The sequence below is a fragment of the Clarias gariepinus genome, chromosome 18 (genome assembly GCF_024256425.1).
Source record: "Clarias gariepinus isolate MV-2021 ecotype Netherlands chromosome 18, CGAR_prim_01v2, whole genome shotgun sequence".
NCBI classification, from domain to species: Eukaryota; Metazoa; Chordata; class Actinopteri; order Siluriformes; family Clariidae; genus Clarias; species Clarias gariepinus.
In genome coordinates this window covers 15980129-16232810 of record NC_071117.1, presented here as the reverse complement: position 1 = coordinate 16232810, position 252682 = coordinate 15980129, and the positions used below count along the sequence as shown (strand labels likewise).

Genomic DNA, 252682 nt, shown 5'->3' with positions numbered 1-252682 from the left:
CGGTCGCCTGGGTCCTGGAGCCTATCCCGGGAAAATAAGGATACTAGTAGGGATACATCATTGATGAGGTGGCAACTTAAGCACTCACACACACACACACACACACACACACACACACACACACATACTTTACTCATGCTAACCACTAAGCCACTGCGATGCCATCTATGTGTGTGTGTGTGTGTGTGTGTGTGTGTGTGCCTATGTGTAATTTCGTTAGCCTTTTTGGACCACTTGGATAGCACTTGGACTACTTTTGTATGGCAACCCTGAATATATGTGAAAAATTATTCATTCAAGTTATTTTATCCCTGTTTGCCAAAAGCCAAAATGAAAATAATTTCACGCATAAGAATTGAAAAATATGAAAATGTTTTATATGAATTATATTAGGAGCTATGCAAAGTGGTCTGACACCATTTTTTGACTATTTCTGCCAGAAACACTAAAGTCTGTGTCCAATTTTTTTCCTATTGTAAACAAAATAATTAGGTTTTGCATTTTGAGAAAGTAATTTGTCACTGATAATATGAACGCAGACATAAAACAATGTGTATAAATAGATCACAAAGTGTCCATATGTGTCCATTCTGTGCTTCTCTGGCCCGTAGAATGTCGAGGGATTTGATTTATGCAATTTCCATGTGGCGCATATGGAGGAAGAAGGAGGTGCACTGTAACTGGTTCAGAAATAATGCAGGCAGAATTGTGTGTGTGTGTGTGTGTGTGTGTGTGTGTGTGTGTGTGTGTGTGTGTGTGTGTGTCTTCAAAAGAAACAGGCCAGGAGAAGACCTATGGCTCGAGTGTCTGTGCACATTTTTTTTTGTATATGTGTAAGCCCACGTGCATGTCCATTTGTGGGAGTGCGAGCATGTGCATTCATGAGTGTGTGAATCAGCAGACCAGCTGACGTTACCCACGCTGCAGTGCTCCTGGGTGAATGAACACGCTCCATAAGCCACAGACAGTCAGCTGAGAGAAGCATGATAGAAGAAAAGAGAACTCAAGACATCAGTCACACAATGGAGCGTGTGCATCAGATTTGGAGCTTTTTATAGTGGGATGAGTCGAATTTTACAAGACATTTCTAAAATACAGAATATGTGGTGTAGGAATTAAACCGTGCTGACATGAATGAAAGAAATATTAACAAGATAAATAAAGTAGAGTAAATAAATGATTTATAGTTGCTACAGTACATATTATAAGAATCAAACAGCACTTAAAAAAGGGGGGTGCGTTGTTTTTTTTTAATAAGTGCATCATAAATAACTATTAAACATTTTCTTTTCTTTTAATATTTTTTAAGGAAAATAAAAAGCCAACAATTAAGTGAATAAAAAGAAATGATGATTAGCTTGATCAGTGATGGATTGGCACCCTGACCAGGATGTACTGTACCTCACCTCGAACCCCGAGTCCCCTGAGAAAGGCACAGGCTATCCGCAACCCTGCGGTGTAAAGAATAAGCGAGAGTGAGAGAGTAATAATAGTAAGAATTTACATTTATATAATCTATAGTAAACAAAGTGGCACAGTGGTGTAGCGATGGTAAGGGGTTCGATTCCCCCTCGGGTCTGTGTGGATGGAGTTTGAATGTTCTATCAGTGCTTGGTGGGTTTCCTCCGGGTACTCCGGTTTCCTTCCACAGTCCAAAGTTTAGGTGAATTGATGTTCCATGGTGTGTGCATGTATGCCCTGTGATGGATTGGCACCCTGTCCAAGGTGTATTCCTCCTGGGATAGGCTCCTGGCTCCCTTGCAACCCTGTATAGGATAAGCAGTATAGAGGGTGAGTGAATCTACCGTTATTATATCTTTTATATATAAGTCTGGTCGAACTATTTCTTCATTTTTGATTGGGCAAGACCGTGGTGTATCCTGGCACAAACAACAATACAAATAAAATACAATGCAACGATTGATCTAACCCATGAACTACGTTTTTGGAGCGGAGATTGAAGAGATAAAATCGGAAAACACGGTCTGGTGCCTTCAAACACATTTTGTCCTTATAACTGCATCCCTAATAATGTTAGGCCATATTATTGATTTTGTAAAGCCTCTATATGCAATATGAATATATAAGTTGAAATCCTTTATTTTAATAAAACGTGTGCAGTAAAAAGAAGCTGATGGCTACCTTCCCCCCCACTTCCAACGTCTACACGTGTGTTTGAGCAGCTCACGGTTGAACTGACAGCTGATTGGTGCGATGATGGCGTATAACAAACATGTGCTTTGGGTGCTCAGCAGAGGGCGCCCACGCATGCGCGTATACACACATATACACACGTACTGTACATGTAGAAACATATGCATACTCATTAAAAAGAAACTAGAAACCTTAAACAATCTAAAGGAAATATTCCGTCTCTTTCATTTTTCCAATAAAAATCCGTTCAGATCAGGTGAATGAGGTTATTAAGAACATTTGGTGCTTTTTGGACTGAACAATGTACAAACCAACAAAGTTGTGCTCTCATAAAAGAGAATATCCTGGATAGCGTACACTTCTTACATTAAATCACGCAAAAGCATACACACAACGTATTTTACAGGACGTTCACTTACTCTCTCAGTCACATGTTACATGTTAAAAGATGTTGAGTAATTCACTTTGGGAAGTGACAGTTTAGTTCAGCTCCGTTTGTTCTCGCTATGGAAATGCATGAAGAAAAAAAAAGTGAAAAGCCGTAATTATCCGCCGCAGTGAATGATTGCTCCGAGCTTGTTTCTGACAGCTCTGCCAAATTAAGCGAGCTGCACTGGGTTCGAATTTTAACACGCTCGCCTGATGCCTATAATACAGATATAAACACATTTAATGCAAGGTTGTCATACACTTTTTTAAATCAGATTTTCTTAGAGAATATTATTTGTGTCATGATAGTTCTAGAAAATGAAATAATAAAAAAAAACATTTTTTAAAAAGCAAAATGATGCTACAGACAGATGAGGAAGATGAGAGAAAAAGCAAGCTACTGTAACTAGGACGAGTGCTGTGGATATTGTAGAGTCTATTGTGTAATAATGTTGTTGGAATGTGTCTCTATTTATAGTAAAATACTTGAAATCCATAATACATTTATAGTAGAATCCCTAAAATGTTGAAATTTTTATAAAAAGACGTTAATGTCATAAATTTGAAATGAAAAACCTGAGGAGTTAATGGACAGCTCGGACTACAGGATTGGCATAAAAGATTTATTAAAGGCCAACATTTACTGTAGTAAACTGAACAAAAGCCTCTCTGAGGCCTGGTATTGTTAAACCTGGCAGGTTATAATCTAAATTAGGGACAAAATAAAAAGGCCTACAATTACATCTCAGATCTATTCATTCCTTCATCTTTTATACAGCTTGTGGGAAGTCTGGAGCCCATACTGTACTTATGACCTATGGCACGAAGTGGGGTACACCCTGGACAGGGTGCCAATCCATTGCCCAGGACACACACACAACGGGCAATTTGGAAACGCCAGGTAACCTAATCTGCATTGCACTGTCTTTGGACTGTGGGAGGAAACCGAAGTGCCGGGAGGAAACCCACCAAGCATACTCTACTCTACACACATGGGAATAAAACCCTTGACCCTAGACATGCCAGGCTACAGTGCTAACCACTACACCACTGTGCCAACAACTCAAATCTAAACCCTTACAAATCATTTCAATGGTAGAAAAAATTTTCAATTAAATTCGATTTTATTTATACAGTATAGCACAAACATTTACAGCATTTAGCAGAATTACTTACGTTTTTATTTCGTTGCATATCAGAGCAGTCGAGGGTTTTGCTCAAGGGCCCAACAGCAGCAACTTAGTGGTGCATTTGGCAGATACTCTCATCCAGAGCGACTGGACATCTCTATTTAAATTCTTTTTCACAGCTAAAGTTTTTTATATTTTTTTATATTCGTACAGCAAAATCTTTTTTAATTTCTAGTGTACAGCTGAGTTTTTTTTTTATATTTTATATTTTGTTATTATCCTCTATAGTTATATTTTCTATAGCTAAAGTTTTTCTAAATTTTATTTCTCATTTTATTATATATTTATTTCCTATTGATAATCACGAGTGGTTGTATAAGCATTTCACTGCATACCGTACTGTGTGTATGAGACAAGGAAAATTTTAATTTCAATTAGATTTTTATCTTATTATACATCTGAGCAATTGAGGTTTAAGGGCCTTGCTCAAGGGCCCCACAGGGGCAGCTTGATGGTTGCTGGTATCTTGCAGCTGAGGTTTGAACCTGGAACCCTCCAGACTTGAGTCCAATGAGCTTAACCCCTAAGCTACCCCTGTGCTACCCATGCACATAATGCATCACGGAAGCCAAAAATATGCAGAATTCCTTGCTTAATGTTGACATACAGTAGATAGCTTTAAAGTTTTACTGCTGGAACGCTCATGGAACCCTTTGATACATGGAGTGGAGCCAACTTTTTAAAATCTAAGCATGTGTATCCAGGTTACTGTTAGTAGCTGAGAAATCATAGCACGTCTTGAAGTACATAAACAGTTCAGACATAGACAGTTCAGATGATTCATATTTCCTAGGTAATGCATATCCAGGAACCATCAAGAGTTTTAGTTCTACAACAGTTCATTATGCTCTTACAAAACGTACGGGGAAGTCGGAAATGCCCCTTAGCCACAAAACAATTAATGAATTAAGCTTTTGATACAGAGGGAATAACTGCAGGGCTTTTCTAAAAACCCCTTTGCCAGCTTAAAAGCTTGCATACTTTGCGGTTTCCTTTGTTTGCAGTGTTCACAAAACTGGCATGTGTGTAATATGGCAACGTCTTTTGATGTCTGTTTCCTTAACAAGTATGTTAGTTTTTTTTTGTTGTTGTTTTTTTATGGAAGCTTGATGAATAACTTGTGTAACATACAAACAAAAAGATATGAAAAGAAGGAAATAATGGAATTCTTACCCTGAATGATTAATAATAGCTGTTATTCAGCATTGGATTTTTTTACTTTAAAAAATTAAATTATTTTTATAATAAATATTTGTAATATTAAATATTATTAAAAAATATGTTTAATATTTTTTAATATATTGTAAAAAAAATATATATTAAAAATATTTTATTTAAATTATATTAAATATTTAATATTTTTATATATTTGTTCTATTTTCAACAGCTTAGCTATAGCTAAGTTTCTCTATATTTAATTTCTTATTTTATTCCATAATTTATTTATGTTTTTTATTTTAAGGTCGCTCGTATAAGCATTTCACTGCATCTCGTACTGTGTATGACTGTGTATGTGACAAATAAAATTTGAATTTGAAATGACATAATGACTAATTATTTGAGACATCCCATAATATGTCTGGTAAAAAAGTTTACAATAAACACAGCATTTTTATTTTTTTGTATATTACAGTAGATTTGTACGCTACAGTAGGAAGTTTGACTTTCATGCACCACAGATCTAAAAACTTATATATACAGTGCTACAATGAGCTTTTCGGAGCAATATAAAGTCTCAGCATTGTAAAGTTTTGACAGCAACTTGAGTAAATGATTAAATGAGTAAATCATCATGTGAGTTTGCTGAATGGTTCTGTTGTTGCTTGTTTGGTCCTTAACTGGGTATACATTTTAAGATGTATATTCCCATCTCAGCCCTAGAAGACTGTATCGTCTATGTCTGGACATTTCAATTCAATTCAATTCAATTCAATTTTATTTATATAGCGCTTTTAACAATGGTCATTGTCCCAAAGCAGCTTCACAAAAAAAAATTAAAGATTTTTTTTTTTTTTTTTTTTACATTTCCAAATAATTCTACAGGATCTCGATGGAGATCAGATATCTCACTTCAATCTCGGAGGGACTGAGAGACGTGAGCGAGCGCCTGCTCATACATCATCGCTTGGTCATTAAAGGGCTCAAACTGAGACCGCGCATGGACATCATTATCCCTGATCTTACTCCGCTTAGTTCTGTTATTGGAGGAAAGATGGATATCACTGACCTTGAACTCTTTGTATGGGTCAGCCATTCTCTCTGAGCTAGATTCGCCGACATCAGTACAACCAGGCATCGGGCCAGTGAGAGGGAGGAAAAAGAGGAAAAAATATTAGCAAGGATATTAACATTATGCATTTTTATTGCACAAGCTGCATTGTTAACCTGGCCTTGACTGGCTTTGAGGAGCACCGAACAGCCTAACTCCGTCCAAATACCACAATTAAGACTACATTTCAGCTAATCAACGAAGAACCTTAAGTCTCAAAAGTGCAGCTGTTATTATGAAGAGAATGATGGAATGTTTGTTTAGCCATTAAATGGCCTAAGTACATAAATTATAGACAAAATAATAGGTTTCAAATGAACACAAGTGCACCATATAGAAAACTAGTCAGAACAAAAAGTAACCTGAGTGCAATTTCTTTTTTATTATTAACAATAAATAATTGTAAATAAGTATAAATAATTTACACTGAAATGCAAATTTGGCAAATAATTGCAAAAACCTGTTAGGGTGCAGTTGGCATTATGCAAATACACCACTAATTTGCCACATAAGCATCTTCAGCTTCCCTGTTTCGATGAGTCCGGACCACTGTAGCCTTAGATGATTGATCTTTCCTGACAGCAGTTGAGTGTCATGTGGTCTTCTGCTGTAGTACCCCATACACTCTCAAAATTTAACAGCTTTTATATTTTCGTATACTTTCCTGCTCAACGTGTTTGTTCAGAGTGTTTATGTGATTCACTGTTGCCTTTCTGTCTGCTCCAACCAGTCTGGCAATTCTTCTCTGATCTTTCTCATACAGAAGAAGTTTTCACCATCTCATCTGCTGCTTTTCGGATTTTGTTTTTACATTCAGCTCTAGAGACTCTAGACACAATTGCATTTTTTTTTTTGAGATACCCATGTCAGACCAACTTGCACCAACATCGAACATTTGTCAAAGACAAAGCCAATAGGATCATATTTTTTCCATACTTGTTACACATCATTGGCTGATTGGATGATTGCATGATTAAGCAGGGGTCCAAACCCCGGATGAAATAGACGGGATGCAAATTGAGTGCCAAGTTAGGTGCGTCGGATAGTCTGCTGTGGGTTTGTACCACTCGACGGGAGCCAAAAGACTACCAACAGGTGCACTTATTGATGTGACTAGTGAGTGTACAGTACATATAAATTAAGCATATGATAAAAGTACACAACAGCATCATTTACAACACCAATCATTTATCAAAAAGTATGTTTATACAGCTTTATGCACTTGACAGGAAGTTGCTGTATCGGAAGGGTCAAACTATTGGCTTGCATCAAGAAAAGATAAAACTATGGTGATTTGAAATTACTGAAACTGAGTTAAGAACTGTCATGAATCTGGGGTTGTTTCAGTTGATCAGGTCTAGACTAAGCAACCTTGTGTGGCAATAAAATAAAGTCAGCTGCATTTATGCATTTTTTTCTTATCCCTGATGGCATGGGCATATTTTTAGGACACGGTAGTTCTGGGTCCATGATAAATGATTTTTACATGAATTAGTGACTAGACTGTAATCAGAGCCAAAGGTCATCAAACCAAATCTCAGACATTTCATTTTGGCCAGACAGTGTACTTCAAGAAAACAACTCAGTACCCATTATGTATTCATCAAGGAAAATATAATATGTATATATATAGGATAAAGCGGCGTAAACAATGAGTTAGTGAGTGAGAGTAACAGAGTCTATCTTGTACTTTTGGATTCATACAAGATTTTACAGATTTTTCTATTTCAACTTATATGAGTAACTTATAGGGACGGCATGGTGGCTTACGTAGTAGTTAGTACTGTGGACTTGCACCTGACTGCATATTAGCCTAATTGGGTTTCAAGTTGCCTGTAGTGTGTGTATGTGTATGTCGTTCTGTAAAATATATAATAAAATATATAATATAAAACATCTTAATGTATCCAGAAAGCACTGATGAAAAGACATCACATTTGCTGACTGTTGTGAAACGCATGAAAGAACGATGTCTGCCAGGCACCGAGGCTGCACTCTATCATTCCCATCTTTAGTTGGAGCACTCACTCATTCCCTATTACGCAATTATGCAGTCCATCCTGTCGCTGTGCGAAAGTGCTGTTACCCCATAACCAGGCTGCAGTTCAAACCCGAATATAAAAAGACCGATATATCAATTTCACTTCTACACCATCTACAATACATTGAGTGTATAAAGCACTCGTGTGTACAGTAACTTACACATATATGCCCATGTCAACATGCATAAGCAAAAGACTCGCCTGGGATGCATTTTAAGAAGATTTGTGTATACAATCATCTGTGCTGTCATAAGTTTATACACGTTTAGCCGATCGAGAGGCAGATTGCATGTGTACTATATAATCATGGGTATGCTTTAAAATGGCAACTGATTTATTTATCCTGCAGTTGAATCAAATTACATGCATGATAAATTCACACAAGAGTAATAAAAGTAATATTTACATGCTATAGCTACAGCTCATAGTGTAGTGTACTGTATGTTGTGGTTGAATACAGTATCAGGCCTGTCCCTCCATGCAGTGGTAAATCCTGCTAAGCCACTAGACTAGACCACCACTATGACTAATGCTACCTATTTGAAATACACATTTATGTGTTATCAGTTTAATTATATAAAAAGAAATCATAGCCTTGAATTTCTTTTTATGCTTATCCTTTTCAGGGTCGCACAGCCTGGGGGCCATCCCAGGGAACCCCGGGAGCTAACTAAATAAAGAAATCACTGTAATAAGGCCACAAACCATATTCATAACATTTGTGTACCAGACCTTCATAAAGTGGATCTTGTAGGTTAGTGTTTTTGCTTTAAAATGATGTTGCAATTCTCCTGCTCTGTCGTTCACAGAAAATAATACATTAATCGAAATTTCCTAAGACACTTTTTGTTTAGAAGGGCCATATGCGAGGAGGCGTGATGGTCATAAATACTGCTGTAATTCACACCAGAGAGGACAAAGACCCGCATAATTACTGTAGCCTTTCATTCAGGTGTGTGACTAAAAGGGAAGTGCTGCAAGAAAATAATTTGAGGACAAAGGAAACATTTTTTTTCTTATTAGTTTATTTCGAATATAGTTAACTGTCAGGCAAAATAACTCATTCTCCCACTTTATTGCCATTAGGGATGCAGAATGATCAAACGATCTCTTGCTGTTGAAAATAAGAGCAGTGATATGGACAGGAGGCAGAGTTAGAAGTTGTTGAGGTTCTCTTTGAGAGTGACAAGGATGGATAGGATCAAGAAAGAGTTCATCAGAGGAACAACCCATGTTAGATGTTTTGGAGATAAAGTCAGAGAGGCCAGATTGAGGTGGTTTGGACATGTTTGGTGGAGAGATTGTGGAATATAATAGTAGAAGGATGCTGAGGTTGGAACTGCCAGGCAGGAGGTCTAGAGGAAGATCAAAGAGGAGATTTATGGATGCAGTGAGAGAGGACATGAAGTTAGTTGGTGTGAGAGAAGAGGATGCAGAGGATAGGGTTAGATGGAGGCAGATGGTTCGCTGTGAAAGGTAACAGCCGAAAGACAAATACGAAGATATACAGTAAAATCTACTATAATCATTATTCTGCTATGTTTAGTGCAAACTCAGCACTGCTTATTAAGCCTAGAACCAGGGCTGACATAGTTTAAAACATAAAATGAAATAAAAAGAATTCGATCATTTAATCAAGATAAAACAGACCAGAACATACCAGTAAAAAATATTAGGAAATTTTCTTGGGGAAAAAAAAATTAAGTTTAGCAACAGCATGAAAGGAATAAACATAGATGAAAAGTTCATGAAGTGTATTAATCACCAGTAAGAGTATAAAACAATGAAAGAAATTATGGATGATTTTTAACATCAGCCACTATTCAAAGAACTGGACAATCCATCATGCATTTTAATGAGAAACGAAATCCAATATTATGAAAACTATAAATCACATCAGTAACTGGCTAGCCCTGTAATAATATAAAAATATATTTGTTATTTAATAATCATTTATTTAATAAATATAATTTATCATTGTATTTTTCCACTTTGTGTTTGAGGTCTTTTGACAGCATCTGCAAGAGGAGGCTTTCAACAGGCTGATTGGTCACAGTAGGCAGTCAAGGTATCGTAAATGCTGATTAAGCAGCGCAATGTAGAATACACTATGGTTTGATCTGGCAAAACAATATGAATAACACAAGTTGGTAAGAGGCTGTACTAGAAACAACATTAACAAATTTTAAAGTTACATTAATGGAAACAAGAGGAGGATAAATGCTAGTCAGCGGTGGGTAAATTGCTAAACAGAGGGGGTAAATGATATTTCATAAATTCAGCAGGTGCATAAACACCCATGCATTTACCTTCGACTGCAGCCTTGCTTAGAAAACCATCTCCACAATGAAGCATGGTGGTGGTAACATCAGTTCAGGAGTCACCTTCAGTCACTTGGTTACTTCTTTGCCCAGTAGCTCCTTTACCTGGTCATTGGCCATTTGGTAAATTTCCATATTTCTTTGCTCATTGTAATAATATAAGCGTAGTTGGTTTAATTTAATTTAATTTAATTTAATTTAAACAATTTAATTTGTAAAAAAGCAAAGCGAAAGTGTTTACAGTGGAGGAATATTATCCAAGCCACTGTAATTTATGCCGTTTAGATGATTGACTTTACATAGTTAAACTTAAAAGCTAAGGATTATTTTAAATAACTAATAGCTGTCCAGTTAAAACAAATTACAGAGACATACAAAGTCATAATTTTAACATCTATTCCACCAACTTAGGTAGTAATTAAAAGAGTAATTAAAAACTGACAGGACTTTTTGTGGACATTTACAACAGCCGGATGATTGGTGGACGATTATGCGAGTTATTTTTCTCATTTTCCTTATAATCCTAAATTTTTTTTAAATTAATGTTTTAATAAGAAAATTGATGCTGTCATATTTTTCGCATTCAATTTTCCAAACGTCTGCAATCAATAAGATATAAGAAAAACCATGAAACCTGATTGACTTTAAGATGATGCGATTCTGCTGATGTTGGCCGGTGATTCGAGTTGAAATTAATTGTTCAGCTTTGACCTTTTGAAGACAACATTTTTCAGTGACTGAAATTAGTTCAGGCCTGATTGGAGATTTAAAGGAAATAAAAGGTGTTCTTTGCCAAAAAAACACAACTCGAAATTCAGGCCAGATGCAGCTATTTCCATAACCTCCCACACATGTACGGTGGAGGCAAACACATCTGAGACACTAGCAAAGGACCTCTCCAAACAAAGAGTGGGTTCAAATGAATTCAGTCAGAGTGCAGGTTTGCGGGAGAAGAAATGAGCTCCAACGAAACAAACACATTACTCATAAGATAGTGTTGTTTCCATTTGTTTCACCACCGGACTACATATTACACTGTTACAAGTTACATATTCATGGTTATCATGTTCACTTACATCATTAAGCATAACTCAACATTCTGCTCAATTATATAAATGAAAACGTTCTCTTGGGTCGGTCTTAAAGACATCATATAATAGGTGTGGGAAAGAACTAAACACTCTAGATGAACAGCATTTTCTTCTAATACTCACCCTCAGGCAATTTGAAGACATGAGTGGGAAAGTAAGACCTTATAACATGTCGCAACTCTCAGTTACATTCATCGAAAGGTCTAATAGGCTGATCTTAAAATGTTGGTAGGCAAACAGTCACATTTTTATTTTTGTTTGCTGTAGCCTTAAACTCAAGGAGAAATATATTTGTGTCTTAATTTTGCCTTTACCCATACAACATAAGGAGCATTTTTTTGTTGTTGTTGTTGTTTACTTGAATGACAAAGTATAAATCATTTTATCATTATAAATCACTCATTTAAAATTTTCGCTACGGATCCCATTCACCATTCATTCATCTTCTATACCGCTTATCCTGTTACAGGGTCGCAAGGCCCTGGAGTCTATCCCTGGATACTTAGGGCACAAGGCGCTTAACGGGGTGCCAATCCATTATAGGGCACATACTCACACACCAAGGAAACCCACCAAGCACGGAGAGAACATGCAAACTCCATGCACACGGATCCAAGGCAGGATTCAACCCCTTGACCCTGGAGATACAAGGACACACTGCTAACTATTATACCACCAAGCCGCCTGCTGCTGATCTCTAAAGTTTTAAAAATGTGAATGCCCTGACTAAAACGCTACAGTAGAGCTCAGGAAAATACCAAGCCACTTTTTAAAGGCTGACTTACAGGTCATAAAAAGGCAAAGCTGCATCATGAATCTTTTGAACTTGCTCCAAAAACTCTTGCCTGCAAGCTGCAAATCACTTTTTTCACCCTGGCACACCCTTGCAAACTATGATCTTACTGTATGAGACCCATATCTCAACATGATTTGTACATTCGTAGTCATCCATAGCAAAAAAAATCCTGAATGTGGGAAATAGGATTTAGGAAGATGGGTAAAACAACAAAGGAGTTAGAATTGAATTTGTTCAGCGTAATGAACGAAACCCTTTTTTTTTTTTTTACTTAATTTGCTTTTGTTTACCAAAATCACCTGGTTGATTCTTTGGCCACAGAACACCAAATTTCTCACCAACACATTCATATGGTGGAAAATCTTTCTTTGGTTCTCAGTCGCAGCAACCAAAACTTGTTAAAAAAAAGGTTTTGGAGTTCCTTTTAAGTTCCTATTGCAGCAGGACCACAAGCCCATAGAGGAAAGTTAGACCTGATCTACCCCCTCCTTCCCATTTGTTTTCCTCCATGCCACTTGTAAATGAAGACACCATCTCCAGTATTGCTGACTTGCAGGTAAACATGAGGAGGACAAAGAAGAAGAAAGCGAAACAAGGCAAAGCAAGAACAGGTTGCTTCATGCTGCAAAGGATCCTTGGATGTCTCAAAAAACAAAAACATTATATCTCATGCCTTTGTGAAAGAACTCTATAATGCTGTGTGCTGTGAGTTGGTGGACCTCCAATCCTTTGTAAGATTTTGAAGAGGCCAGTAGGGCTGACAGAAGGCCTGAAGTAAAAGGGCTTGGTCAGCTCAACACAGGCGAGTACAGTGGTTGCCTTTGTTCTGTGCATTTTTCTTGGAGCTGCCTCACAGGAAAGTCCATATCGAACATTGAACATTGTAATCAGAAGCCACGTTGAGCCTCAGGGTAGATCCTCTTGGCTTCTACTTGAAGTCAGTTGTGAATGACTCAGGCAAGTATGTAGCCAGCAGTGCTAAGGATGGATATTCCACAGTAGATGTTATAGTCACGCCGGTCTCCTTTGTTCTTAAGGCAAATGACTAACTTTGAATTGCACATGCCCTGAGGTACTTCAACCTACTTCCAGCAGAGACATAGTACCTCATGCAGATGGTGGGGTAGGATTGGCTTCTCTGATGACCTTTGAAGGGATTGAGTCACTTCCCTGGGCTTTGCCATTAGCCGATATGTTAGTTCGCCTTACAGAGTTCGGCTGTAGTTGGCACATTGTCTAGCGCTTGCAGGACTGGCAGCTGCTGGATGGAGTTGATGGCTTCCTCAGACACTGTATTCTCTATGGTATAGAGTTCCACGCAGTGTTCCACCCGTCTGTCCATCTGCTTTCTATGATCTGTTCTGAGATGACTCAACAGACGTTCGGTGCCGTTGGTTGGTGGTTCTATCATGAGCAGCAGGGACGTACAGTATTCACCACAAAGCTCACTTCGTGTTACCTCTTTACATCCCAGTCCATTCACATTCATAAGAAGGACACTGCCATCTGTGAGGTTGGCTGCAGGAGTTTCCAAAAAAAAAAAAAAAACGGTTGAAAACAATGTTCAGTTGCTTATGGGTCTCCACTCTGGATTTTCTGTTGGGGTTACCCCTTTAGGCTTTGCCCTTCCTGAGCCAACCAGAAGGCAGCTATGCTATTTTGCCCGTATCTGGGAGTCTGTTATGAACCATGTTTGTCTGAATCTTCTCCTCAGACCTGTTCGCCTTGGGAGGCCCTTCCAGGAGCATTTAGTTCAAGACGACATAGCCCTGAGGATCACTAGACCACACAAGCCCTTCTGCCATTACAAGGCCTGATATAAAGAAGAGAACTGTGGTACTGTTGTTAGAAAGCCATTTTAGGCAGCGTAGGAGTTTATAGGGTACCAGGGTATACTAATGCACTTCACTGTGTTCCGTGGTAGTACTATGGCCTATGGCATGTACGTATTGGGTATCACAAAGGGTGCTAAAGTTTAGCAGGTATTTACAGTATTATACTTTTTTTTTTTTTTTTTTTTTTTTACATATTTTATCATATTAGTACATAATAATCGGATAATGTATAGCATATTTTTAACAGTATTTCTATAATAGGTGCTTTATAATATCATACTATAGTACATAATAGAGAAAATCATAATATGTAACTTTATTCAAATGCAGTTCAACTAAAAATTGTGTTGTTATCCTGCATGAGAGACATCACTCCTGAGTTTTTGTTATAGCTTTGGAGCCCAAACATTTTGAGATATAGTACCGCTCCATAGATCTTCTGTCTACTAAGTAAAAAGTTGGACACTTCAGTGTTTTCATTAGATCCCAATCTTTTTATTAACGCCGAAGAGCCTCAACACCGCTCTGTATCTGTCTTGGAGTATGGCGTCTCACATTCACACTCATGTCTGGCGTGTGGCTTATGGTCAAAGCACATTAAGAAAAATGAACATTTGTGCGAGTTGTTATGACAACCCCTAACTGCACAAACAAGCTGGTTTCCTGTGACTCAGTGCTAACTAGGAAACATTAAAGAGGACCTATTATACATAATTCACATTTTAGTCATTTGTAGACGTTCAGACAGATCCCCTGTGTGTGTACAAAAAAAGGATAAAAATTACCCTGCTTTTTGTCTTTCTTTTTTTTTATTTTGTTTTTTGTGTCGCCTGGGGCTTAAACAATCCAAATAGATTGTCCTCCTAAAGGGACCTCATTGATTGTTCCCCTAATGGGACCTTACCTAACCCTAACCCTAACCCTAACCTCCCCCTTTCCACTGGGAGGCTTCCCACTTCAGTCCATACTTTATAGTTCAGTTCACAATGAGTAAGGATGTGATTAGGAGGTTTAGTCTAAATCTGTGTATCTAACTAGGTTGCCGAGTTCATTTATCAGCTAATAGAATACAGATTGCACAAACTGCTTATAAAATTATACACCATTGCTTTACATTTTTTAATGCTGTAACTAAAAAATATGGACATCTGAAAGTGACATTTATTTTCAGTGTTAGTGTTTAACTAATTTTGCTATTGTTAGTTTTATATTTGTCTGTGCCAGCATGCTGGCATTTCATCTTTTTTAAAATACAGTGGTACTTTGGCATATAAATGCCAGCCTCATAAATATTAATCTTAACTGAAATGTAGTAAGAAATTTATCTCGGCATGCAAAGAATACGAGCGAACAAACTAAGCCAGGATAAACGCCAAGCTAAGCTTAGTTGTGCGTACATTCGGGAGCTGTGACAACAAACTTTTTTGGAAAGCCAAGCGAAGTACGTTGGCATATTTTTTGTGGGTTTTTGCATTTTGTGCAATGTTTAGTAAAGACACAGCGCCATGGGTCGCAGGAATGTTAGCAAGGCTGGTAGCAAGAAGAAAACGGAGCACCTTTCAGTTTAATGTTTAAAGGTTAAGTAAGGTTGATTGTTTATTTATTTCATATTTTATTTCATTTGCATGTCTTTTTTGAATGTTTTGATAGTTTTTTTTTTTAATATGCAAAAATAAATATGATTATAGTGTAGGAAATTGGAAATATTTGAAATATTTTAGGGTTTGAATTATTTCCTATGGGAAAAAGCATTTCGCAATACGAATTTTCACCCTAAGAATTCGCCTCCGGAACGAAATAAATACATATGCTGGGGTACCACTGTATCTCTTTCTATTCTTTTATCAAACATTGACATACATAGTTAGTTTGCTCAACTGCCTATTATGGGGGTTATTCTCCTGGGTCCTTTACTGGATTACATGTAACGTGTATGGAGGCATAACGTTGTGCCACATTACATTCCTGATTGTCGACTTGATGACAGTGATACTTGACTTGACTTAAGCAAGGCCATTTTTGAAGCTTTTTCTTATGAATGCATCATAGCTTAGAATAAACAGACTCTTGGTCTCCGTTGTGTAATCGCTCTCTCTGGATGAAGCAGATGCTTGGGGAAGTTCCCTGAGAGCTGGAACGGAATTCATTCTACTTTTCCCCCTGTAATGTCAAGGGGGGGAATCTGCCAGCGCTTTAATGCGATTCAGGACCATGCTCCCCTGGTGGGATTTCCCCCTCCGTGTAGCAGAGAAACAGATGCTCCCATTACACCCTCTATTTGCTGTCTTTTTTGCTTTTGCTTTTTCAGACCTCGTCCTCGTTTTGAACATCTCCCCATCACTGTGGCTGCTTCACACCCTCTCGTCCTCACACCCTCTCTCTCTCTCTTTCTCTCATTTCATCTCTCCACCTCCACATTCAGGCCCTCAGGCCTAGACAGGACTATGTGGAATCAGTAAAAAAGACTGTGTGTGTCTGTGTGTGTGTGTGCGTGAGAGAGAGAGAGAGAAAGAGAGAGACTATAAATATCACTTTAGATTTTCAGCGCATTTGCCAGGATAAGCAGCTGCGAGCATGTCAGTGTTACACAACCATCCCACTGGGACATTATAATGTGCATTATTATATTTCAGTACCCAGAGACGTGTACCTGGGGCGCACCATTTGGTCGATTCATCATTTATTAAGCATAAAACTTTCACAGAAGTGCTTTAGAGTTTGTCTCTCATGTGCCACAGTGCTACAGTTTAGCGCTCTACCATCAATCCTTGGCTCTGAACCAAACTGTTTACTTCATGTCTGTTGCTCTACCTTTGTGTCTCATTGATTTCTTTTCAATCGGTCTGTCGTCCCATAATCCCCTGCTGTCACCCAACATCCTCCACACTGGCAGATGGCTGAGGGGGATAAAAACGCAGAATGAGAAGGTAATCTTGTCCGCACATGGGCTTGCATTATACACTAGATTATCCTAGCAGAGAGAGAGATGAATATACAGTATATTAGGATATAAGGGATGTAATGAAATAGGAAGTATTTGGAATGAACAGGTACAGAAACAGATATGAACATTATCATTATCATTTTTTTGTTTATTTGTTTGACTGCTTTTGTTCGCATGCTTGCTTGATTGAAAAGCTTGTTTAAGACGAGTGGTCAGATATGAAGCAGTGTGTACTGTACTTTCTGTGTTCATTCACTTCTAATTCAACTCTAGGCTAATTTAAGCTACTAGTAGAAAATAGAAGCAATTAAATTTTAAGTGCCCACAAAAAAGTAATAACTATGCAGCTGGAAAAAAAAAAAGAGAGTAATTACGAACTCAAGAGATGAAGCTGAGGTTGTAGAGGCAGATTTCACACAACATACCCACTACACTACCAATTTATCGCATGGTTCTGCTTAAGTCAACATTATTTTTAGTTCATTTAGGCCATTTCATTTATTGAGTTTCATTTATTAACACATTGAAGCTTGTCTATTTGACTCCTTTTATGTTTTGCTTTTTTAATCAAGTTTTGATGAACAAACATTAACACACAGAACATTAAACCCATTATTGTGGTCTTGACTACACCAGACCTCCGGAGGTTGTTCTGTGGTGTCTGGCAACAGGATGTTACTGGCTGATCATCTGGGAGACGTGGGTTGCAGGGTGGGGCTGATGTGGATCGGACTTGTTTGTCCAAAGCATTCCATGGATGTTCAATCAGATCCTGGGAATTTGGAGGCCGGATCAACAACCTTGGGCTCTTTGCCTGCTTAAGCCCTCTAAGTGGCAGGCTTTGATCCAATTGGTGCTGATACCTTTCTATCCTTGACTTTTTACAGCAGTTTGTGGAACATTGGCTTTTTATGTGGGATCGGATCAGACGGACTCGCCTTTGCTCTCAAAATGTGTATAAATGAACTTTGAGAGCACAGGATCGTCTCACCAGTTTATTGGTATATAGATGTTAATCAATTCATCTGGTGGTGTTGAAGGCATTGTGGCTGATCGGTGTATATTTTAATCACTCTGTGCATAGTAGGGATTTAAGATTTAAGGATTCTCAGTTAGACATCATTCAGAACAACACCACAATTATATGCTGTCTACCCCGATATAATACTTATAATACATAGTGCTTATTTCCAGGACAAAGTTATGAATTAAGTTAAAGTGAACCTTTTTGTGCATTCGGTTTATGATTTTAAATGCATACAAAATTAACCATATGTTGTTGGTTTTTATTACTGAAATTTATATTTTGGGAATTTATTAATACACAATCAAATTAAAGTTTGGCAATGCTACAGTATTTAACACGAGTGCTATATTTTCCCTGTAAATGAATAGTTTCCTTCCATTCATATTTTCCATCCACAACTTGGCACATGGGTCCTGATGCAACCCTCCCATTTTTTTTAAATCCAGGCTTGGGGACGACACCACATCCATTGGCTGGGGTTTGGGTATTGGGTGGGAATTGAACCCGGCTTTAGTATCTGTTGGCGACACTCAGTAACAGCATGTGGCAGCCTCAAGTAATATAGGCTTTAGGATACTTAGTGTAAAAGCCATACTGAAACACACACCCAATGCTGTTTTTAAATTCATCTTTTAACTGTGTACTTTGTATTTACTTTTTAACGACTTGTATCAGGAGTGTGTGTACACCAGTGTGTGTGTGTGTGTGAGAGCGTGAATCTTTGAGCATGATATGCTCCAGTGAGTTTTGGCCCTGACAAAACATCTCCCAGCTGCTCAAACCCATGGTTAATGTTTACCCTGAATCACTCAGTACGCACCATTTGCATTGTTCTTATGGGACTCTCCTCTAAAGTATATAAACTATAAATTCCTTGTGATGGTTTAGATCCCAGGTGTCCTTAAATCCGCTCTAACCAGAAAAGCAATGATTTAACTGCTTCGTACAGAAATTCGTCCGTAAAGGAAAATGTTGAAAGACTAATGATGTGAGTGTAGAAACGGATTGATTCTGTTGTGACCGGATCCGCGGGGTTCCGACCAGGTTCCCATGATCGGAAAAATGAAAGGAATTCAAAGTGAATGTAATTGATTTTTACATCCTTTCAAGGTTAACCCTACGTCTGTCCCTATACGTCTTCTCGCATTTCTAAACATAATGTTACATACTGTATGGGTATGGCTCATACATTACAGTATGAACCCAGAACCATCGAGACCTGTGGCACTAATTCACTTTGACGTCTTCACTCTTTACTTTTCTGTCCTTAACCGCAAGTGATTTATGGCTATAAACCATGAAAGAGGGCACATATTTTCAACATGTTTTACTAGTAAAAAGTAGTAATCGTAATACCCTTGCTTTATTTGTATTGGACTTTGCCACTTATTCAGCCGTGAGCTGTGCTGCCTGGGATAATAAAACAAACTCTGGTCATGACTTGTTGGTTAAATGAAAGTTTGTTTGAGGATTGGCTCTTGTAAAATTTGCATTCGGGTTCATTTCTGTTCAATAAGCCAAACTTCACCCCAATAACTTCTGATTTGTTTGACATGGCAAATTTGTACAGTCTGGGAATCCACAGAAACCAGATTTCATTGTCTGAACGGATATTTTATTGACAGCTGCTCAAATGAAGGAAGATGAAAAAAAAGGAGAAGAAAATCTGTGCCACGCACTAGCACTCACTTTTTTTTTTACATGGCCCTAAAACTAGAAGAAAGGAAAAAAATAATAAATTTAAAAAGTCGTGCAAACTCACAGCTGAATACCAGACCCAGTGGAGGAAGTCTGGGTTACGTTCTTTCTTACAACAGGCAGGATCTCGATATTCTGCCTCGGCTCCACAGACAGAAACACATGGCTCTACCAGGGCAGCAGTAAATTAGCCGAAAAAGAATGAGAATTACATTTTATGGTTTTAGCATGTTTTTAATTTTTGTGGTTCCTTTCAGCGCTGTTTACAATAAGAGAACGTAAACCTTACATTGTAAAAAAAACATACATTGTGCAAATATGAACAGAAGAAAAAAAAATGTTAAGCAACGTCAGCTCTGTGGTTTCTGGTAACGGATTGAATTGTTGGATTACGGAGAGAGGCGAGGCATTCGTATCAAGAAATTGTTACAGGATATGTTAGCATATTTGGGGATTTACAGTCAGTTACTGTATATAATAAACAGTTCTCATGTTTTTGAACTTATACAGTATGTGTGTGTGTGTGTAAGGGATAGCTAAATGATTCGTCCAAAACGTTCTGCATTCACTATGTTGTCCTTCTCTATGTTACATATTACTCTCCATTTGGCAGATGCTCTCATCCAGACCAACTTTACACAAGTGCTTTGTTGTTCTGTCATTGAAAAGATCCTTACACTGGGTTACTAGGTTACTAACTAAGCACCATCAGTCAAACACTGGGGCGGGGGGAATGGGGGGGGGAGGGGGGTGGGGGATTAGCCCAAGTACTGAGAAAACAGATGCATTTTAAGTCATCATTTAAAGATTGCCAAAGACTCAGCTGTACGGACATCTAGAGGAAGTCTTTTCACCACCTAGGATCTTCTTCATCTTCTTTGTCTTTAATCTAACCCTGTCCTCTGCTTCCTCTACTCTCACCCCAACTAACTTCATGTCCTCTCTCACTGCATCCATAAATCTCCTCTTTGGTCTTCCTTTAGACCTCCTGCCTGGCAGTTCCAGCCTCAGCATCCTTCCATTATTATACTCACAATCTCTCCTCTGAACCACCTCATTCTGTCCTCTTTGACTTTCTCTCCAAAACATCTCACATGGGTTGTCTCTCTGATGAACTCATTCTATCGATCCTATCTATCTTTGTTACTCCCGAAGAGAACCTCAACATCTCCAGCTCTGCTACCTCCACCACCTATTTCACCACCTAGGATCCAGAATAGAAAAGAGTCTTGCTAATCCTCGATCCCTGAGACATGAGACGAACCGAGCAGTGCTGGGTGATCAGTGGGAACGGTATATTATTATTATGGTTTTCATTATTATATTATTGTTGTATTATTATTTGTTAATTAACAGTAAGGCATACTCCAGAAGGTGGCATGTTGGCTTAGTGCTTAGCAATGTCGCCTCGCACCTTCACAGTCCGGGTTCAATTCCCTCCTTAAGTCCGTGCGCATGGAGTTTGCATGGATGTTCTATCTGTGCTTAGTGGGTTTCCTCCGTTTCCTCTGGTTTCCTCCCACAGTTCAAAGGCATGCACATTAGCCTAATTGGTCCTCCCAAATTGCCCACAATGTATGAATGAGTGTGTGAGGATGACTTGGTGCCCCATTCAGGGTGGACCCTGCCTCGTGCCCTTTATACATAATAAAGCGGTAGAGTGAGTGAGAATACTCCAGATTCTGAACAATCAAAGGCCACTAAATCATACGTGAAAATTTCTCCTATTTTTGGGAGATTTTTGAAGGAGAAATGTTTTTTACACATAATTTATAATTTATAAAATTATATTTATATATTTCTTATATTTATATCTTATATTTATAAAGGCATATTTATACCTTTCTTTATTTTTTGAATAATAGACATTTTGGACTAGACACATTTTGCATTGCTTGACCATTTTTTTCGCGCTCTCCAGCCTCGCCGGCTCCTCACCACTACGTTTTTGTTTATACAGTATATACAGTACGTGAGACTCTGAATGGAGAGAATGGTGTCTATATACAGAAAGCTCTCCACTGTTGTTGTCTTTTTTCATCATTCTATTCTCTATACATTTGCACTGATTAATATGGTTAACCACCATAATTTGGTTATATGACTCTTTATTTACATTTATGTACAGTGTGGGTGTGTGTTATGAAACCACACTGATCTGACCACCTTCCGCTGGTTTAAGCTGTATTTCATTTGCAACTATGCATTTTTTATTACAATGATACAAAGACCACGTTTTAATCACCTTTAAATGTTAAAAAGCGTAAGTTGACTTTAGATCGTTGCTCTCGCTGTGAGATAGTCCGGATGGTGTAATTGAATTTTATAGCTCCACTGTTTCCGCCCAGCGAAATTTATCTCGACTCCTACTGCTCCATATGGTAGTAGTTTCATCCATCACTCCACTCACAGACACAGCGTTTCCAATCACACTGGCATGTTTTCTTGTTTTGAATGTCTGCAGTAATATGGCCCAGCTGTGACATATTTTCATACAATTCGTTGGAGCACATTTGATTTCGCATTAATCACTGGCTGCGTCGACGGGCCGGTCGAGAAACTGACGCTCTTGTGTTGTCGGAGGGTATCTGGGACTTGTTGTGGTTTGTCATCAGTTGCTTCAGTTTGGTTCGGCACTAAAAGGTTTTTTATTTCCAGCTCTGAGTTGGAAAAAGAGATAGAAGAGACATGACAAGTCAACATGTTGTGAGTCTTTTTCAGTCATAGATCAAGATATTTTGATGTTGCAAATGACTTCTTTTCACCACAGTGGCTTCCAAGCAAAAAAAAAAAAAAAAAAATGCAAAAGCAAACTCAAAGAAAAATCAACACAAATAAAAAAATGCAAAAAAAGTGTTCATTTCTTTTATAAATAATAAACTGGCTTCTTTTAAGCACATTTTTTATATTAACATACTCATATTTATAATATGCAAATTCGACAGCATATATAAAATAAATTATATGGATGCTGATGCAAATAAGCTTAAATGGATGTAAGAGTAGATTTATTTAGGCTCATATCGCTATAAACCTCCTTCTCCTATCCAGTTTGCTTCTTTTTTGTGTTGTTGTGTTTTATGTTTTGCACTTACTAGAAGCTAAAGTCATATTCAAAAGTTTAATGAAATGTGTTTCGGGGTTATAACATAAAAATCATCTGATCATACCGGGTCTGAGTATTAGGCAAATACAACCTCTAATGAACAACACTATAACTTTTTTCTTTCACCGTGCCATTATTCATAAAAAAAAAAGGAACCCAAAAAGAAAAAAACAAACATTACCCCTTATTGCTTGTACAGGATTTAACAAGGTAAGTTGTATCCAGGTGCTGCTAATCATCAACCCTTGATTAATTGATCATCAGAAGGTGTGCAGACCTCTATAAATATAAAAGTTTTGGCAGTTTACCAGGCAGGAGCATTCAGGTGTGTGTTAACACAATGCGAAGAGAGAAAGACATAGGCAATGGTCTTGAAGGATCTATTGCTGAATAAGCTACATCTCAGCCCCTACAGACTTCACTGAGCATGTTAAATGTTGATACCATACAGTACGTAGTGGTGAGGAGCCGGCATGACAGCACAATTAGAAGAAGACCGAAGTATAAAAAGAGCAAAACAAGTCTTAAAAGAACACAGAAGCATGACTGAGGTTCACGAAACTGTATCTGAACAAACTACCACAAAGACTTCTGGAACTATATTCTATGGACAGATAAGACCACAGTTGGCCTTAATGTGCAGCACCATGTTCTGTGAAAAGCAAACAGCATTTCAGCAGGAAATACCCACTGTCAAGCATTGTGATGATTTGGGCTTGTTTTTAGCCACAGGACCTTGGCACTTTGCAGTCATTAGGTTGACCATGAACTCCTCTGTATACAAGAGTAATCTAGAGGCAAATATGAGGCCATCTGTCCAACAGCTAAAGCTTGGTTGAAATTGGGCCATGCAACAGGACAATGATCTGAAGCACACCAGAAAATCTGCATCAGAACGGCTGGAAAATAAACGCATCCAGGTTTTGAAATGGCCTCAGCAAAGTCCAGACCTCAACTCAACTGAAATGCTGTAGTGGGAATTTCAAATAGCTGTACATATTGTTAGCGAATGCCCAAAAACCTTAATAAACTGAAGCAGTGGTAGTACAGAGGGCTAAGGCACTGAGTTACCGATTGGAAGGTTGACGGTTCGAACCCCACCTACTCCAGGTTGCTATTGCTGGGCCCTTGATCAAGGTCCTTAACCCTGTCGCTGACGATGCATCTTGACTCCAGTTACGCTGGGAATATGTGAAAAAATAAATTTACTGTGCAGTGATGTACTGTATATCTGACAAATAAAAGCTTAACTTCACAGTGCTGTAAAGAAGAATGATAGTCATACAGTAAATGATTAATATGTTATAGCTGCTAAAGGTGGATCTACAAGCTATTGAATACTTAGTGTTGGGTACATAAAATAAATAATGGCACAGTGGGAAAAAAGTTATATGTTGTTATACATCTGAGGTTGTATTTGCCTTATTATGTTTTTACCCAAAAAATATATCAATAGAAACTTTTAAACATGACTGCATATATATGTGTTTGTATATATATATTTGTATTATGGTTACCCAATTTAATTTAATAACCCTGAGAATTATTTGCTGTTTAAATGCCAGTTTCCACATAATACAGTATGATATGATACAATACGATCAGATTGCCAGTTGCGCAATTTAATATTTAGTAAGTTCCTTGATATCTTTGATTATAGCATGCAGTGCGAGAGGGAAATTCATGTGTGAAAATGATTCTCATGCTCCCAGAACCACTCTTTTACTATCTGAGTGCCATCAGGGAAGAATAAAACAGATTGTTGTGATAGCCAGAATATACAGTACTTTCCAGTTATCAGCTAAATTCATCTTAATGCCACATAGTGCCTTTGAGGCTGGACCTGACCAACTGAAGCAACCACAGATCATGACACTGCCATCATGATGGTTGGACTCATCAGACTGCATGACCTTTTTCCATTGTTCCAAAGTCCAACCTTCATGCAAATCGAAGCCCTCTCACTTAAATAACAATTCAATTTGAGACATTAATCCATCCACCTGGTCTGCTTTATGTTTGTCTGGAAGATACCCTCTTAAGTCCAGTGCATACAGCTTATACAGGTTCATAAACAAGCAGAAGTCATTACACAAGTCTAATCATAAGCCGGACTGTCTTGGTGTGTCTGAGTCTATCCTGATCGTGTCTGTGTTATCACCTCCAGACTATCCTCGACCTGTTTGCTGAACTCTGTGATACAGGAGACCTAAAACAGCTCAAGACTCTTAGAGTACCTGATAGAGCAATGAGACACACATCCTGCATCATGCCACTTAGTGTGACTGACAAAGTGCCATTTCCTTGTCACTTACCAATAATTAAGACGAATGATATCAGGGAACTTTCAGACCCGACTGAATTTACAGTAGATATGCACTTTCGGGATTTGCCATGGCAACAACATTGCATAACGCAGATGGGATTAAATAAGCACTTCATTATGTTTACCCTAATTTCTATATACTGTGTCTGTAGTGTATGTGTAGGAGTGAGAAATGCATGAGTAATAACACACCATACTGTACTTTTAATGTTTTTAGGGTATACTGTAAATAACTAGACTTGAGTTCTAATAAAATTGAATATAATAATGGAGTACTTATCCATCTAATGATACAATACTATAGACTTAAATTCCTACAAGAATCCTGACAGTTGGTCGTTTATTTTCACCTCCTTAAGCTACTAGTTTCGTGAAAATGTGAAGTATAACATAATGATAACTACTTGACATTATATTATACATTACTTTTATATGGGAATGACATTGTTGAGCTCACAAAATTACTCTATTATTATGGCTTTTGGTTACAAATCTATCCATAATTTGATTATGTGACCAATGTTTACATTTTATGCACAATCATGTTTGGTTAAAATGATATAAAATTTTATTCATTATATTGCCAACGTTGGGAAGAAGAAAAAGATATGTCTGTATGCATGTACAGTATATATGTACAAAAAAAATTAAGGTCACATGGTAGCATCAATGATGGCGTGACTTTTAGCATCTTTAAAGGAAACATAATACTATATGCTGCTATAAATGAATTTAAGTAAAAAAACAAAACATGCCTCGGAGGAAGCACATGATGACCTTTGCCCTCTCTGGTTTGTAGTTGTTGATAACAGCTGGGAATTGGCCATGACTAAATTAGGGAGAAAATCACAGGAATCTTTGGTGTGAACATTATTAGATGTACAGTACCATCAGCTGTCCTTAAGCCATGTCCACACGTAGCTGGGTATTCTTTAAAGTAGTGATTTTTTTGTTTTGGCCTTTCATCCACATGCAAACGCAGTTTTGGTTGTTAAAAACAGAGCTTTTGAAAAACTCCTGTGTGGACAGGGGGAACGGAGATTTTGGATTGTTGGAACGTTTCCTTGTGTGCTGATGATGTCCTTGTCTGTGTGCTAGTCTCGTTTTAACGTCAGCTTTGTTTATGAGGATATTTTGTGCAATGGTGAACTTATGGACAATTGCTTGGACCGGTCGGAGTTTTACAAGGCACCACCAGTAATGGTGTTTGTTTCTGATTGGCCCGATTGGGTTGATTGGGGGCGCTTCTAACAGCACTTAACAGGGCATTTAACATTTTCTTGTGGACAGAGATATTTTTAACATGTAGGTCATTTGGACAAAATTATATATATATATATATATATATATATATATATATATATGAAAATGCTCGGCTCGGCTATATATATAAATGCTCGGCTACATGTGGACATGGCCTTGGACTTTCATTATGAATGAGTTTTGTGTTAACACACCTAATTATCTTTTTTTTCAGGGTAGCTAAAGGTGTGGGAACGAATGCGATTATTGTACATACTCCAGAGGTACAATGGATATAAATTAGTTTACAAAAAAAAAAAACTTTACTATTGCTTTAACACTGAGCGTCATGAGTCATGTGGAGATATTGATGCGTGTATATCGCATGGCATCAATATAGAAGCTGTTGCCACATATTTAATTCATGAATTCATTGAGGTTCGGTTATTGCTTTCTTATTGTATTCGGCCTCTTTCTGTATCCAATATCCCTTGTAATATTTTGCACATGGTGCTGCGTTATGGCACAAAGCTGCTGCTCAATAGACTTTTTGTTTAGCGCTGAGGAGGCGCTCCTGCATATATATATATATATATATATATATATATATATATATATATATATATATATATATATATATATATTATAACAGTGACTCAGTAAAACCCATAGAAACAGCTTAATTCATATTCAATACAGTGCAGAAATCTTGTTTAATTCAGTAAATTTGCACAATTTGTCTCAATGTTCTCTCCTAGAAAGCAGAATAAGATTTTGTCTGATAATCTTTTTTTTATTATTTCATGATGGTGCAAATTTTGCTTTCAGATATGTAGCTCTTGCCAGCGTTTGTGTGTCTGTTGAGACAGCACATGCAAATTGCACATTGAACTCCCTCAAGCCATGATCACCGGTTGTCGTGGAAACATCGAGTAGCTGCTGCTTGACAGCAGATGATGGCAGTAAACATAAATGTCGTTGCAGACACCCACTAGCTGGAGGGGACCGCTTGACACGAATCGGCGTTAAATTTAGATCAGAAAATATTCGTCTCAGGGTCATGCTTTTCCCTCAACCTGGTAAGGACATCCAAGAGAAAGACCTCTTCCTTCTTCCTTCGAGACAGCTTCCTGTTTTTCCTGTTTCTCTCTTCTCCCTTCTTCTCAACGGTACATGATGAAGTCGTTGCAGCTCACCACCTCTTCGGCTCCTCCCTTTTCCTTTGTGACATTTCTGTGTCTCGCAGCAGATGTTAATTCAGCCTTTCACTAAGAAAAAAAAAAGAAGAGAAGAAAAGAAAAGTACTCTTGTTTTTCTCATAGGTCGCTCCCCATTCCTGAGATGTCAGTTGCACTCACAGAAGTTTACTAAAACTTACTAACATGTAAATATATTATCATGTGCATGAAGCATCTATTAATATAAATTAAACTTAGTTACTGTATAAGTGCAAAAGCTGCATTCTTTCTACATTAAATAAACTTCTTCTCACGATTTCTAAAATGTGTGACGTGGGTTGTTTTTAATAGTTTGTGAGCTCTTAGGTTAAGCCGCAATACTGCACTCAACATACCGCGGAAGATTCCTCATTAATCTGAGAAAGTGTTTACTTTTATACATCGAAATTAAACAATGTGCTAAAAACAAGCCTCAAAAATGATAATACCACACCGTATATTCACATCTCCAGTCCTGGCCAGGAGATTCAGTCTTACAGTAAGTGGGTCTGTAAATCACCCTGGACAATTTTATAGCTGGCAGCAGATGCACTGCGCTGTTAGGCCTCACAAAGAATCAACACAAAAGATATTTGGACAATTTAAGTCAAACAGCCGTCTACAGTATTATCTCATCAGGTACTGTGAATGCAGTGTGCAGTTACATGGGAGCGCATACGCCGGGGATAGTTTGCATCAACTGTCCTGCCGTAGCATTTTTTAAGGATCTACTATAATTTTTGTTTGTCTGTTCATTCAGCTTCTCTAACCGTGTGGTTATGGTTTATCCAACATATATACTTTATATTTATAAATGGACATGAAAAATAATATGTAACACAGCACTGCTCAGTTCTCAATTCTGATTGGTTAGAGGGTGTTTGTCTATACCACCTGCAAGGTTTATCTTAATGCACCGTTTCTAATATGTTACCATAGTAACATGGGAACGTGGTGGATCAAACTGTGAAGGCTCAGGGTTACTGATCGGGAGGTCAAGGCTTCAAGCCCCAGCACTGCCAATGCTGCCATTGTTCAGCACTTGAGTGAGGTTGTTAACCCTATTTGCTCTGGGGTGCTGTATCCTATCTGACGCTGCACTATGACTCCAGTTTGGTAACAGGGATGCAGTATGCGACAAAAATCATTTCACTGTGCTGCAAGGTACATTTGACAGATAATTAAATCGTGATCTAATTTACATGGTATAAATGGTTAAGCTACATACAGTAATCTACACCAATTACCTAAAGCCAATGTTATTTTTTCACCTGGGGTTTACCGTTTTGGGTTGCACAAGAAGATCATCTTGATCGCCACATTTGATTTTGGCTTAGGTTTTTTACACCCAACACACACACTTTTAACCAGGCTTGGAATTTGCACCAATGGTGCCCAGCAACACCACAAGTTGGCTAAGGGACATAGGCTGGGAAACCAACCCAGGCCTTTGCGTATGCGAGAGATCTACCGCAGAGCCACCAGGACAAGGTCACAGAAGGCCTTGGAGTCTATCCCAGGGGACTTGAGCTGATCAACAATGATACCCATCCTGGATGGGGTGCCAAGCCATCACAAAGCACAATCATGCACACATCCACATACTGTACTACTGCCAATTTTGGAAATGTCAATTTGCCTACCCCGCATGTAGGAGGACTGTGGGAGGAAATCCAAGTACCTGGAGGAAACCAACCAAGAATGAGGAAAACATGCAAGCGTAATGCACACAAGACGGAAGGCTCCAAATACACAAACTTAAACCCTTGACCCTGGAGGTGTAAGACCACAGTGCTAACAGTACAGTAGTATGAAAGGAGTCTCCAGTGATAATGCTTCATTATAGTCAGAAAGTTCTAAAGAAAGGGTGTAAGAAGAAATAAAATGCTCAGGGTTTGGTCACTTCACCTTATGGATACTAGTGGGGCAGATGACTGTGATTGACTAAATGTTTAATGGGCATCTAAGAGGATCTTCTTCCATTTATGTCCCATATTTTGTCTGTTAATGCTCCAGCTGAAAAATCCCTCAGATGATGCAATATGGTCATACTGTACCTTAAACCCCCTCTTTTTCACTCCTCCTCTGATCATGCCATTTTGGTGTTTATGTACGTACAATAAATGAGCTATATTGCGATACAATACTCTGGATACCTGCCGAGGGAAAAAACTAATTATAGCAAGAATGAGACATCTTAACTAATCCAGCATACAGGTATTTAACAATTATCAAAGAAGAAATTTTTTTCTTATATAGCTACTAGCCCTAATGAAATAAAGTACCAAAATAGATCATCATACTGCCACTCCTGCACAATCCTATTTGGAAATAATCCCAGTTTCTGTCATTTTCAGCACTGGAGAATGTGGTCTAATTAATCGTTCCATGGTCCTCTTTAGCGTTAGGGATATGAGCGTGACGTTACGCAGACAAGTGTAGGAAGCCAGCGAGTGGGTTTAGTGTAATTAATACTTCTATTTATAAACAGTGAATCAAAGTAGCTCAGAACAGAATGAATAATATGACGAGCTGCTCTATTAGCAACCCCACTGCAGAGTGTTGTGTTTATCAGAGTGGATTATGTAAAAATGGACAGGTAGATACAAAGAAGAGAATGAGTAAAGGACATCATCATTGGATTGTCATGGAACAAAACAGACTCTCTTTAAAGAGCTGATTTCGAAGTATGCACACACACACACACACACACACACACACAAACAAAAAACACTCAAGGACATGTATGCAATGCATGAAATGCGGTACATGCTTCAGCTATGCTCTAATCACCACTTAGGGCACTAATTCCCAGGGCTGGCATTTTTTGTAGACCACTTTTAAAATCCTATTATGTACCACATTACCTAGTGTAAACATAGTGATAATGACATCAGTCGAAGGATAACCGCTGCATTTTTCTTTTTTTCTTTTTCATTTGTAAAGTCACTGATGAATAACTTACTATTCTAGAAGGGGCAATACCTTTTTATACTTATTAGATATTTATATTTTATTAGGACTTATTACACATAAAAGGATTGAATTCATTGTTTAGGCATTTTTTATAAATGTTTGGTGTATAATTTAAACTAGATTTATTCTAGATTCATTAGAGATTAAATACTGTATTCTGAGCATAATCTTAGATAAATATTTTATTTCCAGTTTAAGAAAATGTTCATATATGGTGTGGAGGCTAGAGTCAGTGAATTAAGAGCCACCATACACAGATGACTTCAGGAAATGGAGAACAACTGTAACATTCCTAGTATCGAGCCAGTCCTGAATCCAGAGACAACGTCAGAAGCATGTTACCTGAGCTAAGGAGAAAATGAACTGGATGGTTGCTCAGTGGTCCACGTTCCTTTTTTTTTTTTTTTTTACTTGAAAGGGAGAGAGATTGAAGAGGCACAGAATCCAAGTTGCTTGAAGTCCAGGGTGAATGCCATGTCATGTCATCTGTTGGTGTTGGTTTACTGTTTTTTATCAAGTCCAAAGTCAACGCCACTGTCAGCGCACTTCATGCTTCCTTCTGCTGAGAAAAGCTTTGTGGAGACGCCAATTTCCTTTTTCCAGCAGCACTTACAGTAGCACCTGTCCTCAGTGCCCGAACTGGACTGCTGACCATGGTATTGCTGTGCTTGACTGGCCCATAGAGAATTGAAGGGGTTTTGTCAAGAGGAAGGTGAAAAACACCAAATCCAACAATACAGACAGGCTAAAGGCTGCTATCAAAGCAACCAGGCCCTGAGTTACACCTCAGCAGTGCCACAGGCTGATCACCTCCGTGCCTTGCCCCGCTGATGCAGTAATTGGTGCAAAAGAAGCCCTGACCAAAAATTCTTACTGGCACTGCCAATTGCAAAAAATTCAGTTGATTAGTGGAATTTTTGCAGTAAAACTTCTCACTTACATTACCATTTAAAAAAAAAACTTTCACAGATCTGTCGTATAAAGACCACAGGAGCAAACATTTTTTTTTGCATATGCACCTGCTAAATATACGTATATTTATACGTAATATGTAATATGAGCCAAGTCAAAAATACTGTACATACAGTAGGTTTTGTTCCATATGCATAAATTATTCTCTATATTTACTTGTGCATAAATTGGCAATGCCCCAACGTCCCAAGAGCACAGAGAACATGAAAGGTTAAGTAAAGAGGCAGGGCTGTCAGTTCATATTTAAATAACTGATATAATGTAATGAAATATAATGAAATGTTCTGCTCAAATAAAATTAGTTATAGTACACAGGCTGACAGCGCAAAATACATTATGCATTTGGGAAAAAAGTTGTTGCCTGCATGATGTCTACTGTAGCTAATACAAAGATATTAGATATCAAACCTGTTAACCCTTGCAGCTAAGTTGCAAAAATAACCCCTAGTGTACTGTACTGTGGGTTTGATACAGGAAAATAATTATGAACAGCATGTCTTTATCTGACAGACTGTGACTAAGAGCGGACCATTTCGAACACCGTGTTCGCTGGTTTCACTTCGTACTAATGAGCACATGCTTAGAAACACACATGCAACACATTAAAGCCAGTATAAAATGGCAGAACATGTTTGGAATTGATAAAAATAAACCCCAGACACACACAAAACCACAGAGTCACACTAAGAGAGCAGGGAACTTTTGACTGCACATGCAGACAGGGATTTGCCAATTCATTACACATGACCGCATGGTTAGATGGATCCTTGAGATCCTCGTGTGTACTGTTCATCGAAACTTGGCTCGTTTTCTTCTATGGATCCAGACAATTGCGATAGCTATACACGTAGATCCGCAACCTGAGCCAGCATCTTTCCCGTCACTTTCGAACCCGGTCCTTAATGACATGCACTAACTGTGCAATCTGCACACCATGTGTGAGGTGGAATGCCTACGACCGCACCGTGGTTCTGGAGAAAGCAGTGATTTCATTTTGATCAAAGTCGCCGTGCTCTGGCCCGGAGCCCTGCGGTTTGTTATGGCTTCTACCATGGCTCTAATTGTTAAAAGGGACAGACGGACACGGGGTAAATATTATTGCTAACCTGATTTCGGCGCACAGTTCTTTCTGCGTCATCGAGAATAGCAGGATGAGGGACTTTAATTAGCTTAATTTTCTCCAGAGGACGGTAAATCCTTTCACGACATTTTGCAGTTTCCACAGCAGAAATCGAATTACAGGAAAGCTAGCTTGCTTATAGGAAAATAATTATACTGTGAATATAGAGACTTGATCAATGACGGCATGACCATGACATTATCGCTCTCAAAACAGCTTGTCCCAGCACTTCGAGTAAGGAAAGCAATTCCAGAGTGGTGATGACGGGTTAGGTCATGACTCCGACTCGGGAGGGTTACTTTCTCATATCAGCTACAGGCGTGTTTAAATGTGGGAGAGGCGGATTTCCCAAAATGCCACAGGAGACGGAATGTTAATGTGTGCTATAGATATATTGTAATAACAGCTAGAGCAGCACATCCTTAAGATTATTTTGTTAAATACTTGATCATACCATCAGCTAAAGTTTTAAAGCAGTTGCTCCTGGCATGTTCTCAGTGCTTAAATATACAGTATTAAATATACCATATATAATTAAATTATTGTAGGAGATACACAGTAGTATTCCATTGTAGAAGAAATCCACCATGCAGTATTTATATCTGCCTGATTTGCACCTTACATTTATTATATATTATAAATGTAAATACTTACAGTGTAACTGAATATACGGCAGCATACTGGAGTAGTGGTTAGCTCTGTGGCCTCGCACCTCCAGGGTTCGGGTTCGATTCCCACCTTTGGTCTGTGTGTATGAAGTTTGTATGTTCTCCCCGTGGATGGTGGGTTTCCTCCAGGTACTATGGTTTTCTCCCACAGTGTGCACTGAGATGGATTGGCACCCTGTTCATGTTGTACCACGCCTCGCGCCCCAAGTCTACTGGAATAGGCTCCAGGCCCCTGCGACCATTACGAAAGTGGTATAGAAGATAATTAATAATATTGATTACACATTATTTTTTTGGGTCATGCTAATTATTTAACATGCCCACAAAGAAACATTTACTTGGAAATAATAAAAATAATAATAATAATTTTGTACATGTTAATGACTGATCTGCAGATTTTTATCATTGTTAGATATCAGAATATCAATGTTGGGAACACTATATCCTGCTGTTGATTAACAAAAATATTTATTGTGCAAGCCTGTTGTGTATATGGAAAGCTACAGTAAATCCAAAACTAAATATTGTGTCACCTGGTCTACATGTTGTGTTTGATGTTTATTTTACATTATGGGAAAGTCTCGTGTGTCAAAGTGCTGCATGTACTGTATCATTCTTTTGCACATGAGTGGGTTTTAAAGAGGGAGGACATATTGGTTTACCTATAACTCATGTAATTCATGAAATCAAAATATTTCAAAAGCAAAAAATGTTGTGATTTAATAATAGAAAGCGTGCAGTCAAACTATTATAAGATATAATAAGAAATATTTATTACACAAGGCATATTTGCATACAATAATATACTTTACAAATAATAACTGCATACAATGCATTTTCCATCTATGCTTATCTTTTCTTTCTACTAATCTTGTCGACAGTTGAAATTCTTTTCTTTTTAGTAATCATACCTAAAAAAAAAATTATACCTAAAACTACTTTTAGGTACAGTAGAGTGATTGTATCTTTTGACTCATGTCATTGCATTGTGTCATGATGTTGCGCATGTTTGCACATTTTGCACACGCACTACATGTTGTCTTTTTGTTGTCTTTTTTTTGTCTTTTGAATAGTTCATAGATAGTTTTGGTAATTTGTGGTGTTAATTAGCTAGTCAGCCAATTTATTTTTGATAATTTTTGTTTGTATGTAGACCCTTAGGCATGGATGTACTGTATCATTATGATTCAATGTGTACTGACCTGTATACTGTGGAAATGATTGTTTTTTTTAAATATTATCTAACTTATGATTTAGATACTTTGTTTACATGCTTCTTATATATTCTGTAGTTTTTGTTCTTAGCATTGCACTAGTAAATTCTGGTCAGTTCCTCACATTACCCTGTGTCTACTGACTATCTTTAAGATATACAGTGTGCAATCTACAACCTATCTTTGTGTTACTGTCAATATTAATATTACTGATGGATATCTATCTATCTGTGACAATAAAAAGCTACTTGACTTGACTTGCCTGGGGTCCATGCAGTACCACCCCCCCCCCCTCACCCTGTGCGGGGGCGTGGCACGTTGTGTCTACGCCTTTATGCAAATTCGAACGTGGAGCCTGCGCGTATGCGTGCGCTCATTGAGTCGGTGCGCGAGGCGCTCCAGGAGGAGTGTCCGAGTGTTTACACGAGTCAGACCTCTCTGTGTGTGTGCGCGTGTGATTGTGCGTGCGCGTACGTGTGCCTATGTGTATGTGAAAGCCACTATGCGGTCGCTGTGGGATTGTTGCCGCTTCCGCGCGACACTCTAAGAGATAAATACGAAGACCGAGAGGAGCGACCGGCGTCCAGCCATGGGAGGCCAAATCACCCGTAACGCCTTGTACGGTGAGGACCTGACCGTTTAAAACCTCAGACTGTACGGTACATCCAGGCGGTTATTGTAGTGCTTCATTGTGCGTTTATCATGACGAATGCTGTTGGCTATAGAAGTGCCAATGAATGTGTAAAAGGTTTTTTTTTTTTTTGCGCTGTATGCATTCGCGCTGCTCCTGCTTTAGACACGCATACTGTAATAATGTCCTGTAACGTCATCCTATTATCTCGCGCACCTTCAAACCTCACAACCGCTCGCGCACAGCATCAGGGGCTCGCGGCGTGAGGAGGGAGAGACGGGGGGAGGGGGGGTTATTTTATCATTTAACGGCTTTTCGCGGAAATCAATTGCTGTCATTGTACAAGAGCTATAGACTGAGTGTAGTAGAACTATTCAGTCAGTGTACTAGAACTATATACACTGAGTGTATAACATTATATACTGTCAGTGTACTAGAGCTGTAGACCATGAGTGTACTAGAGCTGTAGGCCATGAGCGTACTAGAACATCATGCTGTCTGTGTACTAGAACTGTAGACACTGAGTGTATAAAATTACATAAAGTCAATGTACTAGAGCTGTAGACAATAAGTGTACTAGACGTATGTAATGTCAGAGTACTAGAACTACTACTTACTTGCTGTCAGTGTACTATACAGTAACTAAAGACACTGAGTGTACTAGAACTAGAAGCTGTTAGTGTACTAGAACTACATACATTGAGTGTACTAGACGTACTTGCTGTCAGTGAAATAGAACTGTGGACACTGAGTGTACTAGAACCGTGGGCACTGAGTGTACTAGAACTATATACACTAAATATATTGGAACTACATGCTGTCAGGGTACTAAAACTATAAACACTGAGCATATTAGAACTAGATCATGTCCGGGTACTCGAACTATAAACCCTGATTGTACTAGATGGGCTTGCTGTCAGTGAAATAGTACTGTGGACACTGAGTGTACTAGAACTATATAGAAATAAATGCTGATGGAAGACTAGAGCTACAGACAATAAGTGTACCAGACCTACTTGCTGGTATTAGAGTTGTAGACACTGAGTGTACTAGAACTACTGTACATGCTGTCATTATATTATGGCTAAAGACATTGAGTGTACCAGACAAACTTGCTGTCAGTGTACTAGAACTATGGACACTGAGTGTACTAGAACTATAGACACTAAGTATAATAAAACTATATAAACTGAGTATATTAGAGTTAGTGTACTAGAGCTAAAGACATTGAGTGTACCAGACCACCTTGCTGTCAGTGTATTGGAACTGGAATTGGAATTCAGTGCTAGAAGTGTGTGTATGAATGCATATACACTGAGTGACCAGGTTATTCCATCAGTGGATTTTTTTTTCCCCTGATGGCACAGGCGTATTGCAGGACGACAGTGCCAAAAAAATGCACGATGAATCATTTTCACACATGAATTGGCCGCCACTTAAAGTCTTTGGGATGTGCTGGAGAAGACTTTATGGAGTGCTTCGACTTTCCTGTCATTAATACAAGTCCTTGGCCAGAAATTAATGCAGTGGGTGGAAATAAATGGTATGATGTTGCATAAGGATGTTGAAACAATGCCATGTTGAGTGTTCACCGTAATTAAAGCTCTAGGCGGTCTAATGAACTATCAGTGTGTGCGACGTATTTTTTTTTTGGCCATGAAGTGTAAAAGTACTGTACATGCACTCAGTAGAATTCACATCTTGAAATTATATAGACTCGGGGCAAGAACTATTGTATATTCTCTCAGTTTTAAAACTTGGTATTAGATTTAGATGTAATTATTTTTTGGTAAACATTATAAGCCGGAACGATTCAGATGATGTCACTATAGTTTAGAATGTATGTCCTGTATTATTATTTTACAATGTAATAACCTTAACATATTAATTTTGTAGATCTTTGTAAGTGAAAAGGACACAATAGAGAGCTTTTTACACACTCTTTGAGTCACTTTCCCTTTCGCACACTCAAACACATTTACACTCATGCTTTTGTTTGTATGTCTCTGAGCAGCTGTCTGGCCTCAGGTTAAATCCAGTACACAAAGCACACAATCATTCGTCCCTAATTTAGACACTGTCGTATATCCAATTAGGCAAATACGGCCTGAGCGCAATAAGCTGGGCTCTCGGTGTTGATAAATGTATGTGTTTATTCTTTCCCCTGAAGTCAGCTCATTTTCACTGTTCCTCCTCTGTCTCGCTCTAATTTAGTACCCGAAGTATCTGGTCTCAGTCCAGTATAAACAGACATCATCTTTTCACGCTTAGCTCCAGGGTCCACCATGAAAAGATATCCAATTATGCCTGATCTTTATTAAGCTATCCTCTAGGCGTACTGCAGGTGCAAGAATGAGATCAAGGGTTTGGGATATAAGTGCACATGGCTGGACAATATCATTGACTGAGGTAGTATTTTAGCTTTCTGTTTTGACTGGCTTGTGTGTGTATGTCGGGCTTAAAGAGCTTTTGAGATGATTTTACAACACCCTTGTAGGCTATACAAGCTGGAACAGAACTCCAGGTTGAATGGATTGTAGTGTGAGTGTGGGTGTGTGTTTTCAGTTTATCACAGAATTTTGGTTGATAAGGGTTAGGCAAAGGTCTCCGAACGTCTGTATTGAGGTATTGACCTTTCTCGATGTCATGTGATCACATCGTTTTAATGAAATATTGATTAGCTCAATGTGGTGACGCTGAAAAAAAAAAAGGACACCAGCGCTTCTAATGCCTTTAGAATTGCCTTTTTTATTTTTTGTGTGTGGGTATGACATCCTAGGCTAAATCTATCATGGTTTCAAGGATATTGTACGGTGAAGGAAATTAAAAGTAAAAATATTCTGAATTAAGTCTCTTTACAACATTTGTGTGTGTGTATATGTATTACACGCATATTTACAGCTATGCGATTTGGTCATAGACTAATTCGAAATGAAATTCACTTTTTTTTTATTATTTTACTGAATATATATAAATATATATTTTTTTTTGGGGGGGGGGGGGGGGGGGTGAGCGAGCCCCTTATTGGCTGTAGAGCCGTGATTAATGTGGGAGAAGCAAGTACCTCTCATCCCTCCCCCCTGAGAAAGCTTGGCCAATCAGCTCTCTCTGTGCCTCCGACTGTGAGAGGAAAACAGCATCACCCGGAGTTCGAACCAGCGACCAGCGATCGATAGGGTGAGCGCTTTACCACTGCGCCATTTGGAGGTCGAAATTTATTCTGACTATATATATATATATATATATATATATATATATATATATATATATATATATATATATGACAAGTTGTATACCTTCAGATCATCAGCTGACTGTCACATAACATTGCTTAGCCTAAACCTGACCAACTGAAGCGACCCCAGATCATAACACAGTCTCCAGAGGCTTGTACAGTTAACACTATGCATGATGGGTGCATCGCTTCACGTGCCTCCCTTCTTGCCCTGACACACACATCACTCTGGAACAGGATCAATCCAGACTCATCAGACCACATGACCGTTTTCTTTTGTTCCGAAGACTAATCTTTATGCTCCCTTTTTTTTAAATAGTCTCACTAGCAAGTGGTTTCCTTATGGACACACATCTGTTTAGTTCCAATCTTATCACATTGTGTGTGTGTGTGTGTGCGTGTGGACAAACTCTTGCTTTCTTCGGTCATCTCCATTATTTATTTATTTTTATTCTAATCACGATCATAATCATATGGTAAACAGTTCTTAATATCAGTAATTTTAAATACATTTTTTGATGCAGGCTAATAATTTGTCCTGTCTGGAACTTTTTTTCCTGGACTGTTTATAGGATGATTTTGTCATAAAATCACTTGCATTTATCAAATTGATTGCGCTTCGATGAAAGGCACGTTCCGAGCCCAAAACAGATAGTTGTTGTGTTTAGTGCGCCTCAGCAATGCCGTGATAGTCTGCAAGTTTAATAGCTGCCGTGTCTGATAAAGTCACGAACATGCTAAGAATGTCAGCCGAGGTACTGTAGCAGTGAAACGTGTTTACATCCGCAGCAGATTCCACAGCCAAGGGTTACAGTCCATGTCCCCTGCACGAAGAAACTGGGGTAGTATGAATTAAGGCAAGTCACATAAAACGAACATAATGTCCAGTCGTACGTCATGTACTCGATCCCGACACTCTTAACGAGTCGTTTAACGTAGAGTACTTCTGTGATTCAATGCTTACTATTATAATATTGTCTGTAGGATTTGGCCATTTGTTTTCTTCCTTTTTAAATTAGGATTATATATACTTATTCGATTTGGACAAAAAATAAATTGATTTTGCACACGCCTGTACCTCACCCACAGAACGTGGAGTAACATTTCGTCCGGAGTGTTAGCACGGTACACCTTTGTACTGAAAGTACCAGCATAACTAGTTTTCATACTATAATCAGCCGTCTGAGCTGTCTTTGTATAGTGCTGTGAAGTGACAAGGAGGCCTGTGGGTAATTAATCTATAAGTAGAGGCAGATATAGGAGAGGACAGTACGGATAATTAATCGTTTATTGATAAATTGCATGTCAGAATTTAACCCATTAAATAAGTCTTAATAAGTCTTAAAATAACCCCTAAGTCTTAACAAGAACAATAAACTATTTTTGATTTTTCTTTCTTTTATGTTCACTAGATTGAGGCGATCTGCTTACAATTTACTTCCCCTTTCACGGACAGCGCTGTCACAAAACCCATCGCTGATGTTCGGAAAAACGTACAGTAAATCGACCGTTCGGCAACACAAACTCTTGTAACACAAACTCCAGATTTACTGTCTTTAAAAAGTAATCAGTTACATTACAGCGTTACTTTCTGAGTCAAACTTTCTAACTAGTTCGAGTACTTTTCCATTGCAGAAAATGAAAACTCCTTTGTGATTCCTCATGCATGTTGTTTTAGTCAGGACCTTTATAATTATTCTACCATCATCACCCCATATGGAATATTTGGCCCATAATCTGGTAACTACTAATACCCCTATCTCACCTACGCGGTTTCGCGCGGTGGCCGTAAGTACGGTTCATCATGATTGTCAAATCAGCTTTTGTTTAAGCGACAAATCTTAGTTAGCACTAAGATTTATTTAAAAGTAGCGTCACAGTTTATAGTTGTTCACGAATGTAACATGTCCAGCACAGACACATAAAGTAGCAGCGCTTGGGCCCCTACTGTGTCAACGCAGCGTCTGTTCATATGGCGTGACAGAAACATGTGTGTGTGTGTTTGTGTGTGTGGATCAGGTGGCACCAGTGCTTGGTAACCAGGCCTGCGTTCTCTCTCTTTTCTCGGTTTCATTACGATGACTCACTTAAGCCTTTGTCTAGCAGCGCGAATGTGTATATGACAACAGGACACCCCGACAACGGATCATCTACAGCGGAGGACAGTCGGTCATGACTCAAGCTGCAGCAGTGTACTTTACTGCAGAGCAGAGTTTGTTCTCTTGGGTAACTAACAGTGTTAGATGTTTCTACCCATATGTTTTAAAACTTGGGTACATTATGTACAGAGATGATGTTTGTGTTTAAGTGGTCATTATAATCAGTGAGTGACTGGGTGCAATAACAGAACATCCTGAAGTATTTCATTGCTCTTATTGATTGATTCATTGGTTAATTGATTTTGCTTTATTAAGGTTATTATTACTATCCATCCATTCGTTGTGTGTTCTACTAATCATACACCACAGGCAATTTAAAAAAGACCAATCGGCAAATATCAAATGTCTTTGGACCGGAGCAATCTCACCGAGCAGAAAGACCACAGGCGAGATTCAAACCCACAACCCTAGTGACACTGGTTATCATTACGCCACCTTAAAACATAACAAATCCCTTGGTGTATGTGTGTCGGAACAGTCATTATATACATTAAATCAGATTATTACAGATTTTAAGAAGTCCTGTATGTATTACTGACAGGGTTCCTGTTGCCACGGTGATGCACGGCAGGTTTTAATTTTTTTACATGGCAGGGACGTCTAAATTATTTATATGCATCTGACTCTCATTCACATTTAAATAACGTGTATCTCTCACATCTAGATCCTTCTTCACAAAGCTCCATTCTCCCTGCTTGCTGACTAACGTACGGTATATTGCGCCACTTTTCCACCATTTGTTTTTGCCATTTTTATTCAGGGTGCTTTTTTTTTTTTTTTTTTTTTTTTTTTAACTGACCTGGGAACATCTGGGTCCTGTTCTAACAACATCAGTCATTTGAGCAATTATTTCACTAGCAGAGCATTTATGAAACAGTTATTAAAAGTGATTATGGGAAAGCAGATGCTGTACATGGGTAATGTTCAGGACTGAGCGCTGCAGGTTATTTTGGAACAGGTGCTTCATTTACATTACCCAGGTGTATCTGAATCCGCTTCTCAGTTCTTAAGGCTTGTTTATTTATTTCCACACCCATGCTAAGCTGGCACCTGTCAGTGTTTAAAAAAAAAAAGTTATAAAGTTAGGTGTGTGCTACTGTCAGAAAGCACACTGTTTTTATGTACCGATCAGTCATAGCATTACAATGCAAAAACAGCTTGGCCCAGAAATGTGTAGGATTCGGGTTCGGGCGGGTCCTGACTCCACAAGACATCTAGGGGTGTGCTGTGGACGTTGGCAGCAGATTCTTTGGGTGCTGTAGGGTGGGGTCTCCATGGCTAGGCCCTGTTTGCCCTGGGTGCTCCATGGGATTGGGATCTGGTGAGTTTGGAAGCTGGTCAGCGATCTGGGCTCTGTGGGAGACTCGCTTTGGTACAAAGGGGTGTTCTGGTGCCTTTCTGTCTTGGCTACCATTTTCTTTTTCAGCTGGCTTTCCTTTGGACTTAAACGAGACAGGCTGTCCTTTGGTCTCTGTGAGCATAGCTGAGCCTTGTGTGCCCATGATCCCCTTACCAGTCAGTGTTAATGTGTTAATGTTATATGGTGTTAATATCCTGATATCATCCTTCAATCCTAAAGACATACTCTAGTCGTCAAGCTATCTAAACTACCTGAAATGTGGCAAGTTTGACTGCGGTACTTTTTTTTTTTTTTTTTTTTTTTTTGCATGTCCAAGTTAACTAGCTTCGCATGCACATCCTAATCTTAGCAAATCCTGTAGAAAATGGTTACCACATTGGCATCTTCTAATAATTTGCATATTAGACAAGATTGGTGCAAACCACCGAGTTTGTGTTGTGACCTCACAAAGTACCTTGCCAAGACCTGAACAAGACCTCAAGTTTAACCGTTTTTAAATGATCAGTACTGTATGTCTGTAGAAATGACCTGTACTGTAAGTCTAAATCGCATAAACAGACTAAAACAAAAGAGCAAAGCCCACAACATATATAAAAACGGAGCCGCATCACCAAAGAGATGAACATTAAGAGAAAATGCAAAGGGCAGATCCTTATTGAACATCACACGCTAGAAGTGTGTCCGTGTGAGAGAATACAGCTGGAGGATGTTTACAATAAAAGGAAATATGAACATACTAATGAATCTCCTGCTGCTTTTGTGTCTGCTTATTGTTCTCAAGGGCATCCCTAAGAAGTTGTTTTATAAAGTTTATACTGTAGTGTCGACTTTAAGCATACATCATAGTGTATTAATGGAAGTTTGTTTGGTCATGAGATAAAACTTTGCAAAATTTATAATAACTTGTTGTTTAAGCCCAATAACTGACTAAAATGCTGTTGTTTACATTATGCGGGGGGGGGGGTAAACAATGGTACAGTAAACAATATGTTTTATTATTATTATTATTATTATTATTTGCTGAAGTGGGGGGGATTTAACTGGCTTGTTTAAACCCCAACTAAAATAAAATGTAGCGGTGGGTGTGGATCAGGAAATGTTTTTTTTTTTTTTTTTTTCTTGTGTTTTTATTTGTATTTACACACTGGTGAAATATGGGTGGCTAAAAATGTAAACATGTCTTTTTAGCATTTACATAATAGTTACCTGTAAATACGTGCACGCTATTGCGCAATATTTACAGGCACTTATAGTTCCATTGTTTCACTGTGTTATATTCCCTGTCCAACACCAGAAACTGACACTAATTCAACAAGACACTGAGTCAATTACTCTTAAGTCTCCACTAGGTGTGTGTGTGTGTGTGTGTGTGTTTTACTAAGAATGTGCATTAATGCTGTGCCGTGTTTAGGATCAAGCTTAGTGGAGTCCTCAAAAGGGGCGTCTGTGCTACTGATAGTGATACATACCTTGACATTTACCATGGGAACCACCTTGTATTACAGCTGTGCACATCTGTACTGCTTTAATCTATTGTGTGTTCCTACCACATGCTGTTTTTTAAATAAGTTATGATGCACACTGAGTATATTTTCTTTTCATTTGTTGCATGCCCATGATAAATAACAGGATTATGTTGTCCATAATTTAATAAAATTGCCATATGTTTTATTTGGTAGTCGTTGAGTGAGCAGAAGTCAGTACAGATTTGGGTTTTGATGTGGCTTTTTAAAAATACATTGCAAACATTCAAACATAGCGAAGAATTAAACTGGTTCCTGGAGCGTTTCCCGATGATTCGTGTTTTAAGATTGCATGTCATGAGTAATGGCAAAGAAAAATAATTAAAAAAAAAAAACTTGATACTGTGTAAACAAAGAGATATCGGGAAGTCAGTTTGATGTATCTTGATAAGATTTGCATAGCCAACTGACTGAACTTTTAAAAGAGGTGATTTGCATATCACCCAGAATTCTTTAGTAACAGTTTTTTTTCTCCTGAAAGGTGCCATATTCGAGAAAACATTACAGATTCCAGTTTTACATGAGAACAAAGTTGTTTATTTGATTTGGGGTGCTGTGCAGGCTTTAAATGCTGCTCTCCTCCGCTGCACGTTTTACACATTTGGCCTGTAAATTCAGTTTAAACGTTTCTGCAAGTCCAGCACATCATTTTAATATGACCTTAACAAAGAAAACGATCATGTTTTGCTTTCATGGTTACTCAATGGTTTAATATGTAGAACACATTTTTTGGCTTAGAATTGACGTAATAGTTAGTTAAAGCTTTAATACAAGTTTACATCTGATTTCGTAATTTTTCACATTTAATCCCTATATACCCGAAGCAGATGCAACCCGCCAATGGCGACTTAGGAGTGAGACAGCGAGTGTAGCCATGACTCACTCAGCTCATGTATTTATTTCTTGTAGTCATTGTTTAGTAATTGGGAATTTATAATTCAGTACATAATATTAAAATATTTAGATTTAGCCAGGCTGGACAAATGAGTTGTTTTTCACTGAAAGCAGGCACTTGGTTTGGTTTAAAATTCATTCAGACATCGCGTCTCCGCTTATCCCTTTCATCGATTAGCAAAGTTAAAGTTAGGAGGTGTACTACTGTACAGTATATGAGGAAGAATCGTGGTACTTTTGTTGTATGTTTTGTTGTATGCCTTTTTATCTTTTTATATACTTTGCAGGGGTCCACTGTAATTAATAAATAAATAAATATATATATATATATATATATATATATATATATATATATATATATATATATATATATATGTATTTTCCATACATTCAATAATAACAATTTCTTTTTTTTTTCTAATGCACTATATATTTGAAGAAAATCTCTAAGTGCTACAAATTAATTCGACCTAAAAGCTATATATATATATATATATATATATATATATATATATATATATATATATATATATATATATATATATATAATTACAGTCGACCGCAAAGTCGCAGTTCAGAGTTCACAGCTGCAGTCGTTCGCGCCTTTGCAACCTACATAACTAATAATTGTTTAATTAAAACATTAGAAATCCCTGCAATTTCATTGGAACTGCAAATATCCTCCATGATCTTATTATGGCTTTTTTTCCTGCCAATATGTAATTTTTCATGCATTTTAGCGCTAAACTACTAATATATATTATAATTTAGTAATTCTGTGACATAAATATTAAACATAATATAAAGGAAAGAGAACACAAAGCAAGTGTAGAGAAAAACGTGGCTTCCCAGGTATCTACCCTACAGTACTGATACCAAAGAAACACTGAGTCAACTGTACATTGAGAATTTAAATAAAGTCATGATTTTTTTTTCATGAATGTTTTAATTCAGGCACAATCAGTATTTAGTAGTGGACCATAAGACAAAATATATCATGATGCTTGAAGACATTTCTGTGATACAATAACGCAAGAGGGAGTTCTGTTGTACTGAATATCAGGATGGCTGTGATACGGCCCTGAGTGTGATCTTGCTTTTATATAAACAGCATTTATCATCAAAAGATTACGATTTGTTTACGATTTGTAAAGTGGAGCTGTCGACAGAGAGTTAGTGTAATTAACAGGGGGGAATTAGTTTTAAATTCTTACCGGTACTACTGTATGTACCTGAAATGTGAGGTGGTGGACGGTATTAAGATTCACTTTATATTTCCACTTATTCTGCTTTAGAATATCAGCTAACTTACCCGGCTCCAGGCTTGAATCAGAAATAGTGTTAAATGAAAAGTCACAGGCAGCTGCTCTTCCTTCTTGCCAGTACTGCGGACCGTATCGTCCAACTTTCACCAACAGTTACCGATTGTTAGAGCACCTGTAACATGGAGTGAAAAAAAAAAAAATTTTTTTTGGATTATCTCCCAATTTTTTCCCTAATTTAGTCGTATCCAAATCCGCCCCGTCACTAGGGGGATCCCACATTAAGGATACTATTACCACTTAGTCGGAAGGCCCGAAGACCATCACGTGTTTCCTCTGAACCACATGACTGCAGCCGACCGCATCTTTTCGAACTGCTCGCTCACGCACCGTTGGTTGCTCGCTCCTTCCGCTTGTGTGAGCTTACAGACGCCCCGATTGGCTGTAAAGCCGTGATTATTGTGGGAGCACGAAGAACCTCTCATCCCTCCCCCCTGAGAGAGCTCGGCCAATCAGCTCCCTCTAGACCTTCGGCTGCGAGAGGTTACAGCATCACCCGGGAATCGAACTCGCGATCTCCGGATAGGGCAAGCACTTTACCACTGCGCACTCGCAGGCAAAGTGATAGATATAGTTCTTTTATAGAATTAGATATAGATCTATAAAACGTCTCAGTAATGTTACGCCACTTCTGTATCACCAGGAATGCCTCTCGTCCAATCAGATGACTCGGTTACAACTAACTGTTATATAAAATACAATATAATAAAGTTTGTAGCGTATAAAACACATTATGTTAACACATAATTGGGAGATTCCAATCTGATTTTGTTGTTTTAAATACTCCTGGTATTATGACAAAATGTATTATGATACTGATAAGTGTACAATCGTATAATGCTGTCTGTTCTTCAGGAACATACGGAGCACTAATGTTTCTTCTTCCAGCTCCAGTCCCGTTCAGCTGTGGTTAATGAGTAGCCTGCATCTTGGCACTTGCTGTTAGGAAGCTAATTACCTAATAATTATGCGCTAATTGCATAAGTTCAGTTGATTAGTCGAGGTCCATGTTTCCCATGATTGTGGATTGGCACGGACCAGATACCAAGACCTCTAGAGAATTTTATTAAATATAATTAGAACCGCAGTAGGGAACCTTAAACAAAATGTAATTGTAATTTGTTCATTCTTCCTAATGAAGAAAAAAAATGATTTGATCTCACCCATTGTCTTGGTAGCAAACTAGATAAAAAGAGAGAAAGAGAGAGACACCGAGTCTGTTGGAGTGAATGATGGCGATGTACCACAGGCTCATCTGTGCATCCTTACGTAAGATCCTTCTGCTGTGTGCAAGTTATTTGGCGAAATAATAGGTTGCCATAGAAATAGCAGCACCAGGATGCATCTCTAGGAAAGCACAGAGTGTGTGCGCATATTTGTGTGTGTTCTGTGTGTGTGTGTACTGTGTGTGCATGCACGTCTACAATGACGTTGAAACACTCAATGACATACTTTATGACTAGAAGCAAAGATAAGCTATGTGATATCTGCTATAAGGGGAGTGTATTCTATATTCTGCACTCGTGGGAATCTGCTGTGCAGTGTGTTCACACTTATGAATCCACGATGTGTGTATCATTTTACTCTGCACCACCATTTGAATCTTGATCATAAATGCTTAGAAGTTTCTGTTATAAGCTCGTACACAGTGTGACACACTGAGTATGGTTGATTTTAGATAGATAGACAGATAGATAGTGTAGGGGTAAAATACTGGCAGGCACAATCAACCAAGAATAGTCCATAATCTTACACAACAGGATATTCAAAGACAAACCAGTAGCAGACCAGTAACATGCCGTGAAAAAGTATTTGCCCCCTTTCTGTTTGCATATTTTTCACACGTGAATTCAGATTTTCAAATTAATTCCAATGTTTCAAAAATGCAGTTTTAAATGATGATTATATTTATTAAGTGGAAAAAAAGCTGTCCAAAACTTAACTGGCACTATGTGAAAAAAAAAAAACAGTTGCCCCCAGCACCCCTTGCTAAATCCTGAGTGAACTGTGAATAACCGCATTTTTTGGAAAGTTGAGTTGAATTTCACTTGCCACACTCAGGTGTAACTACTGCCAGACCTGTTGAATCAAGATATCACTTAAATAGAACCTGTCTGACAAAGTGAAGCACACTAAAAGACCCCAAAAAGCAACACATCATGCCACAATCTTAAGAAGTTCAACAAAAGAGAAACGAAGTAGAAAGGAGAAACCGATAGAGAAAACTTGGAACAGTGGTGAACCTTCCCAGAAGTGGCTGGCCTACCAAATTTTCAGCAGGAGCTCATACAGGAACCCAGAACAACATCGGAAGAACTGCAGGCCTGACTTGTCCCAGTTAAGGTCAGTGTTCATGATCTAACAATATGAAAAAGACTGGGAGCAAAAATGGCATCCACGGGCGAGTTCGAAGGAGAAAGCCACTGCTGACCAAAAAAAATACAAAGGCTCGTCTCACATTTGTTAAAAAACATCTTGATTATTCCTAAGACTTTTTGGGAAAATATTCTGTGCACTGATGAGAGAAAAAAAGTGTGCGTTCCGTTCTGTTCCATCTGGTGTAAAACCAACAGAGCATTCAATGAAACGAACGCCATGCCAACAGTCTAACATGGTGGTGGTAGCATGAATGCATAAAAAAAGGCAGGGCTTAACATTTGTTTGTCATTACTTAAAGGACCATACTATTCAAATTTTACTTTTTAGCCATTCAGATGGCCCTCCAATTTAAATGTACAATTAAACAATTCAAGTCAAGTTCAAGTAGGCTTTATTGTCACTTCAACCATATACAGTTAGTACACAGTGGAACGAAACAACGTTGCTCCAGCACCAAGGTGCTACATGCAACATACATTTACAACATAAATGAACAGAAAAGCTAACTGGCTAACTGAGAATCCTAATTAGCTGGCTAGCTAAGACAAGACAGATTGACATGACAACATTAAATTAACAACATCAATGAACAAAAAACTAACAAGCTAACTTAGAGACCTAATTCGCCAGCCAGCTGGGAACTATCCACGTTTTTATACAACAGAGACGACATAAAGTGCACGTGCAAATGTGCAAACAAGAGCGACAAAGGGAAAGTGCGACAAACATGACAAACTGTAAACTTTTTTATAAGTACAGTAGCAGCAAGGATTAAAAAAGTTAGTGCAAAAATAATCAAGTAATGAATATTGTGCAAAAGAGCATTTAGGAATACAATATAAAAAAGAAAAGTAAAAGGGAAAAAAACATTCCCTGCTTTTCGTCAACAGCCAATTCAGATATCATATAAAAATATATCCCCTCACATGGATTGTTGCTCAGCTATATAGTTGTTTGAAGGGGCATGGCTCTGAGGTAGACACTGAAACTGCGTGTTTGGAGAAGGAGCAACATGAACTGAGCTCGATGTAGCGCTGGGTGATGTGACCTCAAATCAATATCACAACTAATTAAGCATTTTATCTCAATTATGATTAATAAAATAAAATAAATATATTGGCTACATTTTTAAATGTAAAAACACTTAGCACTTATTTATTTATTTAGTTTTAGTTCCCCCGTGTCCAGAGCACCATGCCTCTGAAGTTGCCCTTAATAACTATTGGCTGATGATCGTAAGCTATGGAGGGAGTAGTTGGCATTGTGAATACATGGCCACCAAATCAGCCGCTGTTCTCATCTCGAATCAGGATTACAAAACGACTTTTCCACTTCGACTCAAAGAAAATGCCTGGAAAATGCACACACGGAATGGACGAGTAGAGCTTTCCAGAATCGAACATCTCGCCATCTAAAGAGCTGTTGAGCCGCGAGCCGAGAGTTCACAGCTGAAAGCAGAAAAGGTCAAGCAGGTGGAGAGCTTTAGATCAACTCCCACCTCACCTTTTGTAATCATCAGCATGCAGCCTCGCTACAACATTTATCCAAATCCAGGATCGACTTCGGGATTGCATTGCAGTTTACCTTAAGTATTGGCGCACTTTTTCGATTAGACACCTGGCAGGAAATACAACTCGTTTTTTTAAGGATAAGAATCTGAACATAGCATCTATAATGATTGTCTAATTCCCAATTGCTAGTGCAAATGCAATGCAGGCTGATTATTATTTTTTTTTACCAAATGTAATGAGTAGATAATATCTGGCTTAAAGTATAAAGCCTGTAGGAAATCTTTATTACAAGCACCATGCTTAAAATGTACAGGGACACCCGCATGTCAAAGCAGATCCAGGTTCACCAGACCATGCGATGAGACCGAATAAGTCTTTCCCCTTCTACTGTCGCAGGAAATAACGCCACAAAGTTTGGTGTACATTCTTTTCTGCCCAACCTGGTTGGAGAGAGTAGTTGTCTTTTTGTAAAATTCAAGCCAGTCTGGCTATTCTGTTTTCGGACCTCTCTAATCAGAAAGACGTGTGTTTAGCTTTTTCCGCATTTTGCATAAACAGTAGATACTGTTTGGTGTGAAAATCCCATCAGATCTGCAATTTCAATTAAATTTTTTTATAACTCAGCCACTGCGTTGCACACCATGTCTGTACTATTATGGGGAAACACTGCCAGTGCTCTTTGACGTCAAAAACCATGCCCCGGTCATCGTCACTGAGGCTCTGATTTGTTTGACCTGTGTCTGCATGCCCTGCAATCACTTGACTGGGTGTCTGGACAATTGAATAAATGTGTGAGTATAAATAAAATCGTAATAAAGCAGCCTGTTCATTTTGTAAATTGCATATTTGTGTGAATACACAATCCAAAAGAATTACAAGGGTGAGCGAAAAAAAAAAACTCTCTGCACTCTGCATGTAGAACTTACTTTTAATTAACTTTTAGCAAAAAACAAATACTCACTCAACTTCTATACCGCTTTATCCTGTATTCATGGTCGCGGGGACCTGGAGCCTATACCAGTAGGCTTAGGGCATGAGGCAGGGTACACCCTGGACAGGGTGCCAATACAACGCAAGGCACACACACTTATTTACTACAGGCAATTTGGGAACGCCAGTTGGCCAAACCTGCATATCTTTGGACTGTGGGAGGAAACCGGAGTACCAGGAGGAAACCCATCAAGCACGGGGAGAACATGCAAATTCCATGCACACAGAGACGAGAATCGAACCTGGCCGGGAATCGAACCCGGACCCTGGAGGTGCAAGGCGACAGTGCTAACCACTGCACCACCGTGTCATCAACGAACAAATACATTTCACACTATTTTTTAATACTTGCTTTTTAATACACTTTCCATGTGTCAACAAGTTTTCTTATTCCCTCATCAAAATGTTTTAGGCTGAGCTGAGAGCCACAGATGCACCGATAGGGCTGCTTTCAGGGGTCCAAACAGGTGAAAGTCTGATAGAGCGAGATCAGGACTATAGGGAGGATGCCTTAACACCGCTAAACAAAGTTTTTGCAGAGTGTTGACAATCTGTGCAGAAGTGTGCGGACGTTCATCGTGAGATCACGACGCTCTCGGATATCGGTCCTCCGCGTTTAATCCGAAGTTTAGGCTTCAGCTCTTCAAAAAGTGTCTCACTGTAACGAGCACTGTTGATTGTTAAACCTTTTACCTGATAATGTTCCAATATTGGTGCTTGAGGATCCCAGAAAACTGTGTTGATAAATTCTCCAGCGTATGGTTGACTTTTGAACTTTTTTTTTGTTGCCAAATGAGAATGTTTCCCTTCCAGACTCTGCAGTTTACTCTCAGGCTCGTAGTGATGTATCCATGTCTCATCATCAGTAATAAAACTTTCACCTTCCTTAAAGTATCTGTCCTAATTTTTCTTCAAGCACTTGTTGTTTCAGCACCAGGTACACCCTCAGACCACACAACCGGAAAATCATTGCGCGCCTCTCTTCTTTTGTGCGAATCCATTTTATGATAATTGAGTAATAATTTCGGAAAGCTCCTTTAATTGCAGCAGAATCTCTAGATTTTTGTTTTCTTCCCATGAAGCTTTAAAATCATTTGTTGGTAATGTACATAATAAAAATCTAATCAATGCCACTTTACTGTATTGCTGACGTACATCATTGGTATTAATAACGAGCTCAAAATCTATTTTCGCAGATTTGGCCTCCACTCGATTAGTGTTTTTTTATATGAATGACTTTATGCCTATAAACCTGGCATGACAAATGCCTTCCGTCTAGAGACACTGTGATAAAAAGCCATACTGACAGATGAGCATACAAAGTAACCAAGCCCATTTCCTTTTTTCTCTTATTGCATTTCGTTTCTTCTTATTTGTGTGCTTGCAGGTCTAGACTCAGCAACATTATTTTTATTTTATTTTGGGGGGGGTGCGGATTTTTCTCCCAATTTTCTCCCTAATTTAATCATGTCCAATTCTTCCCCATCACTAGGGGGCTCCCATATTAAGGCTAACCACGTGACACCAGCCAACCGCATCTTTTCGAAATGCTCGCTCACGCATCGTTGGGGGAGGGGTAACACACTCGGAGGACAGCGCTATCCGCTCCTTACGCTCACAGACGCCCCTGATTGGCTGTAGAGCCGTGATATATGTGGGAGCACCAAGTACCTCTCATCCCGCCCCTCTGAGAGAGCTCAGCGAATCAGCTCTCTCTAGACCTCCAGCTGCGAGAGGTTACATCATCTGAGAATCATCTAATTTTTCTTCAAGCACTTGTTGTTTCAGCACCAGGTACACCCTCAGACCACACAACCGGAAAATCATTGCGCGCCTCTCTTCTTTTGTGCGAATCCATTTTATGATAATTGAGTAATAATTTCGGAAAGCTCCTTTAATTGCAGCAGAATCTCTAGATTTTTGTTTTCTTCCCATGAAGCTTTAAAATCATTTGTTGGTAATGTACATAATAAAAATCTAATCAATGCCACTTTACTGTATTGCTGACGTACATCATTGGTATTAATAACGAGCTCAAAATCTATTTTCGCAGATTTGGCCTCCACTCGATTAGAGAGATTTTTGAATAGAAGCCTTTTTCTGTTCGAGTCATAAATACCATCGTTCATAAGAAAATCAGCACGTCCGGCCGCAGCTCAGCTGAATGGGGTGTGTTGTAGTCAGTGCAGAGTTGCTAAGGAACATGAGCTCCCACTTAACCTCTATTTTTTCCCTGACAGCTGCGGCTCTCGTGCTTGCTAATGCATTCATTTCAGCCCGCTCCGTCTGTAACGATCGTCCTCAAAAAGACACAAGTATATATACCAGACACTCCTCCTTCGTTTCGAAACATCAGCACCGTGTCAGAGACTGCTCCAAACGCGCAAGTGCAAATGGTTGAATCAACACACACACACACACACACACACTTATCGCACACGTACAGTGACACAGACACAAACACGCAGACAAACGGATGTGTCTGTAATATTTTAACAGAGCGTTTGTGCCGCGCGTTGCCAGTCAGAGACAAAGGCGAACTTGTGTTTATTGACCCGACGATCTATTGTCTGGAGACAGCGTATGTTATGTATGTTATCAGCGGTGACCAGGAAGAAGTAGCACAGCAACCGAACATTTAACAGTTCAGAGGTGAGAACAGGAGAGCCGGCAGAAACCCAGCGGAGCCCAGCGATAATGTCAACATGACACTATGATGAATCGTGATGAAGGAACAAAGACGGGGATTCTGCTTCATACCAGGAAACACAGGAGCGCTGCTTTTTAGGGTCCACTGGTGCATTTTGTACTTTGATTTTTTTTTTTTCAAAGGCTGGTGAAAATGAAAAGCTTCCTCTTATAGTCAGGCACTTCTCAATTTGAGGAATGTTCACGAAAATCTATATTGAAAGTGTTTTTTTATATGAATGACTTTATGCCTATAAACCTGGCATGACAAATGCCTTCCGTCTAGAGACACTGTGATAAAAAGCCATACTGACAGATGAGCATACAAAGTAACCAAGCCCATTTTCTTTTTTCTCTTATTGCATTTCTTTTCTTCTTATTTGTGTGCTTGCAGGTATAGACTCAGCAACATTATTTTTATTTTATTTTGGGGGGGTGCGGATTTTTCTCCCAATTTTCTCCCTAATTTAATCATGTCCAATTCTTCCCCATCACTAGGGGGCTCCCATATTAAGGCTAACCACGTGACACCAGCCAACCGCATCTTTTTGAAATGCTCGCTCACGCATCGTTGGGGGAGGGGTAACACACTCGGAGGACAGCGCTATCCGCTCCTTACGCTCACAGACGCCCCTGATTGGCTGTAGAGCCGTGATATATGTGGAAGCACCAAGTACCTCTCATCCCGCCCCTCTGAGAGAGCTCGGCCAATCAGCTCTCTCTAGACCTCCAGCTGCGAGAGGTTACATCATCTGAGAATCGAACTTGCGATCTCCGGATGATAGGCCGTGCACCTTACCACTGCGCCACTCGGATGTCCTAGACTCAGCAACGTTATGTTACAATAAAATGAAGTCAGCTAATGACCTGACTGTACTGAGTGCCCAGGTTATCACATAAATTTTTCTTTCTTGAACGTCAATTCGACTGCTGAAAAGCACAACACCGAAGAGAGTCAAAAGTCATTAGACTTGCCAAGCCTGCTCTCCTGAACATTCCTAAAAATGTGTGTTTTTTGTGTGTAGTTCATCTGGAGAAACAGAAATAAGGCCAAGAGTCTAGCTTTGGATAAACGACATTGGGTTTTGAGTCGAGTGACGATAAGATTTCCTCAACTTGATCAAAGTCAAATTGGAGCATGCACATCAGTGTCGAACATCTGTACTTTCCATTAGCTCATGGGTTATCTTAATTCCGATCTAAAATACTAGGATGAAGCCTTGATTAAGTTAATGTACTTACATGGAAACGTGTATGGTAAACAGTTTGTCTACTGAGCGGGACATAAACAGGAGACTTCAGGCTCGTGACTGACCGTGTGCTGTTGGAACGCCTTATTACAAAACGCGTGTCTGCTTTCACGCCACATGAATCCATTTCAAGTATTAAAACAGTTTGTAAAACAGACATCTTTTGTTTGTGATGTTTTGTATGTCTAATTACATCATTTTAGTTTATTTTGAAAATGGATTTCTGAATAAAAAGAGGTTTTTTATCATTCTTCTGAAAAAAAAAAAGGTACGCAGGTTTGACGTAGATTTTTATCATCAGACAGAGACAATACAGTATGTATCTTACCTTTAATGGTAAAGCCAACGTAGTGTACATTTCAAGCTCATCTGATGAGACATCGATCTGAACATCATTCTGCGCCACAACCTCACACTCTCCTCTTTCTCCTCCAGATTCCCTGGGTGGTCCGTTCCCTGCGTCGTCTCACCGCTGCCACCAGAAGCCGAAGCGCTGCTTGCCCTTACAGCCCTGCATGGGCATCCCAGTCAGCCCACTGCTCTTCCACCCCAGCGCCAAGGGCTCACAAATCATCATGGACATGGCCCAGAGGACAGTCAAAAGACATGCCAGCTTTTGCAACGCCATCACCTTTAGCAACCGGCCCATCGCACTGTATGAACAGGTCCGGCTCAAGGTGAGAACATGTCTACAGTAGCCGTATGTTAGAACTAAATTCCTTTTATTTGAGTCCCGAGTGGCTTGTGGAAAATAAATGAATTAGAAACAGAGAGCATGTGTGATTCAAGCCTGTAGCACAGAGATATTCAGCAACATCAACGTCCATATAATGTCCATGTATTGCTACAGCGTAGTGTTTATTTCTAGGCTCGTGAATGTTTCAACACAACTAAAAGTGGGAAAGTTATGATTCTGCCTCTAAATTGGTGCCTTTTAAGTAAATCATGTCAAACAGAAAAAAAAAATGCTAGAAAACTGTGTTTAAATGAAATGATTAATAAGCGGAAACAATAATAAAGCCGTCAGATTTAATCATGGTTTTGGTTTCATCGATCAGGAAATAAACTGAATATGGGCCGTCCTGCCTCTGGAGGATGTTTATGAACTGACAGAGGGAAAAAAAAATAGTTCTGATTTCCGAGATCTGATATCACCCACACGGAGCGAATTCTATTAACAGTGACTGTCTTACACACAATCATCTAAACACAAAGAACACATATACAGTAATGCACGCACACACACACACACACACACACACACACACACACACACAAAACTGAGCCTCTAATGAGCTTTGTAGGTGAATCCCATCAGGTTCTTTTATCTCACTTTTACTTTATTCTCCTGTCATGCTTAGTTTCCACATCAGGTGCCAACAGGTTTTGTGAGAGAGCGAAAGAGCGAGAGAGAGAGGTAAACACTGGAGCCTGTGCCAGAACCGTTAGTCTGGCACTTAATCCGGCTCAACCAGTTAATGCTCGAACACAGACATGAACCCAACCACCACCCCACTCACACACCACCCAGTCTCTACTACAGTAAAGCACAGAGAGAGAGAGAGAGAGAGAGACACTTCTAGACTTTACAATGCAGAGATTCTCCAAAAGCCCAGGTCACCGTGGCGTAAGTCACCATGTTCTTGACATGTTTGTAGTATTTATCCCCTCAGCCAAGGCACTGGTTACTTGTAAGTCAAATAAAACAGACCCCTTCTACTCCAAACACAGCATACTTCTCCCTTACACACGGCCCCCAAACTCCCTTTTAGAATTCCCTTTAAAGGAATGCTTTATCCAAAAACACTAACGCATCCTTCGTCGAATTATATCCAGTGACTGACAGGTTGGCATTTTATATCTATAACGCATCACGATCCTTCATCCTTCATTCTTCCCCTCCATCATGAGCCTCGTCACCGCAACAAAACGAAAGGATGCTTAATGGCGAGCTACGTTACAGGCTTTACTTACAGTGATCTGGATAAGCAACTACCATGACTGAGCGGGCGAGCCTTTTAATGTCTGATTAAATCATGGCTAGAAATGTGTCGATTTAAAGTGTTCATGTCTTACTGTACATGTAAACAGCTTTTTGACTTGCCGGCTCCTGCAGTTATTAATATTATCGTGCAACGTACTGTATCGTTTGAGTTCACTTCTCTACTCTGAACTAATAAGAACCAATAAACAGTTAAACGAAAAGTTAAATGAAATAAAGAAGAGCTTTTCCTTCCAGATATCGTCAGGTCATTCTGTGTAGGTAACCAGCCTCTTATGAAATGCCTTCAAATAATTTACATAAGCTTCAGCAGAGGATCTGCTACAGAAGTTGAAACAGGTCATGTTTATAAAGCTGAAGTCACTGAACTACAGACCGTCTTTAAGGTTTACTGGCTTGCTACAGTATGTGTTTTAATATTTGGTTCGGTCCATTGAAAGATTCCGCCAGGGCCGCGACCCTTTTTTATGTTGTTCTTTCATAAGCGTACAAACATGCAGTAATACTAAAATAATATCCTTCTGTAAAATGTATACTTCCATATGTGATCAGTTCAGTATGGACTTTGTAGTCCACTCTATAGCAGCCATAACATAAAAACCACAAAACAATTACATCATTCAATAACATTGATTATCATTTCAGTTTTTATTGACAATTAGTGAAAGTTTACAGTAATACTGTATTACAAGCTAAGTAATGCGCAGCTTTTGTCTTCAGTTTAGGGCTGAAACGATTCCTCGAGTAATTCGATTACAAAAAATGATGGAGGCAAAATCTTCTGCCTCGAAGCTACTTTTAATTCATTTGAAAAGCTTGCGTTATGTTTTACCGCGCTTCCAGATGCAAGCCTCCAGAAAACACAGACGAAAAAGAAGCGCTTACGTCATCCACAAAGCGGAAGCAGTTAGCTGTGTATTAATTTAAGGGAGCAGGCTGGAAGGAATGGAAGGAAGCGAAAAAATTATATTAAAATTGATTTTAATGTGTATTTTTGAAACTTAAAGTCATGTAAAAATACCTTTTTTCTTCAGTTTTTGAATCTAAGAAAAGGTTTTAAAATAAGAATGTATGGCACTGTAATGCACTTAATTCATCTCATTCAACTTTAAGCTATTCCACGTATTGTAATTAATGACAATGTTTAAAATTATGTATGCATTCAAAAGTCGATTTTTCTAAAAAGAAAACCAATTAATCGTTGTTTCTCTGATATATTTTAATTAAGCAAAAATACCTTTTTCTCTCGATTACTCGATTACATTTTTGGTAGAACACTCGATTACTAAAATATTGGATAGCTTCAGCCCCACTTCAGCGCTATCTTCAGCCGCTAACATGTCTGTTTAGTTCAGCAGTTGAAATGTATTATGTAAATGTAATGGAAGTTGAACATCTGTCATCTCTCATGTCTATCTCTCATATCTCGTACAGATCACGAAGAAACAGTGCTGTTGGAGTGGTGCTCTCCGCCTCGGCTTCACCTCCAAAGACCCATCGCGCATCAACCCAGACAGCCTGCCCAAGTACGCGTGCCCAGACCTGGTGTCTCAGAACGGGTTCTGGGCCAAGGCCCTGCCCGAGGAGCTCGCCAATGAGGGCAACCTCGTCGCCTTCTGGGTGGACAAAAAGGGCCGCGTCTTTTACCGCGTCAACGGCTCGAGTCCCATGCTGTTCTTCAGCGGCGTACGCACCACCGAACCCCTCTGGGCACTCATCGATGTCTACGGCCTGACTCGAGGGGTCCAGCTGCTCGGTGAGTCACACGGCAAACTGTAGGTGTTCACTAAAGCCTTGCCTCCTGCCTGGACACAGTCTTATGCTTCTCACCTACGTCAAAGGAAAGACAGAGATAGAACACTGGGTCAGACACCCAGGGTAGGACATGAGAGTGGCACTAATGATCAGTTTCATCACCTTCAGGGTTTACTCATATCCACGGTCCACACATATATTAAGTAAGACATACTTATAGTATACTTATACATGAAGTAATAAACAGTTGCATAGTATTTCGTGAGAAATAATATGTGTATTACCCATGAGTGAAAAAGAAGCTTTCCTGTAAAGCACTAGTGAGCGAGGATAATTTTTATTCCTAGCTCTTGATTTATAGCTTTTTATACCCGGGTGTGTACAGTTCATCAATATCAAGGCAGGATGTAATGATGTAATGGAAACTGCGGGCCAGTATGATTAGAAGCAATTAATCCACAGTGTAATCATAACAACCCTTACATATAGACCCAGCTCTTAGAGGCAAAGCTGCGTGAGATTTAAGAGCGAAACGAAAGTTAAAATATCGCCGACGGCTATTTTGTTGTCCTAGAGTGTGTGTTGTGTGTGTGTGTGTGCTTTCAGGATCAGGTCCCATCGAGCTGGGGTGTGTAATCACACTCACTCTGGCACACACAGGAAATAGCAGGGCAAGGCTTTGATGTACTGGTGTGTGTCAAAGACTACACACACACACACACACACACACACACTCCCAAAGCATCCTTAATGCTGTCATGCCTGAGGTACAATTATAAAAGCAGGTCACATGCCATCTCTCCTAATTGTGGATCGTGCCAATTGACCACCACGTTCCTGTCTGCTGTCTGTCAAATATCTGCCACATGTTTTTGTTGTTGTTGTTGTTGTTGCTGGTGGTGGTTATAGTGGTGTGTCTATGTATGTCGTTATCCAGTCCTTTCTCATCAATCTGCCTTAACATAAAAAAATCATATTTTAGTAACAGCATGTGGTGTGTGTGCTGTTCTCCATCTAGGTGCATTGCACACCGTTCTCTTTTCTCATCATGTGCCTGAGCAGACACATGAGCCATCAAACCCTGCGCCGAGAGCCTTCAGTGCCAGAGTCTGTATAGCCAAGCGCGGAAGGGATGTAGCCCACACAGAGTTATCAATAGAAGGAGCCTTCAGGCTTTTAGTCTTTCCAGGGACAGATTCAAGTGCACCAATGTGACTGTAGATATATAAGTCTATGCTTGAGTTATTTCGGAGTAGCTTTTTTATCTTTTTATCATCTGGCAAACTCTAGTGCTAAATGATGTAATAATAATCCAGTATTCCCAGACCACCCTTTGTAGTTATTTTTTTTTGCATCCAAAGGTTTGGTTGTACACGTATCGTTTAAGTGTATCATTTTTTTTTTTTTTTTTTTGGTTTTGTTTTTGGCGTCGGTTTTGTTGTTATATAAAGCTGCGATGCCTACAAAGTGCACGTTGTTGTATAATGACATGTAATTTCTTCTGTCTTGTTTTCCACTTTTTGATTTCAGACTCTTATCTGCAGAGAGAGAGAAAGATAAGCTCATATGCTACAGGCCTGGTCATGACAGAATATAAATAAATAAATTCTAAAAAACATAAAAAAAAAAAAAAAAAGCCCCCACCCCACACACACACACACACACACACACTAGCGGATTTGAGACGCACTCGAAAATACACCTACGCACACAGACATAAATGCGAGCTTTCCTCAGAGGAGGCTGTGTATCCACCTGAATAACTGTGTGTGCGTGTGTGTGCAGTGTTTGTTTCCCTGAACCGAAGTGGCTCTCGATATAATGCACGCAATTCCGGACTGGTTTATCTTGCTAGGATGGTTTGACGCGTCAATGTTTTAGTTTATTCAGAAAGTTTGTTGGAGCCGCGCCAACCGGTGCAGCTCTGCAAATACTGTACACTCGCACCACCTTCCTTTATTCTCTCCTCTTTTCATCCTCGACAAAGGCTTCTGTGGAAGAGTTTATAACTGTAAATTTGTGTCGACGCAGTAGTATTTCAAGCTCAAAAACAGCCAGGATTAACTCTATAATTATTAGACGCTTATACAGTAGACTGTACTGTACCTCAGTGCAAACGTCTATAGCCACACCTCGGTTCTTCATAATAAATTCAATTCAATTATGGCGATTATATTAAGGAACTACGTTTTTAGATTCGCTGCAACAAGCTGGGAAGTGTCTATTGACAGGAGCAGCAGCCTCATTTCCCCTCTCATCTCCATTCCAACCACTTAGTCTTCAGCATCACCAGGACACTAATCACCAGTCACCATCTGCACCTGTTGCTCACTGGTTCGTTCATGCCTCAAGTAACTGCTGTTTTTTTTTATGCTTGAATGATTCACAGGTCACTTTATGGCTTAACAAACAAAAAACATTCCTAGGGGTTAGGGTTAGGGTTAAACATTCCTTTAAAACCAGGAACTGGACTGAAAATGCGAGAGCAAAGAAAAGGCCATCAGGATCCATGGAAAACTTTCTTAAGATTACTTTGAAATTACAAGACATCCTTACAGCAAAATATGAAGAAATACTTCTGCACAGTATAGTATAGTAATGAACTATTTTGTGTAATGACATATACATTCATGGCCAAAATTGTCGGCACCCCTAAATTTTCACAGAAAATCAAGTACATGTATTTCTTACAGAAAAGTATCGCAGTAACACGTGTTTTGCGATAAACGTTTTTCTATACGTTTATTGGAACAAAACAAATTATATGTATTATACATTATAATGCTTTTTTTCCCTACCTTTTTTTGTTTTGTTCCAATAAACACAAAGAGAATAAACATGTGTATAGAAAAACACGTGTTAATGCTTAATTTTCAGGAAGAATTTCAGGGGTGCCAACAATCACGATCATGACTGTTCTCCTACTCAACTCTATTTCACTTTTATTTTTTTGGATTTTTCTCAGATTTTCTCCCTAATTTAGTCATGTCCAATTCCTCCGCATTACTAGGGGGCTCCTACTACTACCACTCGGAGGGGCCGAAGAACCACATGACGCCAACCGACCGCATCTATTCAAACTGCTCGCCCACACACCGTTGAGGGCGGAGTAACACACTTGGAGGACAAGTGCTTGCGTGAGCTCACAGACCCCCCTGATTGGCTGTAGAGTCGTGATTAATGTGGGAGCACCAAGTTCCTCTCATCCCTCCCCTCTGAGGGAGCTCGGCCAATTAGCTCTCTCTAGACCTCCGGCTGCGAGAGGTTACAGCATCACCCGGGAATCGAACTCGCGATCTCCCGATGATTAGGCGAGCTCTTTACCACTGTGCCACTCGGAGGCCCCCCAGCGTTACTTTTTGTTGCCCCAGGTCCCCAAGTAACTAGTGATTCCTCATGCATGTAGTCATGACCTTGATCTACCATCATCACTCAGCGAAGTTTGGCCCATAATCTGTTCACTACTAATACATCTATGTCACCTACACAGTTTCGCGCGGTGGCCGTTAGTACGGTTCATCATGATTCACTGCGAGTTATTCACTGCGCTGTGATTATGTTTCACTTGCGGCGGCTCACGGTGCCTAACGCCACTGTCTGACTCAAGGATTACATAAATTCTCTGAATAATGGATTACATTTTAAAAAATATAGCTGAGTAATTAAATGGCGGACCTAACGTGTTAGATTACTCGTTACATCAAAAACGTAATCTAAGTACTCTAACGCGTTACACCCAACATTGTTCATAAGTACGGTTATACTTCACTTTAGCCCTCCACCATTTATAGCCATAATATTTAGTCATAAACAAGTCCTACACTATTCTTAAAGCCCAGAGGCTTAGCAAAGAATTTCTGTGATGACCCCATGCTAGCATTTGGGACGATGCTGTGCTATTAGTGGCCTTGTGAACTAGGTTGCCACAGAACTGCATTGTGGGTGTATGAATATAAGTAGAGAGAAATAAAGCTGTGGACCAGCAGAGAGGCAGGAATGTTGTTTAATAAATACCTAAGCCGAGGTTACTTTATAGCCCTGTCAGTCAGAAATACACACACACACGCACACACACGGACATTCACATACAGCGCTGTTTTAAGTGGTCCTGAATGGCTTCAGATGTAAAAACTTTAGTGTGGAGTTGTAGTTGGATGCAGACCCTAAAACATGTTGAAAATAAGTGTTACGCAATGGATTCACCACTGTTGGATTAACCCTTACCGGGTTGAGATAACGCTCAGTATTTTGGGCAAGCAGTATACTCAGTGTTGAGCATCAGCAGCTGGTAGTGCATGTTACGGATTACCATTTTTATTACTGTAAAATGATTAAACATTTTAATTCCTTACAGTCTCAGTCTATTGTTCAATCTGAAATCTTAAAATGTAGTATGGTTGTTGGGGTCCGACAGGCTGGTTAGAATATTTAAGTAAGTGCTCATCTTCTGGGATTGCCATGTATAGCATCTCTAGATTATATTTAGAATGGTGCAGAAAAAAAAAGCATTCAGTAAGTGGTAGTTCTGCATGTTTGAAGGCTAAAATAGCAACTTTTTAACAACCGGGTTAAACTTAAAAGAATGTCAGAGTCCACAACATGCTGATGAGTTTCAATAATAGAAGAGCACATACAGTTACAATGAAGGCTACAATGGGCACAGATACTCTAAAACCAGACAACTTCTAAACAATCATAACGTTAACACCAGAAAACATTAGCACATCAACATTGACCAATCATTTATATACCAGCGAACTGGCGGCAGGATTATGGGCACCCAAGGTTCATCTATGCCTGTCTGGAGCAAAGGCCACTAGTGTCCGATCCCACTGAAGCCAATGCAACACAACCTGCTGAAAAAACTAAATGCTGAACATGATGGGGAAGTACCAGAACACCCAGCACTCCACAGGCAACTATGCAGAGAACCCTGCAGGCGACAAGCACCAGGTTGCCAACCCGGCTTGGATTCCATTGGATTCACCGCACAAGCAAGTCTGATCCACAGAGGCCCCGCCTCACAACCAACAGCACCCAGAGGATCTGCTGCCAATGCCCATATGCCAGACACCACAGCATACCCCCAGAGGTCTTGTGGAAGCATGTGCAAAGGGGCCTGCTTGAAAGGCACAAGGCAATCACCACAATACTGGAAATAATGTTTTCCATTATAATGTAATGGCGTGTATACAGTTTAATACTGTATATAATATCTAAGGAACAATGTACATTGTCAATCCGGTAAGAGTTAATCCAACCTTGGTGAATCCATTGTGTAACACTTATTTTCAAGTACATTACAGTACATTATCTGAGGAACAATGTCCGCCCCTCTACAACACAAGATTATATCTTAAGGGAAGTAAAAATGCATTCTGAATAAAAAAAAAACATTAAAATACATTTTAATTGTTCATTTTTAGAAGTAATATTTTTATCCTTTCCACAGTGTTTGTAAACCGTTACTCTGCAGTCCAATGGCTTACTTAGAAGGTCTAGATCATTTAACTTCTGAGACATTTACATAGTCAACCCTGTTACTGCGTCCCTGCTAATTGCTGCCTGAAGATTCCTTCGAGGTCCTGTTGCATGCAATTATTCATTCTGTTCATCCATATTGTTGGTAAAATATTGTTTCCTTTAAAAGGTGTAGACAAGCATTCTACATTCAGGGCCCATTAGTTAGAAATGTTGAACTTGGCAGTCTGAAGTGCAATCAGAAAAAGTGATGGATCAACTCTATAGTTCACGCTGATGAAACACTTTTTTCCCTCCATGGTAATTGTGTTGGCTGATGTTTAAAGCTGAAAAAAAATAATAAAGCAGTGATAAAATAATTGTATGTTTGGTGTTTAGTTATAGCCCTAGCTTCAAATATAACCTAAGTATCTTTAAGACCTCATTATATTTTACAAAAGCAAACATGATGCTCTAAACTACATTTAGCTGGATATCTGTTCTTATCGGAATAGAATTGTGGTTGTGGTTTTGGCAGCTTAAATTCTTACACATTTTTTCTCTTAAGGTTAAAGGTTGTGTGTTTTGCTGGACAGAATGAGCCGTGATTGCTGCACGCATTCCAAAGTTGTGTATGACTGTGATGTGAGGGACCGAAAGTAAGAAAAGTGAATGTTTTGGCCCAAAAGAACAAGTGTTGATAACATGATTGATAAAGCTGAGCATATACAGTACATTATCATGCCTTTAAGAAGAAGAGGCCAGCTGTAGTTAGCTTACAATAAAAAACAATCCACAAATCCGACTAATCAAACCTTTTTCGTTCCAAATATGGTCCATGATATATTTAAAGGCCAGCGGCTTAACCTTTTTCTTTATTGTGTCATAATTCACACAAGAACAAATTAAAACAATTCTCAAAATTAGATTTTACACACAATGGTTGGTCAAACTGTAGCCATCACACATAGTTTCCTTTATGTCTGACCTGAGATCACTCTCAAAGTGGATCACACCTCGAGCAAAATGGCACCTACAGTATAGTGAATCTGGTTGTAACCAGATCATCGGTTATTAGCCAGACTCTGAGGTTGTCTTTTGTGCTTTGAGTGCAAGCTAAGACAAAGTTTCTTTCTTAGGATTTCAAAGCTAATTCAAAATCTAAACCTGGATTAATTAAAAGAGCAAGAAAAACAAAAATAGGCACCTACAAATGTTTACTGCATAATACACATAATCAGTATGAAAAACTGGACTAAATTTAACAGCCATTTTGATAAGTGTAGTAAGTCCTGACCTGACGGAATGTGTGCTGTTAGTAATATGAGGAGCGAATAACCGTTGTATTAGATGATATGACACACGCAAGGAGCTGATTTGGCATAAAAAGAAAATGCATGCGGCATGAGACTGAGCATGTAGAGCACATGCAGTAAATACGGATATACAGTGTATATATATATATATATATATATATATATATATATATATATATATATATATATATATATTTACATCAATCAGCCATAACGTTCTGATTACTGACAGGTAAAGTGAGTAACACTCATTACCAACTCTACACCGCAAACTGATGTCAGGATCATCAAAGGCCGGGCCGCATTGTTGATCCTACAGAAAAGTCAATATAGCAGAAATTACCGAAAGAAGTAGAATGCTGGCTCAACCGCTCAACCCACAGCACTCAAAGCATCTGTTGCCAGGGTATTCTTGTGCCAGACACCACGGAACACTCCCAGAGACCCTTCAGAGTCATGCCCGGAGGGGCCAGAGCCACCCTGGTGGCACAAAGGGAACCCAAAACCTACTCTGATTGATTCCAGAGTTGCATAGTTTTATTAAGCACTTATGCACTAATGTGCAATCCCTGAATTCAGGTTTGTCTTTTAAGTTTTATTCCTACAGATTTGGACATAAATCTAGAGTATATACTGTACATCTTCTTTGGTTTATGAGGGACTGTAACGAAAGTCTTATAGTATAGGCTGGAGCATAGCCGTTAGCTGTTGTGTCGAAATAAAACACAAGAAATAAGTGGTTTAATTCTGTGTACGACACCCTCTCACCCTACTGCCAAAAAAAACTATTTCAGTTCTGCTTTGTACTGTAAACTTTCCTATTGACAAAGCAATTAAAAGAAAAAAGAAATTCACAGAGACCAGGTCAGTCCCCTTTTTATCGTTGGATTATTTTAACATCGACTTTGTGACTCAATAAAGAATTTTAACACTGCTAAGGTTTGAGATGGCTGAAGAAGGGAATTCCAGGCTGACAAGTTTAATTAAAAGGCTCTTAATGAAAGCAGGATTCTCAAAAATGAAACACTAAAACGGTCCGGTTTAACCTAGCTAAGCAGAATTAGCATTGCGCTGAGGATCTGCATTGCGCGCAGTCTCTGTGCCCCATTATTAGCATAAACATTGCTAGTTGTATTTGTTTAGAAGACAGGCTGCTCCAGGGCTGGAGAATTCAGGAAATTATAACAGCAGATGCTGTGCGATTTGGTAACTCTGGGAAGCAGAATTTCTTCACTGGATCCTTATTGTGTCCTCCAAGAAAGAGAGGGGAAAAGGGGACCAAGTGTCAGTAAGGTTGATTATATTTCCTGCACGAGCTTCACGCGTTGACAGGAAATTCTATGAAGAGTTTTCAAGGTGCCGGGAAAAAATGGCGTGACCTGTTCTAAATCAGAACACAAACTTTTTCCTGTCTTTATGCGTCGTTCCAGTTTGCTTTCCCAAACTTAGATCTTCGCTTTTCCTCCCTTTTGAGCCATGCCAAGTCTTCTGGGTGGCCAAACATGGAGCTCTGCAGCTGAGATAAGGTGTGGCTTTCTCAGATATATAGAGAAAAGCACTTCAGAGCTCGTTAAAGAGCCAAGACAAACAGCAGTTTATAGAACATCAGATAAACATCCATGTCGGATGTGCGAAGGCCGGAGCGGAGAGTGATTTGTCGTCTTTACCGTCATTGCGTTGACATACAAATAAAGACGCAATCGTGTCAGATCCTCCATGATGCCAAAAGCTGTTTGTTTGTTGTTGTTTTTTTAGAAAAAGAATTCATTGAGCGGAGTTTTACTTTTTTACTTTTTTTTTCATTAATCTTTTGTTGTGGAACACTTTGTTAAAGTTTTTACCCAGAACCTGGTTTCCCATATGTTTCCCCTAAAGGGACAAACTCAAGAGTCATCTAAGATTCTAGAGGTTACCTTTGTTCACCTGCTCATAGAAATAAATATTAAATCTACAAGTTTTGCATTTAAAAAAATCTAGAACAATCAGAACATTTTTTCCACATGTCCCACTGTGGGAAAGTTCTTTGTAAAAAACAAAAACTTTCCGATTCCATTAAGAAGTTTTCCAAGTATGATCCCTTTGAGGAGAATGTGGAATTATCCAAAGAGCCTTTGGGGAACTTTTTTTTTTTTGAGCTAGAGTTTGACTTTTTTTTTTGCTTCAGATTGATAAATCACCGCAAGGTTGATGTCTACTTGGAACAGTCTCCGAGGAGTTCCTTAGCTTGTTCCTCTGCAGCAAATCATAATGATTCTATGTAGAACTTTTTCTTCATCCTATCAGAGTGGCCTCCAAGGATAATCTCTTTAGGAAGAAACTTTGATGGACTTCTTTCCCCCCTGAAGCATGGAAAAAAAAGGAGAAAAGTTTAAAGTCATGCCTCAGTCTAATAAAAGATAACAAGCTTGAGATCTACTTGGAACCATGTCTGACAGGTAAACACTCTGTTTTAGGGGTCCTACATCGGCTGTATGGGCTTCCTCAAATGAGTTTAAGATTTGTTATTTTGGGAGTGTATTGCACCCTGCTTAATCTCGAGCCAGAAAGAATATAGTAAATGATCCCGTGCACTCACAGAGGAAAAACCCAGATAAGTTCTTTACCTTGTACGTCGATGCTAAACACTCAAGAACTTTCAAGTCTTTGTAGAACTTTGAGAATTTTTTTTTTTGTTTGTAGATGAGAGTTGTAGTTATGGCTTTAGTCCAGGATCTGCTAACAAATATGGAGTCGGTGATTGAGTATAAAACTACCAAGGGTTTATATTATTAGATCATGATTTGTTCGTTATTCCAGAGCTGCACATATTTAATTAGTAATTTATGTATTAGCATGCTGCACTGGCCAGGCCTGTATTCTGAGCAGATCTTCTGGGACAAAGAGGGAGAAAAGAGAGAAAGAGAGAGAGCATTATGTCCCAGGAGGAAGGGGCTTTTGTGATTTATTGAGCATTTGTTGCGTCTTATTGTCGTGGCCATGTGTTGCCTGGAAGGCTGCTGCTCTTTTCAAAAGCAACGCGGTGGCGGACGGCCAACGTTCCCCATATAAACCTCCAGTAACCTTTTGTCTGCTGTCTCTCTCCGTCATTCGTATGTACAGTACACACCCACTACGCATGCATCATAAAGTTTTAGATTTCTTGCTTGTCATTCGATCACCGTCTTCCTCCACGCGCCTCTTTTTTCTCTCAGGTGCGCCAATATAAGCCTCTTTTTTTTTCTCTCTCTCTCTCTCTTTCATTCTTTCTCATTGTTCCTTCTTTCGGCTCATGCTGTCCTGAGGGCGAAGGATAAAACCGGACTAAGCATCTAAATCTTTCCTTCACAGAATATGGAAAACAGAGAGATTGAGATGGCTTTAAGAAAAGGGGAAAAATAGCTATAAAGCGGAAAAAGCAATAACAAGTGAGTGAAGGAGAGTCATGACCTCGGCCAGCTTTTCAGCTGAAACTAGCGCACCAAAGCCGATCCATCACACCACTGCCTTATTTGGCTTTTTTTCCATAGCGGCCTCGAACAACGTTCAGCTCGAGTCATTATTTAGGCGGCAGATTCTTTTGTTCATCAAACTCGCACATCTGCTTGTTTTCTGCCTGCTTTTTGTGTTTACCGTAACAGGTGATGGGGGTCGGGTCGTTAAAAAAGCTGCGAGTTGTTGTTGTTTTTTTGTTTTTCTTAATTTAAAAGAAGATAAGCGTAAAATAGGTTGCCTTCTGTGTGTGTGTGTGTGTGTGTGTGTGTGTGTGTGTGTGCAGCTGCTCCCCATCAGTTGCAGTGTTTTTGGTCAAGCTTGGATTCATATCGCCTCAAAAAACAGCCAAACATTCTGTCTATTTGAAGTCCACTCTTTCTTTGAAGGAGATTAGGATCTCGCCTCAGCCAATCAGCTCGCAGCAGCAGCACCAGCTCTTTTCTGAAAAGTGCCAATGAGACAAAGGGGATGGATGCGAATCGGCGGCCGAGCAGGTGCGGGACAATTAGCGGGGCAGCAGCTGGTGTTGGTCACACACGTCTGTGGACACCCTACACTCTCCGCTATGAAACCGCCCAAAGCCGGTTCAGACACAGACAATGAAAGAGATTTTTAAACCAGGAAGGTATATGGAGTGATGCAGAACACAAGCACACAATCAGGTTGTTACACTAAACAATACAGTATTCATGTAACCAGAACGTATAAGTTGTAAGAACATCTCCTTTAGGTTGCTTGTAGTTCCATCTGACACGATGCGTGAAATCGGATCCGTTCCTAGATCCTGATTAAGCAGGAGGCCATACAGACGAGGTACAGAGGAAGAAAAGCCGCAAGGTCGTCACCGTCGTCTAGATTTACATCTCGACTCACAAAAACACAGTTCAATTATTCAGCAATAAAAGTTCCACATCAATCGTAAATCATTTGTGTTATATAAGTAGCAATCGTCCTCATCACCCTCTTCACCCATTTTCCTCTCTGTCTTCTCTTTTTATTATTATTATTTATGTTAAAAAAAAAAAATGATCGTTATAATTATCTATCCTCTCTCTGTCTGAATCCTCCACCCGTATGTCCTTTCTGCCCAAATTGGATTCTCCTCTGTGGTGGTCCCCAGGAGGACGAGGCGGTGTCTCCAGGCAAAGATGTAATCCAATTTATAACAGGGCTTTACTGTAATGGGTCTGGTCTAGCATTCATGTGCCAACACTGTTCTGATGATGTCACCTCTGGGATCCCTTAAGCACCCAGCTAAAGAAAAGAGTCAAAAATAGAGTACTGAATAGAAGTATGTTTTTATAGCCCGTGTAGTGAACATCTGATGAGAGCGAAAGGCGTGTCGGCGGACTACAGATTGGCGAACAGCGGACTCACTGGGACTTGGGATATGGTTACTGTCCCACTTTAACCACTTTAAAAGAAATTCTGTTGGTGGCATATATGTAGCATTTTTATGACAAAATGCATTTTCTTATTTGTTTTATAGATTTGTAGAGATAAAACGGCTGTTAATATATAAGTGGTAACAGGAACTAACTTTTTTCACTGATGTTCATTTAGGCTGCATTCACCTTATTTGATCTGATGGGATTTGCATCTCATGACAGTTCACATTCATAATCACAAGTGACTTTTATCTGCCTCTAACGTGGACACATCCGTCTGCTGAAACGGCACATGCGCACATCGATACGTCTTTGCTCGGACCATCTTGGTTTAAACACGTCATATTTATGCAACCGCTCATTATGCTTGGGGTTTCGTTCTGGATGACGGCACGCAGTTAGTTGGCTGTATTCATTGAGGTCCAGAAGAAGGAAGGGAGGCCAGGCATCTTCAAGCTGCTGGTACTGACTGATGTTACACATGCACAGAGGCAGAAAGCCACATGATACCCAAGTTTATCCAATCTACCCAAGTTTCATGACCACGTGTTGGATATATATCCGATCTAAGACCACATACTCTACAAAGAGACTCAGATCCGAGCTGAAAGTCATCAGATTTTTGCGTTCAGACAGCTGTAGAAAATCTAATCTGCGTCACATTAGGATAAAAATCGGTGAGTCACTTCGGGATGGTGATGTGAACGTAGCCAAACATTAACGTCACAGAAAAGAATCAGCTTTGGGTTGGTAGCATTAACACTCTCTATTATTTTCCTCCATTAGACATTAATTTCAACTTCTTTAAAAAACATTTAACAATATGGGTTTAAAGGGGGAACAATTTTGTATTAAGTTTTCTGTGCAGGAGACTTTGGTGAGGAAATGTATTCATGCGATGAGTGTGGGCTGCTGCCCCGTCTGAAAAAAAAAATCATTTCTGATAAGCCCTCCTTTGTGTAACATCATCATCTCTTTAATTTCCTTAATCTAAAAATGCCTTTCCCTCTGCACTCCTGCCAGAGAATGACTTCAGTACACTTATCAGAAGAGTATCTTCCTCTCTCTCTCTTTCTTTCTCTCTCTCTCTCTCTCTCTCTCTCTCTCTAGTCTCTCTCGTTCTGTTTGAAGCTGCATGGCTTTAATAAGCACTATCTGCAGTCTTGTAAGAGCCGAGGCCTGAGGGCTATCCCCATGCTCTTTTTTAGGAGCACTCACTTTTTAGATAATTAGTGCAGACTACCTCGACCTCGATCATCTCATTTCCATAGACTAACAAGCTTTTGGTTTTTTTTTTTTTAAAGGTCAACTTGTGAAAATTATCTTGTTTTGCACGTCAGATCCCTGTTTAGAATTCTTTGTTTGTAAGGAAGAAGTCAGTGGCTAAGCTGAGACAAGACAAGGTTTGACTTTTTTTTTTTTTTTTTTTTTCAAAGGGCAATTTTTTGGTCTCTCACGACAATGGTTTAGGTCTTTTAAAGGGTATCGCCTGACAAGTGTATAAAGTCTTGATTAAAAAAAAAAATTAATAATAATACCTGAGTGTAACCAAATCATATGGAATATATACATGCTCATTCATGCAATTATACAATCAGTCAAACATGTGGCAGCAGGGCAGTGCATAAACAAAAATCATGCACATACAGTACAGGTCAGAGCAGGTCAATAATAAAAAAATGTGATGTTACTTAAAAATTTGATGGTTTTTGGTGCTAGTGTAAATAGTTCTAGGAGGAAAAAAAAATCATCTTCATTTGTCACAAATATTTTTATTTATTTATTTTTTTAACAAATTTTGTTTGTATATCCCATCAGTGAAGGAGGCATAGGGTCAAAGCACAAGGTCAGCCATGACACAGCACTACTGGAGCATAAAGGGTTAAGGCCTTTGATAAAGAACCCAGCAGTAGCAGCTTGGCGGTGATGGGACTTGAACTCAGAAACCAGTTAACCATAACCTAACCTTAAATTAACCTTAATTGGTCAGTTAACCATTGACGAGCAACTAAATGGTAAAAACACCATAAAACCATTAAGTTCAGCTGGACAGGACTGCTACTGTAACTCAAATAACCGTACTTTACAACCACAATGCACAAAATCAAACAACATATCAAACTCCACTCCTGTCAGCCCAAATGAGGAATCTCAGGGTACATTAATTCGTTGGCATCATTTGAACCAAATTACCAATCTCACTTTTTTTTTGCAGATTTCTGCAAGTAAGATACTTCATTTGATCTTTGATATGAATATTACAGATACTTTCCTCTGTTTGTCATCTCTGCGTACCATCCGAGTCACGTCACAAATCACAAATTAAAACTGCTTGGGAAAAAAATACCTAAATCTGACATTGTCAGGTGATACATAGAACTCAGTTCTAAAGCTTGTCAATTCACCAATTTACAGGTTGTTCAAGGGCTCGTTTCTCTAAAGTTCAGCTTTCCCACTTCTACCCAGATGTTGATCCCTGCTGTGGTACAGTGAATGTACAAGTGAAGAGACTTCCCTCAGTCATATGTATTGGACATGCCCTAATTTGGAAACATTTTGGAGATATGTCTTTCAAACACTGTCTCACATAATGAATTAGAATTTAGAACCAAACCCCCTGTTACCCTTTTTGGCATCATCAGAGAGGAGGGTAAGAATTTAATCCATCTTATTAACCCTAGAATATTGTCCATTGCGTCCCTCCTGGTCATACTCCTTTATTTAAATCTATGGATGACACTTATAAATCTATAGTAAAAAAATTTTTCCTTTTCTTTCTCTTTTCTTTTTTTTTCATTATTTAAATATTTCAGGTGTCTAGCCTTGCACATACAGATAAAAGCACATGTACAGTTTATTTGTTCAGAATCCATTTCTTAGACATATAGGGCTGGCTTGGAGTAGGGAAATACAGTGGAACCTTGAATTACGAGCATAATTCGTCCGTTCGGAAGCGGGCTTGTATTCCAAAACACTCGTAAACCAAATTTAATTTTCCCATAAGAAATAATGGAAACTCAAATTTTTCATTTTACAGCCCAAAAAAATAAATACATTAAAATAATGAATACAAAATATAAAGTAAAAATAAAACAAATTACCCTGCACTTTGATTATACCAGTAAGAGACGAGCACTAAGACCCAGCAGGGGAGACGAATACTCACAATTCCACAGCACAAGAGAGAGAAAAAAACGTTGGCTCAGTTGTGATCACATGGCGCTTAGCGTCAAAACAAGAAGCGCATGCGCGATACTTGGTACTCATAAACCAAGACTTGCTCTTTCTTCAAGTCAAAATGTATAAAAATCAAAATCTTTGCTCGTCTTAAGAAACAGTCTTAAACCGCGTTACTCGCAATCCGAGGTTTCACTGTAAAGGGGTGTGGGCCACACTACGTGTTCACTTTGCATGTTTCTGCTTAAAAACAATTCAACTATTATTAAAACTGTAGATCCATCCACCATATTAACTTAAAAGAGGGAGAGACGGTCATCTTTTTCATTTGCAGACACTGATTAAGTTTGAGGTGTCTCCACTGAGTTTAAACTTTGCCCAATTAGAAATTTTCTTTAGTACTTTACTTTATATTTTAGTGTTTCTTGTGTTTCACTTCATGTAATTAACCTTTACTTGTTGTGGTCTTTTTATAGGCCTGTAGAGACCTTTCCCTTCAGGTCTGTCTGGATATCCACACTGCCAGAGCTGTGCTTCTGTAGTTTCAGGGCTTATATTTTAGACTCACCTTCCAGTCACAGTATCCAGTAACCAAAGCTGGTTCTCTGAAGCATGAAAGCTCTGATACAAGGGGGTTTAAATTCAGAGTCAGTAGAGTAAACTTAGTGCTGGATTATCAGTTCTGTGAAGGCATAGAGAGCGGAGGATTTAAGTTTAGGTTCACGACTCACCCAGGAGCCATTTCTTTGAAAGGAGTGAAGACAACCAGAGAACCATGGCACAAGGAAGCTGCTAGATTTCCCACTGGACTTTGATGCTGAATTCAGGAGAAGCCTTTTATTTCTGTTTACATTCAGAGGGGTTTGGAAAGATCTCCGAGAGATAGTAGGTGACAGCTGGTCGTAATGAAACGGAGCTCTTACTCCTGATGGAAATGAGCTTAATGGTTTATATATCAGTCAGTTTTACTCCAGCGTCTAATGAGCAGAACGGTTAACGGAAACTATTTGGCCAGTTCTTACAGTATTACAGATGGGTACTGGCTGGGTCAAATACTCGATTCAATTAATTTTTTTTCTTTTAACAATAAGTTGTCACAAAGCAGCTTAACTGACACCCGGATGTAGATTTAGTTCCCTAATGAGCAAGAGCAAGGTGACAGGGTCAAGGAAGAACCCTTAAAAGGATCCAGGCTTAAAATGAAGAGTTTCCTGATTATAAATCATCTTAAACTGTACAGTATAAGTCTAAGAGAGGATGTTCATTAGGAGTATCAGAGTCTTTATGATTAGATCAGAAGGTCTTAGTTATAATTCAACAGATTGAACGAATGAAGACTATTGTGTGGTTCAGTTAGACATTTATAAAGTAGACATGTGAATGTCTGTCACCTTGATGAAGCTCCAACAAAGTTGTCTGCTTAAAAGTAATAATCGAATCCAAATCCTTTCTTATTTTATTTTATTTTTATTTAATCTCTTGCTCTGGCTGGGTAGCTCATCTTAAAGGCTTTGAAAATTATCCAGCCTCACCAACCTTTCACTATAGTGTGACTTACAGTTTCTAATGTGCAACACATTTGTCTTCAACTAAAGTCTTCTTATGGATCCTTGGCCAAGTATCCCTATTACTGTTTTAAAACCTATCCTATTGTTTATTTCGAATAGAATCCCTACCAAGAAATTTCTCAGCAACAGGCAGAACTTGCTGTTTCTCAGCAGGAACAGGCGAGAAAGCATGGCATGGAGAGCAGATTTTAGAAGACTGCACAAACACTAATGATATGAAATCAAAAGCTGGTGCTTGTTTGTACATCGTGAAGTCCAGATCCTGACAAGAAGACTAAACATTCTCATCATTTAGGGGATTGTGTTCTAATCAATGATGTTTTGACAGTAGTGTCAGGGCTCTGAAATGTTTCCCTCAAGATAGTAAGTGGATTCTTTTGTGTGAGCAAAACCAGCACTAGCATGATGATGTCCTTCAAGTGCTGCAGTGTAATTTCTCCGTGACTAATTATGAAGGAGAGAAGTCTCAAGAGGGTACTGTCGAGTTATCTGGGAATTTGCACTCAATCAGACTCCGCTTCAAACTCGAAAAAATATCAAGTAACTCAATCAAGGTTCAAGTAATCAGTCCTTTGTGTAGGTAAAGAGCGGTATTATCACACCATTAGTGTCCCTGAGATGACCAGCAGCCGATGCGCTTCCCTGTCTTACATATGCTTGCACATGGAGCTTGTATGTTGAGTCTGTACCTTTGCTCTATTAGTGACTGTAAGGTGAGGCATACTGTGATGTCATACTCTGATCGTGTCACAAGTGGTACTTGTCGAGTGACTTCAGCGCCATCATTTCACTTATTTAACTTTACAGTACACTTTTTTTTTTTTAATAAGTGTGGTGATAAAAATATGAGTGGAATTACATGATGTCCATGCATCACGTCTCTCCACTTGTTCTACACATTGAGGCTAAATTAAGATTTAAGACTGAATCGTTTCCTGGATATCGGCATTGCCAAAAGGGGATCCGCTCTATTGGCACTTGCATCATGTAAGATGTCTAGAGCCTGTGCTAAAAGTCCTCAAACTATTAAAAAACAATGATTTAATAATTTTAATAAATGACATTTTTAATTAAAAATCATGTACTGCACTACTAATGCCCTGGACAAAAATCTTCCTAAACACTGACTATAGTCAGTGTTTAGGAAGATACTCAAAAAAAATCTACTACAAATTACTAATTACTACTTTCAAATTGTAATTTGATTATTACATGTAAAAAGTAATCAGATTACTAATTATGTTACTTTCAAGTTACTTCTGTCAAGGCCTGCGTCTGTCATGGGCGCCTCAACCTGGTGTCGCTCTTCGCTCACTCCGTAGGCTCCCTGCGTAGCCAGGTGGCGATAATTAATTAATTAATATTAAAAATCCTCCCCTTTTTTCCCCCTTATTCCCTCCTTTAACCCTCTCCTTCCCCATCTTTTCTAAATAAAATAATCCCTTTTCCCATAGGACTTGGCCTCGTGTCCGTGTGTCCCTGCACAAAGTGTGAACCCATTACATCATCAAATGTAAAACTACAAAGACGATTGTTAAAAGCGCATGCTCGTTAACTGATGCTGCCGCACAAAACAATGTTAAATGCATTAAATGCATTTTGATTCATTTTTAAACTCTACTTTTGTAACGCTAGTAACGTAATGTTAGTGACATTGGTAACTGTAACCAAATTACATGCATTTACCTGTTACATTACTACATTATCAGGAAAAGTAATTAAAGTAACGCGTTATACCCAACTCTAACTATAGCACAGATTATTACGTAGCTGTTTAAATTGTTCTTTTGGGACATTTTAAAATGCACCTTTAGAAAAAAAAGCCATGCATTCCAGATATGTTTCAAATGAAAGGTTTATATTCGGAACATTTTATGTCTAAGTTGTTTTTGTTCATGTTGAAACCCTTATGAGATTTTCACAGAGCAATTTACAATCCCTTCCCATGCCGGCAAACTTGCTGCACTTTTCCACTGTCAAAATTATACGTTTTCACACCTTCACACAGCGAACCTGAACTGAAAAACTGTTTTTTGAAAACAGTGAAATTATGTTCAGATACATGTGCAAGTCTATATTTTCTAGTTTTTGTTTTTATAAGAAATTAAACTAAATAATTTTTTAAAATAAAAGACGGCTATGTAAATAGAGTGCAGTAATACACACATACAAGCTTAGGCGTTAGGAGTTATTCCAACAGTAGATTAGATTGCACAGTATAGTAGATTGCACAAAGATTATATTTTGCATATAAGAAGTACACAAATGCAGAAGTCATTTGCATACAAAAGTTTTTAGTTTTGACTAAGCCACAACATTAAAACCATTAACATTAAATCTATCTAGGTTTTGGGTTTACCTTGTGCCACTCTCGCCCCTTGGGCACGGACATTGGCAGCAGATACTTTTTGCTGTTGTGGGTTGTGGATTGGACTTGTTTGTCCATAAGGTAATCAATTGGATTTAAATCTCTGGAGTTTTTAAAGCCGGGTCGGCAGCCTTGAGCTCTTTACCTGCCGGGCCCCGTGTGTCATGGCTGTAGTCCACATGGTGCCTTTCTGTTGTGTCCAGCATTGCCTTTTTCTGCAGTTTGTGCTGTATTGGCTTTTCTGAGATCAGACAGGACAGGATGGCCTTTGGTCCCCATGGACATGAGACTTGGGTGCACACGATCCTGTCACCAGGTTGATGATGTATATTTGGTAATGCTGGCGGTAATGTCTGTAAAGTTAAATAAGTGAAATGGTGGAGCGCACACGTACTATGATGTAACAGTCTGTGTATAAAAAACTTGCGTGTAAGAGACTGCAGTCAGTAACATGTGAGACAGGGAAGCGCGTCGGCTGCTGGTCATCTCAGGGACACTGATGGTAAGATAATACTTATACAAAGGACTGATCACTTGCATCTTGATTGAGTTACTTGATATTTAATTTATTCACTATAGTGCTCATTACAAGAGAAAGAGTAACTTATGCTGTGATTGTTGTTTATGCGTTTCCATGTATTCACGAAAAATGTAGTATGATGTTGTATGTCTTTTAAAGGGTTAATAGAATAGTATGTGTTAGTTGTGTTGGAAGCTTAGTTAAATAATTCTGTTGTTTCATTTGTTTAAATTTTATTTAACTGTTATTTATCAGGAATAGTGATGTACCCTTTTTCTGGTTTTTCATTTAAGGTCACCGACCTCGCGCTCTCACTTAGTTGAATCCACTTTGGATGATTATTCTGTAACCTGCAAAGCTGTCAGACACAAGAATTAAAAGTGATTCCAGAGTTGATCCCCATGTCCGGTGTAGTTGGCTATGGCTTTTTTCGAGTTTGAAGCGGAGGCTGATGTGCAAATTCCCAGATAACTCGACAGTCGATAACCAAGTGTAGCAGTGTGGACAGAGATCAACTGATCAGTAAGGTCCACAGACAAAGCACTGCTGACACAGGTTAGGAGGATAATATCCAAGCAAAATGGCAGAAGAAACCTTTGGAAAAACAGTTGAGCAACTGCAAAGGGAGAGAACTTCTGCAAAAAGTAGATTCACCAAGCAAGCTAACTTTCTCAACAGAGAAGCACGTAATTTGCCAGAAACAGAACTCAAAAAGGAATTCAAAAAGCTCTCCACTGGAGCAAGGAAAGTTTTTGAAACCAATGAGAATTACAAGGCTGGGTTACTGGCAGAAATTAAAATTAACCGAGAAGACGGTGCAGAGGTTTCACTTTCAGCACAGCAAGAAGCTGATTTTAACGAAACAGAGGAAGAATGTAATGCGAGGCTTGAGGAAATTGATAAGCTAGTGCAAACTAACCTCTGGAAAAGATATGGACAAACCGAGATACTATCAGCTACTATCTCCGCGGCAAAGACAGCTTGTGAACGCGCTATCACCATGCCTGTCGATACCGTCGGCTATAGTATGCAACTGGAACTTTTGATGAAACTGATGAAAGAGGCAACCAAGGCTCTGGTAGACTGGGAAAGGTGGAACGCGAAAACTGTAAGAGCAGAGTTAGGGGGTCGCGTATGCAAGCTGAAAGAGCTTAGCAATGAGAGTGAAGCAAGAAAAATTCAATTTGCATGTACTCGAAAGATTACGAAGAATGCACAAGCATCAGAAACCGATGTGAAAAATAAGATGGATGTGATAGCATCTGCAGCTCAGATTATGCCAGTAGTAAAAATCAAACCTACAAGCTTACCTACGTTCAGTGGTAATAAGAAGGACTTCTACCACTGGAAGAGGGACTGGGAAATCCTTCAGAGACAAGGAGAACCCACAGGGTCGGCTGGGATTAAAAAGATTCAACTGGGGGACAGCATCGACATCAAGATTGCCAAGGAGCTCAGGCTTTTCTCTTACAACATAGCTGCTGACATCTTCAGAGTGTTGGAGAACCGCTATGGAAACAGGACCACAATCGCCATGGAAATTGTCGAGGAGCTAGAACGGATTCCTGCAGTGAGAGATCATCAGCCAAGGAGGGCTATAAAGTTAATCCAAACGGTAGAAAAAGCCCTGGCAGATTTCACGGACCTTGGAGATGTCAGTGCAATCAAGAACCCACTTGTGATAAAATCCATTGAGAGCAAGTTACCTGAGTTTGTGAAAAGGAAATGGTTAGTCTATATGACAGATTCTGCAAATGGCATCACACCAGAGCAACACTTTGATGCACTGCTAGAGTTCCTTAAGAAAGAAAAAGAAATTCTTGAAAGGCTCAACCAGCTCCAAGTCTCAGAAAAGGCAGAAAGGCCAAAAAAGAAGTCTGAGAAGTATACCTTCACCAGAACGACAAAGAAAGTTTCTACAGAAAGTGGATGCATCGTATGTGGAGAACAGAAGCATAGAGACAAAATCTTCTTGTGCAAAAAGTTTAAAAAACTAAAACTAGCATAGAAGAAATCCATTGTAAGGGAGCTTGGTGCGTGTAAAAAGTGCTTGGGATGTCACAAGGATGGTGACGGGTGCAACGACAACTATCTTTGCAAGAACAAAGACTGTAAAAGGGGAGCCCGGCCAGACCACCATTACCTTCTTCGTCCGAAAGGGGAACTTGGGAATAGGGGTGGGAAAAGAGCCACCACCAGAGACCCCAGCAAAGGAAGTAGATTTTGAATCCACTTTAAATGATTATTGTGTAACCTGCAGACAGGCTGGAAGGTGTTGATCTTTACTAAATAAAGCACCTCGACTAAATAAAGCAGAGATCAACAATGATGTTAAGATATATTATTGGCAATAAATCAAATTTTTTAGTTTTCCAAAATCCAGTCATTTAATGGGTTTGTCTGCACAGTCATGCCTTCAACATGGTCCCTATTCTGTATGCTTTTACTTCTTGTCTTTGCATCAATTAAGTATTAATTGAGGCTGAGAGGGTTTATCTATGGTCAAAGGCTTCTTGGCTACCACTGATAGAAGGATGGAAAGCAAGAAGGCAATGTCAGAGTCTCTCTCATTTAAAGGGCCTATTGTGTTCCTTTTCCTGTTGTAATTAATCATCTTTTCTTTCCTACTTCCTATTTGTAGTTTTCCACTCATTTTATCAGTGTTGACTTTCATGGCCCTGTTTTCTCCAGTGCAGGACGACGTACAAGAATCTTTCTCTCGCGTCTCGTATGGAGCCAATAGGAACGAGATGATGAACTAGCTACATTTAGCGCTGTTATTTTGGGCAGGTGTTTGAAAGTCTTTGAACGTGCAGTGCAGATGAAGGCTAAATACAGCACCCATGCGAGCCTATCTCAATCTGGAGCTGGAAGTCTGAGTATACTGCTGGATAGCGTAATGCCATGCTGGTATTTCTGAATGCAAGGGTAGAGGGTTACTGTATGTGTAGTGCAAAGCTATGGCCCATTAGCAACCATCACACACAAACAGTAGTAGACCTGCTATTCTGAGCAGCAACAGTTATAAAAAGAATAGAAAGTAAAAAGATACTTTTGGCAGCCGTTTTGGAAAACTTCTATTTATTATGTCACTGACATAAAAATACATTTATTTCAGCTATGAATGAATTAGAAACTATTCACTGAATTGCATTAGGTGTAGTCTAATAGCCTATAATTAAAAAAAAATTTTGATTCCAAGTTTAGGTATCAAGTAATAGTTTGAATGTTTTACGTTTGCTGCAAATGTAATGTTGCTTTATAATTTAATGGCAATCTATATTGTAAAGGTAAGAGAAAGTATCAACAAACAAGGCAACTTTTGTAGAGCTTTTGATTTAAACACAAACTTTGAATACATTGCAGAGGACAACTCAGTCTTGGACGCATGGATTTGGCCTTAACTTTAACTTTAACACTTGCTTTTCTGTTTTGTTCTTGCAGATAGTGAGATCATCCCTCCGGACTCTCTTCGTCCACGCTCCTTCACCGCAGTACGAGGCCCCTCGTCCCTTCGACGCGAGGCAGAGTCCTCCCGCCTGTCCGTCAGCCTCTGCGACCTCAACCTGGCCCGAGACGAGGCCAGACTTCGCCTCCCGTGCGCCCCCATCGCCAACTCCCGCTCCATTCCACAGAATTCTCTAAACTCCTTCCTCCCCGCTACCCTGGAATGCGAGCTGCGTTTCCATCAGCTGCGCAGCAGCCACCTCAAAGCTGTGGATGAGCAGACAGTGGCACGCTGCAGTCATGGGCACGAAGAAGAGGGCACGTTGGTATTCACTGAGCGTCCGATGCGCCTCTCAGAAACCATCTACATCACAGTGAGCAAGTCCAGCCTGGCTCGCTCAGGCTCGCTCTCCTACGGCGTGACCTCGTGTGACCCCGCCACATTGCGCCCAATGGAGCTTCCCTCTAACCCAGAGGAGCTGGTGGACCGCAAGGAATTCTGGGCTGTGTGCAAGGTGCCCTCTCCACTCCACTCCGGAGACGTCTTGAGCTTCCTGCTTACACAGGAAGGAGAGCTGATCCTGAACCAGAACGGCACCAGCGCAGGCATGCAGGCATGTGTCGATAACTCCCGCCCGCTCTGGATGTTCTTTGGTTTGCATGGGGCCATCACGCAGCTAAGGATTTTGGGTAGGTGCTTGTTTCGACCTGCATATGTAGTTAAAATAGTAACATATTTCAATATATTGATCTTAAATTGAAATATCAAAATAAAAGTTATTTATTATGCTTATTAAGGGAGTACAGTTTAAGCTCAATTCATTTTTTTTTTTTTTTTACAAATTATTCCATCATTGCCTTAGTCATTCTGTTTAGTTACACCAGCACTAAAAGAGGAGTTTGTGGAGTAAATTTCAGTTTTAAATATAACACTGACAAGTTGGATCTCATTTCCCTGCTAGGAATAGGCCTAAAATTAAAATGTAGTTTAAATTTCATTTAAATGAATAAATTCTCAACTACAGTTATAGCTAGATTAACAAGGTTACATGCAGCATGTGTTTGTCTCCGCCGCCTTTTGCGTGTTAAAACCCTTATGAGATTATCTCAGAGCAATTTACAATACCTTCCCATGTAGGCAAACATGCTGCAATTTCTCACTGTCAAAATCATTAGTTTTCACACATTATTTCACGTCACCCGATATTTTGTAGTGTTTAATTCATTCCTGTCGTTATTTAAAATGTATCTGAATGCATAAAGTGTGAGTAAACAGTATGCCTTTCTTTATTATCATGGTTACATTCATCGATGTAATATTATTAATCTTTGGATTAAATTGCCAATTTAGAATTAAATAGTGGACCGAGCGGCAGTTCTAGCCGGACCCTGATACTTTTTCTGATAAATGAGAATAAATAATTAACCAGCAATCTAGTGCTTTTCCCCTCGAGGTGGGCGTGACCATACGTGATCCAAAACTGAATCTTCAAAGATAAATGGACAGATTAACGTACGTTTATTCTTCCTGCAGGAAATTTAAAGCCAGTTTGTCTCATTCCAAAACTGTGTCGATAATAAAAAGCAGTAATGTGCCAAAAAGTAGCTAAACGCCCCTTTAAGATAAAACATGGGTCGTTTGAACAAAAATATCCAGAGTAGTCCGAACTGAGAGCCAAGTATGACTGAGCAACCAGCGTCCTCTCACAAGCATTTACAGCCCAGCAGCATGCACATGAAGATTGATTAAAAATTGATATTTGTATTCAATATTCTATATTAAAATATACAAGACATTTAAAATTTAAACTGTGCACATGTTTAGGATAGTTACGGAAAATAAACGGAATCAATCAACCACTAAAGATTGTTAAGATTGATTTATAGATTATTTGTATTCCATGGAATAGGAATGCAAGGAAATGTACAGGACAAAGACATGAAGCTTCAAATTGTCCAGCTTTTTTATACAATGACTGCATATATAGAGATCTGAATTCTGTACCTTATTTAATGCTTATATGCGAATTAGAAACAATGTTCTATGTCCGTTAATATGCTTTTTAGCTTCTGTTACTGATTCTGTAAATAGATCTACATCATTTCTTCACTGCAATTGGATTAAATCATTGTGATAAAGTAGCAGGCTTTTCAGATAGGTGTAATTCCCTTCTTATGCCGTTTGCCTTTGAAAAGATCATTTTAATGTCTCGTTGGCATCACCCACATATCTTGCTTCAATCAGAGGACAGAGGTCTGCATAGTCAAGGTAAATGAGCTAGTTACAGCAGAGAGAGAGAAAAAGAGAAGAACTTTAATAACAGGAAGTGCAACAGGAGGGTGTGTGGGCGTTCTGTGAGCCACAATCGCTCTCCAACACGTCTGTGTCACTCGAAGCATATTCCTCTCCCTAACACTCCACTCAGCACGCCCCCTAACAAGTACGCCGACTCTATCCCCTCATCTCATTAGACTCTATCCCCTCACTTCGTCTCATGAGGTGGCATAAGAGTGGGCGATTTGCACTTCACACTCCAGCTCTAATATCTCGCGCCTTCCTTTCTCCTGCATCCCTTTCTCACACTTTTTCCTCCGCTCCTCTCCTCTAGTCCTATAGTCCAAAAGCTTCTTTCAGCCAGGCTTCCTCCCTACTGCTGTCATGTTTCATTCCCTAATCATCCAGGTGAGTGTAGGAGCACGACTGACCTGTCTGTCAAGACCTCCAACCGATCACACACACTTTTTTTTCTCTTCTTTTTTATTATCTTGTCAGCAGCCAACCCACAATGCCTTGCAGCAACACAATAGCCCTGAATATGGGCAGTCTTACCTGTCTTCTTACAGCAGCCTGTAATTAAAAAGTGAAAGAGTGACATTATGCAGCCCTGACTTGTCAGCCGGGCTGTCCTGACCATGGTAATACAAGAGAGATCTAGAAAAAGACTGAATTTAACCAACTGAATCGAACAGCTTTGGTGGTCTTTAAAAAAAAGTGTGTTATACACATTTTAATGCCATGGGGGCACTGGTGCCTCAGTGGTAGGTGTTTCGCCTGCCATGCGGAAGACCCGGGTTCGATTCCCAGCCAGTGCCCAAACCCCAGCCACTGGATGCAGTGCCGGTCCCAAGCCCGGATAAAATGGGAGGGTTGTGTCAGGAAGGGCATCCGGCGTAAAACCTGTGCCAAGACTGGATATTCCGCTGTGGCGACCCCTTGCCGGGAGCAGCCGAAAGACCAACAACACCAACACATTTTAATGCCATAATTTAAATTTATAATGCTTTCTCAAGGAAGGGAAGCAATATTGGTCTTGTCTTGTTATTCACACATTAAGAGGCAGCACAGCATCCTGTCGTAGGTTTGTAACCAAATCTGTTTTTTTTTTTTTTTTTTTTAATCAGGATATTTAAAAAATTGCGATACAAATCAAATTGACATCTAGGTATTGTGATAATATCCTATCAGATGCTCCATGGTCATTCTCAACCCTAGATAACATGCTCTGTCTTCCCTGTCGATCACAGTAACACTAGCCAATCACAGGAATCTTTAAACGTGTGTTTATGGAGAAGAGAGGGTGAGACTTTCTCGTGGCCTAAAAAAGTTGGATGGCTTTACATGTTTCTGAGGAAGCACATGGCAGCCTTCATCCTCTCCGATCACGTATTGGAAGGAAGATTGAAGAACTTAAGTGGAAATTAGCAGGTGACCAAAATGGAACAGGCCAAGGTCATGACAACATGACTGTCTGCGATACATCAAAGATCAAATCCTAAGAGAAGCTGAAAGTGTTCGGAATTTACATCTACTGGCAAGAGTTTACAGTGTGTGCATGCTCGCATGTGCTTTATATAGCATGCAAACAGGAAGGGATGACATAATGGCAGGAATGTCCTAGCATTAAGGGGTGAGAGGCCTCCACAGACTCAGAGGTGTAATAAAATGTGCTTGATTATTTATAGGCATAAACTGGACTGTACTGAGTGTAAGCATTAAAGCAAGATTATCCAGACTTTTTTGGATTTTTCCATAATCAATCCACTAACAAATATTAATTAATTTTTTTCTTCTGTTAGATCATTATTTATAGAGATAGACTTAAAGCAACAGATTAATTAATACTATATATTACAGTTAATCTGAAGTAATAACAAAGTTAACATTTCAGCCACAGGTGGGAGGTAACTAAATACTTTTACTTTGTTACTTAAGTACATATTTCGCATATTGCTAGAGTAGGTTTATTAGTAGATATAAGTAATAGTAGATATTAGTTTTTGCTGTCGCTCCACTACATTCACTTAATTTCTACTTGGCATTGAATTCGAACATGGTATTTGAAGTAGTAATTTTGCCCCCTGCAGACTTTTCTTCAAAGTTGTACCGTTTGCCTTCTTTAATCGCGTAGCAGGTGTAAATCAGAAGTAGAGCCGTCTACGTACTTCTACGCAGTCAGGAAGATAGGAGAGGGACTTCAATGACTTTAAGGCTACTGTAAGCTAATACAAGCCCAGTACAGTTGACACTCAAGTCAAATTGAAGGATTTTTGTACTTTTGCTTACTGAGAATGGTATATGAAGGACTTTCTTCTTTTCTTAGCCTTATATTTGTCTCTACTTTTACTTAAGTACAGGATTTGTGTAATTTGCCCACCTCTGTTATCATAGAAAAATGCAAAGAACTGGATTATGCCTAAAAAGGCTAAAATGTTTTGTTTAACACTGGAGCAAAACGTGGTTCTGTCAATAGAAACGAATGTAATATTTAGATCTAAATCTTCAAATAAACATGCGTTTAAATTTTTTAAACTACGAGCCGAATGTAACTGATACATCCACCATAATAATGATCAAAAAATCAGGAAAGGATTATGCTAATCAGAGTCTCATGCATGTTCTCAGAGCTTTCACGCTCAAATCAACACCTCTACCACCCACGTTCACTTCAGCATCATCCTTCTCTCTCTCTCTCTCTCTCTCTCTCTGTCTTCCTTCACTCTTTCATTTTCTATTTGATAATAAGTCCATCATGTGCTACCCACTCACGACAGTCAAACGCGCAGCTGCACAGTGACGCGGATCAGTTCACCGTTCTACCACCCTACCGTTCACTTCAAATCAATCGCTGCGTTGGTCTTTTGATGAATTCTCACAAGTTGTTCATGTTCTTCACATGCTCAGTTCTTCACAACCTTCACAGCTTCACGCATCATCTACTCAAGATGTCCAAGTCTCCACCTCCGTCTGCATATCAATATCATAGCTAAGAAAAAGTCAGAGGGAAATGAGGCTGGATAAGTGTAGTTGTAACGATCAGTATGCTTTCATGAAATTCCTCCTCCGTGCATATGTTTTACAAAGACATGAGATCTTCAGTAGATGCAGAGAACTACATTATATAACAGTTAGTTCCGAATGAGTAATCTGATTGGACGAAATGCATAAGTGGTATATAACAGAGATAATAGAGCATAACATCACTGGGACGTCACCACAATTATTCTTCTTACAGTTACTCGCCGTAGTTCCGTTCTGATTGTAGGCGGTGCTGATATTCAGCACAAAATCACAATCTCAAGTGCGATATTGCTTTTATACAACGGTTCCTCAAAAGCACTCCCTCCTGTAAAACCGCTCAATTAATGAATTCAGGAGATGCAATCAATTTCTTTTTTTATTATTAAAAGCTGTGTCAATGTTTTTTTTTGCATATAAATGTCTAGCTTCATAAGAGAAAAAATAAAGGTTGGTCCTGCAGCATTATGGTATTTTCTACAGCCAGGATCTAATTACAAATTAAGCCGATCAGGCCTAATTTAGGTTACATCATTACGACACAAAGCTCTGCTACAAACCTGTCTCAGATCAATCCATGACATTTAGCGTGTGAGGAAATTTCACAAAGCTAGCAAAGTTATTTTTATTTATTTATTTATTTCAAAAGTGTCTCCTTTCCAACAATTTCTTTGCAGACAGATACTGTATCCTAAGAAAGATAAAAACATGAACAAAACATTGTTTTGGTAACAATTATTTAAGAAACCTTACAATCGACATTTCAACCTGTTTTCTAAAATAGATGCCACATGTTCACAGTATATCTTCACAATTATGAATATAGAAAGGTGCTTTAACTTTCAGTCGTAATGTTTGTGTCAAATTATATGTTTAGTTCAAGTTGTTTAAGATCTAATATCAGCAAAACAATGTGGAGCTTTCAGATGGGCGAGCACTGAAACCCTTTAAAATCCTCCAGATATACAGTATACAGAAGTACTTTATGAGTTCCTTAAAAGAACGCCGTATTCCTCGGATGGAGGTCGGCTTTGCAACCACGGAGCCACAGAGTTCTGATTATGCACATAACAAAGGTTCTCTGGACTTTTAAGGTTCTTAGATATCCTTAAAGGTTTCTCTCATTTCCTTCTTCAGTCAACATCCATGCCTGTTGTTAATCTGATAGAGATGGTGTGGATACGGCCAGGCCTCTGCAGTCTCCAGGCAGTTGCTGATGACTCACAGAAGAGGATTTGAAATGGCTGGTTGTGTGTAACGATCAAACAGTGCAATGGCATGATGTCCAGATGTCATGGTGGATCACTGTTTGTCTCAGTCCTACCCTGTGTAACACCCAGCTCTATGTCGAGCTTCACATAAGCTGCAGGACTTGCGTGATGTCTGCAGCACGTGTACGCTCAACCCACACTTTCATTGCGCTTAATATAGATTCTTGCAGGACCAAGCGTTCTGGGTATCTCATTCTGGTTGATCACAGGGGAACACTTGCAAAAGCATATCAGTGACCCTGTTGTTTTTATAGATAGGGCTATAAAAAAAATATATTTCCATACAGCCTCATGGTCACTTTTTTGTTGTATTGTTACACTATATAAAATATTCTGGGATTTTCTGATATTAAATGGCTTATATTTTTATTAGTACTAGTAGTAGTAGTGGTTGCATTAGACGTATTAATAGTTGCAGCAGCAGTAGTAGAAATAATAGTAGTAGTTGGATAAAAAGTAGAAATAATTGGCACTTATCTGCTTTGTTTACCTGCTAAATGCTACTCAAGCAGCTCAGTCACATTACTTGAAATATTGCCTCAATAGTGGAAAGTGTTGGCACTCCTGTCTGGCTAAAGTGTTAATGATACACCACTCCTCCCCGCAGAGGTGTCATATTCAGATTCCAGCCTCAGTCCAGGACAATTTATAACCCGCACTAGGCACTGGACACTCCCTGCCAAAACAAAACTTGTAAGAGTTATGTGGGCTCAGCACATTCCAGTGAGTGCATGTCTTTACTTAATCACAATGAAATGCCATCTTGGTCACCTTGGGCAGCGACTAAATATCAACCAATGATCAGGGACTGTGCAGTTAAGGTTTTTTTTTTTTCCCCCCCTTTGTTTGACCCCATTTGGGGATTAAAGCTGTGAAGGCTATTTATTATTGATGTCAGTTGCCGAATCTGGTGAGTCGAAGAAAATGCCAGAATTAACATCTTTCCCTATAACGTTTCAGGCTCCATCCACCCGAGCGATACTCAAGGCCCATCCAGTCCTAGCTCACCCTCCTCGTCCTCACCTCACGCTCTTGGAGCAGGCCTTTGCAGTGGCAGCTCAGAACCGACCCTAAATGCCGGCTGCTCCGGAGCGTTCTGCACCTCCGTCACAGGTAAAGGATGAAGCATGGTGATGCGTACCCCATTACAGGAAAGTGCTTAATGAGTGTCCTGTTTCATGCTGAAAAATGTTTTATCCAGTTTACATCAGAAAACCGTCCCAACAATTGCATTTCATTATGAATAAATGCAAGTCAGGTTTTTATATTTCTTATTTAGGCTATAGTCACATAGTGTTGTAGAAAGTCAGCGCGACAGGCTCCTGTTATCGCATTGTAGCAAGTCCTCTGTTTTAAAGTCTTTTCTTTGGTGAAAAAATTTATTATAAGAAAATGCTGACCCTAACGACTATATAAATGTTAAATAACAGCATATTTTTATCTTTTTATTCTATATGTTTCAAACCATGTAGATAAGATGTTTCAATACCGTATTAGACATTAATATAAACCTCTGTTTAAAATTATAGCTTGAGCTACTGTTCGAGCTTTTGTTGTAAGTTGTAAGTAATTTCCCTTTCTTTTTCCCCCCTTTATTTTTAAAGGAACAACCCCAAGCTCACCCGTCCACCTCACCAAGTCCCCCACCTTCCCATCATCCTCCGGCTCATGGCTGGACGAGTGCTCGATCTGCTACGAGAACGCGGTGGACACGGTTATCTATGCGTGCGGCCACATGTGCCTGTGCTACAGCTGTGGCCTGCGCCTCAAAAAGATGACCAACGCCTGCTGTCCGATCTGCAGGAGGGCCATCAAAGACATCATAAAGACCTACCGAAGCACATAGGAGCCATACCCCTCCCCCCTTCTGTAATACATCATTCAGTTGGCCCACGAGAGCCAAAACAAAGACACGTAACGAGACCCTCACATACAGGAAAGAGGTTTCTGGATCAGGGACATACTTCATGGCCTTTCATGGTTCCCATGGTGATGAATTTGAACCTTAAAGGCTCAGGCATCCATCCGCAAAAAGGTCTCTCGCACAGTACAGTTTCATGCACAGGGCTTTGTTGCTACGGTAACCAGTCGTGACGCTGCTCAGGAAAAAGAGGATTCTGACTAAAGCTGTCCACATAGGAGAAGACGGAGACGCAAGACTGTAAATAGCCACAAGCAAATCAGGAAGTCAGAGGAGACGTTAACATCTGAAATGTTAATATCTCCATCTTATATTCGACTTTATTTGAGCCATAAGAGACCGGAAGAGTCTCGTCACAGGTGGAAAGCTGGAAACCGTATTTAACACAGTCATAGACATGGAAATGGATCTTTTCTTCTTTTTTTTTTTTTCTTTTCTTTTCTTGCTTTACCCCGTTGGCCGCCCGTCAAAACTCGAACTTTTTTTGTCAGATTCATGTTAAATGTTTTCAGTGTCACAATTTCTGTCTGTGTACAGCTGAGATTAAGTGCGAGTTAAAACAAACACACATGTACAGTACAGTATGTCCCAAACCGCCTCCTGCTCTATCGCTCTCCGAGCTAACGCTTAAGCTACTATTCCAGATAGCTTGCTAATGCTACATGCTTTGAAGTCAGAGTTGATGCATTCAGTCGATGAAAGGACCTTGGAGCTCTGATGACAGTACAATGCTAAGTGTAAAGCAGTGTAGTGTGAAGCCTCAGTTCCCTGCTGAAACAAACGGATTAGGAATTACATTGGTGCTGCCGGCGCGTTACAGAAGCGCCTGCTGGGGCGAGTATACTTTGAACTCATGTTAGTTGTAGGTTCTTTATTAGATTTAAAAATGGGAAACCTTTTAAACAAATGAAGATTTTTAGCATTTCAAGCTAAGCATTAGCGTGAGATCTTGGACGAAATTACAGCTTCTAAGTAGAGCTAGCTACACTTTTGTAACAGGACCATTATGTGGCTGTAGTAGTGTGCTTTTATAACGTGCTGTTAAAGAGGACCACATGCTAAGGAGGCATTATGAGCTAGCTGCTCAGCCGATGTTTACTATTGGTGTGATGTTTTTGTGGTGGTTTTGGGAAACCCGCTCAAATATCTCTATGGATTTTTTTCCCCCTAAAATTAGCCAGGATACCAGAAATGACATGGAATTCATTTCTAAACTGTTTTGGATCTCTTCCTGCAAAAAAATCACGCGGTTTAAGAAACCCTTAAGATACAGTACGTCTAATGCATTAAAGTCAAGAACTCATTCAATTTTATTTTAACAAGCATTTTAATCCACACCAGACGCTTTACAGACGAGTCCCGCTCCCCTTGCTTTACACCTAATTTCTATTTCTGTCATTCGCACCTTTGAGTGAAGAGTAAACTCTTGAGAAATCAACTGAAATCGCAGATTTAATACAGTGCACATTTTAATGGCAAAGTCTACAAAGATCATTTTATAGCAACAAAACAAACACTAACATACCAGTTGTTCAACATCCCAGTGCCATATGTCATGTTTTCAGATGATATCTGAAAATGATATCTACTGATATTAGCATCGACATGGTGATGTAGTGGTTAGCACGGTCGCCTTGCACCTCCAGGGTCCGGGTTCGATTCCCGGCCAGTCTCTGTGTGCATGGAGTTTGCATGTTCTCCTCGTGCTTGGTGGGTTTCCTCCGTGTACTCCGGTTTCCTTCCACAGTCCAAAGACATGCAGATTAGGCTAATTGGCATTCCCAAATTGCCCGTAGTGTGAGAATGAGTGTGTTTATGTGTGTGCTCTGCGATGGATCGTGCCCTAAGCCTCCTGGGATAGGCTCCAGGCCCCCCACGACCCTGAATACAGGATAAAGCGGTATAGACGATGAGTGATTGAGTGAGTATATTAGCATCCTCTTCATGGCAGTTCAACAGGTAGCTGGTGGAGTATGGTGCAGATTCCCTCATCGACAAATAGTTCCAGGCCACTAATTAGGTTGCCTAAATGGTGTTAAAGGACTGCATATATAAGTTATTTCTCACATTTTGCAATTTATTCCTAAACCAGTGTGATCTTGAGATCATAGGAAGAAAGATCATCATGAATGTTGTCAGAGTTCAGTACAGCTTTTTGCGGTTTGGCAAAAATTATAGCCATCAAAAAAGAATAAAAAAAATTGACCATGCTCAAAAATGTGAGATGCAGTTGTCGGATAAAAAACACTGTAGGAGGTTTTAAGTCATTCAAAGCTGGATCGTAGCAGTTTGTAGGTGGTTTCTAGACTCTGTAGGTGGTAATGCATCACTGAGTCCAAAAATATGTCAAATTCCAAATTCCATGTTAAGTGTTTATGTGAACAGCTTTGAGCTTTCGTCACTGCTGGAGTGCTGGTGAAAACCTCTCATAAAGGGTTATGATACATAAAATCATATCTATGACAAACATGTGATGTACATACATATACAGTAATTTACACTAAAACGGCTAAATTCAACTCTGCTTACTAAACTAGCAAATAGGATGCTGTAATGGATGCTTTTTATAGAAATGTGCATAGAGTACTGTAGCTTTTGTAGGTTCCTGTTAAAAGCTGAGAAATCATACGCAGATCTGGACCATTTATAACAAATTAGGAGTTTGGGTAGTAGTGCACCCGTGGGTGATTACATTGTAATTACAATGTAAACTGAACTGAAAAGGTAAAGGTTACTTAATCAATATTAATTCCTTAAGCCATATCGCACTCTCAATCATGCTGTTACACTCAATATCAGCACGGCTCGTGTGATCTTATTATAACATTTTATATAGCATCACGAGTTGCATTAATTAAGAGAATCCGATTGGTCTGGCAGGAGTGGGTGTGGTTAATGAAATAGTTATATTGGTGGATCTCTAGACTTGTTCCATCAACTCATTTATTATTTGTTAAGCAGTTTTTTTTTTTTTTTTTTAAATGACTGGAATTACATCTTTATTTAATGTGAATTGATAATGATGGAGTTGCCAGAATTGATCCTGGTGCCGTTTCTCCTCCTGTGAGGACGGCGTAGATAAATGCAGCTGAGAAGCATCTGGTGTGGATTGACAGTTCTTGACGCAACACTTCGGCACTGTATCCGTGTGAACTCGGAGTTACTGTCATGCTTTGATTAATTTGTTGGATCGTTATGTAATTAAATTAACACAAGCCAAATGAATTCAGTTTGGAATCAAATGCCGGCTGTCAAAACGTCCATGATGCTCTGACAGTCTGCAGTTGAAATAAAATAATAATAATAATAAAAAAAAGATGTGTTTAAATAGATTTGTTCAGAATGACAGAAAGCGGTAAAATCTCAAGGGTTTTTCACGCCACCACATATAATACAAACATACAGTTTTTGCATTTTTCACAGAATTATGAAAATTGGCAATTCTTGCATTTTAAAAAACAGGGTCCATGTCTACTGTACTGTGCAAAAGTTTTAAGCCGCCCCTCATTTCATCATATTAAACTAAACAATGTTTAATTGAATGTTTATGTAACAGCCTCAGCAACCTCATTTCCCCTCTCGTCTCATCATCGTTCCACCACTCAGCATTACCAGTACACTAATCACCGGCCTGGTCATCCGTCATCATCTGCTCCTGTTTCTCACTGGTTCATGCCACTAAGTTAGATTTATTATTATTACTTGATTTCTTTTTTTTCTTTATGCTTGAATGATTCATAAAAACATTCCTCTAAAACTGCTCAGGTACAGAGACTGGATTGAAAATGAGACCTTCTGGAAGAAATGAGGTGGGCTCGAGACTTTTGCATAGTATAGAAAAGGTTACAGTAATCATGACTGCACTGTAAATCATAATTGTTCCTTATAATATAAATTTGTAATTGGTAAATATGATTCGTTTAAAAAGAAATGTGGCAAAAGTGCTCGAGCAGAGCTGTATATATGTGATAGCAGCATCTTTTGAACTCGAATTAATAATTCATGCTTTTAAAAGAAACATGTCTTTAGAATTGATGTAAGGATAAACAGCCAAATGCTGCATTTATTATTATTATTTATTTATATTTTTTACCCATTGTGATTTTTTTAATCTGTCCAAATCAGAGCTCCGGTCACCGCAGACACGCGGCTCTGTCGTCGCCTTCGCCATTCAAGTGTTGAAAGCAGCTCGTTGAAGCACTCGGCACATGCGATCGCCATGGAGACGGAAATCTCGGGAGCGCGAACACAGCCTTGAGATGTTAAACAATGAAAAGATCATTTGTCGGACGAGGCTGTTCGAGGCAGTAATTCACCAAGAACGATCTTTATTCAAGGCCAGATACACGAGGCTGAAGACGCTTCGCTCCGAGCTCACACGTTCTTAAATAACTGCATTTGATTACAAGATAACGTAGAGATGTTGAGGATGACATGATCGTGAGCGGGAAGGGGAGTGTAATCGAGCTAATGTAATGTATAGAGAGGACAAAGTGAAAGATTTCAGCAAGTCATGTTGCCTTAAGAGTGGTCTTTAGCCATAAATTTCACAGCTCCAGATGGACCGATGATGTCATGACGCGCCCTCTTTAGGAGAGCGTGTAGAATAGTTTGTCTACAGTGAATGTCAATAACGTTCACATAGTTTAGCACGTCAGCATGTAGACGCAAGGACCACCGCCGCACATCAGGGACGTTATCGATGAGCTGTTTTTTTCTTCTTTTTGCGGAAATCAATCATAGCAGCCAGGGCTGAAACCTACGCTGCTATAGCAACAGACGGTTCATCTTCAGGCAGCGTTCCAACGGTGTGCATCTGGAAAATATTTTTATCGCTGCTGTCACACGCAAAAACAAAAAAAAAAGTAAAAATCTCAAATTTTGACGTTGTGTATATATTTAAAAGCTGGGCATCCTCCTTCGAAAGAAATCAGTTTTTGTAATACTTAGACCAAGTCAACTGACTTATTCTTTTCCTTGGACGGAGAAACTATACACGCAATATTTTATTTCTTTTCCACAAGACTTGGAGCTGTATGATTTGCTTGAGGTTGGTTCTTCACTTTTAATTGTTTATTTATGTCCATTGATCTTGACCTGAATTTGGATTCTTGCTCTCTCTGCTACGATGGGACGACAAATCAGGACTCTTTGCTTACAGTAGATGTTCCTCTCTGATTATTTCCTGAATCTCGGGGGAAGAAAAAAAAAATGCTTAGCTTGTATTCATGAGCTGTAACTTTGGACTTTTGCAGTAAACAATCACAAATACTGTATGTTTCCTCTGTGCGTACGAAATAAGCACACAACGGCGGTAATGTACAATCTTAATGTTCAGAGTCAAAGAAAACGTATTTTGTGAATTAATAGTTATACATTAATGACTAGGGACGCATTGCTGCCTCACAGCGCCAGAGTGCGTGGTTTGATCCTGAGCTCGTGTTTCTGTCCGTGTGGAGTTTGACGTGTTGACGTCTGTGTCCATGTGCATTTTTTCCAGGTTCTCCTCTCTTTTTCTACTATCCAAAAAACATGCCAGGTTACGCTGAATTGCCCCTTAATGTAAATGTGCATTTGCTGAAACAGACTGGTGTCCCATCCAGGATGCGTCCCACCTCACACCCGGGGTATGTTCCCAGGATAAACCACTACAACCCTGACTAGGATGAAGTGATGACTAAAAATGGGGCCTTTCCTTGTGTTCTGAAGTCACTTTATGTAGCTTGTGATTGTACATTTCTAAACGTCTCGCTCTCTGGACTTATTTTACTGTCCTGACCAAATGTATCAATCCAGCATTGAAGAAGCGCGCTAATCTTGCTCTCGCCGTGATTTAATCTGCCCTGTTATATCGCGTAAAAATCAAACTGTACGTCTGTTCATCATCAAGTCCTGGAGAGCTCGACCCTGTAATAACGAGTTTATTCCTGTAGTTTATGATGTGTTGAATGTTCAAGTATATGGTACAGATAATAATAACCTTTTTACGTCTTTGGATAGCTCTGCTTGGCGAGAACGTAATGTTGTAGTTCTCGCAACGTGACTTTCTTAATTCGTTTCCTCTTCGCACCTTATTCGAGTTTCTTTTACATATCACATATCTCGTGTATGTGATTAGACCTTTAAAGGTGCCGTGTGTCATTTAAAGCCCTCTGCTGGCGTTATTGTATGGCAATATTATAAATAATATTTCCTTTTCTAAGCAATGATCGAAATGATATTTATTATTACAGCTTTAGAAACCTTTCCCGCACCTTTTAGAAGCTTCATTCGAAAAAGTTTATTTCGCTCGCCCGCGTTTGATTCGCGCGTGTAGCTGTTCCGCAGTTCACCCCGAGTTCAAAGCCAGACGAATCAGTGATTTAATGAACTGAATCCTTCAGCAGCAGCTCACCCATTAGATTAGTTATTCAGTGTGTGTGAATCTATTTTCTGTCGTGCAAATGTTGTCCAGGGTGTTTATTTTCACTCCAGTGCTGCAGACGGTGACTGATTTGTAAGCTTTGTATAGTGTGAGTCATAGAACGATTGTGTCAATAAACTTTCCAAATGTGTTTCAGCTACACTGCCGTTTCCCGTTTCTGTTCTTGTGTTCGCTTCTCATTATGATTGTTTGGAAGATGAACGTAGGAGAGGTTATAGATGATTATAATCTAAACACACAGGAGTAAGATTCGCAGCGGGTCTGGGACAAACACCTTGAATGGTTTTAAAGAGGTTTACATAAACACTGATGACAGCAACGGGTCTTCCAGCGCACTTCACGATCGTGGGGAGGAATAAATGAGATATAATGATGTAATGCTTTGCCTAAACGAGATGACTTTTCCTCTGGGACTGTATATAAGTCGATTCAAAACCTGAAGCCATGACGTCTCTGAGGACCTCTAGTGGCTGCCTGCGATACAATTCTTACAGGGTAGGACAAAATACAGCATACAAATAAACTATATAACCGCTCGCAAGTGAATGACATTAATCAGGTCTTAAATTGAGGGAAATGAGGGTGGCTGAGTTGTTTAGGCATTGGACTACACTTCATGAGGTCCCAGGTGTAAATCCCACGTCCACCAAGTTGGGCCCTTGGGCAAGGCCCTCAATCTCAGCAACCTTAACAAGGGATCAAAACAAATCCGACTCCTCAGGGTGCTGATTCTGATCCACCAACAGAACGAACCTACTGTGGGAATCACAACTCATCCATGGATCTTGAACTTTGCAGGAACACAGTACAAACCGGTAAGGATGTGGAATTGTCTCCCTTGACATGGAGCTTCCACACTTTTTTGAACATGGGGACACAGCCACAGTTGGGACCAGCACTGCAAGGTAGTATGGGGTGTGGTAACCTACCAATAGCGAGAGGCTTAAACCTGGATCCTCAGATCCCCAAATCAACAACTTAAGAGCCCTAGACACTAGACCAACCACTCCCATGTCAGGTTCAAAAGGGTTTTGTATAGATACTAGATCCAATTCCTCACACCATCACTTTGTGATGAAAAGCACTGTGCATTTTGTGGTATTTATGCCAACCTGCTGGAAGCAATGACAAGGTAGTTAGCATGTACAGCAATAAGTGCCTGGTAGGAGTGCGGACATAGAGATAACTTGGGTCAGTCTCATTCGGCCTGGGGAGTGCACCATCATGTGCATCAAAGCAAATTAGTGATGTGTGATGGACGCATTGTGAACCTGACAGTGTTGTTGCTAGGAAGTAGTATGGACTTGATGGATGTGCATTTTCCCATTTTGACCCCATTCCTGCTGTGTTCTTCACCATTTTTAGGACGCTGTGGGAAGTTCATGGTCTTCATGTCAGTGTGGCAGGACGCTTTAAATCATGTGGATGGCTGGGGGCATTTAAGCAAAAGATGGTACCAGGATGCACTATGGGAAGAAGACATGCCTGCAGATGCTCTTGGCAGTGTATTGTATACCCTCACATGCCACTAATAGCAGTGTTCTCTTTCAGGAAGATAATGTGTCCTGCCACTTTGCAAAGCTTGTTCAAGATTCCTTCACATTCCCCAGACCTCAATCGGATCAAGCGTCTGTGGGATGTGCTGGACAAACCATTCCAATCCAAGGAGGCCCCACCTCACAACTTACAAGACTTGGACCTGTTGTTCAATCTCCTCGCCCGGTAACACCAGGTTTAACAGTGTGACGGAGCACATTATTTAGCTGAAAGAGGCCTCTGTCATTAAGGAATACCGGTACACTGAGGGGGTGTGCTCATTTCTCATGCCCCTGTCACCTGTTTACCCTTTGTGTTTTTTTGGACATGCTCCACCCCAGTCATCCCTATCTGGCCCTTATCTCTCACATCCTCTTATAGTGCACTGACTATTCACTTGCTGCCCAATATATACATACACCCCCACCTACGACAGGTGCCATTGCAACAGGGAAATAAATTCTATTCGTTTAACCTGACCTAAGTTTAATGTTATGGATATTCTCTTCATATAAAGGATAATATGTTTTTACTGTAAAAATACAATAAAAACGTTCCAACCCAAACCTGATGCTCTTCACAGTTTACAGTTGGATCAATGTAGTGACATTATAACTTCTTAAACAATGTGACTGTATGAAGTGGCACAAACCAACACTTAACTCCATAATAATTATCATAATAAATATTGACTGTATGATCTTGTCCTGCACCTCCAGGATCCAGGTCTGATTCCCGCCTTTGGGTCTGTGTGCATGGAGTTCGCATGTTCTCCCCGTGTTTGGTGGGTTTCTTCCGGGTGCTCTGGGTTCCTCCCACAGTCCAAAGACATGCAGATTAGGCTAACTGGCGTTCCTAAATTCCCCATAGTTTGTGAATGTTGACCGGAGGTCCCACCACAGTCGTAATATGAGACTAAATACAATGGTAATCAACATTGGGCTCCACGGTCCCTAGTTGGGCTACAGAGGTGAATGGAACCCTTTACATTACATTATTTTACATTTAATTATAGTGTAATAGTGCGCACGATCATATCCCCTCTATATGGATCTACAGACCAAGCACTGCCTCTAAGGACTCTGGCTTCATTTTTTTTTCACCCAAGATGGCGATTCTATGCCACTCCTATATTACAGTCATTGCATTACACACATCTCCCAACAGCATGTCATCCAGGATTTATGCACGTGTCACCAAAAGGGTCATCACAACTCATCCGGTCACTCTAAATGCACACATTATGGGTGTTCCCAAACTGCCCATAGTGTGAATTAGTGTGTGTGTATCTAGCGATGGATTGGCACCCTGTCCAGGCTGTACCCTGTCTCCTTATCGGTATAGACCATGATGATAATCCTAATCAAATCACTGCTGTGGGACTGTTCATGTTCTGGTAGCTTGTGTAAGGCTGCCCCCTAGTGTAGGGAAATATATTTGCACTACCCATGGATGATACTACTACTACTGTACTTCCAATAAGAATAAGAATAATACCAGCTACAAAATGCCTCATTTAAAACAATTGGTGCTTTAAATGAATGATCTGATATAAGCAAACCATTTCACTGAATCATTTTTCTCCATCAGCATTAAAGCTAATAAATCGTGTCCCTTCTTAAGCCATGCATCCTTCACCATACTGTTGTGCTATAACTAAAGGCATACAGTATCACATCCGCTTGACCCGAGTCTACATCTAATAAAAACAATCTCCGACATTGTGACAGTACGATGAAAGAAGAAGAATGATATATTTTATTGTGTGTTTTTTTTAGGGCAATGCAGGGTACAATGTAAACATGAACAAAATACAAAATAGATAAAACACTGCTGAAAAAAAAAAACATTAAAGCTTTAGACCACCTGCTTTCGAAACGTACTGAACATTGAAGTCGATTCCTCTAGGAGAAGGAGTCTATATAACTGTCAGATCCTGAGGGCGGGTTATTAAAGGCCCCCTGCTAGTAAACCCAGCTCTAGATGGCATGTTTACTGTCGGCAGAGTGAGACTCGATGCAACACACAGCGGTCGATGGCTTTCGAACGAGTTGTCGTCTGCCTCAGCGTGACGTTATTTTAGACTGTTAATTAATACAAGAGAAATGATAATTAGAGCGAGGAGTCACGCAGAGACGGAGCTAGCAAGCGGCGAGACATTAGACAGAGCCAGCGTGTTCGGCGTTCCTCGCTGCTTCTCATCAAGAAGACGGCATGAAAAACACAGCACCCTGCCACTCTGGATCCAGCTCTATCGCATCAACAGCGCCGGATAAACCCCAAACATGAAACGAACACCTACAGAAAATTCCTCAGAAACACTTCACACTTCTCACCAGACCTCACATACAGAGACACATACAGAGACACATTCTATCAGCTCCTCGCCATAAGGTCTTTCGAGGCGGCCATCACATGAAAACGTCACATTTCGGGTGATTATTTTTTTTTTTTCCCTCTCTGACACGTCATTAATCCGTACGCTCTCTGTATCCTCAGTTAGCTGTCACTGGGATTCAGGATGCGACCCCCAAAGAGCTGTAATTAACTGGCTGCTTGGCTAATGTGATTTCACAGCAGCGTTCAGAGCCCGCAGTGCTTCAAAAGCGGGATTTGTAATGAAGGCCGCCCACAGTCGATCCGTACGGAATACAAAAAGGCCCTGACGCCAGACGCAATAATCTACCAAAGCACTAGCAATAAGCCATGTTTTTTTAAATGGAGGCCCGAGGCAAAGCTTCACCAGCTCGCACTTTCTCTAAAGCCTCAGACGAGCTGTCAGGGCTTCCTGGCCCCGCTATAAATGATTCACGGAGCTACACACAGGCCACAGACTGACCGTTAATTATCTCTGAGGCCTGGTCATCTGTTTCCTGCAGTTTTCCCCGACACCTGTCAGATTTCATGTCTTCAGGGCTACAACTCAAGCGAATGCGCCCGAACAGGTACATCACAGCTGTCCGACTTGATCTCGTATCACCCGGCCGAGCTCAAACCACCTCCTAAACTAACCAACACCTTCCATCGATCAACGTTCGCTTTCCAACTTCTTGTACATCCTACCGACATGCAAACCATCTCCGGCAATTCATGCACACACACACACACACACACACTCTTACCAACACTGTCATTCGGGATTTATCCCATGCTGAAACATAGGCTGAAGCAGACTGATCAGAGGCAAGGAGGATCTAGAAACACTACTCGAAAGCACAAAAAAGTAAGTCTTATAAACATGGCTAATGGGATAATAAGCCTTTTTTTTTTTATCTTTGATTAAATCAAGAAGCAAACTAGAGACAGATTATAAAACATAATGATATATTAGATAGAAAGATTTCTCAGAAGTTCTTTGGATAGTTACCAGCTTTATATGGGAATTATATCCTTTTTTTAAGAGTTCTTCATGGAACATTTAAATTTTCCCCAGATGGACAAACTGAAGAGAATTTAAGAATACCATGTTTTTTTTTTCCAATAATGAAATGAACAGTGGAGAGGAAAATTAGCCAGCAGAAGAGTGAGCGCAAACTGCAGTGCTGCATCAGTTCTGTTTCACTCAGCCGACTTTTCAAACTGGCTCGGGCCGTCAAGAGCGACTTCCCTTGTAAGAACAAGAGTATCCTATAGATCAAAAGGCCTCTGAAATCCTGCACTTAAAACAATGTTTTTCCCTTTAAAAGCTGTTGGATTTATCCAGTTACGCACTTGATACTCTCAGTAATAACTTGAAAACACAGCACTTTTCCTTGGCGACGGGGTAGATCCGTCAAGGGAACATTTAGTATAATCTTTACCTGGGAAACATAAATATAGTGTACTTTTAAAAATGCTTGAAAGTGCATACTTGGATTTTAATGGCCAGCTTTCATTTATTTCTTTAACGGTACACTATATGCAGCTTCCCAGATGTTTCCATACATCAAGAAAAAAAGGTTATCTTTATTACTGAGAGTGCATTCTTTTAAAACAATGAGCTTTGTTACGTTTAAACAATGCTGATTAGAGTCACACGCACGGGGGGAGCGCGGATGGATCAAACAGTGCAATGCTTTCTGACGCCTTAAGTACTGTATAGATAAGAGGTGACAAGAATCCCTGTTCTGATTGGTTAAAGAGATACAGAGTGAATCAACAGATGGAAGCTATGGCTGGTCATAAGGTCCTGCTTTTAAAGTTGAGATAAACTGGGTTCAAGCCAAGTGGGATGGACAAAAACATAAAAACCACTGGCAGTGTGATGGAGGAAGACTCCAGTGTCACCCCCCACTTCAAATGTTTATCCCACTGGCAGGAAGAGAAAAGATTATTAAGGACATTGTTATCCGTACATGTGGTCTTGTGGCGATATAGGTCAAAGAGTCCTGCTATGAAGTCAGGCACCAATGTCCATCTGTCCTGCGTAATTGGGACATTCGGAATATGCAATCGGAACAAACATGGCAGTTGATGTTCGTTTGACTCGATGTGAAAAGCTGACATTAGAAAGTTAGGGTCTTGATCCAGTATCAAAAAAACTCCTTGTTTTTGGTGAGATGCCGATTTTTCTATTGCACATTTCCTCGTTATATTTGTGTTACAAAAAAAAACAAAAAAACATATGGGGGATAAAGGAAATAATAAATCACAATAAAAATATATATATAAAAAAATGAAGACAGGCAATAAAGAATAGATGATACACAATAACATGATACAAAAAAGGCCTTGCGTGAAGTAATATTTCCCTTGTAAATTGTTGATGCAAACAAAATGAAGCGCAAAATGTAAATGGAATTTACTTAACAAAAGCGCATTATCCATTGAAAGCGTTGGAGTGAGTCGACACGTTTCTTCTATAATGCCTTCGTCAGGGTGGGGTGGGGTGGGGGTGGGGGGGATGTCGGTCTTTGGCAGGGAAAGGGAAACTAAATTAAAATGAACTTTCCTTACTTTTCAAATCTTTTTGGCAAATAACACATTACTAATATTTCTACAGAGAACAGAATAAATGATCTGTGTACCGAATGACTGAATCAATTCATTTGAAAACTACTTTACATTGATCCACCATCCTGTAACTGGTATAAGACAGTTTTGGTTTTTGTTCGCAATTGTAACTTTCATATAAAGGAATTAGGGTATAAAGATGAAACAAATAAAATATCTGGCATTATAGAAAGTCCAATAATGAGAGAGGAAGTGTCCATAGTTGCTTAAGGTGCAGCAAATCTTTTCAGCTTTGGGGGGGGAAATGTGTAGGAAAAAAATAAGATAATCTTACAAAATAAATCCTAGTAATTACATTTTAGCTGCATTTGTATTTATAAACAGTGGGGAATACACGAGTTGGCCTCAGATCAATGGCGGCACAAAAAAATATGAACAAGAATATAGCAGTAGCCAATCTGCTTCACTAGAGGGCGCCACTGAGGATTCTTTATGCAGTGGCATAAGCACTGAATGCAAAATAAGAAGAGGTAATGAAGATTTTCTTTAGAAAAAAATTTAAATAATTATAAATACAAAAAAAGAAAATTTTTGTTCAATAAATAATGTGCTAATAATTTTTGATTTACCAAAAGAATGCACCATCTCACAACAAATGAACCACTCCATTCATCATTATTGTCCTAGTGCGATCACACAACAAGAACATACAAAACCAAACAAACAAACAAACAAACAAACAAAAAACTGACTACTGCTTAATAGAATATAACTGCAATCTAGCAGGTACTTAACTTTGTTTAATACTATAATACTGTCCAGCAGAAAAACTACACAAAAAACATTAGTGCTTGACCCGACTAAGAGTTCACATGGCACTGTTCGTTAGAAAAATATTTCAGCAGTCTTGAACATCAGCCTTTTGACATGGATCATAACCATATGTTTATTTATTAATTTATTTATAAGTAATAATAAATGAAAGAGGGGGACTGTTTGTTTTTTCTTTTTCGAAAAAAAAAACAAACCGACTAATAATTTGGGAAGGAATGAATATTCAAGCTGTATTAATCTACAGAGGAACTTCTAATTTAACGCCAATTTTGTAAGTCAATTAAAAAAAAACTCAAAAACTAAATTTAAGCTGAACTGCTGTGTAACTTCAACTTTGAATCCAATACTGCCCAGCAATATCGTTATATGTTGAAATTAACCGTATCAATGTGCTTTTTGTGGGTAAAGCAAAAAAAATAAAAAATCAAGTGCTTCCAGATATAGTAATTAAATATCTATTTTTGCTCAGTTCTAAAACCTCGTTTGGGTTGACTGACTACACCAAGGTTTTGTAACAAAAAAAAAAAAAAAAAAAAAAAACTAAAACAAAACAAACTAGCAAACGTGTTGGTATTTTGCTTTCGTTTGATCACATTTTGGGCTCATTTCTATGTAACTAATTCCCTGGGAAAGAACGGCAAAAATTAAGCCATATGTTCCAGTATGAAATTTTAAAACAGTAACTAGTGTAGACATAGAGCAGCAATATAACCTGTTTTGTGCAATTTTGTAAACTTTACCTTGCCTGGGCCTGATACCCAGATATGAGGTGGGTAAAAAGTATTAAAACCAACTTATCCATTACTATCAATTTAGATTTGACTGTCAGAGTTACACATAATTGCACCACATCTTATTTTTTAAAGAATCAGTGATCTTTATTCATGATGGCTGGGCTTTATATGCAAGGAACGGGGTAAAGGAAAATGGAGAGCTAAAAACGTGAAGCCAATTCCGAAAAAACCTCATCAGAGACACATCAGAAGACATAAAAGATCACATGACAAGGATCTCGGTGAGGGACTTCTTTTTCCAGGCCAATAGAGTTGCAGGGATGTCACAAGAAAGCAGAAATACATCTCTAAGGAAGACATGAAAATGCACAAGATACGATAAAGCAATAAAAAAAAATGAACAAAAGTTTCAAAATATGAAAAGCAAATGTAATCTTTAAATGCACTCAACGGTAAAGACCATTTGTTGTTTGCGTATCCGATGTTTTACATTCTCGTTTTTGAGTGCTAACGCATTTTGTGTGTTACTCTCATAAGGAAATCTCTCTTTTAACTGTAATTTTGTAGCAAAAATAGTTTTGGTTGATTTCTGCACTCATAGGCCTATGGCACCAAGTTGAAGTTTGGTACTTATACTGATTCACTGGTGTTCAAATTTTTCCTTTTGACATTCAGTCAATGATGGACAAAGGCACCCATTTGGCATAAAATTTCTTTCAACATTTGCCTACCATTCTATTAAAAACCATTTCTGTTCTTCTTCTTTCAAACTGGAGACATTATCCTCCAGTGATGTTTAAGACACTGGGATAACCCAGTTTTGCATTTTCTTACTTGCGTACTCCACTTAGACATAACTGATCATCTTTAGAGTCTTTATGTACTTTTAGGTAAACCAGCACTAAAGTGTCACATATTGATACAAAAAGGTCCTCCTCATAAAGTTTGATAGCAAATGTACAGTTAAATTTAGGTAACATTCTTTGGGGAGGTGAGTGGATGCTATTTCTTTCTTTCCAGGTAGTTGGATGGCACCCAGCCTTTCCTTCCTTGTAGGCCATCTAGAACTTGGCAGTACCACCATCCATTAGGGTTCTTTTCTAGAACCTCCAGACTGGTGCCTTCAGGGAAGCCCATAGTCTCCTCGTCGCCACGATAATCTGCAATAGAGACGTAGACTTCACGTAGGTTGTTATGAATGAGATGTGTCTTCTCGATGGGCTTGGGCTTAACGGTAGAGACTGGAATTCCATTTCTCTGGGCAATCAAGGGGCTAGTACTTCCGGCTGGTGCAACTGTGGTGGTTCCAGACCTCATCCTTACATCGGTAGCAGGCTGCGGCCGCACAGCAGTGAAGGAGGAGTTTCGGCGCACACCACTACTGGACCTCATGTGATCGCCGGCACCTAGTGATTCATTGCGCCTTAAGGACCCTGAGTATAAATTGGTATCCTTTACAGGCTGTGGAGGGGACACAAAAACTGACTGTGGTCGCACAGCTGCCTGGCGAACGCCATTCCGCATTCGTACACCTGAACCGTTGAGCTGGGGGGATGGTTTACTAAAGCCACCGGGTGGCTTATTTGGAATAGGAGGGCTGGGATTTGTTGCTCGACGTAGATTCTGCTGATTTAGGTTATTAAGAGCCTGGACACGTTGCTCATTCTTTTCTAAGCTGTTCGACTTGCTTGTATTGCTCAGCTCTGCCAGGGATCCATCATGAGACTCAGAGACACCTGGATCTGAAGGTTGCCTAATGGGTTCCAGGTAGAATGTAGGTACCCAGCCCTCATGCACACCCCAGCGGACATACCACCAGCCACTTTCTTGCTTTTCTAGTACCTCCACCTCAACACCAGCAGGAAAGCTGAGCTCAGATTCCTGTGCTCGCTCATATGCATCTGTAGTACGGTACAATGCACCCTCATAATCAGAGTCCCCTCTGCTGCCCTTTGAATAGGTGCTGGAGAGATCTGAAGTACTACGAGAGCTCACAGAATCCTCTGATGACACCACAGATGCTGTCTCAGAGTCTTCTCCACCACGGGCACGGACTATCCCATGTCGAATTCCAGCAGGGCGCAACTGCCGCCGCAAGCTACTAATGTCCATTCTCTCTGGGTTTTGCGTTTCAGACTTGGTCAATAGGGGCTTGGGTCGAACCACTGGCTTGGGACGAGTTGAGGGGCTCTGACCGATCCGAAGTTCCACATCCTTGCGCAAAACTGGCTCTCTTTTGGGATTCCGGCCAGATTCATCTGAAAACAATCTTGAGCTGGTCTTTTCACCACGGGTTAGGGACTGAGTGCGCAGATCTGGAGGATCCCTGTAAGATTTTCCTCCTCCAGATGAGGACCCCAGGGGTCTGCGTCCCAAAGTGCGACTTCTTGGGGATTCTGAACCCACAGAGCTAGAATCTCTGGCAGAGAGAAAGTCATCAGAGGAATATCTAAAACCATCATTCTCATAAATTGCCTCCTCTCTGGTAACTTCTTCCACTGTGTGTTCATTTCTTAAGGGGGAAGTCTTCACAGTAAACAGAGGTGACGCTTTACCTGTTGCCTGAGCAATCCTTTCAGCAGCAGCTTTACTGCTTTTTATAAGCACAGGACGAGGCTCCTTTTTTATAATGCTTGTGTCCACTTCCAGATCACATCCGATAGCAGGAATGTCATACTCTGGCTCTTCATATACAGGCCTACTGGGGGATTCTGGCGCTTTGGAGGCGGAAGCACTGGGGCAAGATGTGTCCTCTGAGTCCTGCTTTTTGACAGGTGGTGCCGGGGGTGGCACTTTGGGCCGAGTGAGTGTGCTAGTTCTCCTGCTTAAGTTAGGCTTCTTGCGCTTATCAATGTAGGAACAAGGTGCCCAACCCTCCATGTCCCCAATCTGGACATACCACCAGCCACCAGAGTTCTTCTCTATTACCTATAAATAAAATTACAAGTTATTTATTACAAAGCTTTATCTGGTGAAATCTTTTCATACATTTTTTTTATCACCTATTTATTTTTTAGGTTTTAAACTAGGTTTAAAAAACTGGATGCTATATAGCAGGATTCTACAACTCCACTCCTGGATCACAAGTGTCCAGCACAGTTTGGTGTTTTTTCTGCTTAATCACAGCTGATTCAACTAATCTCTTAATTCCCAGGTTGAATGGAGGTGTGTTAAGGTGTTGGTGGATTGTAAACTGTGTTGGACACTGATACATCTGGACTGATGTTGAAGAACCCCGCAATATGGTCTGCTAAGAAAGGTTCACCTTTCAATTTTGTAAATCACACAGGGGGGGGGGGGGCTTTCATAACCCAAAACTTTATGTTAACTGCTCTTACATCAGCCTTTTGTCCTCCACGGAAGCTGATGCCATCTGAGATGCAGGACTGAAACTCTGCAATGGTGTAGTACTCTGTTTCTACAGTAGGGGGCTCTGGAGGCTTCGGCAGCTGGAATCCCTTAAGGTACCATAAGGCATGGTTATAGTGTTACAATTTCACTTGGTATACTATTAATTAATAATTCCTTTTTATTGGGTTTTTAACTTACCAGATTTGTATCTCGTCGAGGGGGAGGCTTCTGTCTGAGGTTTGGAGATCCTGAATAAGAGGGAAGGGGAAAACTTGTCACCAGCTGATAGTAAGAAATGTAATAAACGTAACAAAGATGTAATTGGTAAATGCTGCCCCATCTTTTTGTAATCAAGCAAGCCAAACATTAGACTGGCATTTGCATGAGTCAAAACAACACAGATTTAGTGATATTTTTAATGACAACAAAAATCAGCTTTATTTTTTATTAATCAAACCACAGTCAGTCAGAACACACTGTTATATTGTGGTCACAGAATTTCTGGCTTACCTATAGCGTCAAAGCCTATTTAAAATAAAACAGGTACATACTTTTAAATGGATACATGGATACAGGGTATGTGAAACAAACAAACAAACAGATAAAAGAAAAAAAAAAAAGGTAAATTTTGCAAATATTCTTACCGATCTCCACTCGGTGTGGTGCCACTCTTGCTATAGCAGGCGAGCCCGGCTCTGCCTTCGGCTTAGTGTCTTGTAGGGTGGCACTACAGGCAGACTGTAAGGCTGCCTTTGGGGAGGTGCTGGCTGTCATTGGAGCTTGGTCTGTTTCAGGGGCACATGGCATGGGAAGACTAATCTCACTCTTGGAGATGTGACGGTCCGGAGTGGTGGGTTCTCCATCCGTCTGCACATCCTTCTCGCTGACGGCTTTCTTGTTAAGCAGATTGCTGATCTCCATGATGTTACCAATGATCTCCACAGGGCCAGTCAGGGTCTTCTTCCTTGGGGACAGGTCGTCCTTCAGCTTCTTCAGGTATGAAGCAGGGGCCCAGCCCTCCTTGCCCAAGTACCTGTAATATTGAGTAAAAAAAAAATTATCTTAGAGAATGTTAATCTATTTTGACTAATCTTTTACTCTCTTTCTTAAGAATGTTCTTAAAGCAGCAAAGAAAAAAAAAATAAAGATCACAAATTTGTGTTTTTACACTGAGAAACTCTTCTAAATTCTTGGAAATAAGAAAAAGCGATGGCAACGGCAAATCTTAGATCATCGTTAAAAGAGACATCTAACAACAGCCAAGTTGTTTTTAGCTTTGTTTCTTCTTTTTATGTAGACATTTTTTTTTTTTTTTTTTTTTATCATTACGAATAATACTTTTCCCTTCGGCTTCATGTTTGTAAACAGTGTCAGTCCCCGGTCAGCTATTAGAGGGGAAAAATGATGATCAGGGCATTTGGTCATCAATTTGCCATATGATACTTGTTTTCATATTTTTAGCTGAGAGACTCCCTCCAGGGAGAGAAAATTAATATACAAGGCAACAGAACAGAAAGACAGAGAGAGAGAGAGGAAGCAAAGAAAAAAAGTCATGAAACACATAACTTTCCTTTAAAACAAGAGAACTATGGACTATTGTGCTGAGGGCTAGAACTCGTGGTAAGGGAAAAAAAGTTCCACTAACTAATTCTGGCTAAACTGTCAAAAAAAACAAAGGTAAAAAATTACTGCCTCCAAAAAAAAAAAAAAAAAAAGAATGCCCAGAATTGCTCAGAAAGTATAACAGGTTTGTTATGTTTACCTGATATACCACCATCCCTCCAGGTTCTTCTGAATGACCTCCACGGTTACTCCTTTCTCAAACCCGATCTCATCCTTACCCTGACAGGTATAGGGCTGCACAGTGATGTACTTCTCCTCTGAGAGTAGGAAAGTCAGAAAGAGAAAAAAATTGTTAGTCAGGAAAATGATTTCTTCATGTTTTTCCATTGCTCGGCAATGTCACTGTCTCATGTCTCTTTGTGAGGCGCTGTACTAACAATCTGAGATCTGCTTACAGCTAAGTACAAGAACATAATCTGAACAAAACTTGATTTAAGTAACAATTGCATGATATTCTATGGTATTTGTAACTATATTATAGTGCGTTACATATTCAACCATATTCTACACTAGAAGAAAGGATAATTTTCTATACCTAAACCTCTGATTGCACCATTGTATAGTATTAATTAATAATATATAATAGTAAATAAACAATGCACATAAAAGAACTGTTATGTACATTGCATTTTCTCCTCGCTGTTTCTTTTTATTAGCTCCTGATAACTATATAATGAATTATATCTAGGCAATGTAATTGGGGGAGCATTCTGGGTCTCAAGAGACTATGGTTTTTGATGGTAACAGCCTTCTGTATCACACCCACTCGTATGAACGTACTGTATATTATGTATTATGACAAAATGCCTGCTATTTAGCTCTATTATTTAAAAACATCTTGCTGAGACACAGTGATCAATCAGGTTGTAAAACCTAGTTAGCAAGAATGAGTTTTATTTACTTAAAATCTTAATATGAAACCTACTTTGGTTGAACATTTCGGCACTGTTGTTCTTCCAAAGGACAGTCATGATGGTGACGTGACATCGCCGAGGCAATGCCTAAGTCAGTTTTATATTAGGATTTTGAGTATATAAAACCAATCATGGTAGCTGAAGCCAAAATCAAATGATCTTTTTGGACTTACTACAGTCCTGTGAAAAAGTATTTGCCCCTTTATGATTTATTATTATTATTATTATTTGATTTGTCACATGTACTGTAAATGACTTAGAACATCTAACAAATGTTAATATTAAATGAGTAAATACAAAATGCAGTTTTTAAATTATGATTTCATTAATTAAGGGGAAACTGCTGTCTAAAGCTACCTGGCTCTATGTGAAAAAGTACACAGCCAGGCCTGATAACTGCCAGACCTGTAGAATCAAGACATCGCTGACATAGTGCAGGACATTGATCTGAAATACACCAACAAGTACACCTTTGAATGGCTCAAAAAAAAAAAACACAACAACAACAACAAAGGTTTTGGAGTGGATAAGGACTGGACTTAAACATTTTTGAGATGTTGTGGCATGACCTCAAATACCCTTAGATGTGACTGAATGTGGGCTAAAATTACTCCACTGCAGTGTGAAAGAATCACTGCCAGTTATTGCAAACCCTTGATTGCAATATTGCCGCTAAGGGTGGCACAAACAGTTATTACACTTAGGGGCAATTTCACATAGGGCCAGGTAAAAAAAAAAGATAAGCAACTGCTTTTTCTTTTAATGAAATTATCATGTTGTAATAACTGCTTGTTTTATTTATTTATTATCCTTGTTGTAATATTACAATATGTTTAATGATCTCAATCATATAAAAATGTGACAATTGTGGGGGGAAAAAACGGGTACAAAAAGGGGACAAACACTTCTTCACAGCACTTTAATAATAGAAGGCAATTCTTTTCTTTCTTCTAAACTATATTTCCTTTAGTAGGTTCCTCAGGCATTTAAATAGGAATAAAAGATAAGGATGAACTACTGTACAGTATGTATGTGAGACAAGTGACACTGCTAGCTTTACACAAGAGTAGAATCTCTCACTGCTGAACATTGCACTCATATACAGCGTAAGATCAGAATTAATTATACAGTATAGGACTGAAATTAATTATAAAGCTATAACAAATGTAGAAATTTAGAGATCTTCCCTTAACCATTGTGGAGGAGGCATTTAGCACACAAAACTTTAAATCTGTCTTTTTGGACCTTTACCTCTTTTCCCATCATTCCATGGCTATAAGAAAATGTGTTACTGGTTGTGAGTGGGGAGCAAAAATGTTTTTCTGCACAGTAGTGGTATTGCAGTGGTGCGACTGTTTCCACCTAGAGGGTGGAAAATGTCAATTCGGTCCAGAACACATTAGCTCTGTATACAGTTATGACGTGTTTGGCCAGCAGAAAAAAAAAAAGCAGTACAAGCCCTGAAGCTTATTTGTTTTTCTCTCTCTGGCCTTCAAGTATGAAAAGTTGCCACTGGTAACCTGTGGGTGTAGGTTCATTGCTCACTGGATACAGAGCTCACTTTTTAAATGCATGTGGATGGGATGATGATAGAAATCAACTTACCAGGGAAGCCTGACTACAAATTTGTATTAAATCTCATGTTGTCAAAAGATTGTCTTGCTTGAGAGTTGTTATTTGTTTTCAGATTTTGCACATTACTAATTTGCGTGTAAAGCACAAGAGATTATAAGCACTGCAAGACAGCAATGCACACTTGCATGCACACATATTCCTTTTTAGTTTCACACTTTCCATTGTGACTTTCCAAAGGGTAAGTGCGAGCGACAGAGAGAAAGAGAGAGCTTGAACTAGTATTTAAAACTGCCAACACAAAATGTATTCAATGCTCACATTACTTAGCTCAAGAGGCTTCATGCCAACACATAAAACCACAAACACATATGCCCAGAACAATGGCAAAGTTGAATCAGTTGTTACCACGCTAACACAAGTTTGCTCTCTAAACTGCACTGTTTTGCACAACCTTGTCTTATATGCATGTTTGTGTAGCCCAGATGTTTTTTTTGTTTTTTTTACACACATTTACACTGGTTTGCCAAATCAAATTCTGATGTGTCTACACATTGCGTCCTATAATCAGGCAATCGGTTAGTCAGTGTTTACAGGAGTCAGCATGAGACAACAAGAAGCTGTCTAAACAAGAAAATATCTTGGTTTTACTTGAAAATGTCTATGCAGCACATAGATATCTATATAGTTTAATTTGATTTCAATTTCACAAATCATAGTTAACTTCAGTGATCATACTGTATCTGGATATGGCCTACTGTAAGATGAAATTCACAGAAGTTTAGAAAAGCTAAAGAAAAATACAGAAGATTCAAACGTCTTGGCATCAGGCACCACCCAAACATTGCTGAGTGACATCATTTTAAACTGGCAAAATTTACACCGTTCAAATACTCGCATAACTTAAGAAAATAAAAGAAATGATTCCAGCTAGAGAGAGCATCTGCTGCAATAATCCCTTTTGGCAATTCCATTTAACCAAACACATAACTAAAGCAAAACGTGTTTGGCCTCCTTGCTATCTAAAAATCTGTCTTGGCACCTTTGCTATAGCTGTTAATACAGGAATAATACGTATAAAAATAAATATATCATAAAGGCATGTCTGAGCGTTATTAATATCTAGCACTGTAGTAAAAAAATCATGCAGCCTCTTAAGCGAAATGCATTTGTTAAAATTCTTAAAAGCAAACCAGGATTAAAAGTTAATTGGCCTTTTTGAAGTCACCAGCTATTCTGTTCAGTTCATCAGGCCAAGTTTTTCAAACAAACCAAATGATTTCAAATATTTAAATGATTTATACACTAAAGTTTTGCATGTCATATTAATAAAAGTACACATGCAGTATCTGTCTCATTAGTTTTATGGCTGCTGTAGGAGTGTTGCCTGCATTTACTGTTGTCTAGGGGAAGATGGTTTAGATTAGGAGTCCTTACAGACCGAGGGAGTACGTACTTGTACACGTGCACATGTGTAAGTATGTGCGGCTGACAGAAAGCTGACAAAAATGTGTTGGACGTTGAAGGCTTTCGGCATTAAAAAATAATAAACGGTTTCGATGGAAGGGATTTAAACGGACATTCAGCATTTTTCGGAGAGCAGTTGTGCAATGCTAAGATAAAAAGTGTCCCTTCGGGGGTGCTTACTGTGGCTAAATGGCATTTGTCTATTTTGATGCAGACAATCCTATAATATTGTTTGACAGATATTAAAAGAAAAGAAAAATACTTAAAAACGTTAGCAAATAATTTGTCTTAGTGCTTGTTAGTCTTACTCAGCTAGTTGTAAATGTTTTGTTTTTTTTCCTAGTTGTACCCAGCACTTGAAAAACAGCTGTAGCTAGTTCTAGTTCGGGATCCAACTAGAAAAAACAAAAACAAATAGCACATGCCCAATGTCCTGCATAACAATTTTTTTATGCTAGCAACTGCTGCATTAAAAACAGGACATGTTCACCTCGGTATGTTTACAAGAACAGTCACAGAAGAAGATAAACAGCCTTTAGGAATTCATGACTTTGAAAATTGTTCACAGATTGGGTCTTATGTTTCTTTATTGGTCAGTGCTCATGCATGGCCAATGCTTGTGTCTTTTTCTTAGTGTCATGCTGCCTTTTACAATAATAGCTGGATTATTCACTGCCCAACCTATCCCTGGATTCTTCCTGAGCCTGGGAAGAGATGCTGTATGAATGTATTTATATTAAACAGTCTAACTAATATTAACTGCTGATATTAACATATTTGTTCACCAAAAGTACACACCATAATCAATTTATTACACTTTACCATGGCTGTATCACATTGCGGTTTTGAAGCATCTCAATTTCGTGTTAAAAGTGATAAAACATTGAAATAAAATAAAAAATCCTGGCTCCATTACTTCTTTCCATAACAAGTCCAACTGCAGCTGTGAGGGCTGCTAGGCAACAGGAGCGGTGCTCTCTGATCAGACTTTAAGGATAGAAACAGCTATTGGCACAAATAGGAAATCCTCCGTGGACCAGGATTCGGTTCAGTCTTCGCGGTCTAAGCAACCAGCGAGCCTTGGAGACCGCTTCCTTCGAAGGACGCGGCCCCTAAATCGAGACGCAGCTATTGTGTATGATAGAATTAACTTCAGCGTGATGGTAAATCATTAGCCTCAATTATAAACTTGTTCAGGCCTGACTTCTATATTTCCCAGTTGCTAAGCAACGGCGTTCACATAATTTTGAACACATCATGGATGTTGAGTTCATCATGTCTTTTCCTTCCATTGTTAAAAGTACAAATTTACATTATATTTTATTTAAACACACCAAACAATTGTTTAAAGATATAAAAAAGACAATAGACGATAGTTCAAAGACAATCAATTCTGTATTTGTTTACTTAATGTAAACGAGTTTCATATTGAATTAAAGTAAATGCTGTAGAAGAATTAGTGTTCTGTGTATACCAGGATGCAAGCACACACACACACACACACACACACAATCACACAGCAGGCGTCTGGAACACACCCACCACTTTGTGGATATCCCATGTCTCTATGCATGTGTGTGTATGCGTTCACCTCGACTCTGTTGGCGGTTGACTATGCCCCCTAGTGTCCACCTCCGGTCCAGTCGCTTCAGATGGGCCTTGCGCCGCTTAGTAACTGACACAGATGGATGAGGAAAGGAGGGAAGCAGGGGAGAGAAACAGAAAAAGGAAGGCAAACGGCAAACTGGACATGAACAACTGAAGAAGAAAACCGGCATTAGTAACATGAAGACAAATATTACGGGAAGGGAAAGAACAGTGATGGCGACGATGTTAACGGTGTGGGTTTCTGTTTGGTTAGCGACTGGTGGATATAAAGCTCTAATGGAGGGAGAGATGGCAGGTTAAAGAGGTTACATGTGTTACGACATTTATAGAATCTTCACTGTACTGTAACAGCGTACAGTGATGAACGTTCTGCCTTGCGCAGGCAGAGTTCAACTCGAAAGCACATTCAGAAGGCCGAGTGCAGAGACTGAGCACAGTTTCATGTAGCTGGTGGAGGCCGAAATGGATGCATTCCACTAGAAATAACATTTGAAACTACTGTCTATAGGAAAAGCAGGGAATTGTGGGTGCCATCTAACGAGAACCACTGATTTGTTGCAGCACTTTAGTTAAGAACACTATGGTGGCCTGTACGTGTAAAAATAAGCTTACAAACCAAAAATGCAACAGATAAACAACAACAAAAACATCCAAATGAAATGGGGATGTCCTTATTAAACTACCACCTACAGTACTCGTTGCTGATTGGACAACTCTCTGTATAATTGCAGAAATTACAGTAGGTACCAAGTTGTAGGTACAGAGTATCGCGCAGAACCACACACAGTTCTTCTGAGGACTCTGACTGTTGCACCTGCTTCTTTTTTACATGCAAAACCCAGCAACTTCCATTTGTTTATTTATTTATTTTTGTGCAAAGAGTGGTCTCTTACAGTATATGCTAATTTCTTTTCTACCACACAAATCTTTTTAAATGTAATTATTTTCATGATGTTTTTTGATGTTTGAAAATCAGAAATGTTTTTGTACTTACTCAATCCTAAAAATCTAAAACAAAAGATTGTACTAAAAACACCAAAACACTTTGCACAGTACTTTAGTTGTAATAATGTTGCACTGACATGCTCCAGGAAGATAACGCAGTGACAAAGTTTTTTGTAACTTGTTTTTGAAAGTTAGAATGACTTTAATAACATTCTGATCAGAAATTGGGATGGACACAAAAGCTTTTCACACACAGCACTTGTCACGCACATCTTTGTGTTTTTTTCCCCTGATTTCTCCCTAATTAAGTCCTATCCAATTCCTCCCCGTCACTAGGGGGCTCCACATCAAGGCTACTACTACCACTCAGTCGGGAGGGCGGAAGACTATTACGTGTTTTCCATGAACCACGTGATGTCAGCTAACTGCATCTTTTCAAACTACTCGCTGACGCACCGTTGGGGGCGGAGTAACACACTCGAAAGACAGCGCTAGCCGCTGCTTCTGCTTCTGCTTGAATGAGCTCACAGACGCCCTTGATTGGCTGTAGAGCCGTGATTAATGTGGGAGCACCAAGTACCTTTCATCCCGCCCCTCTGAGACAGCTCGGCAAATCAGCTCTCTCTAGACCTCCGGCTGCGAGAGGTTACAGCATCACCCGGGAATCGAACTCGCGATCTCCAGATGATAGCACTGCATCACTCGGAGGCCCCATCTTAGTGTTATTCTTTCAGAAATATTAACGTGACATATCCAAACTTCCAAACATCATGTCTATTTTCACAGAACAGATCACACTCATTAGGCAGGTTTTTTCATTTTAATATCTTGGGAAATTGATGTTTAGTATTTTCTGTAGTGCTCATGTACTGTAAGTGCATTTATCAGCATCAACAGCACACTCTCTATTGTCCAAAATGTTCATTTCGAACTTTTAAAAACAACCTAATATTAACATCCCAACATCTGTAAGGTTGTCAAATTAAAATCACCACATTTTGACAACCAAAAATTTCTCCTAGGGTAATTCTGCCTATTCACAGCTACTGTGATGTTTTCTGGTTATGCTGTCATGTTTTCTGTTTTTTCCCTTTCTTTTTAGTTTAGCTTTCTTTCCCGAATTGTTGATGTTTTATTTCACATTGCTGTTTTGTTTTTATGGATGCTGTTGCATTTTTGGATTGGTAATGTCTTTTACATATACAGGCCAAAGTAAAACGCAGACACGGAACTATACGGAAATGTGCTTTTACGACATTAAGCCAAGATATTTTTCCAACAGTGGTTTTAAGGCATAAAAGTAACTTATTAATAGTGTAAGTTATTTTGTCTCTTCCAAAAATGAAAAAAAAAGGAATGTGAACCCTCATAAGTAATAATATAACTGTTACACTCATCTTAGACCTTATTCTCTCTACTAAATCAAATTGGACAGCAGCAGGGAAAGTCTAGTTTAATGGGCTGAACAGATTCTCGACAGGAAGCACACAATGGCACATTCTGTGGTCAGATGAAATGTGTGTAGCTGCAACTGTAGGAAAATGGAAAGTGTGTGAATGTGTGGCACTGTACAGTATGTAAAGTGTGTGCCTGTGTTGAAAGACTTCTTAGGCCCGGATAACGCTCATTACGCTTCAGTGATCTCTGGCTGTGTGGTTCTATGACTGGCTAAATAAAACACAGCAGTCGTGGCAGCTGCACCTGTACTCTGTTTGTGTGTGTGTGTATGTGTGTGTGTGTGAGAGAGAGAGAGAGAGAGAAAGAGAGATGGCACAGCTGCATGACCCACCCACGGACAACCTTTATGTGTCTGTATTTCCATGCCACCTCCAGTCTAAAAGAAAGATTAACTAATGGCACTCAAGTAGAACACAAATCAGTCTCAATTTGCACTGAAACAGGGCGTGTGCCTGGTTAAAAAATAAATAAATAAATAAATGTTACCGGGACGAAATCATTCATCCCAAAAGGGAGTCAGTGGACATTTGGACGGCTAGAGGACGGTCCAGCAAAGAATTTCCCTATTGATTTCATGGAGAGGAATTTACATTCTGGCCAAAAATCCTTTTCTATCACTGACAAGGGCGTGCCAGGATACGAGACGAATGAATGCATGAGTTTTGACTCGCATATGGCCTGGTGGATGCGAAGGGTGAGCCTGGACAGCCTCTGTTATGTTTCTGGGATTAGACAAGTGCGAAAGGCGGCTGGTTTTCACCCGAAATCTAGACAGAGTGACCGGTCTCTCAATAGTGCATGATAGACTACAACAAACAACCATTCAAAATTCTCACTCCTGAAAACCCCATCCCAAGTTTATTTGTGGTATCAAATATCCTTTTTATGCTGTTTATTCATTCGAATGAAAAGACTGAAAGTGTGTATCTGTGCTTCATTTAAAGGTGTGTGCATCTTACCTTCTCCTGATCTAGACGTGCCTAGGTCCAGATCGTCTCTAGTGCCGGTCTGAGCATCCAGATATGTGGCCGGAACCCAGCCTTGTTCTTCCGCAGTACTGACGAACCACCAGCCTGAAGAAAACACACGCACAGAAAGAAAACATATACATATGCTCTTTCCTTACTGCCAAAGACAATAAAAATCCACAAATTATAATTAAAAGAGGTCTGGTTGAAAAGAATTTAGATTTTCCACACTTACAGTGCTTGCATGGAACAGAAAAGCTCATAATACCAGTCCTGAGGTAGACACTACACAGATTGTATTCCACATCAACGGAAAACCTTCTGCAAAGCTGTTGTGTGTGTGCACATGTATTTCATCTATTAATATACTGTATATTAAAAGAATACTCCTGAGTTTTTCAGCCTCCACTCTTTCCATTGCATCATGAACAAAACCTTGGAAGTTTTTCTCTATCCTGAGAAAAAAAAAAAAAGAAAAGAAAATCTATCGACTTCTATCAGTCATAATAGAAACCTAAGGGCAGATGTGTGGCAGTTGTGATATTTTTGGAAAACACCTTCATGAATTCTTCATCTTTACTAAGAATTTATTCTAAAGCTTTACTTTTTTAGTTGAAAGAATCTGTTTACAGTAAACATGCATTTAACAACTACCTACTTCATTCCTTTACACGTACGTTTCAAGTAAACAGGCTCTTCGTTATTTGGGAAACTTGTCGAATCTACGGTCTGTCGTAATCGTGCATTTCTTACAGATGTTATGGGCTGAAATTCGTTTGAACACAATGAGGTTTCCCTTTAAATTGTGCAAAACATTCCAAACCACACACCAGTCTCTAAAGTGTCTTCATACTATATATAACATTTTCGTCATTAATCCATAAGCCTTACAGCCATCTGTCCTTATTGTTAACTTGAAGAGCTACTTGTGGATTTTAGAAATGCTCTGAGATGCACATTGTGCAGACACCTCGACCAAAATAGCTCTTTTGGAAGACGTGGTCGCTTATAAACAAAGCCAGCAGCCACCATGTAGGACTATGAATTCACAGCAAACAGTGATCTCAAACTCACTGTCTTTGCTGATTCAGTTCGATTTTGTGAGGTGTGTTTATAAACTGGAGACTCTGGAGAAATAAAGGCATTTCCTGTGTAAAAACTAGACAGGGATTTTTTTTTCCCTCTTTGTTTTTTACAAATACAATTTTTTTTTCCACATTTATAAAAAGGATTGCGTGCAAAACTGAAATATAGATTTACCAGCACTGATAGTGTATTTGCGTGTGTGTGTGTGTGTGTGTGTACATGTGCGCACACATCCATTGTGTAATTGTTTATTCCGGCCTGTTTCTGACTAAAAGTCCATTTTAACAACAAAAGAAAAAATCCAGACTTTAAGGCACATTTAAATACCCACGTAAGACACTTATATTCATATTATATCTTAAGCCATTCAGCAAAATTATGCAAAATTAATGTTCCAAAGATACATTCTGAAAACTGACATCACACCACCTGACACCTCCAGTTTAGGGGCTTAAATCTCTGGTCTTTGTGTGTGTGTGTGTGTGTGTTTGTTTCAGCCTGAAAGTGCTTGGAATCATCGCCCTGTAAACTGGCAACAACATATGATTCTAAATATGAACGATAAATCAGGTCATATTAATAACAAGATAATGATACACATTTTAAACATTTACAAAGCAGTCTTTGTAATCTAGGATAAACAATTTTTTTATTTTAGATTTGTATAGGGCAGGCCTACAGTTTACAGCCTACGCTAAATAACCACTGACATTTTTTTTTCATTTATCACACGGAAATGTTCATTTAGCGTTTTTACGTTCGCTGTGCAAAAAAAGAATGCTAAAACATTAGATTTAGCAGTCTGACCTTTTTTCTTTTAATGATGTAAATTCCCGACCTCAATTTCTCCCGCACCTCGTCTCCCATCTTCACAATTTCTTTACCCGCCCCAACCCGACCCGCGGGTTACAGATGACCCGCGCATCACTACTGCGCGTGGAGTTTGCTTTATCTCCCTGTGCTTGGTGGGTTTTCTCTCCGGGTACTCTAGTTTCCTTACACAGTCCAAGACATACAGGTTAGGCTTGTTCCCAAATCGCCCCTAGTGTGTGTCCTCCGATGGAATGGCGCCTCGTCCAGGTAGTACCCTGCCTCATGCCCTTTTTGATAAAAGTAACTAGTTTGAGTTATTTTTCATTGCAGAAAGCGAAAACTCCCTTGTGATTCCTCATGCATGTTGTTTTAGTCAGGACCTTTATAATTATTTTACCATCATCACTCAGTGAAGTTTGGCCTATAATCTGTTAACTAATAATACCCCTATCTCACCTACGTGGTAAGATACGCGCGGTGGCCGTAAGTACAGTTCATCATGATTCACCGCTAGTTTGGGCGCTGCGATTATGTTTCCATCTTTTCTGCGCGTCAGCCCTCACAGACCTTGCGGAACATCGGGAGGTCCCTTGCAGCGGCTCACAAGGCCTAACACCGCTTCTCACCGCGAGTCAAACCGCATAGGTGAGATAGGGGTATAACAGCAGGAATAACAGAGGGGGGCGGGTTGTTGGGGGCGGGGCTTGTAGGACAAATTTCACACGCACACTTACGGAATGACCCCGTCTGGCTCACTAGATATACAGATTACATTTTTGTATAAAATGTAACTAAATATCTGAGTACTTAAATGGCGGACCTAACGCGTTAAGATTCCTAGTTACATCAAAAAAAAATTCCAAGTACTCTAATGCGTTACCCCCAACACTGGTTAGGTAACATTCAATTCAAGTTCTTGTATAATGTAAGGACAAAACACATAGCAGACAACTTCATAGGATAAAGATAAATACAGTCGTAGACATTGTAGCCATAATCATGTTTAAAGATTCTCTCCTCCTATATTACAACATAACATTAATTCACCTCACAAGTTTTGACATACGTCTAAACGTATTAAGGCCCGACTGCTCTCCTGTTAGCAGGTAACAAGCAGATTTGTTGCCTGTGTTCATAGTAAATTGCGGTCATCAATCAGCGCTGAAATTTCCGCTGTGCTGGCTGTCAGACCATTAAACGTCCCGACCCGGTCCACACGCCTGAAGTCGGGTCCAGTTCTGAAATCAGACATGCGTGCAAAATTCGAATGAACTTGATCAACGTGTCCACATATGCATGCTGACAGTCTGAAACTGCAGGAAAGTCCAGCTACATGGAAACTACGGCTAGTGCCAACAAGTGCTATTCTTTTTATAGCAGGGCAAAAACTTAGGTTGTAATTATGACCTCAGTATTTCATGTGTGCTGTGTTTCTTTCGGAGAAAATGTCGAGATCAAACCGTTTCTGTACTTCTCTGGATAATATACACTAGGGTTTAGAGTTGAAAAGCATTTTGCTGGTGAACTGGTTGTTACAGCACAGCACGGAACCGGATGGAAACTGATGCATTCGATATGAACTGTAAATCCGGCTACCTGAAATAACCTCTCAGAGATTTATAATACTTACTGTGTGTGTGTGTGTGTGTGTGTGTGTGTGTTAATACTGGTCTTGTGCTCACGGGGACCACCAAGACGTACATCTGTTTCGTGAAGATTGAGCCAGCACAACGTTCGTTTAGAAATAAGCTTCATTCCAGCTATGGAGTACAAGCGCCTGATTGACGCCTATACCACCCTATTTGAGGCAAAAGTGTGTGTTTGTGTGTGTGTGCGCCTGTAAAGAGAGTGCCCTTACTGTGAATGAGATACTGTCTACCTGTCTGGCCCACTGGGACCCGTTCACGACCAGCACAGAGAGTCAATTGAGATCAAAATCCAAAACAGCAGCTACTGTTTGCTGGGTTTCTTACACAAAAACACTATTGAATAGGGCTTAACCAAAGAGCAGGAATGGGAGTAATGAAATATGAACAATATTTTGTTACTTGTGATTGGGGTAATGCTTCAGAGCTTACAGCTGAACTGGCAAGTGTTAAAGCAGTCTTCTTATTAATTTATCTGCAAAACTGAATTGTTGATCCAACACTAAATAAGACCAACAACAAATACTGAAAATTAAAATGTGACCATTAAGACTAGATATAAGCCCTGATTTGATAAAAGAAACTGCACATCAGTAGGAAATAAGTGAACTATTTAGTCAGTGCAAGCTATTCAGAAAGTGCTAATTTTGTTTCAAAATTATTCAATTAACTTTACTACTAAACAAGCAAATTGACCCTGTAGACTGAGCACATCAATACCGACCAGCCAACATCATCTCCAGCATGGTATTAGCATCAAACTCTAAATGAGAGCAGTTTAGACGCCAGACCTTAAGGATAAACCAGATGTCTGCTCCTGAGGCTTGTCAGGCTCGCTCTGGTGCGTGATCATCTCCAAATTTGCCACGTGCTAATGTGAAAAACTCAAGGTAACGGTAGCTGAAGGGTTGCGTCGAATTAGAGTAAGTGATTTCAGGCTGGTTGTTTTGAGAACATGATGAATCAATACGCGTGTGGAATCCGGTCCTGACCTGAAATGACGCAAATGAGTTGCCGTTTCTGACGTTTCACTTCTAGAGCTAAAAATCTATCAATGCTGGTGCTCAGTAAGTCGGTTTAAAGGATGTAAAAATTTTGCATTCAGGTTAAATTAATTTGCACGGTTGGGATGTATTTCTGATAAAGAGAGATTATTTATATATTTATAATAATATAAATAAATCAATAATATTGAATAATAATAAAAGGGTTCACAACGTCTCGGTTGTCGTGAAATGTTCCAAACGCCCCTTTGTAAAAACAGGGTTTTAACTTGGTGCGGAAAACATTTTAATAAATCTCGACCTGACAGTATGGCTCTATAATATATGCTTTTGACAGGCTGCATGTGGTAACCATGTGGCTGTATAACTCACACACGTAAAAAAGTTTCCTCATGGTGTTGCTTGATTTGAAATGTATAAAACTGAATACTATCTATCTAGGACATGTGTGTTAGTCACATAGGTCCGATCGTTTCCTCAAAGACGCTTCATTGAATAATACAGTCAGTGGGTCAACTAGTCTTAGATAAAAGCTGGTGGATAGAAACATAACGCGCACAAAGTGGAGACATAATAAAGACAGTAAGCGCAACAATTGTTTAGTCTGTAAATTGATAGAAAAAAAAACAAAGCAATTTTAGCACAGTCAATTTTTTTCTACATTATTATTAGGGTCAAATCGAGGTTTTTGCAGGTTGTACCAAGTGCTAAGCAGGCACAATTTTTGTCAAATGTCAGCAAAACTTCATCCTGCATCAGCCGTTCCACAAACAGAGCAAATAACACAGAACAAATGTAGCCCTCAGCTTTCTGGACTTCGTACGGTGTCGTTTTTTGTTGTTGTTTGTTTTCCAGTGAATACAGTGTTTCGCTTCAGGCTTGAAAAGTGTGCAAAAAAAACAAAACTTATGTCACTACAGAGTTGAACAACAGCTGTTTAAAAGCTACGTGTCAGCATGCTACATTGGGATGTTCATCTAATTGAAAGCACGCTGAAGGTCATCGGAAAAGACTTACTCGCGAACATGAAAGAGTAGGCATTTAGGGGGGGAGGGACTTCAAATCTATGTGCTCATTTCCTGTTTCTTATTCATTGAATTGATTTAAATTATTTAATTTTTACAAAAGTTAGCCAAATGCACAAACCAACATTGCTGAGAACATTTGTAGCGCTACATCAAATATGAACCAACAATTACAATAAAAAGAAAGATGAAAGAGTCCATCTACGTGCCACCCAGCACTTTGGGCAAGGGAAACTTCCCATCCTGGAGGTATATCCGTTGTTTCTGCAGCATTTACTTATTCTATCTGACCACTTGGGGGTTGCTCAATGGTCCAACAGTATCAGGGTGTCAAGCAGCGTCAGGGCTTGAACCGGGGAGCTCCTGATCAGCAGTCCAACACTTTACCCACCAAACTACCCCTGCCCCAAAAATTACAGCACATTTTTCAGGGAAAAATTAACTAACTAACTATATCTATTTCACCATCTCTTAAGAGGACAAAGACAAAGCTGGCAACCAAAACACAACACTAATTAAATCAACCATGCCTATCAGGATACTGGTGCAACTGAAGGGAGGGAGGAAATAAGCAGGGGAGAGAGAGAGAGAGAGAGAGAGAGAAAGAGAGAGAGAGAGAGAGAGAGAGAATGAAAGAAAGAAGAATGGAGCAATAGGGAGTGTGGTAAAGAGAGTAAGCAGATGTCTGGCCTGTACTTCAAAGCAGCTCTTCTCCACACATTCCCCCCATCTACGTACAACAGTAGGGGAAAAAAAGTAGAGACATAAAGGAAAAGGACACTCTTTAAACTTTAAAGTCTATTGGAAGAATGCATCACTCTGAAGCATATATGCATAACAGATACTGCGCGGAAAAGTTTGTAAATGATCTGGACGTGTCCTTAATCAGATTTTTACCTGACACATCTGTTTCATTTTTAGTTTCTGATGCATCACATGATTAAGATATGTCTGCCACAGACATATGCGTGGCATAGAAATATCAGGACAAGAGTATAGATCTGTGAGCAAGGAAGAGAAAGGTTGAAAAACTGTGCCTACTTAAAAACTGAAGTGAAAACAGCGAAATGTGGGAAGTTCATGTGGAACATGCTGTTTTCATTAGGTTAGCCTGCTGTTAATTTGACTGTAAACTTTAATATATACTTCGCACAGCCGTTTCACAGAAAAAGCAAACGCTATTTAGCTGTGGCCAAGAGGCAAATCCTTTTACACTGCACATTAGGTACAATGTGAAAGTGTGATTATTATTGGCTTAACCTATTTCCATTCCGATTATAGAATGTGATTATAAACATAAAAAGTAGGGTGGTAATAGCTTAATTAAGGACCTAATACTACAAGCACGGGTGCCTTAATATACCAAAAAGATCATGACAAATTTGCAATCCCAGTTTTTTTTTTATATGATATTCATTACTATACTGTACTATAATTATATTTACAGTCCCATACTTGGGAATGTACTGTATATAGGTAGCTTGCTAATTGCTGGTAAAAAGAAAACAGATGGTGTATCATCAAGGCCTCATTTCTTTTCTTTTCCTTTTTTTTTGCAGGATCTACAGTTACAAATAATGACATCATCTGCTCCTGTGCATCATCATCATATTTTTCCTTTTTGTCTGAATACCATACTGAAAATTATACTATCTTCAGGCTAAACATTTAAACTATAAACCACCTTTAGCACATTGCAGGAAAGCTTAACTCATTAACTCAAGTCTATTTCTGATCTAGAGTTAATTCGTTCTGAAACCTAAAGAGAATTTTAAAGTAGGAATGCTATCCTGAATGCGTCCTACATTATAACTGATGGATTAAAGACAGGGTCAGAGCCAAAATCAGCACTCCTACTCCTTTCAGTCCCAGGCCCTACAAGACGCATTTTACACAAAGTGAGGTTGACTGATCGGAACAGGTTGCTCTGTTCTGGCTACAAGGAAATCTTGTCAATTCACATTTAAAGCCAAGCCTTTTAAGTCTTTAGAATGTACAGGCTTAACATCTTCCAGGTTCTGCCATACATCAAGGTGTTGCTGACAATTTGTTCAGTTCCAACGCACAATCCTTGAGAGATCCAACACCATCAAAAAAAGAGTCAACAGATGATTCTGATGGCTGCCGTTTTGGGTGCATCTTGTTTTGGGGCTGTTGTTTGAACTGCATCTTAACAAATTCTTCAAGAACTAGTCCAAATTCCTCAAAGACGTCAGTAGTGAGACACTTAAAAACATTTTGGGTAAAAAAAACAGAGTTTCTGGAGGTTATTTAGTCTTTAGGTAGCTTTTTCCTCCAAATGTTAGAATATCACATTCTTCAGGAAGGCTATGACTTGAAGAATGCTGAGAAAGTCATGCTGGGCCTCTGGTCAAAACTTCATAGTATTATTATTACTTTATTTCTGACACAAAAGTGACCTACAGTAGTTTCAAGAGAGAGTCATGCAATACTAGTCATGCAATGCATTAATCCTGGAAAAGCATAAAAATGCTACATCAGAGTGCTTTATACAGTCACAGCTAAGGGTTGGGTTACAGCTGGGGTTATGGTTTATATAAAAAAACCAGGGCCATATTGACCAAACGCATTGAACATCAATGGTTTTTCCTAAAAATATTTTTTTTCTTGGGTCTAGATAGTGGAAGTATGCTGTATTCAAGAAGCCTGAATATAAGAAGCCTCGCAAGTTGACCTAGACGTTGACCTCCTACGTACTTCCACTCAATGGTGTTTCCAGCACAAGCAATATCATTTATTTGCTAATGTGTAAGCATTGTTTGATAAACACTATATAAGCAGTTTCCTTTCACCAGAGCTTAGCATGGAAACATGACTCCACCTGCTCTGGTCAAGATCTAGCCTGGTTCTCGCAGTGGTTAGTCAACCGGATCTCCACTAGGAAGAGTGCCAAGACAAATGCAATCCATCAAGGATTAGGAAAAGATCAGTCTAGAGGACATGGTGGGGTCAGTGGGGGTGAGTGTCTGCTATGACGAGTCCCAGGAGACTAGGGAGGGTAAGGGCGTGGAACTCAGGATGTTGGTAGCAAATGTTTGCATTCATGTACTTACAGGGAAAAAAAAAACATTCCTCAAGAGTTTGTTGGATGGTTATGAATTTTTAGCTTTCTAAAGCGGTTCTACTTGGAACTCTTTCTGAAAGAGATACCATCTGCTTGACCTTTAACGGCTCTCCCAAAGAATCCTTCGGGTTTCTATATTTAACTGAAACTACTGAATAGCAGCAGGCTTGTGAAGTCTTATGGACATATTCCAGTACACCTGAATATTAGCTAACCTCAGCTTTAAAATTTTTTAGCGAGATTCTTTGTCCTGGTGTTGATTTGAGGTATGTGGCATAGTAGCCTTGTGGCTGCTGCAGGAGTCATTAAAAGGTTTTATGAAAGCCAGGAAGAGAGGGATTTTCCATCCTTTCCTCTTAATGACACAGTGGAGAGCCAGAGCTGCCTAGCCTCCACCAAACATTTCCTGCAATAGCAATTTCAGATGCCTATCAGCTTGGTATAATATAACACAGTGAAGGGTACTACTAGCAAATAGTGTACCTCCTTCCTGTCAGAGTAAAAACAGTCCATTGAAGCTCAAATGAGCTTAAGAAAGTATAATCCAGATACTGAAGGATATGTTGAGACTGCTGTTTCAAAGGCACATGTTTTTCTTTTCAGGAAATTTGCAGGAGGACTGAGAGCTGGATTCAGGTCTGCCTCTTCTGCACTTTCTTGGAACTGAAAAACTCACTGTTTCTCTACAGCTCACTGTTTCTCTACAGCTAGCTTCAGTGTTTTACTAGACAATATTGTAGGTCGTAACACCAGATGGACATCCATAAGCTCTGCCAGACACATCCGCTCCAACATGTTGATAGTTTACTGAGGTCCTCCTCTATTCACTTCAGCTTTCCATTGAAACAGCTGGAGTCTAACTGGAACAAATGAAGCCAAGGGGTGAGAACTCAGGGACAACAACATCCTGAGTACTAGATGCAAAAGCCAGAAGAGTGATGTGAAGTTCCTCAAGGTTTATCCTCAACAAATGCCTATAATAACCTCCTCTAAAATCTCCATGGCTGTGGTCCGGCATTATCCTTTTGCTGCTATAACTAACCTCTGGTCAGGTCAGTACATAAATATGTCCTTTGCTTGTAAAAGCTAAGAAAGAGAAAACCACAACAGGGAGGGAGGTAGTAAAATATCTATTGAACAGTTCAATGACAGCACTACATTTCAGAAAGCAACCATGCCAAAGGGAAACATAATACCAATTGCCACGAGGTGACAATAAATGTATAAAGAAGTTATGGACGTCTGCACTTTTAAACAAGCACACATAATTGTTTGGCTTGGCACAGATGGGCGATGATGTCATCAGTGCTTCAGTTTTGACTGTAGCTCAGATCCAGTAGAGGACAGCATGGCTCCCTTGAACATAATAAAGAAAAAAATAAAAAGAGTAGCAAGAAGTATAATACATACTTCTTCATTTGTACGGTTCTTTGCCGGCATGTTTGGAGTTTACCATGAAAAAAGTCACTAACAAAAAAAAAGATTTCTTTTTCGATACTGATGTGGATGCCAGTTTTATCAAAACCAAATGTATTTCAGTCATGGCTTTTGGCATCATCAAAGTTATGATTAGTTATCAATTGGTCAATTGGGAATACAGCTACTGGGTATTTACTGAAAAGTCTCTGGCAACTAGTGCAGCTATAAAATGAGTTTGACTTCAGCACAGATCTATATATATATATATATATTAAAAAAATAACGTTCCAAAATGCTTCAGATAAAACCAGGGAAACTGTGTACTGTAACTTGACTTCAAATGCGATTGAGGAACTTAGGCTTTCCCATGGCTTTGTTCCTCAGCAGAAAACAATATACTTACTGTACTCACTGCTGAGTGAACGAGAAATACAGAAAAATTCTTTCGAATGGGGATAATGATAAAAACATTACCGTAGGAGGCTAGCTCTGCAGCACTAGCACTGTTAGGTTTCTGACTAGGCAAAGAATACAGTATGATAAAATATCTGTATGTAATGCTTGGCAAGCTTGACAAGTGGCCAAGGTTCAGTACACTGGATGGAAAATACATGCAGAATACATTGCTGGTTCCAGACTTACATTCTGCAAACCTGGACCCAAAAAAATAAAAGCACAGGTCACATAAAAAGGTGAAAAAAAAGAACAGTAAAAATGGCTGAGTTTGTTTGCCATCTGCAGCTTATCCAACTTCAAGAAAGCTGATTAGGCAAAATCTCGGTCTGTCTCCTTTGTCCATCTCCAAGTTCTGCATTGCTGGAAAAGTGCAACCTTGGCCCACCTCTTGAGTCTAGAGCAAGGGAGGGGAGGGCTGGTAGTTATCATGCCTGGCTAAAAGACATTCCTAATGGGAAAGACAACAGTCTGGCCTCTATCCCGGAGCTCCGGGGGGGTTTGGGGGGGATAGAGAAATGAAAGCAGTTGATTGACCAACCAACCAACCAGCCAAAACAACACCTCCAGGTGGAGCCAAGAGCAAGACTGCAGCTTTAGGGGGGGTGAGGGGGGGAGCAGAAGAGGAGGAGAAAGAGAGGGATTCTTGAGGACAAAGACTGAGGGAAAAGAAGAAAGACTTGGTAACTAGCACAAGTAGCTACGTCAGTTCTTGTGTTTGTATCCATCCCAGGAATCAGCTTTCTAAGATCATTCATCTAAACCCATTTTTATTTGTACATGCATGCACGGCCACAAGTTTTTCTGTAATGCTACAAGTTTGCACATACACAAAGAGTGCATTCTGCATATACACCAATGTAAGTATATGGGAGTGACTCACCGCTCTCGCTCTTCTCGATTACGTCCACCGTCTCGCCGGCGCGCAGGCTGATCTCAGAGTTCTCCTGCCGCTCGTAGTTGGCTACAGCCACGTACTGCTCCAACACCATGGGTTCAGTGCTGTCCAGGCCTGGCACCGAGGGGAAGAAACACGCTGTCAGCCACCTGCCTGCTGCCCCACTGCCCCTCATGCCCCTGCGGCCCCTGTACGCTGCCATCCACGCCTACACCCACACCCCCCTGCAGCCTAGCACATCGGAAGCCCCTGCTCTCGGCGCATGTTCTGCAGCGACTGGCCATATAGATTGAGCTTTCCCCCGAGCCAAGGCCGGAGCATTGGAAGAGAAAAAAAGTTGAAAAAGGAAAGAAAACGGGGAGCTCCTTCAAGGAGGAGACTGTTGCGGAGGCTTGCGCTGGCATCGGGGCTCCATAGTGCAAATTCAAGCAAGTGGAAAAAAAAGAAAAGAAGGAATGGAAGAAGAGAGAGAGAGAGAAAAAAAATCAGAAATGGGGAAAGAGAGGGAAAGCTGCTAACAGTCTGGGATGTGATTCTGGAGTGGAGAGCTGGAGGAGTTTTTCTGGTGGAAAATAAACAGACGAGAGCAAGCAAGGCCTCTCTCTCTCTTTCTCTCTCTCTCTCTCTCCTCCCATTCAACGGTTAGGTAGCAGTGTGGGGGGGGGTGACAAAAGCCAATCGGAGCAGTCTACTCTCCAAGCCTTAAATAGAAACATATGAGTGGACTCAGAGAGAAGTAAAGAGCAAGAGAGAAAGAGAGAGAGAGAAAGAGAGAGAGAGAGTCTGTTTATGTGAAACACGAGAGGAAAGCATTTTAGCTCAAGCTCAACTTCTTTTTTGCTTTTCTCTATCCCTTCTTCTTTTTCTTCTTACTTTCTTTATTTCCTTCTCTCTTGCCTTTTACTTTGTGCAAAAAAAAAAATGATTAGACTTGCATTTGTTACGAGCTCAGCTAGAGTATTAGTGAACACGATCCAGAGCCTCGAGTCAGATTTTTATGTTCGGACTTTGTCCGACAATAAATTGGAAAATCACACTAACAGTTTTGCTAAGTCTACAACCTAACTCGAAAAATGTTAAACACCCTTAAATGCTGTCAAACCATTTTTTTAACACTCATTTTCCTGCAACATTTTGTACAGTTTGTGGCAGTTTCCAGGTATGTGTTAATGCTTTTCTTCACCTCTCTTTCTTCTATTTCTGTCTCTATTTGTTCCTCTGCATTTGTGTTTGTCGAGGTGAACGACGAGCATATGGAATGCAAACTTGCACGCTCTAATGGAAAGTGATCCCAGATCAGCCATAAATAAGCAGTGGCTAAGGAAAATGACAGGCAGGATGGAAAGCATGCAGAAGATGTCCTAGATACTAAGCTGGGATACCATAATATGCCATGCTAATATCCTAGTGTTTACACAAATAGCTATACAAAACTAGCCTCTAAAAGTAATGCATCTTATCCTAAGTGGTTAACACAACATATCTGCCGAGGCTCACGCACTATACAGACTTTTACATAGAAAAATTACAGATAAAGCATGCATGACCCATATCCCTTCTCATATTAATGTTATGCTCCGTGTCATTTGTAATCATGGTATGTTGTTTTGCATTGCTTATTGATAAAATGAACTGGATTCAGGGATCTGCTGCGCATGACAGAAGTTGAATCTGATTTCCTCATCGACGCTCATTGGTGGTTTATCGCTGCAGGTCTTGCTGCAATATCAAACATTTGCTCCCAAGCCTGGGTAGGATGGGCTTTTTTAGAGGATGTTACAGATTGCCAGGCAGTAATAGGAAAATCATCTAGTGTGCATTCATGTAGATGTGATGGGTTTCACTGCAAAAAGCAATAAAAGACGTTTTTTCAGACTTTAATTAATGTTGCAAATTATATATAGAGAGGTTTGAACTCAGACGTTACATAGCAAAACACGACACGGTCAGAAAAAGGCAATCACTTCTCTCTGTCATGCCTTGGAGGATCTAACTGTGTTCGATGGCTTTTTGGGCAACAAATAGAATGTATACAGTCTGCTGACTGTCACTGTAGTCTCCTCTGCAGTCATGGACTACTATAATAAGGCACTGCTATCAGCTACTGAAGGGAAACAGAGACTATTGGAGTCGAAGGCTAATGATACACTGCTGATGAAGAATATGTTGGCGCTGCATTAACTTTTATTTAATGTTTTTAATGTTCCCCATAATCTTTAACAATTTTTGTAACTGAAAAGGTTTTGTGTCCAACAAAACTCGAACCCATGTTGTTTAAACTTGCTACCAGTATGAATAAGTTTGCTAAATTTTTATTTAAATTAATTCATTCTTTTTCTATACTGCATATCCTGTTTTCAGTTTTTGCATGGGGGCCTGGAGCCTATCCCAGGAGACTTAGGGCACGAGGTGGGGTGCCAATCCACTGCAGTCAACCAACATATTATTAATAATGGATTGCAAATTTACCTTACCACGAATGCAAGTGTAAGCTAATTCATCAAATTTGACAGAATTGTGAAAGGTGGATTTATAGCATTTGGTAAAATGACAAAGACAAAAAAAAAAATCACAGTTTGTTACACTGTTTGCATCGTTTTCTCAAAACTTCCGAAATAGATTTATCTTTTTTCCAGTGAAACCCACGTGTACTTTTAGCTATAGTCTATATACTACATTACTGTATGTGTTTAGCTCACAAAAACACTTTCACGTTGAACAGATGGTGATTTGCTCTTTAATGAAAATGCATCAGGGTCATTTTTTTCAGCAGTCAACCAGAATAAGCCTGCTGGCACACTGGGGTTTTCACTTTTACAAGCACAGTAGGTTTACCCCAAAAAATCTGTCAATTTCCTAGAACAGACAGGGGAGTGATGTAGCTCATTCGAATAAAGTATTTAATTAGAATAGTTTTGCACACTAATACGGTGTCTAATAACAAAACTAAACACCATAAATGAGTTACCAGCAAATAACTCAGACCTGTCTGAATGAACCCTGAGTTTCTCAGTGTAAAGAGAAAATTAGATTTCTGTGCTTTATGTCTTTTAAAGAAGTCAAATCAACTTAGGCCGTTTTGCAGTGCATAAGCAATGTTCTGGCAAAAGCTCATACAGTTTGCACCTTCAATTCGTGAAAAAGTTCAGCTACTTGCATTTGCATCTGGTGAAAAACAATCTTTTGCAAAACATTTCCTTGAGCATTATATTGTTGCTTCAGCTTTAATTCATTTTATTTCTAAAACAAGGCAACATCACATGGTTTCCTGCTTTGCCCCAAATAGACCGGTTGTGCATGAGGAACCCGAAAAAGATGTTCTCCAGATGGTTCCAGCCTCGCTGAACTCTGTTTATTTCCAAGGGATGAAACGCAATATTGGCTGAAGTGTTTAATTGCATGCCATCGGTCCAAAAAACTCATGATAATTGCATTCTGGTGAGGGATGCAAATAAGGTCAGATACGAGACAGCAATTTTTAGATATGGCTTCACTATAGAGGTTGATCTAAAAACAAAGTCGTTGATGTCTTTCAGATCTCAGTGCTTTAACAGATGCTTAACATCATCAAGCTAGCATCAAGCAATTTAGCTCTACTAAATTGCTAAAACCTTAAAATGTGATGGACAGAAATACATGCATTCATACATTCATTTATAAAGTTAAGCATACAAAAAATAAAGAAGAGCAGGAACAATGCACAGTGAACTGAAATTCAGTAAAAAAAGAAAAGAAAAGAAAAAAAAAAGAAACAGCTACCTGAGGCCTCAGACTTGGTGGGACTGTCCTGTAGGCCATACATCCAAACTTGCCAGAGGAGAGCAGAAGAGGAAAAGGAAAAACAGTTAAGAGTAAAGCAGCAGCAAAAGAGCAGAATGTACTCAATCACTATAAGAATGCATGCAATATTCAATTTTATTTATTAACTCACACATGTTAACACAATCGGCGCGATCTTTTATTTACAGTACAGCAAGTGGATGTGATGAAGCAGGAATTGGTTAACATGACCTGCTGTGGCTCTACCGCCAGGAATTCTGTGTATATCTATCCAATGAATGCATTAAAATACCATGCCCTATCTGAATGCCATTAACATTTAGAGCTTTGCTTCTAAGAATTGATCCTGACCTGTTCTGGGCTGAATTTAAATGTTTTACCTATTCATCGTTCACCCATCACTGTGGTATGCATAGGTAAAGAAGCTCTAATTTGATCCCTTTTAGACTGGTTTGTCTTATGATTCTTGTGAGGACTTTGAACCGACAATTATTAATGCTACACCTACATCTTAATCTAATCTTAACCATACTGTAGCTCAGGTAACCACAAGAAAGCTTAAGGTTGAGGACCAGACACAAGGTCACACAATAATAAAACTGGCAGATTTTCCTATTCTTATGACACATTAGGTCATTTATGGTCATAAATAGATAACACAAATAGATATTTTTATGCAAAAAAGACCACAGTTATCAAATAAACAACATCATTGTTATACATCAGATCTGTATTCGCTTTCATAGGCGGCACGGTGGCGTAGAGGTTATCATTGTCGCCTTGTACCTCCAGGTTCCGGGTTTGAATCCCGCTTTGGGTATGTGTGCAGGAAGGTTTAAATGTTTGTTGGGTTTTCTCTCACAGTCCAAAAACATGGTGATCAGGCTAATTGGTGTTCCCAAATTGCCTGTAGTGTGTGTGTATGCATCCTGCGATGAATTGGCACCCTGTCCAGGGACTACCCCACATCGTGCCCTAAGTTTCCTGGAATAGGCTCCAGACCCCCCACGACCCTGATCACAGGATAAAGCGTTATAGACAATGAGTGAGTGAGTAACTGCTTCATTCTAGACAGGGTCAGAGCGGGTCCTGAGCAAATCCTGGGAGTCAGACGACCACACATTCTCGATCACTTAATCACAATAGCAGCTGCTGAGCAAGGTTTAGAACGTGACCTACAGTAATAATTAGGGTGCTTCATCACTTTTGTTTCATTTAAACCTTCCCATTCAGATGATGGTAAACATGATTGGCTCATTGGCATAAAGTTCGGCACTATGTTTTTGCTAACTATATCTGCTTTTATTGCCTAGCTGTAATATTTTATCCCCTAATTTATTAAGAGTTCACTCCCTATGTCCTTCTCCACATCTTCTAACTCTTTCAAAAATACTTCTAATCCTTGAATCTCATAACTTAGCTGCTCACATTCTTAAACAGCAACACAGCAGATCAGTAATCTTGGCCAAGTCAAATAATCAAGGACACTAAGATATCGATGCTGTTAATTATTTAACATAATCCCAAACATTTCACCTGAGAGATGACTGGACATTCATTTCCAGAAGACGTCTTCAAGCTGTTCAAAGATCTGTTCATAACAACTTTCTCATTTTATACTAGTGGCTAAAAGTATCAACAAAGCACATGTCCCGTAATATATGAGTAGTTTTCTCTGTGCACAAAACAGGTGATTTCACTTATTTGTTTTAGCCTATCTGGATGAAGAGTTGTGAAAATGGCTTTGTGACAGGGGTATTCAGCTTCTGGAGCCATGGCCTGGGTCATCTCCAGGCCTAAACCCAATTACAATCTGTTGGACAATTCTAAAGAAAGCAGGAGCATTTAAAAAACCGTCTTCTGTACCTGATCTTCAGGAGGTGATCAAGCAGGCATGGATTGAGCGAGTGACAACAGAGTGCTGCGGATGACTTTTTGACTTAATGTCCAGCCAGATTCCGTTTTGAAGAGTAAAGGACTTTATTTTAAATATTAATTGTTGGAGAGCAATTTCACTGCATAAAATAACAAATTATCTGGATACAATTTAAGAATGTTATTAATACATTGAATCTCACTTTGTTCTCAATACTTTTGTCCACCACGGTGTAGTTAATCAGCTACAGTGCTAAAGCTGCTAGTAGTATTAATAAAAGCTAACATTTTGTTGTAGATAAAAACTGATTTTTTTGAAGTTCAATTATCTTTTCTATTGTTGAGATGCATTATTATTATTAGTAGTAGTAGTGGTAGTAGTAATATTATAATACTATGAGGAACCGAGAGAACGTATTATCTTTCGACCTAAATCCTTATTTATTTTACCAAATAAATGCCAAGAAACAAAAAAAGTCAGTCTCACTAGACAAATATAACCTTATGCGTAGAGGGTTACATTTAGCCTTTATACAACTTACCAATCCATAATAAGGGAAATTTTGCAAAATGCACAAAAATAGTGATGGCAAGTTTGAATCATTTTGGTGACTCGGTTCTTTGAATCTTTTTCATCAAAATGAAATCTTTTTTTTTTGAGTCATTTAGTTCATTTCATTCTTTTGATCAGAAATAAAATAAATGTTACATTATCAGTAAACAGACCCCCAAAACATCTTCATACACAAATTTTGGCTATAGTTCCATTAATGAAAATATTACAATGCAGCTAAGAACACATTATGATAAACAGAATAAGTATCTCACCGCTCATATCTTCTAGTCTGAGTCGTTTGTTTTTTTAAATCTATGGCACAGCATAGCGTCTATGGGAGTCACGTGACAAAAGAACGACGATTCGGATCGAAAAGACTCAAAGGTAACTACTCATTTCTGTTTCCTGTGCATAACCTACAGAGGTTTTGTGATGCTTTGCGCATTTGCGGGCAATAAAAAATTAACAAATCATTCTCCGAGACTACTCGTTCTTCTGAGTCACACACAAAGATTCATTCAAAAAGTATCACAAAACATTTCTTTAATACATGGCATATACTGTACAGTATATAAAGTCTCTGTAATGACTCAAAAGCTGACTAAAATTACTTCTCCACCTCCTATTTCTCCCTCTAACATCCATGTACGCACTAATTCCTTTCAGGTTTCGTCCCCGAGGCCAACGATCTCCCCTGTTTTTCTTTCACGTTGACCCTCAGTGACCACATGACGTGTTCATTAGAGCAACATTCCGCCGAAAAGGAAAGGCGCTTCTGATTAGCTGTCATTCCGAGTTTTACACTTATCCCCAAAGTCCATGTAAACAATAGCTCCATTATAGAAATGGAGAAAAACAAAAGCGGTAAGCAGTGTGCCTGAAAAACACCACCCCATATGGCTTCATTCAGTTATTGGCCTGTGTCTTTGAAACATTTCATCATTTCAAGATGACGATTCAAAACATAACTGTTGGTATTAGAGCGGTCAATCAGGACCGCTTTAATACAGACAGTTGATACTGTACAAGCGAGAGGTGATGAACATGACTGGTGAACTCAGTGAGCAACCACCTGAACAGGAGTGTTTAATGGATTTGTTCAATCAGCCAAGTATTTCGCCGAAGCTCAGCGCATAAATTCACATAGATACACTGCCTGGACCAAAAAATAAATAAAAAAATCACATACTAATACAGTAATAATACAGTATGGACTGTACATTATTTTGCTTTGAATATAGCGTATAGTTGCCGTGGCATCATTTAGATGAGCTTATGCAATGTCCCTTCATATATCCAAAGTCACATTAATTTCTCGTCAAGATTTTCTATTGATTATTGGAGAGTATAACTACTGCGTAGTCGTCCCCAGCTCATCCCGCAGATCCTCAATAGAGTTAAGGTCTGAACTCCATGTGTGAAAATGATGTCTCATGCGCTCTGAACCACTCTTTCACAACATGAACCAGATGAATCCCTGTCATCTTTATCTGCTTCTCTTCTTCCCCTGAAGCGCCCATTACTCCTGAACAGGGTAAATTACTGATAAATAAACTTACCAGATCACATGACTTTTTTTCCATTCTTTAAGCTAGCAAACGTAAGCCTTACACAACTGTTTAGTCCCAATCCTGGGACTAAGGCACACTGGTTTGGGCTGATAGGAAGACTACAAAGCAACCACTCTGTAAAACTGTGGTGATCAGAAAAACATCTCAGTATACACACATACCAAATAGTAATAGATGAGCCAGAAAACCAAACACTGGGACGGTTAAAAATACTTAAATGTGCAGAGGAAGCAAAAAGCAATCAGGCTGCTCGGCATCTGTTCTCAGTACAAAAAGATTTTTCGGATTTTTTTTTCTCCCTCATCATGTGAGCAACACACTGACTGCTACTCTGTCCTAAACATTTCCTCTTTTTAGAGAATCCTTTTTATCACATCATTTAATTGCCTTTTGGTTTATTTAACCCTATATCAGAAAACTCTCCGAAGTTTCTCAGATGTGCAGTTAAAAAAAAAAAAAAAAAAAAAGAATAAAGAAACATTTAAATTAAAATAATTTAAAAAAATGTATCTGTTAAAAACGACCCCCGCTTTATCGTTCATTATCAGTTCCCCACTAAGCAGTTACAAAACTATTACTCTTGTTTTCTTATGCTTGTCTTACGGATAATTTGGAGACATTACTCACGCTTGGGTGAATCTTCATTTGTAGATCTGATCCAAATTAAACTTAGCCTGTTTTGTATTCCTAGATCCATATTAATTATAGAATTTTTTTTATTTTAAAATATTAAAAACTACATTCTTTATATTCTGGATTATTTGTGGACTTTTTTCCCAGCCTAGAAATAATTTCTACTCCGAGCCCAAATAGAGTTCCTCAGCTCTGCCTTTACTTAATCGTCTATCAACGAGGCATACAAAAGACTCAAAGCAAAAGTTTCCACACCCCATATGTCAAAAGCACAAAACCAACAAGACATTTCATGGAGTTTTAGGCTTGTTTTTCTAGATTCTGTTATTATCAAGTAACAAAGATGACTATGAATTTTATCAGTAGACTATATATAAAAATCAACTGAGGAATGTCTCTGAATGTGATATGCATGTACAGTATGTAGACTGTTTTTGTCTCTAAGGACTTTTTACGTCTCCCGCTGTTTGTTTTTGGATTTCTGGATGATGTCTCCAGCTTTTTTACTTATTTTCCTTCCACTCTTTGGTTGCGTTTTTTTTTTTTTTTTTTCCGTTGTTGTTGTACATTTTCTTACATTCCTGACTAATGGTTCGCACTGCTATGGTATGTCTAAACATTTATCTATTTATGTCCTTTTCCAGCTTTCTAAAAGGTCAACATTATCTGGTTTACATCTTTTTCTAGCTCTTTTCTTGATTCCACTGACCCTTAACGTACGACAAACTTCTCGAGAACTTGTTTTAACTTTTAATGCCTAAAATACTTAAAAAAACAAAATGACCATTTTATGTGTTTCGACATCACCGTGAGACTCCTTTAAACTAATTAACTCCAGTTTCCTTGGAATTAAGTGCAATATTAAATAAACATAAAATTCTGTTTTTATATACAAAAAAATAACCATACACTTTCACCCAGAAACGACTTCTGCACACTTTTGTAGCTTAAATAGATGGATGAAAGCTTTGGATGTTTAGTGCTTTCATTGTAGTTGCGATTTGCTTCACAGGCATCAGGGGACTGTAAAAGAAACTGTTCCTTTGAACATAATACCCCAAATACTCTGACCTTTGGAATTTCAATGCTGTAATTCTTACAGGCTCTAATACACTGGCTTTTTTTTTTTTTAACTTTGCCCACCGTGCTTGAGACCATACTTAATACTTGAGACCGGTAAAGGGAGTAGAATTTTTTTTGCAAAAAGTGCACTGCATGCTAAATGCAAATTCGTAGTAAAACCACACCATTTATGACTGTTCCTCTCAATGAAAACAAGCATGCACGCACACCCTCTTATCCTCTAAAACTCTAAAGCCTACCCCCACCCCAATTCTCCATCTGTCCAATACTCCTAAAACGCCCCCCTTCTCTCTCTTTCTCACTTGGACCCCCCCTCTCCCTTATCAGGATTACTGCCCCTCCGCCTTGGTGCCCCCCCTTTAAGGCTTGTGTAAACAGTATTGGCCATTCCTACGTCACACTGAAACTTTATCCCTGATGCCACGTAAGCAGAGGTCTGTCAGACTGACTAACATTCCCCCCAAACCCACACACACATCTGGTTCTCACATGGGTCAAACCAAAAAAAAAAAAAAACATTGTGCAGCAAGAGAAGGAAGTCTGTATGGAAAACACAAACACAAACCATTCTCTGCCTGAAAATCTTGTTATACACTCACATTATTATCCAATTCTACAGTCATTCACCAGAGCCAGAGCCAAAATACGTGGCATGACATCAGCGTGATTAGGGTATTGTTTTGAATCTCACAGATATAACATTGACATTTGCAGTATGTACACAATTTACGCTGAAATAATTATTAAATGCTCCATAATTATTATTTTTTTTGTTTTGTCTTATTTTGCATTAATGTCTGAATCACTTTAACATCTTAACTCCTTTGAAATCTTTACATGATTCTAACAGTTACATCATCTAAACTTCCTGAAAATCACATAAAGTGATAAAGTGATCCAGTTCATTTTTTCTTTTTAATGACGTCATCTCTTGAACTATTGTTTGTTTGAATGTTATTCAAACTGCACATTTTTATCCTCGAGCTATAATTTGCTCATGCCCTTACTAAAAAACTAAGAAAAAAAGCACTCAACGTTACAAAACGACAAAAAAATACCTATGATACCTAAAGATACCTATCTATAATAAATATAGAATTTCAATAGAAATTTGAGCTAAAATTGTGCTTTTAATGATGCATTCAACCATACAACTGAGCCTAGAACGGATCATTTTTAAGCCATTTTAAACAGACCATAAACCTTAAAATCGACCAACACTTACGAGGTTTTCATTGTTTACACCAAATTCTAAAAATACGGATGACTGCCACAGTGAACAATGGACAAACGAGCTATTTAATTCTGCATACAGGTACACAGTTTGGACAATAAGGCCACATGGAGACAGTAAAAGTTTTGTGTCTACAGGGGATTTGGAGACAGTAAAGGTTTGGTTTACCCAAGAGGAAAGTTAAATGCTGTGTCATTACTTTTCTCTGAGACACACACACGAAACAAATGCCTTTATTTTGTAGCTATGGAGCTAAACACACCACCACAAGTTGACAATTGTTGGTAAAGCACAGTGTTAAACTTAGCAGAACCCCCACTGAGTGGCTATAATGTGCCTGCTGTGTCTCAAAGATCCTTGACGGGTAGCAGTTTGTTAAAAATTCATCACTTTACCTTTTTTTTAGTGTTGTGTATCACTGTGGGGAAAGAAATTCCTGAATTTTAGAAAATGTTTCCATTATTATTTAAATCTTTTGAGAGTTGATACACATTGCCAATCAGTTTTTATGGGGCAGGGCTTCAATTACTTGATTGATTGCATGGAATCTAAAGAAAAGGGCATGTTCAGGACAACATTGTGAGAACCTGAGTCATTCATTGTCATTCAAGAAGGAATTTTTATGGATGACTTGGATATTTAAAAGGTATGACCATTAAGGTTGCAAAAACTGTTTAACCAATCAATAATCAACCAATCAATAATCAATTTGTCACTAATTATTAATGTTAACTTTATTCCAAACACCACAACCCCAACAAATTAGCTCTGATATACAAATTAATGAGCCCAGATGAAAAACAGTAATAACAAATGCGTAACAGACTATAATTTATCCGTGATCCCTCTGATCTCCCACAGTTTAGCCCACAAGTGAAGCACAGATTCATTCCAAAGTTTACCAAAATCATAGTGCAAAATACAGTTCTGAATACAATACTGAGCTAAAACCGATTTGCGGGATGCACACAAACTATATTTTTTGATCACTCAAACTCTTACGTTCTACATTCCTGTGCTCTGTTCTCGTCAGGGTTGCCAGAACACAAAAAAAGAAAGAAGAAATGCTGAAATCCTTCCGAAATATTAACATCACTTCTAGAACTCATGCTGTAGCTCGACTTTTAATTTTTAATTTTTATTATTATTATTGACTTCAATTTTGATCATCAAATCAAAACATATTTTCCAGCCAAATTTAATGAAAGTAGCCCAATCTGGCAACATTGCAAACTTGTATCGGCTGTCCCTTTTTCAGAATGTCAATACCTTCTTTCTTTAAAAGTACTGATATTGTCTTTTTGTAGTCAATCAAAAGTGAGGTCTATAAAAAATACAATGTCCAACCTTCGCATAAAATGCAAGAGCTTACACTTGTAGAGTATAGGTTAATAGATACTGGATGTGAGCTATGCACTACTGTTTTTCTAAACAAGTGCTATAATTTAATACAATTTTAAAAAGCCTGAACTAAGTGTTCACCTACACTCTCCTATACCATCCACCTACAGTAGGAACCCCTGTAGTCCAACGTGGGACCATGGAGGCCAATGGTGATCATTGTATTTATTCATATTTTTATAACCCTGGTAGGACACAATTCTATTTAACATGGTACAAACAGGTCAGTGTGAAAAAGGCCAAAAATGACCACCCCATATGCTTCTTGTGAGGCAAATGAGACAGCAAGCCTATCCTAAAGTCAGGGCTGATAAACCACAGGACTCTCCTGTGAATACTTAATCACCTTGACTCATCTAAGTAGTTGATCCCACAACCCTTATTTCCCAGAAGTGCCTCACAAATGTACATACTAGATTTCTAGATATGCACAGCATGCCTTTAAGTCTAATTCTGATTGACGAATTCTAACTCTGACATCCATGAGTTCACGTATAAGAAAATTGATTATTTAAAATGATATATATTATAAACATATATGTACAATCTAACCTGTATAAAAAGAAAACAAAGAGAGGGAAACAAAGCCGTCATGAAAGTTCTTGTGAACGAACCGATTGTCATTCACAAAAGTCTTCAAGCACAGTACGATGATGAGACGCTTAGCTGCAGTAAAACATTTCAAAGGTACAAATATTTAAAAGAACGCCAAAATTACTGGTGAAATCCTTGACTGATAACTTGTTACCAACATGTTTGGCCCATTAAAGGAGTTCCTGGGAAGCCAGTGTTTCAGATGTGAAGCAAGCAGTCCAATCATGGCTCGGGTATACTGAGAAGATTTTTCACCTAGAGGGTATACAGTACAAGCACTAGTGAAAAAAAGCTGGGATGAGTGCATTAGGGTATAAAGAAAACTAAAGATAGACTTTACTCTCACTGTTCTTGTATTCTGCACACTAAAAAGTCCTGGTTTGGCTTGAACACCCCCTCATATTCTGTATCTTTATCTGTCTCTACTATTTTATTAATGTTTCTGCTCATTTAGTCCATAAAGGGCACATTTTATCACATTTTAGTATTCAAGCTGGGTTTAACAGAGTAAGTTTGGTCATATAATTAAATATCATTTGTAAGGAATTTAACTGAGCAATTTGGAGAGGATAAAGTATGTGCGTAATTTGCCCAAATTGGTTGGTCTGGGTGTGCATGGTAGTGTTACATGACTGCCATGCTTAACCAGACAGTCTAGACTATGTACTGTATGCATGGCACCTCTTATACATACAGTACCAGTCAAAAGTTTGGATTTGTCATCAAACGTGTGGACACAAATTTGGATTTATTTTTTACAATCTAGAACAATACTGGATTTTTTTTTTCAAACCAATGAAATGACACATCTGGCATTATATAACTGAGTAACAACCACAACAACAACAACAACAGTCAGTTGTTATTATATGCCACAAAGGTCAGCTGTTCTGGAACAGTTCTTGCTAGAACAGTATTGACAAGTCCATTTGCAAAACCCATCAAGCACCGTGATGAAACTGGCTCTTATGAAGACCATCCCAGGAAAACAAGACCAAAACTTCATTTAACTCATCAAAGCTCATTTAGAGTTAATCACCAATTAACAGATTAGAGGTATTGAACATTATAAAGGCTTTACAGAGCATAAGTAGCAGATACATCTCAATATCAACTGTTCAAAGGAGATTATTGCATACTTTGGATGGCTTCTGCATTATTTTACAATGTAGAAAGAAAAAAAAAATCAGAAAAAAACATGGAATTAGAAGATGTGTCCAATGTAAAAATAACTTAAATTCAAGAATTCATTAAGCAAGGATGTGATGTTTAAAACAATACATTCACAAAGCTTTTACATACTGTATGTAAAATCCAGTGTTACAGTTGGCCCAAAAACAAAACAAAAGAAGGAAAGAAAGTGGATGGTCTAACTCTAATTACTGTTGCATTTAGATTTTTGCAACATCCACTAATTTGGGTGTAATTAGAAAAAGGAGTTTAAAAGCTACCTAAGGCATTTTTTCTTACCACCAAATCCTTTTTCCCCTACAACCTTCCATGTTATGGTATATCCGAAATTCTCGATACAAAAAAAAAAAAAAGAACAGACTTGATGTAACCCAGAATGCCAGATCCTGCCCTGATAGTCTCAACCATTGATTAACAATGTCGCATCAGGACACCTGCTATTCCCAGAGCATGAAGCCACCTGTTCAAGGGGACGCAACACTTTTCCAGTCCTGAAGATAATCCATAATATGCAATTATAGTCAATTTTAAGAGACTTGGAAAGCACACTTAGAACTAAAAGGTTTTGTCCTTTTGGCTCCTATTTCGAGATCATTTCACTAAAACAGATGGTTTTAAAATGCCTGATTAGTTAATGCATGCTTGGAAGGGCTTGAAGCCAGTCAAACACACACACACAAACACACATGACATCAACTTCTGCACATTATATTGGTAAAAAAAAAAAATACAATAACTGCTAACCTACACCAATATCTCATGGCAAAGCAATCCTTCGTTTGAGTCCAATTACAATGCCACAGTCTGACCGGTCTAAATTTCTTGTCCATATTTTAATATAAAAAAAGAAAACAAAAAAACACAACCACACATATTTTTCCGCTGATGGTACTTGCAACTTAATACCCCAATGAGATCATCCTGAGTTTTCTGAAAAACAATGGGAGATGTGGACTCATCGGCATCCACATCTAACAACAATTAATTCGAGGTTTGTTTTGAAATCGCCACCAGCTAAATGACATTTTCCAGCTGTTTACTGGGGTTCCTCATGGCAACCATGTCAAGGGAGGCAATTATTATGGAAAACAAACCGCCTTGTGTTTAAAACAACATGGGCCCGAATTAATTCAAATTTACAAATACATTACTGTATATGAAAAATGGAGTTCCATATGGTTCAGTAGGTTATAAGTAAGAAATATTTGCATTAAAAATATAATCAAAATTACCTCAGGCCTCATTAATTCAATCAATAAGTAAATGGGTTAGAGAATGCATTGTATTTTGTATCTAGATCTGCTTTTTGATTGAAACTTTTAAAAGTGAGTTAAAATGAAAGACAGTAAAAAATGGATGCCACACTTGTGATTTGCTCGAAAGACGAGCAGCACGCAGTGCTTTGTTTTCTTTGGGTGTACCTGGAGCAGAAACAACTTACGGAAGAGCATAAACAGAAGAGTGTGGATATCTGAAAACGCTTTACTTGTGATCTTGAGTGATGCCTGCCCGCACACTTTTGTCCACACTCTGCAAAAACTTTGTTTTGAGCTGTTAAAGCATCCTCCCTATAGTCCTGATATTACTTCATCAAACCTTTACCTGTTTGGGTCCCTGGGAGCAGCCCTATGAGACCAAACATTCACTTCTAATGAAGAAGTGAAGACAGCGGTGCATTTGTGGCTTGAAGCTCTGCTTAAAACATATTTTAACAAAAGCGTGTTGACAGATGGACAAAGTGTATTGAAAAGCAATGAGATTACTGTATGTCAAAAAAACAGTTAATCAAAATAAATCCTACAGTCAGAGTGCGGATAATTTTTGACTCACCCTTGTATTTAAATAATACATTGATATTTGTTCGTATTCCTAAAGAAAATATTGTAAATAAACTTTTTTTCAACGCAGAATATTATGCAAAACTGTCATAGGGAATTATTTGGAAAAGCCCAATAGTTCCAAATTTCAGATGGTGTATTACTGTAAGCTTCACGCTAGTAAGCAGATATTACCTTTTATTTTGTATGCTTTTGCTAGAAGCTTTATCACTATATATATATATATATATATATATATATATATATATATATATTTATATATATTTTTTTCTTGCTGCGATACTAAAGGATAAACAACCATTATATCTGTACTGGTGTGGTCTATAATGGATACTAATGACTGCTGCTTCCTGTGTGTATACTGTATGCTTTGTCCAGTTAGACGACTGTGCATATGGTGAGCTTTAAAATCTAAATCTAGTTGCACTTTCACATGTATAGCCTGAAAACTAAATACATGCACACAGGCACACACCCACACTGAATAAGAATGAACACTGAACCATTTTCATACATCTGGTCAGAGTCATTTTACAGAAAACCAGGCTGTAAACACATAAATCAGAATGATATCTGGGACATTAGGATCACTTCATAAACATCAATAAGGAAATACCACCAAGAATGACAAAGTAACAGCACATCATTCTTTAAATGGACTTTCTTGGAAATCTAGCCCGACTGCACATGACATGGCTGAATCCTTTTGAATAACACTTCAAGCCTGAACTACCTCACTGATATGGAGTATACTAAATCATCTGAGTCACTGTGGCCTCAATTATCAGCAAAAGACTGATGTCGAACGGTTATCTTCTTAAACCTCACCCTTTAGTCTGGAGCAGGCAAGGTTTAAAAAAAATAATGAAAAGATAAAACTACAACCTAATCTTATTTGTTACTGTACATGCATCATGCACATCACACATATATATATATATATATATATATATATATATATATATATATATATATATATATATATATATGTGTGTGTGTGTGATTTGTGCAGACTAGCCGAAGCTGGATGCTTTGGAAATGAACTTCAAAGAAATACAGCATCTTATCTTCAATATTCCATTGAAAGCCACGCCCCAAATCCTAAGCATAACAATGTAACAAAAGTGCTTTACATTATAAAAAGCAGCATGACTGACAGATGCGTAGAGACGCCCAGTCAACAATTTAATTAAACACTGGTGGTCCATAAGACATGGTAATATACTGTATATATTTTTTTGTTTGTTTGTTTTTTTGGATAAAAAGCATAGAATCCATTTTTATTCTTAGCAGGTCTTTTATTGGGTGACACCTGATGTTAAATGAACTTACACTAAGAATTTTATAATTCATTTCTCAACATAAGGCCTAAAAAACATTTAAACTAAAATATCATGACATGATGCTACCCAGAGCTGTTACCTGTTACACTGAAGTTAATTATTTTCCAATAACAGCATGTTCTCAAGTGTTTTATTTCTCTTATAGCACAGCAGTGTCAACCCTAACAGCTGTTTTTAAGCACCCATATCAAAACCTGTATTTTTCCATGTCGGAAAAAAAACCCACTTTTTTTAATAACCTTTTTTTCAACGTTATTTGGTCTTTACTACCAGTACATCAAGTTTTATTTTCCAGCCCACAGAACCAACAAAACAAAGGTCAAATCTCTTGTATCCCATTCCCATGTTTTGATTTCCCAAGATCCTAATTAACTAGTTTAAAAAAAGTCGGGTAACATAATATAATTAATTACTGTACACTGCCTGGACAAAAAAACGCTGTTTCCAAAAGATCAACTTGTTGGTTTGCATCAAGCAAAGAAAACAACTACGGAGATTTCAAAGTACTGGAACTGGGTTAAGAACTGCCGAACACAATATTAAACCTGGTAAGGATTGTGCTGATCTGTCAACAAAAAAATAATCAAAGATCACCCAAACACTTGTTGAAGTTGCATCATGCAAAAGGAACAATAGAAATCACAGCTATATTTATTAGTGAAATAAAGAATATTTCCACGCACACTGCATCGAAAATAGCAGTCTTCAGTTTGCTGAGGAGCATGAAGATTAGACTTTGGTGCAATGGAAAAAGATCATGTGGTCTGATTGAGAGTATTCCAGAGTGATAGGCGTGTCGGGGTAGAAAGGGAAGTGCTTAAAGCGATGCCTTCATCATGCACATATATTGGCCACTGTACAATCCTCTGGAGACAGTGTTGTGATCTGGGCTTTGCTTCACTTGCTCAGGTCTAAACTCAGCAACATTATGCGGCAATAAAATGAAGTCAGAAGACGACCTGAAAGTCACATCTACAAAGTGTTTCTTCCCTAATGGCACGGCCATATCAATATCACCGGACTCAAATAGTGAAGGAGTGGTTCCTAGTCCTCACATTTTTGGCTGTTGACGCTACTCAAGCAGGCAACAAATAGCATGTACAGTACGCTTTCTGCAACTTTAATCAAAGTGTCAAACAAGTACCTCCCCAAAAATTATTTTTTGCTTAAATGCATATAAATATCAGTCCCTTCAGTGTTTGTTGCAACATCCTACACCTCAACATATGAAGAAGCATTTGCAAGAAATCATCATTTTTTTCACACCTAGGAATAAAGGTGTTTTTTTTTAAACAAAAGCTTTTATAGCTGTGTAGCACAAAGTAATTTCATATTTCCTCATCACACCTAGTCTAGACGTAGCCTAGACACTGTGCTGCATTTTAAGCCGACAAAACTGCAAGTCATTCAGTGGGCAAGCATGCAGGCAATGTGAAAGATGATGAGCATGAAATGATGTTAGTGCACAGCGCTACATACTGCCGGTCAGTGCAACAGGTTTAAAGATGATTGTGTAATATTCTCTCTCTCTCTCTTACCTGATTTGCGCTTGGTGCCATAGTCCCTGAAAAAGAAGAAACAGCAGAGAGACATGATTAGAGCTCTGGCAGTATATCCTCCAGCTGCTGCTGAGGTCCTTGTTGACAACATTCGCACGCTCACGCGCGTTCACACACACATGCGTGAGCGAGAATGCGATGTGCGGTGCGGTGAGGAGCGTGCATGTGTTTGATCTTGAGGGCTCGAGGACGAGCGGCTGATGCTACAACAGGCAGACAGCAGCTCATCATGTGACCCAAACAGAGCCACTCTCTGTCCCCCAATACCCTGTTTGCTCCCTCCCCTTCTCTCCATCTCATTGCTTTTCTCCAGAGAATAGAGGGAGGCTCTGAACTCTCACTGCTAAATAGATTAATGAATTGGATTCGACTCCTCAGCTGTTCAGGTATCAGCAGTTTATGTATGTGTATGTGCTTATGTGTTTAACACTGAAAGCCCGTAAGATTTAGAAAAATAAGCAGACAACGGAAAAGAAAATTACAGAACGGAATCAGAGGATTAAATAATAACAAATGCCCGTCAAAGTGGGATACACTGAAATATTAAATAGAAGCATAACTGAAACCTGGTAAGAGTGATAACACAAAGCATTCATCTAAAAGGAAGAGAAATACCCAATTAATGAGCACCACCACAAGATTTAAAACCTACAGTGAACTAACTTTGTTTAAAGCCCAGAATACAAAAACAATTTAATGCATGATTCAGTATAACAAACACTTTTCAATTCTGTGTTTGTGGGGCATCTCAACTGATAGTCGTATACTCTTAAGCCACTATACAGACAAATTGATTGTATTTAAGACTAGTGCATCATGATCTTAAGACGATGCATTATACTATTAGGCTCTTGCCCTAACCCATTGGTTTTTGCTCTTAAGCCACTCCACTCTAAAGTCATACACTACACTATACGACTTATCCTTATAAGCCATTAAACTATGCACTTAATTTATTGCAATAAACACTTAAATTTCTGCCCTATACCCTTATCCCACTGCACAATAATCTAATCCCATTCCACTATACTCTTATCTCATAGCAGTCCTATCCCATCCATCAAGGAACCTGTCCTATTTTTCCTATCCTATTTATTCCCAATTCATGACTGTGGTGGGACCTCTGGTTAACATTCACACACTACAGGATACAATTTGGGAATGCCATTTATCTTAATCTGCATGTCTTTGGATAAAGAAAACCAGAGTACCTGGAGAGTACCTGCAAACTCCATGCACACAGACCGGAACGGAACCCGGACCATGGAGGTGCAAGGCGACAGTGCTAACCACTAAGCCACCATACCGCCCTTCTTCAATAACTCCCTGCCCTATATTCATCCCCCCTAACCATTAAGGAACCTCTATAGTCCAACTAGGGACTGTGAAGGCCAATGGTGACCATTGTATTTATTCCTATTTGTATGATGGTAGGACCTCCGGTCAAAATTCACATGCACATTCACACAGTACGCGTAATTTGGAAATGCCAGTTAGCCTAAACTGCAAGTCTTTGGTCAGTGGAAGGAAACCGGAGAACCCAGAGTAAGCATGGGGAGGACATGCAAACACTGTAAGCAAGCACCCACCAAGCATGAGGAGAACATGCAAACTCCATGAACACAGAATCGAACATGGGATCTGGAGGTGCAAGGCGACACTGCTACTAAGCTGCCACCATGCCAACATATTCATTCAACTGCAATATAATCTAATTCCCTTTTACTTTACCCTAATCCAATGCACTATACTCTTATCCCACTGCACTATAATCTAATCATATTCCACTGTATTCTTATCCAACTGCATTGTACTCTTATCCCATTGCTCTATAATCTAATTCCGTTGCACTATACTCTAATCGCACCACAGTATACTCTGCACATCATACTGCACTGTACTCTTATCCTACTATGCTATTCTCTTATCCCCTCGCATTGCATTTGACACACTGCACCATACTCTTATCCCATTGCACCATACTCTTATTTCACCAGACTATACTATTATCTCTTTGCACTATACTCTGATTCTGCTGCACTATCCTCTTATCCCAATTCACAATACTCTTATCCTCACTGCATTATGCTCTTATCCCACTGCACTATAATCTTTTCCCTTCGCATTGTACTGTACTCAACACACAACACTACAGTATACTCTAATCCTCTATCGCACTATCCTCAACCCATTGGTTGTATTTGAACCATTCCACTTCACTCTTATCCCATTGTTCTACTGTATATTTTATCCCATTGCACCATACTTAACCCACCACACTATACGGTACATACTGTATAAGCCATTGCATTTAAATCAGGGAAGACATAATACCTCTAATGCCTCGTTCAGACTGTAGGCTGTTGATGTTTAGGACTGATTGTCCACACTGTTATTGGAATGTGATCAGATCATATTTGGTACTCTTTAGACTGCCAGCCCAAATCAGACACATTGTCGACCTTTGTGCACTGATACAGTAGGTGTGGTAATATGGTAATAACGCCATGTCCGTCTGAAACCCCTTTCTCACACATTTCCTGGTATTTCGCCCTCTTTTCTTCTACTGTAGCTTTGCCTGTACTAAGGCAAATAGTTTTTTTTTATTGTTTAGACTACACGAAAGCAAGTCGATTCTAAACTGATTCCAACCTGGATAGACCAAAAATGAGCAAGGTCTGAATCAGACTTGAGCAAGGCTGAAGTGACACCTCATGGCATGACACTCATTTCTACCCCCTTGTCTTTTCTCCTACCATCTATGGCAGCTCTCCTCTCTTAGCATTTCTATCCCTCCATCTATCCCGTTGCCACTCTCTCTCTTTGTGACTCTGGACAGTGAATAAAAGATTTCTTTCTGCCCTATGAGCCTGAGGTCACTCGGGAACATTCTGGAGCGGCATGGCTCGAGAGTCAGAATGCCAGTCTTTGTTGACTGAATGAGAACAGAGAGAAAACACTGTCTTCCAGCGATATTTGAACTGAAATTTGAGGGGCTTAAAATCAAATCAACAGTGTCCATTCCCTATTAACAAACAGCAGGAAAATTCTTTCTCCAGTTTGCTACTTTGGTTTTAAAGGTTATTTCTTAGACCAAAGAACACATCCATATGCTCTGCTGTAATAAATTCGTGAACAAAATAAATAGAGACTGTTTGACTGCATTCCGTCTGGAAGTGGAGGTTGATGACCCAGAATGCTAGGGGGTAAACCCTAAAGTAATGACCTCATGTTGTCACTCGGGTGTCTTTAAATCACAGAATAAAAGGACTACAGTTCTTTGTGTTACAGCTCCCAAGATCGTTGTTAAATAATGAGCGTGAAGAGTTGCTAAGCAATGGAATATAGTTGTGTTGGTTTACGTTCTTATTAATTCATAATGTACTGTAGATCAGACTAGCAATGCATCAAAGTACAACAAGGTGAACATTATAAGATTATGAGCTGGTAAATAATGTTACAGTCTTCCATTTATTGCATGTTAACTTAAAGTTAATAGAATAATTATGGTATGCTAGCATCAGAAATTAAAGCACTGCTCAAAGCTTGCGTGCTAAAATCTGAAGGCTATTTAAATGGTGAATTAAATAAGAGAAGGAGGCATGCTGAAAAGTACTTAAGGAAAGGAACTGCCTCTGGAGAGTCTTAAAGCAAGCCTGCCACAGTTTCATGCAGTTCAACATGATTCAACCATAAAACACACACACACACACACAACCCTACTTGTGACATTGCATTAATAATATACAGTATATACAGTACATATTTTTTACAATTGCATGAAAGTTCCTAGTCATGCAATGTGATTGGCTTTTTAACAAAAATAAACAAAAGCAATATTTCTATGTCGATAAAACACAAACAGTCATGATCTTTTATGTCCTTATTGAACACGCTAATCGAACACACAAAGTGATGATGCATTCCGTTCCACAGTGTACTTTAAAGTGTGCTCCCTACTCCCTGTGCTCCCTGTGAAGGGAATGTCGGTTAAGGGAACTTCCCTCGACAAAATTTCACCATTTGGAACAACCTATGACATCACCAGTGCAGACGTCACTTCCTTAATGTGTTGCCCTGGTAACATAAAAACCTTGGATACCCGTTGCTGTTGCTGTGGAAAATTCACACTAAGGAAATTAAATATGGATTTTTTATTTTTAAACTGATACTATTGAAAAACATATACTAGTGAAATGTGTATGACTTGTAAATTAGATTAATATGCAAAATATACAGAGAATATATGAATTAATCTTTCTTAATGTGTCATATTGATATTATGGAATCCTCCATAATAATGATGATAAATATATTTAAAAACATTTTTCGAGCTCCAGTTTTTTGACGCTCCAGTGAGGCGCAATGACTCATAGGAAATCTTGCATGTCCACATCTAGGGATGTGATGAACCATTGTTTACGTGTTCCCTTAACATACATAGTTCCCTTTGAACTAAGCAGTTTTACCCCCTGCAGTTTGTAATCTTGTTTAACATGAATACCCTGTGTGGTTCACTTTGCAGGGAACAACTTGTCGATTGGAATGCAGCTTTCGTGAACCGCTAGGCTACCGCGAACACCAACTGGAGTCCAACCAATGAAATGAGAATGGAGGGGTTGTTTAGGGCTAACTTAACTTCACTCAAAAACACTCAAACAGAGTCTATTAACATGAAGAACCTGATGCATCACAAAAAAAGAGATCTCAGAAGACCTACGTTGAAGAGTTGTTGATTAGCTGGAGCTGGAAAGAGTTGAAGAGTAATCTCAAAAAGTTTAGATATCAGTCCACAGTTATAGAAACTGTCTATAAATGGAAACAATTTGGTACTGTGGCTATTCCTCATTGATGTGGCCTCCAAGTCACTAACATTCCAAAGGCACAACTGAGTCTCAAAGGATTCCTCTCTGTAAAAGAGTCAACCACTGCTCTCCAAAAAACATGCGAGGCTTGCCACCTTGACACACCACAAAACTAATTGGAAAATGTCTTGTGGACAGAAGAAACAAAGACTTTGTTTGGGGGGAAAAAACACACAGCACTACTGATGGAATAAAATTATAACTTTTTTTTTTTTTAACATTTGAGGTTGCTTTTGGTCTCCCTGCCTCTGGACCAGGACTGCGTGCCATTATCGAGGGAAAAAAATAATTTCCAAGTTTATCAACACGTTCTACAGGATAATGTCACTATGCCTGTCTGCAAGCTGCACATCAGAAGGACATTGACTCTATCTTTACTACAGTATGGCTTTAGAGACACATACTGTAAATCATCCTTTTTGAGCGGCCTAGTCAGAACCCAGACCTCAACCCAACAGGGATGCTGTGGAATGACCTCAACAGAGCTGTTCACACCAGACATCCTAAGAATATTGCTGAGTTGAGGCAGTTAAGGCTGTAAAGAAGTATGGTCCAAAGTTCCTCCTGAACGTTACTGACGGTTATTGCCATCAAGGGTGTTTCAATCAAATGATAAAACACTTTTCCACTATCACTTTGTATGTTTAATCAGTGTGTTCAATACACATAATTTATAAGACATAAATGATCAGGACTGTTTGTGTTTTATCAGCTTAGAAATATTGTTTTTCTTCATATTTGTGACTGTTCAGATAAAATCAGATTATATCTCATGACTAATTTACGCAAAAAAAGAGCCAAAACATGCATGATTTTATTAAATATGTATATGAAATATTGCCACTGATATAAGCCTTTGTCATGACACCTTTCAAGCTAAGTTACATGAGCATGACATAACAACTGAACTCAATATATTTAGGATGTCATATGAAACCGTTAGTAACAGTACCATGTAGCCTTAAGAATTCTTAAACTTGTGTAGCCTCAAGAATTCTTATACGTAACTGCATACTATTTAAAATGTAAAACGCAACTTAAAAGTTCCACTCAGAATGATTTGCATATAGATCTATATATTTACCATTTGATTTGGGAAAATGTTCAACACTCCTTTATTAACATCTTATACTCACTTTGGTTTACGGTTTCCCGCATTAGCCACAATTGAATTTGACTCCCTGCAGAGAGTCCAGCACTCTCACCTCCTTATCTTTACACTTGGCTCGAACGGATCAGTTTTCACAGCTTTACCTTCTATGCTTATACCGCCATCAGTGGTATCATGTTCCTCGCATTGCTAACTAATTAGTATTTCAACTTCGTCATATAGCTGCATTATGTCTTCGTTACTCCTGCTTTGGATTTTTCCATATGACTGTATTGTTTTTATTGCTGTATGTTTTTTTTTTCTCCTATTACACACTATTGTGCCTACATTACTACCAATGTCTCTGAAGTGACATCATCATGGATGATGGCTGCTAACATCTTGCAAGAATCACAAAAATAATAGTTTTTCTTTTCTAATGGAAAGCCCTAAACCAGCCTGTTCAAAGTGTTTTGCAACGTTTTTTTTCTATCCTCAGGGCTTTTTTTGCGATACTAGGAACTCGATGCTACATTGCGTTAGAACAACAATCAGTAGGATCCAAAAGCTGAATTCTTCCCAAGAACTTAAAAACATAAGCATGAACAAACACTATTCTGTTCGTCTGTATTTCCTCACAGTATGTGTGAGTAACTCTTGCAGATATTGACGCACTGGAAGTATTAGTAGATGTTGCTGGGAAGGTGATTCCATCAGCGAGCATTAAAGAGTGTTTACAAGAATCCTGAGGCCCACACAAAGCTGTAAACAAGAAGTAAACAAAACCACATAACACTTATGTGGCTCAGTATAAGGCCCTAGGAGGCATTCACCTTTTAGGGCTGGAACGGAAGAGGACTAGAGAAGGTGCTGGAGAAAGAGGAGGAGAGAGAGAGAGAGAGAGAGTGAAAGAGAGAGAGAGAGAGCATCTGTAGGACATTAAAAAGTGGGAGAGAGAACAGAAAAAAATGGCAGCAGGAGAAAAAGGAAAACAGGAGACAGGAATGGGGTGATGCTTGATGGCAGATGGAGAGCAGACAGATAGAGTGTAGGAGAAAGAAAGGGGGAAAAGAATAAATGGGGCATGGACAGAAGGGAGGAGGACATGCTGACCCCACTGTTTGCAGACCCCTGTTTCCCACCATTTAAATCCCAAGAGGCTGATAATGCAAAAGGTAACAGCACCTGGGACAGTAATAATGAAACCAATAAAGATAGCAAGCATTAAAACCAGGATAAATTGCTGAAAAAACATAATAAATGCTAGACTGACAGAGAGACACAGGGAATTTTTTTTTTTTTTTAACCTTTCAAAAAATGTAAAGGTTGTGTTTTTGTTGACGAGCCCCGGCTCTGCTGGACTCCTTCTCCTCGTACGCAGACACACAGGTAGACACGTGCCAAAAAACTAGATCATCAGTTTTTACAGATACCAAGAAATTACGTAATATTTTTGAACATGGCCAAAACATGGCCTTGGCCCTGAGTAGAACTTTCCTGTTATTGATGCTGTGTTGAGTCGTGGCCAGTTATAGCCATGTCGCAAGAAAGCTGTATTTTCCCCCAAATATGACCCTCAGGTAGGCCGGCCACTATCATAACAGAGGAGACTAAAGATGGCTTGAAGTTAGAGGTGTTATTACATAAATGAACAAAAACGTGTTACAATCAAACCTAGTCAAAGAAAAACAGAAAGAAAGCTTTTTCCATCACATACTGTTATTTTTCTTAGCAGAAATACAATTTTACAGATGACTGAGAAGCTCTAGCATATTGGTTTACACAGATTGTGTAGCTTTAACGCTTAAAGCTAAGCACAACAAACAGTAACATTAGCATTATCCTCTCCTCTCTCAAACCTAATCAGAGCTTATATCCTCCACACGAACTTAACTCAGCATTTAAAAACATGATACCAGGACATTTTTATAAAATACATTTTTTATTCTGTTTTTGTGCAGATTAAATGCACAGTGGTTAATAATGTCTATATACAGTACATTGTGAAAAATCCTTTTACTGTATATCCCCACTGCATCTTTACAGTAATAAGTTAGCTGGCTAACTAGCTAGGTTTGTTCACCTACTGTATTTCTCCATAGCTTACATATCCATTAACTTATACACGCATTACAAGAGCTCAACATCACTTCCTGTTTAGGCGGTGTATTACACTATTACAGTAAATATTATATCTTTAGCAGTGCCATGTTTGAATTAGGACAGAGAGACTAGCTGTATTGTTGACAGCTTTTTTTATTGTTTTTTTATTATTATTATTATTATTATTTTTATTATGTTTAAATGACTTGCATCATTAATTTGTCTCATACCCTGCACAGTTTTATACACGTTCAGCAAACGTGTTGATCATTCAACAGCACAAACTGCTGTGTCTTTGCAAGCGATTCATGAGCAGCCAAAGTGTGTGCACGCAAAGTGTGTTATTGTGTGGGACAGCCTGAACAAGTCAGTGTTTTGTACAATTAAAATTAAATATGATTTAAAGTGATAATTTTTTATTTTTTTTTAAATTAAGCTATATATCACTAAAACAATTTACATAAAACTTAAACGCTGGGAAAAATACTGTCTGGTTATCAATAATCTTAAAACTCACATGTCGTTTAAACCAACATGAGATGTTGATTTTATATATTGTGTTCGATTAGATATGTGTGTGATGTGATGTCTTTTTTATATTATTTTATTATTTATGTGAAGCACTTTGGGACATTCTTGTTGTTAAAGTGCTATACAAATAAAACTGAGTTAGGTTGAATCATTAGTAATTGATTGTTTATTGATTGCTTACATGTTCCACTATTGATTTAAGAAAAATGTGCGAAATTTGCAACCACATCTCAATATTAACTGTTTAATAAAGATTATTGCATATCCTGGATGCTAAAACCAAACTTTTAACTGGTATATGTACAGTACAGTATATGCTGACGCAGTGCTTAAAAACACAGAACCGCCCATGTTTCGTTCAGCGTTGCAGCAATGCGCTCGTGGGCTCGGGAATGCAGCATCCTTCGGTAAAAGCCGATGCGCTATAAACACCTGCCGTGGCAGCAGAGACGCAAGTAGCGTCACGTGTATCAGTATTGTCTTTCTTATACAAACAGTGATGCTCCTGATGAGAAAGTTTGTCAAGTAGTTTTTTTAAATAGAGTGTATTGTAAGTAATAGAACTAACTAAAGAAATGTTATTTCCAGAAATATATACTATATTTGTGAGTGTGTGTGTTAGTTGTTTTTTTTTTCGTATTTTTTACCAGGTATTTTATGATAACCTTGCTGCAATCTCAGTAGTATTATTAATAATCAGGTTTTTTTTACCTGTTAATATTATTATTTAGGTACTTTTCTATAAATCTTTAAAATAACAGTTACACATTATATTTGTGGCAAATGCGGTGACTGTTATTTTATTGTTTTTGAAACCTTTATTTCCCCACATTATTACACTGGTTTTAAATGTTTTATTTCTAGAAACATTCTTAACTTTCAAATCTTTTACATTTATTTATTTCCTTTTTTACTGTGTAGCTTGCTTATGTGTTTTTTGTTTTTTTACTGAAGTACTGTATGACATGGGATTATCATTTTTCAGTATCTGTGGAATAATTTAAGAATTTCAGATATTTAAAAGTAGTAAATATTTAAAATATACTGGAACAATTAAAACTTACTTATCATAATCTCTTATCAGCTAACTTTTTTCAGTGTACAGATTTGAGACAAAATTTCCATGTACTAAAGGTAAAAAATTTTTTATTTTTTTTTCAGTAATATTGTGATAATAATTTTCACATGCATTTTATATGCATCTCATTAATAATAATAATAATAATAATAATACATTGTAAGTTAATAATTTTAATGTAACATGCAAATTCAATAAGGATGGATGCTAGTTAAACCTATTTGTATTTCTATACTTAAAATTTCAATTCTGTTACTTCCACAGTTAAGAAGTAAATATTTGGAAAATATGTTTCCAAATCCTGAGCCTGAACATGAACACTCTAGTGTTTTACATTCTCTAAGCCCATTAAATCATATCATAAAGTATGCTGATGAATAAATCAGGGTTTTAGTAAAAGTGACAGTTTTCACCCATCACTCTGATAAAGCCTGCACTAAAATGTGGATCTACACCCTGGTGCCTTGGTGTCCGAAATGACTTCCATATGCGTAAAAGTCTACATTACAGGCCATACGACTCTTCAATGCATAGATATTGTATGTCTTTCTAAAAATAACCATAAATCTCGATCTGACTGCGGCCAACTTCAAAAACCACCACCCCTTCACGCCACCCCGAGATTTTAAGCTCTCCTCTAAAAGAGTAAATCCAATCCATCATGGCCTACAACCCCCCTTGTTTTTTTTTTTAATTAGCCAAAACCTTTTAAGCTAACAGGGTCAGGCTGACCTGACCTCCATGCTGAAAATGTATTCCTTCATTGTGATGCCAATTAATCATCTGGAGTAATTAGTGATGACCTACACATACACCCAGAAGTGTGTAGGAAAGTGATCTGGGAATCATGCAGAGGGCGAGACAGAGAGCATGAGATTTAGCGGAGCAAAAGAATTCAATAAAACTGATTGATGTCCATATGAAAAATGCCTAATTATTAGGTACAGGTGTTATAAAGTTTCTCTGGCGATTTTTCCCCCATAGATTATCTTAGCGATAACTGAATAAGACACTTAACTTAAACACAACGCTACTACTAGTGGAAAAAAAAACTGCAGTTAAAAGAATATCCCAGCGTTTTTGTTAATCTAATCTCTATCCTCTATATCTTTAGTGTACTGTACTGTATGTGTGATTACCACATAATTGCACACATAATTGCACAATGTAAAATATTGTTACGTGATTTTATAAATCATTCAGGTTTGTTTTTTTTTCTTCAAATAAAACACTTTGGATACTATGACTGAATTTAACAAAGAAGAATTTAAAAAACTATATTTAGCAATATTTTTTCCTGTTTTTCTCTAAAACTAACTAGAAACAGTGTTGTTAAGACATCCTGTTTTTTTTTGTTTTCACTCCTAAAACTTTTATTGTTTACAGTTTAACATTTATTTTACATATAAATGTTTTAAACATTTATACATATCTCAACACCTGCCCACACACTTATATTTGTGAGTTTACTGTAAACTGGAATAAGTTGTCTTTGAAAGTCACACATGCACTAGAGATGTATTACAGTAGGTTAAAAATGAGCCCATAAAACACTGTAAAATATTTCTTTAAATGATCTCCCTAATTACAACATAGAAAACACACATATAGCATTGCACTGTCATTTCAGAACTTTACTGATCTCTGTAAAGCACCAAAATTAAAGGAAATGCCAAAACTCTGTCTGTGCACAAAAAAAAAACAACAAGGAAAAAACAAGGCTGGACATTGTTAACTGAGCACTAAAGACAGAGAGAAAAAGTCTCACAGTAACTACATTAAGTGTCTAAGAAAATCCTTTTAGGACATCTACTGTAGAGGAAAGGGAAAAATAACACATATAGCTGCTGTCTGCTTTATTTCTGGTCAATCCAGACTGCTGATGTCGTGTGACTTTGACGTCTGTCACTCAGCATGGCAGGATGTCACGGCGGTCGAAAAGAATTACAGCATTGATCGCAAATGTGATGTCACATGATGTCTGCCATCCGATCACATTTTGCTCCATCTCAAGTGCTAACCATGACCTCTACTGGTATAAACATGGTACAGCAGATATATATGGTGCATAAAATAACGGGGAAGATCATCAACATGCTTCGTAGACTTACAACGCAAATCTATTCCAGATGTTTAAATGACCCTATGGCTCAACCTAGATCCGTTGTTTTTGCAAATTCTCAGGTCCGACCTATAGCTTTATATACATCATAGCTAGTGACACTACGCTGTACAGTAGCTGGTGCTTTTTGGTGTATTTTAGTGTATTCTTTTGAACCATATAAAACTATTTTAACTAAAAGCTTTCTCAAACAGTGCATTGTAAATATAGCATTTTTTGTAGGCAATATTACATTAATCTAATATACATTATTTTGATACATTTACATTATTCTGGCTGACTGTATTTGAACACCTAATTTTTATTTGTAAGTGTTTTATCTATTTATTTTTTGGTTTATTTGTAAGGGTTTTATCTATTAATTTTTTGTCTATTTGTAAAGGTTTTATTTATTTATTTTTTGTCTATTTGTAAGTGTTTTATGTATTAATTTTTCTGTCTATTTGTAAGTGTTTTCTACTTAAATTTTATTCAGTTATTTTAGTTTAATGATCATTTTTGGCCCCTTCCTCACATCAGTACTTAATTCTCGCTAATGAATCTTGTCCGTCTCTAAGGAAATGTCAAGTCTTCTTTGACAGATATTCAGACGACATCTCTATTTCCACTAAAAATAAATGTATTTGAGTCGAATTTGATTTGAAACTGGATAACAAAGCAGGTTATAATTTCCCAGTGTTGATATAAAGAATTACCTCGAGTTCCTGTTTTGTAAATGTCTTCTAATCAGTGCTGTTTATCCAGCTGGAGATTCTCTACTGAAACATCTGACACACAGGCATTTGAGCTGGATTAAGTTAAGTTTATTGTTTTATTAGGGTTGGTGCAGTTCACGGTTTAGCCACAGGGAGGCATATTACCTACAAAAACTTCCTGTCACTCACTTCTCTTCTGTTGTTCATTATTGTGTACGTTACTGTGAGTTTGCAGGTGATGGTGATGTCCGGAGATCGACTTCTGATCTTATGACTAACACGCTTTACCGAAGAAGAATAGACTTCCTTTTATATGCGTGCATGTGTGTGGTGAAGTCCTGAACTGAGAACAAGTCTTGGGTTATTCCCAGCACTCAATGGCCATCTTTGAGATCCATCAAAGGCCATCATCAAGATCTCTTTCACTTTCCCAACCCCATTTCTTTCCTTTCTCTTGGTTACTCTCACACATGGACAGACCGCAGATTGTCCCTCAAGCACAATATTAGTGAAAACTAAATTCTGCTGTGGATATGTGTCTGTAACATCCATATGAGACCCCCTGCGAATAAATAAATAAGGAACAAAAATAGTCTACTGCATAGACTTGACAGTAAAATCCCCAGAGTTGGTCCGACGCTTTTAGAGTTCGTATGAGTTCAACTGGACGTATATAAACACTAGGTGTTAATTCATCACGCCAGGTGTTAATTCAACACTGTAAATTTTGCAATTGAAATCCTCCAAATTCCGTGCCCTTTGTATGAAGAGCTTTAACAGAAGCTTTAGCTTGTGTATATGGTCCAGTTGCTTTTCTCTGCATACCAGGACTACCAGGAGTGCTATTATTCAGTGGGTTTCTTTTGCTATTATTAAGATGGTATCTCTGGTAAATGAACCAACTTATGGTCTTGCTTTCCTGGGATGGTGTCCAAATGAGAGCAAGTTTCATCATGGTGCCTGATGGGTTTTGCAAATGCACTTGACAATACAAAAAAATATTTCAGAACAGCTGACCTATGTGTCTTACAATACGCACTGACTGCTGTTGGCGTTACTTAATCCTGATTAAAAATCTCATGTTTTTCGTGTAAAACCCAGGAGCCTACATTGGGTTTTTTGTTTAAATCTGAAAGCTGGTCTGCCATGTAATATGTTTCTGTGTTTGCAGGCATGCATTATTAATTTTTAGGGCATGTTTGGAAATGCTGCATGTAACAATGCAGAAAATTTATACTGAAGATAATATGGTGCATAAGACTTTTCCACAGTACTGTATAAATATGTACTATTTAAAGTTTATTAAAATACAAATGTCATAAATGTTATATTTACTAATTTTTCTTTTCTTTTTTTTTATGCACACTCTGTACGAATAAGAAGCAGAATATAGTCCAAATTTACCATGATGCTGGGATGCAGAACTGCTGCTACTTATAAATCCTAATGCTTCTATAATTTTCCAGGAAGTTTCTTTTAAGTTTCATTTCTTTTTATTTTTGGAATTCGGATCCGGTTACTTGCCTAAAAGGGTAGAAATGGATGTGGGATGTGTGTAGTCTTGTAAATGCTTTTGTAAATTCGAATAATCCGTCTCCTCTTTGTATCTGTACCTGTATTTGTTTATGATGCATCATTGGTTCAATCCAAATATTCATATTCGGTTACAGCCCTATAAAGAAGTATTAAAATAACACTAGAAAAAAGACCAGAAAGAAAAAAGAAAAAAAAATGAATTAAGTATTCACACACATTTTTTTATATACACATAAGCAGCACACACTTGAGTGGTTCCAATTACATGGACACTTACACAAGTATAGAGGTCAGTGAGGTACCTGTTCTAGCTCTGGTGTTTAATCACCGAGCTGTCATTGCTCATAGGTTTGCTAAACGCCATGGCTGCTGTAAAATGGAGGTTGGAAGTTGTGTATTTATGCTGATCTGACAGGCATACACTTTTATCATAATGCCTGACTTACGGGTTCGGGCATAGGAGGGCTGGGCCGAGATCAATTTTAAAAGCACCTGGAGTATAGTGGGATTTTTAGGGCTCTAGCTGTAGGCATAAACACACAAGCACACACACACACACACACACACACACACACACACACACACACACACACACACACAAGCACACACACACACTTCTTAATTGCATATGGGCAGCCAGTAAGCCAGTGTCCCTAGTTTGTGTTGATTTAAGAGGAGCAGGAAGCAACACAACCTAACCATATATCTTGCTTCCACAAACCACACACACACACACACACACACACACACACCTACTGGCCTTGACTCCTCCCAGAATCAATCAATCATCAGCCTCTGACCCAATAAATCTCGCCATAACAACTCATCTCTTATTGAGCTCAGGAAACAATTTCGTGCTGCACGACTTCACACACACACACACACACACACACACACACATTAAATATGACCGAGTCAAGGATAAGTGGATAAACAGAAATTAAACAACTGGTGTTATTATGTGTGTATATTATGTACAGTGTGTGTAATTAAAGATTCTCTTTAGCACTGAGAAATGGCCTGTTTATGTTCAGAAAGGTGGAAAAGTGTTCCTGATGGGAACCAGAGTGTAAGGATAAAGATAGGGACAGCCTGAGAGTGTGAGGACAGATAGAGGTCTCAAGATGGAGGAAATTGGAGGAAGGAGAAATAAAAGAAAAGGATTATTGTCTTATTTATTTTAGAGTTTAGTGTGTTGATTCCAAGGGAGAATGAAATAATCTTCCTCGCCTCTAGAGGTTCTCGGCAAAGTTTTATTTATTTGTTTGTGTATTTACTGTCTTATTTACTTACTTTATTTACTTTATGACATAATGGCGATGTAGGTTAAAATTGTTTATTGCTCGTTTATGGAAAATAGCCGTATAGCGTAGCTGTAGGGCTAACCGGGAATTTTGGAATGCATTTTTGCATGGACCGAGGGTTGTGGAATTGCTCAAAAGTAGTCGTTCCTGATTTTGATTTCTTTCTACATTGTAAAGCGATGCTGAACGCGTCCAAAATATCCAATAATTTCCTTCAAAGAACAATTGCACTGCGTGGTTAAACCTGTGTGGTTAAATTATTAATCAATGGTTTACTGGTTTACTCAAACCGACAATTGATTAAGGAATTGTTACTTCATTCCGTCAATGAAAATAATGACTAAGTGACTAAGATGAGATGATGTAGAGACGTCACAGATATCCATGAACAGTGTCGGTCACGAAATCAGGATGCAATATTTGTTGACGAAAAAAGGCGAGACTAAAATGTACTTAAAAAGATAAAAACAAATGAAATTATTTTATTTTCATCACCATGTTATTTTCATTACAATCCGCTGCGATACTGTGTTCATTCATTATGGCACAAGGAGCAATATTACTAGGGCGAAAGAGAAGAGCCGATATATGGGTCTATTTTCTTCATATTCAACGGGAGAAAAAAAGCCAATGTGTAGTAATATCGATATCGGAGGGGAAACAGTGTGGGCACACAATCAATCAGAAAAATACCAGAGACCTGTCATACACAACAAAGCATACCATAATAATCGCCCAGTTTTACAGCCTCTTTTTGGTAATTATGTCACATGTTAACATATTTATGTTGTGATGTATTTTATTTTATTTTATAGTTAAACCATTGCCAAACACATAAAGCTAGCAGATGTTTGTTACCCAAAGGAGCTATCCATACAAAAGTCAAAGTGTGTAAATTCATAAAAAAAAAATTCAAACACTGTATTGTTCATACTGCTCTTATTGTTTCGTAGTTAAAGAAATATGCACATGCAGCAGTTATTGTGATGGTTAACAATCATTATTATTAGCTAAAAACATCAGATGATAAGATGCATTTTAAATTTTACGATAATTATTTTATGATTCATTTTGGCCAGACTAGATCGACTGTAGGTTTAATTAATATTAATCTTATTGCAAAAATGCTACGTTTTCATTGACTAAAACTAAACTAAAATGTCCAGCCTTTTAGTCGAGTAAAATTGAAAATAGCTAACAAAATTTGCATTAATGGTTACTGACTTCTAATATCAACTATATGTAACACTTCACCAAGAAAAAGGTAATGATTCTAGCTTTTTTAAGTAGTTTCACTTCAGTAGTAGTTAAATGTTTCGTTCTACAAAGGACTTTTTGTCTGTTTCCTGCTGAATTCTTAATCTGATTGGTCAGAAAGTTTTGATTTATTCTGATATTCTGATTATTTATGATCTATTTATTGATTCTATCACAGCATAGTTGAAGGGTTGAATCTGGTACCAAGGTGAGCATCATTCTTGTATAACAATTCCGGCTATAAGATAAACAATATGTTAAAATTTATGCGTTAGGTTTATAATACGTTATTGTTTCTGTTGTAAGAGCTCGTACACAGGGACTCGTACAGTCTACGATCCTTGTAATGTAGAAAATAATTAACTATAAATATTGATGGCATGATTTTATTGTTATTAGGAGATATGTACAGTATTTTAATGTTTATAGAGAGCGTCCTGGCTGTAAAGAGCTTTGTAAAAGTCATGGCGTGTTGCAAAGTTTATCAGGACAAAAAAGTCCTCGGGGAAAAAGGAAGCAATCCAGTTTATCTGTGAAATAACAATGTGCGTATGTTTTTTAATTATCTTTTAAATATGGAGAGAAGTGAGAGAGAAAAGGCTGATAAAGGCTGGTTGATTGATTGACTGTTTATCACAGCCATAACATACTGTAAATGAGAACAGGAAGTAACTTGTCTCAGTGACATTCTACAACTCCAAAGGCTCACTATTAACATTACACTACTTATCTGACTTGTTTGGTACAGTAATAAATGAAACATTGTAATCATTGTCAAATTGTGTGGCACAACACCATTACCAGCCTGAACCGCTGGTACGAGGCAGCAAAAATCTGGACCAGGCAATCAAAGTTGGTGAGCCGGTGCAAATTGTCTCCTCAGTTTCCTGTTCTTAGCTGACAGGAGTGGTGCCTGGTGTGGTATCCTGCTTCTGTAGCACATCTGAGCCGGGTCCATCAACGTCCGTTGTGTTGGTTTGGAGACGCTATTCTGCATATCTCAGTTTGTGACGAGATGTTATATGAGTTACTGCTTCCTTCCCATCATCCCGACCCAGGCTTTCCATTCTCCTATGACTTCTGCCATCAACAAGGCAATTTGCCCAGAGTACTGCAACTCACTGGATATTTTCTTTTTTTCAGCCCATTCTCTGTAAACCCTAGGGGTGATCGGGCATGAAAATCCCAGTAGATCACCGTTTCTTTGGAAATACTCAGACCAACCCGTCTGTGAGAAACAACCATGCGACGTTCAAAGACACTTTGACTTTGACTTAAACTCTCTCATCTGTTAGCTTCATGGTCTGCTCACTACTCGGAGTATTACACATTATACCATTACGCACGGCCTCAGTCAGTGTCACTTTCATGCTGTTCTTCGCACAATTATTACTATCTGCACTTTTGTCACTTTGTCCCATATAGAATCGCACATCAAGGTTGCACTGCATTTAACTTCATTTCACTTACTATTCACAGTCTTCATTATTACTGACTTTCTTCATTTCATGGTATTATTCATTTATGTTTTTTTATTACTTCTTTAATTACTTCTTACTATAAATATCTTGTAGGTTTTTGTTTTTAGCATTGCATGAGTAACTTTCGGTCAGTTAACACATTAAGCTGTGTATACTTACTGTATGTAAGATATACAGTGTGCAATCACGTGTGTTTGTGCTACTGTCTCTGTCTACTGCTGCTGGATATTTGGAATTTACTTCAGGACCAATACAGTATCTGTCTGTCTGTCTGTCTGTCTGTCTGTCTATCTATCTATCTATCTATCTATCTATCAAATCACCTTTCCTCCCCATTCTCATGCTCGGTTTGAACTTCAGCAGATCAACATGACCAGATCTCTACAGGCCTAAATGCCCTAAGTTGCTGCCATGTCATGCACTGATTAGGTATTTGCATTAACAACCATTTGAACAGGTGTACCTATTAAAGTGGCCCTTGAGCCACTATATGTTTGGTATAAACTGCTGTGGTAAAAGAGGAATCAAATACTTTGGGACATTCTGCTGATGCAGTGAACAGTGACTTAGCTTCATATTCTGTCATTGATTATTTTCCTATAACAGCAGACTTAAAGCATGAGGCGGGGTACACTTCATCTCAGCGCGCATTCATACGCTAATTTGGGAACGCCATTTAGCCTAATTTGCATGTCTTTGGACTGTGGGAGGAAACCAGAGAACACGGGGGAAACCCACCAAACTCTATGCCCACAGAGGCGGGATTCGAACTCGGACCCTGGAGGTGCAAGGCGACAGTGCTATTCACTAAGCCACTGTACAGCCTCATGATAAATCTAAGGTAGGGAAAAAAAAATAATAATAATGTGTATATTACATTATCATGTGGAGAATCTCAGTGGGAAACAAACAGAAAGTGGAAAGAAGAGCAACGGGATGCACGACTGTTACCCTGTTACTTGCTATTTTACTAAAACTGAGCTCAGTCTCCATGTGGTACGCTGTGTTAAGTGAAAGTTGAACTTTTGCCGCTAATTACAGAACAGCCTGGGGGGAATACAATGTCCTCATGTACACACACACAAAGTCTCTCTCTCCTGTCTGTCAGTTAGTACGGTGATAGCGACTAAGAATAGGAATTAAAAAAAAAAAAAAAAAAAAAAACACGAATAAGCACTTACACACAGGCATGTTTCCACTGAACTTTTTTTTTGGGGGGGGGTTCATTAATAAAAATGAAGTTCCTGGATGAGTTCCTTTTTTGTTTTTCCAGGCTGGAAATATATTCTACTCCGATATAAAATAAGCATTAATTAAACTGTAGGTGGTTAGCTTTATATATTTAAAATTACAAATAATAGTCATAGCTATAAGATTACTTGTTTTTGACCATCAGTGATGTTCAGAATGGCGTGTGTGTGTGTGTGTGTGTGTGTGTGTGTGTGTGTGTGTGTGTGTGTGTGTGTGTGTAAATGACACTCACTCTACAGGAGGGTTCATGTCATCTGGTTTGGTCTCGAAGAAGCGCAGCACTTCCTCGCTTTGGGAGATCTGGGGAGGAAGTCGCACCAGCGCCTGATACACCAAGAGGAAATGACATGGGACAATCAGCAGGGACACACATGATTTCCAGTCACCATCATCATCATCATCATCATCATCACTGAGTTCTATAGAAAGCTAAATACAGGATATGAACGATGACTAAACTCTGCTTAAGTCACTGTGACTAAGTGTTTAAGGATTAACAATCCTACTAGTCCACTTCACCTTATTTGTCCCACGATAGACATTGAAAATGCTGTTCCACCGAAAAGCGATAGGTGGTGCTACACTGATGCTGTAGTTTTTTTCATTTGTTTTTAGCACTTGAGAAAAACAAATTAATAAACCTGTGACAAAAATGTAACGGTTTCATGTTAGTGCTTGCCGCAGGACCCAAAAGTGGACGTCAGCAGGGATTTGTTTTGAGAACTCGGGGTCCGCGAGGTCCTCGTGTTGGCGTGGGAAAGCTGGTTGCGCGAAGCTCTGGCCCCGAACCGCCAATGACATCATTTCAGCAGGAAGTTGTGCTTAAAACTGTTAGATGACTGTACTGTAAGTGATCAGTGAGTCCATGTCTGATTAGGAAACAGGCGGTTACAATTACAATCTCATTTATTTATCCTCCTATAACCCTGTTACTCAAACCTGGGGGAAAACAAAAAAAAAAAAGCCTGCCCTTTGAGAATGACATGTGCTTATGTTAAAATATCTGTGATGTGCTGAGTGATTTTGGTGTTAACGGTTTCATGGGAAGTTAGCAGTTGAGTGCTGTGCTGAAGAGGCGGTGGGACGTTGGTCTCATATTTCTAGCAAAGTTACAATAGTGTTTAATTGAAAACAACGTTGATTTAATGATGTGCAAAAGTTTGAGCACCCCTGGCCTTGGCAATACTTAGTTATGTTACCTTTAGAAGGGATCACAGCTTCGAAACATTTCTGGTAGCCATCCTTGACGTCGTTTTACTCCTGTTTAATGTATCAGTTTCTACTTTTCTACTCTCTGGTATTGAGAAATTCTTGGTTCGTTCTGCTTACATAGCTTGTTTAAGATCCACTCACGGTTGGTGGGAATTGTGTGCTAGAGGCACTGTGATATATTAGTGAAGCCTTTGTAGGCACCAATTGTCATCATTTTCAGATCCTCAGAAGAGCCTTTGTATTAACATAAAGTTTAAAAAGTCAACGAATATATCATGCTCTGGAATTGACAATTTTTGACCTAACAAGCCCTAATGAGTCAAATTGAACATGTAAATTAACTTCCCGTGACTGTATAACTGGAACCTTTCACATGCCGCAATTACTATTTTATTTACTTTTTTACAACAATAAGTTCTGACCTACAGTACTGTAGCAATCTGATTGGATGAGAGGATTTTTACGAGTGGTTATAATGGACGATACCATCACTGAGTGGTTTAACTATATGCACTGCATCACTGTGTTCTACAATCGTTAATTACACTAACTGTCAGTCGTCAGAAGGTAGGTTGATTCCGTGTTGGTTTATTTATTGCTAAAAAGTTAACTAACTTCTAACACAAGGCTGAGTCCCAAATCCATCTGTAAACACCAGAGGTGGGTTTTAACGAGTTACATTTACTCCGCTAGAGCAAATGAGTTACTTTTTGGAAAACATTTACTCCTACAGTATGAGTAGTTTTACTCAAATATGATGCATCCCCAAAAATTTGAATTTCGTGCAAAAGTTTATTTCAGTAAAGCAACTTAGGTGAAAGGTTGAAATAATATACGAGATAGACTCATTACATGCAAAGATAGTTTAAGCCATGATTTGTCATAATGGAAATGATTATGGCTTACAGCTCATGAAAACCCCAAATCCACAATCTCAGAAAATTATATATATATATAATTTCTAAAAACATTAATAAATCAGACATTGCGAATTAAAACAGTTACTCAGTACTTGAATATCTTTTTACCGAATACTTTTTAACTTTTACTTGAGTAATATTTTGGATGACTACTTTTTACTTCTATTTAAGTAATATTATTTGGAAGTACAGTTACTCTTAATAGCGTAGTGACTAGCTTTCCATTGAACAATATTTAAGATTTTATCCAAGAACTCGAAACTTAATAGAGCTGATATTCTAACATGGAATGAGTGGAAATATAGTAAGAAACTAACAAAATTTACCACCTCCATGGTTTATTCTCTTTGGCTAGAACGAACCAGAAAGAGTTCGAAACTACTTTCATCTCTGTTAATTACTCTTTCGGTCGCCAGCTCTAGCAGTCACGGAAGGATATTGGTTAGTGAAGCAAAATAACTGTTTAAATAATTTAAGAAATCATAATCTGTTGATAACAAAGGGAACTGTTGTGTAAAAAAAATATTTTTGAGGTTCTGATATTCATCACAACGGCACTCCCTCGTGTGTGATATTGCTTAACAGCAAGACAGGAGGAAGTGCTGTTTTTTATGATTATCAGCGCAGCTTTGATGCCCTCGTGCCTACAACTGCTATTATTTATCACAACAGTGTGATATCTCTTAACACCTGATTCTAAAGAGGTAAATCAAATTTCTGAGACTGTGTGCAGGGAGAAAGCCCATCACGTCTTGATCTGAGTTTATTAGTATGCAGTTACTGTACATACAGCTGTTATTCGTGATTGATGGGAGGCATTCAGTTCCCGCACTCAGTAATGAGATTGTAAAAAAAAATAACTATATATGTGACATTTTATAACGACTTCACAGTATTGTAATATCTGTTGGTTCAATGGGCTGTTTCGACATTCAACCAAACTTTCATACTTGGCCTGAGTACTTGAGTCCATACCTCTGATTTCCAGATGGAAATGAAAAATTGATTCATGGTTTGTTTTCACACTGACAAATTACTTCTGAACCAGAGATTGATTGCTCGATTTTACAGAACGCTTCTGCTGTGTGCAAAATGGAGGTCAATGGGTACATCCTGAATAAGTGTGAGTAATATGGCTTGAATACACTTCCCACAGAAGCGCTACTGTAAGAAAAAGATAATGGTGGCTATTTTAGAAAGGTGTTGTTGCATATAGGGGCTGTGTAGGGTACCCGTGTTGAACCTTTTAAGTCCACAGCCAAAAGCACCTACAATGAGCATTAAACATGACCATGGAACAATGTCAGAAGGTGGCCTGGTCATCATTTGGATGGCTTGGTTACATGTGCATTACCCAGGAAAGAACTATCACCGCAATCCAGTATGGGAAGAAGGGAAGAAGGCAAGCTGGCAGAGGTAGCGCAATGGTTTGAGCAATATTCTGTTGGGAAAACCTTGGGTCCTGCCATTATGTGATATGTACTGTACCCCTTACCTTTAAACTTCATGGAAACAGCATTCCCTAATGACAGTGCCCCTTTTTATCAGGATAGTGCACCCTGCAAAACTTGTTCAGAAATGGTTTGAGCAACACAACCTTGAGTTTAAGTTGTTGATTTGGCCTCTAACTTCCTTAGATCCCAGATCTCAATCTGATCGACTGCCTGTGGGATGTGCTGATTGAACGAACAAGTCTGACTGATGAAGGTCCCGCCTTGCCGCTTACAGGACTAAAACGATCTTATGTTTTAGAGAAACCTCAACAATATCAGGCTGGTGGTTCCAATCTTATGGCTGATTTGGTGTAAATCATTCTTGTATATCGTTAATAGTGATATAATTATATTGCCAGATTTAATCGGAATGTTAATTTTATTAAATATGGAAATCATTATTTAACATTTTTCCCATTTCATCTAAAAAGATAATGCATCATCTTAATGCATAAATAATAAAATAAAACCATATAACTAGTTTTTATTATTATTTTTATTAGATAAAGCAGTAAAACTAAACTTTCAGTGAACTGCTTGTTTTTGTGATGATTTATCCAGAGGGGAAAAAGAGGGCAGAGCGACAGAGAGCATGTGAGAGACACATGCACTTGTAAGGGGAATCCCTTGAGTGCATGCATTTCTCGAGAACATCGCGCAATTACATGGAGGTCGTTTTTGTCTAATTAAAGTATGCAGGAAATGGGTGGTAAACATCGCCCTCTTCGACAACTTCAAAGCAAACTGCTGTCGTGCATCAGTCACTAATGTGCTGCTTCTCGAGTAAGCAAGGACATAGTTTTGTATGAAGTCATTATAATAGAGCTTTGCTACAGGAAGACGTCAGTGTTTCTTAACTGTGAGAGCGTACAGTCCTGTTCCTGTCTAATCAGCATTATGGAAAATACGGGAACAGCACAGGAATATTTTTTAAAGAATATAGAATATAGTACAATAAGGTGCATTAAATTCTGTATTCTGATTGGTCCAAAATGTTGATAAATTTATTTTCTCTGACAGTAGTCCTTATTTATGTACGTATATTAATGCATTTGTTCTATCACATTATCATTTTCAGTAGTAACAGCTTAGTGTATGACAGTAATCACATTTTTTAAAGACAACTCGCAGTGCTGAACAAAGTGTTCAGTGTTCAGCGCTTTGTAACAGCCAGAGGTAAAGATATTCTTTTAAAGTTCTTTGATGCTAGAAAGTCCTTTTGGTATGACACCAAGCTGTGATTTTGACTGGAGGCTGGTGACAGATTGTTAAAACGAACTTGGTTCACAGACATTCGGCAACATTAAACGCAGCTATAAGCTACAGTGAAAGCACAGTAATATTATACTTCTAGTACTATATACTGTAAGTACAGTGTGTATCTGTTAGATAGCTGTTGTAGGGGTGAAATGAAATATTTAAGGTCATACTGTTATAGACCTTAAGGGTGATGTCATCCCACCATGACATCTATTATTATTCATTATTTCTGACAGTATGTTTAAATTCCCTTCATGTTATCCATAGAATGACACCCTAGACACAATAACCCAGAAAAAAGAAAAAACAGGAAGCTTTATGGCACTAATGAAAAAAACAAACTACTACCATACACTAGAGATGATGGGAAATTTCAATTAAGTGGTGTATCTTGATTTTTTTTTTTTATTCATGCATCGCCACACTAGCCTCAAAATTCATGCCTCAAAAAAATCATGATATTTATTAGTAAGTATCATGATAATTAGAAGGGCTCCGATTATGGTTTGTGGGGCCAATCACCGCTCATAGAAATCAGAAGTGGTGTGTGGGGGTAATTGGGTTCTGCCACTTAAAGTGTCCAATTTATTGTGTAGCGTTGTTTATTCTTTACTATTTATAGCAGTAAAATCAGTACATAACATGTTTCCTCCGGGTTTTCCGGTTTCCTGCCACAGTCCAAAGACATGCAGATTAGACTAATTGGCGTTCCCAAATTGCCCTTAGTGTGTAAATGTAGGACCTAATGTGTGTAAATGTCCTACCACGGTTGTAAAATGGAAATAAATGCAATGGTCACTACCATTGTTACCACTCTCAAGTAAGCAAGGACAGTCCCTAGTTTGTCTACAAAGGTTCCTACTGTCGACGGATGGATGGCGTATATAACATACTACACACAAATATAATTAAGAGAAAGTGTCGAAATTCCAAACTTTTATTTATTGAAAAGCAACCTATTCTATTACCTTATTATTTGATGTAGATTATAAAGAAACTAAAAAAAAATTGAATAGAACATGCTCAAAGTGGGGGTAAGGGGAGAAACTTATCACTTGTTAAAGCACATGGAACAAGGCTACAATGTCGATAAAGAACAAATCAAAACTGCACCAAACGTTTTTAAATAAACACATACAGGCAACAGTCACCTTGTGTTTGGTGAGCCAATCACGACTACTCATTAGTAAGCAGCAAGGGCAGGCATTTTTTTATAAATATTAGAATTATCCTTGGACCCCTTTTTTTCTCGTTGTATTTGTTGCCGCTCTAATATATCCTGAGAAATCATGGCATCTCCTTTTACTGCTATGCAGAAGACAGTCAAATTTATCTCCCGTTAAAACAGAAGGAAGGCTACTCTGTTAAGGTGCTGTTAACATGTCTAGATGACATAAAGGCATGGTTAGCCCTTTTTGAGAGGTTTTGGTATTTGGTCCGGGTGCCAGGGATAGAGTTCCACCTCTGGATTTAGGAGATTTGGAGCAGTATGTTAAACCCACAGCGTCGAATTTAGGGGTTATTTTTGACCATGGCCTTAAATTTGATAAACAGATTAGTGCTGTGGTTCGGTCCAGTTTCTTTCAGTTAGAGCAACTGGCAAAACTTTAACCTGTTTTGTCCTTTACGCTTTTTGAAATAGCCGTCCACGCCTTCATCACCATTCGCATTGATTACTGTAATGCTCTGTATTTTGAGGTTTCTCAGGCAGCGTTAACGCCTACGCGTAAAAGAGAACATATGTTCCCTTTTTTTATATTATTTATAAAATTTTATTTATATTTTATTATTATTATTTAGTTTTTATTTCTTTTATTTTATGAGATTACTATATTATTTTATTATTTATGTGAAGCACTTTGGGGCATTCTTGTAGTTAAAGTGCTATACGAATAAAGATGAGCTGAGTTGAGTTGAATTTCTGCATTTTTAAGAGACAGTCTATTCCTCTTATCATCCAGGATGTGTGCAGCCGTGCCGAAAAGTCCCTCACTGTCAGCCCGCATGCACGGAGCGATACAGTAAGTTAAACCCTGGCTGCTCGGGCTAGAGCTGGCGACTGCTCTTTATTTCTCTCCTTATTATTTTTTTTTGTAATAATGATTTTACTTTTTGACTCTCTGCAGAGCCAGACTCGAGCTTTTTAAAGACTTTTGCTATACTGTAGGTGGCTGAGTGAGGATCGACTTCAAATTTAGCTGCAGCATTTGCAACCCCCAAATTATTTAACGCTTATGGCAGACGTTCTCCCATTTGGCTTTGCTTTAAAAAAAACTTTGCATACTGCAAATCTGAGGTCTTTCAAAGAGACTTGGTTAAGTGATTATTAATAGTTATTAACTATTAATTATTAACTATTAATATTTAATTAATAGTAAGTCCCAGACTTTTGAGAACTGTATCATCAGTAATCAACGAAGTAAAACTCAAACCTATCGGTAAAAAATTAAGTGCTTATTGGCTGATTCCTGATAATATTGTATTGGGTGGTTCCTGGGTATTCCTATCCCTACTATACACATTTAAGTAATTATAGTATCATTAAATGACTCTGTCAGTTCCATGTTTTTAGCTAAAGGGATCACTGGCTGCAGAAAGTGTGAGAACCGCTGTAATAAACTGTGTTACAAGCGCTCTGAGGATGACAAGGAGCTTGTTACCAGAGAGTCTAGCTTCCCAAACTTTCCCATCCTCTTTTCCATCGCCCCCCTCTAGCAGCTGGTTTTCATTAGCACGTGTTTGTTAAGGAATGGTGTGTTTATGCACGTAAAACTGCTGATATGCAGTTAGAAAAGAAAAGCAACAGTGGGAACGGACAAAAAAAATTTGTAAGTAAAAATAAAACACTGAAAATGAAAGACGTAAGAGCCATCTCACTACGAAATAAACATATAAAAAGCTTATGTAAATGTAATCTTTAACATTAATAATACATACATTTCGCAAGCACGATAGAAACGTATCACTTTTAATGAGATTATAAAAACACCAAACGTCATTGAACATAGCAAGTGTTAAAATCCAATATAGTTACAAAAATAAATACTTTTATCTGACATTTTGTTGAAAAGACATTTGAATGAACTGTTGCTTTTGTATTTTCTTTCATAAGACCTATTACCTAACCCTGAGGGATCTCATGATATGGGAGGCCTCCTAGCAACACACAAGCACTCAGAATGTGCAATATGTAAATATCTAAAACATTTAATGTGAATAACCATTGTAAAAACATTTTAATATCTAAGTAGAAGGCGAGACTCACCCTACAATAGTCATCTATAAAGCGCAGTCTCTTCATAGCCACGTCTCGTACATGACTCCGTCGAAACAGGATTTTACCTAAATGAGGAAAAAGATGCAACAAGAAAATGAATAAGTTAAAAATAACACAAGACATCTTGTGTAGCATTGATATACTTTGTGCAAAAGTCTTGAGTCCCCATATGTCTTCATACTAAAGTAAAATATAGTTGCAACCAATGATGAGTGGGCCCAAGCACCCTGCGCCATCACGATCCTGACGCCCAACACAATCTGTGTTTTTTGAGCATGTTAAGACCTACAAAAAGCCATCGCCTCCGGTAACACAAGGCGCTGATATATATAGGACTGTGCAAAAGTCTTGAGTCCCCTTATTTCTTTATATTAAACTAAAATAAATGATGTAGAACCTCAAAGAGGGGAACCTCATTTCCCCTCTTTTCTGTTCCAACTACTCTACATTCAGCATCACCAGTATACTAATCACCAGCCTGATCATCTATCATCATCTAGAGTAACACGGTTAAATTAATGAATTTTGACTTGAAAAACGAGCGTTGTCTTGGTTTCATGTATCACACATGCTCTTCTTGTTTTGACACTGAGCGTCATGTGATCACAACTGAGCCAATGGTTTTTCTCTCTCTTGCACTGCTGACTTGTAGGTAATTAACATTCGTGCACGCGTGTACTGTTTATTATAACACTGTGATCACGTGTGTGTGTGTGTGTGTGTGTGTGAAACATATTTTATTTTGTGTTTGTAAGCGTGTGTGTACAGCACTCGTGTCTTGTTTATTATAACACACGTGTGTGCACGCATATAAAGCAAAAGCAAGTCTCATTAGAGGGTAAAGATCCGTTTTTTCTCTCCCTCTCTGTATCAGTCTGTAATGTGTGTGCGCGCGTAATTTGACACCGTGCTCTTTCACTCACACCAACACACACACACACACACACATTCTCTCTCGCCTCTACAGCCCCTCTCCCACCCCCTGCTCCTCTCGACTTCCCACACACATACAGACGCACACTCTCTGCCTTACACAGAAACTTTGCTCTGTCGTAATTCTTTTCAAAGGTAAAGTGCAGGTTGATTTGTGTGTTAATTTGTTTTTTTTTACTTTACAGCAGTGATTCCGTTAGTATGCGCTCACGCAGGTGTGATTAGCGATGTTGCTTGCTAATTTTTCTGATAAAACAGTCTCTTTGTTAATGTGTGTGTGTGTGTGTGTCCACGCACATTACACACATATACACACACACACAGACATACGCAGTGCCTGCACGCGTAAACAGAAACACTTATCTGTCAGGTTTTATTTTTACTTTTTTTAAAGGTAAAGTGCAGGTTAATTTGTTTTATTTTTACCCTATTTTGTATTAATTATTTTTATGTATTTATTTTATTGGGCTGTAGAACGAATAACATTTTTAACTCTATTATTTCTTATGGGAAAATTTAATTTGGTTTCCGAGTGCTTTGGAATACAAGCCCACTTCCGGACTGTACTTCTTACTGGTTCATGTTGGATGCTTTTTTATGCTTGAATGACTTAACAAACAAACAAACAAACAAACAAACAAAAAACATTCCTCAGAAACTACTCAGGTAAAGGGACTGGACTGAAAATAAGAGGACAAAAAGCTCCTTCCTGAACCCTTGAAAACTTTTCCTCAAAACTACACTAAAATACAAAAACGTCTCGCTCTTTAGAAGAGAAATATACCGAAATAAGGGGTGGATCCAGACTTCTGCACAGTACTGTGGTATAAATGATATGTGTAAAAAAAAAATTCACAGAAAGCTAATCAACAACTGCCTGATCATTGGACCAGAACCTGCTTAACTTTGATCACCAATAACCAACATTTCCCTGTCAGCATGATCAAATTTGAAGATTTGGCTAGAGTTAAAACTCCTCTAATCCCTTTATCCCTTCTTATTTAAGGCTTTTCCTACTCCAGTGGCCATAACCCAATATTTGCAATATGATACAAAACAAAATGTATTCAAATTCGACAAAATAATCTTAGGTCAGCTTCCTCTTTTAGCTCAGTTTTATTACATTATATGAGATTTAAAATAAAACAGAAAGATGGTTCTTTGATCAGATTAAGCAGGTAATCCAAGAACCATGGATGCTGTTTTTAGGACGTTTGGAGGATGCGACGGTGCAAAGATATACATTTTTTTATGAAAAGCAAATGAATTGTAAGTCATTTCAAAGTCAGCATATTGTGTTGTGCTGGGTGACATGGTTTCTTGTGCACACGACTCATTGACTTTAACGCCACGGACCAGCATGGGGCATTTTATGATATTGTTTATCAATGTGGGTGTCAAGCCTTATTAAATTGGGTATGCGGCTGAGGAAAGGAAGAGAGATACGTTGTTTTCATGTGTGTGTGATACATAAACCTTCAAGGTTGCATATGAGTTTGAACAAGGCCAGATGAGCTATCCATCCATCAGAAAGAGGACATAAATAGAAACTGTGGGAGAGACAGAGTGGGTCCTAACACGTCACTGCGCCAAACCCCAGGTGTGCTCAGTGTTCCTGTATGTTTCCTGCTTTATATTTTGACTATTGCCTCTGTTTTGGTTTTGGTCCTGTCTCTAGCCCATCCCCTCATAGATAAACTACCCTGTTCTGTATTAAGCCCTGTATCACTTTCCCTATGTACTGTACTCTCTGATACTATATCTGTGTATCATACTGTAGGTAGTCTGTCAATTTAATTTAATTTGGTTTTCAGTTCAATTTGATTCAATAGGACTTAATGTTGGTTTTCTGATTTGTCTCAAGCAGATGGACTGTATGTCTTACTATTGTTGATTTTTTAAATATCATGTCTCATACAAAGTGACGGCAGCACGGTAGCTTAGTGATTATCCCAGTCGCCTCGCACCTCCAGGGTACGGGTTCGATTCCCTTCTCAGGTTCTGTGTGCATGGAGTTTGCATGTTCTTCCCTTGCTTGGTGGGTTTTCTCCAGGGTTCTCTGGTTTCCTCCCACAGTCCAAAGACATGCAGATTAGGCTAATTGGTGTTCCCGAATTGCCCGTAGTGTGTAAATGTGTGTTAAAAGGATAAAGCTATATAGATGATGAGTGAGTAAGTCTAAAAATAAAAGACTGATTGAACTGCATAACTGATTAAATCACACAGCTCTATCACTTATTTTTATTTGTTGATGCCAAACTGTGCTAATTCGATTATTGCTTGTGTTGTATGGTTTTTCAACTCTTACTTGTATTATCGTTTTAAAAATGTACTACTCATGGTGGCGTAATACTGTGGCCTCACACCACCGGAGTAGAGGGTTCAGGATTTTGTATGTGGGGGGCTTTCGTGTTCTCCCACAGTCCAAAGACATGCAGATTAGGCTAACTGCACTGTAAACCCTAATGCATAAAGTAATTAAACATATTGAGTACTGTTAATGTAAATAATTACGATTAATTTAAATCAATAGACCTTGATAAGTATTTAGATCTTGAGTTTGTAGAAATTACACTTTTCAAGTTAGCTGAATGAATTTGATATTTTTAGTATCTGTAAGTACTTAAGTAACACTAACTGTCACCTTAAAGTTCCACCAACTCAAAATCTTTAAGACTAGTGATTTTTTGTCATCTGGTGTAAAACCTGTGCCAAGCTTGTGTGCGGAACGATTGTCTACTGTGGCGACCAATTGCTGGGAGCAGCTGAAAGACCAACAACAAATTATTTGAGTTGATTTACAAATGAGTTAGGCTACTCAATAATGCAAGCAAAGAACGATTAATATGAATGAGTACAACAAACTCAAAAACTCATAGTTCCATTTACTCAAAACTGGAAACATTATTACTTAAAAATTTTTATGTAACTGATTACCTTAAATCTTTTCAGTTTTGCCAACTTATTTTGGCTTACAGTGTAAACTGCCCACATTGAATTGTTTTGATCACGATGGTGGTTTGGTCTGTCCTTGCATGATGCTGTAAGTATAATCTTTACAAATCTGGGGACCCTAAAGTTGATGATTTTAATTGATGTCATCTGATTGTCGACAGTTTGGTGCTCTCTAGAGTTATGAATAGAATGTGTTTAGAGGCGGAAGAAAACGTAGGCCCAACTTTTTGCTACCTACTTTTTAGGAGGTAAGAAAGGAAGATTTCTGGCAAATATCAATCTTAAATTTGAACCAACTACTTTACTAGCATAAATTGTTCAGTTTTTGAAGTTTGGATATGAATCCTGAATTCCTATTAGTTTTAGTATTAATATTCATAGATTTTGTACTTTCAGATTTAAATTGAAGAAAAATAAAGACAACTACTTATTTGATTTGTAACAGGGCACTGGTGGCTCAGTGGTAGGTGTTTCGCCTGCCACATGAACGGCCCAGGTTCGATTCTCAGCCACTGGATGAAGTGCCTGTCCCAAGCCCAGATAAAATGGGAGGGCTGCTTTATGAAGGGCATCTGGTGTAAGACCTGTGCCAAGCTTGTGTGTGGACCGGATGGTCCACTGTGGCGACCCATTGCCGAGAGCAGGGGAAATTTCATTGATTTGCAACAACTAAAAAAAAAGATAATTACTTTTAAATAGTATGAGTTAGGCTACTCATTAATGCAAATAAAAAATGATTAATATGAATGAGTATAACAAACTTAAAAACTGATAGTTCTGTTTAATTAAAATTCAAAACATCCTTAATTAAAAGATTTTATGTACCTGATTACCTCATTTTTTGGGGGGTTGCCAACTTATTCGGATTTACGGTGTGGCTTTTCCAAAAACTTGCCTGTGATGTGTGAGTGGGTGTGTGGGCATGTGCCCTGTGATGGATTGGCAAGTCCCATGGCATAGACTCCAGGCTTCCTGCGATCCTCAACACCATACATACAGTACAGCTCCATTCTATTTAAACATCTAGTGTGAATGTGAGGTGTCTATTAGTTCTGCTGCTAAATTCTTGGTTGCTTTTTATTATCCCGGTGAGAACTTAGAGATCATGTGCTTCTCAATCATCAGGCATAAAGACCCTTATGTTTTGGAATGCAATGCACCTAAAGTATAACACAGTTGATAACAGAGTTATACCATATGGTCGGCGCAGCTAGTCGGAGATCTAAATGAAGATGAGTGAGATGGTACTGATGAAACTATTTTAGTCCAGAGTTGAAGCGTGGGAATCTTTGCTGAATAAAGGAAGTAAGTACTGCTACATAACTCTCTATGAGATGAAGTAAGGGCATATCAGTGGGTCATGTGAGTTTAATGGGCTGATTATTTTTGTAGAGCTGAATGCTGAGATTATAAACTTGCGAGCACAACCACGGGCACAATGTCAGACATGGTCAAAAGAATGCACAGTCAGGAAAATGCACTCTAACCAGAGAAACACACTGAGACACATAAGCATGTAATTACATATGGTCAGGTCAATAAGATATTCCGAAGTAGGAATCTGAAACATCTAAACAAGACCTGAAGGCCTCACTTACTGTAACACCACTAGAGATTTCCCTATCCTGTATGCAGCTTAAAACTACTGTACAGCTAAGTTAACATTACCAGCCTGAAATCTCCAATTTTTAACCCTAATGTGACAGAGAATTTTCTTGGGGCTGTCTGAACGCATGAAACTGATGTAAACATATCTGATACATAATCATGAGACTTGAATGAGAACAGGCAGATCGGATTCATGTGACTTATTGCCTCTGGGCCGCAACACAAGGATTTCATATCATCGCTGGGTATTAAACGCTAAACCGCGTCGTCTGGCTTCATTCCTTTTTATGGACCTTAAAAATCTTATCCACAATGAGTGGTCGTACAAACTCATGACATGTTCAACCGAGAACCTGAACCGCCATGGCGCGCGGATCCGATCTAACCAGAAAAATCGAAATTGAGCAATGTGGTTTGTAACGTGAACTGTACTGTATGTCTTCCGAAATGAATACTCGAAATGCTCAGAAGGAGTTCTGGGACAATGTGAAACTCATCTGGACAGTCGTCAATTTAGTGAAGGATACATTTACTCCATTGGATCTGACAAACACAGAGACAAACAGAATGAAAGACACAGAGCCCACACCTTTTTCATCAACACTTGACAGGCACAGACACCGGTTTCTTCTTCACCGCCTTTGCAACTAGGGACTGACAAGCGCGAACACTAAAGAAGCCACGCCTCCTTTTTATATTTGTCCTAGATCCATACGGGTCATGTCTCCTCCACTGACTGGACGTGACAAGAACAAAGCTCCTGTGCCTCCTTTACTGCGACTGACAGGTATAGCGCCGACACCTTCCTCACAGTACACACGCCTCTGATAACAGAACTGACAGAGACAGAGGCCACGCCCCCTCCATTTAGACAGACAGGCACTAAGACGGCACATTTATTATTAACGGAACTGACAGGCCACGCCTTATTCACTGGGACTGATGGAACCCCAACTTATAGTGTTGATAAATAACTCGACCACTTTAATCTAACACTTTTCCATGTTTAAAACTCTAATACTGCCATCTTAAACTTTCCTGTTTTAACTACCTAAAAGAATATAAAATTTTTGTGCATTTATTTGATTAGAATACCGAGTGCAAAGCAGTACCGCAAACCAAAAAATGCACTCCTGCAAGACAGATTAATATACAGGAATTACCAAAGAGATTCAAACAGCTGTCCTGGGAGTGATTGTGTCCTGCCGTATGTAAAATCGATGTGCTCGGATGGAGGCTTTTTAGAGACATAAGCAACTGCAGGCGGACAGAAGACAGAAGAAAAAGACTGGAGACTAGAAGATGAGAGAGGTGCCGAGTCAGCAAGGCTTAAAAAAAAAAAAAAACATCTCTTTCTCTCTGCTGCATTATTCATCGCTCTCCTATGCTTCTTCTAACGATTCTTTGACACACAGACTGCGTGCGTTTTTTGTGTGAGTGTGTGTGAGTGTGTGGGTCTTAGCAAGCCATGGGATTAAAAAAAAAAGAGAGGGTGCTAGCCAACAATTCAAATGACGTACCGTGGACAGACAGTATTGCTGGCAGCCTGCATTTGTCACTGCCTGTGCGGATTTTTAGGGGGGATGGAGGGATGATGGAAGATGACAAAAAAGAATAAGCAAAAGGAGGTGTCTGGTCTCACCTGGAAGAAAAGGGATGATGCGCTTTTTGGGGTCTTTCTGCCCTCCCTCGATTGGGAACTTGTCGAGAAGTTGCATCTGGGGAAAAGAAAAGAAGTACACAATCAAGACTATGACAAGATAAAAGCAAACATTTATGTAAAAAAAAAAGGCGTGTGTCGTCTGCAAATTTATTGTTTCATCTATAATAAAGCTTTATAATGAAGATTCTGTAAAAGTTTGGTCAAATTCCCACAAATGGATGACGATTATTAAGAGTTGCAGATACAAAAAAAAGTGTGACACAACGGACATTACGGACGCAATAACAATAATAATAATAATAATAAAAATAATAATAATAACAATAATAATAACACATTTTATTTATAAGCCTCTTTTAAACACCCAAGAACCTTAAACGTACTGTAAGGAATTAAATCAACAAAATCAACAAAAAACCAAACAGAACACAGTCAAGATCAACAAGGTTAAATATAATCATCGCCATCTATACCGCTATACCGTACGTCTTCTGTATACAAGGTAACATATCCTACAGTAGGAGCCTCAGGGTACGAGGTGGGATACACCCTGGATACATTGCGTGGCACACATACACACACTCACATGCTAATTAGATTGAATATAGTCTAAAATAAAATTAATCAATCAGTAAAAGTTGACCATAGACTAGATATGTTAATAATAATAAAAAAAAAAGTCTTGGCAGCTGTTATTAACTTAGACACAGAGCTACAGTACAATGTCGAATGCTAAGAGGGAGTTTGTTCCAGCTACACAATGAAATAGCTATCGTACATCTACAGGATTCTACATTGACTAGAGTTGTACACGAGTTCTTTAGTTGTATCTGGACTGTACGATATAGCAGTCACACCATGGACCACTCGGTTAGCGAGGCGGCTAATCAGAGCGGCATCATAGCATGAAATAGTGATTCACATTTATGCTTCTTAATAAAGATTTTGTGAAAGTTTGAACAAATTGCCATGAATGGATTAAGAGGATGGAATAAAAGCGTGACGGTGACCGACGAAGACACCAGACGACACATAGTAACCCCTATTTGTGTCGCCTATCAATATGCAGGCGGGAGACACAACAAAAAGAAGAAGAAGAAAAAAGAGAAAAGCACTGCTTGTGCAGCCTTAATCGACTTTTTCAGTAATCTACAGCCATCTATAAAGTCTAAACTGCAAATTGTAGTACTGATAACACACGCTGTAAATATTGACAGCTGAAGTAAACAGGATGCATGAAGCTTCGGGATCAGATTCGAAGCCATCCTGCTTTCTCCTCTTTTATCATTTCAGGAATGACCCACCAGCGCAGTGCCTCTCTACCGTGTCTCGTATATTCGGTGGACGGGTCTCTCAGAGTGCGCGCCCAACCAATTAATCACATCCCTCCTAGCGCCCACACCACCTACTCTCGCCGCTAATGAGTGTGCGTGTAACGAGGTGTGTACGCACAGGCCTGTGTGTTTGCAAAGTTCTTCTGTGAAATAACTCATAATGGCCATTTTATAAAATTATTCACCACTGAGCACAAACTTCTGTCACATAAGGTGCCGTTTCAGCCGTATTATATTCATCCTCCTGCACGTAATTGCCCATTTGGAGCGCTCCAGACAAGGAAGCTGCCTCGTTTCAGGCACAAAAGAAAAAAAAAAGGCAAACCAGTGCGTCCAGGAAGAGCGAAACCAGCTTTCATAATACTCAAAAGATTTTTTGTGTTGTCGTCGTTGTTGTTTCAAGGACTGTCAAATAATGGTTTGTTGTACTGTAAATCTGCCCATGAAGGCATAAGTGCCTGGTTCAATGTTGTATCCTAAGTGAGATTTAAAGGAACATTCATGAAGTGAAATATATTGTACAAAACATAGGGGCAGTAGACGAACCCTACTAACCCAGTGACATGTTTTTGTCCACTCATTTATCTGGATGCACACCCGAAAAGCATTATTTATGATCAGTTTCATTTATTTATTAGACAAATTTTTCTTTGTTCCATTGTTGCTCGTAAAGTTCATCAACTTTCTATACAATATACATTACATCATGTCACATGCAGTGCTACGAGACGACTGATTTGCTTTTTAAAAAGGGACCTTTTATGAAAAATCAGTCAGTCTCACTCCCTCACTCACTCTGCTCAGACTGAGTCTATCCCGGGGGGACTCAGGGCACTAGACGGGCATTCCTCAGAGGGCACACACACACACACACACACACACACACACACACTCACTCAGACACACACACTCACTCACTCAGACACACACACTCACTCAGACACTATGGGAAATTTGGAAATGCCAATAGCCCACTCTGCATGTTTTGTGGACTGTGGGAGGAAATCAGAGTACATGAATGAAATCCACCAAGCACGGGGACATGCGACTTCAGTCCAGAAGGCAGGACTTGCAAGGCCACCTGAGCAGTTTAATCAGTCTCAAGAGTGTAAAAATTTTTTGCTTCTTAAAATTTGCAATTTTTTTTGTTTGTTTTCCTTTTTCATATATAAACCCGCTCTTCAGTTTCATCTGTTATTCTTGATCTTCATAATATTCATCAGGGGAACAATAAGGAGACAAGACCCTTCTTCATCTCATCATCATTTTATTTGCCCAAATCAGACACAATGGAAACAGCACAGATATGTGTTTTGAATTAAACTACTAAGAGAGCTACAGTACAGCAATGTGTGTGTTAAAAATTTGACACCAGACTGCTTTCTCAACCAGAAAGTGCTTTTCAGAGCTGCTTTTGCAAAAATAAATAAATAAATAAAAAATTCTAAACTCTATTCTCAGATTCAGATCCTGAAGGACTAAAAGTCACTATTTAAAAGTTATTAGGAAACGTCGGAATAGTCTTTTCTGAGGAATATTTACCAGATAATCAGTGTGAAGGTTTTTAAGCCCATTTCATGGGTTTTAAGTAGCAAGTCATCCAATGTGTGTGTGTGTGAATATGATGGTTACTTCAAAATTAAATCTAACTTAACTAATCTAATTTACCTTTTTTTTTAGGGCCCATATTCACAAAGCTTCTTAAAATTCTCTCAGAGTGAGCTCCTATCTTAGCTTAAAAAGTCCTAGCTGGGAGTCCTAGACTAAAAGTGATTTAGGAAACTTCTTAGAGCAACTCTGAGTAAGAAAAGTACAAAAACCTTTATCTTAGAGAGGAGGTGTGATTGACCCCGTTGCTAGAGATGATGCAGTAATTTAAGGACTGTGATTGGTTGATAAAAATAACCTCTGACCTCTGTAAAGGTTTTGAAATGCGCTCTTTGTGTAAATAGAATATATTATAATAAAACAGACAGTGATGTATCATAATGTTTGTGTATGAAGAAATTGTATAATCATGACTACAAGCTACTTTATGCAAAGTTTTTGTAATAAGCTAAATATCTTAAAGTTATTTAAAACAGGAAAACGTTGAAATTGTGTCTACTTTTGAAACAACCAATTTCCACGTAGTAGTTACTACATTAAATGAGTGAAAGAGAAAGAAAATCAACCTTGTCAGAATACATGATCTAAGTTGTTTTTCAGCTGGAACATTTTCTTTATGCAACAACACATCAGTTTAGAATGTCTGCACACTGCTACTGTATGTGTATACGTCTGATAGATATATATTTTCTGATGGTTCTTACACACAAACTTTGATAAACAAGTCCCATGCACTCCAAATAAAGAAACGAATGTTCGATTCCGAGCTGGTCCTGTCTGAGACTGGGTTTTTTTGCACCATGAACACTTAGTCATATTCATAGTCGTGTCTGCTGGAGAGATGTTTTATGTTTCGAGAGCGCGTGTCAGAGGAGGAGGCTGTATGAAGAAGAATCGCTGATGAAACAGCCAACGGATTCTGAGCACAGAAATGACTTCAAACAGCAGGATACTGTCACAAATAACTTTTGAAGGTGTTTTGAGTGAATTTATGGGATTTTAATGTTCTTTTCCTAAGCCTCTAATGGCACCTCAAGGCAGCGAGGCAGCTAACAAAATTGCTGTTCGGTTTCGCTAAACCAAAAAAATAAAAGAGCCTTTTTTTGCTGTGCTGAAAGTTATGTTCTTGAAGTGTTATAAGGAGTAATATGGAATCATCAGGATAATGTGTTTCCTTGTTATTGCATATGTTAATCACTAGATAACTCACAGATGGCAAATTTATGCACTTGCTCAGCAAGAACTCCGACATGGGATGACGGTTGTAATACAGCTGTAATGACATTGCGATGACACAAACCGTTAGGATAATGTAGGCACAATGAGACTTTGATGAAGAACGACTTTGATAAAATGGCTTTGTGAAAACATTAAATAAATGACCCAAACTTAACATCTGAAAATACAACCACAAAACAACAAGACTATAACACTTACTTTAAGCATTTATGCTGATTAACATCCATCCGCTGAGTGAGACCTGTCTCAGTTATGGTCAGTGTTCATGATTCAACAATATGAAAGAAAAAAGATTCCATGGGATGGGTCAAAAGAGAAAGCCACTGCTCGTCTCACATTTGCCAAAAAACATTTGATTACATCTTGTGTAAAACTTACACAGCATATATATATATACCAACAGTCAAACATGGTGGTGGTAGTGTGATGCCCTGGGGCTGCTACAGTATGTAAGTTCAGGTTCTGAACGATGGTTCCATAATTGATGGAACCATGAATTCTACGCTCTACCAGAAAATCCTGAAGGAGAAAGTCCTGCTATGAGTTTGTGAGCTCAAGCTCAGACGCACTTGGGGTATTCAGCAGGTCAATTATCTTAAACACCCGCAAGTCAAATGGCTCAAAAAGACAAAAATAAGAATGTGAAACTTTAGCCTAGTTAAAGTCCGGACTTAAATCCGATTGAGATCCTTTAACAGGTTGTTTATACTCAAAAACCCTCCAATGTAGCTGAATTAAAACAATTCTGCAAAGTAGGGTGGACCAAAATTCCTCCACAGCAGTGTGTAAGACTCCTTGCTTCTTATTACAAACGACTGACAGTTGTTGCTGCCAAGGGTGGCACAACCACTTATTACTGTAGGTTTAGGGGGCAATTACTTTTCCACATAGGGCCAGGTAGGTTTAGACAGATTTTTTCCCTTAATAAATGAAATCATCATTGAAGAAATAAATTTTGCATTTACTCGGGTTATCTTTGTGTGATATTAAAATTACTTTGAGGATCCGAATCATTTGTGTCATCAAGTGGGACAATTATGCACAAAAAAAGTTTCTAACAGGGTTTAGAATTCCGATCTGAGATTGGGACGGACATAAAAGCTTCGTGCACATGGCGCACGTGTCTTATGTCACACGTCTCTAAGTGCTGTAATGTAACCTCTCTTTTTCACTGAACAGTTATCAGATGTTTTTTACCTTTTCAAATGTAATATTTCAGCAAATTGCTGCTGGTGGTTGTTGCTATGTATCGTGTAGTATGTGTCGCTATATTGTTTATCATCAAAGTAATTCTAACTTTCAAAAGCAATCTTAAAACAACGTTGTCCCAAAGTCCGTAATGTCAACACAGCGTTTTTGACAATCAAAAATTTCCCGCTGGGTGTCCATGGGGAAGAGGTTGAAAGAGAGAAAGAGAGACAGAACGACGGATGAGAAACAACAATAAAGCTGAGGTAGGGTTTTTGTGAAATCGCTCTCTCTCTCTTTCTCTCTCTCTTCTCTTTTGAACACACACACATATTCACTCTCTAGGCCTATAAGCGTGTTTGTTCACCTGGTTCTACCTCTGTCCAGATGTGTGGTCTGCTCTCCTGCGCTCTCTATCACACGTACATGCTTTATTTTCACTATTTCTGCTTGCCTTGCCGAACAGCTTCCCCCAAAAATAAACAGACCATTTGTGACATTCGGTCTTGGCGCTTAGCAAGGCAGAGTAATTGAAATTTGAGTAATTGTGGAACTGGAGAAACACACGCAGACATACTACACGCGTGTGTAGCTAGTCCAGTGTTACTATTCGCTTTTGTGTAAGTCGCTTTTCAGTGTGGTCCTAAAAATGCCTGTTATATTCTGTCACTTCACTACAGTAATTGCAGTTCTGGTGATGTGTTGCGTCTGATCTTTAAACAACAAAGCATTACCACACATGGAAGAAGTCTTTGTTTAAGGAAAACTTATCACATGTGGTCGGATGGCTTGTTTAATTGGAGATTATAATAATTCAGTGTTTTGGAAGCAGACATATGAGTATCCACTAACGCAAAGTAAGATGGTATCCATAAACGTGCATTTGGGTTTTGTTTTTACGATTGTTGGAATCTTGTTTGTTTTTTCAAACCCATTTTATGCATAAACCTTTAATGTGATCAATAAACCTTAAAAAAATATAGAAATAAATGAGAGTAATAAAGAAATAACACCCATAAATCAATACAAAACTGGGTAGGAGTCTATCCGAATGGCCATTTTTTCGCCCGCTCTTCTTTGGAAAAAGCACTCCAAATCTGTCAGATTGCAAGGGCGTCTCCTGTGCACAGCCGTCTTTAGTTCACCCCATAGATTTTCAACTGGAGTAAGGTCTGGGCTTTTTAAAACTGTTATCTTCTTCTGGTGAAGCCATTGTTTTGTCGATTTGGATGTTCGCTTTGTCCACAAATGCCTAAAGATACAGTTTGAAATCGTTTATGTAACAATCTCTGCAGCAACCTCATTTCCCCTCTTGTTTATTCCAACCACTTAGTGTTCAGCATCCCCAATATACCGATTAAGTTTGCTTAACAAACTGAAACTGGTCAGGTACGGGGACTGGACAGAAAATGAGAGCCAAAAATAAGATAACTATTTGTCTACTATAGAATGGAGAACTATTTCTCAAGACCACATTAAAAATACAAGCAAGTCTGAGTCTTGAGGAATGAGAGGGGGCTCAAGACTTTCGCACAGTACTGTAACCATGGGGAATTATGGACAAAAAATCCAACCTTTGTTACATTAGACTATAATACATATTTCACACGGTGTGAGGTGATTATTGTATGTTTTTGATACAATTAGCCAGGCTTTGATGTTTTTTCATTGTAAGAAAAGGCTTCCATAAAGCCACCCTTCCCAATGGCCCAGACATAAAGAATACGGCGATTGTTGTCACATGTAGTACACAACCAGTACTTGCCAGAAATTCCTGCAACTCCTCTACTGATGCTGTACTGTAGGCATCTTGGCAGCCTTCCTTACCAGTTTTTTCATTAATTTTGGAGAGACATCCAGTTCTTATAAATGTCACTGTTGTGCCATATTGTTTCCACTTCTTCACTGTGTTCCATGGTAGGGTTTTTTTTAACACCTTAAAATCCTTTTATACCCTTCTCCTTACTGATACCTTTCAATAGTTAGATCCCTTTGATGCTTTCTAAGCTCTTTGCAGACCATGGCTTTTGCTGTAAGATGCAACTAAGTAAATGTCAGGAAAATCCTACTGGAACAGCTAAGCTTTATTTGGGGTTTATCAGAGGCCATTTTAATTGATGACAAGCGTGACCTGAAAACTATTTACCATGAGTTCGAATGTGACTGCTCAATTCCACAATTCCTTAATTCCTTCTCCTAAAAGTTAAAAGAAGATTTTGGTGGGATTTTTTTTTTTCAGTTAAATTGTACTGTTTATGTAAATTCAGTTGATTTGGAAAGACACACATCTGTCTATATAAGGTCCCACAGTTAACAGTGCAAGTCAATGCACAAACCAAGCCATGATGTCCATGGAATTGTCTGGAAACCTCCGAGACAGGATTGTATCGAGGCACAGATCTGGGGAAGGGTACAGAAAGATTTCTGCAGCATTGACGGTCCCAATGAGCACAGTGGCCTTCATCATCATGGAAGAAGTTTGGAACAACCAGGACTTTTCCAAAAACAGTTGGGGAGAAGGTCCTTAATCAGAGAGGTGAACAAAAACCTGATGGTCACTCTGAAAGAGCTTCAGTCTTTCTCTGTAGGGAGAGAAGAACCTTCTACAAGAACAACCATCTCTGCAGCGCTCCACCATCAGTCCCGTATGGTAGAGTAATCAGACGGAAGCCAATCCTCAGTAAAAGACATATACTGTAAAAGACTCTCAGACCATGAGGAACTGTTTTTTTGTATTTGTTGAAGAACCTTCAGCACCAATTACAGTCTCGAGTCTTTTTGAGTATGATGCTACAATATGGTTGTTCTTCTGTATATTACTTTATTTAATTTAAAGAATCTTTTTATGGATTGAACATTTTAGTCTCTCTCTCTTTAGTGTTTTGTGTGACAACAGCCACTAATGATTGTAAATAGTACTTGAACCCCGCAAATCGCTGCTATTATAACCTAATGACTACTATAATTCTACTCAGTATATATATACTGTAAAGGTAGAAACTCATGGAGCAGGAATTTTTCGTTTGTCATTGATGTTGTAGTGATGTTAATTTGGTAATGTTACAGATGTTTTAGGTTGTTTTTGGAAGTTAGAATTCCTTTGATGAATTGGTGTTGGAACAATGTTGACCACGTGACAACTGGAGAAAGCTAAATGGATTCTCCAATGTTAAAAAAAAACTACTTCAAAACAATATTAATACCAAACTGATGGCCTGAGTGGGGCTCGAACTCCCTTTGCCACTACAAAAGCAATGCATGCTATCTTCTGGACCACTAAGGAACATGCATATAACAGTGAGTGAAAAACAACAGCAATTTACTGAAATACGTAGTAAATTGTGAATAAAAAAAAAAACATAGTGTTTGAGATTGTATGAAAGCGGATGTGACACTTTTTGGACGCTTTGCAAATCACAATCATGTTTAAACTCGTGTTAAATAGTTTTCAGGTCACACCTGCCATCAACCCCGAACAAAGTTCAGATGTTCTAGTAGGATTTCCCTGACATTTATATAATACAGTAATTAGGGAGCTTTGATGCATCTCATGGCAATATTTGCGAAAGAAGTTAAAACTTACATAATGTACCATGAATGTGGTCGGACGATGTGTGAATGGATGTTAATCGGCATAAATGATCCTATTAAAGGTTACAATTTTTTTGTTTTGTTGTTGTATTTGTAACCTCGTCTTTGGGTCACGAGATTATGGTTATATCGCCGGCATTTTACTAAAGTTATTCTAACTTTCCAAAACACAGGGATGGACGTATTCGCAACAACATTACAGCTATATTACAACAGCCATCCGATGTTAGGGCTCCTGCCGGGTGCTCAACGCTTTTAAAACAATGCACATGAGTGAAAGGAATCACTTCAATATGTGAGATGCTGGTTTGAATTTTCTGCCCACAGAAGCAGATTTCAAATTCAAGATACTTCCCCTACTCTCTATCATGGGAATTAATTTCTCTTCTTCTCTATTCTATCTCTGTGGTCTCATTCCCACTCCCACCTGTTATCTACCCCAGCACATGCTCCCCTCCTAGCTTCCTTTTTTTTAAGGAATATAAAAAAAAAGAAAGAAAGATGTTTTACGGATGACAGACAGGTGGAAAAGGAGGGAGACAATAGGCTCTAAGGGGGGGAAAAAAAGAAAAGATAAGAAAAGCAAAGTAGCCGGGAGGAGAAGAAACATGTAGGAGGGAGAGAAAGGGAGACAGAGATAGTGAGAGAGAAAGAGGGAGAGAGAGAGAGAGAGAAGTTGCTTCACTTCGCAGCAGTAAGGCACCTGAGAGACTTCTCGAGTCTCCATAGCAACAGAGGGAGGGGAGAGAAAAGGAAAAGCACCGCGATTGGATAAAAGGAAGTGCGTGGCAAGTCTATGATTGAGACGGACGTCGAAATCTCCTGATCCTTTCTGTCTTACATACTGTAGCCATGCACACGCACTCGCGGATGTACTCGCAAACATACACATTTAGTATGCAGTTAGCAGGCAATTTCACGCCACATTCATAAACACACAAACACACACTAGCATGAATGTGGCTGTGACTTGCCAAATCAAAGTATGGTACGGAATACTAACCATCTTATTCCACTTCCCACATTCATATTCATTGATTTCATGCACACTGAGGAATTAACTGCATCGCTTTCCAATCCACTTTTACGCCAAAGAAGAGATGAATGTACAGTATGTGCGGCGAATGAGACGTGCTGGAGGTCAAGAAGGGAAGGAAAAGAATTAACCTGCAAATTTGGTAGTTTGAGATTTAATTGATTTATTTATTTATTTATTGTAAACAAAAAATGACATTACTTTAGGAAGACTGCACATTTTAATTACCCTCCATGGTCTGATTAGCAGACTGAAAACAAGACAAACATAAATGAGGAGACAGAGATGTACTGTATATCTTTAGTCTCTTCATGTCAGACTCTGTGTCTCTCTTCACAAGTGCTGACCTGAAGCTCCACTATAAAACAAAATGCAAACAATTCAAAAAATCCATTTTATGTCTACTATACTATACTATACTGTATATAAAGAAATTTTGTTTGTAAGCTTTAAAAGCTAGACATACAGTAATTGTCGCCCAAAATTTTTTTCTAAAAGCCACAACTTGGCATTTTACATGCTTTTAGATGAAATTTCCGAAAGTCCAAAATAAAATTTACACACTAATTATTATTATTATTATTATTAATTAATTATTTATATTATTTATTATTATTATTACTCACTCACTTACTGTCTAAACCGCTTTATCCTTTATTCAGGATTGCAGGAGGACCAGGAGACTTGGTGCACAAGGCGGGGTACAAACTGGACACGTTGCCAATCCATGGCAGGGCTCACATACTTACACACACTCATTCACACACTACGGGCAATTTGGGAACGTCAATTAACCTAACCTACATGTCTTCGGAATGTGGGAGACAACCGGAATACCCGGAGGGAGCACATGCAAACTTTATGAACACAGAGACAGGAATCGAGCCTGGCAGGGAATCGAACCTGGAGGTGCAAGGCGACAGTGCTAACCACTACACCACTGTGCCGCAGCTTTAGCTTTGACCATGGCACTGTTTCAACAACCTTATGCTACATGACTATTTATTTTTATCCAAGAGTTGCAATACTTTTTACTTTACATTTTGTATTGATAAAAGGAGACCCAAACCAATCCATACTCCGTCTAGTCCCGCAATGGGGGTTGAGGTCATTGTGTGAAAATGATTCCTCACGCCTTCAGAACCACTCTTTCACAATTTGAGCCTGACAAATCTTGGCATTGTGATCCTGGAATGTATTCCATCCAATCATGAAAGAAAGAAAAAATGCATTAATGGAATAACCTGGTCATTCAGTACGCCGAGAATACAAAAGCAACTTAGCTTGCACAGGACAGGTTACAGCAGGTAAAGCGGTGACTAAAGAAAAACGAATGAAGCATTTTAGCTCTAACAGAATGAGAGAGCAACATCTCAACGCACAGACACCGGCTAATGCTTACTGATTCATCTCATGTGCATGACATCATTAGCAACCGATTACAGCGGCTATGGTGCAGCTTATGTCTTTCCCCTCTGCAAAACAAAACCCGCTTGAAGCAGAGATGGAAAAATAAAAAAATGCTTTTTTAATCCCTTTATTACAACATGCGCAAAGAGTGGAATTCTGTAAAAAAGTAACGTCATGGTAAAGTTGAGGTAGGGACAAGGTTTTGGACCAGGGACACGTGTTTAACTTGTCAAACACAAGATCTGCAGCCGCAGAGGATATACGGCCCCTCAATAAATCTTTAACCGCTCTGTATCTCAGAAAGTAAATGAATAAAAATGAAAAAAAAATCTAAGGTTTCGTCTGCAAAGCAGATCGTATCACGGAGTACCGAATTCTTTCAGATTCTGCTGGATAGAATTTAACACTTTACAGAGTCATCTGTTAGACAGTTGTTTGATAATCAAGATCAGGAATTTAGGAGCGGATTTAATTAGTTTTCCAAATGTCTGATCTTCTTGCTAATAAACTTTCTCATGTCAAGGGAAGTAGTGCCAAAAGTATTTGCTGGTCTGCCTTCACATGCATATGAGTGCAGACTTGAGTAGCATCCAATTTTTTTTCTATACGGTTTAATATGTTGGCCCACCATTTGCACCTATAACAGCTCCTGGGAAGGCTTTCCACAAGGTTTAGGAGTGTGTTTATAAGAATTTTTGACCATTCTCCCAGAAGCGCACTTGTGAGGTCAGACACTGATGTTGGACAAGAAGGCCTGGCTCACAGTCTCTAATTCATCCAAAATGTGTTTTATCAGGTAGAGGTCAGGCTTCTGTGCAGGCCAGTCAAGTTCTTCCACACCAAACTCGTTCATCCATGTCTTTATGGACTTCGCTTTGTGCACTGGTGCACAGTCATGTTGGAACAGTAACCAAACACGTTGGGAGCATAAAATTGTCAAATTATCTTGGTATGCTGAAGGATTAAGAGTTCCTTTTACTGAAAAACAACCCCACATCATAATCCCCTCTTCACCAAACTTTCCACTTGGCACAATGAAGTCATACAAGTACCGTTCTCCTGGCAAGCACCAAACCCAGACTCGTCCATCAGATTGCCAGGCAGAGAAGCATGATTCATCATTCCAGAAAACATGTCTCCACTCCTCTAGAGTCCAGTGATGGTATGCACACCAATGCATCCAATGCTTTGCATTGCACTTAGTGATGTTAGGCTTGGATGCAGCTGACCAGCCATGGAAACCCAATCTATGAAGCTCTCTATGCGCTGTTTTTGAGCCAATTTTAGGGCCGTGTGAGGGTTGGAGGTCTGTAGCTACGTATTGACACTGCAGAAATTTGGTGACCTTTTATAGCTGATTAGTATACATTGCTCATTTTGTTTTGCGGTGCTTGTGGGCTTTAAAATGAGGCGCAACAGACTTAACTAACAGAATCCCAGGAAATACTTAAAAGTTTTGGTTCTAGGATAAGGACAAGATAAGGATTACAACAATGCAGAATTCAGTATGGAGAAATAATATTAAAGAGCTGTTGAACATCTACCAGAAAATATATATTAATTATTATATTATTATTATTATTATTATTATTATATAAAAAATTATCTATTATTTTAACATATGGTAGATATATGCTAGTATGAATGTTAGATGTTTTTTTCGATGTCTTAGCATCCACTCTTTTAAGACACACAAACAGAGAAACAGTGTTACAGTGTTACTTTCTGTATGCCTGTTTCCAATATCGTCGATGAGAACATTAATCACAGTGAACATGAAGCGCTCGGTCTCACTTTCACTCATGCACGCTGAAGAAGCTGGGTTACTAATGGGTCAGCAACATCTGAGGCACGTCCACACGCGCATTAGTGAGGCCAGTATTGAGTTTCAGGAGATCTATGTGTGTGCACTTGGGCTTTATAATTGGTTTGATACTTGGTTTTTAAAACCTGTCCATTGGCCCTACAGAGCCATAATAAGCATGATCAATATAAAAATTCTAAAATAAAAATAATAAGTTTTTATAATAATAATAATAAGAAGAAGAAGAAGAAGAAATTTCTACGTAAATTATCTGCTAATAGAACAGAAAAGTTCAGGTCTGTACAGAGTAAGTGTCTAAAAACATTTAGAATAATCATAGATTTGTCTTATAATAATAAACACAGTGGCGAAGTGGTTATCACTGTGGCCTCACATCCACAGGGTAGACGGTTCGATTCCCAGCTCGGACCTGTGCGTGTGTAGTTTGCACGTTCTCTCCATGCTTAGTGGGTTTCCTTCGACAGTCCAAAGACAATTGGCGTTCCTAAATTGCCTGTAGTGCGTGTGTGTGTGTGTGTGTCCTGCGAAAGATTGACACTCTGTCCATGGTGTACCCTGCCTAGTGCCCTAAGTCTCCTGGGATATGTATGGAAAATGACTTACCATTGTAATACCATTTTGGTGACAACAGACTTTAAAGTAGCGACAGTTTTTATTATCATGAATAACATTCCTGTTAGTTAATTCAGAATCTTCACAGTATTTTTAACACTTTTCTTTTACTGTAAAGATTCTAACTAAACTTAATTTAATTCTTATGCACTCACATTTAACTGAAAGTTTGCATGCATTTTTACACCAACGTCAACTTTTTTTCTCTCCTAATATGGATGCACAATCTTTGCATATTTAAAAGGTTTAAAGCTGTCTATTTATTTCCCCTTATTTTAGCTATCTTAGTGTGTGCTCACACTAGTAGTTCAGTTCTCTTGGTTCACTTAGTGCCGGTTCGCTTAGCATTCACACTGGCATTTTTAACATCGCCGTAAAAAGGCCAAATCTTTACCAGCTGAAAACACATGAGTTTATAAAATATAATGTTAGAAACTGAAAGCAACACAAGCAGAGCACCGGGTGGCGAATAAATCGGTTACTTTTATGATGCTTTTATTTTGTGGCTAGCTTTTATTCAGACGACTATCTTCCACAAAAAAAGGGGGGGGGGGGGCAAGCAGCTATCTTTAATCCTTTGATAGACTCCCCTTGCTCTTGTGTCTGATGTACCTGGTACAAGAGTATACAAGTGTGTGTGATATAAAGAGATAATAACAAGATAATAACTAGAACGCTCAAAAACACATTCTTGTTATTAAACGGAGCCCTGCTGTGCTATCTTGTGCGCTTCTGAATTTTCATGCACTGTTGATAGTGAATGTCCTTAGATGCTCATTAAATTTTACTTTTCATTTGGCAGTGTAAAATTTATTAAGGTTAGGAATTTCATTTAATTTTTGTTTTTTAATATAGGCAGTTTTCGAAACTTATCTAACGTACAGTAGCTAGGACTTTCTCTCTTCTGTTTACTCTGTATCGGATGTAATAGATACTGGGTCGACCAGTGAAAGTACAGTCTCAGGTACAGTCATCGTTATCAGATAATGCTAGCAAAGCAGTCTTGCTTCGTTCGCATATATTTGGTGAGTTCGCATTTCCATCGAACAGCACCAGAGCCACCTTTTCCAGCAGACTCGGTGAAAAAGGTTCAGATGGCAGCATTCACACTTGTCAGAGGGAACCGTGCTAACAGAACAAATGCATCAGATTTCCGTTTAATCAAACCGAACATGTCGAGTGTGAACACAGCCTTAGAGAGTTGCCGCTGTAATTATGTTTCTTTAAAAACTCGCAGATCTCAATGACTTCCGTCTAATACCGAACGCATTTTAAAATGCGCCTTGACTGGGACTGTAAGCGTGACGAGACCAGCATCGAATAAAACAATCTAACTGACCTGGTGATCTTCACACTGATTTGCATTAAGCCTTGGCTCCCGCAACTTATCAAAGCCAAGCTATGTGGACACAGTGGATGTACGACTGCTAGATAATCTTTAATCTACTCTGTACCTTGGGAAAAGTAAAGCAATGACGAAATATAATCTTCTGCAAAGACACTATAGCTTCTACCCACATGCCATCCGTCTACTTAACAAGAAAGGACTGGACTGATACACACAAACACACACACACTCACTCAGATACATTCATCTGGGATAAACATTTATCTCTATAAAATAGGACTGGACTGATAAACACATGCGCATACACACTGATCTACAACCGTCCAGCAATTTTTCAACACAGAACTTGAAATTTTTTCTATTAATTTTTTGGCACAAATATTCATGTTATCTGCTGTTACTTGCACAAGGACTCTTTCTCGTCTATGCTGCCACTCACAAGAAATGTTTACTTTTTTTTTTTTTTATCTATGATGCCATTAACTATTGCATTGGGTCATGTTGTCTTGGGATAATTTGATTTGGTTTACGAGTGTTTTGGAATACAAACCCGCTTCCAGAACGCATTATGCTGGTAATCCAAGGTACCACTGTATTTCCCTTTTCAGATCCGAAACTCAGCTAGAATTATTACAAGCTGTTAGGCATCTAGCAAATGCATAAACATCTGTGGTTATAATAATGTTCAGAAATCCTGACTGACGAAGAGGATGTAGCAGACAAAGCCAAGATTAACAAATGCAACAGCTTCCCACACGCAACACATCCACTGTATCTCATGTTTCTTGTACACATAGCGGCCTCTGTTGTCTCTGTTTAGTTCGCTTTTGAAAAATATTACTTTAATCGATACGAACATGCATCATAACTCCCGATTGCAGGAAAACAAAAATCTATCTTATAAATAGTCACGGGGCTTCCTAATAATCATTAATTATTGTTAACAGTCAGTCTCCAACACTCAGTCACTCATAACAGTCAGTCTCCAACACTCCAATAGTTTGTCAAGTCATGTCTCGGTATAGCCGAATAACTGATTAAATAAACAAACAAATAATAATAATAAATGCCATTTGGAGAACTGTTGAATTGTTGAAAGTGACGTCGCACTCGAGGTCGTGCTATCGTACTAAATATCAGCACTGAAGATCTTACAACCTCATCACAACTGATATTCGGTACAACAGCATGACCTCGGGCGTGATATTGCTTAATTAGTTGGCACTTTTTAGCCTGGGTAATTGAGTTCCCAGGCTAGCGTGATGAGACTTGGCAGCACGCGGAATTGCCTTATGTTCCGGCTAATTGATTTATGGTTTGTCCGGCGCTGTGTATTATCAAAAACCTAACCTCCAACATTCAGGCAAACTTCAGGAGGCAGAAAAAATACTCAACTTTGTCGAGTTAAAAAAGTCGAGATCCATCCAAGATGTCTACCGAACAACATTCCTGCGCAGAGCTGCAGTCATTTTGATATATTGCTATAAGTTTACAGGCTTTTAATGGCGAAAAATGAAATAACATGTTATGCATAAGACACAGCAAGATTGTGCAGGAAGCATGTAAAACAGGATAAGTCAATTAAATACACATATAAACACACTTCATATGTTCGGTGCACAGATAGCAACAGCTGCTTCCCGTTTACGAGAAAAGCTATACAAAACAGCATCCATCTCCATATGAGACCTACTGTAAGAGCTTGTTAAATACTGAGAGAAATAAAAGAGGGGGAGAAATGGAGAGGCGGAAAAGAAGACAGAGGTCCATGTGGACCCAGGAAAATTTCTGTGTGTGTGTCAGTTTAAGGAGGACATAAAGGGCAGCCAGCCCACTGCCTCAGAGAGCGCTGCCTGTGTAAGGCACGACTCGATTTAGCTCTTTACATTCTCTCACTTTCTAAAAGAGAAGTCCTGAAAGCACAGAGCCTGACCACATCCCCTGCAGCTACAGTACATCCTATTGTATATTTTACTGATCTGGGATCAATCAAACACTGTGACTTCGAGCAGTCACTCGATTGTGTTTCATACGATACTACACTAGGCAGTATACCATACATGCATAGTGTAATGAAGTAATGTGTGGGAACAGCAAATATTCAGTCTAACTGTACAAGCAGAGTAATACAATGGTCATACAACTGATCTCTACTGTAGTTTGTTTTTTATTAAATATATGCTGGTGAGAGAGAGAGAGAGAGAGAGAGAGAGAGAGAGAGAGAGAGAGAGAGATTATATGCACCAAAGGGACTTCCCCAGAGATAGTAGCACTGTTCTCTGTGTGTGCATGTGTGGGTGTGTGTCAACTTACAGTACTGGTGCACGTGCACCCTGTCCAAGCCAAAGACTACAGTGCATGTCACTCAGTCATACTGTAGTTAACAGCAAAAAAATAATAATAATCTTACTATGTATCCTCTGAGCGTTTTAGTGAATTTTGGTTTTTAAAGGAAAACCGGGTCACGATCTTTCTCTCCACTCGTTTCACGCAGAAGAACAGCTTGAACACCCCTAAATTAAATCGTAGCACCCGTAAAGACAACGATAACAATAATAATAATAATAATAATGCATCATCATTTTCTCAAACAATTTCATGCAATAATCTTCTTTAAACAGTTGATATTGAGCTGCTTATGCTCTGTAAATCCTTTATAACGGCTCTAATCTGAGTTTTTTTAAATGAACTTCTCCACTGCAGCAGAGGTAAGTTTTGGTCTTGCTTTTCTGGGAAGGTCTTCGTAGATCCAGTTTCATCATGGTGCATGATGGGTTTTGCAAATGCACTTGACAATACTGTTGTTGCAAGAACTGTTCCAGGACAGCTGACCCTCGTGTCTTAAATAACAACTGACTCATGTTGTTACTTAATTACGTAAAGCCATATGTGTTTGTTTTTTTAAATAGTTAAAATAGAATTCAATACAATATTGTATGGTTCATTTAACCCTCCTATTATCTTTGGGGTCATTTTGACCCCATTCAGTTTTTAAAGTCTCAAAATAAATGATTGACGTAATTTTTTTTGTTTTATATTCAGTGACTTTTATACATAAACTTGGGTAACAATTTTTATTATGATAATTTTCTGGAGGTTGAAATTGCTGAGATCAAACTGACCCCATGGATAAAAGATTTTTCCGAAAGTAAAATATGTAAAAATAAAATCGAAAAAATAAATTAACTGGAATTATTTTGAATTTGAAAGCTTCTAATCATGGTAAAATGTACAGTGTTAGTATGTCATAGACGTACTTGCTTTGTTTTTTTTAACATCTAGTTGTCTGTGAGGCCATTAGCTTGTCTAAGTGTCATCTATCACTACAAGTGTATATGCTGGTAGACCACAACGGGAAAAAAAGGAATCATAAAACAACTTATTAATATACTTCCATGTACAGTATTTCCAGGTAATCTGGGCTGCATGTGAGTTTTGGCACGTCTCTCTTGTAAAAGAGGTTTTTAAAAGGGTCACGATTGTAGTTTTTTTTTTTGTTTTTTTGTTTTTTTTTTGTATGCAGTAGAGGATTAGTGATGTTATTTATAAGTGGATATGACAGGCTTGGGGGAAAATTGCCAACCTGAGTAAACTCCGTGCCAAGAGGATACAGCTGCAGCCGTATAAAGGCATGGAGTCACTGCCCTGCACCCTGCTCTGAGTGTGTACAACGGAAACTTTATCCTTAGTTTAAACTAAGAGAGAGAGAGAGAGAGAGAGAGAGAGAGAGAACTCCCATTAACTTAAAGTTAAGCCTCGGCCAACATAACATGAAAGCGTTTGTTTATATTTATATACAAAAGCTGAATTTTGACTGCTGTCATCGTTTTTTGCCTGTACAAATTACTATGTCCCTGTGGTTTAGAAATCAGCACTTATATTAAGCCTCATCTCTGTTCCCTAAATAGTTCTTCTTTACTCCTTTAAACACAATGCAAACTATTAATGTAAATTATGTACAGCATGTGGATACTATACCTTTGGTTCCAAATGGGTGAGGACAAAATCGACCTGTACACCTTGATCACACGCACAAGGGCATCATTTTTGCTTTGTGTGTGTATGTGTGTCTTTATTGCTTACAAGTCTTATCGTTTAATCCTAGAATTACCCCACATTCTTACTTACTCATTCATCATCTATACTGCTTTATCCTGTTTATAGGGTGGCGGGGGGCCTGGAACCTATCCCAGGAGACTTAGGTACACCGTGTCTATCTGAACTTATTTATTCCACTTCCATTGCCTTTTTATTTTCCAAGAAATGGTTCGGCCAAAATCAAGAAAATTAGGTTTACCCCAACAGTCAGCCAAGACATATCTGGTGTCCAAAGTTTCCTCCCTTAGTTTTGTACCGGAGCCACAAGGAAAGACGTTTAGTAAAACTATCACACACTGAACAATATAAAAAAAAATTATAAAAAAAACACTCATTTTGTGTTTTCATAAAGCAGCACAACAGGTTCATATTAAAAGACAACTGCAATCAAACCTGAAATATACAGTAATCATCCAAACTAATGATGTACCGTATTATACCATGCTACTACATGCATTGTGTAAGAAAGTGATTCTAGTTATTCAAAATAACTCTAAGTAACTTTATGCACTTTTTCATGATGCTTTACTTGTTGTAAAGTTTAGACATGTAGCTTCAGTATTAAACAAAAGTATATGTCATAAACTAATAGACTTGGACTAGGTAGTAAATTGCATCAATTTTACTTTTGGCCAAACTATTAATCATTTAACTGCAATCAAAACCGAGCAATGTCTGGGAAAATAATTGATGTGGGACTTGGGTAATAGGATATGTTTTTTCTTCTTTGTTTTTGTTCAGAGCAATGTCAATGTCATTTAACACCATGGAAACTCGTTACTTAACAGCGCTGTCGCACTCTCACAAAGACCACACCGAGGGTCACAATTAGGTCGAAATGGAAAAATTGTGTGCATTTATCAAGTTCATACTATTTCCTTGACTCCCTGTCAGGTTCTGTATGCGTCTATCATGTTGTCACTTATTTCCTTTTATGCGCACGCAGTGCTTTGGAGATATGCAGTGATGGTGTAAGAATTCATACAAAATTTCTTGAATGTGACATAGACGCGCTAAAAACCTGCTGTATGCGTATCATAATCCCTAAAATGAACTTGATAACGTCTTCTAGAAAGTGCCATGTGCCATCGCTCAGTGTGACGAGGGTTTAATCTACTCAGGATTATGGCTAATGCTTAGATCTTTTCACAAGCTTTTATTAAGGTAACGCATAAGGGTATGGTAGTCAGTTCCCCCTTTAAATTCAAATTCAACTGCAAAATTTTAAATAAACGCTTTTCTACAAATAATACTAGGCATTGATGTGTGATTTCCCAAGGCTGAAACATTTTACAGTAGGATTTACTGTATACGACTATTTTTCTTTGTCACACGCTACCAACTTACTGTTTACCTAAAGAAATTCTCGTCCAAAGTAAACTATTTTATTCAGTTAAACATCTTGTTGGTGTTTAGTCAAAAAAGAATATCTGAATTTCTTTTAAACTCAAAAATGAATGAGGATAGCTGATATGAAGAAAACATTTGTAAGATCTATAAGAATAAATACACTAGTAGTGATAATAACACCATGCCTCAAAAGAATTATGTTGTTCATATACTTGTATTTAATTACAGTATGGTACAATAGAGCACTGCTTAAGGTGAAACTTTTTATTAATATCGTATTTTACTTTTATCTTGTATTATTATTATTATTATTATTATTACTATTATTATCACTGCTGTACAAATATTAGCATTGCGTAAAGGTTTTCTTTAAAAACCTTAAAAAAACAGTAGATTTATCTTGCTAGTAATTCTGTAAAATTAATCCAATGTCGTTCTTGTTATGGTTGCAGAGTATTCTGAATATTTTACTCCTTTTTGGGGAATACCAGTACCATGTTACAGTCTAGAAATTAAGACCTTGACAAATTCCAACTGAGAACAAGGTGAGATAAAGGGTGAAAAACAGTCTGGATGCGTGATGATGCCGTAGACTACACTATCTTCTTTATATTATTACAGCGATGGTGAGACATTTAAAGAAAAAGAGGAAAGACAAACAGAGGAAAGGTTACTGAGAGCAGGCTAGTCAGAAGGAAATGTTTCATCACCAGTGTCTCTTCCCATAGCAAACATAGCCATCTAGCTTTCATGTAGCGTCACTCTTTGGCAATGTGTAACCAGATCAAAGTGCACGTGTGTTTTAAAACTGAGGGGGTGGTCAAGAGCTCACGGTCTGGCAAACAAACGGACTGACGTGCACTCGGTCACACACTGATCACAGCCACAACTGCCCACACACACATCAAAAGTTTCTTGCCTCACCACACATCCCCTAACTCGCTATTTCCATCCTGAAATTTGAACACATGGCACCAGCCCTTAGACACATCAGTCTTGAGGATCACAGGAAATACAAAGGTATACACTTACCATGAACTCCATGCACACTCATCCCAGCCATGATTCCTGCCCTCGATCACAGAGTCGCTCTCTCTGTCTTTTTCTCCCTCTGTCTCACTCCTCTACTGAAACCTCAACTAATCATGTAGACTTCAAACCACTATCAGATACTTTTAAATTTGTATTTAAAAAAAACTGACAACTCTTTTCTTCTCTGATATACACAGACTTAACAAAAGCAAGTTTCTAACTCAAATGTAATCAAAAAGCAAACTACAGTAAATTAGGCTTAAATCAGTTGTAAGCAGCAAATGCATTAAAGTTTCATATAAACTATAATGAGCATGAATAGTACTTTTGGATTTTTATTCAATTACATTTATAAACTAAATAAGAGCACTCAGAGGAGAACTGTTAGACTAGAATAAGCTCACCGGAAAGCTATTGTAACTCATATGACCACTCTTTGCAACCGTATTGAGCAGAAAAGCATGTACAACACATCCAAACATGAGGTGGATGGACTTCTCACTCGTTTTCATCGTTTGGCCCAATTTATAGAACAAAAATTATGGTATTTAAGTAGTTCAAATAATATGAACAGTTATGGGTGTTTTAAAGTGAACTTTAAATAACTCGATTGTTTTTCCAAAAGCAGTGGTTAAGCGTAGGGGTTCACATGACTACAGCTCATGAAACGTGTCTTTATCCTCCACGCCCAAGATCAGACAATAACTAGCCATTCTTCTCCCACTGTACTGGCACAGGATGGTTGCTGACCCTGGAAAAGTGCTGAGATGTGAAACTTCTGCTCCAATTGGAGATGCCAGCAGTGCTTAGTGGTCTGTATGCCCGGTTTGGGCACATGGAAGTGGGTGGCTCCAAGCAGCCCATGCATTTTTGTATTCCCATTTCGGATAACGCTTGGCCCATGGTTATCTGGTTACAGAAAGGAGGAATGTTTTGAATCCTTAGAGGATCAGCAGGTGGCTGGAAAACAACTCTACTGTATGAAGTGGTGGTCATGTGCTTTTGACTTTCAATTGTGTGTGGCATTTTTATAATGAAGACAGAAACAGAGAGATTGTGAATCATAAACATAAATACATGGAATACAGCGTGTGGGTATAGGAATGTTTATCCTATTAGGATGAAAAGATTCTTTAATAGAAAGAGGAAGAACCAACGACTAAAAGGATGTATGAAAATCATAAAATGAGTCAATCCCCTCTAGACGACATGCCGCTCTAACCGCAGAGATATAAAAATATCCCTCTTTATCCACTGAACACAAAACAGTCAGAATCAGACATTCCACAGGCCTAACATAAAACATCTGTATCCAAATTTATGATGTCTGATGTCCTAAAAAAAAATAGTCACCATTTGTCACTGACAGAGCCCAAATTAAACATGTATTGTTTGCTTATGTCAACAATACCACAAGGAAAATTATAAACACTAGAATAGCAGTTATGATTAGCAGTGAAAATAATGAACATTAAAAAAAACAGCCTGAAAACTAGATTTCTTACAGGAATCCTGTCAGGTTAGCTTAAACAATTTAATTAAAAATCCTTTCAAGTTAGCTTTAACAATTAAAAAAAAAATCCTGTCAAGTTATCTTCAACAATTATATTAGAAATCCTCTCAAGTTAGCTTTAGCAATTATATTAGAAATCCTGTCAGGTTAACCTTTATTAGGTTCAATGCTACTTAGCTACTGTAGCTAGCATTGAAGCAATGATGGTCACATTAAATGAATTATATCCACTAAGTTCTTTCTTATTAATATATCCTTTTTTTTTTTTTTTTTAAGAAAACTAGCTAGCCAGGTTTACAATGTTAGCAGTATGAATTATAGACATTTACAGCTAAATATATTGTAACTTATCATCTCTTAGAAATCTATAACTTGCTAAAGATTCTTGTTAGCAGTGAAGATTATAACTGTTTAGGAACATGATTCAAAATCCTGTCAGGCTAGCTTGTGTTCGCTAGTCAGTGTTCCATTAGTAAATAATATATAAATACATGTGAATGTAACATAATAAAATAATCTTGACAGGTTGACACTGATCAGCTGGCAAATATTCATGAATATGGTGTAAAAAAAAAAAAAACTCCCCAGAAAATCTGGCCTGTTAAGATTTTAGCTAGTGTCAAAATTTTATCACTTTATCAAAAGTCTCTCAGGAACCTTGTAAACTAGATTATGTATTATTGAAATGTGTTAATGCCGTGCACAAGTTCTCTTAGAAATCCTGTCAGCCTACAACAATTTAGATAGTCATCTTGTTTTTGTAGTAAATATTAAAAACAATAATAAAGGTGATGTAACAATTCTCTCTGGAATTCTGTCAGATTAACATATTTTAGATAGTCAGCTAAGTAAAAAAAAAAAAACTGTTAATATTTATAAATGTGAGGTAAAATTCTCTCATTAATTCTGTTAGGCTAACATCTCTTGGCAATAGTCAGTTAGTGTTAGTAATAAACCACAGAAACATTCATCAGTGCTATGTAAAAATGTAAACTTGGCTAGCATTCACACAAAGGGCCAATATCTAAAAGTGGTTATTACATGAAGGACATTTGGAATATGAACAAAGCAAAGCTTGCGGTAGAACCAATTCAATGACACTCCCTGTTACCTTCTGTCTGCTAGTCAACTCAGCACCCTTGATGTGCGCTACATTGCCGCTCCAAAAACATTCAAAAATTCACTAGAAGCTCAGTCAACTAGCCGCAAATATGTCAAGTACAAACCCAACAGACATCTTGTATCAGCAAAATGCTGTTAAAAGACAACTGAAAAACACTGAGTGAAGGTCAGAAGCCACAAAAATGTTCAGCACTAAAAACCGTCTTTGGATCACTTATGAGCAGAATGTGTCCTGAAATCTGTGGATCGCCAAGCTGCAAAATATATTCTAACTAGAGACCTAGAATCAGCGATAAGACAAATCCAAATAACACAAAAATAAGCTAAAGTAAATGGTTTTACTTTTTTTTGGGATGGGCAAAAAAATTGCTGATCCCACAAACTGGTTTTCTTGAGCAGCACACTTAATACATAAACTGTCCTATTTAAGTAGTAAGTTTACAGTAAAAGTTAGAATAAATTCATGATTACGTTTGCACATTTTGAGTCACAGTTTTGGGTCGAAGTAAAATAGTCGACTTTGCCGCCGGCGGCCTTGATGAAAAGAACTTCTGTTCCATTTGGCTACACACCACAGGTGGTGCTCGCTCTAAGGCATGGTCTTTGACACAGATATTCAGCTGAGAAGTAAAGGAAAGAAATAGTCGACATATGGTATATCATCTCATTTTGTCGCAGTCAACTTCATTAACTCTACCAACACCTGCTCAAATAGGCACGCAAGAGATGTCTTGGTTCAGGGAAATACATGCAAGCTTTTCACAGAGCTTCGACAGTCTAAAAGAGTTTACATTTAGATTTCACAAGTTGATAAGTTGCTGATTAATTTGTGGAGTTAAAATATAACCTTAATGCATATCGTTATGTTTTTTTATCAAGTCTTTCAAACTTTGTTTTTACAACATAAATCAAAACTTGATATGATCTTGAGGACGTTTCACCATTTGTGATGTTTCATGCTGTAAGTTTGACCTCAAGCTGATTAAAGCAAAACAATAAGATCATATCTCGGCTATTCATTTTTTTCATATTTGTTTCAAGGACAAGTACATCCAAATATCAAACTATTTACTTTTGAAAAATAAATGCTTTCTTTAAGAATGTAGCTACGTATGCTTAATGATAATGTGCCTTATGGTGGCGAGACGCACCTCAAAGCTGTAACCCTAGCTGTTGCTGAAACTCATTCCAAAATCCCAATGAACTACAGACTTTGGCTAAGGCACAATCTGGTTATCACCCATCGATCATCTACATCACTTATCTTGTGTAGGGTTGCGGGGGGCCTGAAGCATATCCCAGAGTACTTACGGCAAAACGCCCACCACAGGGCACAAGCACACATACAGTACCCATTCATACACCACAGGCAATTTGGAAACATCAATCAATCTTCACAGCATGTCTTTGAATTATAGGTGGAAGCACTAATACCCAGAGGAAAACCACCAAGCTCCACGAGGCAAGATTTGAACCCCCAACACTGGAGATGTGAGATGACAGTGTTAACTACTCCAGCCACCAATTGGTGTCTCACCAATCTGGTTATTATGAGTACCTGAATAAATTAATGAACTTAAGTCAATTAAATTTAATTAACAAGAGATTTTTTTAAGCATCAGTAACAAGAAGGTATGTAGAAACATCAACAAAACTGAGCAAAATAAAGACTAATGAAAAAATGTCATTTCTTACTAGAGTATGTGCAGTTAAACATATCAAATAATATAATGTGATCCTTCATATCAAGTACGGAATTAGGTCACACAGGTTAGTTTTGCATTACGGTCAATAAGGTGCAGTAGGTGAAATTGATAATATTTTAAATTTTGACAAGATTCGCTTGATAAATGTCTTTCTGATGTCTCAACAAAACTGAGAAAATGTAAATTACTGTAATGAGCACTCTTCATACTGTTCACTCCACTTTTGATAGAAAAGCATGCATTTTGTTTTTTGCCATAAACCTGAGCTGACTCTTATCACTCAAAATGCTATTTAGCACCTTATTTGATGTGATGGGTCACATATTTTACATTCGACGCAAGGACATGACATCACATCTCGTAGCTAAAACATTCAGCTTCATTCAATGAATACATCTTAAACTGTTTGTTTCCATTTACTTGCCTGCTAGAGTAGATTACAAATTTATGATTTGACCACTCTACAAACGAGTACAAAATTAATGTATTTCAAATGAAATGTGTCATAATATCGACAATAGAGATTAATAATAGTCCCTATTCAGCAGGGTGATGAAATCATTAATCAGTAACCAAGATAAAAACTTCACAAATGCAATTTGTGACAATGTAACCAGCATACAGTTGCTTGTTCCAAATTTATCGAGGCCATCTTGATATTGCTCCCATTTTCTCTAGTTCTGTGCATGTTACTAAAAGCGGGATAACTTCAGGCACATAAATGTTTTACAGTGGAAAGGCTCTAATCCAGTGTGAGCAAGAAGCTGGCCAAACAAGCCTGAATCATCAAAGAAATCCTCAGGGGGAAAAGCAACAACACTGCAGCCTGGCAAGCGCTTCGTGATATAGACCCAAAATATTACAGAGATGCCTCCAAACATGGCATCTATTCAACGATCGTGCAGCAAGCAAAGGATAAAGCCTGCAGAAAAGTGCGCATTTATACAGTCCAGCTGGCACAATGTTAGCCAGTACCCTATACACTGATGACCTTTGCTGTGTGATTTCAGAAATAATACAATCAAAACTCTTATTCCTCAACAGCAGGTGTGCTTTTGTTTTAAATGGAGCAGAACACAATAGGGAGTGGTCCGAAAGTGCTGAATCAGCAGTGAGTTATATTTTCCCTAGTAATATTTGGCAAGAATTACTCCGCACAACTCAAACGACAACAGCTAGTTATGACTAAAAGCCTATAAGTAATAAAGTGCACTGAGCTCTAATAGCATCATCTGAATCCATTTTTCATTTTATCAAAGCAGACCACAAGCCATATAGGAAAACACCGTAATCTTCCCTCGCCATCCCCTATTAAAGTAAGCATTACACAAGCTCCGGGATAGATTTGAAGTAAAGGTTTAACTGTGGAGTTAAAGTTTGGCATGTGAGGTCAGCAGCTCCAGTGTAGCTTATCAATGGAGGCTTTGACGCTAGATCCACCTTCATGGTGGGAACATGGCTTCCTTTGAAACACAGTGGGCTTTTTTCATAGTCTCATATGGGCCTAAAATAGCTAACTCAATATGGATGATAGGGAAACACACATGCATGCAAACACACACAAGCACATACACAAATATCTAGATATGCATAAACATAAAACATACATAAAACTAGAGCAATATGTACAAAAATAGCATTGAAAATGATATATACATAGAATGAGACTTTAATGTATCTCGGGAATTACATGATTTATCAAAGCATCCACAAGAAGTTTCTTAAAAAATAGTTTCCAAATTTTTAACATTTTACATATTCTTTTTGACTCATCTCCTACTTGACTATAAAAGCTAGTCTATGCAGAATGTGATAAACTAATAACAATAGGCTGCAATATTAAAACTTAAAACATTAAGCCCAATTCCCCTTGTGTCCCTGGGACTCCACAAGACCTCTGAAGATCTTGTCGAGACATTAGCAGCAGATCCTTTGGGTGCTGTGAGTTGCAGGGTGGGTCCTCCATGAATAGGACTTTTGTTTGTATGGTGCATTTCATGGCTGCTCGAGCAGATTGAGATCTGGGGAATTTGGAGGCCGGATCAACAATCTTGATCTCTTTGTCTGCTAAGCTCCATACACAGCAGGCTGTGATGCACTGACTGTTCTGATACCTTTCTACAATAGCCAGCAGTAACTTTATTCAACAATTTGTGATACATTCGCTTTTCTGTAGAGTCAGATCGAATGGTCTGCACAGGCATAGATGAGCCTTGGGTTCGCATAATTCTGTCACCAGTATACTGCTATATAACTGATAATCATTGATATTGAATTCACCTTAGTGTTGTAGCTGATCAGTGTAATCCTAACAATTACAAGAATAAAACAGTCCTTTTATAACATGCAAAATAATATGTGAACAAAATATTACTTATTAAAAAAGCAATCACAGATTAAAATAAAAATTCCTAAAAATACTGTAGAGTGCGATTTTAACCCTGCTCCAAAGAATATAAGCCCCAGATTTAATATATGCACATTCTCACATGCATGTCCTAAACCACACACCCTTACACGCACTCACACAAACCTAAAACCCAGGGGACCGGCTGAGCTCATCCACTCCCCTTCAGCTGTCTTCCAAAACTCTAGTTTACGAGGACTGTCTTAAAGTTTTCCAACATAAGAGAAATATTGTACCGCATAGGAGCATGTACTGTATTAAATTTGCTTATAAAAGTAATCTGCACCTGTCAGTACTGCATGCTACATTAAACAAAATTAAATTCACCTCCTTTCCAAGCCATTTATCAAATACGCTGCCAATCAGTGTGGCAGTAAGCAAGCGAAGGAGTGCTCTAATGCATATTAAACACACAAAATGTTATACAATTTATCATCTCTGACTTCTAACTCATTATCAGCGACTGGCAGAAAGCGAGTGGGGCAAACTATGGCTGAATATTTGCATTTTTGAAATCCTGTGTGTATTTGTATATACAAACAAAAAAAAAAGTAAATGTCACACATTCCTATAGTTTATTCAACCACATTTAGCTTTAACCTCACCTGGATGACTGAGAATCTTCATAGGGACATCAATGAAGAAACAAAAAGACCTATAGGTGGGATAACCTAATTATTCAGCATGTTGAGGTCATGAGCTGCCTTTATTTTACCGCTACATAACGTTGCTAAGCCTAGACCTGACCAGCTGAAGCAGCCCAGACCATAACACTCCAGAGGCTCATAATAATCTCCAGAGGCTCGTACAGTGGCCATTATGAAGGATAGGTGCATAAATTTATGCTCTTCCCTTCTAACCCTGACACACCCATCGCTCTGGAATAGAGTCAATCTGGACTCATCAGACCACATAAAGTTTTTCCATTTCTTGCTTCCTCACAAACTGAAGCCTTTATTCCGATTAGCTTGACTAATAAATGATTGTCGCAGTTGTTTAATCCCACAGCTGTGAGTTTTTACTGCATTGCATGTGTGAGGAAATTCCCTACCTTTCACTGTGTTTAATTAGTGAGAATAAAAGGTATTGATGTGTGTGTGTGTGTGTGTGTGTAAGTGCATATAAACAAATTCCTACCTGAAGGTCGAAGAATTTGCTGTATCTCCGGTAAATAATATGGGACGTGGAATCGGAGTAAGTGACATTGATGAGATACACCTGCAGGCAAAGCACACACACAAGGCATGTGAATTTTAATTCGCTGACACATCCATTACACACTTCCTGTTATCTCATACGCATGTATAATATGTAATTTTTAAGCAGTAATTTTCCCACATGCTGTGTTACTCAGACATCATTAAATCAATGCACTCTTTCATTAAAAAGTAGAGGACTGGGAGAACTGGGAGCGTTTCCCATGTTTTAAAAACAGGAAGAGATACTTTGTTTTTCTACAACCATCTCCATGCCTTCATTTCCCCCAAGGACACTGGTTCACACTGACATGAACACGTACTTGTAGCACAAATATAGCATGTAACAAATATATACGGGTTTAAAAAAAAAATGATTGTTTCTTGTAATAAAAGTCCCAAACATTGTAATTATTTACTTACCAAAACATGCTTTTTTTCTTGTTATCACTTACTTTATACCAGCTATAAATAGGCATTTCCACAACAGGGTATTTTCTCTCGCTTGAAGTTAATTCAGCTTGTTACCGAGAAACTAAGTGTTGGAAAAGCTTTACCTTAGCCTGCAACAATTTACAATTTTTAAAACAGAAAACTTTATCATTTCAGTGATAACACACTTAATTCATTTTTAATCAGATGGCGTCGGACGACGTGTTAAAGTCCATGCATCGCATGTACGCGCAGCTCCTGCAAACATACTTCGGCATAAGCGTATCAAAGCGTGTGACATCATGCTATTATTCTCACTGCAACGTGAATAAATCAGTGTTCTCCCACCCACCCTTCCTTCCATTAACAAGAGGAAGAAATCTCTTATGATCAGAATTGCCTTTAAAAATGGGTAAAAAAAAATGTTTAAACATGCACCATGATGTACTACGCAACATATGACTTAGAATTTTCACCAGATGCAACACATACGTCGATAATCCTTGTGTCAAATTCACACCACTTTCAACTCTCGATGCAGATACAGTACGAGAAGCATTTACAGGAGCACGGGGCCAGCTGTAAATGTAATTATACCTCAGTGTATTTAAAAGACAATAAATCAGTATATAAACAACATACATAGGTTCGCATTCTGTATATAGTTTTGTAAAGTAATGGATTTGCAATTATAAGCAAATGCAATTAATGCAACATAGATGCTACCAATTTCTACAAGATTTACTCGTAAAATACAACCAATAATGCCGTTGCTGCTTTCATGAGAGGAAGTAATCTGGTAAGATAGGGGCCTTTCCCAACCCAGGACCCTGTCCAACAGTGCATTGTTCTCAAAAGCTAAATAAGCCTTAAGGCCATCAACAAGGCACCATGACATCATCCACTGCTGGGTGTAAAAGAGGGCTGAGACTGCAACAGAAAACAGTAGAGGCGTTCACGCTTTTCAAATTTCCCTCTGGAGGGTTTAATTAACTGCTGCATGTTCACCCCACTTCACTCGGCATGTAATTGAGCTTCTCCACAAAGAGCAAAGGCGGTTTCTTTTGATCTTATAATACTGAGAGCAATTCAGAAGCTATGCCTTATTTAGGACTGTTTAGCAATGACATCAATATTCAGTACTTACAGCTAAAAGTGGTATGTTTAAATTGATTTTACAACGTGATAAAAGCCAGAAAACATTACAAAATGGTGCATAGGTTTGCTTATATTTTATACAAACCTGGCCTAAGTTACTTATGAGTTGTACACAGGAAGTGGTTAACACACATGCTTAAGCTTTAAAACATTTTGTTCAAATTCTCACGCTAACAACATTCCTTAATGGAAAATAACGGTTGGAACAGGATTTCTTGCCACCTTTGTAAATAATTCCAACTGCTTATACTAATATGGCTAGTATTAGCTAACATTAGCTATAGTAACCTCACAGGATTCCTGAGAGGATTTTTAGGTTACAGTCATAAATGGTCTTTTTTTTTTATATATCTAACCATAATCAGCAAGCTAATCTCAGCTAGCCTGTCAGAAGTTCTGAGTGGCTTCTCATTCATAAATGTTTAATAATTTGACTTCTAATATTAGCTGTTGAGCTAACCTAACAAAAATTATGTGAGGACTTTTAGGTTACTGCATACATTGCATACATTTCACTGTTAACACTAACTGGGTAGCTAAAAGACAGTAACTTTATAAGAATTCAGGATTGTAATGTTGTTATACATTAGAGATGAGGGAAAGAAATCGATTCGATTGTATATCACAATTCTTAACTTTTAATATACTGTATATACATAATATACACAATATATTATACATATAATAAACATAATATACAGTCCAAAAAGTTTGGACACAAGTTCAGATTTATTTTCTATATATTCTACAACAATACTGGATTTTTTCAAATCTATGAAGTAACACATTTGGCATTAGGTAACTCAGATTAGAGCTGTTATGAAGGCTTTACAGAGCATACAGTACAATAGGTAGCAGATAACAACGTTCAAAGAAGATTATTGCATATTTTGGACACCTTCAGTTTTGTTTTTACAGTGTAGAAGAAAATAAAAATCAGAAAAGACCATGAAAGGTGTGTCCAAACTTTTGACTGAAAGTGTGTGTTTGTCTGTGTTTATATCTTTTCATTTGAGGTCATAAAAACTAACAATTCCTCTATAATCCTACAGGTGGTGTGCTCTAAACTATTCACACATTCACATGAAAACACTGCATCCTGTGTGGTACGAGCAAATTATTTGCTAAGTTTTGTTTAGAATTGTAACAAAATCTGAACAAAATTGAATCAGGATTAAATTCGATCGTAATATCGTGATAATATCGTATCGTATGGTCCCTGGTGATTCCCATCCCTAATATACATACTGTAAATGGTGTTAAATGCTAGTTCGCAAGTGATATGAGCAAACGTAAATAGGTTTTTAAAACAACAGTTACTTTCAGTCACATTTATAACGGGGATGGAGAAGCAGAAAACTGTTACAGACTGCAATAGAGTTAGGTATTTTTTTACATTGTTGTATTTTGTGTTTAAAAACAGCTCAACCTTTGAAATATGCTAAGTGAGTGTCCAAAACAATTAAGACCACAACTAGGATGCGGCACATCGGCAAAGCAGTGTTAATGCCTACATTCAACAGCTGCCATGTACCTGATATTGCTGTTAAATATGAAATCGTGATGCAAGAGACACAGATGGAGCAGAAACAAAGACAAGTAGAGTGTGTCTCTTTGTGTGTGTACACATGTGTTGTGTATGAGATAGATAGATAGATAGATAGATAGATAGATAGATAGATAGATAGACAGACAGACAGACAGACAGACAGACAGACATATTCTGTATGTGTGTGTGTGTGTGTGTGTGTGTGAGAGAGAGAGAGAGAGAGAGAAAGAAAAAAAAGAAGAGAAATTAGAGCGGTTGATTTGACAAGCGAGTGTGTAAGTATTGTTTTCCTGGAAGGGCACCAGCAGTTTCTCCAGCACTGGCAAGCTGCTAAAAGCCTCCACAGCTGCTATTATTCTCTGTGGTCAACACACATAGTGGAGCAATGATCAGTGTGTTTCCTTCAAAGATATACAAACCACAGACGAAAAACTAACATGTTTATGCATTTCTGATTGTCACAAGGCTTCTGATTGCCTCCTAATGCAATCACTGTGAAAGATCTATGGAATAAATTATGGAATAATTATAGAATCATGCCTGTGTTTATTACAGTCTCTTTCTGAGGTAGCACACACAAATACGTCCACAGTTACGCCTGAATGACGTCATTGTTCATCATCAGTGATACATAACTGCTTTCCGTACTGTGATCCGTAAGGATCTCACTTCAGCCAATCGTGTGATGTTGCCATGTGTGCTATCTATGGAAGTGGGAAAAAGGAAGACGTGTGCATTGGTTTTATAGATTTTATAGGCTAGCTAATGCTCTTGCACTAACCTGATTTCGAGAAAATTTTTTAAATAATATCCATAAATATTTATGTTTAGCACTACTAATGCTAGTTAATCTGAACTAACTTGACCGGATTTCTGACAGAATTTTCAAGATGTAAAAGTTATCACTAGCTGGAAAGCTAGCCTGAAATACTCAAAGTTTTATTTCCTCTTCCTGACTTTTTGAATTCGCACGAGGACACGTTTCTGAAACTATAAAGCATGTAGTAAGTGGAGATGGGAAAAAAATCGATTCAGTTATGAATTGTAAGTCTTTTCTGTGCTGATTTATGTATCGCTACACTGACCCCAACACCAATTTTGAAATTATTTATTATATTTATGACAGAAATGCACCGGTCGATCAGCCAGTGACCAGATTTGGCTGTTTTTTAGCTAGATCATGACAGATCACGTTGGATATAACCGATTCTGTGACTAGAGCACACGCTTCTTAACAGAATCGCTAAGTCCTGCGCGTTACAAAGCCTCTGATTTTTCTTTGTTCTACAAACTCTGCGAGCGAATTAGTCTCAAATCCGCTCATTACACACGCTTACACCAGTCTCAAAATACCCCATGCATTAATTAAACATTAATTAATCGAGAGTTAACTAATGTTATAAGGAATGGACTACATGTAATTACTCATGTTCAATTCAGTTGCGAAGTGCATGAATAAGACTAAGATATAAAACTTTTGAATAACAAATTAACCAAGGTTCAAGGTTTTAACATTGTACCAAAATCAAAAAAGATGTAATATGGAATCGGGATATTTTTATAATCATGATACCTACAGATACACTATAAATCGAATCGGCACTTCGTGATTATATTGCATCGGATGCAGACTGGTGATTAGTTAGTCATTCTGGATAAAGGCATTGACTTAATGCTGTATGGAATCTATGTATATAATTTCCACTGTCATTGCCAGCTGGCTAGTTAACGTAAACTGACTGGACAGGATTTCTGAGAGACTATTCACATTTAACAACAGACCCACTGTTACCACTAGCAGGCTAGCTAACATGACAAAGAGTATTTTCAAGGTACAGTATATCCATAAATGATTCCAATCTTCACCGCTATTGTTGACTGGCTAGCACCCTTTCTGGGAGGAATTTAAGTTATGTATCTGAACGATTTCAATCTTCACTGCTAATGTTGACTGGATAACTAACATGAACCAGTCTGATAGGATTTCTGGAAGAATTTTACAGCCATATTTATAACCATGTCCCACCATTCGGTACTATTCGTGCACCAGTCAATGTCACCGGGCAATTCCATAAAAAATTACCATTAATGTCTATATTTGCTTTTAAACATTTCCAAATGTATTCTTTTATTCATTTCTGTTGGTTCACACCACCTTGAAACATAAATTCTTGAACTTTCAACTCAAGATTCCTTACTGATTTACTCTTGAAAACAAATAGCTTCTTTAATTGTTATGCCCGTATGAGGTTTTTCATTAAACTCCTTAAATATGTTTGATGAAGATTTGTCATTTACCAAAAATACTTAGGTCCATAATACTGATAAAGTGCTTAACCTATCTAACATAAAATGCATGTATTGTTCTTAAATATTAGTCTGTCTGGTCCCTGTAAAGTCACATGACCAGGTATGTGTGTCACATTGTGCGGTTCGAATATTAAGCTTGCACGGCAAGTGAGGCAATTTGCAGGTCAACATGAGTTTATATGTCACATCTATAACAATGGTATAGCCAAGTACATCTGCTATTAATTAGCCCAGGGAAAGTAGGACATAGCAGCACTGAGAGAGCGAGTGAGCAAGTGAGAGAGAAAGAGAGGGGGGGGGGGGGGGGAGAAATGAAGCTGGTTGTGGTGTGTGTTGTGTCCAATCTAAATCTGACACTGGGAAAAGGCATTCACTATGCTGTTAGTAATCTTAAATACCAATCATGCCACTCTGCCATGTGTGTGTACAGCTATCTAAATAGATACCAGCTTATCACAGACTGCAGCAGGCCGGCAGCCAGCAACTGGAGATGTCCCCTCACTTCGCCGAACCTCGACGAGTGTGTATGTGTGTGATTGATATAGACTGAGAAAGAGACAGGAAAAAACTCATTTTAAAGGCACACAGCATCACTCTACTTTTACAAATTGCAGCACAGAATATTGCATCCACATAAAAAAGAGAGAAAAATGACAAACTCGTGGGTGTGTGGGTGTGTGACCACACACTTTAAATAAAGCTCCTCGACCCGACTGGCATGCATGCTAGCTCATGTGGCCCTTCCCTCCCTGACTATAACTCTTAATTGCTTAGTGGAGAGCAACCTTGATCTGTGGGTGGATACGGATGTGTATAAATGCTCGCCTCGTCGGACCTTTCTCCCCGCTCATTTGCTCACAGGGCCATCCTCATAACAACCTAGAGGAGAAAAAACAGCAATCGCTTCAATGCTGAAAGTATCAGGCACAGCCCAACCAACTGGCCCTTAGAACAAAGCAAAAATAGAAGGGCGCTCAGACATGAGCTAAAATCTGATCCTGGGTGGACGCTTAGGGTTCGCTTCACCCGGATCATTTAAGGCGGCAGTAGGAATAACAAGTGATAGGCTTTCAAAAGTACAGCCCTTAAAATTCCTTTCACCTGTTGTGAGAAGTATAAGGGAAAAAGAAAGCCAAAAAATGCCTTTCCTTGCTTTTGCACATAATCCACCCCTTCCTAACACATTTACTGAAATCCATTCATATGTAAAAGTTTTAACAGTTTGACTTTAGCTGGAGACTCTTTAATCTTTGGGCGGGGAAGGCTGTTCAGATAGCAGATTTCAAAAAGTTGTAGTTGGAGAGCTGTTGGTGCTCAGGCTATTCGTAGACTGTAAGTCTCCATCCCAATTCCACTGTGACCAATCACAGTGCTCTAAAATAGAAATCAGACCCCCATGACATTCTGGAGTTTAGATAATGTAAAATATTTTAAGTAAGTTTAAAAAAAAAATGCTGTAATTTACTTCACTTAAATAATCAGATTAATTAAAGATTAATTAAATTTCTACATACAAAACATATACAGTACCAGTCAAAAGTTTGGACACAAGTCTGAATTTTTTTTTAAAACTATCAAATAACACATATGGCATTAGGTAATTAAGTAACAACAACAGTCATCCACTGTTATTTTAAGACATGAAGGTCAGCTGTCCGGGAACGGATCTCGCAAGAAGAGTATTGTCGAGTACATTTGTAAAACCCATCAATGATGAAACTAGGGTTGGCTGTAGCTCATAAAGACCATCGCAGTAAAGCAAGACCAAATCTTACCTCTGCTGCAGAGGAGAACTTCATCTACACTTACCAGCCTTAGTTTAGAAATCCCCAGTTACAGTAACAGCACCTCAGCTTAGAGACGTTATAACGGATGCCTTCAGCATTGTTTTACAATTATGTAAAAAGAAATGAAAACCATGAAAGATCATGGAATTAAGAAGATGTGTCCAAACCTCTGACTCCTAGTTTATGGTAATGCATTTAATCATTGGTAGGATAACCTTAACAACCCTTTCCTACAGACTTACAATCTATAAATATATATAGCTGTCATATCACTATATAGCTGTCTGAGTCACAGTCAAATCACACTCATGTAACACTACACACACACACACACTAAACTTTTTCAGCAGAAGAAAAAGTAATGTATGAGCCTTGCTAATTCCGGATGTCCTTGTTAAATAATCTAGGCCGAGCTTTCCAAAAGCATTGAAGCACAAAGAGCATCACTTGATGTCAGCGCAAGCATCAAATACAGCTCTATCTCTCTCGCTCTCTCTCTCTCTCGCTCTTTCTCTCTTCTTCAGTTATGATAATCTTAATTTCTGCGATGCTTAGGAAAACTCAGCCTTAAACAAAAAGTATTCTAGTAGTAACAAAATAACAAATTCAAGCTTTTCATTACTGGGGCTTAGTCCTGGATTTACTCCAAAATGTATTTAAAAATAAATAAATGCAGTGTTGATGTTTGCTAAGTTGAACAACTCTATGTAATAATATCTAGGCTGTTTATTCGTGATTCTTATAAAACTATACACAGACATGAACAGAGCCCAAAAAAAAATCTGTGACTCTTAACAAATCTCTTTTTAATGAGGCATGCAAAGCCATGAGAGACAAGCGCACAATCATGGCATAGCCAAAGAGATCCGACTATGATTTAAAGAAAAAAGTCTTCATCAAAGGACCGACAAGTCTGGCACTCAATCAAAAATAATGAAATTATTAGTCTCTAAAAAAATTTCAAGAAATCTTAAGAAAAGCGCAAGTGAGAGGGCTTTTTTTTCTTTTTAAGTAAACTTTTGAACCTTTCCACCAGTTAAGACTAGGAATATCCTCTGGAGGTTCTACTCACAGACATAACTTATGGAGGGATTTAATATCATATCATATTTTAATTATGAATTTCAATTTCTAACCGTCATTGGCATTACGTCATTGGAAATAAACATCATTGGCATTATCAAAAAAAATAAAACACCTGTCTGGCCCTGTGTGAGACTTGCATACACAATGAAAAGAGGATGAATGAATGGATGAATTAAATCCTGTGTCTTGATTATTGTCTGGAAATTGCATTATTGATTTAAATTTTCCACTTCACCATACTTGATTTACACCACTTCAATATGAATTCAATTCTTCAACAAAGGTACTTTGGCGTTTTCGACATTTTGTAGAAAACAAAACAGTATCACAAAAGGACGTTTATACACCGTTCGAAAAGGAAGATCTCATTGCGATGTTAAATGCACAGAAGAGTGAATACCTTCGAACCCGCACGAGCTCCAACATTAGTACTACTTGTATATCTTTTGTGATTTATCTGTATTCTTAATCAGTAATTTGTGTAGATTAAATCTGTCCAATAATCAAAAGAAGCAACACCAAAAGATCTATTTCTAAATTCCTCAAACTCTTTTGTTCTCAGAAGCTTCCTGCATTCAAGAACGAATTCCATTCAAATGTTTCCAACAATAATAAATATCCATGTTTTAACACATGAGCTTGTGAAAACTGCTACAATAGAGGGGAAAAAAAGGTTTTGCCACAAATTACAATAATAAAAGAATCAACATTTGGGACAGAAGTGTTTGAAAATTTACACTCCCTCAAAACTCCTAGAAAGAACTTCCTTAGAAAGGAGCATGTGCAAGAAACAGAAGTCTGATTCATGGAAAGCTTTTCTGGAACACATCACTGGAAAATGCGAGCAACTGTGGTGTTTACTGTATAAATCACTGGATTCAACACTATCCATCCCAAGTTCCATATTACTATATATTAATAATATTTTGATGGAATGATATCCAGCTGAAATGTGCTGCACATCAGATTGAACAAATTTCTACGCAAATACGCACGGCTTTACACGAACCGCCGTCCTAAGAAAATAAGAAATAAAAACTTACTGTACAGTCAGCAGTCCTCCGTCCTTCAGATTTGTCTCATGCAACGGCTGGAGCAGCACTTTAGCAGATTTGGTGTGGCTGGAAAATCAGCAGGCCTCACCACTAAAAGCTCTGAACCCCGCCTAAAGACATCTATTTCAGTGCACATATAAAAAAAAAAAAAAAAGAAAAAAAAACTCTACCCATCTTCCACAGTTTCAGCTCGAACATTTCACTGCCCACAAAACCTTTATTAAGGGATAATAATATAGGAGAATATCTGAGATCAATCATGCGAAGACAAGAGAACGTCTCCCAACAGATGGGTATGAAATCAATCGCAGAACCGCTGATGTTTCCAAGAGTCAAATAGCGTTCTAAATATATATATACTGGCTTGGAAGGATATATGATGGAATATAGAGAATGGGCTTTTGGTTTCTCTATATGTTTTTCCTTGAATTTAAGCCATGCTCTACACAGGGCTGATGTGCTTCTCCAGTATTTGCAACATAGGCATGTGCTGATAATCAGCTTGACCATATATTGCAATATTTACATTTTTGTTTCATCATTTCAAAAACGCACCACTGATGTTGCTAAATGTTCTGCCAGACGCATTCTGGCTGAAGGGCGTTGTTTAGTTAAAACATTCGGCAAGTACCGACAAACCTGCATTCAATAGTTTTTGATTGCCGTATTATCAGGGACGCCGTGGATCTTGAGAACACTATGTGTTGGGCAGAGATACGCCCATGGATGGCATGCCTATTTATTACAGATCACCAAGCACACACACATTCATACCTACAAGCGATTCAGAGTACTGCAACTACTGACAAGTTTTTCAGACGTTGACGGAAGCCACTACTCCAGGATAGGAAGCCCTTATCCTGGCAATACAGGCAAACAGAAAAAGGGATACACACTTGCGTGGGATCCAAATTCTTCACAGGGCACACTGAGCATACGCATTCATATCTCTGGGCAATTTAGAGCAGCTAATCCACCTACTGGAATGTTTTTGGTAGATGAACCTGGAGGATGCTGACTCAGATGGAGGGAGAACCGGCAACGCGCCTCCGTACAGAAAGTAGCCTCTGCTAAATCCCGTATCGAAACAGGATACATAGATCTGTGATTTGTGAAAAGATTCCATTCAGCACTCTAAAGGGTTCCTTAGCTTTGAGAAACACTGTGTAGGTTTACCGAAGTAACAGTTTCCTTTTTTTTTTTTTTTAAATCCCAGCTAAAAAGGTTAGAAGTTACCCATCCTTGGAACCCACCAGAAACTCTTCTCTTCATGTAGTTGCTTGATGTGTGAACGAAACAAATAACCTAACGTGTGATTCATACAGCAGAGTGTCATACTGTTCTTGTACAATGTGTTTTTACTGTTAGCTTTCAGCAGCTCAGGCTGTTGCTAATGACATCCTGGGAAGGGGCCTTTGCAGGAAGTCATTATCTCACTAATCATTAATTTGCCGTTATCTAGATTATGGAAGCAACAAAGATTAAAGAGAGTTCCCTCAGTCCCTGTGCTGAACATGTCAGTAAAAAAAAAAAAAAAAAAAGAGAATGATGTCACATTTAAGGAATGGTCTTTAAACATCTTTGGCCAGAAGTGTGGCCAGAAGACCATTTGTCTTATCATTGGACAAACATGCAGCCTTCTGCCCTTTTTTGTGGTCATTTCCACTTAAAAAGGAAAAAAGAAAGAAAAAACGACCTCTGCTTGGCCCCATTTACCTCATTCACAGAGACCCAAACTCAAAAACACAGCAGAGGAAGTAGCACACTGCATTTCCTGAAGAGATGTAAAAGTGTTGATTCAGCACGCACTTCCTCCTTCCAGCCTTTTAGAATAGGAATTAAATGGCTATCCCTAATTTACCAATCCAGAAACAACTGGTTCTGCTGACTGGATGAAAACGAAACATCTCCACTGGGATTTTGGCCTTTCATTTCACGAGTATAGAACAATCCTTCAAAACAAATAAGGGCTTTCCAAAGCATTTTACAGAACCACCAGGCCAGGATATTGCAAATTCCTGCCACAACAATGTCCATAAGAACCAGTGGCCTCGCTCCACCCGAGTACCTGGCTGAGTAAACCCTACTTCATGGTCTATCCTGTCTCTTGACTATTTTTTTAACAAGGCTATAATACTGTCTTGGCTATAGAGCAAATAATACAGGTATGTATTAATCTGCTCAGTCGTTGCTATAGTAACAACTCATTCACAGCAGAAACAGCTCACATAATGCAAGCTTAAAAAATAATTTTTACACAGTGGTATTTAACAATGAAAACCGTTAGTGATGCTTTCGAAGAAGACTTAAAGGGCACATATTATGCAAAAAGCTCGTTTTGACATTTAGATGGGTCTCCAGTGTGCATGTACAAGCAAAAAAAACATGAGGGGAAAAAAAAAACATTCACACCTTTTTGAGCTTTTTTCTTTCTTGTATTGGTCAAGGCTTAAACAAGACAAAATAGTCCCCCCCCCCCCTAATGTGACCTCATATAAGTGAACCCATATAAGTGGGATTGTTATTCGGCTCTGCTGTTCATTGGAGGGGTGTGGCTCGGAAGTAGCTGCTTTACCTGGACACTGAAATGGCATGTTTGAAGTAGGAGTGAAATAAAGGGTGGTTAAGGTACACTAAGAACATTTAACAGATGCATTTCAGGGGAGTACTGAGACGTGGAATGACATGGAAAAGAAACAGGAAAATATGGGACCTTTAAATGAAAACAAAGCTGTTTTCTGACACAAGCATACTTTGCTGTAAAATTGGTTTTGTATAACAGGAGTAAAACACCTCACTGTGTACTCCTATCGGAAAATTGTCATCAATGGGTTGGTAACACGCATTTGCATTATACCAGCCTGTTGATTATTTTCCAATCACTGCACATCCTGCTGTGTTTTATTCCAGACGTCGTGTCCTGTTCTTGTCCATGCTTATGTGTTTCTGATTGGTTCCACCTGCTCCTCATGTCTCATTTCCCAAATTAAGCCCTCTCTTTCCCTGCCAAATCCTTTCAGAATCTTGCGCTGTTCACACTTTTTCCTTACACTCTTAGGCTGTTTTGCCACCTAGATTGTTTCCGAAAATCTGTACATGGGGTTGACTTTTTGTGACATTTTTCATTCGTTTCGGTTGGTTTCACATTGTGGCGTATTTCGAGCGCAGCAAATTGCTCGCATGTGTGGACCGGGTGAGGCTATGATGGACAGGTCTTATTGGTTCTCAGAGAGGGCTGTTTTTCTCTCCAGGTCAGGCAGGTGTGGTTTTATGAGTGTAAAGACAGAAGATTATAGTTGCTAACAACCATTTAATAAGGTGCAAATATTACTGATGATTTTACTTGCGCTTACAGCAATCTTGATCCTCTATAAATCTAAATTTGGCCTTGCTTCTCTTTAATGATTTCTTTGAAAAAAAAATTAAATCATATAGAATTTTTTAATCTGGTCAACAAAAAAAAATCTCCATGTTGTAACCACTAGTTTTTTGACTACATATTAATTGTATTTAGTTTTTCCTAGTTTTCTAACTTTTTATTTTTTTATGAAAACATTTTCACGCTTGTTAATCTTGCTTGTCTGCCGGCTGACCCTGACTACTGACTGCGAAAATGATTTTAATAAACTATAATCAATGCCTGCAAATGTTGCAATTTGTCTTCAAGTTGAAAGGTCTAAAATCTTAACCTTATCCTGTGTAGCACAAAACGCACTCGGCAGATCCACCTGGGTCAACACCCTTTCCCAGATTGTGAGATTTGATGCCAATATCTGCCCTGTACTAAGTGCACTGATCTCCATTCAGTTCTCCTTTGTCATATAAATGTTACTGGCGGAGCTATGAGAAGCTAGATCTGACCCGAAATCAGCGGTCCAGATTTCAGCACTGCGCAAAAGACCCCGTATCTGTGATCTCTGCTGTGGCATGGACTTCCCACGATGCCCACACATGTCACTATACCCACAGATCGTAGCTACTGCATGATGTAATCGCACTGCGCTGAATGCAATTCCATCCACCACCCTGCTGTTGACAAGCTGCAAACAACTCAAGCCTACAGATGGAGTAAGAAAAAAAAAGGATTAGAGGGAGAAAAAATGGCAACCAGACGACAGGGGAAAAAAAAAAAAAAGATGCAGGGGTTGTTCTTTTGATATCTGCCTAACATGATCATAAATCTCTAAAGCGGGACTGATCTCGGATGTGCTGGACATGTGTTTGCTTTGAAGGCAGGATTAGATTGATTAACAGTTTGGTAGAGATAGAGCTGGTTTTAATGTGTGGAAAGAGTGATGAAACAAGGAAGGACAGAGCCACACAGGCTTTCAGAGGAAACAGAGCAGAACGACTGGAAGGGTTTAAAGACAATGCTTCACGCACACACACACACTCACTTTTTGGAGACATAAAGGTTTCTGGTGGGAATTGAGCTTTGGCACAGACAATGACCGAGACTTAAGGACAAATGACCTGAGGACCAAACCTGCACAAGTAGAAAGTAGGACGACGTTACAAGAGCTAAAATGATAACTGCTTTTCTTAACAGTGAAATCATAATATTTAATCACAATCCTTCAGCCAGTTGATAAAGTTGCTTTCTAAGACTTTTTCAATTGCATTCGCATTAAATCATTTTTTTCCCTCTCCAACAGTCTGGGTCTAATATCTTAAACGTGGAATAAGCACCAATTAAACAGCAGCTAAAACATACTGTATAAAACCATGTGCTTTAGTGTTAATTAATTAAAAAAAAAAAGTTTCCAAAGTATTGAGAATGCTAGTTTAAGCTACACTTCATTTAAAAAGTGGAAAGTCTAGTTATGCTTACAGTCTAATAAAGCTTGCAAATAACCAGGTTGATTACATTTAACTCAACGATTAAAGTCAAAAGTTGTGAAGACGTTCCGAACATGACTTATTGAGCAACCCCAGCCTATCTCTTTGTTACACAAGCACACACACAGACCTACACACACACACAAAAATGTGGGTCCTGCTTCCCTTCTCTCTAGACAAAATCACCAAACAATAGAGAGCCAGTGACTAAAGCAGTTTAACAGTCAGCCTCACCGTGCTGCTCACTGCTGGAGCCCAGTGCTTAAAAAGGCCCTCAAGCACGAACACACACGTAGATAAAGAGAGCGAAGGGAAAGAAAGAGAGAGAAAGAGAAAAGACTAGTTATTTGACGTATTTCGACAAATCTGAAATATTTAGCAAAGCTAAAAATTCTAGTTTATAATATTCTATTTTCTTTTTATAGTTTTTTTAATAACTACTTTTTAAAAGACATTTCAATGTATTTATTACTGCTATTTTATTCTGACTTATTTCTGAGCTTTGGCAATACAAAGGTGCATATTAATCATGCCAGAATCCTAAGAGAGAGAGAGAGATGCTTTTTTTATATAATGTTCATGAGAGGCAATTTATCTTTGACTAAACGTCTGTACTCTTTTATTTTATATACTTATTTATTTTTACACTTTTTATACTATTACATTTTTTTACTATCTACTCCTGCCTTATTTCTAAGCTTTGGCAATATGAATGTAAATATTTGCCATGCCAGAAAAAAACCTTTGAATCTAGAATCTTGTGAAAGAGAGAGAGAGAGAGAGAGAGAGAACGCTAAACACTGATGTCCTAATAAGTAAAAAGCTGAAGTCAAGGTGCTATAATGGCTGACATTTTCAGATCAAGACTATTTGTCTTTACAAAAAGTGGCACTGAGTGGAAAGGAAAAAGTGTATTTAGACACCTGATTCACATCTGTGTGTTGAGTTCATGCACATACTGTTTTAATGGACACTTTTTGGCAGTTTGTCACTGCTGGCTTCCTGTCTGGCAGCAGAACTAAGACACTCATGCATTATTTCCATTCCTGGTCTCCCGCTCTTTTTAAAGGACTATACACATAAAGCTTACTAATAATGACCAACCCGGGTACATTCATGGCCAAAACGGTGACCACATCCTCTGTCAATGACCTGAGAGCACTTACACCTTACTGATAGATGCAACGGAAAATGGGGGCTTGCTAAATATAAGGAAATGGTCTAGGCATTCCCCTAGTCAGCATGCTTCTCTGGGATTAAAAGCTGGATACAATGCCCCCTTCCTCTCTTAACCACTATCTCTACTTGTCCCCTCCTCTCACAGGAAAAGTATCTCCAGCTGTTGGACAAACACAGAAAATGAGCTCCTCTTTCTTCCCTTTTCTCGATCTCCTGCTCCGTGAGACGCTAAAGCATGAGTCTTTGTTGGTCTTCCTCACCTTTCTTTTGCTTTCCCTGGAGAGAGTCAAGGAAGAATGTAGGACAGAAAAACAACCAAAAGAAAGATCTCTCGACTATTCTGTGCAGTGTACCCTTCTTTCCAGGTGCTTATTTCTAATGATATAGGATCAGTTAGGAGTTGGGCATTATAAGGATGCGATATCAATATCATGTCAAAGTACACCTACTGTACATGCTTTTCTATGAAGGTTTCACATCACATACTTTAACCAGTGACCCATTCTGTTATTAGTCACACTAACTAGACATAAAAATATATTTTTATTGCTGTATTTTCCCACTACTTTTCCTGAAAGTAATAAAAGACGGCACTTAACGCAGAACAAACCTAGAAATGCCCCATATTTTGAGAAAGCATATCACGTGACCTTTCAGAGAAAATGCAAACCGAATAAAAAATGATTTATTCATGCATTGCAGATATATAGCTTATACTCTATCGATATTATAGATCCAACATCATGTACAAAGCTTTTGCAGGATATTAATTATTCATACCATCCTCTCTGAAAGTATTGGAACAGCAAAGCCAATATTGTTTTTGCTATATACACTGAGGACATTTAGGCATGAGATTAAAAAAAAACATATATAATCAGAATTATTTCAGACAGATAATTTCTGAAAATTTACATCTAGATGTGTTACACATCTTAAAACATGGAGAGAGGACTGTATAGAAAATGAAGAATCATCATTTGTTTGTGTTACTTGTGACATGATGTGAAAGTGTTGATCTTTCAGTTGAAACATCTGTGTAGAAACAGTAACTAACAATTTCTTAAAAAAGTAGAGCAATTGCAGGGCAATTTGTTCCTGTGGGTTTTATGCAGTATTTACAGTACAGTACAAGGCAAGATTGACATTTGCATGAATGTGCCTACTAGCAAGTTATGCACATAGACAAGTTTATCTCCTGTACTTTTTCTGCAAAAAGTCCTTTGATCTACATGGCAAAAAAAATAATAATCCTGTAGCACAAAGTTAGTAACTCTGGGATGCACTCCTTTCTTTATTCCTTTTTGCACTACTTTGTTCAACTTTCGGATCTGAGCTCGGATCCTAGTGTTTTCTGACAGCTCACAGAACTTCAGGAACTAACAGCTGAACGAAGATGAGTGAGCAAAACGATGTGGCATGAGCTCGAGTCAAAGCACTCGGGGGATTGTCACACGAGTGTGGACCAGTGTGAACATGCACAGGATATTATTATGTTAGACAAATCTACCATGGTAGTTATCCAGCTGCTCGGTGTGGTCTGTCATCATGCAAACAGTAATGCAGTTAACTACAATTTAACTACAATGAATAGTTCATTTTTTTCTAGAATTCTAGAATTTTCTTCAGGATCGATAAACTATCTATCTATCTATCTAGTGTTGATGTCACATCACACATCACATTTGCACCTCTGCATGCTTATGCTATATTAAAATGTAAGCATGCACAGAGTACACTCAAGCATGCACATTATATACTTTACGACCTTGGGTCATGTCACGATCCAATGACACAATAATAATAATAATGTTAAAAAATAATAATAATAAAATAAAAAATAATGAAATAAATAAATAAACGGTGTATGACGTCATTGCTCCGCATCCTCAAGCGGCTGCTTTATCAATAGGCATAATGATCTGCTTCCGGCTGTCCCGTGTTAGTGCGCGTGCAAGGGGTAATAAATGGTAATAAATAAATAAATAAATGGGATTTTGTCCTGACTGATCCAGGAGCTGTCGAGGTAGACCGGATTAAAGGCCCCTAACGTTACTCACGTAGTGTTTGGACGGATGCCGCCTTTTCTCCACGTCCACCACTTTGACATCCAAAACGGTCCGGAGCTGCATTTTTGGACCGGTGTGTATTAAAAAGGGTGAAAAATAATAATAATGATGATGATGATAAGACAAAGGCAGAAATCCCGGGTTAGACAGGGCGGTAGTGAGAGAGGGAGGCGGACAGACAGAGCGGGACAGTCACGGAGATCTCTCTCTCTCTCTCTCTCTCTCTCGGTTCTAACGCCGCTGTTCTTCTCCTCCTGGACGCGCTCGAGCGTCTCCTCTCCGCTTTTCTCCGCCGCGTGCGCTACCTCCTGCGCAGTGACGTTACAGCACACACACACACCGAGCACTCCAACTTATTTACGGCAGAAATACACCTCCATTTATTCTAACAGCGCGGTCGTTTTTCCTCGACGAGAATCCAAACGGACACGTCCCCCCGGTCGGTCCGAACCGAAACCCGAGACGAGACAAATAAAATACACACAAACAATACGTAATGAAATAAAAGAAAGCGGTTGAATGCTGTGTCCGGTCGCCGTGCTGACTACAATAGCCCGGCTATGAACGCCGTTAAACGTGAGCGCGCTGGCCACCAGGAGCCAACGGCTTCTCCTTTAAATGTGAGCGCGCGAGCCCGTTCGGCTTCAAGGCTCGCGCTTGTGCTCAGAGAATCCCAGGGCTGTTCGAATCCCAGGCCCTGGGAGTCGATTCATTCAAAGAGTCGATTCAGGGAAATCAACTCGTCACAATGCGAGTCTCGGTAATCTGTACCGCTTTATCCCCTATATAGGATCATGGGGGGCCTGGAGCCTATCCCAGGGGGTGACAATCCATCACAGGGCACACACATTCACACAATACAGGTAATTTGGGAATGCTAATTAGCCCAACCTGCATGTCTTTGGACTGTGGGAGGAAACCAGATTACCCCGAGGAAACCCACCAAGCACTGTCGAACACAGACCCAGTGGTGCTACCATGCCGCCTTGGTATCAGCAGTCACCTCCCAATACAATATTATCACAATACCTAGATGGCAATTCAATTAAAAATGCAATTCTTTAATTATCATGATTTTATAAATATTACAATTTAATATTGAATTTTCCACTGATTTTGTTAGGCACAGTATTTTGAGACTGGTGTAAGTGTATATAATGAGACTAATTTGCACACAGTTTGGAGTTTGGAGAAGGCAGATTTTAGAGCAGATTTCTGAGGCGTTTGCATTCATTAAAGAATCGTTTATATCTGAGGCTGACCACAACCAATCAAACTGAAAACCAGCCAATTATGGTCACTGGCTGATCCATTGGGTCATCTCTGTAATAAACGTAAACATTATTGTTTTTTTTTTATTTATTTGGGAGTCAATGTGGCCATAAATTAACCGACACACACTCTAGAAATTACAATATTGTTTTGCATGTTCTTCTCATGCTTGGTGGGGTTTTTTCTGGGTACTCCGGTTTCCTCCCACAGTCCCGTAGTGTGTGAATAGGCTTTGGACCCCGCAACCCTGTACTGGACAAGCAGTACAGAAGATGAACATGACATTTCCAAAAGGCATAGTCAGTCACATGATTATGGTTTATTATAATATTTAAGGAAAGAGCCGCAAGTAAACTTTTTACTCATAGTGGACAGCATTCTGGAAGGTGACTATTAAGTGATTTTACATATTTTTACCCATTTTAATACATAATTTACACTTCTAAACAAAGAGTTTGTGTTTATTTAATGCTGTCAAAGCATTTTATGTCTTTATTTCATGTATACGGCACATATGCATAAAAAGATTCTCTGTTTGAGTTTTTAGAATTTAGGCATTTGGCAGACGTTCTTATCCAGAGCGACTTACAAAAAGTGCTTTAAAGTTTACATCATTGGATACATACTTATACTGGGTTAACTAGGTTAATAACTAAGTGCCATTAGTCCAACACAACTAGGAAGAGTTTTTTTTTATTTTGTATTCAAGTACTGGAGAAACAGATGCATCTTGAGTCGTCGTTTAAAGATAGTCAAAGTCTCAGTTGTACAGACATCTAGAGGAAGTTCATTCCACCACCTAGGTGCCAGAACAGAAAAGAGCCTGGATGAATGCCGCCCTTGATCCCTGAGAGATGGTGGAATGAGGCGAGCAGTGCTGGAGGATCGGAGGGAACGTGGTGCAGTGCGTGGTGTGATTAGAGCAGAGAGGTAAGTGGGAGCTTAAGATATGAGTTGCCTTAAATGCTCATGTAGTGAAGATGTGTTATAAGTCAGATTTTATAGTAAATTTTACATTTTGTCTTGTTTTATGGGGCCAGTAATAACCAAATCGCCTCCTCAATGCGACTTAAGTTAAATTAGCTTAACTTAATAACTATATAACTAATATATATAGTTATTAAGTTAAACTAATACTAATTAAAATAACAAATATTCTTTTGCTCCTTAATTCCATGATTCTTTGAATCAGTGAATCAACTCTTTTGGGTCGAATCCCAGCTTTAGTTGTAGGCCTGCGTGTGTGCAATGGGCCGGGCTGACAGTGTGCAACTGGATATTTGCACAAGAATAATAAGAAACCAAAGTGAAAGCAGAAGGAATTGGAGACAAAACAACTGCACATCTGCTGCGTGTTTTCTTGCCATTAATGTGGTGAGGCATTATTGCTAAAACCATTGTGGCACCAAGTGAAAGCCATCCAGCTCTTGTTTTTTTTTAAAGTCTCAGATAGTTTAATAAGACAAATAACCTTAAAACATTTCTAGAACATAATCTGCTTATCAGTTCTCATACCTCCCAAAAAAGTTTGTTGTACCCAAGCTAAAGCATTGCACACTCTTTATTAGATTAGACAGATGATCTGCTGCCAATAGGACAGCAGGCCAAGAAAACTGCTTGGATACAGATGTGCTCATCAACAGCTGGCTATTGATTTGATCGTGGCGTCCCCATGTGGCCATGTATCGCCCAAACAGTCTTCGTTTACACACATTCGTGCTGTATTAAATCAAACTGGAAATTATTACAACCATTTCCTACAATATGAGTATAATCATTTAAAAACATCAAATTTTGATGGAATGTAATTATAACAAAAATAATATCACAAAATAACATTTTTAGCTGGTTTCTTTTTTATTATTAAAATATAGATGTCCAAAGATCTTTTTCAATTCTATAAAACATATAATTTTTTTATTACAAACGTAGGCAAGTCAGCCCTATAGAGGACTCCGATACCTTGGAAACCTGTTTCATTCAGCTGTCAATTTATTAAAAAGAAACAATGTTTTTTTAAATAATAATAATAAGGAGAAGAAGAAGAAGAAGAAGAAGAATGGGGTGGAGCGCTGAGCAAAATCTTGCTCTATAGACCTACAGCTCTGGGGTTTGCATAATCTTCAAATTAACTGCTGTAAAAAAAAGTGGGAATCGATCATGATCATATAACACACATCTTTCTCTAATGTAGAAACTCCTTGAGCTAAAACAACGTGTAAATTGATTGCTCTCTGTAAAACAGACACGTTTTGGACAGATTAAGACCAAAATCAATTTGCAAGCAAATGATAATGATGAGGTCTGTTAACAGCATATCAATAAATGATTATAAGATAATTAGAAATGACATATCGACAGCAAGCCCCTGCGAAGCCCCATTAGGAGGCTTTTTAAGAAACTCTAAACTTGAATATTCTTTGCTTTGACATGATAAAGATCTGGGGCGTGTAAATGTTCTCATAATATTATAAAATGGTGTAATGGGAGTCTGTTGTACTGATGATGTCACTGTTACACTCTAAGAACTTCAGCGCAATATGCAGGGCTTCTCTGCTCAGGTTACAGCTGTAACGCTGCCTCACGCTGGACAAGATGTGTAGCACATGGCAGCCCTTCTCAGCATCTGAAATTAAAAAGTATAAAGCAAGAAATGGGATGTTATCTTAATTATCTTATGTGGATCAGGTCTGACTTCAAAGAAACATGTTAGTCCGGGGCTGTGACATCAGGTTGACTTTTTCATTGTTATTTATAAAACAGGTTATGCTTCTGAACTTTTTAAAATAATGTTTTGCTCATTATTTGCGTTCTAAGTATATTTAACAGGTTTTTGCAAAATTTGCAGAACCAATCGGTAGTATGCTCTGCCACTAGGTGGTGAGTGAAACTCCTCAACACATCTGGCATAAATCAAACCAACAATAATCTTGCCTGAAATGAAGCGGTCATTTTAATTTTTTTAGTAGTACAGTAGTTTCAATTTATGCCAATCTTATTGTTGTTATTTATTTACTGCTAATTCATTCATCTTTTTCAATATGCAAATATTGATAAGTAAATATAACATGTAAACTGTTTGTATTAGACATCCACCGTACCTTTTAAATAAACCTAATCTGACAAGAAACATATAGTATATTTATTACCAACCCAAGAGATGAATATTTGGGTTTCACCAAAGTACACTTCAATGCAATCTTTTGGGCAGAAGTGATGAATTGTCTGTAATTCAACTCTAAGGTTAATAATAAAATCCTCATTAGTGCCACGTTATTGTTACTATAATTGCAACACATTTATAGAAGGAGTCTCCAGTGCTTTGTCCAATTTGTAATGGGAAGTTTTCAACCATACAAGATTTTTTTTTCCTTACAGCAAGACTTTGTGCATCCTTTTTTTTTTAGTTAAGTTAATCTGGTGTGTGGAAGGAATGTTTCCATGCCATGCAGAATTAAGGGTCATTCGAAAACAAGGTAAGAAAAAGGAAAAAAACAACAGGATAGGTGTTCAAGTCACACCATAACTCGCCGTCTCATGAGAAGAAGATTGGAAGCGTGAAACTCATTGACATTTACAGAGGACTTCAAACACAGTACGGTGAATACTCTTAGCCATATTAAACATTTGAATGCTGCCAAGGTTTTAAAGAAGCCAATACGTCCGTTAATCATGATCCTGGCCGAGGTGGCTCGGAGCCCACTGCAGCCATTTGTGTAAACATTCAGCGATTAAAACGTCTGAATCCTTAAAAAAAAAAAAAAAAATAAATAAATAAAAATATCGACGGATAACTTGTGGAACAGATGTATCTGTCTGTGGAAACTGTACATACAATCATTCACCAACACCTGCATTTGAGGAGGGTGAGTGCATGCTGGGAACAGAGAGAGCTTTTACACTCTGTAACTGTGTTCTGTTATTCTGGATCAAATGTCCCGGTTTGACTTGAACATGCCTCCTAGGTTTTTCCCCCCCACTCTCCCTGAGGTTGAAAAGTAACAAAAATAAAGCGTTTGTCATTAATAAAATGAAATTTTTTTATAGGAGCCAAATTATTGTAGTTTAAGACAAATATTTTTAGACAAAAACAAAAAAAAATTTTAACTGGTTGACACAAGCTTTTTTTCTGCTAAAAGTAATAACTGATTCGGGTTCTATAGCAGCGAATAAGATATCCAGAGGCACAAAAAGCAATTTACATTTTTCTCTTTTGCAATCCACTCTCAAGATGTCACAAATCGCTGCAAGCAAATCTTTGTCGTGTTCAGTTACCTGCAGGGGATACACACAGAAATCACACACAGTCAGGTTTTTATTATTATTATTTATTATTATTATTATTATTATGATGATGATTGAAATTACTTAAATAGATAATACATTTCAAAATGTATGGCTTTTCTAATAGATATTCTATAAGAAAAGGTCAGTTTAATATCTCTTAGAATCACTCACTCACTCACTCAATCACTATTAACTGTGATACAGACTGCTCTGTATAAAACATTATATGGAAAAGCAGTCTAGACTGAATTCTGATTATGTATTAATGTTCCTGTTATTAAAAATAATGTGCGCTGAAAGAAAAGAAAAGTATTAAGTCATTTTCTGTAAAAAAAAAAAAAAAAAAAAAAAAAAAAAGGCCTTGCCTACATTGTACACCTCATCCTGAGACAGGACTTTGCGGAAAATCTCTCCCTCTACTTGCAGAATTTTCAGGGTCTCTTTGAGGAGGTTCCTGATCTGTGCAGGAATTGTCGAACGAACAGAACCAGGCTCCTAAAAACACAGAACCCAAGGCCGAGATCATTCGTCACACATTAAATGAACCACTGATCATAGAACAGGATCCCTAAAATGATTTACAACAGGATAAATATATTATAAAACATTGTGCACATCTGATAGTGCTGTAATGCAAACAAATGTTTTCAATCTAATACCACTATTGAATGTTACAAGAGTTTAAAAGATCATCTGATCAATTAGACTACTTTGTCATTTTGTTCTCATGTCTATGTTAGAGGTGTCCGTTTGGGGGGTTCAAATCTCAGCTCTGGTGTGCATGTGTGTGGAGTTTAATGTTGAAGTGTGTGTGTGTTTTTGCCCTGTGATGGGTTAGAAAACCATTCAAGCTCCAAGTCCCTTGTGATTCTCCACAGGAGAAGCGATTCAAAAATTATATGCATCTTGTTTTTTAACAATAAAACAATTCTCTGTATTTTGTTTTTCAGCTCATCTAACTAGGGTGTTTACACAGTACTTAAAATGCTTAAAATATATATATTGGTACAAAACTGGGCAACAATACAGACCTAACATCAAGAAAACATTAGCCGCCAAATTAAAGAATGAAGATTATAGAGTATAATATATATATATACGATGGAACCTCAGATTGCTAGTAACGCGATTCGCAAGTGTTCCGCAAGACGAACAAAGATTTTTAATAAATTTTGACTTGAAAAACGAACAAATCTTGGTTTACAAGTACCAAGTATCATGTATCACGCATGCGCTTCTTGTTTTGACGCTGAGCGTCACGTGATTACAACTGATCCAACGGTTATTTTTAAAGTTATCTTACTTTCTCTTGTGGAATTGTAGGTAAACGTCTCCCCTGCTGGGTCTCAGTGCTCGTCTCTTACTGGTATAATCAACATCCGTGCACGCGTGTACTGTTTACTCTAACACTGTGACTACGTGTGTGTGTGTGAAAAACATATTTTATTTTGTGTCTGTATGCGTGTGTGTAGTACAGCGCGCATGGAAAGCAAAAGCAAGTCTCATTAGAGAGGTTAAAGATCCATTTTTTTCTCTGTAACAGCCTGCTCTTTGTATTTGTGTGCGTGCGCATCATTGGAGCGTCAAAAGTGTGGAGGAAGGGTAACTGTGTAAGATGAGAAGGGGGAGGGGCTCCTTACTTTAGCTTCACAAACACAAACACACACACGGCGCCTGCGTGCACAATCGGAAACACCTATCTGTCGGGATTTATTTTTACTGTTTTTTTAAAGGTAAAGTGCAGGTTAATTTATTTTATTTTTACTTTATATTTTGTGTTAATTATTTTTATGTATATATTTTTTGGGGCTTGGGAACAAATAATTTGAGTTTCTATAATTTCTTATGGGAAAATTCGATTTGGTTTATGTTTTGAAATACGAGCCCGCTTCCAGAACAAATTATCCTCGTAATCCAAGGTTCCACTGCATAATAACAGAATCTTTCATTTTCAACTTCACCTGTTCATTGTGTTTACATCAGTTATAGCATCGCAATGTAAAAACATTAGACCCTACAGTATATACAATAAGATAGCTGCCAGATCAGCTCTGTCCCCTCAAGGCATGACTCCATATGACCACTAGGGTGTGCTATGGTGTCTGGAACCCGGACATAAGCAAAGAATACTGTGGTTTGCGGGGTGGAGGCTCTGTGAATCGGACTTCGTTCCCCGGCACGTTCCATGTGCTGAATTGGCTTTTCTGTCAGTGTTAGTCAAACACTGCTTCCTGGCTGTTGAATTGTCTCCCCCCTGACATTCTTTCACACATATTTCTCCCTTTTTATAATTACCCAAAGGGCTGCATTTTTTCTCATTTTCATGCTTAGATGAATCCTAAAACAACGTAATTCAGAAAAACAAAAGGTCACTTTAAATAATTAAAGCCTACAAAAATAATTCTGGAATAGTACTCACAGTTCGCCTGTCAAATTAGTAGTACTACAAAAAAATTAAACCATTTCTAGTGGTACAGAAAGATTTTAAATCTATAGTAATGCACTGTATTTTACATCACATGTTATAAGTACACCACAGGATCAACAGGTCATCTGCTTTACCTGTTCCGCTGACGTGCTTGGCTTGGGCTGTTGGATCAGCGGGTGTAAAAGGTACTCGACATCATAGGGTCGAAACCTGGTCACCTCCTTCTCTTTTAGGAACTCCTTTAGGATGTAAACCGACTGACCCAGAACAGACTGGAAACTTGATGGTGTGCCATTACTAAAAAAAATAAAATAATAATAATAAAAAAAAAAAAGGAAAAATGGGGAAAGACATTTTAACTGCCTGGCACTAGTATAATTACTTTTAAAAAAAAGCCTACGTATTACTGGGTCATATATGTTGCTGTTAAGACGGTTAATATTCCAATTTAAACTTAGAGCAAGCAAAATTTTTCAACAAATGAGTTAAAGTACATAGTTGGCAGTTAGCACTGCATATTAGAAACAGACATGGATAACAAACATGACAGACAACAAAACATTAAGGGAAACAGGACAAAGGACATATTTGCACTGTGTCACAAGATACAATCTTTTTTTGTTATGCAACATTACTTACTAAAAATAAATAAAATAATTTAAAAACTGCATCAACTCAGGTTATCTTTGTGCAATATTAAAATTAGTTTGATGATTTCAAATATTTAAGTGCGACAAATATGCCAGAAAATTTTAAAGAAATCAACACAGGGCCAATATTTTCTCACAGCGCTGTGCATAAAAGAAAAACCAAGTTTAATGTTAATATCAATCACAATTTGCAAACATTCACGTTTGTCACGTTTCAAATTCTGAAAAGTCTCTAGGGTGGTGATATATTTTTTGCAACGAGTATAACTGACTCACTCGGCGGAGCTTGAATGAAGCTCATTAGACGGGACACGGAACGGTTTGTCATAGCAGTCCCTGTAGAGCTGAGGCATCTCCAACATCCGGGAGATCTGCTCACTCATCACAGGATCGTTCACTTTATCTGTGAACATGCACACAAAACGAGAAACAGGAGAATAACTTACTTTAATAAAACGCTGGAAAGCATGCAGGCAGGATTAAGTGCAATAACCTCCTAATTAGGTTTCTAGTTTGGATTATTGAAAGCGGAAAGCTATAGATGGGAAAACCACTGACTGGTCTTTTTTCTCCCCATCATTAACTCTTAGGTTTTGGTGAGTTTGTCCTCATTGTAACCCCGGATTCCTGCTCTTAGCTGACAGAAATAAAATCAGATGTGGTCTTCTGCTGTTGTAGCCCATTTGTCTCAAAGGAAAAATGTTCTATACATTCTGAGAAGCTTTTCTGCTCACCACGGTTGTAAAGAGTGTTGATTGGGTTAGCCTAGCACTCTTGTCAGATTCACAGTGTTTCTGCCTGCAGAAGTGCTGCTCATTGAATGTTTTTTTACATAGTGTTACATCATGATCTGAAATTTAGACAAAAGGAAGACCACAAATTCTATACACCTTGTCCAACTTGCTAAAATTATGTTGCAAAATAAAAAACAACAAATCAGGTAATTAGCCCAAAAGAACCTACAATGACAACTGTGTCACAACCCTTTTAAATGTCCTGGTAAGTTCCTTATTCAGTTAAACCTTCATGGAGTGCTGAGAGTCACTAGACAATCTGTGAATTTCTGTATCCATGACATCAATTACAATGCCACGTGACAGAACTAGCCAATTTTTAAAAGCTTGTTTTTTTTTTTGTTACTGAATGTACAATACTGTGCAAAAGTCTTAGTCATATTATATGTTGTACCAATTTTGTTATATATGTTTATCATGTCTGCGTAATTATGTACAATCATTCAGTATTTCCATATACAACTTAAAAATTAATAAATAAATAATATTACAGGAGAATATATGAATGAATGGTCTGCTAAGACATACCAGTTTTCAGATGGAAACATAAAACCTAATGTACGCTCCTGGGATTTGCATAAAAATAGAAAGGAGCGAGTGTAACAAAGTTACCAGAAGAACTTGTATTCTTCAGCAAGCTCAGTAAAACCTAACAACTGTTTTACTTATAGTACTGTGCAAAAGTCTTGGGCATCTGAAAACTGGTCTGTCTTGTATTTTTTTTTTCTTTACAGGCATGCGTACATTCTCATGTAATGTTATGTATCTATTCATTTCTAAGTTATATATGGAAATACTGAATATAGAATACAAAATTGGTACAGCATATTACATGATGCTTAAGACTTTTGCACAGTACTGTACGTTTCATCCTATTTAACGATTTTATAAAAGTTTAATATCATCCTATATTTTATATTTAACCTGCTCTGAGTGCATTTCCTAAATAAATTGATGTAAAACAAATAAAGAAAATGAGAAAAGAAAATGGAAAAAATCTTTCAAAATGTGTTCCATGTGGTCTGTTTGGTATCTGTTATGTCCCCCATAACATAAAGGTGAAATGTCTTTCCATTCAAGACATCTAAACTCATTGAAAAGGTATTTAATCAATCATTAAACAGTCTAAAAGGTGTGATGATGTGAATCTGGAGACAAATTGCAGACAACTTGTGCTGTGTCTGTATGAGGATTCTACTGCCAGCCTATATGACTTAACATGGCTCAAGTGTGTCTCTGCAGGTTGCTTACAAAATGAGGAGGCCATGATCTCTCTCTGCTCGCGCGAGGTTTTAAGGGAACCGCGTACTCGGAGCAGATCTCCGATCTCCAGTACCGAGCTGCTCCTCTGTGCCTCTCTGAGCTTTCTTAGCTGCTCCTCTATATTGAAACCACCTCCAGCAGTACCTTTAACTGCAGCTAAAACAATAACAATTCAGGGTGGCATCAGTTCAATAACAAAAAAAGAAAAATAAATAAAATTATGTGCCAGTCTTACCCTTTACAGACTCTCCACGATCTCGCCATTTCTCATCTTTCCAGCATAGACAGTTGATGACTCCAGTGCTGTCATCCACTAAATACACAGAGCAAACGTTACTTTTCATTATGGAGCTTAGACAACCTCTGGACAACAACGTAAGTGATGTACTACACTGTATTTTGTTTTACATTATTTAGCAACAGTTAAAGTATAAGACAAATGAAACACCTCCATAGCAATAGAAGTCGTCTCTTTCCCGTTTGTACACCACCGTGCCCAGTACATCCACCTGGAACAGCGGGTGACTTTTGTAGAAGTAGATTCCTGTCAGAAGTAAAAAAAAAAAAAAGTGTGAAGAAAAGTCTATATATATATATATATATATATATATTTTTTTTTTTTTTTTTTTTTTTTTTGCATTACTCTTGTTGTTTAAAAGCTTAAGTTTTCATTTCATCAACAGTTAAGGCTTTAAACACAATATGTCAACATGGAAAACCTGGAACTTGTCGAGATTCTTTCATCTGAAGGATGTCCTTAACATAAAGTCTGGCGTAGGCAGAAAACACAGGGTCGAGACCCCAATAGAGTGATGGAGGTTCATCTTCAGTACTACCCTGATCACCGTCCATTATACATAAATCCCTAAACAAGAAGAAAAATGTATCCTAAAACAAAAAAGAGATTTCTAGATTTTGAACATAAAAGGTATACAAGAAAGAGATTCGTGCACCACAGATCCGGTCGTTTTTACGATACTGTATGTCCTCCCTCAAATGCCTTAAAACCTGGCAGTAGAATTCACTATTGATTGTCTGGCCCCTGAGGACATATCAATGCACTTGGTTGAGCTGCAGACCTGCCTTGTGTTTTTCAGTCAGATGATGGGCTCTTCCACTACCCTGAACTGTTGCTTTCCACTCAGGTTCGTACCCATACACCCAAGTTTCATACTCGGGTCAATGATCCTCAACATGAAGGACGGATCATCCATGGAGGTGCTGACCTTTTGCCTGGACTGTGACAAACCAGCAATAGCAACAATGTAGTGGATTGTTCTCTAAAGATCATTATTTACAAGTTGCCGAATGGTTTCGAGATTTTCGGTGGTTGAGGTCATTAAAGATCTTCCTGATCTCTTGTCATCTTCCAATGTTCTTCTACTACTAAAGCATGCGAGCCACTGAAAACACCTTGAACAATTCATTGCAGCATCGCCGTAAAACTTGCAAAATTATGTCAAACATCTCTGTGACAGATTTGCACGGTTTTCACGCTTGCTCTTTGTTCTAACTTGATGTCCATGATGAAATTGCAGACGTGGTAACGCACATGGTTAGAATAGCACCAGTTGCACCCTGGCCCCGATGTACACAGGATGATGTTTTTTAGCACACTGACTTATGAACGTCGGTGCTCCCTGTGACTGTGCGTGCAGCCGTGTGCTGCCATCTGTTGGCGTGTTAAAAAAAAACTAGTCTGGAAACTTTTTGATATCACCTCAAAGTAGCAGCTGAACACAGAATAGTCCAAAATGGATTCTTTAGTAATAACCAACTCATTTAAGGCAGTAGACATTCTTGCTTTAGGAGACACATGCAAAATATAATACTAGGGGACAAAAACATGTTTCTAGCAGAAGTCTACACTGCTAAAAAAAAAAAATCTGGGTCAGCAAGTAATCTGACAATTTTTAATGGATTTACTGAAGGCCAGAACTGCATTGTCTGCAGTCGCTATACAAAAATCACACACGGCTGTATTCCAAACGCCGTCGCACTGAACATAAAGTGCACTAGGTAGAGCGCAAACTCTATTATTTCATACTCACTCCTATAGTGAGTACAGAGTAATTTATAATTCGGCTCACGATTTTGACGCCCACTTTTACAACTAACTCATTATAAGCTATTTGAATTTAATTAGATTAAAATATAATAATTAGAAGGTAAATTAAATTTAAAATAATAATAATAATAATAATAATATATAATGAACTTACTTTGGCTGCAACTGGAAGATTGGTAATAGGAAGAAGGGCAAGATGTTCTTATTCTTCGCATTTTTACCAACGGTTAAGTGTACACACTGCCCCCTAGTGCACCGCGTAGATACGGCAGTTCCAATTTTTCCCCTTCATTTACCACATATATATTTTGATATATATATATATATATACGATTTTCATATATACGAATCATTTTTGTCGTTCCAAAAATAGTTTAGAAACGTTTGTTTTTGGTTCAGGGAAAAGGTGGTTTTCTCTATTTACTTATGTCTTTCCTTCATTAAAAATAAACAACATATGTATTTTCATGGCTCTGTCATTTTGTAATAGACCTTCTGAGGATTTCGAAAATATTTATGAAGAACAATAAATCCAAGAATCCTGCATCCTGGCTTTTTTTTTTTTCTTCTATTTTTAAGGTTGGATCTCAAGAGGGCGCTCTAACACTGAAAACTAAACCCAGTCTTCAGCCTCATAGTCCATAACAATTTAAAACATCTCTGACTCATTGCCGATACTGTTTTGTTACTGTGTACAGGATCGCAGAGGGGTCTGGAGCCTATCCCAGGGAACTTAGGGCACGAGGTGGGGTACAAAGCCATCTGCATGTGTTTGAAATGAGGGAGGAAACCGGAGTGGCCAGAGGAAACCCACCAAGCACAGGGAGAACATGCAACTCCCTGCACACAGACCCGAGGCGGGGAATCAAACCTGGACCCTGGAGGTGCAAGTTGACAGTGACCTATACACCACCGTGCCACACATTTCTGACCATTTCGAACAAAATATGGGTCAAAGGTTGCTCTGTGGTTAAGGTATTGGACTACTGATCATATGGTCTCAGGTTCAAACCCCAGCACTAACAAGTTGCCACTGTTGGGCCCTTGAGCAAGGCCCTTAACCCTAAATTGCTCAGATGTTAAAAAAGAGAGTGATAAGTCACTCTGGATAAGAGCATCTGCCAAATGCTCTAATGTAAAGATATTCCTTTATTACGTTCATCATAATAAATACAAATTAATGATAAATTGTTATATATAGAATAATAACAATTTATATTAAAATATTTAAATACTATAATGTATATTATTTATATTTACAATTAAATGTTCAAACTGTAAGGATGGATGGATGGATGGATGGATAGATAGATAGATAGATAGATAGATAGATAGATAGATAGACATATCATTCATTCTTATTCAGTTACTATGCTTATTTTACCCTTAGTATGTAAAAATGAAGAAGACGTGATATACTGCATAGGTAAATTCTAACACACACACACACAGAGGAGGTCATGGAGTTGAGGATCTCGTGTTTATTACCAGTGTGTTATCACAGTTATAGTTTTATCAGGCCCTTATATTCAGGCTTAAAGATAAACCCAGTTAATATACTAAGGTGAGTTCAGCTCTGATACATTATCAAAAGCTTAAAACAGAGCATTCTGATCAGGTTAACATTTGAGTCTTCATAGAGAACATTTCTATGTGTATAAGTTTCTTTCTTGGAAAATGTAGCGTCCCACACAGGCATGTCTGTGTCTTGGACTTTAATAACATACACTGGAGCATAACAGCAATGTTGCTAAAACAGACTCATTACTTACTGGGGTTGTACTGTAAGGGTAATACATCACCACCAGTTCTCTGCGGTGTGAGCGTTAAGCTCTGGATCGTTTATTTTTATCAGTGGATGCCAATGTTAGACAGTTTATCAAGTGAGTCAATAAGGTCTGTGACCCTTTGTACAGACTTTTGTTGGCAGCAACTGTATAAATGAAAAAAAAAAAAGCACAGCCTTCTGGACCTTAGTGTACGAGTTATAATCTACAAATACAACTCTCCTCTTAAACAATGAAGGAATTCACTACATTGTTTATGCACAAAATAGATATTTAATCCTGAGCTTTGTGTGAAATTTGCACCGTGAAGTCACTCCATCCCTGTCGCTGTTTTTAGCACTAGGACTATTATTATATCTATGAAGACTTCTGTGATGCATTAAAGTCCAAATATAACTAGAAAATGCATGCTGTTAAAATGAATTAATCACCAGTTAGATAGTGTGAGGTTGACCGCTGAGAGCCAAACAGTTCTTCCCAAAGTGTTCTAAATTTTCCAGCTATTACAATTATTTATTTATTTATTAAAGAATAACACATTGTAGTTTTATCTGCTTATAGGTAAATTTCATGGCATAGATCATTTATAAAACAAGGTATATATACATCACCCATAAGATTACATTACAAAACATATTGTAATCCAATATTGTATACGCTCCACTTGTGCCACTGGCAGATCTGGCCTTTTGGGGAGTGGCTGTGGTGTCTGGAATGTGCTGTTGTGTCTGGCACTGGGATGTTTGCAGCGGATCCTTTGGGTGCTGTGGGTGGCGTGGTGGGGTTTCCATGGATTGGTTTTGTTTGTGGATCTAGGGAGTTTGGCAGCTGCCATTTTTCAGCATGCTGTACTCCAAACAGGCATAAATGAGCTTTGGGTGCACATGATCTTATATATATGGCTGATTGGTGTATAACTTACATTATAGCAGCTACAGCCAATCGTCCCCTCACCAGCCTCTCTTTTCCTCTTTCTTGACAAATATGCAGCTTGTTATTGTACAAAGAAACTGCAAAATACTCCATCCTGTTGACTTCCCATGCCAAAAAACTTACTGACGCTGAAGACCACTTTTCAAAATGCAGTAAATAAACATCTTCTCAAAGAAAACTTCACGTAAGTTGTTACTATAGAAACTATAATGCTCTCAGCCAACCTAACCAGAAATCATTAAATAATTGAATTAAGTATTCAGGATAAACAAAAGATAGTCTACTTAATAAAAAATATAGTCTAAGTTAGAGATTACTACATAGAAATGAAATTAACCCAATCTGTGTATCGGTCTTCAACTCTTTATATTCTAAAACATTTAACATATCTTTCTTTCATGGAAGACTTTCTCACCAATAAAACCTTATATATACCTAATATTGTACTAATCTGTGTGCAATGGTAAGGGTAAGGTGTCGTCCACATGCCATCGTGCACATCAGAGAGGAATATTCTCCAATCCTAGAGAGCTAGCCATAATTTCATTGGCAGTTTCTTATGTTTCGACACTTGATTGTATCAGAGCAATTAGGGTGAAGGACCTTGCTCAAGGGCCCAACAGGGGCAGCTTGGCTGCACCCGGACTCAAACTGGAGACCTTTTGATAAGCAGTTCAACAAATTAACCACCCCTGCACCATGATCTATGTTTAAACCGCCCAGACAAAATAAAAAAAACTATTGGCCCGCATCAAGTAAAGCAAACAACTAAAATGAGATTTCTGGAATTAGCAGTCAGGTTAAGGACAGTGCTGAACTGCTGTCAACTTCGTGGAAAAGATGTGGTCGGAAAAAAAAACTTTTACCCGACCTCACTAATGCCCACGTGGCTAATTCCCACAGACACACTCCAAAAACTAGTGGATCACCTTCCCTGAGGAATAGAGGCCGCAAAAGGGAGTCCACCTCTGGAAACTTTGGAATAGGAACATATGGATATGACGACCAGGTGTCCACATCCTTTTGGCTGGGCAGTTTATCAGTGGTGTTTATCCTGTGCAGTTTGTAGAGAATCCTTATCTGGAGTTATTGGCTTAGAAAGTTGACCTGTGTTCTTTCAATGGAAAGTAGAAATGAACAAATACTGTATTCAGGGTTTCCAAGAGCACTAATAAAACCGCATAACACTTTGCTTTGCCTCCATTAATGGGATCCAATGCATACACAAGATGGGCATTTTGCTCAAGCAGACAGGGACTAATCAACAGTAGAGATCTTTATTTAATAAATCACTTAAAGGGTAGTAATGGACGTCAATGGACATGCTCACAATGTTCATCATTGAACTTTTTTTTTTTTCTCTTACAAAAAGTTTCTTTGAGACTCTATCCCAGCAGCACCCTCTGCAGCCTGTCCGCAGACACACTATGCTCATCCTCTGACTCGGCGTCGCTTTGCGGGTTGGAGCTGCATGGGGAGCTACATTCAGGAGAGCAGAGGTAGTGCATGAGGGGCAGGCGGAACTTTCCACAGAAATCGACAAACTTGATGTGGCGCACCCTTGAGTCGAAGTATACACCTGTGGAAGGAGAAGATACACAAGGAATGAGCTGAGGAGACATTCTTATACAGTAGTTATTAAAGCTTCATGTCTACCTTCTTTAGCATAGATAGTAGTGAATGGATCCTGAAGGATTTCAGATGCCATACCATAGTTATACAGTTATACAGCTCGGAAAAAAAAAGAATTTACTGTAGGATTCAGCACACAAGTACAGCACACAAGATCTAGTTATGGCTACCTGCACCGTGACCATTTAAAAGTCCAATTGGTCAAATTACAATTGGCTAAAATGACATTGTTTATAGATTTATAACAATATATTTGCAATATTACCATGAAATGTTATTAGCTTTTTCATTTTCTAGTGCAAAAATTAGCCATGAACAGAAATAATATTCACATAATCTAGTTAAAATTTACACACATTTACAGCTACGTGAAGGAATCAATTGAACGCAAATGACGGGATAATAATTGAATAGTCATATTAGGCATAATATTGCTGAAGAGATCACCAAGCTTGTAAAATTACTTGACATTCAAAAGCATTTACAGACAGCTGCGAAGTTACACAACAGCAGAAGCATTAACAGAGAGAGTGACGGCAGTGACATAGCATTATCCAAAAAGGGACATACAGTACATGTGATTATTTATGGTGACATTAAAATATTTAACAATGTAGCATTTTTTTCCTTTTTTTATATTCCTAAAAACACTTTAAGGATAACACATTTGCATACATACCTGTACATGCAGAACAATCCCCTTTATATTTTCAGTATGATTTTTTTCTTTTGATTCTTGCTCAATTGTTATAATAATAATTATTATTACTATCTTTGCTTTCCTTACTTTTCAGTACTTTTCATCACTAGTGTCACTTGCGTGTGACTGCACAGTGTGTATGTGTGTATATTTCCTTATTTTATATTTATATATTTATTTCTGTTATTTTGTGACTTTGAGTCTGAGCTTTGGCAATACAAATGTCTATATTTATCAAGTCAATAAAACACCCCTTCAATCATTGACTCTCTCTCTCTCTCTCTCGATCTCACAAACTGAGGGAATTCACCGTCACACTGTCAACATTAATGTTGGACAAAATGACTGAGCATGCACAATGGGGCGTAGTGTGTTGGTTCACGTACACAGAACCAGTGCCCTTAAGATGGCAGCGCTGATCACTAGTAAAGGTTCAGTTTGGTTTCACAAAGCTGTCTGGTAATGTAACCGTACCAACCTTTCAGACGTTCAAGGCTGTTTAAAAAAGCAACCCCAAGCTCATAAGAGCATCAATCCTTGGATCTATGCATCTATGCTTCTGTCTCTTACCTGCACATTTGGGATTTGGACACTTGCTGGCTGAGTCCAGGTAGTGGCACAAGTTGCCTGGGAGGTCACTCAAATGGTACGGAAGGTTCCGGGACTTGATAGTCCGTCCTGCCAACTCAAGCAAGGACGGGGGGTTATAGGTCAAGTCCTTGACGAAACGCACTACCAAAGGGTTACCGCGGAGGCTGAGCTCCTGTAGGTGCACAAGGTTGAGGATCTCACGTGGTAAAAAAGTCAGGAGGTTGTTATGGAGACTGAGACACAGTAAGGAGTGCATCCTGGAGGGGAGACGGAAATAAAATAACATTTAAACAAGTAAGACATATTGTGTATTGAAGTTAAGAAGTGGGTTTAAATTTGGTTTACAGTATGTACAGTACTGTGCAAAAGTCTTGATCCACCCCTCATGTCTTTATATTAAATTGAGGTATAAAATGCCTCTCAGCAGAAACCTCATTTCCCCTCTCGTCTGCTCCCACTCAGCACTCAGCATCACCAGCATGATCCCCCCTCCCCCCTCTGCACTCCGGACCTGTCTGACTCATCCTGGTGCTCCTCTTCTGGTTGTAGATCTGGAGAGATGGAGGTGGTGTGTGGTCTGCTTGGGGTGCATGTGGTGACTTAAGACAGTTCCACTTAACCATCAAAACAGTCCTGGACTGCAGTCGCTCAATAGTTCAGGACAGGAATTTCCTACAGGTTTGCACCTCAGCCTCCAATAACAAAACTGGACTCCATATTAACTTAAACACATCTAATGTTATATTTAAACTTCCAGGTTTCTCTAAAGGTTCCTTCCTATTGCCATTTTTTTGCCATTTTCACCATCACCCTTGGTTTGCTCAGGGACAATTTTATCATCACATATTTCAAGCAGATTTTTCAAATTTTCTTTTGATTCTGTAAAGCTGCTTTGCAAAAATGAACACTGTTAACAGCGCTATATACATAAAATTGAAATGAATCATCTGCACTGGTTCATGACTTAAGTTAGATGCCTTTTGTAATGCTGAATGAGGCTCTTTGGAAGCAACATATGAAGAACTGAGGGGTGGTGCAAGACTATTGTTTTTTTCTTTTAACACAAACTAATTATGCAATATTACTAATTCACATTGTGCACACAGATAATACAGGATATACAGCAGAAGTCAGCTGTTACCTGGATAGCTGAGGTGGAATGCTTTGGATGCAGTTGTCACAAAGCACCAGGTATCTAAGGCAGCGCAGATTAGCCAGCTGAGGAGGAATGTAAGAGATCAGATTTCCTCCCAGATACAACATCTCCAGCCTTCATTCGATTGCAGATGATGTGCAGCAGATCATGGTGACCAGGAGTAAAGTCATCAAATGGTCAGCAAGACAGAAAAAAAAAAAAACACATTACATACATGGTGTTACACACATAGCACACTTTTCCATTTTTACATTTGCGCTGAGCCAAGAATAAGCACAGACTTTGATTCTATTAGTTATATTTTATTTTAGATAGACAGAAAGACTTTGAAGAAGAGAAAAACTACATAAAGATGCATATTTTACATTCTGGGAGTGTTAAAGTCATCTGTGGACAGTAGTCTAAGAAGGAAAATTGGTCCTGCCAATGTCAAGTTGGAGGATTGGCTTTTTTATCTCCTCTTTGTTAATTACAGGGTCCCCAATTTCTCGCCAAGTGTCTGTGAGCTCATGTATGCAGAAGAGGGTGGATTTCTTTTTCCTCTTGTAATAGCATGAGCAGCAATTCGGAAAAAAAGGGATTGACTGACTTGACGTGTCTGAGAGGATGCACAGGGAGAAGATAAAAGCTTTCATCCACCCTAGTTGCTAGCTGTTGTGTGATTGGGGGAAGATGGTGGGTGTGTGGAAATTGGCAGCTGACTGAAATGAGGAGAGAAAGGTGGTGAGGGGTTGTTGGGTCCAGAGAGAGACCAGTCCATCTCAGGACACATAGACACACATGCAATTTATATTTACTACATCTAGCAGACACCCTAATCCAAAGTAACTGAGCAGTTGAGGGTTAAGAGCCTTGCTTGAGGGTCCAACAGTGGCAACTTGTTCTGTTAAGTGTCAATCAGTTTTATGCCTTCAGTCGCAAAAAAAGTCCCAGTTTGACTTGAACTTTGCTTGTTGTAATATCTTATTTTCATTAAGAAACTTAAAGGCCTTGCATTTTAAAGACAGACTGTTTGTTAGTCTGCATGCCCACTGAGGAGTAACCTGAGCTCAGGACATAACTGAGGTGCTTTTATGTACAGTAATAATTATGCTACTATATTATATGGAGAAAAATGCTTCAGCATGTCAAGACATCTTGGATAATGCTATACTTACAACAGTTTGGGGGAAAGCCCTTTTCTATTCTAACATGACTGTACCCCAGTGCACAAAACCAGGACTATAAAGACATAGTTGGATGAGTTCGATGTGGAAGAACTTGACTGGACCTAACACAGAGCCCTGACCCTCAACACCATCAAGCACCTTTGGAATGAACTGGAACGGAGTTTGTGAGCCATCAGCGCCAGACCTTATAAATGTCCTACGAAATGAATGAGCACGAATTTCCACAAAAACACTCCAAAATCTTGTGGACAACCTATTAAGAAGGGTGGAAGCTGTTTTACTGCAAACAAAAAAGGAACCAACTCCTTATTAAAGTATATGTATTTGGATACAATGTTTGGCCAAAAAAATTTGTCCGAATAGTTTATATATGCAAACACATGAAAAAATAAATGTTGATTTAAATCATAATGATATTTTGAACCAAATGCTTGCATTTTTTAAGAAGTATAGCCATAAAATCAGTTCATTAATATGTTTAGGAGCATTAAAATGCACCAAATAACCAAATAAACCTGAAATAGTTTATTATTCTAAAATTCAAAATTGTTAAGATCTTGCAACGTGAAGTTGACATGGTTACGGACATTATAGATTTATTAGGGTTTTTTTTTTTTAGCTTTTACTAAAGAACACTTTTTACAGGTCACATGATTCTAGAAGATGATACCAACTTTAGTATCAATACTCAGAAATCAGAAATTTGAATAATTTTCATTTTTTATTATTTCTATTTGAAGTGAGACAGTATAACGCTGAAATATGGGCATTTTTTTTGGGGGGGGGCACATACAGTATAAAATCATTTCTCCATTTCTCTTGAAATTTTTAGGGAAGCAAGATTGGTCACTTCCATGTTGCATAAACTTCAGAAGTAGATTCATTTTTTTTGTTTTTTTGTTATGCATATAATGCAGACCATGTGTGTACATTAGTCTAAAAAGAAAAAAGACCTGCCTGGTGAGGTTCTCTATTTCCGCTGGGATGCTTTTTAACCGGTTTCCTCCCATGGACAGAGAATGCAGTCGGCTCAGTTGCAGGATCTGGTTCGGTATTTCTCGAAATCGGTTCCCACTGAAGTTCAGCGTCTCGATGGCCATCGAACCGAACCGCTTCGGGAAGGATGCCTCGTCCAGCAGGTTATTTTTCGCGACCAGAGTCTTCAGTTTGCTGAATCGCAGAATGTCCTCGGGGAGGACAGTGAGCGCGTTGTTGCTCACGTCCAGATGCTCCAGGCTGCTCAGCGCGCAGAAGGAGACGGGGAACACCGTCAGGCCGCTGGATGCCAGGTGAAGCTCCTGGATCTGACCGCGCTGCGCCTCCGCCATCTGCTCCGGGTTCGAGTCGTCCAGCTGCGCACGAGACGGGTTCAAAACGGGCTCTCCGTCACCGGGGAAACTCTCCATGATTACAAAAAAAAGGTACAGGTGTCAGTGTTGTGTACAGCAACTACATTGTGACATCACAACCGGGAAGGTGCAGCGGTTTGCTCCTGATCTGAGATCTCTCCATATGTGCTGCACTGTTACAGCGCTCAACAGGCGCTCGAGCGTGCGCTCGCGCCGTTTTTATGCAGCACGCGACGGCGCGACCTTTGGTCCGAAGCAGCGCGAGCCAAGTGAGCACATTGGCTGGACTGTAGGCTGACTGGCATTTCTAAATTGCCAATCTTTATGACTGTGTGTGTGTGTGAGTGTGTGTATGTGTGTATACGCTCTGCAGTGGGTTGGTTCATCATCCAGGGTGTCCCCTGCCTTGTGTCCTGATGGTGTCCAGAGGTTGGGGTCTGAGATGTCTTTTTAAATTGACATTACATTTAATAAATAGTCCGATAAAGAACTTGGAGGTGTTTATCAGTGATGTAATGTTCCTTGCTGATTTTGGATAGCTTTTGTTTTCTAAGTGTTTATTAAATAATTATACACCATTCAGCAAATAACATTAAAAGCACTGACAAGTCAGGTGAATGCCATTGATTATCTCCTCATATTGACACTAGTCTAGTCTAATGGGATGTACAGTATGTGAAGAGTCAGTTCTCGAAGTTGATGTGCAAGAAGTAGGAAAAACGAGCAAGCATAAGATTCTGGGAGACTTTAAAAGGGTGGGTCAGAGTATCTCCATGTACTTCCTCTACAACAGTAACCACTGGCGTCAAGTCAAAGGTCACTGTAACCAACTATTGCTTAGCGACTTGGTGGAAGGGGATGGAGTCCACATTTGATTAGTGCATGAAATGTGACATTT

The 252682-nt window shown here is 38.6% G+C and overlaps 4 protein-coding genes across 11 annotated transcripts; 1 reads left to right on the top strand and 3 right to left on the bottom strand.

Moving 5' to 3' along the window:
• Window positions 1–35110: 35110 nt before the first annotated feature.
• neurl1aa (neuralized E3 ubiquitin protein ligase 1Aa) lies at window positions 35111–91151 on the top strand. Of its 2 annotated transcripts, XM_053477518.1 has the most exons (6): window positions 35111–35260; window positions 55015–55256; window positions 58016–58337; window positions 81049–81741; window positions 88579–88731; window positions 89223–91151. In XM_053477518.1, the coding sequence occupies exons 1-6, from the start codon at window positions 35227–35229 to the stop codon at window positions 89462–89464; spliced, it is 1686 nt and encodes a 561-aa protein (XP_053333493.1). In that variant the 5' UTR covers window positions 35111–35226; the 3' UTR covers window positions 89465–91151. The 2 variants fall into 2 exon arrangements, with proteins under 2 accessions (XP_053333493.1, XP_053333494.1); XM_053477519.1 differs by lacking the exon at window positions 88579–88731.
• Window positions 91152–99239: 8088 nt separating this feature from the next.
• On the bottom strand, window positions 99240–230348 carry sh3pxd2aa (SH3 and PX domains 2Aa). 6 transcript variants are annotated; one of them, XM_053477687.1, is made up of 16 exons: window positions 229697–230348; window positions 212183–212263; window positions 182606–182681; window positions 175456–175532; window positions 167538–167629; window positions 147972–147997; window positions 133094–133141; window positions 129320–129448; window positions 117897–118010; window positions 114518–114601; window positions 109113–109230; window positions 107995–108383; window positions 107861–107875; window positions 107549–107598; window positions 107338–107457; window positions 99240–106927 (listed from the first exon to the last, which is right to left on the bottom strand). In XM_053477687.1, exons 1-16 carry the CDS (start codon window positions 229766–229768, stop codon window positions 105002–105004), a joined length of 3417 nt encoding a protein of 1138 aa, XP_053333662.1. In that variant the 5' UTR covers window positions 229769–230348; the 3' UTR covers window positions 99240–105001. The 6 variants fall into 6 exon arrangements, with proteins under 6 accessions (XP_053333662.1, XP_053333663.1, XP_053333667.1 ...); XM_053477688.1 differs by lacking the exon at window positions 107861–107875; XM_053477692.1 differs by lacking the exon at window positions 114518–114601.
• A 2211-nt stretch (window positions 230349–232559) lies between these two features.
• On the bottom strand, window positions 232560–242679 carry stn1 (STN1 subunit of CST complex). Of its 2 annotated transcripts, none has more exons than XM_053477241.1 (10): window positions 242622–242669; window positions 241119–241287; window positions 240848–240943; window positions 240635–240712; window positions 240388–240555; window positions 238619–238745; window positions 237827–237989; window positions 235634–235759; window positions 235180–235252; window positions 232560–233603 (listed from the first exon to the last, which is right to left on the bottom strand). In XM_053477241.1, the coding sequence occupies exons 2-10, from the start codon at window positions 241249–241251 to the stop codon at window positions 233446–233448; spliced, it is 1122 nt and encodes a 373-aa protein (XP_053333216.1). In that variant the 5' UTR covers window positions 241252–241287; window positions 242622–242669; the 3' UTR covers window positions 232560–233445. The 2 variants fall into 2 exon arrangements, with proteins under 2 accessions (XP_053333216.1, XP_053333217.1); XM_053477242.1 differs by having other exon boundaries at window positions 232561–233603; window positions 241119–241264; window positions 242622–242679.
• Window positions 242680–245528: 2849 nt separating this feature from the next.
• lrrc58a (leucine rich repeat containing 58a) lies at window positions 245529–252089 on the bottom strand. Its single transcript, XM_053477735.1, has 4 exons — window positions 251393–252089; window positions 249252–249380; window positions 248090–248367; window positions 245529–246766 (listed from the first exon to the last, which is right to left on the bottom strand). Exons 1-4 carry the CDS (start codon window positions 251839–251841, stop codon window positions 246573–246575), a joined length of 1050 nt encoding a protein of 349 aa, XP_053333710.1. The 5' UTR covers window positions 251842–252089; the 3' UTR covers window positions 245529–246572.
• Window positions 252090–252682: the final 593 nt, after the last annotated feature.

Coding starts and splice junctions, on each gene's coding strand:
- neurl1aa (XM_053477518.1), top strand. CDS start 35,227: ATGGGAGGCCAAATCACCCGTAACGCCTTGTACG. Junction 35,261..55,014: donor CACCCGTAACGCCTTGTACG/GTGAGGACCTGA, acceptor TTTCTCCTCCAG/ATTCCCTGGGTGGTCCGTTC. Junction 55,257..58,015: donor ATGAACAGGTCCGGCTCAAG/GTGAGAACATGT, acceptor TATCTCGTACAG/ATCACGAAGAAACAGTGCTG.
- sh3pxd2aa (XM_053477687.1), bottom strand. CDS start 229,768: ATGCAGCTCCGGACCGTTTTGGATGTCAAAGTGGTGGACGTGGAGAAA. Junction 175,533..182,605: donor CATCATCCCTTTTCTTCCAG/GTGAGACCAGAC, acceptor TTCCTCATTTAG/GTAAAATCCTGTTTCGACGG. Junction 129,449..133,093: donor CACCAAGTCTGAGGCCTCAG/GTAGCTGTTTCT, acceptor CCTCGGTGCCAG/GCCTGGACAGCACTGAACCC.
- stn1 (XM_053477242.1), bottom strand. CDS start 241,251: ATGGACGGTGATCAGGGTAGTACTGAAGATGAACCTCCATCACTCTAT. Junction 240,713..240,847: donor CGACTTCTATTGCTATGGAG/GTGTTTCATTTG, acceptor CTGTGTATTTAG/TGGATGACAGCACTGGAGTC. Junction 235,760..237,826: donor CAAGCACGTCAGCGGAACAG/GTAAAGCAGATG, acceptor CTGTGTTTTTAG/GAGCCTGGTTCTGTTCGTTC.
- lrrc58a (XM_053477735.1), bottom strand. CDS start 251,841: ATGGAGAGTTTCCCCGGTGACGGAGAGCCCGTTTTGAACCCGTCTCGT. Junction 248,368..249,251: donor ATTCCACCTCAGCTATCCAG/GTAACAGCTGAC, acceptor TCTCCCCTCCAG/GATGCACTCCTTACTGTGTC. Junction 246,767..248,089: donor TCCAAATCCCAAATGTGCAG/GTAAGAGACAGA, acceptor CTCCTTCCACAG/GTGTATACTTCGACTCAAGG.